The sequence below is a fragment of the Lepisma saccharinum genome, chromosome 23, assembly GCF_977018435.1.
Source record: "Lepisma saccharinum chromosome 23, izLepSacc3.1, whole genome shotgun sequence".
NCBI lineage: Eukaryota > Metazoa > Arthropoda > Insecta > Zygentoma > Lepismatidae > Lepisma > Lepisma saccharinum.
Genome location: NC_139251.1, coordinates 60,114,737 through 60,403,094, shown reverse-complemented (window position 1 = coordinate 60,403,094; position 288,358 = coordinate 60,114,737). Strand labels below are relative to the sequence as shown.

The following is a 288,358-nucleotide window of genomic DNA, read 5'->3' as shown; positions in this document are numbered from 1 at the left end:
TCATTTCTTCATACAGTTCGCTTGAAAAATACACCAATAAACACGTTTTTCTTACCCTGTAAAGTCCGCCTGTTGCTAATATCGCGATGTTTACAAGTTCGTGTGAAATCCATTGAGTGTCGGTTCTAGCATTGACGAAACAAAATGCTTCCACCTCTTCAATAACATTTTAACTCGATTGGCGGCTTTTCGCTGCGTCTGGTCACCATGGCAACCACCTCTAATAACGAGTGCAGAAGTGTTTCGCAAGAATATATATTCCTTGCTGAAAAAAGGAAATTCCCACAAAGACTGTATTATAATCTACTATTGTGGTGTGGCACGGGTAATTTCAGGCATGGTTCTGGTCATAGGCGTCGCCAGAAATGTTTGTAGGGGCTGCCAGGCCATTGAAAAACTTAATTATTAAAAATAATAATAATAATAATAATTATTATTATTACCATGGTTATATTTTTTACAATAATAAATATAAACTAATAAAGATACAATGTTATTACAAATTATTATTATTATTATTGTTACTACTGCTACTGCTTGGGAGACTTTTGAATTAATATTCAGCACAACTTTTTTCCGTTATCTTATTAGCTTTCATTCGATTAGTGTACTGAAATGCATCATAACTCTATTTCGTTATTAACCTTTACATTCCTATAGGTCTTTTCTACCGTTACGGCGGCCGGTCCTCATGCTGGCAAGGGAAGTGGGGAGCGGGGAATACGCTGCAGACCATCTACACAACAGAGGTGGCGCCGAGAGTTACGACTTAGAGTGGAGGAACTACTACGTGCACCTCGTTCTACAGGCTGCTTTTCTTCTAGAAATGGATCGGTCGCTTCCCCGCTTCCTTTGTATGAGGATCGGCCGCCGTAACAGTAGAAAAGGCTTATAGTTAAAGAAGAAGCTGTAAAAGTTATGGAGACATTTAAGTTATAAAGTTTACGTTATTTGTTCTATCACATAAAACTCTCATTTTGAAAACGGTGGACCCATTTATTCTTTGGATTGAACAACGTAACCAGTTTCCTGTATGTTACACTCAATTTTCTCCATCTTAAAGAAACTTAAACTTACATTAATGGCATCTTGCTTTTCTTGTTATCAAAATCTCCTATCTTTACCATCGTTACCAACCCACTTATTTTTGCGGAGTTGCCAACCTCGCCCAGAAAATTATCATATCTATACATGTGATAATACTAGAAATCTTCTCTGACCATACAAGCCCATGTTATACAATGAACGAATAAAAATGGGTCAAACGAACATGTACATAAATTAAACAAATAAACAATAACTATTTTGCTAAAACATAATTTGGGGTCGTTGCAACCAAGACAGGAAAAAATAGAAAGCAAGGCAACAAATATTGCCGGAACTTCAACAAAAATGCAAATGTGCCACATTTACTCCTGTCCTGTCCTGTTAGGGGACATGACTACACTTTTCATTCACTCGCAAATGAAGACTACTTTTTGATCGCTCCTCGTATATACTCTCCTCCGTCTAGACCACAATTGCAAGCAATAAATTCGTAATGTATATTAAACCTTTAGGGCTACGTGGTTTCTATAGCAGTTAAGCTACTTAGCTCGGAAGTCTCCATTTGTCCACGAGCAACGGGGCGCTGGCTACATTCAAAGAATCCACTTAACCTCGTATGGAAGGGGGGAGGAGGGGGTAAGGCTGTCCTAATTACTAGGGAAATAATCCCTAGAAGTGAGGTCTAGGGAGAAACCACTTTTGAAGAAATCAGACGTCTACCTTGATGCGCTACCCAGATTGGAAATTTTCTAAACTTTCTGAGAACATTCAAGCATCAACTTCTCCTCCATGTGGTGTACACTAGATTGCATTTTGCAGACTAAAAAGGCACTGGCGTCTGGTATGTAGTGTAGGGTGATCAACACTCCCGTATTTCCTGGGGGGAGCAGGACATTTTGGTGCCGTCGTGGGGAGACTTTTATGCTTGATCCACCAGATGAATGATTATACAGGGTGTAACGAATTAAGGGGCACCTTTCGTCGCTCACTATTGTATTGATTTGAGATAGTATTTTCTTTCCTTTTTGTCTTTCTTCACACATATGTAAAATCTAACCAACATAGCGGAAGAAGTTGTTTAGAATGACAGCAAGTCGCCTAAGTATTGAGCAGCGTGTCAAATGTGTAAGTGTATTTTCCATTCCCAATAACCTGTAGCTAAAGTTCAGCGACGAATGCTGCAGGAATGTGGACCTCTAGCACTTAAAAGTGACACTATCTCAAAAATCAACAAGTTATCTTGATGCAACCGGAAGTGTTTCTTCGGACCTTAAAAATCTGGTAAGCCACGAACAGATAGATGGAAAGCCAATTACGTCTACAAGCTTGCATTGATTTAAATAGAGCTCAAATTGATAATTATGTGGAAAACAGATACAAATAGTCATTGTGATGTCTAAGTTACTATCTTCAGAAAATAAAAAGTTGACAATATTATAAATGCCTGTATGTTTTAATTGTTAAATGTAATTGATGATCAAAAGGTGTCCGCCTAATTCGTGACCACCCTGAACATTATAGCTGTTTATCATTATATTCTTTACATATCATACAGTAAGTATACTGAAATGCATAGTTCTTCTACTATGTTAACTATTATCGCCTCGTTCAAAAACAGCTTTACATATTACGGAGAAGGAATTATAGTTATAAAATTGGTATTAAAATTTCATTTGAGAATTATGAAAACTGTGGAGCTATTTAATATTTGTATTAAATGGCAGAATATAAATAAACGGATTCCTCTATTTTTCACTCACTTGTTTCGCAATTTTCACTTTGATTATTCTGTTCGGATGCTAACTGGATTTTATTCCTATTATTGAAGCTTTGTGCTATTTTGTAACTTAAAATGAACATTGCCAGTTTCCAGGCATGTCGACCCCTCCCAACGCCCATGGCTACTAATTTAGTGTTAATCTTATTCAAATCAATGTAGAACGTCAATAACTCTATGGTGGATTAGTTTCTTCATTGAATAATCGATTCACCTATCCTGTTGCAGAATCTGTTTACAGCCGACTTACCAACTTCATAAATTGATGACAGGCATGACTGTATATTTCGTGAAGTTATGCGAGAATTTAAAACTAAATTAAAATTTCAAAGTTTATAGATGTTAATTATTATATTTGTAAGAAGTTACTAATTATTATTATCATCATTAAAGAGTTTGAAATTAATCAAAATCATATTTCGTTTTAAAAAATCTCAATCAAATTACACTTATTAACCACATGATTATTTTTCATTAAGTGTATTGTAGGAGTGAAGACATATTTCCATTTTCACTTTTTGAAAAATTATTAAAATATGTCTGAATTTTCAGTTTTGAGACCACATAGAAATAAATAATTACTCGTTGTGTGAGAGGGACGTAAAAAGACAACAAAAATAAAAATAAAATTAAAAAGAAGATATAGACAAAATACATAAAATAAACGTAAATGATAGTATTCGTACAAAATCTCTGATCTGCTGAAAGAAAATTCTTTACTTCATTTCGGAAAGATTCTATTTTACGTAAACTATATGCTGTTACGTAGGGAATTCCATATTTTTGCAGCTAAATATGAAAACGACGACTGATATGTTTCTGTGTTGCAGAGTCGAAGGTTAAATTTGAAATTGTTTCTTATATGGTGGCTGTGAACACTCATGCGAGGGATCAGCATGTCTTCCAGAATTAATAATTTAATGTACCTTATAAGGCAATATTTATCTTATTATTTATAAAAGGTATAAAAGGTAAAATATGTTCACGCCTTGAGATGCAAAGTATGCATGCATTTTGACATTTTTGAATTTTTGCTTGCAAAGTTTAATTTATTCTACCATAACGTCTCAATAGTCTAGAAATGGTTAGACGAGTGTTTGAACTCATCGCTGCTTCATATCTGAAGATAATACTTTGTTAAATCTAAAGAAGTGTTCTGAATGATTTCTTGGCTAATATGCTAATCCCATGACAGACGAGTATCAAATACTAGACAGATACTTTATAATTACTTTTCCTGCTAAGAATTAGAAGTTGACACCTCTAATTCCAAGTAGAGCTCTTCAGAGGAGTTTATTTAACAAAACCGAAAACCTTATTTTTGGAGTTACGGTCCTCTGGTTCTCATATGCCGAAGTAATGACAGGGCGGAGAGGAATTTACGAGGATCCTCTTTAATTTGCCTTGCCAGAGGCGAATGGGATCTTTCATCTTTCCCAATACGATGCAACGTTCAACGTCCCTACTAGCCGCTCGGAAGTTGAGAAACTGTACGAGGAAGCTCTTAGAAGGAATAGATTTAATCTGTGTTCTTTGACATGCAACAGGAATACTTGAATATACTCATTCCTTAGAAGTATCCCAGAGAACAAATTTCTTGGAATTCCTTTCAACGCCTTCAGAAGCTTGATAGCGTAGATAATGTAGAAATACACATAGTAAATCCAACCACTGTTGCTACACTCTAAACTCAAAGATCTGGAGATACGAATTGGCAACACTGCTCCTTTCTCAGTTGGGACCAGAGTGGATAAAAATAATTTTTGATAATTTTGTTTATTTAAATCAGAATTTTTTGTTTTAAATCAATTTTTTAACACGCTTAAAATTGATGGTATGATATTTAAGTACATATAGATATGTCTTTTCTATAGAAAGGTTCTTTCTAGTAAACTTCCTTGTAAAATATTTGAACAGTTTTATAAATCAAATAAAAAATCATATCTAAATATACATTTTTCTGTTTGTGATAATATAAGTTTTTTCTGTATATTATCATAAATCTCGAATGACATTGACAAATTCATTAACTTTTCTTCTAGTGAAAATAAAATATTCTGGATGTACTTTATAATTGTAACTTAAAATATTTCTTAAAGCCTTTGTAGCTGAACTTTGGCAATTTTCTTAATGATAGTTTTCAACATATCAGCTGCCATTTTTATTTACATTTCAACGATAATGACACTTATTTATAGTTTAACATGATTAGTATTTTGTATATTTTTCTACACAAAACGTTTACTATTCTTGCCTATAAATATTATTAAATTTTAAATCAAGAGAATTTAAGTGTGTTAGGTTTACCATCAGTACATATTTTTTGTTTCCTTCCTTTTCCTTTCTTACAGCGTAAAAAACACCATTAAATGATTGCGAGATTAGTGTACTTTCACCAAAAGTGATTCTGATATCTACAAAATCCTTATGTACACTTCTGTTCACAAAAAGTGGCACACTCGTTTGAGTTGAAGTCCAGCTTCGTGGCCGGAAGTACAGCCGAAGTAAGTGTTCGGAAAGCAGCAGTGTTGCTTACTATCAATCAATTTAACCATATGCAGGGAATTTTGTGTCTCTTAGATTCAAAGAAGAGGGCTAACGGAAATATTGCAGCGTAGAAATATTAATTAACTGGATTTTCCACGTTTACAATCAAAGTAATGTAAATGTGAAATATTCCTGAAATTTATTTGAAAAAGAAACGTGTTTTTTCTTAATATTGGTGACGAAGTAGTTATCACAGTTCGTTAGAATACGAGGACCCCGGGTTCGAATTTGTCCTGAGCATGGTTGTTCTTTTTGAGGCTATCTTCATCGTCGCGAGTAGCCGAAAAAGGATGAAAAGCAACAATAAATAACGAAAAGGAAAAACGCAATAAGAATAAGCGAAACAGAAATAGTGCTGTTGCAATACCTGAAAATGAATGCAAAAAAAAAAAAAAATTTCGGAAATAGTGTTATCCTAGTCCAGGAGAAGGCTTGAAGAATAAATAATCTTCTTTCTCATACACTTTGGCAAACAGAATCGCAAAGTTGGCACTGAATATGCGATGGGAAAAATAATAGAAATCCTAAAGGAAGAAGAGTTTATGTCACAGCCAGGGGGCACATGAGAGGAGGTACCCCCCCCCCCCACATAGTCATCCAGGCTATTAAAAATAAGTCAATGGTTGTCCTCTTGTTTAACTTTAACAGTAAATTGGATTTTTGTAAAATAAAAATTATCGGGCTTTACTTGTTTAACACGTGCACGTTGGTTTCGTAATGGAGCACAAAGATAGAATTGTGACTCTCGTAAAATTCTTACCGAATGAATGAATGTCTCCGTAAATTCCAGAATAATGACTCTTCATTTTGACATCAATAGTTTAAAATAAAAAAAATTATGTGCCGTTGGTTAATGAGATTCGTTGCCACATAGCAGAATCCGCTATATTGACGGAAACTAGAGGACGGTTATCATTTAGGGTTGCAAACACTAACCTTCCACAAAAGCAGATTTCCCAAAGTTTTCATTAATATTCATGCACAAGCTTCACTTGTATTTTGTCAACAATGTGTACAGCATATGAACCCTATCTGATGAAGCGTATTGCTTTCAAAATATTGTAATTAGCGAGAAGGACATCAAAATTTCGAGCTGGACAGGAAAAGATGCAATCTTATGGATAAATTATTTGTAAGCTGAAATACTAGGTTCGAATCCCCGTGCCTCGAAAATATTTTTTCTTACCAAATGGGTGCTACATAATGTATTTTATTCTCGTCACACCAATTGCAGCCTGAAACTTGGCTATTGTTTGTGTGCCAATAAGAAAATATGTATTGAAGCTACTACTCGTTCAAAAAGTGTCTGTTACTCGAAACTACTTGAAATGGAGATTTTTTGTTGCTGCTAAGCCTCGATATTTAAAACAAGTGCTAAAATTGAAAATTGTAGTATGATAAAACACACCGTTAATATTCTCAAGAAGAAAACCACTGAAATTATATGAGTAAGTTGGGAGGAACATCAGCAGATGTATTTTAAGATGTACCGTCATTCACGTGTCACCCTCCTCGTTTTATACATAAATAGATACGAGGGGATGCTGAAAAGTTCTTAGCCCAACGTAGAAGGAATGCACTTGGAATAATGAAACTTCATAGTTACTCAAGATACTCCCCTCGAAGTTCAATGCACTTTCTGGCCCGGTGCTCCAACCTTTGTAAACCACTGTAAAAAAATTGTGAAGTATGCTCCTCGCACCAATGCTCTGTGGCAGCAATCACCTCCTGATTTGAGCCAAAATGGAGTCCCTTCAGGTGTTTTTTTAGCTGAGGAAACAGAAAATAATCCGATGGGGCCAAATATGAGAAATAGGGTGAATGATCAAGACACTGAAAGCACATGTGTTGCAATTTCTGCTGTGTTATGCTGCTCGATGGGCTAGGGCATTGTCATCGAGAAACAGACATGGCACTTAAAAACCTGAAACAACAAGAAAGCCTGTCAATTATGCAATGCCTTTTGGTGTATGTACATACAAGGATATGTACTTTCAAGACATAATGTGACCTTCCTCTAAACAGTTTGGGAACTTGGTCGGGCTACGAAATTTTCAGCATCCCCTCGTATTTACAAGTGACCCACTCGATGAATGCTCGCACATTAAGATCACATCTGCAGATGTTCCTCACAACTTACTCATTTATTTTAAGTGGTTTTCTTCTTGAGAATATTAACGGTGTGTTTTATCATACTACAATTTTCAATTTTAGCACTTGTTTTAAATATCGAGGCTTAGCAGCAACAAAAAATCTCCATTTCAAGTAGTTTCGAGTAACAGACACTTTTTGAACGAGTAGTAGCTTCAATACATATTTTCTTATTGGCACACAAACAATAGCAAAGTTTCAGGCTGCAATTGGTGTGACGAGAATAAAATACATTATGTAGCACCCATTTGGTAAGAAAAAATATTTTCGAGGCACGGGGATTCGAACCTAGTATTTCAGCTTACAAATAATTTATCCATAAGATTGCATCTTTTCCTGTCCAGCTCGAAATTTTGATGTCCTTCTCGCTAATTACAATATTTTGAAAGCAATACGCTTCATCAGATAGGGTTCATATGCTGTACACATTGTTGACAAAATACAAGTGAAGCTTGTGCATGAATATTAATGAAAACTTTGGGAAATCTGCTTTTGTGGAAGGTTAGTGTTTGCAACCCTAAATGATAACCGTCCTCTAGTTTCCGTCAATATAGCGGATTCTGCTATGTGGCAACGAATCTCATTAACCAACGGCACATAATTTTTTTTTATATTAAACTATTGATGTCAAAATGAAGAGTCATTATTCTGGAATTTACGGAGACATTCATTCATTCGGTAAGAATTTTACGAGAGTCACAATTCTATCTTTGTGCTCCATTACGAAACCAACGTGCACGTGTCAAACAAGTAAAGCCCGATAATTTTTATTTTACAAAAATCCAATTTACTGTTAAAGTTAAACAAGAGGACAACCATTGACTTATTTTTAATAGCCTGGATGACTATGTGGGGGGGGGGGGGGTACCTCCTCTCATGTGCCCCCTGGCTGTGACATAAACTCTTCTTCCTTTAGGATTTCTATTATTTTTCCCATCGCATATTCAGTGCCAACTTTGCGATTCTGTTTGCCAAAGTGTATGAGAAAGAAGATTATTTATTCTTCAAGCCTTCTCCTGGACTAGGATAACACTATTTCCGAAATTTTTTTTTTTTTTGCATTCATTTTCAGGAATTGCAACAGCACTATTTCTGTTTCGCTTATTCTTATTGCGTTTTTCCTTTTCGTTATTTATTGTTGCTTTTCATCCTTTTTCGGCTACTCGCGACGATGAAGATAGCCTGAAAAAGAACACCCATGCTCAGGACAAATTCGAACCCGGGGTCCTCGTATTCTAACGAACTGTGATAACTACTTCGTCACCAATATTAAAAAAAACACGTTTCTTTTTCAAATATATTTCAGGAATATTTCACATTTACATTACTTTGATTGTAAACGTGGAAAATCCAGTTAATTAATATTTTCGCTGCAACATTTCCGTTAGACACAAAATTCCCTGCATATGGTTAAATTGATTGTTAGTGAGCAACACTGCTGCTCTCCGAACACCTACTTCGGCTGTACTTCCGGCCACGAAGCTGGACTTCAACTCAAACGAGTGTGCCACTTTTTGTGAACAGAGGTGTACATGATCTTATAAGTTATTTATTTGAAGCGATTTAAATCAAACCACCTTGGATGGCACCATGGAATGGCACCATTACTTTCACGGAGTAACTTTCCCAACTGATTGCCACTCTGCACCCGTTGCAGAGCCTTGGGCCGGTTCCAAGTTTACAGGCGCTACTCTCGTCCTCTGTCTCGTTACGAAAGGTTACAGCAATCTGCCTCGATTTTCGAGACAATTCATCGGTACCATACCTACACGAAACAATAGATATGGGTCCAGAACCAGGGGCGTTTCAACATAATATTTTCACCCGGGCGAGGTGTTTTTTTTGGCTCCCCCAACTCTCCACTCCCTATAAAAACCTTGACCATGTTACATATTTACAGTTTTATAAGAAAATAATAACCTTACTTTTAAATTCTTTAAGAATTACGGTTAAAGATTACGTTTATTTTAGGTATGCATTTATTTAATACCTACAGGTATTAATCTCTCGGCTCAAATTCCTACATGATATTATAATACATATATTAAGTTATGCAGCAGTAAATTCAGGAATTTTTTAATTAGAGGGACTGCAGCAATGAAGGCAAGGCTTATACCAGTAACGTCGTAATTTTCTTCGCTCCATTTTTTTTTACTTTGTTGAGTACTACTATATGCGTGTCTAACAATTGACTATAGGATTGAACTTATTGAATAACAAGAAACACTTATATTTTCGTTTTTGCCTACTATCTACTTTTTGTATATTGCCTTCATTTAGTTTATAGTTTTCTGATGTACATTCACTTTTACTAAATCGATACTTGTTTTCCAACAATTTATTTACATTCTTTCACCTTGCGCTGCCATCAATTTTTGTTTTTTGAAACTCTTCTCTTGTTGTTTTCAATGTAAAATATCTGGTTTGTATCAACTCTTTTAAAGCAAATAGCCACGCTTCTATAATCAAAATTAATAATTTAGTGCTACTCAAGGAGGACACCCCGGTTTGGCGCCCGCCCTTAAGCAGCCCCTCTTCAGAACCTTCTCCAAAAATCCAAGCAGCAAACCGCGCAGAGAAAAATCAGGATAGAACTTCATTACTCGCTCCCATTGGAGGGTGTCTAGGTGACTCCTGATAAGGGATAGATTTATGCTCCCTTGATCACCACGGCTGGGAAGAAGAGAAAAATCCTACAGGAGAATCCCATCTTTTTGTCCTTTATCTTCCTTGAAAGAAGATAGTTCCCTGGAATTGCCCAAGTTTTCTTACAATTCCATGAGATTAGAAGGAAATTGAAAAAAAAAGAGTAAATGTCATTCCCCCATTATTCCATCAATAAATACAGAAGATATATTAGACATGTGAAATTTATTTTTCACTAACTCTCTAGCCTTCTTAAATCCGAAGCAACACAGGCCTTCCATCTGTCCCTATCTAGAGCAAGATCTATATACTCTTTTCCATCCCTACCGATTTCCTTTACGTCCATCTCAACAATATCCCTCCATCTTTGTCTTGGCCTTCCCACTGATATCTTACCATCAGGTTTCCCAACAAGAATCCTGTAAACTCCTCTTTCCTCTCCCATTCGTGCCACATGACCTGCCCACCTAAGTCTTCTTAATTTAATTACTCTAATAATATCTGGACATGAATACAAATTATGTAGTTCTAAATTATGTAACTTTCTCCACTCACCTGTCTCCTCATCCCTTTTAGGTCCAAATATTTTTCTAAGGATTTTATTTTCAAACACACTCAATTTATGTTCCTCTTTCAATGTAAGGGACTACGTTTCGCATTCATATAATACTACAGGCAAACTTAATGTTTTGCATATTTTAACTTTTGGTTTCTTAGATATTATACGAGTAGATAAAAGTTTATGAATAGAAAAGTAACACGCATTGTCTGAATTTAGCCTGCTTTTTATTTCTTCTTTAATATAATTTTCATTTGTTAGTATTACTCCTAAGTATTTGAATTTGGAAACTGGTTCAAACGAGTTGTTTATCAATAATTAGATTTTGATTATTACCTAACACTAGATTTCCGCCTGTAAGCATATATTTAGTTTTCTCTTTGCTAACTTCCAAACCTATCTCTTTAGCTGCTTTGAAAAATATTTTCGCATTATTCTTAATTGTATTTCTATAATCCCCTAATAAGTCTACATCATCTGCATATGCTAACAACTGAGTCACACCATTTAATTTTAGTCCTTCGTTAATTTATTTTACCTTCCTAACAACATATTCTAAGGCAAAATTAAAGAGCAATGAAGATAAAGCATCTCCTTGTTTTAACCCATCGTGAATTGTAAATTTGTCAGACATATTAATATCCACAAGGATTTTACTTTCTGATTCACTATTGCATACTTTTATCATATTAACAAGCTTATTAGGTATTCCAAGCTCGTCTAATATATTAGATAATTTCTCTCTTTTAACCTAATCATATGCTTTTATAAAATCAATTAATAGCTGATGGACATTTTGATTATATTCACACTTTTTCTCAAGTGTCTGTCTGATATATCTTTTATTTTACCTAAAGTTTCAGATACATTACTGAATGGCCATTTTACACTGAAACAGTACCAGCAGAAGAACAATAATAATAATAACAACAAAATAGATTACAAGATGTCACAGAAAACAAATCAAAATTATACATACATTGTTAACAATTTTCTAAAATTTGTTCTGTCAAGAATATGTCCACATTTGGAGTTAGGTTATTATATGAGCGAGGAAGCCTGTAGAAAACAGACCGCTGTAGAAAGGAGAGCCTTGTGGTGGGATTGTGAAAGAGCTTTACGATGCGGGTTTGCCGTTTGGGGACCCGTAGATGAAATTTGTTGAGCAGAAATTCGGATTTAATTAATATAGAGGATCATAAATGGAAACTTTCGACGTAACATGACGATTCACGAACTTTCCCTCAGAAAGCCTGAACAAAAAACACGGGACGAGGAAACTTTCCCCACTGCAACCCCCAGACTCTCACTCATACAGCGTTCCTTATTCCATAGGCTTCCTAATCAGCTTAACATAATCTAAAACCAAATAGATATCTTAAGTTCTTTTTCGTCTTTTATTACCAACCTAAAAAACTTATAACACAATTAAGCCTTGTTTCCATGGTATGAAAAACTAAATATGCTGACCAAGGGAGAAATTATTTTATTATAAAACATAAACTAAACGTAACGTTTCAACCTTTAGCAAGATCTTCTTCAGACTCTGCACCAAGTACAAATGTAACAAGGTACAAAACAGGACGATATATATATATATATATATATATATATATATATATATATATATATATATACACACACACACAAACATTACTCCCCTCCAGGCTATTAGAAAGTTGTTCTGGAACATTTCTAGAGAAAGCCACCTGCTGAATGTTCCAGAACAACTTTCTAATAGTCTGGAGGGGAGTAATGTTTGTGTGTATATATATCGTCCTGTTTTGCATTAACAGTATATAGACTGACAATTCACAAAGAAGCAATATCAACATGTAAATATAGTACGATATCATTCTGTACTACAGTATGTAAATTACTATAGTGGTTTTCATGTTGAAATGTTATCATTAAAATACGCGATTCATACTTTATTTTATTTTAAAAAAACCTTCTCTATCAGTGGCGCAACCACAGGGGTGCAGGAGACATTGTCCCCCGACCTTTGGTGGAAATCAATTCTAGAGGGGACAAGGGGGGGTCAAACATCGAAGTAGAACAAAAAGCAAGACTATAGTAGAATCTAAGAGTAGCAGGTCAAAATGATACTCAAGATTTTCTGGCTCGTTTCGCTCGCAATATCTTATTTTCTTATAGTCTGAAGTTCAGAGCCGTACCTAGAGGGTGCAAAAGTCGGATCTGGTAGCTGCGGATCTAAATGAAAAAAAAATGTTGGAGAGGATCCCATTGCTCCCCTGTGAAATTATTTTAGCCCTACTAATTTAATATTGTTTTCAGTTTGCAAAAACGTGTCTTCAAAAATACAGTTTTTAATTACTTATTTGCTAATGTGAAATTGAACGTGTTGAAAATATATTTCAAATCGTTTGCTCCGACACTATTGCATTAGCACCGACTTGTAGCTAATAATAATAATAATAATAATAATAATAATAATAATTATTATTATTATTATGATTGGCACGTTTATCCTGGTGCTGCTCCCACCCCGACAAAAATTCGTGGTTGCGCCTCTGTTCTCTATTGTAATATGCCTCTCTTTCAGCTTTTACTGTAATAATAGGCCATTACAATCAACGATTTATTGGGGCGCCCTCTTAAGGAAAATTGCCACCGCTCGCTTGGCGGTCCCAGTCCGGCCCTGCATCCATCATGTTTATCATGTCAGCGAAATATATCGTGTTCAAAATTAATTAAAAATCATGTCGCTTCACAGCTATTTGAAACTTGGACCCTTGATTGAAAAAAAAACCTACGTAGCTTGCGTATCACTTCACTTAAATACAGTGATACAATGCTACCCCGTTCGTTATACCAGTAAAATGCTCCGCGGCAAAAAGGTTTATGATCTTCGCGAGAAAGTAATGCCAGTATTGTCAGACAGGGAAATATATGTCTCCACGATATTTATTGAGGTAATAATATACAAGCAAATCGTGTTGGCCATATACGTACCTATATCGTTACCACGTCTTGAGTGCTAGCCAAGACCGTGATTCAGGCAAGGGAACCTCCATATCGTGGAATGTTTTAATTTCTTTTGGTTCTCGTACATAGTCAGCCAGAACGATGTATATCTGATTTTCCGCATAGATCACTACAGCTCAACTTTTTAACGTTCGCAGATAAGCTTTAGTTTACTTGGCATGTTTATAAATGATTTGCCAACTTATGTTAAGTATTCAAAATGCCTTATTTACGCTGATGATGTAAAATTATATAAAGAGATTACTAGTGTAGAAGATACATTAAAACTTCAAGAAGATCTAAATGCATTATATGAGTGGAGTTGCATAAATGATCTTAGTTTTAACATAAAGAAGTGTTGCTTTATGCAGTTAACAAATAAGAGAAATACTATTCATTATACATACTCTGTAAATAGTCAATTGCTTCCTCAGGTGTACGTAGTAAAAGACCTTGGTGTTCTTATTGATTCTTCCTTGACGTTCAAACAGCATATCTCACATGCTGTTAATAACGCATACAAAATACTAGGCTTTGTTATTAGAAATACTAAGAATTTCAGAAGTATAAACTTGTATAACAACCATATACAACAGTATTGTACGAAGTAGACTGGAATATGCTTCTATTATCTGGTCACCAATCTACAAATCACATGAAAATACCGTGGAGAGAACACAGAATTTTTTTTTGAGGTATTTATATTATATAAAATATAAAAAGCCAGTACAATATAATGTGCCATATCAAAATTTGCTGCATGAATTTAATTTTAAAAGCCTTTGTAATAGGCGGAATATTCTGTATCACTTATACTTACATAAAACTGTAAACGGTATGTTAGACAATAGTTATTTCCTCAGTCAACTACAATTCAATACAAGAAAAAGTAATTTACGTGGGCGAAACTTACTGATTCCAAAAATTCCCAAAACTGAGAAATATAAAAGCAGCCCATTAAGTAGAATGTGTGATTTGTATAATACGCTTTCAATGAATAACCAGGCCTTAGATTTATCATTGGCATTCAAACTATATAAAAAAATGATTGAAACAGAATTATGACAAAATATACTGTAATCATTCCGGTATCACCATTTTCCCCATTATTTTCCATTGTATTCTACAATTATATATCTATAGGTATTTTATGTCTGTAATTATTGTACAAGTCTTTGTTCTTGTATGGTGAAAGACAAGAGAAAGCGTCAGATTGTTTAATTTAATTATTGATTATGTTATTGATTAATTGTATTATCGGTGGATGTATGTTTATATATTTGCTAATTGTATGGTTTTCTTTGTATTTTTTTCCTGCCGTCTGTAATTGGAGGTTTACCTCTGTTGAGGGCAGTAAATAAATAAATAAATAAATGTCTATCGTTCATACTTATAGGTCTTGTCCAGTCTTAAGGCGGGCGCCCCTCATGCTGGCAAGGGAAGTGGGGAAGCGACCAATCCAATGCGATAAGTAGACCTCGGATTTTAGGCTTTTTACCTATTTTTTCCTTTGCAGGTAAATAAGAAATAACAAGTTATATCAGCGTTTCATTAAAAAACGAAACAACTGGCGAAGTGTTATAGTGCCTAAAATAACCTATTTTGCTTCTTAGAACCTATTTAAGGTTTATGTGCCTAAATTAAACCTTTTTTTTAGGTTTTTATATTTTTTTTAGGTTTTACAGGATTTTTATATGAGAGGCACTCTGGTGGCGAAATAATTCAATGACTGGCGTGTTAGAAACATGTTTTCTGTCGATTTCCCTCCCTCCAAGTATATGATGTTTTATCCAAGCTTTAAACAAAACAAAAAACGTCTGACGTCACTGTTACCTGCAGACAGTGGCGGCGAAATGGACAGTTCCACCCTACTTTTTACCCCTGCACTATAGACTGTTAATGCTAAGCCTTGCCTACTAAGATAAATAAACTACCCTTGATCACCCACCCCCTCCCCATTCTCAGTTTTGGCACCCAATCGTCTCTACTGCCTGCACAGTCCCAAGCGCAAACTTCTGATCTGTGTGGCCTTGCACACTCTCGCGTCAGTTTGGTCCTTTTTGGCATTCACGCCTTGCGAAGTAATGTTTCAGCATTCAAATTAGCACTACTGACTATGTTTCTGTTGAAAGATAATTTTCAGCACATGAAATTATCCTCACAGACAAAAGTTTGAGTGTGGATAACGCAATAAGATTCATGGTGGTCACTAGAACCATGATAAAATTCAACTATAATTCCTGGTTTTCAAGGCGAACTTTCCAAAATTTCAAGGATACAAGCACATTTTTTTCTCCATTCCAACCTTACGTATTACCGACTCTCACCCTCCTTTCTACACACACAAAAATATTAATAATATAACGGGTTTGTATGATTCCAATGTACCAAAAAATTTACCTAATAAACTGATTGATTGATTGATTGATTTGCTTTATTTTACTTCGCTTTTTGTGACACCTAATCAACTTCAAGATATATTATTTTGCAATAATCTTCCGTTTGTCAGATAGACTGTTCTGTAAAAGACACTAACAAAGTAAACGGATTGAGAAAATTGTGTTTTATTCTCCATGTAGCTTTCTTTTCTCCCTAAAAAAAGCTAATCTGAGAGAAACTTGCCTCAGGGCATTTAAAAACATGTATAAATGTAATGGGATTTGGATTAATAGAAGTTGCAATTTTTCACGTGTACGAAAAGAAAATCGGAATAGGGAAAACATCAGCTTGTACCCTTTTTTCATGTTTTGCCAAAATTCATGAATTTCCAGAAACAATAATTCATGTATAATTTCCGGAGCCAATAATTCACGTGTAATTCCTTGATTCCAAGTGAGTAGCCGCCCTGATTTTGTGCAGCAAATTATTCATTTTTCATATCAACATGTAACTTTTTCTAACAGCACAAGTGCATTATTATAATAATTTTAAATAATTTTGAAAATGATATAAAAAATGAAAATTTGTTTAGAAAATTAATATTTGGTTATTATGGTTCTTGTGAAGTTTTGTTTTTAACGATTGTATCTGATCGGTATTTTTCAGGAATTTTGTACCAAATTAAGTCTTTTTGCAAGGATTTTACGAGCCTAATTTAAGGTTTTTAGAACCTATTTCAGGATTTTTAGAGCCTACTTCAGGAACCTAAAAATCCGAGGTCTAACGATAAGAAACGCAGCAGCCTGTAGAACGAGGTGCGCGCAGCTCTTCTTCTCGACGTCGTAACACTCTGTGCCACCGTTTTGCCTGGTTGGTCTGCTGCGTATTCCCCGCTCCCCACTTCGCTTGCCAGCATGAGGGCCGGTTAGTTTATTAAACTCTCCAGCCTAAATATTGCCTATTTTGTGGAAGCAGGAAAGGTTCTTAAAAGTCCTTGCCTTGACTCAACTCACCCAACAGGTCGTTAGAGTTGACGAGCTGTATCTTTGCGGGTGACCTTGGCTACTCCGCGAGAGTGTGAGAGAGATACGTTGATGTAGTTGCCACCTACTCGCCTTTTGGGTGGTCTACAGCAAGGACAGAACGCAAGGATAATGACGCGCAGCCGGTAGCTCCTCCCCCTTGCTACTGCGCAGCCAGGCTTGGGCAGGGTTCACCCGCAAAGATACAGCTCGTCAACTCTAGTTGCCGAGTATTGCCCTAGTTGATCGCTTTCTGGAGACGAGGCCTGCTCGAGAAAGGGATTTTAAAGTCGCCCACCGTAAAAGTAGACAAGATTTATAGCCAGAACGACGAATTCTAGACCACTAATCAACAAATTTTGCAAACTTTATATGAAATAATATTGTGACAATGGAAAGAACATTTTTTCAAAAACTATTTTGGTTGTAATGGAAAATGATCACAAGACTACTTTGATTTTGCAACATAGGTAATTACCATTATTTTTTGTACAATATATTTACATACTAATTATTGCGTTTCCATTTCTTTCTCGCCCTGCTAACGTATGTACGAAATACAGATCTTACAACGTCCGAATGTGACGAATCGAACTTCTTATTACATGAAATACCTCTGTTTTTGACGGGAAATATAGCACGGAAAAGTGGACGATATATATCGCCCGGAACGATATGTATCGTCGAGATGATATATATCGCCGATATCACGATACGGAAGAAATATCGTATCGTCTGTGACGATATTTTCGTGACGATATGGCACGATACCTAATTTCCGATATCGTCCATTCCTAGCCGCTGCCCGATTAAGTGAGTGTGCTTTCGCTTGTTCGCCTTCCATTCCTCTTCACAGCACCAAGGACGGTCATCCACGAACCTTAAAACTAGGGTGGGGGGCATATGGCTTATGACGATGACTGCCGCCATCTCGACACTCGCAATCTTGAATTCAACTTCAAAATTTTAAATGGGAAGGGGGTGATATGATATACCAAATCAGGCTAGTATTTCACGAGAAATGCAGTGTTGAAGGTTATTTCGACGTATCTGTAACCAGTAAAAAAATGCGAATTATTTACTGTATCCATTTCCTCGATTTCGAGGCCTTCAAATGACTCTAAGGACTCAGTAACGCATCGAGATCATACTGACGATTAGGGAGAGAGGTTCGCATGTCATTGAACATGATTTTATTCAGGTTCCCGAATGGTTGAATTTTGTGACTGGCTGTATCCAACAATTAGTGTGATGCTTCCAGTGGAAACAAAAGCATTTCGCATTGACGAGGCGAATTTTATGTTCATAAGGAAGATAATAAACATTTATCAAATCATTATCATAATATTATCATAAATCGTTTAACAAATCCAAGTAGCTCGAAGCATTTAAGGTTCCGTCGATGAAAAATGGACAAACCAATCGCCTTCCCCACACATCACCATTAACTTACCAGCACTAACCATTCGAATTTGGATCACCCTGTATATTAAAGGTTTGAACCGCTGCAGTTAAAGTAAACGGCACGAAATTATACCAGTCAAGGTCACTTGCGTTCACAGCTTACCCTTGTTTTCGCCTCATTCATTTTAGAAAAAAAATACACACACACACACACACACACACACACACACACACACATATATATATATATATATATATATATATATATATATATATAAGTACTACTGTCTAGCAAAGTTGAAATGCTTGGTTATTGACAACACTGTAGGTAGGTGGCATGACCTTGACTGGTCTAATTTCGTGCCGTTCACTATTGTTAGAACATAAGACGCGATTGATGTGGCGACTTTCATCGTTCTACGCACTGGTAAGAAGAAATCGACGGTTGGTAGATTTGTTTTGAAAACACAGCTAGCGTGTATGGTTTGCAGTAGATTATTTTCAAATATTTCTGACCTTATGTAAATATACCTATATTATGGATTTCTTAAAATGCTGCCAACAATTCAAAATTGCAAACGCATATGCTTCCGTTGAAACGAATTCAGCGTAGATGTGGTCTGGTATAGTCGACGCTCTAGCTACGTTAACGACCGGCTGGCTTTGAAGTCCACGGAGCGCGCCCAACAGCTGCAACAATCACAATCAACGCACAGTGTTGCCATACATCCAGTCTACACCACCTTGTTCCTCCGCGCAAAAGCACTTTCCCACGGTCTCCACATTGAAGTTGCAAAGTACGGCAACAGCGTAGTCATGTGACTGAGACTCCACGTGGAGTAGACGAGCAGAATGACAGCTGCGCCCATTGTCCGAAGGTTGAGTGTGATTGGACAAAAACACCTCGCCCGCTATTTATCCCCACCCACGTTCGTAGCGGCGGCTTTCTTCAGTTCTTCGACGTTAACGAAGTAAACGCGTGGACTATAGAAGGTGAGCTTTCAGTATAAATTTTGAAAGCTATGTTGATATCGATATATGAATTATCAACAAAAAAGTAGCTACCACGTAGATAGAGCAGGGTCTGGCAGTCGTTGATTAGTTGAACCTTCTCGAACAGCTTACATGATAGAATTAAGAGTAACGTAAGTAGGATTTTTAAGAAGTTAGTCAAGTACTTACTTTAGGCTATAACTAGAAGCATAGTCCTTCCTTGGTGATTAATAGATTCCATATTAATCATTATCCTTTGAAAATAAGTCTCTTTGGCATTATGTTTTAAAAACTGTATTTGTTTAAAACATGTTTTTTTGTTCTTCATTAAAACACTGTTTAAAACATGTTTAAAACAAATATTTTTTTAAGCATCCACGCTCTACCCGGGATACAAACCCACAACCTCTGACTTGGTAACATACTAATCAGCCAAGGTGGCTTGTTTTCTTTGGAGAAAGTAGGATTCAGGGTGCGTATATGGAACGAATCATTGAAAATAAAAAAAAATATATATGATTTCTTTTCTTTTTCAGGTGTTTCGTGACACATTTCGTGTTGCTGTAATGGGAACTCGTGAGGTAAGTGTGAATAGTTCATATTTATATGATTACATGCATTGCTGTTAACTAACTAACTCCCTGGCAATCGTAAACCCGAAGGATTATTGTGTCTGCTACTTACGTCTTCCATCTGCCCCTATTCCAGTTAAGATCAATCCAATATTTACCATCCTTACCAATTTCCTTCATGTCTATCGTACATTGTTCTTCAACCTTCGTTTTGGTCTTCCTACGGGTCACTTACCACTAGGTTTCCCACAGAAGCAATGCCGGATTTACGCAGGGATACCTCGGACCCAAGACTGGTGGACGGTAGAAGATCTTCACGCAAACATTAGGTTTTAGTGAACTTCGGATACAGTGAACCAATTATCTGAATCAGTAGAGGTTCGTTATAAGCGTAGTTGACTGTATATATTGCCTTTAAACACATACAAAGTCGGTGTCAGTATATCCAGGAACATTTTTCATTCAAAAACTGCTCAGAAGCTGTCTCTAAAGTATTGTTAGCTGATTATTATAGCATGTTGTATAAACCTGCCGTTCGTAGAAACGAAAAAGAGAGACAATGGATTACATGAGAAAAAGTAAACCTACGATCTGACATCACAGAAGAAACAGACACTGGATATACATTTTACAAACCTCGCTGTAAGCCTACAGGACTTGCTTCTTCACGAAAAGCACTGGGAGGATTGGATCTCCATGTTCAAAGGCAACAAGAACCTAATTTCCAATTCATGAAGCTTCTTGATGCTTCTAGACGGAGCCAATAAGATCGGAAGTTTAGACTTGTGTAAGCTCCAACTGTCGAATCGACCAAGACCAATGGATTCCGCAAATTTAGTCACCTGCGATAAAATGGGAACGCCTAGATCCTGAAATACTCGGTTTCCTGCATGGTGTCATGTGTGTTGCCTAGATCCGCGCGCGATAGCGGAGCTTGTACACTCATCTTTATGGTGTTAGATAACGCTATGCAAGGAACTAGTGTGCTGCACCGAGGCCTTTTTGCACGATCGTCTAATAGTTTGAACGGATGACGCTAGATGGCTTACGAAATGGACAGTTCCCTCGCTCGAACATTCAAACGATCAGTATACGCTCGAAACCCAGTAGTTGACGTGTAACCGTACTGTTTCTGTAGTATTGGTCCTTTCAAACATGGATCGTGAAGTGAAATATGCAGTGAAATTGAAACTAAAGTGAACATAGTCATCATCTCCATGTTAAAATGTAATTTAGTCTATCATAACAATACATAGCAATATATGAAAATGAATAAATGATTATGGGCTGAAACTAGCGGGACAGATTTTTACACATATATATGTACGTTTATTGTCCCGTTTGATATTCTATATATTCGAGCGAATTACGCTCGAGCTTGGGAGATTCGATCGAGTATTTTCGAGCAAAATTGGTCCACTGCAGTACTCTACAAGGAACAGAGTTTTGAGGATCTAGGGTCCCATTTTTTAACAGGTGAGTGTACACAGTGAGCAATTATATATTTTCATGACAAATGTTTAAAATTTTGTTGAATAACCTTTACCATGAACAAGTGTAGGGTCTTTCTGTAGGCGTAGTGGTAACGTCGTCACCTTGTAATCAATACCCGATACCCGATGAGGCACATAGTGGTTCCGATCCGACTTTAAACTGTAGGTCCAGTCCTAAGTAGCCTACCTGTGCATAAAATAAACTTAAAAACAAAATATATATAAAAAAATACAAACAACAAACAAGTGTAAAATAATCGCTCAACCGTTGTCATTGTATAAAGTTTTTTGAGTTTAGCTTTAGATTCACTTTATACACAGATAGGCTAATAGAGCCTGAACCTATAGCTTAAAGTACACTTCTCCAAATTTTATTTGACCGCCTTGAAAGATTTATAAGTCCATAAATCGTTAATTTGGCAACATAGTTATTGAGAACCAGCAGAGAGTAGCCAACTTTACTGAAGGTCCCTCTACTAGGCGACAAACACTGTGGTGAAAGAATTACATTCTTGTTTATAACACGAAGTCAGAAACTATATTCACCCAACAAAACAAAATTATTCAACTTAATTACTAAACTCCATATTCAACGTATCTGAATATATATATATATATATATATATATATATATATATATATATATATATATATATATGGCATATACTTCCATATATTTAAAAAAAATTGAAGAGCTTTGGATTTGAATCCAGACCCTATGAGAAATAGATATCTGCGACGCGAGTATTTTACCAATAGTACTATCCAACATTAGTTGTAGCAAAAGTCTTGAAACGTGTTGATGATTACGCAAGCTACCACTTTTCTATGCGACGAACACATATTCGCTGCCAATTGCGAGAATTGTTAATTTTCGCTCATTGCACAGTACTTTGCAAGGTGTTGTTATATTTTATTTGCATAAACTATTCGTAATTATGCTCATTAAAATTTCAGTAACCACCAAACGTCTCTAATCCCCTTATTTTCGTATTTTTCACATTAATACTTACGTATTTTGCATTCGTAAGGATTCTTCAAGGTGGCGTTTCGGTTTTTCGACGCAAATAATGTCAATTTTAGAAATATGGAGTATTTTTATATTGTTCGCTTTCGCTTGCGTTACATGCGATATGGCGGAGAAATCTTGACTAGCGTAGTCCTTGATCAGTGGTTATGCAGTGTTGCAACCTTCTTCATAGAAAAATACCTACTTTGGTGTTACTGATTTTGTATTTCTTTTCAGATTCGAAAAACGCACGAACCATGCACGGATAACCCCACGAACGATTGATAAATAGCCCCACGAACCATGCACGGCAAGGTTACGTTAGGTTGTGTTAGGTTAGGCAAACATAGTTAAATTTGTTTTTAAAATTAGAAAAATATTTTTTTTCGGGTTCGAAAACCCCACGAACCATGCACGGATAGCCCCACGAACCATTCATAAATAGCCCCACGAACCATGCACGGCAAGGTTAGGTTAGGTTCTGTTAGGTTAGGCAAACATAGTTAAATTTGTTTTTAAAATTAGAAAAATATTTTTTTCGGGTTCGAAAACCCCAAGAAACCATTCTTAAATAGCCCCACGAACCATTCACGGATAGCCACACGAACAATTCACGGAAAGCCCATTCACGGATAGCCCCACGAACCATTCACGGATAGCCCCACGAACCATTCACGGATAGCCCCACGAACCATTCACGGATAGTCCCACGAACCATTCACGGATAGTCCCACAAACCATTCACGGATAGCCCCACGAACCATTCATGAATAGCCCCACGAACCATGCACGGGAAGGTTAGGTTAGGTAGGGTCACGTATAGGTTACAATAGTTAAATTTGTTTTTAAAATTAGAAAAATATTTTTTCGGGTTCGAAAACCCCTCGAACCATTCATAAATAGCCCCACGAACCATTCACGGATAGTCCCACGAATCATTCATAAATAGCCGCACGAACCATTCATAAATAGCCCCACGAACCATTCACGGATAGCCCCACGAACCATTCATAAATAGCCCCACGAACTATTCACGGATTGCCCCACGAACCATTCACGGATTGCCCTAAGTAGTGTGTTTGGTACTATTATTAGCGCACACATAGCGTACAAATGAAGAGGTTATTTGATTAAACAGCCCGATTTGGCTACACTTAAAACTATGCCAAGATGCCCATATGCCCCAATTGCTCAAGTGTGATATGCTCTCAAAATCCCAAGCACCCTGAATCCTAGTGTACAAATGAAGAACCCTCAACAGACAGATTTGGCTACACTTAAAACTAAGCCAAGTACCCATATGATCTTATTGTTTACAGTGTGCTATTCTGTCAAAATCCCAAGAATCCTGAATTCTAGTGTACAAATGAAGAAGCCTCAACAGATTGATTCGGCCATGTGTGAAAAGGCTGAACCTGTGAGATTGTTGTCTGTAAGCTTGTCAAAAATATACCCCTCTTGATATTATTATAGCTACACTTAAAACTAAACCAAAAATGCTCATATCCTCATGCTTTAACAACTTACAGATCTAATTCAATACAGGATTACCTTGGACAAAGGCAGGCTGCAAAATTGAACTGTTACATGTTTTCTTTCTAATCTTTGATCAGTTTTATTGCCCGGGCAGACAGTTTCGATCGGGAAAATTGATGCATTTCTGAGTTAAGTAATTGCTTGCCCCGGGCAATAAATTATGCACGCCTGGGGGCTTTCATATGCTGGCACGCATGGGATATAATCTACACAGAAAAATAAGCTGAAAGGGGGCATTATTGATATTTCTATGTAATTCACTGGAAGAGCATAAAACTTCAATTAATATTTCTAAGTAATAGGGGGAAAATTCTTAGTAAAAGAACATTACCCCCTTGCATGACAGCATGTATGCCTGAGTCCAATTCTAAAAAGCTTTGCTCTGATAATATATACACAAGTAAGACACTGAGAATATTCATTGCACAGTTCAAAGTCCAACTTTGACTGTATTAGCTGATATCTAGCTCAGAGTTCCTGGGTCCTATACTCAGTAGAGTGTGGGCATAATCCCATAGCTTATATGCCTTGTAATCAAAGGCTCCTGGGTTTGACGCCTCCCCATGGTGAAGTGCTAGTCTTGCTGCCTTGTAATCAAGAGGCTCCGGGTCTGAAACCTGGTAAAAATGTGTAGGCCTCCCTGATGGCAAAGTGTTGGTATTATTGCCTTGTAATCAAGGGCTCCTGGGTTTAAGACCTGGTAAAATGTGTGAGATTGAAATACATGTGGCAGAATAATATCCCCACACGTGAAACTTTGAGAATATTCACTGCTAGCTGATATCCAGCTGATAGCTTCCAGGTTTGATACCTGGTAAAGTGTGTTATACAACAGCATAATAGAGCAAAATTATTTTATATTGGGGATCACCAGAGCCTAGTTACTGCTGTTGTCTGGGTATAAAAGCACCAGCTCAGCCACTAACTGCTGTTATAATTGTTTTGGCATATTTTCCATAGTTCTGTTCTTTTTTTGGACCAAGAAATTTTATATAAACAAACAATAAAAATGCCAAACTTGAAATATTGCAATCAATGCAATAAAAATATATCTAGTTCTAATTGGGCTAGGCACCGGCATAATTGTGATCCTAAGAAATGCAGAAAGGCTACAAAAATATGCCCAAGATGCCATAAAATATTAAGCAAAGCATATTACAATAGGCATAAGTGTACTTGTTATGTACAGTCATCAACATTGCCCTCACAGCCATCTACATCTGGTCTGAAAAGGAAGCATGAAACACCTGTTAATGCTAGACCGGCAAAGCAGTCACGCTATGCACCACCTGTCCATAGCAGTTTTGCTGGCCAACTTAGGGATCACTGTTTTGTATCAGAGCCAAGATGTGACATTAAGAATTTTTTGAACAGTATAAATCCTGATGTGCAGGCAATTCTAAATGCACAAAATGGCTCTTATAAGCTGTCCCTCAAATTGTTTACACAATATAAGAAATCAAATGGCAAAAAATTTACACAGCCCCACATAACAGAAACTGTAGCTGTATATTCAAATGCAAATTTAGACAAAATAATAAGCAGTTTCATAGATCAATTCAATATTAAACACTCTGAATTTGCAGCAAAAGAATCAGGATGGAGCCTATGCGGAACTTCACACAAGTTATATATTAATATTTCTGAATTCAGCCCACTACAAGGTTCTACATATCTGCCATTACCTGCCAATATTAAAAACAAAAAAGCCGTGGTTAACATAAAAAATAATGATGAGAAATGTTTTCTGTGGTGTATTTTAGCTGCTTTGTATCCAGTTTTAAGGGATCCACAAAGAATAATTTATTATAAACAATATGAACATAATTTTGATAAAGCAATGGAGGGCTTAGAATATCCAATGTCTGTTCAGAATATTGATAAATTTGAAAAAAGGCCAGGGATATCAATGGTAAACAATTATCTATTAATGTATATATTTGTTCTACTGGCCGTGGCAATTGCTTGATAGCACCTCTCAGAATCAGTACACTTGATGATGATTCTGCTGTTCCGATTGATCTGCTCTTAATTGAAGGGGATGGCACACACCATTACACTCTGATACACAGTCTTGAAGCTTTAGTCAGAAAACAACAAGGCAAATCCAATACAATATTCAAGTTGTGCAGAAGATGTTTGACTGTATTTGATGGTAGAAAAATGGTGAATGGGGTTCGGGAAGTGAATGCAGAAAGTGCTAATAACAAGTTAATTGATCATCTAAAATACTGTGGCAACCATAAACCTGTTCATATGGTGATGCCTAGTCCAAGTGAAAATGCCAAATTCAAAAAATTTGAAGCCTTGTTGGAACACCCAGCATATATAGTCTGTGATTTTGAATCAAATCTCAAACCCCTTGCATTCTGTAGCCCAGATCCTGATGAATCTTCAATTACATCATACCAGTTACATGAACCTTCTAGTTTTTATTATGTGGTTGTACAGGATGGTGTTGTTAGTGAAGAATATTTATACATGGGATCAGATGCCATCAAAGAATTTGCACCTAGAATAGAAAATGAGTGCCATAACAGAGCATCTAATATCTTATTAAAATCAAAACCTATGTTGCCTTTAACAGAGGATCAGATTGAAGATTTCAACAATGCAGAAAAATGCCCGGTATGTGATTCTGAATTTTCAGATACAAATATCAAGGTGCATCACCATTCTCATACAGATGGTAAATTCAAAATGGCCCTGTGTAATAGTTGTAATATTAAGATCCAGAGACCAAAATTTGTCCCTATATTTTGCCATGGTGCATCCAATTATGATTTCCATCATCTGATCAGGTACGAGGGGTTTGACAAGCAGAATTTAAATATTTTAGCAGAAAATAATGAGAAATATATAGCTATTAGCAAGATAATTAAAGTTAATGGTGTTCCCATTCACTTAAGATTTCTTGATTCCTACAGAATTCTGTCGCTAGCCTGGCTACACTGGCCAGTCAATTATCTGATGATCAATTCAAAATCACATGTGCTTTGTTTCCAAATCAGGACCTGAAATTAATTAGGCGGAAGGGTGTACACCCATATGATTATGTTACAGGTTTTTTTAAATTTGATGAGTGTTCTCTGCCACCACAACAAGAGTTCTACAGCAAACTCAGAGCATCTGGAATCACTGATGAAGATTATCACCATGCCCAGTTGATGTGGAACAATTTAAAATGCCAGACATTTGGTGATTATCACAAGGCATATTTAAAACTTGATGTCACTCTCTTAGCTGATATACTTCAGGCATTTAGAAAATCTTCCATGGAAAATTATAAGCTGGATCCAATGTATTTTCACAGTGCACCAGGCCTAGCATGGTCTGCAATGTTTTTAAACACTAAAATGCAATTGGATCTGATCCAGGATCAGGACATGTATCTGTTTATGGAGCAATGTATAAGAGGAGGCATGGTGCAATGTTCTCAGAGATATGCCAGAGCAAATAACAAGTATATTCTCAATTATGATCCAGCACTGCCATCAAATTATATACTGTATGTAGATGCCAACAGCCTGTATGGTTATGCTATGATGGATAAACTGCCATATGCAGGGCTTGAGTGGGTTGAAGATTTCAATATGGAAGATCTTCAGGATTTTGATGACAGTAACTATGGCCTGTTCTTAGAGGTTGATCTGACAATTCCTGATGATTTACACAAGACATTTTCCGATCTGCACCCGATTCCTGAGGTTAAGTGTTCACCTGGTTCTAAACAGAAGAAGCTCATGATGACTCTAGAGCCAAAACATGATTATGTCATATATTACAAAAACCTCCAGTTCCTAATGAATCATGGTGTTCAAGTGACCAAAGTTGGCAACGTTTTGAGGTTCAGGCACTCAAGATGGTTGAAACCATATATTGATACAAACACAGAGCTTCGAACATCTGCAATGAGCCAATTTGATAAGACTGTGTTTAAATTGATGGTAAATTCAGTGTATGGCATATTGATGTTAAATTAATTACTGACCCCAGCCTGAGCAAAAAATTGATAGCAAAGCCTAATTTCAACTACAGAAGAATTTATGATGAACATATGGCACTCTTCAACATGAAAAAAACAAAGATTAAGTTTGATAAGCCTATTTATGTAGGGGCTGTGATATTGGAATTGGCCAAATTACACATGCTGGAGCTCTATTATGATGTGCTCAAGTCTTTTTATGGCGATTGTGTAAAACTGATGTACATGGACACAGATAGCTTTATCCTTGATATTCAGACAGAAGATGTCTATCAAGATATATCACAGCCTGAATTGCTTAAATATTTTGATACCAGTGAACATACAAAGATTCAACCCCACAACAAAAAGGTGCCTGGCAAGTTAAAAGATGAGACACTTGGTGATGTTATTGTGGCATTTGCTGGGTTAAGGGCCAAGATGTACAGCTTTGAAACATGTAGTGGTGCTGTTGCCAAAAAGGCCAAGGGCATTGGCAGAGTAACTGTTGACAAAGAGCTTGAATTTAAAGATTACAAAAATTGTCTCAAATCACAGAATATATTAGAACATCAGAATGCAGAATTCAGAGTGTGGATCACTTGTTGACTACAAATGTTGTAAGAAAAGTGGCTCTGGACCCACATGATGATAAGAGATGCATTTTATCATGTGGCATACATACTTTACCATGGGGGCATTGTGATTTGAAAAGTGGCAAACAATGCCCAATTACAAAGCATGATTTGAAATAAATAAACATGCCAATGAACTTATTTGGGTTCAAAAAACAGGCTATTATGGACCTGCCAACACCAGCACCCTCTTCTGATATAATATCAAAACTAAGTGCTTTGTTAATTATTCATCTGAACAGCATACTTACAGATGTTGATGATAAAACAGGTAAAACATTGTACATATTTAACAATAATTTAAATCACTACCAGTTACCTGTAGGTGGTCAATTACAATTTATTACAACCCCCGAGGGTAATGTCAAGATTTCAATAAGGAGAAATATTTATAGAATTAAGCACTCAAACATGATTTCTGGCACAGTATATACTGTTTCTGCTGGTGACTGCTTATATATTGAGGTCCCGGGATCCTATGACAAGCTTATACCTTTCTTTATAGAATTAAGAATTAGATATTCAATAATAAATAACCACTAAAACAAAATGCCTAATGATATATTTGGCCATACAAGGCATGAAGATCACAGTGATGAGATTCTGATGCTTGATGTCAGAGTCAAAAAATTAAGAAGTGATTTACAAGCTTTACAAACCACACTCAATGCCAGTCTTCAACTAGAAATTACAAATTTACAATCACAATGCATGGACCCTCTTCTTAAAATTGACTCAGAACTCAAATTGCTGCTTCAGAAATATACTGATTTGGTCACATTGGATAATTTTCAAAGTTGAGAGGAGGCTGTAACAGCTCTTCAAGCCAAATTTAAGACCCAGGCCACCAACTCTGAGCAATTGAAACAACAATTGGAAGAGCAGATAAATAATGTCCAGACACAGCTCCAAACAATTGTCAAAAGCATAAAATCACAAGAAGATTTTGATCTAGTGATTTCCACTCTAAAGGAACAGATTCAATCACTACAGATACCTAATCTGGACCCCTTGAACAATGCCATAGCCGAGGTTAAAGAAAAAATTGAGACACTTGAAAATTTTATGAACAACTTGCCATCTTCTGATGCTTTGAGTGCAATAACTCGGAGTGTAGCAAATATTAAGCTGCAACTTGAAACATATGAAGATTTTGGAAAAATTCAAAGTACCATAACCCATCTTGAGGGTACAATAGCAGCAGTGCAAAGTGATTTGACAAATGTACAAGAATCTCTAGAATCTCACCTTCCTGGTATTGTAGACACTCTTGTCAGTGTCCAGCAACAGATCACAAAACTTGAAAACCTCAACACTGAATCTGAGCTATCTCATTTTCATCACTTGATTGATGATATCCAAACAAAACTTGAAATTTTACAACAATCAACACCCACTCAGGCAGACATAACCCTGCTTCAAGATGCTATGCGTAGTGTGGTTGATGCTTCTGAATTAAATGATGTGAAATTGGCACTTGAATCTTTGCAGAATACTGTATCAAATCTGCCTACATCACAGGAACTTAAAAATATTAAGAGAGCTGTGAATCGCATATTGAAATCAGAAGATATCAAGAATATCCAGACAGAGATCAAACAACTTACTCAGACTGTGGCCACTCTACCAACTAATCAACATATTAATGAACTGCATGCCCTGTTTGAGGATATCAGAAGACAAGTCCATGATCTTACAGCTCAAAATTCAAAATTGGCAGTTGTTGAAAATTTACAGCAAATTGTAGCTAATATCAAGCAACAGCTAGGGACCATGGAATCCAATCAAGCAAATGCTCTGTCTGTTTTTGCCACCCAGCTACAAGAAATTGTGCAACAATACAAAAAACTTGTTGTGGACATAAAGATCAAGCCAGGCCATGATGATGTTGTTAGGACTATCAATGAGCATCTTGAATCTGTAACAAGTAGATTGCTTACAGCAGAAAAAGAAATAACTGGCATAATCGAGAATCCTAAACATACAGTAATTCTTGAATTGTACAGTATCCCCAACAAAGAATATGATTCACCATTTACACCAGACGGCAAAATATATATGCTGTCCCCTGCACAATTTTATTACCAGTTTTTTGTTGGAGGCACACTTAGACCAATCAAGATCAAATATTGGCTTCAACCACAGGCACACCACTACCCTACCTTATCAATAACAAATGCTGATAACAAAGCAAAAATCACCAGTGTAGAGTTGGAGGATTTTACAGATCCCAATACATTAGAGACATCTTATGCTGAAGATGATGGCTCTCTGGAATTTAATATACAAATAGGAGACAAACTGTATTTAGAAAATCCTGTAGTATCAGCTGCTGAACACCCTATAGTTGCAATATTCTTGTTTACATACTATGTCTAGACAAATTATTGTTGATGAATTACACAGACAAGCCAGACATAATTATAAGAGACTGCCAGTAGTCACAAAAGGCATAGATGATTTATGGCAGTGTGACTTGGTTGAGATGGCAAGTGGACAGCTGAAAAACTTAGACAAGATCAACAAGGGCTACAAGTATCTACTCACTGTCATAGACACATTTTCAAAATTTGCCTGGGCTGTGCCACTCAAATCCAAGACTGGAAAATGTGTTACAGAAGTCTTCAGGACAATCATCAATCAGAGTGTAAGATCACCGCGCTATTTGCAAACAGATAATGGCAAAGAATTCTATAATTCTGTGTTCCAACAATTTATTAAAAGCCAGTCAATACAACATTACTCGAGTTACAGTGATCTCAAGGCCTCTATTGTAGAAAGATTCAACAAAACCCTAAAAAATCATATGTATAAACAATTTACACTTGAAGGTAATTATAAATGGCTCAGTATCCTACCAGAACTTATACATAAATATAACAAGTCGGTCCATTCCACAATCAACATGAAACCCTCTGAAGTAACTTCATCTGATGAGCAAAAATTGATCAGGACTGTTTATTATCCTAGATACCAGCCAACAACAAGAAAGGCCAAATACAAGGTGGGTGATCAAGTAAGAATCAGCAAATATAAGCACTTATTCAAAAGAGGCTTTACAAGAAACTGGAGCACTGAATTATTTACAGTGGTTCAAGTTAAACCTGGGACCCGATACACATATATAATAAAAGACCACCGAGGAGAAATTCTCAAAGGCAGGTTTTATGAAGAAGAACTCAGCAAAACTAAACAGCCTGACACATATCTCATAGAAAAAATCATCCGCAGAAAAGGCAAAAAGATACTGGTGAAATGGCTAGGTCTCCCAGAACACAGCTGGATCGAGGCAGACAAAGTGATACTATGAACACCTGGGATGTTATAAAGATACTGCCAGATCCTGAAGAGCAGATTAAGAGAAATGGAATGCTGCTGCCTGATAATATTAGATGTCTTATTGTTGGGCCATCGGCTTGTGGTAAAACTACACTAATGATTGATAATTTTTTATTGGCACCCAACTGGTTAGTCTGGAAAGACAGGCACTTGTATGTCTTCTCTAAGAGCTTGGAACAATTAAAATATCAGCAGCTGATGAAGCTATATAATGGACTGGATATAGCCACTTTTGAACCAGATGTTAAGCCACTCCATGAATGTCTCCATAATTATGTTGTTGTGTTTGATGATATTATACTGGATAATCAAAACAAGGTTAGAAATTTTTTTACACAGGGGCGGCACAAAAACATTGATTGCTTCTACCTGGCACAGACTTTTTCTAAAATTCCGAAGCAGCTGATCCGAGACAACAGCAATTTTATATGTGTGTTTCATCAAGATCATACCAACCTCAAACACATACATGATGAATATGTAGGTGGGGACTTGAGCTACAATGATTTTTCCAAGTTTTGCAGTAGGTGCTGGAACCAGGACAGCTATGGGTTTGTCACAATTGATATGAGAAGGAAACCTAATAGTGGCAAATACAGAAATAAAATTAACAATATTCTAGACATTGAAACATATATAAATAACCATGAAAAGGCCAATTATTGATGATTTTAAATTAAGAGATTATCTTGTAAAAATATTTAAGAGATGGAAATCAGAGAACCGAGGAATCTATGAACAACACAAGCAAACAGAACAGCCTATTATTGATGCTATTAGTGAATTAGGTAAAAATATCAAAACTGTTACAGAGCAAAATCAAAATTTGATCACAGAGCTTGTACCTGTAGCTGCTAGGAACATATTAGATTATCCAATCACCCCACTTTCTAGTATTCATACACCTAGTCCTGTTGCTCCTCGAAGAATTGAAGCTACTCAGGATCCTATTGAATTGGGTCTTCTTGCTCAAAAATATTTAAGCACACCTAAAGACAACAAAGATGAGGTCTTTGGCTTATATGCTGACACAGAGCGTGATGGTAGCATCATACATAGAATTTGCAATTTCAGAGTAACATTTATGGGAGATGATCTGATTGTATATTCAGAATCTCATCTTGGAGAAAGAGGTGGTTTTGTTAAGTATCCCGGCACACCTGGATTGTGGGAACTGATGACTAGGAAGAGACCTGGCAGCTATACAGATCAAGAATATGAGGATTACAAAGAAATATTAATAAAATCAGATGCTCTATACCAGAACAATGATCCCACACAAAAAAGAGTCAAGTCTAGCAGTGGAGCAAAATACAACAACTTAATCAAGCCCATATGGTCACAGATCAAGACAGGTAGTGGGATCAAACAATACAACACCCTGCCTAAAGAATTTGTGTGGGTTGATGATGTAAGGAAACTTGTAGATAGGTTGCTGGTGATAGCTGGGGAGGAAAATGCTGGCAACCACAATTTTTACAATGAAAAGGTTGGAATTATGGACATGATAAGCACAAAATTGTCTAATTTTATAGTGAATGACACTAAGGGGATTGGATATCTTATAAAAATTATTAATACTCTACCACCTAAATTTTGGAATATCTCTGAGGGTCCGGGGCTGGTTAATGACATCATAAACAAGCTGCCATTTGAACTATACATTCCAGGCTATCAGTATTGTGGTCCCGGTACAAAATTGGACCATAGATTAAACAGAGGGGATCCTGGTGTTAATCCCCTAGATGCTGCTTGTAGAGACCATGACATAGCATTCTGATCTTGATAGGCGACATGTTGCAGACAAGAAATTAGAAGAGGCTGCATTTGGTAGATTTGTAAGCAAAGACGCTTCTTTGAGTGAGAGAATAGCAGCATTGGGGACCACCATAGCTATGAACACCAAACAAAAACTGGGGTGGGGGTTGTGAATATATATATAATAAACCTAGGATGAAGGCCAAGGGTGTTATGTATCAGATACCTTATGCAGGTCTTAAATCTCTTAAAACTATTGATAGTCTTTTAACCAAAAAGCAGCGCAAGAAAAAAATTCTTGTCTTGCCAAGGGCCATGATATGAAATTGTTACTTAGTACCTCCAATTAAAAAAAATACAGCAATCTAGAAAAAAATTGCATACAGGTGGCTTCATATTTACTATCCCGGCCATCTTAGCAGCTTTGGGGGCTGTTGGCAGCTTGGCTGGGGGATCAGCTGCTATAGCAAAAACAGTAATAGATGCCAAGAAGAATAAGGCAGAATTAGATGAATTGAAGCGCCATAATCTGGCTATGGAAAAACAAGGCAAAGGTGTTAAGAGAGCCATAAATAAGTTTAAAAAAACAAGAGCCGCTTACAAACCAAGATATTGAAGCTTTAATCAAGCCACTGGGCATCAAAAATTTTAGAGGTGTATACATGTCTGATTCTTTACCAGAACAACCACTCAACAAAGAGTGTGGCATTGTTAATTTGGATAAGTACAAAAATCAGGGCATTCACTGGATCTGCTATCTTAAATATTTAAACAATGAGGCATTTGTGTTTGATTCATTTGGAGGTGTTCCACCTGAAAATTTAGTAAAATATCTAAAATCAACTAATCTTTATTATTCTGACTACCATGCTAAAGGTCCCGGGTTCGATCCCCGGCCGGTTCAAATCCGGGAACTTTTCTAACGGTGGAAGCGGCCCCGGCGCCCACCCAGCGTCGAATAACATGGGTACCTGGGGGAAACCCTGGGGGTAAAGGCGGTCAGGGGCGTGATGCTGATCACATCACCCCCACTCACGACCGGATCAAGAAAGTGTGGGGCGTTACCCCCACACCCCCTATACGCCTTCATGGCGTGGTGCTATGCACAGGGGAACACTTTACCTTTTTACCTTTATTACAATAATGCCCGTGTTCAAAATTTCAAAGATGTTAATTGTGGACATCTGTGTTTATCTGTTCTTAGATATCTGTCTCAAATAAATAAACCATCAATTGAAGATTTTCAAAAAGCCCTGTGGTATTTAAAACATTATGGGGGTATTCCATCTCACCAGCCAAAATTCAATATTGAAACTTAGATTACATGATGATATAGTGTATCCCAAAACAATAGCTCTCAGAGCATTTTATGGCATGTACTTGATCCCTAATATTACACACCACAACAACACAATTGCAGTTGGTAATCAAAAAATTGTCATCACTCCAGGGCAATATAATCTATCTACTCTAAATGCTCAGTTACCCAGAGGTATAGTGTTAACTCAAAATTCTGTCACTCACAGAGTAGAGATTGTATCTGCTACAGAAACAGTGGATCTGGGTACTATAGGAGAGCTGTTAGGCTTTGAGAACAACACAAAACTTGAACCAGCCATCAAACACACTGCTATTAATATACCTAAATTCTTAGCTATAGAAACTCTGAATATTCACTGTAATGTGGCCGAGGGTATGATCACCAAATCAAATGGCATAGGCACTCACAAACAAACTGGCATCATTGCAATATTCAAACCTAACTCTGAATTTATGGAGCCCATCATCTACACTCCATCACCAACATTATATTTTCCTGTGTGCCATAATAGAATAGATTACATTGAGTTGATGGTCACTAATGAAAAAGAAGAATTAGTTGATTTTGCTGGAGCCACAACAACTGCAATCATTGAAATTAATATTTAAATAAAAATACATACAAAAAAAATGGAAAATATTGAGAGTTATGAGCTACAATCATTCCCCCCAAACAGGAGAACCTTTGCAAATTTAAATCAACCCAACACAGAGATTGAAGTTGATCTTGATGTAGGAGATGGCTTTATACACCCCCACAGAGCAGATCTATGCATCAAATTTGATGTTGTAAAACTCGATGGTACAGATTATCCGGCAAATTCAAATATAAGATTGGTAGACAATTTTGTGCCACATCTGTTCTCTGAAATTCAGATCAGAAAACATGGTGTTGTTATAAACAAAGTGGATTACCCTGGTATTACATCTACAGCTTTGGCCACACTAAAATTATCCAAAACCGAGGCTTCATAGTACAAAATAGGTGGATTTGAGGCTGGTGATAAAATATTATCCAAGAGCCACACAGTATTGTTCCCCATGCGCCTGTTGCCAGGATTCTTCTCAGATTACAAAGATATAATGTGGAAGGGTGGTTTAAGAATCACATTTAGAAGAGCTGCCAATGATAATAATGCTTTGATGAGGTACAGTACATTAAATTCTACTGGGGAAGCTCTGCCTAATAGCCTACCTGATGAGGGCAAGTGCCTTATTCAGACTATGGAGCTAAGAATTCCAGTTGTTGAATATGAAGCCAGTTATGCTCTTAAATACAAAGCAGATATCCTAAAAAATCCACAGGTGCCTTTACAATTTTATACATATCAATGTGTGCAGAAGCCTGCCACTGGTACCTATTATGAATTTGATGCTACAAATTCATTCTCCAGTATACAATATGACATGCCAGATTTTGTGGTGGTACTGTTTCAGACTGGAAGAAACAATAATCAGGAAAAAAATTCAAGTAAATTTGATAACTGCAACATCAAAAACATATATCTTAAAAATGGCAGAAATGAGGTGTTTCCTAGAGAAAATTATAATTTAGACATGTCCAAGGATGATTTCCTTAAATTATATGAGGCATTTACAGCATACAAAAGGGTCACTACCGGCAATACTGACATGTATTACACACCAGATGAATTCAAAGCACAGAGACCCATGTTTGTCATCAACACCTCGAAAAGAAAACAAGTTGTGGTTAATGACAGGACAAACATTAAAATTATCTGTGAATTCCATGATACACTCCCTGATGACACTATATGTAGTGTTATTCTTATAGGTGAAAAATCATATGTTTATGATGTAAGAAATGAGAGAGTCACAGAGCAATTCTAGAAGGCTTCTGCATATTACATTGCCTTAGTACTAGATAAACAAGTTGAGCCTGGTGTCTAATTAAAATATTCGGGTTAAGCATATATTACTTTATATTATTGTGTAAGCAAAAGCTCATATGAACATCTTGGTTTAGTTTTAAGTGTAGCTATAATAATATCAAGAGGGGTATATTTTTGACAAGCTTACAGACAACAATCTCACAGGTTCAGCCTTTTCACACATGGCCGAATCAATCTGTTGAGGCTTCTTCATTTGTACACTAGAATTCAGGATTCTTGGGATTTTGACAGAATAGCACACTGTAAACAATAAGATCATATGGGTACTTGGCTTAGTTTTAAGTGTAGCCAAATCTGTCTGTTGAGAGTTCTTCATTTGTACACTAGGATTCAGGGTGCTTGGGATTTTGAGAGCATATCACACTTGAGCAATTGGGGCATATGGGCATCTTGGCATAGTTTTAAGTGTAGCCAAATCGGGCTGTTTAATCAAATAACCTCTTCATATGTACGCTATGTGTGCGCTAATAATAGTACCAAACACACTACTCCCCACGAACCATTCACCATACCCCACGAACCATGTAAATCTTTCACCACAGGGTTTGTCGCCTAGTGGAGGGGCCTACAGTAAAGTTGGCTACTCTCTGTTGGTTCTCAAGAGCTATGTAGCTAAATTAACGATTTCTGGACTTAGAAATCTTTCAGGGCTGTCAAATAACATTTGGAGAAGTGTACAATCCGAACCACTATATGCCTCCACCGTGTATTGAACCTGGAACCCTTGATTACAAGGTGACCACGTTACAATGCCATCAGGGAAGGTATTTTCTAAAGTCCTTCATGAATAACAAATGCATTAATTTAAACAGCTCTCGCAAATAAAGTTTCAGAGTGTCACGTACCCGCGTCCGGCTCCTTTGGACATCACATGTATCGTTACCTTCTTGTATCGGACTCTGTTTTGTAAGGCTAAGGTAACACCTAGTCCGTTGCCAGCGATACAGGTCGGAATCTTCCGTTCTAATCCTCGAAAGGCTTGTTTCTATTTATTGGTTAAATTTTGTTGATGTTGTCGCTGCTTTCTTGATCACAATTCTTTGATTTGATATCACCAGCTTTATGTGATACCGCAATTCCAAGACGTAGCTTTGCGTAGGATTTCTTGAAGTTTCTGTTGCCTGCGAAAAGATCAAAATGCTTGTTAGCGGTGAGAAAAGGTACCCGAGTGAAAACCACTTATAACAGACTCTGCTGCTGATTATCAGTCGAAAGGTCCTAGTTGGGTTTTGGTCAATACCAAGGATTATATATATGAGGATTTTCCAACCCCATAAGCCATGGCGAACGCGGAGATCACTTACAGGATACGGAAGTTGCTATACATTTCCGTTGGAGACGGAAGTTGCTAGCGTCATCTAACCGCTGGGACGAAAACTACAGCCCTAAACTGATGGTGCCATTAGTCCATGATCAGAGGCTAACTCATAAAACGATCGTATAAATTCAAGGGATGTACATTATAAAGTATATTTGTATTAAATTTATGTACTGTGTTACATCGTACATATTCAAGCACTTGAAACTTTTAATGAAGCTGTTGTAAAGATTTTAGAATTTCATGGAAGATTGTGACGCATTTCACTATTCTCAAATTTGGTTATTGACTAACCTATGGTAACGCATCGTGGATCAAGTTTTTGTTATAAGTACATTTCGATTTAGTGTGGCTATATTTTACTTTCTGAACCAATATTTAGGTTCATTGTGGAGAATTTTAAAGCTTCTGTGATTCCCTTATGCTCTGGAATGTTTAGGAATTCAGTGGTGATTGGTTTTGTGATTACGCCTGGTGCTGTGAAAGATGTGTTTTATGTCTTATGTCAAGCATAGTATAGAATAGGCTAGGAATTGCGTATTAGTGTTTAACGTAGATATCTCATTACAAAACTTTTACATGCGTCGTTTACCTTCTATATTGATTAAATACCATCTTCTAAGAAGTCTCAAAGCACACAGGTTGAGTTTGATCGTTCTAAGCAAAGTAGAAACTCTACATATTTTAAGTGTGTGTGTAATTTAAATTCGTGTAGAATTAAATTTATGTTTAGTTGGAAAATAAATCTTTCTTCTATCCTACAAATGAGTTTTGGCTGCATACGTGAATAGTTATTATTTTAAAGGAAAACCTAAACATATTTACAACATTTAGGAATAGTAAATGACTTTTAATTAATACCAGTAAGAATAAGACAATGTGCAAGGTCAACGTTGACCACAATCAAATAATAAAATGTATATAGTCAACGATACAAATTCTTACAGTTTAACATTATGTGGCTAATTCTTCCTCTATATTTGCATACGATGAATTTTCATTGTAACTCTACAGTACAATATTTCTTCTTTGGTAAATGTGCTGCGTTACGGGTAGTTTGTTATTTTTGTGCAAGGGGAAGATATTTCGATTCTATTATTGTTCATCTCATTGCATACCACGTGGATTGCAATCATTAAACTCCAAGGTAAATAATAGAAAAATCCTGAAATCAAATACAATAATGAACCATCAAGTAAGATTTTTAATGTAAGAATTAACATGTTTCTTGTCTTGAATTTTACGAAAACCAGAAAATGACCCAATAATATATATGTTTAGTAAATGTATAAGAGATTAGAATATTTTCTAGATATTTCCTTTGGACAATCCAAGACCAGAATCCAGAATTTAAATTATTCCTTTTTTAAAATTTATTACATTCCAATGGAACAAGTCGATTTGATCTCCAAGTATCGAGCTCAAACTTCGATATACGATCGATAGTTCCTCACTGTTCGTACGTTGTCTTCCCCCGCCAGATGGCTCTGCTTGTACTGGGTATGTATAGTCTGTGGTTTATGAGGCCTTAGATAAGTGTTCGCACAAGTCAATGGAGAATATGCTCAGTGTCCCATCCTGTAATAGATAATCCTTGTCAATACCTCGTCCCCCTTCCAGGTTTCCGAAGTGATCCTCAAACAGCTAAGTCGTCATCCAACGGATTAAAATCCTGACTTGGAGGGACTGGGAGCGGAGTACATATTTTCTATTTATATAAAATATTTATTGGTTGTGGACAAAATCCATGCACCAGTTAACAATTTATCAATTGGTATTATATACATGTATGCACATAATATTTATTCACAATTATTCCTTTCATTATAAATAGTTACCAAATTTCATTACACTTTTCCAGAATTATATTCGACTTATTTAGATATTTTGTAAGAATACTGATTATCCGGCAATTTCTATATTTTTCATAAAATCTCCCATTCTTACATAAAAATTCGACCTAGATTCCCCTTTACCAAGGAAAATTTCCTTTCATGTAACAACAGCGCCATCGCCAAGCGCGGCCACAGAACATGAAGGAACAAGCCATGTTCTGCAGCCAACGCTGTTTCCAGCGGAGGAACTGACACCGCAGGCTGCGTGTTTTTCAGTAATGATTGACTTTTCTTCTGCGCGGAGTTGCCAAGGTCACCCGAAAAGACGCTCTACGTTTTTCTCTCTCTCTCTCTCTTTCTCTCTGAGGGGAGTAGATAAGGTTCACCAGCATAGATACAGCTCGTCAACTGTTAAGCATCCATATCAATGCATGAAGAATAACTACAGTTGTTGTTACTAAACTACTAAACTACACCAAAACTAACTATAAATTCGTGTTTATTTTTGATTAAAGTAAGAGGTGAAGTGACTTAAGTTTTGTTGTAATTCCCTGGGTATTGCTTTTAATTCAATGTTCCTTTCTTGTTCTTCAAATTCTACTGCAAAACTCATTGACCACACGTGTAATTTCTGCAAACGTCTATACAAAAAAAAAGCCGGAATTAATGCATCATCCTCTACTTCTTGATGTTAGTGTGATTGCTGACGATCGTCCGAAGAGACGGAAAAAATGTCATCTGCGTATGACATTTTGGGTCACTCTGAAGCGACGTGATTTGCAGAATAATCTGTCTGGGTTTCACCCATCGTCGGCCATCAGCGAATTCATCGACAGCGAGAAAAAGCGCTCACCCGGAACATAAAGAGCTTTCACAATAGATGCCCCAATCCACCTTTCAATCACACAGAACCTTTCCATTCGGGGAAAATTGTTTCAAAAATCTGAAAACTCTGTTTCGAATGTGTGGTGAGAATTGAAGCGGGACAAAGTCGTTCACAGCTGACGCTATTTCTGAAACGATCCGTTGTGAAAGGATTATCTGATACGCTGATCGAATTGGCTTTGACCACGTGGTTTGTGAGTGGCGCTGATGTCGTTATTGGCGTATTCGTCTGCTTCCTGGAGATACAAAATATGGTAAAAGGATTCCTATTATCTGAAGTAGGAAACAGACATTACACAATTACAAGCTAAGGTTATTTCGCTATCAACTACATACACATATATACAGGGTGTTTCTATGAATGATGGAAAGACAAAAGCACCAACATGAAATAAGGAACCCCTGTCCGAGAACACGTCGTTCAGAAGTTATAAGCTCAAACAATTAGCCCAGGGGCGGTTACTGATATTGTTGCAGTGTTGCACAACGACCGGATATTTTACAACGAAATTTCATACGTTTTTTAGTATATTTTTTATTTGTTTTCTATTAAATATATTGAGTATAAGCAAACAATTTTGCCCTTCATTGCTTCATAAAGCAAATTCCATTATGATCTGTTAAAGAAAAGCAAGCAAGATGCGAAATTTCACAGTGTATGAGTAGACGCACAGGTAGGCGTTGCAAAGCCAGAGCAACGCCCTGATCTCTACAGCGAGGAGTATTGGAGCGAAGTTCAACGCTGTTCTTCCTATCCCCTGCTTCAGTCGGCTTGGTCGTTGCAATGGGTTTGCAACACACCAAGGTCAGGCGGATCGTTTCGAAATCCCCGGCGGGTGAGGGAAGAAGAGGACGAACCAGCAACAAACGCTGGAATTCAATTCTCACTGTCCTGTGTAGTGAGCAACAGTCAAAATGTCCACGTTAGGCAAATATAAATATTTTCTTTTGGGGAGAATCTTAACCCAATTTAAATTATGTGTGATACCGATACCAATGCTTGAAACGTGTAAAAATTTGTTGTTTTGTAAATTCACTTTACGCACTGAAAGACAAATCGGGACTGGACCTACAGTTTATAGTTGGATCCGAACCACTGTGCCATGTAACTCCATTTCCAACAATTAAAAACTGTTCAATATGCTAATTAATATTATTGGGTGAGTATTCCAGTCTAATTACAAGCATCGATTCATCAGAGTTTTCCGTCAAAATACGCGTATTTAACAATTGAATCAGAACATTAAAGTACTTCTTACGTAATCACAAAAAGTACAATTCTGCATAATATTGCTGCCGAATAAATGGAAACTTGAAACCTTGTATGATGGTTATTATTGTACTCCTCGAAAGTGTCACGTGCCACTCACATATAAAGTTATAAATACACATAATTGCATTATAAATATATACAAATTAAAGTTATATAAATATATTATATATTGAAAAAGGAATATACAATATATATTCGCTGCAATCACCAACATTCTGAATCACGAGCCACCACTCCATTTCCATTAGCCCCGTCTAGTTCGCAGCACCTTTTGCCTCTCTCTGCATTCACGCGTCTAGTTGGTTATACAGTGCAACATTTGCACTAGGTTCTGGAGCAGTTTAATATGTGGTGTAGGGTCACGTGATGTGTACCAGCTAATCAAATGAATGCTTAAAGCAGTAAGCAGACATTTGTTGAATCTTCTGAACTTGAGCACCGCTATCCGTCTACTTGGTTGAACGTCATTTCCTTGCATCAGCCTGACACCGGGATACACCTGCACTACACCTAGTGTCAAAGAGTGCAGCGAACTGGACGGAGCTATTGTGACGAGAATGGTATGCAACCCCACAAAAGGCTATGGGGATACATTGAGGAACTGGTAGATACGGTGTTTGTTTATGGATATAAGAGATAAGAAACACTAGTCCAGATAAGCCCCACTCAAGAATTATAAATCAATACCTGTGTTAGAAGGAAAGAGAAGATTCTATGTAATCCCTTCTTCTGGGTTGCAAAATTAGCACAGTGGCTCTTGTTCTTGTTACATGTAGGTCCAGTCCAGATTAACCCATCTGAGTATAAAATGGTACTAACAAAGCCAAATTTTAACCAAAACTTGTGATGATTATGAAACTGGAAAAAAAGAAAGATCTCGGTTTGTAGTTTTATTAACTCAATTACTGAGGCACTGGAATAACCGCGAAAGAGATAAAGCGCGAAGGAGCACAACCGCGATACTAGTGTTGCCCATGAGACGAGACTTTGGCCTGTGTCGTCTCGTGGAAATGCTGTGAAATGCTGTCTCGTCTCGAAAATATTCGTTTGTCTCAGGACACATGATCAATCTCGTCTCGTCTCGAATTTTTAAAAGCCTGTCCCGTCTCGTCCCGTGGCCAACACTACGCGATACGTTACACAAGAATAAACGCGAAAAGAACAAGAGGGAAACGGAATAAACGCAAAGGAATAAGCGCGAAAGGTTTCAACCCGAAATGCAATCAGCGCGAAAGGAAAAACAGCGAAATGGATTAAGCGCGAAACCAAAATTCAAAACCGGATTAGGTGCGAAAGGAACAACCGAGAAATGGATTAAGCGCGAAACCATAATTCAAAACCGGATTAGGTGCGAAAGGAATAACAGCGAAACGGATTAAGCGCGAAACAAAAATTAGAAACCGGATTAAGTGCGAAAGGAACAACCGCGAAAGGGATTAAGCACTAAAGGAATTAGAGCGATACGGAATAAGCGCGAACGGAATAATAGCGAAGGAATAAGAACGAAAAGATTAAGCACGAAACGGATTTAAAGCAAACGGAATAATCGCGAAGAAATAAGTGCGAAAGGAAAAACCGCGAAACGGATTAACCGCGAAAATTTGACTTTCGCTCTTAATCTCTTTTGCGGTTGTTCTGGCGACCCAAATCACCATTACTACGTCATACATGACTAGCCAAGGTTAATGTATTTATAGCAGTTGTTCAAAATTGCATCCTCCAGCATCGCAAAAGCTCTGTCGCATCCGTTCTAACATCCCTGGAGTCCTTTTGGCGGAGTTCTGAAGTTCTTCATTATTCACACGTGTCTCACACACACTACGTTTTACGTGACCCCGCAAAAAATCAAGTGGGAACAGATTAGGCGAACGTGCTGGCCTACCCTTCTCGTCGCTTTGGTTTTGGCTTAAAACTTTGAGGCGTTTCCGGACCGGGTCCCGTATCTCGTATTAGACCAGTATCCATCCACACTGCCAATCTGATTCAAGGTCACAGAAACAACCTGTACATTCTTTTTATATATATATATATAATGTTCTTCTTGTTAAGAAAATAACGTGTCAAGGAGAAGAGTTAAGAAAAATCAAGTGCGTTATGACTTTACACACACCCTGTAATACATTCTTAATAGCAAAACCGGAGCCACGATACACGTACAGGGTGTCTTATAGAAAAGGTAACTGAAGAATGTGCTTCCAGCATATATTGAGTTACCTTTTTATTGCAATGCCCTGTACAGTGGGATATATAAGTATTACCAAGAAATTTGTCCTTCACTATGTTTATTATCTTTGTTTTACTAAGTGAAAGTTTCACGAATCGATACAAAACGCCAAACCAACTAATAACTACATCTGCACCGGCATACGTAAAAAAACAAGACCTTCAAAACACTTAAGATACAAGAGAAAAAGCAATGAAAATAGTCATGGACAATTTGCCGAGCAATACTTGTGCATCCCACTGTACAACTAATCAGATAGAAAAAGCAAGTTGCTTCCTTTCCTTTAATTCACAAGAGAAAGTCCACATACATTTCAGAACGCTTTCATCATCAATTTCGCCTCCTTCCACCCCAAACAATGCACTTAGCTCGTCTTGCGAGCTCCCCCTTCCCTCTTCAAACCACTTCAAAGACGAATATTGGGTTCCCCATCTTAAGAACCCTTTCCTCTCTCAACAAACAACTTCGATTTATTTCGTCGCGAGTATCGTGAGGTTAGACTCAAATGAGAGATAATTGCGAGAGTTAAGGATTCTTGAGTGAGAAGCTCCCAGGCCGGCTTTATTGAAGGGAACATCACATCCAGGAACCAATGGGAGGCAGCCGTCGAAGATTTGTTTGCGAGGGAAACTAACGATGCCATTGTTGAGATCATTTAACAATCAAAATTGTAATTTGGATGCAGACCTCTTACATTTTGAGCATCAAGAGTCCTCCATCATTCAGGGAAACGAGGAAGTTCATCTTTAGGCCAAGACGTGCAAGAGCTTCCTTTGTAAATATAGGTAATTTGAAATTGACAAGAAGTTGGAGTTACGTTTGCAGCACCGGATCTATAATTGCAATGTACGAAGCGCAGTACTTACATTTTCGGGTGACCGAATAGAGAGAGAGAAAGAGAGAGAGAGAGAAAGAGAGAGAGAGAGAAAGACAGAGAAAAGACAGAAAAAGAGAGCGAAGAGAGAGAATTAGCAAAAGAGAGGAAAGAGAGAAAAGAGAAAGAGAGAGAGAAAGATAGAGAAAAGAGAGAGAGAAAGACAGAGAAAAGACAGAAAAAGATAGAGAAGAGAGAGAATTAGCAAAAGAGAGGAAAGAGAAAAAGAGAAAAAGAGAGAGAGAGAGAGAGAAAGACAGAGATAGAGAAAGACAGAGAAAAGACAGAAAAAGAGAGAAGAGAGAGAATTAGCAAAAGAGAGGAAAGAGAGAAAAGAGAAAGAGAGAGAGAGAGAGAGAGATAGAAAGAGAGAGAGAGAAAGACAGAGAAAAGACAGAAAAAGAGAGAGAAGAGAGAGAATTAGCAAAAGAGAGGAAAGAGAGAAAAGAGAAAGAGAGAGAGAAAGATAGAGAAAAGAGAGAGAGAGATGAGAAAGATAGGGAGAAAGTAAAAGAAAATAGAGAGAAGAGAGTGACAAAAGGGAGAGAGAGAAGAGAAATAGAAGGAGAAAGAGAGAGAAGAGAGAGACAAAAGAGGGAGAGAGAGAGAGACAAAAGAGGGAGAGAGAAAAGAGAAAGAGAGAAAAGACAGAGAAAGAGCGATATTGGACAGATCGAGAGAAAGAGCTAGAGCGAGAGAGAAAAGAGAGAGATGGAAAGAGAGATAGATAGAGAGAGAAAATACAGAGAAAAAGAGAGAGATAGCAAAAGAGAGAAAAGAGAAAGAGAGAGTGAGAGAAAGAGCTAAAAGAGAGAGAGAGAGAAATGGAGAAAAGAGAGAGACAAAAGAGGGAGGGAGATAGATATATAGAGAGAGAGAGAAAGAGAAAAGAGAGAGAGATAAAGGAGAGAGCGAAAAAGCGAGAACGAGAAAATAGAAAGAGAGAGAGAGAGAGAGAGAGAGAGAGAAAGTCTTAGTCGACGAGATGTATCTTTGAGGTCCGCGCAGAAGACAGACCATCCAGTGGCGTGCCTAAGGGTGTTGGTGGGGATCAAAATCCCTCTTTTGACTCAGTATTTCTAAAAGAATAGAACGTGAAAGGCAGGAAAAGTGAACAAAATAAGAACTAACTACTAAAAGAAGTATACATAATCCTCCCTTTCGAAAATTCTGGACACGTCACTGAGACAGAGAGAGAGAGAGAATCTTAATAGTCGACGAGTTGTATATTCGCGGTTGACCTTGGCTACTCCGCGCCGAGAGAGGGGGGGGGGGAAGAGAGAGAAGCAGAGAGAACCTAAAGGAGTTTTCAGACCGAAGTGACAAGTGGCAGGCGACAAGAGACAGGGAGATTTCACACCGAAGAGGCAAGCAACAAGAGTCTAAAACAAAAGATTAACCGCGCATTCGAAAACAACAGACCGAAACTACAGGATTGACAATATTGAGAAAACGGCCCAATCCGAGCGACTCGCAATCGACAAGCAACATGTGCAGCTTGTAGCCTCGCTTCGGTTCGAAGGGTTGCATTTATTCCTGATGGTTGGATTCCAAGCAACACGTGTCTCTTGTCGCTTCGGTCTGAACTCTTCCTTAGAGTTGATGAGCTGTATCTTTGCAGGTGACCTTAGTTACTACCCGCAGACAGATATATATATATATATATATATATATATATATATATGTACATTTCCGTAGTTGGTGGTCGACAACTCCCACAAAGTAAATGCAGCCTGTAGCTCTAGTTGAGGATTCACCCGCCAAAATACATCTCGTCAATTCTAATGTTCAATAATAGCAGGTGGAACACAATCATTTACGATTCGTTAAGCATCATATTTTCTGAAGCTCAGAGCAAGTTAAATTTTCAATTTCGGTCTTTTGATCAACAATACATTTCTTGCCACAAGAGATTAATCAAAAACCCTCAATCCCAAATTCCCTAGTTTGAATTCTTGAAGCTCTCCTGGCGGTGAATGATGACTCATCATCATCTCTAATTTTGTTCATAAAGCATCGACAATATTGAAAACAGCGTTACTCCAATTTCCTTTGGAGCGTAAATTCTTGCAGCTTCTCTAGTTAAAGCTTAATAACGAGGAGTTTAGCAATTTCTGTCTCAGATCGTTTCCACAATCTCCGCTGGGGGTGGAGAGAGGAAGGGAATTTATAAACGAAGAACTTCCTTTGGGAGCTCAAATGGTAGTTATTAATATATAGTACCTTTATCCTGGGCTTTTACTGTATTTTACGAAAGAACATTAATACGAGGGGCGGTCGTAAAGTTCGTATTATAACCGTTAGCAGAGAAACAAAGCGCAAGAATTGAATATACTGTTGCGTCTTTCACGTGTCCAGAAGTGCTAAATTTTCCCTGGCGTAGTACCGCAGGACGCCACTAGAGGGATAAATCCAACAGGGTACCATCTGTGCAGAAAGTGGAACTTTGTGTTGTGGTTCACTTCCCTAACTTAAAGGGAAATAACGCCAAGAATATTTATGCTGAGCTGATCGAGGTGTACTTGAACGTTGCAGCAAATATAAAAACGTGGTACATGGGGTTGACGCTTCAAATGTGGACAAACGAGTCCCTGAAACGAACTACGAAGTTGTGGCCGTCGCTTAGCAAGGAACCAAGAATTGTGCCGTAAATGTAGGCCATAACGTTCAAAGATCGACGTATCACTGTCGATGCCGTAGTGATGAAACCTTCTACCTCTTCTGACTTGCTACGTATCGAGAACTACGGGCCTTCCACCTTTTGCGAATAGGCACTGTCTGTGTCTAGGGAATACCTTACTTGATGAATCGTGTTAGATAAAGGTACCCTCTGTATGTGCACACATGCCATGAAGGAAAATGGGGTGGTGTGGAGGTATAGCTCCACATATTCTTGATCTCGGCCATAGTTGGGATAATGCGATCAGCATCACGGCTGACCGCATTTACACCCCAGGGTTGCCCCCAGGTATCCATTGATACAAGGCTGGTTGGCCCTCAGAGCCAGGGAATGACTGGAAAATTTCCTGGTCTAGATCACCTGGGATTCGAATGCAGGTCTTCCGCGTGGAAGCCAGATGCTTTACCAACTGAGCTACCAAGGCCCCCTAATCTCGATAAGCTTTTGCCAAATTAAAGTTCAATTAATTCTCTTCCCGTAGATTTTATTGCGTTTCTCATCTTATACAGTAGTGCACAATCGTGGTGTCACTCTGGTACTGTTCGTAAACCTGAACTTATCAATAGGGTAAAAGCTTGTGCCTAAGCAGTATCTCATGAAGAGTTAGGCTTATTCTTAAGATCAGTTAGCATGCCTAAGCCACACAAGAGTATCTGAACGGTAGTTTAGAACACGGGTGGTTATAATCAAGATTGTAAGGATGAAGTGTTGAACTAGGAAAGAGGCAGTGAGGCAACATAATGACATATATCCGGGATTAGAATCTATACCAAGAACCGCGAAATAGATTGCAGGGCAGAAATGTTCTGGTGCTGCATATGGTAACATAAATCACGATGTGGCATCGTTCACCATGCAGCGTTGCCTATTCCAAGTGTCAACTTTCCCCTCCCCTCCTAAGGGGAAGCGAACGAGCGTCAAGAATCGCTGCTTCCGTCAGACAATTTTTCAACGTCCACCATACAGCGTTGCCTAGTCCAAGCGTTAACAATCCCTACAAAGCTAGAGGCGAACAAGAATCGCTTGTTCTCGCACTTGATGTGGCTGCAGCCCGTTTACTTCGCCGCAGTTTTTGACTCTCTTTGCACTTACGTATCTATACTGCTCGCACTTACAGCTGGCGACTTGGAAATAACAAATCAGCGATCAGCTGAATTCTCTTCGACTGACATCGAGTATTTTCGAGTCACAAGCAGTGATGTGCCGTAGACTATAAGTATACGTCTACATCAGTGGCGATTTCTCTGGGTGTGTAAGTCGTGTGTCAACGGCCAAAGGAAAATGAAAGAAAGAAGAAAGTATCTGTACTTTTATAAATTACGATTTTGAGCGTTTTTCTTCAATTGTCAGTCTCGAGCGCCCGATAGTTTTCGAACGCGGCGCAGCGCGCAGTGGTTATCAGGCAGGCAGATCGGTCCCGGACTGCCAGGACGTTGGAGAGGAAATACAACGTCTTACCACTGCCAAAACATAGGATGACCGCGCATGCACACCCTGCCACCCACCACCATGGTTAGCTTCTCAAGGCGTTGTATTTGTTTCCAACGCTTTGGCTTTCATTCATCCCGCGTTCCGCGTTTATTTTTTCTCGTAATTGTTGTGTATTATTTTTTAAACGTGTGGTGTGAAGTGATGTGATTATTTTAAGATGGAGAATAGTGATGTGCAAAAGTATTTAAATAATTCATTTTCTTCGCTTTCGTATTCAGAGAAGAAACAAGTGATTGACAATGGTCGACCATGTCCGAATCTCACGATGTCAACACGTGTTAAAATAAAAAAAGTGCTGGAAAAGGTTTTGAGAGACATTTTAGAAAAGAACTATGAAATTTCAGACTAGCTTTGCGGGTGTGATGTGGTAAATAAATTTTACTGTTGGACATGTTTATTATTCTATACTAGAAAAGGTGTTGGGAATTATCAATGGTATGCGGATTTGAATCATCTCAATACTGCAGTAAGAAAACATAGCGAGTCTGAATTGCATCTTTATAGTTTCTTTAAATTTAGTAGTTCTGTTGCCACCCCTACTAGAATTGACGTTCTTTTGGATACTCAACGAAAAGCTGAAATAGAGCTACACAATGAAAAAGTATAAGAGAACAGGGAAATATTAAAGAGGTTGATTAACGCCGTCTGCTATTTAGCAAAGCAGGAACTGCATTCCGAAGCCATGAGGAAAACGCAGCATCTCTTAATAAGGGCAATTACATGGAATTCCTTATTGCAAGTGCCGAGTTTCATCCCTCATTAAAGAACATTTATTAAATTCTACAGTTTTTCGCGGTACTTCGGCAGACATTCAAAATGATTTAATAAATTCAGTTTCGGATGTTCTGAGAGATGAAATCTACAATGAAATTCAAAACACAGACTTTGTGGCTATCATGGTCAATGAAAGATCATACATTAGAAATAAATTTCAGGTGTCAACCATATTACGTTTTTTTCGGCCTCACAGAAAAAAGTCATTGAAAGATTTCTTGGATTTCATGACATGAGCGCCGATAAAACTGCAGGAGCTCTTTTTAGTCACGTGACTGAAATAGTGGATAAATATAAGTGTGGGGATAAATTAATTGCCCAGACATACGATGGGTCTTCTGTAATGAATGGGCATTTGAATGGCCTTTAAAGTAAAGTTTTGGAAAATTATCCGAAAGCTTCTTTTTACGCATTGTTATGTTCATGTCATGAACTTGGTGCTGCAACAATCGTTAGAATGTAACAAAGAGCTTAAGGTGTTCTTTTGTGGTCTTAAATCACTTAAACCTCATTCTCCAAAGAGGTTACACGAACTTTCTGCTTTCATGCCCAGAAAGCTCCCGTCATTAGCTCCTACCAGATGAAATTTTACCTATAGGCTAGTGTGGACAGTCAATGACAACAGAGAAGCACTGCTTATGTTTTTAGAACATGTTAGTGAAAGTAGAGACTTCGATCATTTGACTGCAATGACTCCAAGAGGATTTTCTAGCTTCCTGAAAGATTTCGAAAATATATTTTTAAAAAAGGCTTTATCCAACTTGCTTGCCTTTTCAGACGTATTATTCAGTATATTGCAGTCTAAAAATGTTGATATTTTGTATTGCAGTAATAAAATAACTGAATTTCAACGACAGCTGAAAAAGGAAAGTGAGAATTTCGAAACACTATGGAATTCTATAACTGGTGCAGTAGAAGAGGAAGGGGTTGTTGAAATGAAAAGGAGGCGACTGAACAACGAATCACAGAAAGACCACTGCCTGAGGCTTTACGTTGAAATCATTGATAACATCAGCAACCAGATAACAATTAGATTCGCATCATTTGAAAAATTGCAATATTTTGATTTACTAAATCCCACAAAACGGGGCTACTTGAATAAAAGAGAGAACTTTCCTCACCATCTTGTGTACATAAATTGCAGGAAATTTATGGCAGTCTGTTTAATTTTACCAAACTACAGCATGAACTTTGTTTGGTATGCTTCCACTGAAGGATCAGAGAAAACACCAATTGAGATTGTAAATTATCTACTGGACACGAATCTAGGGAGTGGGTTTACGGAAATATATAAATTAGCAGTGTTGATCGCAACAATTCCTTCCACGACGTCATCTGTCGAGAGATCGTTCTCATCACTGAAGAGGATCCACACATTCATGCCGATCTACTCAAACTCAGAACCGGATGACGAATTTACATTATCTCCATCGAGAAAGGATTACTTTCTAAGCTGCGAAAAGGGGATAAATCCCAATTTTGTGAGGCGGTGATCAGCGCATTTCTTTCTAAAGAAAGAAGACTAGAGCTGAAATTCAAGTAACTGTAATGAGCAGTTCATTTTTCACAATTTACTTTTTGGAAGGATAAATGAAGGGTAAGGGGAAAAACCGGGAATGTGCATTTTAGCGATTTTCAATGAACGGGTCATTCTTATGTCCACGATGTTCTTTGTAGGGGTGATGGGAGTTCCACCAACCCCTCTGGTTGCAAACTCTTGCTTTAAAAAATATTTGTATGGCGAAGTATTGAACATTAATTTTCTCCTTACCCTTCAAATATATTAATACTTTAAATGAAGTATTTACTTCATTTAAAATAATTTATGTATTTAATGTTTTTCTAAATATTTATAAAATTACACCAAAAAGGTTCGGAGAAAATTTGTAATATTGGTTCACAGAAATGAGAGGGGGAGGGGTTAACATTCCTTCTTTGCCAACGCCTGAAGTTCAGGGTCAGGAGACGCCACTGGTCTACATGCGTTGTATACACGTAATCTACGCGTAGATTACATTGGGTTGTAGTTTACATAGACTACGTGGACAATCTAAAGTGCATTAAAATTAATTTGCAAGGGTTTCATGAAATGAAAGTGACATTTTCAACTACAAAGGCTGTCGCAGAGAAGGTGAGACAGATTTTTCCCTGGCTTGGCAACACTGCCCATGGTTTCGGCAGTAGTTGCGTCGTGTAGGATGACTCGTTCTCTTTCCGTAGCAAGTTGTCACATGTTGCCAAACCACGTTAGTGAGCAGCTGTGTTGATTTACGTGGAACGTGTTTCGTTTACCCCTCCAGGTTCTTGTGTATAACATTGCTTTTCGCGATGAGTATTCAAAATGAACAGCGACATGCCATAAAATTTTGTTGGCGTTTAGGGAAAAGTGCTGCGCAAACATATGCAATGTTTCAACAAGCATATGCCGATCAAGACAGACTGAGTAGAGCCACAGTATTAACAAGGAGTCATTGAGACTCTGCGCCAGCACGTAGCAAAAAAGAGGCCGCATTTGAAGAACTCCTTCAGATTGCACCACGATAACGTACGACGCATACCGCGCAGGGATTTCAGGATTACGCGACAAAGAGAAAAATAGAAATTCTCCAGCATCCAGCATATATCCCGGACCTTGCACCCTGAGACTTTTGGCTATTTCCACTTTTAAAGGCCGCTTTACGTGGTCGTCATTTCGTGACGAACAAAGAAGTGATCACCGCAGCGCAAGTTTTCTTTAGTTCGCTACCTGACGACGAATTTTCAAAGACATTCACAAAGTGGCAGGAGCGTATGGACGCTTGCTTAGCTCTCAATGGTGCTTATTTTGAAAAAGATGTACGTCTACTCGATATGGCTGATTCTGAATAACAATTTTGTGGTTTGTAATTTTTTTGTTTCATTTTAAAGATTCTTGGAGGGGTCCATGTATATGCTTGTCTTTTAACTGCTACGCAGTCACGACGTTTTGACCTATTGCGCTCATTTTGGCCTCAATCGGCAGCTAATGAACCAAATTTTCACCCTAGTACATTTGCTAGCCAATGGAGGTCGCTGTTTTCCTATACAACAATTAGTCTCATCTCTGCAACAGCCTTTGTATATTGGTTCCTAACGAAATGAAAAGAACCCTATTTACAACAAAATTTCTCTTCTCTTCTATTATCAACTATGGAAGAAGATAAATAGTATGCAAAAACAACAACAGATGGCAGTCGTGAGGCAAGAGTGGTCTTTTCCCCCTAAAACACTACAATATTTCCTATATTAGGTTTCTTCCTAGGTGAGAAAGTGTTCGAATTTGAAAGAAAGAGTATGAAAAGTTCTTCACACACATCAGCAACTGATACGTAGTAAAATTTTCTTTTAATTCCACGGCGCTCTTTGCTAAGTTATAACCTTTCGCCATGGCGTTTACATAGATTACGTAATCTACGTGTATAACATAGTCTACGTGTAGACTATTGTTCTTTACGCGTAGACGCACATCACTGGTCACAAGACAACGAAAGTTTCTGGTGGGATACACTGCATGTTACCAAACGGACTGTAAAACGGGGGTAGAGGGGAGTTGATCAGCACCGTTACGGAAAATTAGTGCACAGAACATCAAAACACTGTAAAACCATCTAATAAAACCAACTGACAAAAACGGACATACGCTTGGCAACATTGTAACGGGAAGCGATGTTACCTCAACAGCTTTTACTTCGCAACTGAAACACACTGAGCCACACACTCCCGAATACAATTGGTGGATAGATCGAGCTATGTTGCAAAAAGTAGATCAACCGCCAGTTGGGCCCTCCATCAGCCGTCTACTTCGTTGATTTTTTGTCTCCACAGTCTTCACTACTTTGGGGAACGGTTCACAGTGTGGTGTATGGTCACGTGTTACGTGCTAAGCAATTGAACGGACGCTGAAAGCAGCAGGCAGGCATTTGTTGAATCTTCTGAACATGCGTACAGCGTCTATACCCTGTCCCATCTATATCTGGAGCGAGGCCGCGCATAACGGCAGAGAAGGGAAGGAAATCGATTGGGCAGAACGAAGCAGTACACGCTGCTCGAAGGCAGGTAATTGCAGTCTCTTTCCCCTCACCCCTCCTCGCAATACCGTCCCCCTCATTGGTGGAGCCATCTCGCGTCACTACTTGCGCAGATGCTCGTTTTCGTTCGGCTGCTCCAGAGGGTATAAATAGAACAAAATTTCCTTGCACGAGCCAGACAAGGGGATGCCCTTGCACTACAACTAATGTTCGATGAACCACAAGATTTCGCAACTACTCGTACAAGAGTGCAACCTTCTCCTGGGTATTACGTTACGTTAACCGCTTCACCAGGACTTGACAACGTTGCTATATTTCCTCCACTTTAATTTCAAAATGCTTGGTAATTCCTTTCTATAATCGGCAAATAACGGAAGTTTCAAAGTAGCCCATTGGCAAAGAACTCCTTCCCTTTGTTGTCGCGCAGCTAAGCGTGTGAGCAAATTATCCCGCATGGAAGGTTAATAAAGGGAAGATCAAAGGGTAGGTAACTTCTGTTTTGTCCCGGAGCGCAGGCAATCGCCGCGAACACGAGATTCACAGGATTGTTTCCCTCCCTGTCGCGTTCGGATACATTAGGACAGAGTCGGTGTCACGGTGGAACGTATCCATTTCGGTGAACGTTCCTATAGGATTAAAATAATTGATTGATTTCGTCTATTTTACTTCGATTTTCTGCCACCTTTGGCTAATCGCGAAGATAAGGATGGGTGACGATGTGATGAACGGATAACAAAGAACACCCATGCCGGGATTCGAACACAGGGCTCTTTGTGTCATAGTGCGCTGTGCTAACCACTCAGCCACAGAGGTCGGCAGCATAAATATAGAAACAATTGTGAAAATCATCTTTCACTGATGCAGAATGTCTTCATCCATGCGTATCCCCCGCCCAATGGAGCAGTTATCAACACTGTCGTCTAGTAATAAAAGGGTTCCATGTTCTATCCTCAGTATAGACATGTTGCACAATCCCATACAACAGAAATATCCAGGGATTGATTGATTTCATGTTTCAAGTCCATTTGATACACAATAAGGCTAATTGGAACTGGACCTACAGTTTAAAGTGGGATCCGAACCACTATGTGCCTCCACCAGGGTATCGAACCTGGGCCCTTGGTTGTACTGCGCCATCGGGAGGCCCGGATATCCAAGGAATATTTACAATGCTCAGAACAGATCCATGGATAGTATGGATATCCGTTTGAGGTCCCTGGGATATCCCTTTCTGTATACCCAGTTTCAGATATCTATTGGACGTCCGTTAGATCTCCCGTCCTGCATATCCAGAGGATCTCCAATGTTGGATATCCATGGGATATCCAGAGCAGTATACTCGTGGGATATAAGAACCATATGTTATTAAAAAATTTCCAACCATGTTTTGGTACACATAGAAAGGTTAATACATAGTGTCTACTCGTTCAGACAAATTTCTTAGGACTCAAACTCTGTGATGTAGTATTAAGATATATATATATATAAAACATAACCGGACGACATGGCTTGGCATATTCGTAGGTCCTTTGTATGACCCAGCGAGTCACGGAAGCGCAGAAGGCCTCTTTACTAAGAGTCTTTGTGTCTCGCCCACCACGACAATTTGCGTTGAGGAAGTTACGGTGCTTATCCGTGGTAGTAAAAGGAAAGCTCAAATTCAGTGCATACTCTGCTTACATTCTTCGGATATGTAAACGTGTATCTGTGTCTGTGTGCGTTTTTGTATGCGAGAAGGAGAGAGAAAATTGAATTCAATTTAATTTTGGTTTTAAGTTTCACTTTATGCACATACAAGCTAATCGTGCCTGACCTTTCAGTTTAAAGTGGTATCCGAATCATTATGCGCCTGTACCGGGTATCGAACTCGGGACCTCTTGATTACAAGGTGACGACATTGCCACTACGCAATGGTGCAGTGGTAGTGTCGTCGCCTTGCAATCAAGAGGTCCCGGGTTCGATATCCGGTGGAGGCTCATAGTGGTTCAGATCCCACTTTAAACCGCAGGCCCAGTCCCGATTAGCTTTAGTGTGCATCCAGTGGACTTAAAACACCAAATCAATCAATCAACCATCTGGGAGGGCCCTAAGAGAGATAGAGAGAGAGTAGCTTACATGTTTAAAGCACATATGTACACGAGAACATTGATATGTAAAATCTAGTACAGGAATGTTCTTTTCGTATCCAAATTTGTGTGGTATTACGTATCAGCATAATGTCCAGATTTGGGCTAATTCTAGCTCAGAATTTACCCTAATACCCAATCAAATAAAACATCCAGATAACATCCTGTTCGCGTGAAACAAGTGGCCTTAATTTTCGAGACACATCCAAAAGTGATTGATAGAAAGCACGAAACATGTCCAGAACAATGGGCATGATGCTGAGTGGTTATCACATCGCGCTACGAAGCCAGGAGTTCGAATCCAGACCTGCGGTATGGGTTATCGTTGTGACTGCCCCTTCATTAGTTTCACCTAAGGAGATTTCACACAAATCGCTACGTTCACACGAAAGTGGCAGAAAAAAGACTTAATTACATTTGTTATTATTAGTTTGCTTGATATCCATACTGTATTTACATGGGCAGTGGCGGCGATTAGTGGGGCGTGGGGGCTGTTGCCTCCCCCCACACTTTTTTGTCACTTTTGCCCCCACACTATGCTAAACCTTATCTACAAAGAAAAAGTAAACTGTCCTTGCCCCCCCATCAGTTTTGGAACCCAATCGCCGGCCACTGTACATGGGTATAAAATTCGAATGGCTCACGTGGCTTGGTAGCTATTACTGTGTGCAAATGGAATACTGCAGATGCAATTAACGGACCAGGCTAAATTAACGACAGAGATGGCTTTTTTCTATTGACGGGAGAGAAAGACAGATAGGGCGAAAGAGAGAGAAAGAGAGAGAGAGAGAGAGAGAGAGCGATTGTTGAATTGAGGTTGGAATTGTCAATACGTCAGCAGCTCCATCTGAATGGCGCATTCAATCACCTGATCTGTGAATCCGAATTGGTCTGCCCCGAGGACATGTTTAAGCCGGAAAAAAGAACTCGAAGCTTAGCCGAATGAGGTCTGTGTGTTAATCAATGTCAGGATCAATTTGTGACGTTCACACCCGAACCTTGTAGAAGGGCGAAGGTTAGGTCAAGCCCTTTTTGTCTAGTTCCACTATTCCTTTCTATGTACTTATTATTATCATCGTGATGATGTAAGAAGACGTACAGTCTCGCACAATAAAAATGAGCCATCTGAATTCGAAAATACTCGTTTTCTGAACTGAAGATCTTGAAAAGTTCTAATCGCCGGAGAGTTAGGCAACACTCATAACGCCATGCAGTCAGCGAAGTGGGTACTGCAGGATAAAAATGCCTCATTCCAGTTCATTGTGTGAAGAAAGGTGAAGAAGACACAATGAACTGGAATGGGGGACTGAATATAAACAAAGAATGGAAGAAGGTGTTAGAAAGAGTGGAAAGGACAAGAGAGAAAGAGGAGAGAAGAAGGAAGAGAATGAAGGAAAAAGAGCGTGAGATAAAGAGTCCAACCACATTCGCTTTCAGGTGAAAGTGCAGTTGACAAGGGAAAGCCACTTGCTAGAATGTTCCAGAACAACTTTCTAATAGTCTGAAGGGGAGTATTTTTGTATATATATATATATATATATATATATATATATATATATATATATATATATATATATATATATATATATATTGTCCTGTTTTGTACCTTGTTACATTTGTACTTGGTGCAGAATCTGAAGAAGACCTTGCTAGAAGGTTACGTTACGTTTAGTTTATGTTTTATAATAAAATAAATTTCTGTCTTGGTCAGCATATTGAGTTTTTCATATCATGGAAACAAGGCTTAATGGTGTTATAATTAGACATTTCCAATACAATTGATGAATTGACACAAAATCTTAAACGATACGTCAACAAAATATTATATTTAAATAATAATAATAATAAATTACTGACGAAAATGATATTTAATAATATGCGACGGAGAAATTTACACTTGGCAGACGTATATTCTTGTAACAAATGGCGGAAATTTCTTTAAGCAAAGTAGTTTAAAGATGTTCTTCAAGCACTAAGACATAACTGAAATATTCTTAAATATGCTAAACTGTCTTTTGAAATCAGAAATGCAAGTAGAGAGGTGGACGAGGCCCGTTAAACCACAACTCTGCCAAAATATCTAGCTACAAGGCTGCCCCTTCGACACAATCAGTTTCAATATCAACAAATCTTAAATGCCTCACATCTTGCTCCGTGGCAGTTATAGGTGCTCTATTGTTAAAATATTAAAATTGGAAGTGCAAGGTCAAGAGAAATAAGAAAATACAAGGCAAAGCATTTATTATCCTTAGGCTTAGGGCCCTCCTGTCTGTATGTTATGGCTCTGATTTGACGTATTAATTCAAATTATAACGTTTAACTAGAATTTAAAACCAGCCACTACTATTTGTTACGTTTTTCGTATCAATGCCATGGGACACAAAACACCATCAGGTGCGAGGCCCCGGGCTGTCGACCAGCCCTTGCTACGCCACTGGCAAAAAGTATTATCGCTAAAGGAAAGAGCTCAAAGCCAAATAACGAGCGCATGGAATTAGCGCGAGAAAGTAAAAATTCTGAATATTTCTTTGCCTCCTTTAATGCTTTTCATTGTTGTACCCGTGAAACAGCAGATGTTCCACACAAGGCCAAGGTTTTCATATCGATTCTTACAGGGAAGTGATGAAGCAACAGCTACAAGATTTAATCGCTCTTATATTGCAAAAACGTCACGAAAAACTCAACGAAAAGTATGGTGGATGTTCAAACATGATTTACACGAAAATTCGCCACCACCCCTTTCGTGAATGTCCTGATATTATTTGATTTTTGAAAGTAGGAAATTCCGCGCACATTTACTGACGTAACTTTTTTTCCCGCCAATCAGCGCCGGGAATGTCAAATCGCAGGTGCGGACTTAACGCCCGAAGCTTCCTATTTTGCCGAGTCAACCCCCTCTCTCTCCCCTCCAACCCCCTCCCAACTTCCTGAAAAACCGAAAACGTTCAATTCCAAGTAGCTCTGCCTTTACCCCTTTCTGCACGAACCGACAAACCGCGCGTTTAACGTCATCCCGCCAAACTTTCCTAGCGAAAAGGTGGAGAAAGAACGGAACGGAATTCGGGCTACCTCTAAAACCCGAAGAACGTGTCGCTAAGGTTTCCCCCAGCACTATTACTACGCGCGCGTGCTTCACACGGTTAAGTGGCCGAGGCGGGAAGGGACAGACGCGAAATCCGAGCAGACGGATACGAGAATTCTTCAACAGAAAGCAGTCTCGTTTTGAAAAATACAACGCTGGACACTCCTGGCTCGTCGAACGAGTTAATACAGCTTACGCAGCTATCGTGGCAGTCCAACGAGTAAGTACAACTAATATATTTACTTATTTTGTTCCCCAGAGCTTGATTTTGGTCTCTCTCCCCGTGGCACGTTTTAGCATACAAGCTGTGACAAGTATCCTGAAAAGTTATGTGGCGCGCAACGCACAGCTGTTGTACAAATTGCAGCGTTCAAGGATAATGCTCTATATTTCTTATTTTTTCGAAGAAAATATATTTTTGGCTGAAATGATTTACTTGCCATCACCGTGAGAGTTCAACATAGGTCACTAATTAATTTTTTAATCTTAATAATCTCTTGAGATTATTTTTACATGTATATTGCGTAATGTTCGACGTGAGATGGAGCTCTGTAAGTATTGGCAGCCTTCGTTAGACGTATCACCCCGACAACTGAATGGATATGCTGAAGAAACGAACGAAAAATGAGACAAATTTAAAACACCCTACGATCAAACTGTGTAAATGGGCTGCATCGACCGAATAAGTAAGAAAGATAATATCAAGCAAGAGACTCATGGTTGCTTTCCAGTATCTCCTACATAGGTTTGAACTTCATAACTTTGACCCACTTTCTCAGACTGTATCAACTTCTCGGATAGACTAATCAGGACTGGACCTACAGGTCCACCGAACCACTATGTGCCTCCACCAGTATCTAGTCCAGACCCTTTGATCACAGCGCGGCAACATTATCACTAGGCCATCGGGCAAGCCTATCACCTACTTTGCGACTTTAGTCACATGAGTTGTTTCTTTAAGTTTTGTTCTTAAGTGCACTATCATGTATGTATAGGCTAATTGGGGCTGGACCTACAGTTTAAAGTGGGATCCAAACCACCATGTATCTACATCGGGTATCGATCTCGGAACCCCCCCCCCCCGAATTCAAGGCGGCGACGTTACCACCACGCCATCGGGGAGGCCTTTTAGTAATATGAATTCCATCCATCACTAGAGTCACAATGCAGATCAAAACAATTATTTGTGCTTCTAATGTAAATTTCGTTTATTTCCCTCAACTTTTCCTTACTGAATGTTCTTTCTACATCTTCTTTACGACTTGTACGTGTACCGTGAAATCCGTATACGATTTTACCAAAACGTTTCAAATGGGACAATGCCGACCTACGTGCCTGAGTGGTTAGCACAGCGTTCTCGGTGAGTGTCCCTTCATCAATTTCATCACATCATGACTCATCCTCGTCGTCGCGATTAGGCAAAAATTGGCAGAAAAGCGACGTAAAACAACCTAATTCAATCAATCAATCTTCGCGATTAGGCAAGAGTGGAAGAAAAGCGAATAAATGTAACCAAAAAGAATCAAAGTAATTTTTACATTTAAAAAAAATAACATTTAATCGTAACGTTGACACTGAGATAAACGAAAAGAGGCAGGTTCGATTCCCGGTTGCAGAACATTCCACAATGGCCTCGATATTATTATAAACTGTAGATCTAGTTCACCTTAGTCTATTTGAGCATAAATGGTACTTATGAAATAAACATACACGCTTGAATAAGTGAGCTAGTGTAAAAACCATCAAAGTATTAGGATTTGTTTAATGTCCCTTGTCTGCCTCATGTAGATGTAGATGATCGATGAATAGATGAAAAATATAGTCATATACGTTCCAGGCCAGGATTCGAACTCGGAACCTTCGCTGGTGAAATTGACAGGTCATCGAAGAGGCTGGGTGGCAAAATTCATGGACTTATAGACGAAAGTGATAACAATTAAAAACGATGATGATAATAATAATAATGATAAAGATGTGTACATGGGACGACGTAGGACGCCCTGATTTACTCCAGAAACAGTGGCGGCGTTTATGGGGGGCGAGGGGGGGAGCAGTTGCTCTCCCCAACTTTTTGGAAACTTTTGCCCCCACACTATGGCTTCTTAATGTTCATTGTCTACCAAGAGAAAGTAAACTGTTCTTGCTCCCCCAGTTTTAGCACCCAATCTCCGCAAAGAGTAATAATATTACACAATGATGTACATAAAACATAAAAAAGCTATGAAACAGGCATTAGTTACATAGTGAATACATCCCAACGTGCAGATAAAAGAAAATGCTCACATGCTAGAAAAATTTTCAGGGTAAGGGGTGGGTTGACAATAGTTCTATCATATACATTTAATACACACACACGTTGCAACGTCCCCCGGTTGTACACCAGTCGTCAGAAAGTTAGTCCCCTACTCCTTTAGTCGGGAACATGAGAATCTTTGCAAATCATCAGGTCTTGCTGAGTAGAGAAGAAACTCAACACAGTATTCAAACTTAAACGCAGTTTTATAATCACTTATATTTCCTATCGTATGTGGACTTACAAGCAAGGTACAGATTCGCTTACGTTTCTGCCTGAAGAGGAACAGTTCTATAGCATATTAAATCACATCACAATCACTAAACACGCTTGCATATAGAATTAACGTTGGACAAGACAAACGTAAACACACGAAAGTTTCTGTACTTAATTATTATTTCCGAGTATAGCCAGAATGAAACGAAAATAATAACCAATTACCCTATTCGGACATTCCATTAACCGTTACCACCTTTCTGTTGATTTCTCACCTTCACCTGTTTTCTAACTGAGTCAGTCGTCAGGTGAAAAACATTCAGGTGGGTTCACTTCCTCTGCTGAGATGAGAAAGTGACGTCAACACGAACAGATTATGACGTATTTCTAAACATATACACAAGTTCCAACCACAACTGTATCAATCTAACTATAGTTGTCTGTGACAGCTTGCACATTATTTGAAGTAACAACAATTTTAAAATCTTAATATCTTACAAATATAAAACCTTAAACGTTCAGGTTCGTTACAATGTATATTGTAGCTAAGTTATTCTTGTCTACGTTTTGCTTTTTGTGTAACTGTAGTCATATCGTAACATACTCCATCGGTACGAGTACAATCTTGCCCGGCGCCTCCACCACGTAACGTTCTACGTAGAACTGGGGATCGGACCAATGGGGTTGTAGCTCATCCTTAAATTACAACACTTGCTGCCTGCGATGGCCATAAAAAGGCCAGAGGTGAGGCAACGAAACTAATAAGCTAGCAAATTACATGGCAGATGTTTAAGTCCCAAACCTTCCGACTGAGAAATGGCAGATTACAGGAAAATTGAAAACTTACCCCGTTCGGTACGAATAGCCTCTCCTCTAGCAGTGTTACTCCTCTCAGTGCTGACAATGAAAATACCCTCTGCTTCCCAGATTACCTGGTTTTGTTCCTGTTGCCCCGACCTTCATTCACCTTCCACCAGGTGAGCCACGGCCGCTTCCTGTGTACAAACCTCTTTCTCAACAGAATCTAGAAGCAAGTTCTGACAAGTCTGGGCAAGATTCTACTCGTACCGATGGGGTATGTTACGATATCACCTGGAAGAATGCATTACAATATTCGATTTTCGTTTTTAGGATACGTGAGGCCGCTAAACGTCGTATCAAAACTTCTCAAAAGTAATCAACTTGACTGATTTCTAGTCGAACTTTACGAGGGACGTTGTTCCTGTGTTTGATTACTAGAGACCGTATTTGAAAGGGACAAATTTCCCTCTAAAAAGAACAAAGAAAGGGAAAATTATTGGCAAAAGAAGGGAAAAAAAGGACTAACTTTCTCTTTGCACTCCACTAAAAATACTATTTTAAATGAATGCGCAATAAATACCATTCACATATAAAAAGGGATATGTTAATGTATCCCTTTTTACTCCCAATACTCATGGAGGAAAGGTAAGGTAGAAGACGCTTGTTCTTTCATTCCTCTAAGCTGCACCAAATAGACAATTTTTGAATGTTTTGTTCAGGAAAAAAAACAGCCGTACAAAATATTTGATTGATATCTTGTAAATAAAGGGACCATTGAAGATGTGTTTTTAAAGGGGAAAAGAGGAGGCAGGCTGAAAAAGTAGTCAAAAAAGGGACCACGAGGGGGGGACAAGTACCAGGATGAACGTACCAATACTGCTAATAATAATAATAATAATAATAATAATGCTATATTATTATTAGTAGTAGTAGTAGTAGTAGTATCAAAGACATTATTACCTCTCAAATTATGCAAATAAAAGGGGTAGAAGTTTGTGTTCGAACAAACGATTTGAATTATTTTTTCAACACGTTTAATTTCACATTAATAATGGAAAACAAGCACACAAACTATTTTTGAAAGACAGAAAATGCTTCAAAAATGCATTCCGAATATAACTATTTTTTAAGATTAACACGCATAACTTTCATACGCGATATAGGCCTACGTATGATTCACACATGCAACATATAGCGATGTAAAATAAAAGAAAATACATATGTAACATGTCAACACTAAATTGTATACGTATTCAAAGTCTCTTATATACGTATATACTGACTGCTTCACAATAGATGTTTTATATAATCGAATTAAATAGCGACACCCAAATTGGAAAAGCGACATTTACATCTTTTGTCATTTTTACATTTAAAAAAATAATTCAAAAATTATTATTTTCTGTCAGTCGCCGCATATTTCTACCTTGCCTCTGTAATAAAATAAGACGCTTATATTTTGAAATAAGAAAATTCAAGTATCACTCACTCACCGCAGTTTTTCGGTATTAAAATTGTAAGTTTCCTAGCAACGTCCGTTTCTATGATCAGCAAGAAAAATGGAAAACACAACAGTGTTACATCTCTAAACATTTCATTAAAACATCCATAAAAAAAAAGTAGAGTGCTCCCCTGTGCTTAGCACAACGCCATGAAGGCGTATAGGGGGTGTGGGGGTAACGCCCCACACTTTCTTGATCCGGTCGTGAGTGGGGGTGATGTGATCAGCATCACGCCCCTGACCGCCTTTACCCCCCAGGGTTTCCCCCAGGTACCCATGTTATTCGACGCTGGGTGGGCGCCGGGGCCGCTTCCATCGTTAGAAAAGTTCCTGGATTTGAACATCCATAACTATATAGAAATTTTCAGCGAAAAATGCAGGCTCGACCAGGACTCGAACCCGGGTCACTGGCATACCGTGCCATTGCTCTAACCACTGAGCTACCGAGCCGGCCTGGCCTCGCCCGAATTTTTCGCTGTCGCCAGGCCGGCTCGGTAGCTCAGTGGTTATAGCAATGGCACGGTATGCCAGTGACCCGGGTTCGAGTCCTGGTCGAGCCTGCATTTTTCGCTGAAAATGTCTACGCAGTACATCTCCTGTGTGTGCCTAATCTTGAATAGCCGTAATTATGTATGTAATATCTGGACTTAAACCGCTTATGTAGATGTTACTACTGTTCTATGCACGTTTCTTAACTTGGAGTTGAATCATCTGCGTTGTTGTTGATCTCGAGGATAAAGTATGAGGAAAAAATGTCGGATTTCTAGCATCTGGAAACGGAAGTTGTCAGTGACGTCAAACAGGGCATTTTTACCCTTAAAAAAGGGGTGAGTGAATATTTTTTATATTTTTGTTTACATTTATGTCAGTAAGTGTGTAGTGGGATTGGTACTTTATGTTTGTTTGATACCCTTATTAATTGAATTTTTTATGATTCAGTTTTCAGAATATATTTTTGCTGTACGAAACTGTAATTTATAATCATTACCTATCCTTAGCATGATACAATATTCAAAAATTAATAATAATAAGTTGCATCCCGTTTTTGTAAGATAGCCAGACTTTTAAATTTTAACGTTAGAATATTATAAATTTTACGGAAAATTTTAACAGTAGTGAATGAAGGAAGGATACAACCAGATTTTTCGTCAAGGTACACGAAACACCCATTCATTTTATCAGACGCAAATGATATCTCGTTACTAACACGATCTTTGTTATCGCTAACATAATCATTTGAACAGATGTTGAGCAACTTGTTGCTAGGTTACTGTGAAAAGTACACTGACGCAGTTAGCTTGCTCTTTGTAACGATCTTTTAACATGAAAAATAACCAGAGAAGATGTTTTCACACAACAAAGAAAGTGTTTTAAGTTTATTTTGTTCCAGACAGGCCAGTGAGTCTGGGCCTACAGTTTTAAGTGGGATCCGAATTGTTGATTTCAATACAGGCCCTACTTTGATCATTAACAGAGTATTTGCTGCACATCAAGCATGCCATGAAGGCAGTTAGAGTGTGTAGAGGTAGGGTTCCACATATTGCCAATCTAGGCCATTCTGGACAGGTCCGTGCCCAGGGGAGAGCCCACGGGGGCCATGCCTTGAATTATGAAATATTTAAATATTACCCTATAAAAAACTATGAGAATTAACATCGACGATGTAAAAAATTTGATATTGCCCTTGCATAAATTAATGTGTGCATCAACTTCATCACATCAGCACATCAAATCACCTAATGCAATGAACCTAACCTCATTTCTGTTATTTTCTTCGTTACACATATTTGGATCTATCCTCCTCCTTCTTGAAAAAATCCTGGGTTTGGGTCTTATGGCAACGTACATAAAATAAAGATAAAACACGAATGCAAGATTAATATAGGTATGAATATTACTGATAATTATTAAAAGAAAGTGAGAATTAAATATATATATATATATATATATATATATATATATATTATAGAGAGAGAGAGAGAGAGAGAGAGAGAGAGAGCTAGAGAGATAGAGAGATTTTCGGATCTGGACCCTCACTCACAAATATCCTGGGTACGAGCCTGATTCTGGAGGTGATGTAATCAGCAGCACGCTCCGTTCGCATACTTCGCAGTGTTGCCTTCAAATACCCATTGTTGAGGTGGTAAGTTTACTAAAAACTTCTTAGAGAAACAAACAGCAAAAATAAAAATATCAGAGATTTATATAAAGGTGTAAATGAGTTTAGAAAGGGGTGGCAACCTAAAGTAAACTTGATAAAAGATAAAGACGGTGATTTTCTAGCTGACCCAAGCGATATTCTAAATAGATGGAAGAACTACTTTAATGACCTTTTAAATGTCCATGTAGGAGATAAATCAGAAGTAAATGAAGTCCACACAGCAGAACCTTTAGTTCCAGAACCTAACTTGACTGAAGTTAAAGATGCTATTAAAAGGCTAAAGAATAACAAAGCACCTGGCATTGATTTAATACCAGCTGAGTTAATTAAATATGGTGGAAATTCCTAAATATGTCAAATTCATAAATTAATTTGTTTAATATGGAATAAAGAAGAAATCCCTCAACAGTGGAAAGAATCCATAATTTTTCCTGTGTTTAAAAAAGGTGATAAAATGAACTGCAATAATTACCGTGGAATTTCTCTACTCTCAACAACATACAAAATATTATCTAACATTCTTTTAACAAGACTAACCCCATATGCTAATGAAATTATAGGTGATTATCAATGTGGATTTAAACGTAACAGATCAACTACAGATCAAATTTTTCACATCAGACAGACACTTGAAAAAAAGTGGGAATATAATCAAAATGTCCATCAGCTATTCATTGATTTAAAAAAAGCATATGATTCGGTCAAAAGAGATAAATTATATAATATATTAGTAGACTTTGGAATACCTAAGAAGCTTGTTAGTATGATAAAAGTATGCACCAGTGAAACAGAAAGTAAAATTCGTGTGGGTATTAATGTGTCTGACAAATTTACAATTCATGATGGGTTAAAACAAGGAGATGCATTATCTCCATTGCTCTTTAATTTTGCCTTAGAATATGCTGCAAGAAAGGTAAAAGAAACTAACGAAGGACTAAAATTAAACGGCGTGACTCAGTTGTTAGCATATGCACATGATGTAGACTTATTAGGGGATGATATAAATACAATTAAGAATAATGCTAAAATATTTTTCAAAACTGCTAAAGAGATAGGTTTGGAAGTTAACGAAGAGAAAACTAAATATATGCTTACAGGCCGAAACCAAGTGTTAGGTAATAATCAAAATCTAATTATTGATAACAACTCGTTTGAACCAGTTTCCAAATTCAAATACTTAGGAGTAATATTAACAAATGAAAATTATATTAAAGAGGAAATAAAAAGTAGGCTTAATTCAGGAAATGCATGTTACTTCTCTCTTCATAAACTTTTGTCTTCTCGTTTAATATCTAAGAAACTAAAAGTTAAAATATACAAAACCGTAATTTTGCCTGTAGTATTATATGGATGTGAAACTTGGTCCCTTACATTGAAAGAGGAACATAAATTGAGAGTATTTGAAAATAAGATCCTTAGGAAAATCTTTGGACCTAAAAGGGATGAGGAGACAGGCGAGTGGAGAAGGTTACATAATTTAGAACTAAATAATTTGTATTCGTGTCCAGATATTATTAGAATGATTAAATCAAGAAGACTTAGGTGGGCAGGTCATGTGGCACGAATGGGAGAGGAAAGAGGAGTTTACAGGATTCTTGTTGGGAAACCCGATGGTAAGAGACCTGTAGGAAGGCCAAGACTAAGATGGAGGGACAACGTTGAGATGGACCTAAGGGAAATCGGTAGGGATGGAAAAGAGTATATAGATCTTGCTCAAGATAGGGAAACATGGAAGGCCTGTGTTGCTGCAGCCATGAACCTTCGGGTTTAAGAAGGCTAGAGAGTTAGTTAGTTAGTATGAATATTACTGATAATTATTAAAAGAAAGTGAGAATTAAATATATATATATATATATATATATATATATATATATAGAGAGAGAGAGAGAGAGAGAGAGAGAGAGAGATATTTTCGGATCTGGACCCTTACTCACAAATATCCTGGGTACGAGCCTGATTCTGGAGGTGATGTAATCAGCAGCACGCTTCGTTCGCATACTTCGCAGTGTTGCCTTCAATTTTCCATTGTTGAGGGGGTAAGTTTACTAAAAACCTCTCACTCCAGAACCACCACTCCGGGAATCGAACCCGGGTCTCCCGTGTGTAAGTCCCACACGATACCGCCGCAGTTGGGAGGGGCTTGGAAGATATTTACATTCAGTATACCATAACAAAAAATCATGGCAAAAACAGTGGACAGTTTCGCAGTATATTTATACGAATGTTGTTCAAGTTTTAACAACTAACTTTACTTCCTTGAAAGGAAACTTTTAACGCACAGGACTGATTGACCGCATCAAGTTGAGATTTGTAATTGTTCGGCCCGCGCTAATATTAACACTGCTGTTTTGCCCAGTTAGTCTTGAACCTGCTACTTTTTGTCATGGCTGGTGTGTTCAATTATACAGGGTGTTTCCGGGCTAATGATACAAACTTTCAGGGATGATGGAGAAGGGCTCATGTATCAATTTGAGATAAGGAACTCTGGTCCGGAAGCGACTTAGTCGAAAGTTATAAGCGAAAATCGGTGTATGAAGATGTCATACTTTTATTACCTGAACAAGTTTCACAAGCTGATACATTCACAACAGTTGTTCAAGTGGCGTCCCCCAGCTTCCCTGCAGGCATGACATCGTCGCACAAGGTTCTGGCGTACCCGTTGGAACAACCCCGGGGTCGTTCGAACAACGTCACAGGCAGCGAGAATTCTTGCCAGGGGATCTTCTTCAGTCTCGACAGGTGTCTTGTACACACAACTTTTCACATGACCCCACAAGAAGAAATGAAGTGGGGTCAGGTGAGGTGACCAAGCTGGCCAAGGAACAGAACCCCCTCTTGCTATCCACCTTTCACGGAACGTCTGACGCAGGTGTTCACGAACAACAGTACGTTCAAAGTGAATTGGGGTTCCGTCATGTTGGAACCACAAACGTTGACGAAGATCAAGTGGGATATGTTCCAACAACGCGGGGAGTATGTCTCGCAGAAACACAAGGTACACTGGTGCAGTTAAGCGGGGAGGAAGAAGATACGGGCCTATTAGACAATCATTGACTATGCCCGCCCACAGGTTCACTGTAAATCTGTGTTCATGGCTCGTCACAACTGCAGCGTGGGGATTTTCACTAGCCCATGACTGTTGCGAGTATTCAGTATTCCGTCTCTGGTGAAACAGGCTTCATCCAACAAAATAACTTACGCAGGAAAGTTAGGATCGACCATACAGCGTTGCAATAACCATTGCCTGAGCTCGACGCGAGGCCCGAAGTTAGCACGAGTCAAAGCATGCGCTTTCTGACGATGGTAGAGGTGTACCTGCTCTTCCCGTATTATTTTCCACACAGTACTGTGCGCGACACCCATTTCACGTGCAACTGATCGGGTGCTGATTGAAGGCTTCTCATCCACACGTGCAAGCACTGCTTCTTCCAATTCGGGAGTCCGTACGTATGGTTGTCCTCCTCGGTCCTGGTATTGTGGTTCCACATGCCTTGTTTCCTTTAACAGTTGCAACAGTCTTGGAAACATGGTGTGGGTCGGATGCCTCCTACGTGTGTACTTGGCCCGATACAACCTTTCGGCCTCCCTACTGTTTCCATTTGCTTGTCCGTACACGAAAATCATGTCTGCAAAGTCCGCTACCGTGTACTCCATTTCACTACGGCTGATCGACTGTTAAACTAACTTGTAAACAGAGACTGCAGTCGACCGACCTTCACATCGGGACTGACCATGTCTGAGACGTACACATCACGCAATCTGCAGTGCAGTAGTGGAGTTTCCTATCCCACCCCTCATGATTGTGTACGAGACAGTCTTGTGTACGAGACACCTGTAGTAGACTGAAGGGGATCTCCTGGCAAGAATTCTCGCTGCGCCTGTGACATTGTTCGAACGACCCCAGGGTTGTTTCATCGGGTACGCCAGAACTTCGTGCGACGATGTCATGCCTGCAGCAAAGCTGGGGGACGCCACCTTAAACAACTGTTGTGAATGTAGCAGCTTGTGAAACTTGTGCAGGTAATAAAAGTATTACATCTTCATACACCGATTTTCGCTTATAACTTTCGACTAAGTCGTTTCCGGACCAGAGTTGCTTATCTCAAATTGATACATCTGCCCTTCTCCATCATCCCTGAAAGTTTGTATCATCAGCCCGAAAACACCCTGTACTTGAACCTGCTAATATTCTTGAATTATGCTTCATTGATTGATTTGTTTGGTTTATTTTACTTCGCACGTCTGCCACTTTTAGCGAATCGCGAAGATGAGGATTAGTGAGGACATGATGAAATTGACGAAGGGACTCACAAGGAAAACCTGTGTCCAGGCTGAAATTCGCACCCGGGACCTAATAAGACTTGAACCTCCTAATATTGTTACTACCGGTGTGTTCAAAAAGACTTGAACCTGATAATTAGAGACCGGAGATTTTAAAGGGAAACATTTTACTCTAAAAAGGACAAATAGAGGGAAAATTATTGACAGAAAAAAGAAATGAAATAGGACTACAGTTAATTTTGCACTCCATTAAAGTGTTATTTTAAATGAAAGCACAATATATACCATTCATATATAAAAAGGGATGCATTAAATTTCATATGAAGTAAAGTAAAAATGCAAGTAATGTATTTTTTCTCTTTTTATACAGGGTGTATCAGAAGTGTAAGCGCAAACTAAAACGGTGAAAAGTAGATGATAGTAGAAGAAAGTAAACGAACCGTTTGCGAGATAATTGCGAATGTATGTTTACGATCAGTCACTGACTTATTGTTTGTACACATCGCCTGTTACGCCTTCCGTCTTGTACAGGACCAATGGTTTGTTTACAACACCCCCTTACGGCAGTATTCAGTTTTAAACAAATAAACCTTGGAGTGCGCAAGGAGACAAGCGTACTGTGTGCAAACACAATCAAATGAGGTTATGAATGCTGTATATTGTGCTTTCATTTAAAAAAAATATTTTTAGTGGAGTGCAAAAATGTACGTCATACCTTTTTCATTTTCTTTTTTTGAAGGCAAAGTACACGGAATAATTTTACCATTCGTTTCGATGAAATCTTCATTGTAACAGCTGGCCGCATTCTATAGCTTGCTGCCGCTTGTATCTGGCTTCGCCATTCGTCACTGTCACACAGTTAAGTTAAAACTATTCTAAAAACTTCACAATAACAGTCTAAATCTAAGTCTACACTATCAATCCAATAGGCGTGCCGCTTACAATACGTTTGTTGCTTTTGCGTATGATTTGTTTAGGGAAAATACAGTCCTACAAAATATTTGATATCTTGTCAATAAAGGAACCAAGGAAGATATTTTAAAAAAGGGGAAAATGTAGGTTGAAACACTAGTCAATAAAGGGACCAGTAAGGAAAATGTTTTAAAAAGGGAAGAAAGGGAATTTTTGGCTGAAAAAGTGGGAAAAAATTGAATATGGGCTGAAAAAGGGGGAAAAAAGGGAAATCAAAACCATGTAATCTTGTTGGTTGAAGAAAATTATCAACTCTGTTGTTATTTATTCCATTGTCCCTGTTAAAAAATTAAAAAAGGACTTCCCTTTAAAATCCGGACTCTAGTGATAATATTCACGTTTCTGATACCTACAATTGTACAGTTGATCCTGACAATTGTCTCCCTATTTTGCTCGAAACTGCTATATTTTCAACCGTCTCCAATATTGCTCAAATCTCCTAACATTCTCACGTCTGACATATTTACAAAAGCTTGAACTGATCCTATTTATATTGTTTCGACTTGTGTGTACAAAAACCCAGAGTCCATTCACGTAAGTTCAGCATGCCCAATAGGCGAATAGGTTTCCGTCTTAGCATAAACGCACTCTCTATCATAATTTCGAGAACAATTATATCCTCAAGTACCCTTGCAGATGGAAATATGATTCTTTCTCAAATAGACTGATATTACTTGATCTCTTACATGAGCCGCAATTCAGGAAATCCAATTGGTTGTTAAGACAATGGTCCCTGGCGCTGAAAACTGGATTTAACTCCATTAGGTTGGTTCAGCAGGAACAAAAGAAAGAGTGACAATTATGCTAGATTTTTTTAATCGCATTAACATTGCAGCCGTGTGAACAGATATAGAGGGAAATGCCCTATTTTCAGTACGTGGGCGGTTTTAAATGCAGGAATCGGCGATAAAAGATATTAGGGTAGCACTCAACAACTGAACTGCTGTGTAGGACTTTCTATAATTCAAGTGACAGCTTCAAAATAAAAGATATAATATACAGGGTGTTTCCGAGATCTTGAATCAAACTGGCAAGGTGGATGGACACTGACCCAGTACCAATAGGAGGTGAGAAACATCGGTTTTTAAACAGTTCTAAACCAAACCTATTTAATTCTGACTCTGGCAGTGGAATTGTACAACTGAAAGATGCTGCTTCTAGATTTAATGAGCACGTTACTACAGTGTGTCGTAGCATTCTACGACAAAAACGTTACAGTAGTTGTTCAAAATGGCAGCTCCCAGCGTCAACATCCCTGGAGTCGTTCTGACGATATCACTGGCAGCAAGTATTCTTGCCAGGAGGGGATTGTAACGGATGGATTTTCAACCATTCCTTACAACAAACCAAATTAATATAAAATACATTTTATCTTTCATGAAATATTTGAACTCGTGGTATTTGACTTGGTGCTAGTCTTAACAATACTGGAATTCTACTTTATTATGCGCATATTAGCGTGCAACACTCAAGCATACAGTCTCTGTCTCTTTGCGAATCAGCAGCATGGAAAGAGGATAAGTCCATTCATTGGCCAAAGGCCAAGGCTGGAATAAGGAGGAGTGGCTAACCCATAAAAGGGTGAACTATTAGTAAATAACTTAAAGGTTCTCTGAAACAAGGAAAACCGTGATCTTGTGATTTCCCAAATATGGATAATTGCTCTAGGAGTAAGTATGGGAATCTGATGATTACCCATCATGAGCAAATTGAGGAAATGGACTAATGTACAAAGAGCCACTAAGATCGGAATGAGTTTGAATGGTCACTGGTAGGGATGTGACGAAGCTGAAAATTTACCGATGCCGATGTACTCACCGATAATTTTTGGAACCGATACCGATGCCGATATTTAACCGATTTCGATACATAAGATTATTATACAGAAATGAGATGTTATTTTCTGCTATGTACATTTCTATTGCATATCATATGTATATATTCTCAAGAGATGCGAATGTACATTTGCATCTACAAAATTTTATGTGAACCTTTAAGGAGAACATGGATTCTCAAGAGATTAAACATTAGTACACAAGCAGTTCTTTGAAATGCAAAATGAATTCATGTTCTGCCAGATTAAACTTCAGAAACACGAGATTTGGAAGCACTTCAGGAAGTAACCTACTTCTTCTCTTATTGCAAATCTGTTCAGCAACACTGAACACTCAATCACTGAATACTGAACAGCAGGTATGCCCAAGTATTTTCTCAGGACTTGCTTCAGGTTTGAATATTCATTTTTGAATTTCCAATACAACAGCAGATCCTGGTTCAGCAATGTACTGTTTTATTTTCGATTTATAGTTAGGTCGATCCTCTGAATGAGTTTGCAATAATTTTATTACAAAAACTCTACAATAATGACGAATCATAACCAAATTTTCAATAAATCTTACAAAACTAGAATATAAAACTTATTAGAAGGTAAAAACTCTAGTATAATCTGTACAGGTTTAAATATCGGATTTTTGCCGATTCCGATACCGATGCCGATGTGTCAATGTCGGCCGATTTTCATACATCTGTAATCGGCTTCGGCACATCCCTAGTCACTGGTAAGCAAAGGGACAGAAAGACACTTTGCTATAACCCCCTTCGAATATGGAACAGAATCCCAGTATAGGGAAATTGCTGTTCGACGGCAGACTGTACCAGCGAATACCTCTGAGTAAGGTAAATGGACTTCACTTTCTTTTCCTTAGTCTAGATCTTGGATAGTCTCCAGCACAGATATTAGGACTTAGCTAGTTTAGGATAGGAACTTAGAAATACTCTATCTATGTAAGAACTGTGTCAATAAACTATAAGAAATATGATAGAATGTTTTATATTTTCAAGTGTTTAAGGATTTCAGCTACAGATCCCACGTAACGACCCTTATCCACCAAAGGAGCGTTACAGGATGCAAGCGGTGTCCCAAACGTCAGCCGTTACTGGCAGGCAGTGTACCCTGAATGTCAGTAATACATCTACAATCATCCTTCAGTTGTCTTATTCCACTGTCATAAGCAGTGTATGTAACTTTTTAATGACGCATTTCCCCATCGAGGTTCCTCATATGATATCTCTACTTGGATTAGTCTCCATCCACCCTGCAAGTTTGATTCAAGGTCACGGGAACACCCTGTGCATCATAGTTATATGAGTTACAAATAGTACCCACTTTTTTCTTATTTCTTTCTGTTCTATCCCTATTCTCTACGTACATGCTGTTTTCTTTAGCATCTTTCCTCTGTTTTGCTGTATCATTTTATCTATTCATATATTCCTTTCTCTACTGTTTTTCTATTTCTTTATTTTTTGTTTTCTATTCCTTTCTCTTGTTATTACACCGTTGCTTTATATACTACTTTCTTTCTTGTTCATTAAATCTGCGACGTTTTACCCTCTTTTCTACAGACCACATGGTCCGCGCCCTCCATAAATGACCTTGGACTACAAAAAAAAGTTCGGTCCGTCTGCAGTCACACCCAGCGCTTAACACGTCGCGAAAATCGGTTCCTAAAACATGATCATAACACCAAACTTAATCCTTCCAACCAACTAACATTATTTTCACAATTACAATTCTAATAATGGCCACATTGTTAGGTTAGAAGGCCAGATTCAGGCCCCTTACATACCGATTATCGCCACGTGTTAGGTGCTGGATGTGCCTAAAGACAGATCCATAAAAAGTTATGTTTTTGTCTGATATATAATATTGCTCAGTTGCATGCTTTTACCTATTACTTCCCTTTCTGACGAGTATGAAAATTCAGTTGTTTTTAACAGATTTTAATTCTTATTTATACCAGTAGAAACAATATTCTATTGGATATGATGACGTAATATTCTCAAATATAACTCCATTTTTCAATATGGCGTACATGAAACACAATGCTTTTAAAGTAACTTTAAGTTATTAATTTATCAAGTAGGTAAGATCTTTTCTAAACTATTTCTTATGTGCATTTAATTGCTTCTGTTAAAATACGTGATAGTGCTGCACTCTGTGAACGATTGTAGAATGCACAAACCTGCAGGTAACATATCGGAAACGTGAGCTTTTTAAATGGGTCAACTTGAAGCCAAAAATTTCGAAGCCGGGGGATACATACTATCATGGCGTCAAGCATACCTTGATATTTCCACTTGTAACAATTGTTTTGAAGATTTTGATTCATTGCACCGCACAAGATTGCTATTTTTAAATTTACTAAGAAGGATATAACTCTACATATTTCGCTCCACAAGTTAGTACAAATAATATATTCATAAATAAGAAAACAACAAGAAGCTGAAATGCGCATCTCCGCCATATTTCTATCCCCAGGGCTATGCGCGGCTTCAAACAAAAGCACATCGTTTCCAGTCTGCAGTTTGAGGGTTTACCTTATCGCACAACACTAGAGCAACCTTAGTTCTGACGTCAGACGAGGAATGCCTACGTTATTAGGTTTGGTTCTATTAGCATAAACATACTGAAAACTTATTATTTATGCTGAGAACTAAATCTAGCTAACCTAACAATAAAAGGACTCCCCGATGACGTCAGAACGCAATGTTGCTCTAGTGTTGTCCAAAAAGTGAGACCAGCAATTGGACGTCTCTGTAGAACAAAACATTCCTTCACACAGTTGCCAGTTCCTTGCGAAAGTCTCCCAATTTAAGCCTACAGATTTCTCCTGTGTTTCTTCCCGTGTATGACTTCGAGAGGCAACAGGTGGCCATCCCCCACCCCCTCCTTCTTCTCTCCCCACCCCCGATTTATCGATTGGCCTTGCATTATCCTTCCGAAGGCCTTGGGGATGGAGGGATAAAGAGTCAACTTGCGTCACCGAGGGAGGAGAAAGAGCTCGAAGTTACGGACCAGATACTCTCGACGTAGAGGAACATCTGGGATTTATATGTCAGAACGAAACTTTTAATTGTGAGATATTTTTAATCTCGCTTCCTTTTTCGTCGTTGGTTTCTATGTTTCTCGTGACTTGACAGTGAAAGTTTAGAGACTCACAGTTTTTTCATTTTACCGGGCAACGACTGTTTCGTGTAGGTTACTTCTCTTTGAAAAATATGCTCTTAAGGAGACTGTCATGAAGGAATATGTGCCCTGTGATTTATATTTATGTTCCCATACAGCACACATATCTAAGGGACGTTTATTGGACATCCAAAATGTCTATGTCCATGGATATTGTGAATATCCATAAAGCGTCCTGTCGATATCCCATTCTGGATATCCATAGGACGTCTATTGGATGTCCAAAACTGTAGCAACTGTGAATGTCCCATACACAGCCAGATCTTGTCCAAGACTGGATATCTCATTTCGGACATTAGTTTGATGTATTTTGGATATCAAAAACGTGTCATTTTAAGTATTATTAGCGATTCGTGTAAATGTTTTTAATTTTATGTCTTGTGTTAAACACTGTTTGAACACTGATAAAATTCCCCTCTGAATTTGCATAGCACCAAGCGGGAAAATTAGCATCAGGACAAAGATCGTACACCATTATTCACTGTCTCCTTCACTACGCATGCGCGTATCAGTAGCGCGGAGAAAGTGGCTTTGTTTGAGTGTCTTACTGATCGCTCTACGTCTCCGTGCTACTGTTCTTTTCGGATCAAGCATCGAAGAAGATCATACGGACGGAATCATATCTTCTTTGCGTGGAAACATCTGAAGTTCAACAGTGAATATTCTATAACTGTTTGGTTAGTATTAAAATAAATATTTTATATTTTCTGATATTGGTTTAATATAATGATCTACAAAATTTCACAAATCATTGACTTTTTTCTCCTTTTCCTGTGTCTGGTGCGCTATGGTGGAACCATTATACGAGGCTCATTCGTAAAGTAACCGCCGTTTGGGTATAAATAAAAAAAACAAAGGTACAGTTGTCCTCTATTTTTCAACATAGTCGCCATGTAAATTCAAGCACTTCTCATAGCGTTTCATTAACTTACCAATCCCTTCTGCATAAAACTCGGTCGGCTGGGAATTCAACCAACATGTCACACCATTTTGAAAATCCTCATCGTCAGAGAAGTGCTGTGCCCCAAGGCACTTCTTCATGTGAGTGAACAGATGAAAATCAGAAGGAACCAAGTCCGGGATGTACGGGGGATGATCAATAACGTCCCATTTTAATTGGCGCAAAAGGTCTTGTGTTCGCTGAGCAGTGTGAGGGCGAGCGTTGTCATGCGCGAACACAATCCCAGATGTCAGCAGACCGCGACGTTTCTTGTGGATGGCTCTTCTCAGTTTCTGCAAAGTGTTACACTAAACTTCAGAAGTGATTGTCGTACCACGTTCCATGAATTTTTACCCAAAGAAATCTTATCACTCCGCGTATCTCGCATTTGACGCGATTTGCGATGGCAGCACACATTTTGTGACGTTATAACCAGCACACGCGTGGCACTACGATGTTCTCACTAGCACAGCTGGAAGCTTACTGAATCACAGATTGCGTGACGTAACAACGGTTGAGGTCTGCCCACTACTACTAGCGCCACGCCACAACGGCGGTTACTTTCCGAATAACCCTCGTACTTCCACAAGACGTCCAGAAAACGTAAAGAAGACGTCCAGAAAACGTCCACAAGACTTCCATAAAACTTCCACATGACGTCCATAAAAAGTGCACACGACGTTCAGAAAACGTCCACAAGACGTCTATAAGACGTCTAGAAAACGTAAACCCGACGTTCAGAAAACATCCACATATCCAAAACACATCGACAAATGATGCATGATACATCCTTCCTGGACATCCTATGAATATCCATGGACGAGTACTGGATATTTCTGGAAATCCTATGGACGTCCAAAATTTTGACATAAATATCAATGGGACGTCTTATGGACGTCTACTGGATATTTGTGTGCTGTATGGGTTATGGGCATATCAGTGCATAGACAATTTTTGCTCGTCACACAATACGGGAATAAGTCCCTTAACTGAAACAAAATTGAGGACATGACCCTAACAAAAACTTGTTCTCTCAATATTTAAAACTGTCATTCATTCATTACTAAACAATAACTAAAATTGTACTATCTCTGAGAACTGAAATCTCCTTACCTAAGCTAAAAGCTGTGGCTGCAAAGGGGACTTGATATTTGATATTGTTTTAAGTCCACTTTATGCACAGAAAGACTGATCGGGACTGGACCAACAGTTAAAAGTGGGATCCGAACCCGCGACCCTTTGAATACAAGTCGACAACGACGCCATCTGGAAGTGTAAAGGGGACTCAGTGAAAAGGACAAACATGGATAATACCACCTCTCGTTGGATTGCAAGAAGCAGTTACCGGGTGTACTATACTCTGTCTCGGGAATGTCTGGAGCAAGCCAACGAAAACCCGTCTCTGCGCAAGTTGTGACTCGAGAAGATTTGGCCAATTAACGCGTGAGAGGGAACGGGATTGCTTGGAGGGGGGACTGATGCTACCAGCGGTTAGAAGGAGCGTGTTCTGCTTCGCTCCGCCCACTCAGTTTCTCCCATTCTCTACCGTTATGCGCGACATTGCTCCAGAGATTCCCGAGATGTTTGACTTTTAGGTACCTCGCCAGAAGGTCACCCATTAAAGCCCTTGTAACGCATCGAGTAATTCGGTCGAATGCAGTTATCGTAATCTAATCACAAATATGATACCATCTCGTTACCATCCCTATCAAACGACTAACTAACTAACTAAACTAACTCTCTAGCCTTCTTAAACCCGAAGATTCATGGCTGCAGCAACACAGGCCTTCCATCCGTCCCTATCCTGAGCAAGATCAATATACTCTTTTCCATCCCTACCAATTTCCTTTATGTCCATCTCAACGTTATCCCTTCATCTTCGTCTTCCTAGTGGTCCCTTACCATCAGGTTTCCCAACAAGAATCCTGTAAACTCCTCTTTCCTCTCGCATTCGTGCCACATGGCCTGCCCACCTAAGTCTTCTTGATTTAATTATTCTAATATGAGATCTGGACATGAATACAAATTATGTACTTCTATGTTATCAAACGACTCAGGTAAAATATATGGAAAGGGAGAGAAGCGGGAATATTTCTTGAAAGAGCAGTCGCATTAATGCCCCATCAAATATTCAAAATGGGCATTTATTTATGCAAGTTAATTCTTTCCTGTGATCATGACTTGTGCATCTTGGTGCTTTCCTTATCGAACAGCCCCGTACCTAGATATTTGGCGCTCTAAGCTGGCTGCGGTTTGTCGCTTTCGTGTCGCTCGAATTGGGCCGTTAGCCACAGGCTGAACCTCGCCCTTTAATAAAGAAAATTTGAATTTGAATTTGAATACCACGCATTGTGGCATTTCTGTCCGCTGTTCGCGCATGCGCGGTGAAGGTTTTGCTTTAGAGTGGGGGGTACGTGTCGTTTGTCGCCTACCGCTTCAGTGTGAATTTTCCGTAAGGCCTGTTAAAGGTTCAGGAATTTTAAATAATTTCAATTCCGATCCAGGAGAGAAAATCAGCAAGCGTAAATGGGTTCTGGACCGTAAAGAAAACATTTTATCTGCAAGGTATTTCATTTCGTCCCAGGAGCATTCTTTCGGGATGAATTTGTAACGACCGCCATGTTAGGCAGATTTCAGTTGTATATTGGCATTAATCTTATTCGTATACTTTCAAGTTAAGAACTTGGATTAAATTATTTATATGTTATAATATTATTCGCGTATTTTTGCAATATTTATTCAGACTTTATAGGCTAATGATTATCCCAAATAATATATGCAACGTTTTCATTGTTTTTCAAGCACAAGTTAAATACATTTCTCTTAATATCGATTTTTGTTCAACAATGTACAAGATTGAAGAAATTTGTCTTCGTTATAAACTAAATCTTTATTTAATCATTTTTATGTGCAAGGGCAAATATGATTTATTTGATAAAATCAGTTGAGTTATTTCTATATAGTTTAATATTGTAATATTATAGCAAAGTATTTCTCCCTCGTTTTCAATAAAATAACGTTTTCCTATTGGCTGTTTATGTTAGGAGTGGGGGAACCACGCTTCGTGTTCTTGGCGATGTAAAATCTTCCACGTTGGCATTTTTAATTGTTGCCAACCTGAACTATAGCTTACTATCGGTAATCAACATTGATGTGTTATATAAATTATCAGTTTTTCTTGTGTTATTTTATGTTATGAGTTTGTATTATAAGTTAGAACAATCTGTTATGCTGCGCCTCGCGCTTGAGGTAGCAGTTGAGGTCTTGCTATTAACTGTGAAGGCGGTGCGCAGACTCTCGTGTTAAATAAATTGCTTATCACTGCCTGCGACCGTGCATGACCCAATAAATTATAACTTTTAACATGTGCGAATCAGTATGTACGCGCGCGATTCGTGATTAAAGATTTTGGACATTTTAATTATAAAGTATTTGGAATTTTATTTACTGTCACGTGTCGCAATTCGGCGGTTTCCTTCCTGGAGGAAGGGTGGATCGTCTTAATCCCGATCCCTGGGTGAGAACTGGTGCTCCCAACTGACCAGCCGGAGCAAGGAGCGGTGCGTTGCCAATTCGGATCTCCATACCCTGAGTTACGAGTGGTGGCACGTTGCAAAATATGCTCTTAAATGCGGTAGAGGACTTTTTTCCGGATGAATTTGAACACGGTCCAGAAACCTTGTCTTACGGATAAATTTTAATACGGACCAGGAACGTTTTTTCCGGATGAATTTAAATACGGTCAATTTCAATACGGTCCAGGAACTTTTTGTCCGGATCAGTTTAGATATGATCCAAATTCCGTATTGAAATGAAACAATACGCAACTTAGACCGAATATAAATTGTGCAAGGAAAAAACGTTCCGCTCCTGTTGCGGAACCCAATAGAACCCATTAGAATTTATCGGTTTCTGGACCTTTAACAACCCTGCCTAAGGCAGAGAGATTTGAACCTGTAACCTCGTGATTACAGCTACAAGTAGAATCACACAATGATAAAAGCATCTTGCGTGAAACAACGCTTGAGATTAAAATTTCCTGCACAAACCATGTTTACAATCTACCGAAGGCACTGGAAAAGCGTTAATGCAATGTTGTCCTACAAACGGCGACACCGTTTTTTACCACTTACAGAAATATATGGCCCGAGGCCTCCATTTAGGCCTGAGTTCCCAAATGAAGCAATTAGAGTAAGTTAGTGGCATAATTAACTCGGAAGTAATTTTGCTCTCGATATTGGATTTCAATCTAATCGTGACGTTGCCGTCTCTAGCCCAGAATATCCCGCTCGTCTCGAATAGAATTGCAATTCAACTCGCTGCAAACATTTTTGATGTCTTGACAAGTTAGAATAAAGATTTGTACTTTCCGTAACGCAGTAATTTTATCCTAAGTCGATGATTAATTTTGAGATTTACCTCGTGTGTGACTAAGGCAGAGATAAGATTTTCTTTTGGCCTTGTTTATTCCATTGTTGTAAAACCTACGATTTAACCCTAAGGGGGGGGGTCTGTCGGACCACTGCCTTTATTTTTTCCATTTTTGAGCTATGAAAATGTGTATAAAAATTGTTTCCCTAGTGTGTTTCCAATATATCTGTATTACTTTTGTTCATAAAAGCATAAATATAATGTAAATAGGAGACACCCGCCACTTTGGATACATGTCACTCGAGACACTCATGCCAGCAGGGGTGCCCATTCCCCCCCCCCAAAGATCTATGACGCAGTCCCCCCCCAAAAAAGGTAGAACATCCCCCCTTTATCCCCAATTATTTACTAAAATTATTTTGGCCAGGCAAAATTTGCAGAACATTATATTACAGACATTAAAGCAATATATGTTACTTTAGGTATGTATTGTTTACAATATAGATATTTACATGTGTATTGCATATTACTTTCATATTGATTCAAATAACATTTTACATAAATGCTAATAACTTCTGACGTTGCAAAGTTGTTGCAAAAAACTTATTGTTCCTCATTTTTGCATCACTTTTAAAATATCGGATTCGCAGTGTTGAATAAAAGTAAGACATTAATTACTCATCAGCCATACACGAAGATAGTCTCTTTAGGCTCACTGCCATTGTTAGTGCACTGAACCTTATTCCTAACGGTTTATCTCCTCGACTAACCTTGTATTAATGCGAACAGCAAACCCCCCCCCCATCCAAACCGCTATTAAAGGCATAAAGAGGTGGTATTTCAATTCAACTCGATCGCTACGATCACCCACAGGTAAGTAGAAAAACTGTACATAATAACTATAACAAAAAATCATTAACAAGTCACACGAAACTATCCCCCTTTTTTGGCATCCAGATATATATAGAAATGGTATCTAAACTATAAAATGTTGTTCTCTCTGCCTGCGTCATAAATCTCTCCTGTGGGCACCCCTGTATGCCAGTGAGAGTGTTCAATTGGCTGGTAATTATGTCAATTTTTGTAATTATTATAATTAACTACCTGATTACCCGGCGTTGCCCGGGTATTTATGTATCCCAATCGTGTATTAGACATGAAAATAATGAATTTTAACTATAGTGTAAAATGTAAGTAATTTTAAATGTGATCGTGAATGTCACCAATTAGCTTAGCGACTCCGAAAACTATGGATTCGACACTAATCTAGGTCACTTGTGGCATTTTATTTTCCACTCCCTCTCACCTCCCATGCCGATAGGTGATGAACTCGTTGGGAGTGTCACGAAAACTATGGATTCCATTCGCAACACAGCCTGAATGTTAGACAACCCGAGAAACACTATAGTTGTGCGGATTGCATAGTGTCATGGGTGTCTGTTTGTGCGGAATTTAATATTGGTGGTCCATGTTACCCCTTCCCACCGCCACCCCTAGTTGTACGCTCACAGTATTTCGTTCCAGGTTACAAGTGATATGCGTACCAAGTTTGGTTGAAATCGCTCCAGGCTTTCGAGAGTTATTGCTGAACAAACTCACACATATACACACATATATCCATTTTATATATATATATATATATATATAAGTAATTGCACCTCTATAAACACAAACGTATTAATGAAAAATTATTATGGTTTTGTGAGTTTTAGTGAAAGGTGAAATACAATGTATGTGTGTGACACTCATGCAATAATTGGTTATTATATTTTATTAAGTATGGTCTTTTTTGTAAATTAATAACTAACTGCACATAGCTACATAATCAACAAAGGAAGCAGTCATTCAATAATAAAATTTTTCTTGAATATTAGTGATAAAAAAGTGTGGGCGTGTGCCCCCCCCCCCCCCCGCGCCCCCTCAAAGTAAGAAGAAGGTAGCAGAACCAAAGCAACGTTTCTTCCAAGTTCGAACATGCCTTGCAGCGTGCTCAGACAGGTTGATTTGTGTCAGAGCTGCAAGTAAATTCTCATTTTCGTCCGAGCGCCCTCTCGCGGCCATCAGCGAAGAGTGATTCATTAGAAGAAGGCTCCTCCATACAGAAGAGGCGGGCTTCTCAAAGGCGAAGTAAAAGCTGGATAAAGCGGGAGTTGACGTAATTAGATAAATTGTGTTTTCTACCGGCAGAGGACTCTCATAAAGGAAGTCTATTGGAGAAGCGAGCTCAGAGAGAGCGCCAATTAAAAGCTGTAAATGAACACGCGATTTATTTCCATGCAAAAATCCTCTCGAGGCGAAAGATGCAAGACTTTACAGAATCTTCTCTGCGTGTTTCGTATTTGACTGCTAAGTGCTTTTTTACACATTAGATTAATCGAACGATGAAGATGTAAGCAGTAACACTTTTTTAAAAGGCACTCAAGACGTAAATATAAATTCTGAAGAAGTCTCGAAATGGAAGTTTTCACCAAACGGAACGGTTTGCATTCGTTGTCTTTCTCCTTTACTTTACCTCTGCAAGATTAACGACTAGTGAATAACGCCCTGTATTCTAATTAATAATAATTAATATTGAAATACATTAAAACCTCGTTAATCCGGTTAATGGGGGTGTAAGTTGACCGGTTTAACGAAAGTCCGGATTAACTGCAATAAAAGAACCGTAGAAAGTGCATTAAGACTCCGTTTATAGCAACAAAACACGTTTATTATGGTGTATTTAAAGGGCATGGGCCTAAATACACTATACAGTACAGTACAAAGTCTGCGGGAAACAGAATTTCATCAGTGGTTGACTGCCTTTTCTTTGGGAAGTTCTCTTGTTGACGTCTAGCCACATTTACGTAAAACGTTGCATTCTGCTTCTTTTGTTTTGCTTTTGCCTGTCCTGATTAAGCGAAGTCCGGCTTATCGGGGTCCGGATTAACGAGGTTTTACTGTATTTACATAAACTTCAATATTGCAGGGTGTTTCACTTGCTTATAAAATCAAATATTAGTCATGATGTAATGGAATTTGCTAAGGACATACCTTGGTGTATAGGAAGAATGCAACGGTTGATTGTTGGGTCGGGGGGGGGGGGGGTTTGAGTCTATCAGTGAGTTGATATGTTGGATCTTGATATTGCAACTTTACAATTGAACTTCTAGCTGTAGTACTACCATATCATTGGTTGTCACACCCAGGGTGCGAAACTCGAAAATCCTAGTTGAAACACAACTTAAAAGAAGAGTACATCAGCCGTTCACCAAGGGTGTAAAGCCTCCCCGATGGTGCCGGGTTCGATTCGATACCCTGTGGAGGTACATAGTGGTTCAGATCCCACTTTAAACTGTAGGTGAAGTCCCAATTAATCTTACTGTGCATATAGTGGACTGAAAACACCAACTCAATCAACCAAGGGTGTAAGGAGTGGCCATTTGCGCAGTCACTCAAATATCAACCCCATTCCACGTTGTAAACGCTGAACTGCTGAACTACATTTTGCAGAATAAAGAGGCTCTGGCGATTGGATCCATGGTCAATGCTTAGGGACCCTTCTTGTGTGTGCATATGTGTTTGTGATGGTTCCTTCCTCGTGGCAGAAATGCGAAGTAAAGCTAGTCGAATCATTCATTTAATATCTCACTTTCATATTCTCAAGGTTTGATTTGTTTTGATATTTTTTCACCGTCGTTTTTCTGCAAGCTTTGGCTAATCGCGACGATGAAGATAAGTGATGATATGATGAGATTGATGAAGCTGTATTCACGGAGAATACATACACCCAAGCCGGGATTCGAACCCGGGATCCCTGTCGTCGTAATGCACGTTCTCAAGGGAAAACTAGCATACAATAAAACGGGAAGATGATGCACGATTTTCAAGTGTGTTCAGAGACACGTGTAAAGATCAGAAAACATTAAAATGATACGTAAAAGCACACTCCACTCACATGAAGTGTTTCCACGACATTTGCGTGATATGCGCGAGTCTGTCATGTTATGCCAAAGATGCCTGGAAGCATTCCAGAGCATTTTCACTCAAATCTCCGTTTATCATCGAACTTAGAAGGCAACCTGTTGCTAGGAATCCCGCAAGGGACCAGTTCTCAAGAATCTCGGCTGGTTGTTGTCTTCATGGGTAAACAGACTCGCAATCAAATTATAGGTCCTCCACCTTGTCTGAACGACATACAATAGAGACTGTCTGCGAGTAGAAACATGCGTACAGCTGTCTTTTGTGGATCTCCTGCTTCACGAACACAATGGCAGTTCCAAGATCGTAGCAGTCAGAGACCTGGCCATAGCAGAATTGGGAGTGGAAGGGTAGAAGCTCCTCCTCTTCTCGAGGAAAAATAAGGGGTAATTTCATTCCCGCCAAAAAGGAGAAGCCTGAATTTATCCCCCTCATGTTTGTCTTCGTGAAGATGTGCAATTCCATTGTGAAGCGTGTGACATTCACACACATGTATATTCAATTTTAATTATTTACTTACACCTTCAAATTTGTAACTTCATCAATGCATGTAAGTTCATTTTCCTTGATGAAAGATATTTAATTTCAGAATATTCCTTCCCCCATCTCGATTCTCAGCTTCACAAAATACATGTTTTGTAATTGTGACAGGTGTGACACTTCTGAGACATACCTTATGACCTTCCTTAGTCTTTCAGAAAACTCTGTGAAATATGTGGATTTACTGAAACAATTTCATTTTATTTTCACAAAGCAAACTTTACTCGACATTTAGATTCTTTTAATTTCTAAAAATATTACTACATACTCTTCTTGTAAACATATTTTGCTTTCGACAGGTGTGGCAAATTTTGTGACAAATCTAACACCATGTATATTATTTACTTTGTAGGATTATGGAATACTGCAAAGCTTATGAAAATTATCTTAAATAGATTCTTCCAACTAAGGTTTGTTTTAGAAATGAAGTAGAATACTTCAGAGCTTAAGATATAAAGCAATAAATGAGATAATTAGAACAAAATTAGAATGAATTTAGTTTTCTTACGGTTTAATACAATACCATAATGAAACTAAATTAAGTGGAAACACCACACATAACATCCCACTTTTACTATTCCAAATTATGCACAGTTTTCCCTTTAATTTCACACGTAATAATTGATACTTGGAATAAAAATAAAATTAACCTTCTTTGTCCACTTTCACATGGATTGGCTGAGATTAAAACTAGATTATAACAGTGTTTCCCAACCGCTAGGCCTCGGTTCGGTACCGGACCCTTAAATTAATTATATCAGGTCGCGAGAGGCTCTACTGAAATCTGTCCTTTTAGTTATAGCAGCAATTTTCATTAAGAGATATATTTTGTGGTATATTTCGGTAATCAAAATGCAACATGCCAATAGAAATTATGTTGGCTTGAGGATTTTATTAGATCCAGAGGCTGTGTGACAAATTTCACATTGTGTAAATCTTATAATCAATTCATACTTGTAAGAAAAAATAAAGAAATGTAATAGTATGCTGTATTATTCCTTAGCAACCAGTTGTTTAAAATAAATAAATGTAAATAATAAGAACGTTAATGTGTATTAGTGTAATTATTTATTGCAAATAATAAGTATACTCACTAGCGAACGGTGTTGTGATTTTGAACTGTATCCATTACTGTTATTTGTATATTTTGCTGTGAAGTGTAACAATGATTAACTGAGCATAATGTAAATTGCCAAAGCCTCTACGACAATAGCAGCTGACGACTAATTTAAATCTAACTTTAAATTAGTCAACAAGCCTGAAGTAATCAAAGTATTTCTCTTAATGAATATCCCATAACGTATTCATTAATATTACATATCAATTAATATACCAAGTTTTTGATTAATTTGCTTTAACGTCGCATTTCATCTTCTTTTGAATAATCGCAAAAATGAAGATGAAATTAGATGAAATTATAAACACAAACGCACATGGCCGGATTCAACCCCCACCTCTCCTTTCTCTCGCACACATATACACACATGGACGTGCGCGATTGGTTTTGGCATGAAAAGACCAACTGACAATCCCAGTATCAAGTCGAGAACGAGCATTCATCCAAATTTTTATACAGCGCCTGTACATTATACAACCAGCAAGGCACTTTAGTACTTTGGGTTGCATGCTCCAGGATACTGAAATTTTGACAGTCTGTATCATACTTGGATGCTATGAAAGTGGTTTGCTATATACTGTATTCCAGGAATCTGTGACCAGAGATCTAGTGACCAGAGTGAAGAAGTACACGGTACTAGAAGGCTGGTAACCTTCTTTCGTTCCCACTCAAGTGTTCATTGGTGGAGCAGTCTCGCGTCACTACAGAAACTTGTTTCGTTCGCTTCCTCCAGAGATACCCGGGGCAGGGTATAAATACTATTTTGAGGAGACCCTTACTTGATTTAATTTCATGCTTGTTCTCTCGCTTTCCTTTTTTGCCACTTTTGGCTAATCGCGAAGATGAGGATGAGTGATGATATGGTAGAGGGACATTCACAAAGAACATCCATACACCCAGACCGAGATTCAAACTCGCAAGCTCTGTCGTCTTCGGGCGCTGTGCTAACGACTCCTCCACGGAGGGAGGTGCCAGCGAGTTAATTTATGTTGCATTGCTTTCTCATTTGATAGTTAATTCACTCAGTCAGATTTTATCTTTGTAGCACTACTAGTTCGCGAGATTTTGGTACTTGATATGGGTGAACGAACAGACAAGACCGCAGATACAAGTACTTTTTTTCAGCATCTGCCGATTAAATACCTTTAAAGCCGGCGAGAGACGCGACGAATATCGATGATGAACTATTCTACAGGTTCAATGCGATTAACCAATGACGCAATTGTGGATCGTAAACAATGGTTCCTAATGAAGTCGCAATCAAGGGGGGGGGAAGAGGGGAATGTATTTCCGACAGCAAACACTCGATCGGATGCATTAAAAATGGCCAGACTAAAAGAAGCGGTACGCACAATAAATTGCACTCGTGTAAGCGCTACCTTCTACATAAGCTAAATAGAAGAAAGTTTATTTAATTACTGTTATGAATTGCGACGGGCAGTCGGTGAGACATACAATTCTAAGGAAATTGTCCACTCCTGTTTATATTCCCTTTGCTTTGATATTTTGTGTTCCTACAAGAAAGCTGGAGGAAATATCCCCCGCTTCGTCAATGCTTTTACCATATTCTTGCTTTGGCCTTCCCTCTAGTGAGAACTGCACGTGTTACTGAAGTCAATACAACCTACTCCGTTGCGGAGTGGTTTGCGGACCAGGGGGGGGGGGTGCGAAGGGGTGCTTGCGCACCCCTTAATTTTCTTCCGCACCCCTTTTTCAAACAAATTATTGTTCACGAGTACGAAATGCTCTTTAGTAAACAAATGAATTTGTTCAAAATTATTAACTTTAATAAATGGTACTTTTTTTTTGTTTAATAGCTCGACCAAATAGCTTAATTCAACCAAATTAATTATTTCTGTGTAGCAGTGTCGCTTACGTTATGACTTATGTTAACCATTGAGCGTATAATATTAAGTATTCAAGAGATGCTACTATGATTGTATTCTACAGCCATTGATATTAATCTGAAACGGAGGCCACATGTACTTATTTGTACATGTGGTCACAGCATGCAAGCAAAAATGATTCAAGTCATTTTCATAAAACATAGAACCGTACTGAAATTTTATTGCTATTTGATGTAGTGGCTAAAGCATACATGCATGTTTCATTTTTTGTTTATTTTGAACATCGCATCTCCTTAAATTTCATTCCGCATTCCCTCAGCACCCCTAGAAAGTTAAACCTGGGGCCGCCACTGGACGCCAGTATTTTAATTAGTGCCGGATCTACAAATTTTTTAACCTCCCGCAAAATTTTAGTTAAGGCCCCCTTCTACATACATGTGTGTGTATGTGCGTGTAAGTACTTACGTTTGGAAGAAAAATGTATTTTTGTTAGCGTCGCTTTTCTACCACTTTTAAATCATCGCGACGAAGGGGATGATGATAGGATAAAATTGAAAAAGGAACACTCACATAGAACACCCATAGCCAGAAGTTATTAATCGACGCTACTGCATCTTGGCAAACTTACAATGAAAAACAAATCCTTTCACCTTACAATATTTCGGTGGTCTTTTCTTCTTTGCTCTACGGTGCTGGACAAATTGATACGCTTATGGTTTTACATAAACATATTTCAGTATGCAAAGGGCATGGCAAGGGCTCCCCCTAAGGCATGCTCATCGCCGCGACCCCGCTTCGCACTGCAGGGTTTCGCGGTTCATATATCCGGCACTGGTTTTAATGTACGACGCTTTTCTGCCACTTTTGGCTAATTGTGAAGATGAGATGAGTGATGATATGATGAAATAGATGAAGCGACATTCACAAAGAACGCCCATGTCCATACCGTGACTCGAACCTGGGACCCTTGGAATCGTAGCGCCCTGTTCTGACCACTGCGCCTCGGAGATCTGCACGACGTCAAGGGTCCCGGGATCGAATCCCGACGTGGGCGTACGTATTCAATGTGAGTGTCCCTTCATTAGGGTGACCATACGTCCTGTTTTCACCAGGACAGTCCCGTTTCAGAGGCGTGTCCCGCTCGTCCCGTCTATATTATGAAAAAGTCACTATTTGTCCCGTTTTATAAACGTCTAGGAGCTATTTTGAAAACGCTAAAAAAAAATATTTTATTCCGTTATTTGTAGAGCAGTGAATAAGCATTCAGTTTCTTTACGGAGTTGCAACAAGATTTTAAAAATTTCTGTATATTGACACAAACTCAAAAGAAAAATCTGAAATGTTTGTCTGATATGAGGGGTAAGGCTCTCAAGAAGATTGGTTCTTCTCATAAATCCTTCTGGCATTACTTAACTTCAGCGTAGGGCTAACATCAAAGGTTGATGAGAAAGGACGAGAATGCTTCCACCGGGTATCGAACTCGGGACCCCATGATTGCAATGCGACGACGCTAGTCGTACCGAGATTATAACAACACTGTTCTACACACATTTTGTTTCAGAAATCAAAGTTCCCAATCTTTACTAATCTGAGGATGGTTAACACGGAAATGACATTTGAAAAGTTAGATTGGCTCTCGTTTTGGCGTAACAGAAGGGGATGGGGGTGAGGGGGCACATTCAAGCTCAACTCGAGCATGTATGGCAAAACTGCAGTATTTAAGGTGGAGGAACCATAGAGTTATGTTTTCCCCAGTTAAGAGAATTATCGTAAAGCATCACCAGCTCTAAGTTAATTTGCATAGACGCTTTCACGGCACCTCTCATCTACGTTTTCATGCTAAAATTTCAAAATTTGAATTGTATTAATTCTTCACAGATATCTCAGGTGGGGGGGGGAGAAGTGCGCCCAGCCTCTTTCTGGGGCGCTCAAGCTATGCCAACTTTGCTTATGATTAATTGTAATGTAACATGAATTATGATGCTTACTTGAAAATAAGCGCCAATGCTAACATGAATTATATCGTAACTTCAAATGAAGAGCCAATCTTAGAAAATGAAGTTCATATTCGTATTCGGGAGGTCAATTTCAGTAAGAAAGAGCTAGTTTTTATTCTATAACAAAAGAAAAGTGAAAATTTTTAGAAAAGTGTAATTAACACCTTTTGACAACACGAGATCATATTTCATTTATTGTTTTGATGTGTCCTTTATACGAACCAACTTTTAATAAATAATAATAATAATACGTTAATAATAACAATAATTGTATAATTAGGCTTAACCGACTTTTCAGAAGGAGAGTAAACTGATTTCCTTGGATGTCCCGTTTTTGGGTCAAAATATTATGGTCACCCTACCCTTCATCAACTTCACCAGGCCTCCCAGATGGCGTAGTGGTAACGTCGCCGCCTTGTAATCAAGGGGTCCAGGGTTCGATACCCGGTGGAGGCACAAGTTATTCGGATCCCACTTTAAACTGTAGGACCAGTTCCAATTAGCCTTTCTGTGTATAAAGTGGACTTAAAACAACAAATCAACCAACCAATCAATCAATCATCAACTTCACCATATCACCACTGATGATTATCTTCAAGATAAGTCAAACGTGGAAGAAAAGCGGAGTAAAACAAATCAAATCAATCAATCAATCAATCAATGGAGTCAATACGTCTGTTTGATCTGCGGGATTAACAACGATTCCTTGTTATTCTCATAAACGTTTCTATATTCATATTTTTAATGAAGACATCAAATATGCTCAGTAAATTAACTAAAATCATTTTTGCTGTTTCTTGAACGTTACGAACACTTCTGGGTTGTAACTATCAATATTATATGTTAGTACTTGGTACAGAGAAATGTATCAAATGTTTCATGAACTTTTTTCGAAAGATAAATAAATTATATTGAAATCGTAAAATAAAATTGACCATCGTGATATTCCCTAGTGTTTTTCCTTTCTTTTGAATGCACCAATGGCTGATATTCAACTCGACGTCATCGCACAGTGATTTCTGATAACGAGCAATTCACAACTATCTACGGTTTTAAAGTAGCGATCTTAGCAACGATCGCATTAGAAATCGTACTAGGGTGACATCTATCGAGAAAATTGTGATTTACATTTACATTTTTGGTACCCTTCGTTGGTATGCGTATGACCGCGACGTACCCTGGAATACATTTGTAAATTTCTTGTGTATCTGTAATTTGGAATGTATATGGCCAGATGGTGCTAGTTGTAAGTTCTGGCATTGTTCTCTGTCTGCGCAGACATGTCATTTTCATGGCAGTCCGTATTTTGTGAGCGCTGCGCTCACACGTGTACCAACCGCGTAACCATTTTTTGCAAACATATTTCATTTCTGTGCGCACTAAATTCGTGATATGTCACTGTTTTCTGTTTTGATTATTCGGTAATTATTTTATTTGACTCCATTCACTTATTTCGGTTAATACTTCTGGCTAAATGTACTTTGGAATGCATAGGCGTAGTTTTGTCCGTGCGCTTGGGGGAACTAGCTGGGGCTAACTTTATTCATGCTTTTATCCATTACAAAAATCATCACGGACATCCTGCTTGGGAGACAGATGATCCCCACACCATCTCATCCAAAGGAAATAGAATTGTTAAAAGGAATAAATACGCGATTAAAGAGATTCTTTACAATATAGAAGGTATAATTTTAATATGTGATAATATTAATGGGTAATCCTGTGTTCATGGTACTGAGCAAATTATAGAGGAGAAGGTCTAAATATGGGCGAAGGTTTAAATATGGGTTTTAGAGTTATCAGCGCTCCCCGGTGCTGCAGCCTGACAGAGGCTATTGATACTGGTTATCTGTCAAGGACAAAGGTTGCGGTGCCAATTCGCAAGAGAAAGTGGTAGTTAGTTTATGCCTTGGACGCTGTTATAGAATTGCGACCTCCGAGAACTTTTTGCAGGTATGTTTTAACTCAGCGTTTTCTGAATTCTCATCTGCTTTGTATAGGTTATATATTAGCGGTACATAAAACATAAGTGGGCTTTTATAATGCCATGATTTGTTTGTAAAATATGTACCACAGAGAGCAAAAATAAATTGAAGAAGAAAAATAGCATGATGGTCTCAATATGGGCTTTGACACGATGTCTAATGTTGAGATCACATTTTCAACAAATATTTGGATTTTTTTTCTTAATTTCGATTTTTCCCATTCCGCGTGATTTTCGAAACAACAGATTATTCATAAATATGAATTTTATAATGTTTTAGCGATAAATGAGGTTTTTTTTAAAAAAATAATTGCTTTTTGTTATATTGCCACTAGTAGCTCATATTTAGGCCACAATTTTGAAATACATCATTTTACAATTTTTTAAAAAATGGAGACCTTCTATACTTTAGCATGCTATTACATTTAAGTATATATTTCATAGATATGCATTTTAAAGGCAGGTGTTTGATATATATTTTTTCATCCGAAAATGACAACATAAAAAGGGGGGCCCATATTTAGACCCTTTCCTCCACTGGTTCAATACATTTAAAATCACTATCTACATAGGTAATGGAATTGTAAACAATTTAATTTCCTTAATTTCTATAGAACGAAACTTGGCATTTTTCTAATTTTACTACAATTGAGAACGAATTGCGACTAGAATCGGAAAGAAAATTTTAAGTGTGATATCGACACGAATGAGGAACAGCAGTTCCTAGCATGGCTTGTTGAATCCAATGATGGGCATGAGCAGATCTGGGCACAGTGTTTGATTCCCAGCATGGGCAAAATTTGGGACTTGACTTTGGGAGGGGGACAGAGTAGAAACGTTTTTCATCCTATTGCAATAGTGTCCAGGATTATTTGTTAAATAACTGTTACATTTGGGAAATCACAAATATTATTATTTATTACTTAGGTATTAGGATGTTAACAAAAGTATCCTTAATTTGTAAATTTTAACAAACCTGAAAATTTTGGGTGGGGGCAAGCGCCCCCCTTGTCGCCGACAAGTTACGCCTATGATTCCCAGGGCCAAGAAGATAATGTTTGCTGACGAGTCATTCAATAATAGCAATACTGATCAATATCTTTATGAAGATGAACTAATTTTTACTTATTTATTTCCCTCAATATATTGGTCGGGTTGGAACTACTAAGCAGAATATATACAGGGTGTTTCCGGGCTGATAATACAAACTTTCATTGATGATGGAGAAGGGCACATGTATCAATTTGAGATAAGGAACCCTGGTCCGGAAACGACTTAGTCGAAAGTTATAAGCGAAAATCGGTGGATGAAGGGAGATGTAATATTTTTTTATTACCTGCACAAGTTTCACAAGCTGCTAGGCCAGAACTTTGTGCGACGATGTCCTGCCTGCAGCGAAGCTAGGGGGCGCCACTTTGAACAACTGTTATGAATGTAGCAGCTTGCAAAACTTGTGCAGGTAATAAAAGTATTCCATCTTCATACACCGATTTACGCTTATGTGCCCTTCTCCATCATCCCTGAAAGTTTGTATCATCAGCCCGGAAACAAACACCCTGTATATCTCTTGTGAACAAGTAATATATATTATTGATTTTTTTACTAATGTTTTCCAAATTAGTAAACAACGAAAGTAAATTCTTAAAAAACATTATAATAGTTGTTTTCTTGATAATTTGTCTCTCGTAATAGGTAATCAGTAATCTTGTAATACAAGAATATAATTTTGTTATTATATAAAAAATAAGATAAATTTTAACTTATAAGTGATATATATTAGGCAATACATATTTATAAACTAGTTTTAACATGATAAATACAAAAATATATTCGAAAAATGATAAAAAAGTAAAATTCATATGTGAGCGCGACGCTCAACGTATACAAACCGCGTTACTTTGGAAAACGTATACCAATGAAGGGTTAAGAATTTACAAAAAGCCCGAACCGTTTTACTAAAAGATAAGTCCACTCCGGCGTTTTTCTATTGCGTACAAGGAGGACATGTTGGGGAAAATCGACTATGTGCCTCCACCGGGTATCGAAATCTGGACCCCATGATTGCAAGGCGACGACGCTACCACTGCGCCGTCGGGGATACCCTGTTCCACAGTTTAGGAATGGTATACTATATCCATGTAATTCCATTTTCTTTGAGGGGATAAAAATGTCCCTGTCAGGAATAAGAATAGTTTTATTTTTCCGGGATAATTTCTGGTTGGGGGATTCCATGCGCCACATTTCCACCTGGTGGCGAAATTATGAACTATGTTTCTCGTCAGCATTCGTTTCCCCATGGTCTCCATAGCTTCTATATCAAGTTTCACGGTAATCAGATGCTTATAATGGGCTCCAGAGTGCTCTGAGTAGGGCAACTTTAATTGTGACCGCCCTGTATATTTCAAAATCCTGTAATGGTAAAAATGAGAGCTTAACTCGAAAGATGGGCGATGGACACAAATGTCACGGCCTCTCCAGATACACTATTTACTTTTCGCAGCCCTTAGAGATGATCGTGCATAAAATTGAGTATTCAAAGGCGACGAATCATGCTATGCGAGCATCACTCACAAGAACTCCAGAAGATGTCTCTACTTTTGATTCTGGTTCGGAAGATGTTCGCATCTTCTTGGAATTCGATATTCAAAGCGGAATAAAAGAGGAGAGGCTGGTTGAAACGAAGAGGAGAGTTTGTCCACTTCTAATCGGATTCTGATGTTCTGAAGATGTTTTTCTTTGCTTTTCGTTTTCTCTCTCGCTGAGAAGAGTTCGAAAAAAACACACGACACTCATTTTTCCTTTGAAGACCAATTTCCAATAACAGATTTCTTATGGTTTGTACACATGTAGAATGATTCTTCAGTGGTAGCCTCAATAAAATAAAAAAGAATACATATAAATTCCTACAGCACTCTAAGAGAAAAATGCCTATAGTCAGTGTCAACGAATTAGACGTCTGCCAAGTTTTGCGCTGTTGCCGCATCGTTACCACCGCTGTGCTCACGACTCCATATGTAGATAATTTCACGGCAATGTCTCTTCTCATCCTCTAATCTCTCTCTCCATTCAGGGTTACCAGATCAAACAATAAAACACTACCAAATTGTAGGATGGAATATTTCATAAGTATATTCAATTGTCCTATTCATGAGAAATTTCGGACAGAGTTTGAGTCCAATTTTATGCACAGATAGGCTAATCGGGACTGGGCCTACAGTTTAAAGTGTAATCCGAGGAACTATGTGCATCCACTGTGTATCTAACTCGGGACCCCTTGATTACAAGGCGACGACGTTACCATGATACCACTGGGGAAGCGACGTGGACAAGTAAACTCATTAAATAACGTAATAAGAATCATATGAATGCACGAGATATTGAATATGTGTCAGGTTTTATAAATCGTATATACAAGGTTCGCCCATAAAAAAACAGAACTTTTCTTTAGGAAAGGAAACAAGTAATTGCCTTCAAATGACTTTATCACCTTCAAAATAATCACCAGAGGAGGCAATACACTTTGATCAGCGTTTGTACAGGTCTTGCAAACACCGTTGATAGTCATTGACAGTAAGTGTTCGCAAAATACGCGTAACATTTAATTTAATGTCCGCGACGTCGTCAAATCTTCGCCCTTTAATAGCCATCTTAAGCTTGTGGAAAAAGGAAAAAAATGAGCAGGCCATAAGTCCGGAGAATATGGAGGGTGATTGATCACTGTCACTGAATGCTTAGCCAGGTATTGTTCTACAGACAATGCGGTATGAGGCCGAGCATTATCGTGTAACAGAAACCATTGGCCAGAATCACAGAGGTCTTTCCTAACCCGCTTCATCCTGTTTCTGAGTCGACCAAGCACTTCCTTGTAATACCACTGATTGATTGTTTGGTTTTCAGGGACAAATGCATGGTCTATCACCTCTTACCAGTGCACGAACTTTCTCCACATTGTCGTAATTCCTTGACGTTGAAGGGCGTCCTGATCTTGGTTCATCCTCGACACTTTCACGCCACCTTTGAAACGATTGTACCAGTCATACACCTGGGTTCTTGATAATGCTGAATCACCATACACTATCCGTATCATCTGTAACGTTTTTCCAAATTTGTAACAAAACTTTTTGCTGTAACGTTGTTCCATCTTGGTACGCGTATTTTGTACGCCGCCTGCACACGACCGGCATCTGACGCACTCTTGCCCTGATACCGACTGCCTGTAACAGGTTGAAACATGCACTGACGGGAAGTTTAGATATAGCTCTTTGCAGTGTTGCCAGAATACGGTACCTTTTTTATTTGGTTTGGTTCTTTTTTTATTGACACTTCAGTTTCTTTATGTGCGAGTCTTGTATATCATATTAGTCGACTCAATGAAATGTGTCAAATAATACGTGCTTCCAAACAAAGCTCAGTATTTTTGAATTTTTAAAATATAATTAGCTCCTCATGGCGTTTATAATGTATCCTTTTTAAATGCAGGACCTGAATTTATTTATTGAATAATATATATTAAATGCAGGGTGCCGTCCAAAATGTGTACACACTAACATGAATTTGAAAATCAAGTATCCATTATATTTTTGAGCCACTGGTATTGAAAGGGTTATATGCCTTTAGATTATGTTAAATTTTAATTAACACTGACTTTATAATAATCCAAAGTGTGTATACATTTTAGTGGGATACCCTATATTGGTAATTTTCAATTTGATATTTGAGAAAACTTGTTTCAGATTTTAACAACAAATTAAGGACATACGAAAAGAACACGTTATTAATAATGTATTAGAAGTGCACATTTCTTTTTGTATTATTTTGATATTATACAGACAAGATAATATGGTTTGTAGTGTGGAAACCGTAACCATATTAAAGATTTTTGGAATTTTAATGTTTAAAATTTAGTGAAAAATAGTAACATTAAGCCCTGTATTACGTGACCAGTTGAAATTTATTGTATATTATCAAACGTATGCTGCGCCCTCTAGTAGACCATAACCACACTGCTGTTCAATTATAGAAAAATGATCTGTTAACAAAGTTCACCGCTTATGATTACATTTACCTGATATTTCGCGATCACTGCACCGGAATAATCTGCGATTGGCTCAAATTACAGAACTGTTTATATAATGACATGTAAGCGTTCGAGCGACAAATGAAACCGCATTTTGGTTTGCAAATGTGATTAGATTTCATAGCTATGCAAAGTAAAACTGGAACACATGTACACGCACGTGTGCACACGCAACAAGGAAGTTACGAACCTATAATTTTCAGGTGAACATTGCATGTAGTGAGGAGTAGTAGGGTAGCTCGGGGCTATATCGATCATTTCACATTGAACAGTACATAAAAAATTGAAAAAAACTTTTCCTCCAAAAACTGTTAATTTATTCTGAAACACCATTCTTTTGGCTACAAATGTGCACAATTTAAAATTATATGTTTATATTTCTGATAGTTGTAAAAATGGAAAAACTGAAACACTACACATTGCAAGATTTTCTTAAGCTACGGGGTAATTCTGATCATTGACGGGGCTATTCTGATCACTTGAAAAATCACATGTCTAGATACATTTTCCACAAATGAATTGTATCTTACCAAAGCCCCGTTACATATGTATTTCATGAAACCAAATGTTCCATCGTTGACCTCGTATCCACTCATCTTTAACAGCACTTTCGTTGGAGTAGTACAACTGACCGCAAAAACAGCAATGGATATTGTCTTCATAGTTACCTACATTCTTAGTTTCCTGTCTTTTTTTTTTTTTTTCATTTTCTTCCCTACAGGCGTATGCTCGTCAGATAGCATGCTCCCACTTTTCTTCTACATCGTTTTGTCTTTTCTGACTGTTTGGTGAGAGATGGGATTATTTCAGAGAATGGTGAAGTGGAAGAGGATCGTAATGATCGTAAATGCCCCAAAAGCAGATATTTCTTTCATTGGTTGGCTACATTGCGCTATACAACTTTGGCGCCACGAACGTGTATGACTAACAACTAATATACCTACCCCATTGTTACATATATATTTACCCACTTACTAATAATAATGTGGCTGGTACAGCTTACGTTCTGAAGCTTATCTGTTTAACTATGCGAAAATGCACATTCAGAGTAACCTCGTTTCCAAAACCAATTTTTTACAGGCACATTAATTTACAAACAGCAGCAATGCCGTGCGCATCTCAACCGTGTAGGTTCCCTTCTCTACTGATTCTATGCAGTTTGCCAACCCGAGCATTAATAATGCGCTAGATTCGAATATTCTTTCGTCGATCGATATAGCCCCGTGATCGATATAGCCCCGGGCTACCCTATGGATACTCGAGCTTGGACTCCCAATTAAAACTTAACTAGCAGACCTACATGAAAAAGAGTTACATCAAAAATTCAGCTTATTCAATTCTGCGTTAATCTATGGTAACCAAATTTCCTTCGTGTAGGATGCCTTAGATTTATTACCGTTGTGAGAACAAAAAAGGTGCATCTTTTCTTTAGTTTTGCAGACGATGGCTCTCTTTTAAATTCTATAAATATTAACGTGTGGTCCGATCGTGATGACATCTTAATATGGTGCAGGCATAAAGGTTTTAAAGAAAAATTTTATTTTCAAGGTTAATAAAATTGGTCAAAAGCCATCTGTTATTAATTTTATGAAACAATTTTTTTTAGTATTGGGTAGTTCTACAAATGCAATAGTAGTCTTCTTTTGAAGCTCTTTGCTATTTTCTTAAGACTCATTAATTATTATTGTCAATTTACATCACGAAAGAGATTTTATGCAGATTTTTATTCAACGCGAAAAGATGTCTGTGAAACGTGGCAACACAGCACGCACTGACTCGCAGTAACAGCCTGCAGTTTCCACGGTTCAACGGATATGGTTATGAGGTGACTAATAAGCATACCTCGGATTTTTAGGTTCCCAAAATAGGCTCGAAAAATCCTAAAATAGGTCCTAAAATCTTAAATTAGGCTAAATTAGGTTAAAAAAACTTAAAATAGTTGAAAATTCCTTTAAAATGCTGATTAGGTATAGTCACCATCAATGAAAATAGGACACCTATATCCTGAAATACGCACTATCTTGCATAACGTTGTGTGTGTTGCCTAACCCTACGGCGATGGCAGAACTTTCCATTGGAAATTTGCTATTAAAATCCACTCTTAACCGTATAGTTAGGCAACAATCTTTTTGCATGTTATCCACAGTCAAACTCCGTAATCTTGTCTGTGACAATCATCTTATATGCTAATAATAATCATTCAACAATAACATAGTCAGTGGTGCAAACTTCAATGCTGAAATGTTAGTTTGCAAGGCGTGAATGCCACAAAGCACCGAAGTGACGCGAAAGTGAGCAGGACAACACAGATCAGAAGTTTGCACTTTGGACTGTACAGGCAACAGTGGCACCAGACCTTTTGCTTTGTTTTGAGCTTTCAAAAATCACCATGGACTTGGAGGAAGGGAAATAGACTTCAAACAAGCTCGTCATTGAATTTTTTCGTGACCAAACAAAGCAAATACCTCTGTGCGACATAAAAAAAGTAAAACCTTTAAAAATATATTTAGAAAACCTGAAATACGTTCTATCAAGCAAAGTAGGTTATTTTATGCTATAAAACTTCATCAGTTGTTGCGTTCTTCAACGAAACGCGGACATAACTTATTATTTCTTATATACCTATAAAGGAAAAAATAGGTTAAAAACGTAAAATCCGACGTTAAATAATAACTACGGACGTGAACTCTTCTTTAACGGTAACACTGAAAAGTTGAAGAAAGCAAAATAAAGTGTTTGAAATGTATTCGGGTAGTTGAAGGAGACACGTCTTGGGTGTTTCGGAATCGCGAAATAACGCGAATTATGCTATTTTTCAGAATAACGTCGAATTGTACACTTTAACGCGAGACACGCCGCGAAATATGCAATACAAACTGAGGATAACTCTCCTTCTGTTCAAAAAGAATTACCTGAAGCGCTATTCTGTCATTTGTAGCGTAGTTGGTGATACTTCGATTCTAACATATCATCACGCTTCAGACATGACTGGCAGTGTTTCCCTTCCTAGAAGGGAAATTTCATAGGAAGGGGAAAATTTTCAGGGAGTAGCACCTTTTGGGCTTGAGGGAGAGGAGTGGGGGGAGTGTATGTGTGTGTACACAAAACTGTCGCAGAGGGATTTTTTTGGCATTGTTAGGGAAATGTGATGTGTATGATTGTGTTCAAAGATTTGGGTGTTATCATTCAATAAACATTTCATATTTATGGGTTCATGAGACGAAATTGTTTTGCAAATGGAAGAAATTTGGTCATTTCTCACAAAGGTAGATCTATTGGTTCCGATAAAATTCCGCCTTACATACTTAAAGGATGCGGTGAGATACTCAAATACCCCCTGCACACGCTGTTCAATCTTGTACTTTCCACCTCAACATTTCCAGATATTTGGAAATTAGCAAAAATTACCCCGATACCAAAAACAAATAAGCAAAATGATGTAGAGAATTACAGGCCGATAGCAGTCCTGGCAGCACCTGCCAAGCTCTTAGAGCAAATTCTTTACAAGCACATTTCTTTTCACATAAGATCAGTGATCTCTCCTTATCAACGTGGTTTCTTATGTAAAAAGTCTGTCTGTACCAACCTATCAGAAATAACTCATTTTATCGCAACCGCGATGGATAGCGGAGCTCAAGTAGATGTAATATATACAGATTTTTCGAAAGCGTTTGATACCGTAAACCATGGAATCTTAATAGAAAAACTAAAATCATACAATCTATCGAATCCGATGTTACAATTGTGTCAATCCTACTTAACAAACCGCAAACAGTACGTAACGTTTCAGGGAAATACTTCCGATGAATTTGAAGCTACATCCGGAGTTCCCCAAGGCTCTAACCTTAGTCCCTTATTTTTTTCTCATGTACATAAATGATCTTCACGAACATCTGAATCAATCGAGTAAACTACTTTTTGCGGACGATTTAAAAATATACAAAAGAATTTGCAGTTACAGTGACTGTACCGAGTTACAAGCGGACATAAATAGTCTTGTGGAATGGTGCGAAAGCAACAAACTAATCTTAAATAGCGAAAAATGTTTCCAAATGTCATATACTCGAAACACTACATCAATAAAATACGACTATTGCATAAATAAACAAAAATTAAAACGGGTAGAAACAATCAAAGATCTAGGAGTTCTGTTTGATTCTAAACTTACATTTCACGCGCACGTTAACTTTGTAACAAACGAGGCTTACAGACTTCTGGCATTTATAATGCGTACATGCAAAGAGTTCAAAAATGTCGGAAGCTTAATGATGCTTTATAATGCTTACGTTAGAGTGAAAATTGAATACGCAAGCATAGTGTGGCACCCTCAAACCCAGCAAGATATAAACAAAATAGAACAAATTCAAAGTAAATTCTTAAGACACTTAAAGTACAAACTAGATGGTATATACCCTCAAATGGAATCCCGTGAGAACCTTCTCAGATATTTTAACCTAACAACTCTTAACAACAGACGCATCATGCATCAGCTCATTTTCCTCCACAAAATTTTAAATAATCTCATTGAAGCTCCTTTCGCCCTGTCACAGCTCGACTTCTACGTCCCCTCAAGCAAATTACGACCAAGAAGGCAACTCTTCAGCCTCCGTCGTAATAGAACCAACGCTCTGACAATATCCCCAATTTGGAATATGTGTAAAACATGTAATGATACCATCAAAAGTGAAAGCAGTGTGGACTTATTTTGCCCGACCGCAATTTTGAAAAGGAATATACTAAAATTACATAAATTACGATAGAACCTAAGATTTATATGTTTGTTAAATGTTTTCTGTCTATATACTACATTCATCTGTGCAATATTTCAATAATGTTTTCACAAAATTATTGTATAATGAACGCCATTAATGGGTAATATACCTGTTGCGTTCAATTTCTGAAATAAATAAAATATTTTCTTTTGTAATTAAAACCAAACATTTGTCTCCATTTTCCAGAACTGAAATAACGTGAAAATCTTAAGCGTGTAAATATAACACCGATTTTCAGTTAATAACACCGAATATTACCCTAAACCGAGAAAAAGCAACACCGAATTGCAGCTTGGACTCCTAGATTTTCAAATACTTGCTTCCCTAGAAAGTGTGTTGCTAACTCTACGGATGTGGTAGAAGTTGCCATTGAACATCTGCTATTAAAATCATCTTATCGCCTTAGAGTAGGCAACACACATATCGCCTTGCAGGGAAGCGAGTATTTCAATATATACGTGTCCCATTTTTATGCTGGTGACTGTACATATATATCTTGAAATACGAAGAGGTGGATGGGTATTTTTTAGCTACCCCTCTTTCAAAGCAAGTGGTTGACGTCACGACATTAACCAACTGGCAACCGAACGACAGTTTGTTCCGCCCTCAAGCTGCTAATGTGGAACACTCAAAGGCTTTTCGGAAGTAATAGCACTATAGCAAGAACCACCACAATGTTCACACAGTTTGTAGATGGAGTGGTAGGCACCAAATTGCTTGCAGCAGCTGCTCTGTACGGAGGAAAATAATCTCCTTATCCTCGAAGGATTTCTGCATCTCATTTCCATCCATTACGATGCCGAGGGAGATGTCAGATCCCACTTAAGGGGCTCAAGCAGCGTGTTTGTGGAAGCGACGAAGGGATATTTGCAATGCAAAGAACTGAAAATTTGTTCAATTAAGAGGTTAGCCAGTTCCTCGAAAAGAAAATTCTCACAACACTTTTCTTCTTTTTTTTTATAAATTTCTAAAGGAGAGGGTGTGTTAGCTGAAACAGATGGATCTACAGAATAGAACTAATTATTCCGTTAGTCTTGCGACTGGTGAAGAATGTGGAAATCGGAGATTACCTGATTCGATATCTCGATCAGTGAAACTCTGAATTTCGGTTTTGCCAGGGAATTAATATTTGTTTGCTTGAATTTGCTGCTAAGTCAAGCTTATGCACAGAAAGGCTAATCGAGACTGGACCTACAGTTGAAAGTGCGATCCAAACCACTGTGTGCCTCCACCGGGTATCGAACCCGTGATCCATTGATTGCAAGGCGATGAAGGTACCACTACACCATTGAGGAAGCTCTACTAAATTTTTCTTCTATATTACTTTCTAACAGTCTTGCAAGTAACATTTACTTTTTTAAGTAATTCTAACTCTAGCTAGCCACTTTTGAAAGTAACTGTAACGTTATCGTCAGTTAATTTTGAAATTACTTTACGGTACTTAAATTGTTAAATCGAAAAATTGTGTAACGTGGGTCAAGAGATAAACTTGGCAACCCTGTAGGCAACCACATGTCTTCTCTGGATGCAAAGGTGAAAGGGTTTTCTTGGCATCTCCTAAGACAAGAAAACTGGGCTTCTTTAAAATCATAAATATATCAAATTCAGCGCTTTATTGAAATTCGTGAAGACTTCCGCCTTTGGGTGAATTTTTGGATTCATTTCGAACCCTGTTTTCAAGCTAGAAATAACTAACTCATTGTTTTATAAGAGATAGTTTTTAAAGCATCTGCACATATATACAGAGAGTAAAATAAAATTAATAATCATTCAAGCAAAGCTGACATCTTTTTTTCCATAGCTATCTTTATTATTCGTGGTATAATATTAACAAACGAAAACTCATTCCTTACGCTTATTCTTTTCTCTCTGTCATTTTCTTCACTTCTTCATTCCCCCCCCCCCCATCTCTCTGCGATGTTGTTGTATTTATATTTGTATTTCTTATACTGTTGTCTTTCTCTACTCGTTTCTCACTTAAATTCTCTCTCCCTCTTTCTATGTTGCTTATATCATTCTTTCTTTCTCTGAACTGTCACATGGCCTCCCCCATGGCGCAGTGGTAGCGTCGTCGCCTTGTAATCAAGGGGTCCCGGGTTCGATACCCGATGGAGGCACAAGTGGTTCGGATCCCACTTTAAACTGTAGGTCCAGTCCCGATTAGCCTTACTGTGCATAAAGTGGACTTAAAACAACAACTCAACAACTCTGAACTGTCACTCCTAATTATGACCACATAATTTTCAGCCTATATACAGGCGCTCCGCACCGCTGTAAGACTCCATGCGAACTGGTTTATTGGTCACGTAGTCACCTGTGACAGAGCGACTGACCTCTGGCGACCTAGGAATGAAACGTCATGGTATGGCGCGTATTTAGAACTAGATTTGAATCAATATTGAATTATACTTTCGGAGTTAGCGTTAGTTTTTTGGTGACTAATTTTGAATAACCCATCACATCACTTCACAATAACCTTTCAAACTTTGATCACACTCCCCTCTTTTGCGCCCAAACTAGGGAATGAATGCTCCTGTGCTCCATGGGCCAGTACGTCCCTGAACGAAGCATTTTCCGCCTTCAGAACTTGTTCTGCCAGCCACGCGTATTGGAAATGTGTAGTTGCTGATGAGATTGAGATAATTGCTTGTCCTTATTTCTTTCTTATCGCGGTAGCGTTGGCAACACTGATAACGGGCATATGTCCGTGCGATCGTAACAGATGTTTTATTCCATGGGCGTTATTTTGAAGCAGCATAAGAGCAGGGCTTTCTACCAAAAGCATGTCTGCTACTTTAAATTTTGTAAAGTTTTCAGAACTAAATTAAATTCTATAACATATTTTTTTTTTTTGCATTTATCTTAGAAAGAAAGAAATTGATACATAGTATCTTGTTACGACTCTTATTTTTATTAATTTATTTCGCTTCTACATCTCTTCAATTTTATACGCGGCCATCATGAATGATGAAATAAATGATAGACTATACACAGTGACATCTATGGAGCAGCCTAGCTATTGATTGATTGATTTGCTTAAATATACTCGAAGATGAGGATGAGTAATGATATCGATGAAATTGATGAAGAAACGCTCACAACGAACACCCATGACCATGCCGGGATTCAAACCCGAGACGTTATAGCATTATAGCGTGTTGTGCTAATCACTTTGCCAAGGAAATCTGCTCCAAGGGCATTGAGTGATCCTTGTCACCGAGAATTCCTAGTTCGAGTCCTGGCCTGGGCATTAGTGTCATCAACTTCATCTACGTATCATTCATTCTCATTGTCGCGATTAGCTGAACTCCGTGGCGGAATGGTTTGCACAGCGCGCTACGATACAGGGATCCTGGTTTCGAATCCAGGCCTGCGCATGGGTGTTCGATGTGCGAACCCCTTCATAAATGTCATCATATCATCAATCATCCCCTTGGGCCTCCCCGATGGCAGCGTCGTCGCCATGTAATCAAGGAGTCCCGGTTTCGATACCCGGTTGAGGCACATAGTGGTTCGGATCCCACTTTAAACTGTACGTCCAGTCCCGATTAGCCTTACTGTGCATAAAGTAGACTTAAAACACCAAATCAACCAATCAGTCAATTAATCACTCATCCTCATTGGCTGGATTGTCCAGTCGAAGAAAGGCGAGGCTAACTAACAAAAAAACAAAAATAAAAATAAAATTGTATCGATTGTCGCAGAAAAGAGATAAATATATATATATATATATATATATATATATATATATATATATATCCCTATAACACTGCATGATTTCTCAAGCATACAAATTTGGGACCCTTACATTTGTAGTGCACTGCACTAATCACTCCGACAGAGAGCCTGACGAAAATACATTTACAAGAACACAGTCACCCTGAATTGGTGGTAATTATAATAGTGCCGCTGTACCAACCGGCGTCCATTCACATCGCAGAACGGTTATTTTGACAAAATCCTGTTTCCTTGGTGGTTGCTTCGGGGAGGAGTGTTTCAAAAGTTTCCGTTTGTTGTGCAAAGAAGGGGGGTGGTAGGTCTAACTGGCTATTTGACAGCAAGTTTCTTCGTAGGTAAACGCGCCAACAGAGGGCCACTGCCATAAAGGCGGTGCTCGCGCCTGTTATAACGGCTGCTGGACTGTAACGTCTCAAATTTTCTCCCCCTTCCCCCCCATCCATCCATTCAACTCCCTCAAAAAGGATAAATTACCAAGGTGGATATATTCTTTAGCAACTTTCAATCATTTAAAGGCTTACTTTCTCCTAATGTTAGTATGAGAAATGTCTTTCCTTGCATCTTCTTGAGAGCGATCCGCTAACTATAGTGCCAATGTTTTTCAATTTGAGTGTGTGTGTAATTGTGCGTAACTTTAAGCGTCTTCCGTGTATTGTGTGCGATGATCCATCCTCTCCGCCCCTTTATAACGCAAGAGTAATATCGATATCTTTAAGTTTGACGCGTGCACACGAGAGCGCTCTTTCACAAATAAGACTAGTTGCCCAAGCCTGCTATAAATCAATCAAACGAGCATATGATCTGCTTTTGATGCTCCGTTTCATTAATTGACGGAAATCGAGGATCTATGTACACTCATTGACACTTATGGGTTGTAACAATCCCACTGACTTTTACGTGATCAATACAACCCAAACGTGTCCGTGACTGTAACTTTATGGCACGGTGCAATGTTCATCTACTTTGCTTATATTTAACGTTCCAGCTAGACCTTATTCCTAACTTATTTTGTTAGATCCCAACAGATCGAGCCCAATTTAAGCACTCTAATTACATAATATTGTTACAACAGACCCACTGTAATGTTTTCTTTAAGTTAGTATAAACTCATAGCGAAATATCTGCGGTGTTATTTACACCTGAAATTGTGTTGAAAGAGTTGCACGCTCTCCACACCGGAGATGTAGAAGAAATTGATGTTTTCGCTCTCTGGCAATGAAAGATTTTGTGCTTGGGACGTGTTTTGAAAACGGGATCATTAAATGTTACTGCTGATAAAATGTTGAAATCGCCTATTACACCGTTAATTATTTTGTAAAGAAAGCTCAATTCTCTTACTTGTAGTCGAAGTGCTAATTTGCTGAAGTTGTTCTCTGAAATCAGGTTTTCGTATGAATGGAATGTTGGAAATTCTCCACAGGCTTTGAATTTGAGGTATCTAAGGAACTTTGAATACGTTCAACTCCTAAATCTTTTTGAGCGGGCCCGGCACAAGCACCGGCACCAAACATTTTGGAGGTGATGTGATCAGCACCACGATCCGGCCGCCTTTATCCCAACAGGGTTTCTCCCAAGTACCCATTGATTTGAGGCTGAGCCGCTTTATTCGGGGGGACTCCACCCTGGGAATCGAACCCGGGTCTCCCGCGCGGCAGTCAGTCACCCAACCGACTAGACGTACGAGGGAATAAATAGTAAAGGACTTTTACTGACACTATTTCCGTGAAGTTGTGGCTTGATCGGATTATAAAACCTAAGTTTCAGATGGCGTCGTTAGTAACAGTTTCAAATAATCTTATTTTTTATTACTCATCGTTAGGGTTGGATGTCTAATTACATCATCTGCAAATATCACTGTCAATCCTATCCACTATGCTCATTCTGATTTGTTCTGCTCAATTGTGCATATTAATATAAAATAATAAATTTATTTCCCAATATATGAGAGATGCTTGTGCAAATTACCTAGCAATGAGCCTAATGTGGAAAACTATCGAAAGGAATCAATAATGAGAGTTACGTTCTAGAAAAAAAAATGTTAGATGTTAGAAGAAAATTCAGGTTTCAAAGGCTTAAAGTAAACTATTTACGTTGTATAATGAAAGTTTTCCGCTGACTGTCCTCTTCTTCCAATTCTAGACTCGTTCTTTACCTTGGAACTCGAGATAGCGTGGATGTGAATTCCAAGAGGCTTAAAGAATGCGACGTCAACCAATAAAAAAACGAATAGTTTCAACCAATCGCAGACGTTGCCACGGAGGAATGTGTAAACAGGAAATAGATGCCGGCACAGTCGGGGCCATTTTATAGAAATACAGCTTTGTCTTCGCAACGTCGCATTCTCTAGCGTCAGGATCTGTTACCTAGGGTTTTGTTTGCAGGGAACGCTTTGTTTCCCGGTTAACACAAAAAATGTACACATTTAAAAGATGCTTGTCTTGTTGACAATTACATTTCAGATTGGAATTTTTTTGCTTTGTTGTTCCAACCACTACAATAGGTTCTATGTAAGACAATAGTTCAATTTGTTCCTCTGAAATAGCAGGTGGTTGAAGGTTTTTATTTTCTTACCCGTGTACAAATTGACTGTTCAATTTCACACGTTATCTAATAACTCCCATGCGGTTTCTTTCTTCGAAAGTCAAACTAGAACATACAGTCACAGACAGTTCTGAATTGTAAAAATGCCATTGAATTTAAGTGGAATAGTTACAACCCAGACGTGCCCGTGTCTGTACAATAGCCTCACTTAATAATTAAGTAATTCGCAACAGAATTTTTGTCAATGAAGGTAGACCTGCTCCTTTGACAAATATGCTTTTATTGTCACCACCAAATTACACCTATGCTTACCACTCCACCACGGACACCTGCAGTGTTCGATATGTTTTTTCCAGAAATACTTTTTCAGGCAGGTTCGGTACAAATCTTACATTTATGTCAGTGGTGTAAAGATTGACCTTTTTTAAATACACCCGAATGTCAACCTTATCTCCATGTGTAGTACACCCTAGACAAAATTTGAAAGCTAACGAGGTTCTGGTAGCTGGACCTGCAGCCAGTGGATTAAATAGCACGCCCCCCCCCCGGGGGGGGCGCACGGGCTTCGGGGGCGCAGTAAGGAAGACTGAAATTTCAAAAAAGCTTTCCTTTCGGCGTTAACATATCTTTTCAACAAACATATTATATATCTATTATATTTGCCACGACTACAAATAGAAAATGTTAATAACTGGAAAAGTAGAAAGTGAATTTCCAGGTTAGAAGAAAACCTTCATTAGCTGGATAGTTCGACAACGGCGACAGGAAAGAAAATTCGCTGGCAACGAATTTAAGAATCTTAAGAATAGCGAAGAATGCAAACAAGATAAACGAAAACAGAGAAGAGGAAGGGATTATCTACAAAGTGAAGTGTAAAGAATGTCAGATTGTGTACATAGGAGAAACGAAAAAAAGGCTGAAAGACTGGTTGAAACAACATAGGGATGATGTACGACTTAAGAGAGAGAGAAATACGATATTAAACACTAGAGAGAAACAGAATATGACATAGAGTGGGATGAGGCTAAGCAGATAGGAAGGGAGAAGAGAATGCTAGTGAGAAAATGGAAGGAGGCCAAGGAAATAGAGAAAAAAGGGGAAGAAGACACAATGAATTGGAATGTGTGTATATATCGTCCTGTTTTGTACCGTGTTTCATTTGTACTTGGTACTGAGTCTGAAGAAGACGTTGCTAGAAGCTTGAAACGTTACGTTTAGTTTATGTTTTAAAATAAAATAAATTTCTGCCTTGGTGAGTATATTGAGCTTTTCATATCATGGAAACAAGGCTTAATGGTGTTATAGCTGGCAACGCTGACTTTCAACCTTGCAACGAGATTTCCAAATAATTTGACATGTAGGCTAAAAGATAAAATCCCATATTACCACTTCCTTTTCAATACCTTGATCCACTACCATTTTTCGTATCTTTGGTTCACTTCCCGTTAGTCTACTTGACGCGTTCCTCGCTATAATGTGGTTCGTAGTTCTGTCATTTTTCACAAAAATTGTGTTCCTTGCAAGATTGCCGTGCTCTGTTTCGCCGCAAATAAATGATGCGATGTTGAGTTGGCAGCATGCATGCAGGAAACCGGACTTTTTTGAACGACTGTAGCGCCAAAATGACGTACCGACGGTAAGAATGTTACTGAGACAAGTTGTCTGTTTTGATGTCCTCTGTACGTTTCTATGGTCCGTGGGCACCATTAAAATGACACCCTGTGTATATATATACAGGGTGTTTCTAAAGGTCGTTTACAACGCTTGGGAGGTGATTCCTCACACGAAAACAAGCAAAAAGTCTAAGTTCCATTTTTACGACTGAGGCTTCGTTTCCGAGATAGGAGCCTCGCAAAAGGTGACAAAGTGAACGTCACACCTGACTGGGACGAATACTATAACAGATAGAGAGGCGGTTCCAAGGGAATCATAAAGGAATCGTATGTGCTCAGTCCGGAAGTCACTATGAAAAGTTCACTGCACGCATGCGCAATGGAGTCCTCAAAGGAATTGGGGATTTCCAGCAAGAACAATACATGGAAAGGGTATGTAACGCAGCAAGAAAGACCGTGACAATGAGAAATGCGTTAAAGACAACACATCCCAACCTCAAACATCAAAACATGAGCACGGAACACAAAATCCGAAAAGTTGAGCACGGTTGCATACCCCAGTTACACGCGAGGAATGAACGAATCATGTCATGTGACATACGAGAGACACATTACTCCACCAGGAGGAGGGAAAGAAAAACACAATATCAGATGATTGCGACAACGTGTATTTTTACACGCGACAACTACGTAATATCCCCCCCCCACACACACAACAAACAACAAATGCTCGAAGGGTTGGTTCTCTCCGGCAGTCGTTCCAGTCGTGTTGCAGGTGCTGGGATATGATCAGCAGTTGTGTTCGTACGGTGATACGGCCAATTTGTGCAGTGGGCCAGTGTTAAACAAAAACAATACTTTGCAGTTCCAGCTCCCTATTACACAGATGGCTGCGTATACGACCCAGCAGCTAGCAGACATGCATCTCATGTATGGGGAGGCACGTGGTAATAGCCGTGAGGCAAGGCGTCTTATGGAGAACGCTTTCCACATAGACGTTTACCGTCTCACACCTTCTTTCAGGTAGTGGACAGTCGACTGCGTGAAACAGGGTCAGTGTTACCACCGCGGCAAGAAGTTGGAAGACCCCGAAGTGTACGCACACATCAGTTTGCATAAGATGTGTTAACAGCGGTCGCAGAACATCCTGGCACCAGTACGCGAGTGCTCGCTCGGGCACGAAACACGTCTCAGGTGAATTTGTGGCGAGTGTTGTCAGAGGAAGGAATGCACCCTTTTAAACTGCAGAAAGTACAAGAACGGTTACCTCGTGACTTTCGCCCTCGTATGGAGTTTTGCCAATGGTTGTTGCATCAGCTGGACACAAACCCTCACTTCGGGGCAAACGTATTGTGGACAGATGAAGCCATTTTCACCAGGATGGATGTCTTCAATAGTAGAAACAGTCATGTATGGGACTTTGACAACCCACATGCACTTTTTGTGGCCCATCACCAGCACAGGTTTTCAGTGAATGTGTGGTGCGGGATAGTACATGATCATTTAATTGGACCATACATTCTCCCTGTTCGCCTGAATGGTCGCACGTATCATGCATTTCTTAGTGAGGTTCTGCCTGAACTGTTGGAGACCGTACCTTTGGCAAGAAATGTGGTACCAACACGATGGTGCACCAGCTCATTTCGATTGTAATGTACGATATTTCCTGCATGACGTGTTTCGCAATACGTTCATTGGTAGGGATGAGCCTGTGCCTTGGCCACCGAGGTCGCCAGATCTCAACCCTCTCGATTTTTTCTTCTGGGGAGAAATGAAAACCCTCGTATACGACACACCTGTCACATCAGCTGAGGACCTCGTTGCTCGCATCAACGTCGCCGCCGCGACGGTAGCAGATACACCTGGCTTGTTTGCTCGTACTCGACAATCCTTGATTCGTCGCTGTCATCTCTGCGTAGAAGTAAACGGCAGACATTTTGAAAACCGTCTGTGATTATTATCCTCGGCAATCTCAGTGAGAACACTCTTGGTATTGCTCCCCACCCCCTTTGTGTGGTGAAAGTGACATCTTCAGTTGGTGTACAGTGACAGGACTGTCTGTGCGTAAGATATTGTAGCATTTGTTGTTTGTTGTGTGTGGGGGGATATTACGTAGTTGTCGCGTGTAAAAATACACGTTGTCGCAATCATCTGATATTGTGTTTTTCTTTCCCTCCTCCTGGTGGAGTAGTGTGTCTCTCGTATGCCACATGACATGATTCGTTCATTCCTCGCGTGTAACTGGGGTATGCAACCGTGCTCAACTTTTCGGATTTTGTGTTCCGTGCTCATGTTTTGATGTTTGAGGTCGGGATGTGTTGTCTTTAACGCATTTATCATTGTCACGGTCTTTCTTGCTGCGTTACATACCCTTTCCATGTATTGTTCTTGCTGGAAATCCCCAATTCCTTTGAGGACTCCATTGCGCATGCGTGCAGTGAACTTTTCATAGTGACTTCCGGACTGAGTACATACGATTCCTTTATGATTCCCTTGGAACCGCCTCTCTATCTGTTATAGTATTCGTCCCAGTCAGGTGTGACGTTCACTTTGTCACCTTTTGCGAGGCTCCTATCTCGGAAACGAAGCCTCAGTCGTAAAAATGGAACTTAGACTTTTTGCTTGTTTTCGTGTGAGGAATCACCTCCCAAGCGTTGTAAACGACCTTTAGAAACACCCTGTATATATTTGCAGATTCTGTTGTATTAACCTTTCGTACCAGTTTCTACAGGGTGGCTCAATAAGTCACTTAACACCCTCAGTACAAGGCCACTGCGGCATGGAATGTGAAAATGGAAATGACCAATCATTGCCTGGCCAAGGGGGAACCACATTGACGCCACCCACACGGTCGGCGGCCATCTTGATGTCCGCCATCTTGAATTCAACTTCAGAATTTTAAATGGGAAGGGGGTCGTGCGACATATCAAAATGGGCTAGAATTTCACGAGAAATGCAATGGTGAAGGTGTTTTCGACGTATCTTTAACAGTAAAAGGTTATGACTGAATTCTTGTACCAATTTGCTCCTTTTCGAGGTGTTAGAAAAATGCCTTAAAATTTGTTTAGCGCATCGGTAATGCATCGAGATCAAAGTGACGTCTAGGGAGAGAAGTTCGCAAGCCATTGCACACGATTTTAATCGGATACATCCATGAAGAGCTGCGCATTATAAATGGTTGTCGCGAACTATTTACAGTGTGACGCTTCCATTGAATTAAAAGTCCTTCACAGTGACAAGGCTAATGTTTAAGTTCATAAGGAAGTTCATAAACAGAATATGTGACCCTTGTCATCTGATAACTAACTTTGGACAGAAACTGCTTCATAACGTTCCCATAAGTGTTCTGGTGTTCTTCCCTATTGAAAAAACTCTGTAAAAAGTACCTTCTTCCACAAGCAAGGATGAAAAAACCTGTTTATTTAACAAATCCAAGTAGCCCTAAGCATTTAAGGTTCCGTTGATGGAAAATTGACTAACCAATCGTGTTCCACACAGCACGCCACACCATTAACTTACCAACACTAACCATTCAGCTTTGATCTGTCGAAAATGAGTTGTCAGATAAAAAGCATCGAATATTCTGTTTATCCTTCTGAACATAAACATTAGCCTTGTCACTGTGAAGGACTTTTAATTCAATGGAAGCGTCACACTGTAAATTGTTCGCGACAACCATTCATAATGCGCAGCTCTTCGTGGATGTATCCGATTAAAATCGTGTGCAATGGCTTGCGAACTTCTCTCCCTAGACGTCACTTTGATCTCGATGCATTACCGATGCGCTAAACAAATTTTAAGGCATTTTTCTAACACCTCGAAAAGGAGCAAATTGGTACAAGAATTCAGTCATAACTTTTTACTGGTTAAAGATACGTCGAAAACACCTTCACCATTGCATTTCTCGTGAAATTCTAGCCCATTTTGATATGTCGCACGACCCCCTTCCCATTTAAAATTCTGAAGTTGAATTCAAGATGGCGGACATCAAGATGGCCGCCGACCGTATGGGTGGCGTCAATGTGGTTCCCCCTTGGCCAGGCAATGATTGGTCATCTCCATTTTCACATTCCATGCCGCAGTGGCCTTGTACTGAGGGTGTTAAGTAACTTATTGAGCCACCCTGTACATTGATTCAAATTACATGTATGTATTTTCATATTTGTACATATCTAATATTAATGTAGGCTGCAGAAAAAAACTTTTTTTAACGAGTAGGGGCTCACAACTGAAAGTTGCGGGGGGCGCACAGCATGTTAGTTTCGCTACTGCCCGCAGCCTGTCTAGCAATTGTGATATTTTGTCCATATGTATTTGTAATTAATTGTCCATTCATCCATCTCATTGATACTCATCGTCGCAATCAGACAAAATAAGCCGAAAATAAAAAATCAATCACACAAGAAAAAAAACAATCTTAGGTAATCATACGAAACGTATGAATGAATTGTAATCGTGTTTATTAATTATACTTGACTCGTACAGGACACCTGTACTTCCGACTAACGAACAGAAATCTAATTTTCTCATTCCTCTGAAAAATGTTGGTTATAGACATATATTGTATGCCTCAGGCCCCGTACCAGTGATGTGCAGTAGACTATAAGTTTACTTATACATGCGTTGTCTACACGTAATCTACGCGTAGATTACATTGGGTTGTAGTTTACATAGACTACGTAGACAATCTAAATTGCATTAAAATTAATTTCCAAGGGTTTCATGAAGGGAAAGTGACATTTTCAACTATATTGGTTCCTAATGAAATGAAACGAATCCTATTTACAACAAAATTTCTCTTCTCTTCTATTATCAACTATGGAAGAAGATAAATAGTATGCAAAAAACAACAAGAGATGGCAGTCGTGAAGCAAGAGTGGTCTTTTCCCCATAAAACACTAGAATATTTCTTATATTAGGTTTCTTCCTAGGTGAGAAATTGTTCGAATTTGGGAGAAAGAGTATGAAAAATTATCCTTACACATCAATCAGCAACTGATACGCAGTATAATTTTCTTCTAATTCCACAGCGCCCTTTGCTAAGTTATCACCTTTTGTCATGTTGTTTACATAGATTACGTACTCTACGTGTATAAAATAGTCTACGTGCAGACTGTAGACTATCGTTGTTTACGCGTAGACGCACATCACTGCCCCGCACCCAACTAGAGGAGGCCTTACCTGAATGTATTTGGCTCGTTTACAGAAATCTCCTAACCTACAGACAGGCGAGTTAGATGCAAATCGGATATACGTCATTCCTCCTTCTCGGCGATGCGATGTTGCCACGTTTAAATTTAAAAAAAATGAAAAGCAGCACGCGCTTAGGCATTCTGTTCTCGCTCCAGCCGATGACAAGGGATGTGCGTTTTACTTTCAATAATGACATAAGAAAGGTGAAGGAAAGTGAGTGCACGTAAAAGCACATGCAATTTTTAGGTGTATTTTTCACAAATCCAATATGTAAAATCATCCTCATTTCATGCATTAAAATAGCTGAAGTTCAAACGTCGAAATGTTTTATTGACAATTAGAACACACATGAACAGGTATTGAAACTAGCTCAGAACCTTGCGGATAGTGTAGTGGTTAACGCTACTGGGGTTCGATTACGATTATGAATCTGTGTTTTGTTAACGTAGTGTTCTCAAATATCTGAAAGAATTTTGAACATGAAACTCCATTTCAGATGGTCTGACGGTTTCGTAACAAATAAAAGAAGAAGAGGACGACTTTTAAACGGATTTTTTGCCCTCAGAACTGTGAAGCTGCATTCGAAACAACAAAAGAAACTCTCCGTCATTGTTGTTCCTCCTAGTAGCAGACTGGGTAAAAGTATTGTTCGCCTTCGTAGCATTGTTTTTCCTCGGAGATGAAAGTTTTCCTTTGTTGACATCGAAGTCTTGTTTGATTTTAATGATGGTCGACGTAGTTATCCCCGTTGCTTTAGATGCAATTCGCTTGGCATTCCTCATTGTTTCTATGTCCCCTCTTGCTTTGTCATCTGTTTTCTTTTTGTGATTTTCTTTTTGCAGTAGTAGTTTTTCTTTATAGTTTCTTTTATGTTATTTTACTTATGTAGTGTCTTATAATCTTCATGTATAATAATGTACCTAGGTACTTTGCTACATTTTTCTTTGTCGGGTTAGGTGGTAGATCAGCATTTGCTGAACCTCGCCCAAGAATAAAGACCATTGAATTGAATTGAATTGCACGAAAATAGTCCCACACGTTTAACAAAATTCTTTGTTCGCCCGAGAACAAACGTTCGATTCTTTTATGTTGGTTCTTGTAACATTGTTGACAAATACCTGCAATTTTTCTCGCCCTGACTTGATGCTCACAGAAAATAATAAATTAATTAACGAAAATAAAAACATAACAATATAAAAATAATACCACTAGAATATAACAAGAAAGCAAGGACGTATTTAGCGGGGGGGTCCAGCACCAAGTATTAATATTGAGAAATCAAAATTTAATTGTTTAGTATATGTTACGTAATCGATGGTTATTTATTGCCGCTGTACTTATTGGAAGGCAAGGATTTTGCCTAATGCGGCTTTGTGGGACAGTTGCAAAGATTTATGCACACTGTTACTTCCTAGAGAGCTAAAGTGGAAAATCAGGAACACCTTACTCGTTTGCTTCATAGGAACAGTTTTATTGGCAATTAAAATTGGCTACTAACATAATTTGTTCCTGATAGCAATAGTAACAAACAAAAAGTTTTGGCATGATTTAAGGTTCATAGTTTAAAAGAGCAATTTGTTTGGTATTCTCCACATATGGCTTTGGAACAATCGCTGCAATACATTTTTGTCATCCTCCTTTCCATTCATGGTTATCACTAGGGCGCGGAAGTTGAGGAAAAATCCTTTTTTTTTCCAAGTGTCCGAAGACGAGGCCCAACATAATATATGTTCATTTTCTGTCATTGTAGGTCAGAAAAAGGTGGGTTTTATTTGTCCTTTTTTGCCTTTTTCTTCGTTTTTAGGCTTATTGGCCCATTTTTAGCCTTTTTTAGGTCTTAACGGCTTCTTTTTGCAACTTCACCTTCTTTCGACTACGTTTTTACTGCCCATTCTCAATTCGAATCATCATCAGTTCATCACCTCTTAAACATCCTTTCTGTAGTAAATAAATAATAATAAAATATATATATATATATTTTTGGACGACTGAAGCAGGTACGGTACAAGGTCCTTTAACCATAACTTGTCTGGAAGGTCGCGCTGTAAGTGGCAACTTTCTCTTGTTTGGAAGCTTTCAGCATGGTGTATACGACCATATACATTAAATATGTAATTAAAACAGAAGTTATTAATTAATTTGGATCACATTTATACGTTCTTTTTTCCGTTTTTAGGTCCTTTTTTGACATTTTTAGGTCTTTTTATAGGACCTTTTTTTTGGCAATTTATAGGTCTTCAACTTCCGAGGCCTAGTGATCACATGTTATTAGGAAGTTTCATAGGTGGATGCTGTGGCATGAGTTGTCTGAAGCAACAAAACCACATTTTTGACTTTTGTTTTGAAAAAAACAATGGTTTCTCCCTTGTTGAAACAAAAAATAGATATGGCAAATTTGTTACGTTGAAGCTAATGCCTCGTCATAACACTACGCAGATAAAATAATATCAAATAATTTGTCAACTGGACAGCAATTCAACCCAGGGAGTATCACTCCTTCCATAGTTCAAGGCCAATTGATGGTACTGAGGGTGCCAAGTGCATCATGTGATAAGAAAGGGTGGGTGATATCTTTTTGTATTTACGCGTCGTCAATTTGGCGAAGCCTTAGCTTTTTAGGGTTTAAGATAATATGCATAAAATGTTAATCAGCAGCTTTACTTTTCGTTAAATGTAATAGACAATTAAAAGTGATCACCGTAGAATTTTTTCCCCTGTTACCATTGGATCTAACTCCTTTCTTGTTATTCAATAAAGCAGGCCCCCGTGGCGGAGTGGTTAGCACTCATCAATTTAATCATATTATCACTCATCCCCATCTTCGCAAATTTGCCTAAAGTGGCACAAAAGCGAAGTAAAATAAAGCAAATAATTAAAAAAATTATTGTTATTCAATATATATTCAAGTCTTTATCTATTTGACATTAATTTCCTTGCCAGGGCAGTTGTGAATACATGCTGTTATATATATATATATTCTTTTACCAACCCTTTACCTATTCATGTAATAATAACAATACAACATTCATTCATTTTCATTAATATTATTTTAATTTAATTATTCTAATTATTATTATTATTGACACTTATCAGCCCCCCGAAATGTATTTCTAGATATGTGCCTGCAAGAAACTAAGAAAAGAGAACAATAACGTGATAGCAAACACAAGCCGGAAAATTTCAGAAGAGCTCTTTCACCTTAGCAACGGTGCACGTGTTGACACCTCTGCTCGAGTGGACAATAGAGAATCAGACCTGCCGCTAAGGCCGCGTCCGAATTGGAAGCAGATGTCCCCTACAACACCGTTCCATCCTGAGAATCAACCTTCCTCCGTTGTCCGAATTGGCGGCATAGGTGGAGTCGGAGAGCAGAGGTCGAAGGCGCTGCAGATGCACGCTTCAACTCGCTGTGGCCTTCGCCTGGCAGCCATATTGCAAATGTCACTTTGCAGAGGCAACGTTTACTGAATAGACGGTGTAAAATTCAGTGCTGGTTAAACATTTTATAGATAACACTTGATACGCACCTTCACGGTCTTCTGTCTAGGATAATTACTCTGTTACCCAGGATCGAACTTCTCAGATAGCTGTTAGGGTAACTATCTTAATGACACTAACCTGGTCACTGGTGTAGGATTTTAATACCTTTCCTTAGTTTTTAGGAATGAAAATGTATGGAACTTTCTTCCAACAAAAGTCGAGTTTATTAACATTAATGCACAATATACATTAATACTTAATCCTTGGCTATCCTGGATTTACGTTAACTGATGCAGATTTTTATGACAAATCCGAAACGGGTAACCCTTCCAGGCTTAGTCACGATTGCTTTTCGGTATCGCAAGCAACTCGAGCCAAAGCAGCAGGTTTGAGAAACTAACTCAAGCAAATTGCAGCCTCCCAAGAGCTGGTAATTCTCCCTACAAGATAAAATTGTGATACCGGCAATCGGGTAAGATAGCCGAAATATACAGAAAATCGGCTTCCTTTTATACTACACGGTTATTTACAAAAAAACAAGGAAACTTGGCGGATATTTACAGGTTTCTATAGATTTACATAATTGCGACATGTAAAATAGATATTTACAATATTTACATAAAATAGTTAAAATTGTAAATAACATATCTTTCTAATATATTTTTTTAAAGCCAAAACCGTTTATACAATGATTAATTTTGTTGCCTTAAAGAAATTTAAATTAGTTCTCGAACATTCTCAATCTTGTGCGAGTCATAGATAACGCATGCACAAGCAGATGTTGCACTTTCTAGTTACAAATGGTAACATGAACAAATTCGACTGGGGCGACACACACTGTATGTAGAAAAATTGTTAAATAAGAAATCACATGACATATTTCAAATATGAGTAGTAAATAGGTGGAAATCATTGAAACGTGTGGTTGGCTTCTGTCCTCTGCTTCCGTACTGTGCGTCTGCGCTGAAGAGCGCGGTGGGTCACGTTCGGGGTGACACCTGGCGGGAAAAGTGACAACCGTACTGTAAGGGGACAAGTATATTCGGACGACTTTGACGGCAGACGAAAGCAACGGGAGAGGACGGGACGGACACGGCGTAAGCAAGTGCACAGGAGGATCAACAGGGAGAAAATTGTGCACACGGGGGGCAAAAGGGAGCAGTTGCCTCTCCCAATACTCTCAGAAATTTAGTGTAGAGAAATCGTATCTCCGTTATTAAACAATATTATGCTCTCTCAAGAATTAAGTGTTTTTAAGCCGACGAAAGGTTGGGAGGAATGTACATTACTTCCTATGAAATGGAACTATCCAATTTTGTTCTCTAGCTAATTTCTTGATATAAACACTCCTGCACGCTTTATTCGGTAGTTGTGTTACCTGAAAATAAATTACCCATACATTAGAAATCAGTGGCGGCGTTTGGGTGGCAGAAGTGGGGAGAGGGGGCAAGGACAGTTAACTTTCTCTTTGTAGGACTTAGCATTAAGAGGGCGTAGTGAGGGAGTAACCGCTCCCTTAATTATGTGTAGTTCTTTGGAATCTGCTGCATGAAACCATGTTTGTACGTAAATTAGTATCTGAACCAGTGATGTGCGTCTACGCGTAAACAACAATAGTCTACATTTTACACGTAGATTACGTAATTTATGTAAACAACATGGCGAAAGGTGATAACTCAGCAAAGGGCGTCTTGAAATTAAAGTAAAATTTTACTGCGTATGAGTTGCTGATGTGTGAAGAGAACTCTTCATACTCTTTCTTCCAAATTCGAACAGTTTCTCACCTAGGAAGAAACCTAATATAGGAAATATTCTAGTGTTTTATGGGAATATGACCACTCTTGCCTCACGACTGCCATCTGTTGTTGTTTTTTGCATACTATTTATCTTCTTCTATAGTTGATAATAGAAGAGTAGAGAAATTTTGTTGTAAATAGGATTCTTTTCATTTCGTTAGGAACCAATACAGTTGAAAATGTCACTTTCATTTCATGAAACCCTTGAAAATTAATTTTAATGCACTTTAGATTGTCTACGTAGTCTATGTAAACTACAAGCCAATGTAATCTACGCGTAAATTAAGTGTAGACAACGCATGTAGACGTAAACTTATAGTCTACGGCACATCACTGATCTGAACCACAAAGAGGGGAAATAAAGGAGGGTGCAAAGAACATTGGTGCTACGGAAGTTTCAATTCTTTTAATACGGTGATTTTTGGCGGGCCAGGGCACACACTATATACGTCCCTGTTCCATATCCATCCATACCATAGGACAGTGAGATGAAATGAGGTTTTTATTTCTCGACTGTACTTTCACCAAGGCTTCCCCCTCCGCCCCATAATCAGAGCGTCTGCGCACGCCTATGGTTCTTGTCATAACTCAGGAAAGACCTCAACCGCGCCTTAATAAAGAGTATGCCTAATTGTTGTAGTGCCTTAATATACCGCCAATCATAAGCCCTTAAGCTTAATCATCTTGTCTTGTTTCAGGAGCAGAGCCCTACAGCCCTCGGCTGGTAGGATGTCCTTCGGCACGACGCTCAGCTCCAACTTCCAGGACCCTCACAGGCGGTGCAGCATGGGAAAGCTGGAGGCAGCACCGTCGCAGGAACGCGAGCCACGTGGCATAAGGTAACGTAGAAGGGGCCTAACAGCACTGACCTCGTGACATTATTTTTATTGTTCCTATTAGTCAGTAAAATGGAAATGTTTGCTTCGACGTAACACACGGCGGAAATATAGGAAAATATGACAACAAAGAGCGCCGAATGCCAAGAAATGTATCGCGCATGGGCATGGTTGTTCTTTGTGAGTATCCCTTCATCAATTTTATCACATCATCACTCCGCTTCATCTTCCAGATTAGCCAAAAGTGGCAGAAAAGGGAAGTGGACTAAACCAAATCAATGAATCAAAGCAATGTTGTGTAATTTATCCCAGTACTTTGTTTAGTTATATATTCTAGCATCTATGACAGGTATGGGCAACCCGCCGTATTTGTGTAAGAGCGCTCTCGTATGCACATATAGAGGGTGTATCATAAGTAATAGCGCAAAGTGGCACAGTTGAAAGTACACGATAATAGAAAGAAAAAACTATCAGTAAATATGGGTCCGCAATCGAGCCGTTTTCGAGATAATTGCAAATGTGTGGTTACAAGCCGGTACTGATTTCCTTGTTTGTAAACGTCGTTAATGCTAATAATGTGTGCGAATGTGTGGTTAGAAGCCGTCACTGATTGCATTTTGTAAACACAGAGTGCCTTACTCATTGCGCGTTCAGAGGCTTGCTCTTTTTATCCATCCTGACTGACTGATTTTTTGTTTTAAGTCTACTTTATGCACAGTAAGGCTAATCGGGACTGGACCTACAGTTTAAAGTGGGATCCGAACCACTATGTGCCTCCACCGGGTATCGAACCTGGGACCCCTTGATTACAAGGCGACGACGCTACCACTGCGTCATCGGGGAGGCCTTTTATCCATCCTGTTTGATTCCAACGCCACCTCTCGGAAATGTTATGTTTTGTAAACAAAGAGCAAACCTTGTAACGCACAAGGAATAAAGCACTCTGTGTTTACAAAATGCAATCAGTGACTGCTTCTAACCACACATTCGCATATATTATCATTTTACCTACTAGAATGACGTTTACAAACAAGGAATTCAGTGGCGGCTTGTAACCACACATTCGCAATTATCTCGAAAACGGCTCGTTTGCGGACCCATGTTTACTGAGACTTTTTTGCTTCTATTATCGTGTACTTTCGACTGTGTCAGTTTGCGCTATTACTTATGAGATACACCCTGTAGACTGCAGAGCGAACAGCGGTACTGTAGCGTTGTAAGAGAGGAGGAAAATAGGGACGGAGCGAGACATGAGGCTTCGTCGGTCGCGTACCTGCAATGGGAAACCTCTCTTCAACCGATTCCTGAGCAAGAGTGCAGTGAGGCTTTGCAATCATGGCACAGGGAAAAGGAGGTGCTTCGGTGAGAAGAAGGCGCCTTGCACCGCAGTATTTTTCTCTCTCAACGCAAGCGGCTCACCAATTCCTACTCTGCTGCTCGCTGGACTTCAGGTGTAGTGTGCAGGCGGGAAACTCGCACAGCACGGAGACATATTTAGCCTGCACACGCATAAGAGAAATAGTCAAGTCGGTCTGCAATGAAATAGATAATTTGTGTCTTTTGTTTATTTTCTAATTGCACTTCTATTAGTGATTTCATTTCTGACTGTACGCAACGTATGTCATGCAGGTTTTCTCATTTCAAAGCTGAGAACATTCAATAATAGTTTGTATTAACAAAAATAGAGTAATATATACGAACATGTGATCGTAAATGTGATCAGTACCTCAGTACTGATGTCATAGCAAATCAATTAATGAATAGTACGTATGGGAATCTCTATTTTCAGAAATAGTGCTATAAATTTAAAAACAGGCCTGCATTTGGCACATTCAGCTGCTAACATTCACTAAAGATAACTTCTAAAAGCTCTAAACCTGACGCTCTTAACCTACAAATTCGTTTAGTTTTATGCATATGCGGTGAGGTTAGGATGTACAGGTTCAGAGTTCTTAGTTTTAGTGAATATTGGCAGCTGGATGTGATTCGCACCAGACAGATTTTTATTTTGTGTTAAGCCCAATAGTATATTCTGGACTTTGATGGAGCATAATAATTATTATTCTTAGCAGATTATGGACTGACTGTTGATTCACTATAGGCTTCGACTTTGACTCAAAATTTTATTATCAATCATGCATCTGTACATATCCCTTTTCATATTATTATATTATTATTCCTCTTGCGCTTCTCTTATCTGCCTTTTTTTTTACATATTTTATTTTGATGAAATAGGATGCATAAACTATCCTTGTTCTGACGAAATACAGTCTATTTATGGTTTGATATATTTAGCTGGAAGTTTTGATGCCGGTGCTGCCCTCTATTTTTGTTTTTTGTAAAGCGTGGTCTACACGTAATAGACTGGGACAATTTTCGAAAATTCTGACTGTAGGAAGCATTTTTGAGGAAAAGCCGGCAAACAACATTTTCTGAATGTATTTGATGTGCTGATTACGAATATTTTGTTTGCCACTCTCGATTTTGGTGCTATATGCTTCAAATCGCTAAAAAAAAACAAAATGGCGGCCATACGAAATGAGGTCCTAATGACTTTTGAAGGAGCAGAAAGAAAATAGTGATCTCGGTGTCAAACATTATGTTTTTGGGTATGCTGAACCTAAATATTATGTTTTCTAATCTGAAATTTTAAGCTATGTGCTCCAAATCGCTAAAAAGACAAAATGGCGGCCATACGAAAAGAGTTCCTAATAACTTTTGAGGGAGCAGATAGAAAATAGTGATCTTGGTGTCAAACATTATGTTTTTGGGTACTGTGCTGAATCCAAATATTATGTTTTCTAATCTGAAATTTTAAGCTGTTTGTTCCAAATCGCAAAAAAACAAAATGGCGGCTACGTGCATCCATGCAATGTTTCGAATCCATACTTTTGAACTACGAGTAGGAATAAAACAGTGTAATAGTAGGTTTTTAATACAGAAAAAAGTATAGAACATCTCTGAAGTAAAGATGCAAAATTATATTATTATTCAAAGCATAAGACCATATTGAAATATTAACAGTACCAGTGTATGATAAATCCGCACGTTATCCTTATTCAACCTTATTTTGCCTACAAAAATAGTATAACATTTATCTAGTCACGGATATTCATGCACTCCTTAGTGCCAGTATCTGCACATTTGCAAGCTGCAGTACATGCAAGCTGGCCTTTCCTGCAGGAACATGTATCGGATATACAACCACCCAAACATCCACAGGTGACAATGTCGTAGCAGGATTGTGGAATTGGTGGCAGCGATTGAAGTTTTGGAACGAGCTGTTCATCAGCCATTTTTCATCCCAAGATAGTAGGTGGTGGTAACACAGGTTTTGGTATGACCGACTACCTCCACACCATGGCTAGATAGTGGACCCGTTGTACATGTAACCGTAGAGCATCGGTAAGGGGGGGGGGGCAGTGCTTGTGGTGTTTTTCCTTTGCTGAACAGCTTTACTCTAGCTTCATCACAGCTGCTTGCATCCGGTACACCATACAACTTGCATGAACTTCTCTGCCTTGTGTGCTGTTTCTTGTTTCAATTCGTCAACAACAAGATTTAGTAGTGTTAAATATTTTCCACACTGTCTTCTTACTGATCCCAGCAATGTAGGATACTGTGTCGCATCCTGTTATGGCGTGGAATGGGATGAGAGTTTCGAAGACAGGATCCGTAAATTAAAGCTTCTGCCTGACTTCATGTACTGGAATGTATGTTCCTGCTCGCAACCACAATTTCGTATATCTAATCTACCTATTGCACTAATACATCTGCATCACGTGCTGAGACAACAATGTTATAAGCACCAGAATTAAGACAGTGAACTATAATACGCGTGTGCGCCTCTTCGTGGTTTGCCTGCAATCCTTCAATAGACAAATCACGATTGTTTGTTCGTACGTCATCCTCCTTGTGAAATCCACCGAAAACCACAAATATTTTGTCTTCAGGAGCATTGTTGATCAAATGATTAGAGAGAAAACAGGCCAAATCTTTTTTATTCTCTGAGTTAGCAAGAAAGTCACCGAATTTGTTGGGGATTGGCTCGGATCCATTTTCTATTACTCTCGGTACTAAATGAGCATGTTTCAAGCGCCTATCCCTTGTTCCAGCCTTGATTGAAGTTGCGTTATACCGATCAAAGGTGACATCAATCCTCTTAAAGCTTCTTCCCATAGAAACAACAAGGTTAAGAAATGCATCTGCCAATTGACCAAAGTTTAAAACTCCTGCAGGCTTTCCAAGTGCAACAACTAATGCTTGACCTTCTATTATAAGGCATGACGGAGACGGAATTGATATATCAGGTGGACAAATTACATCCTTGGTCATCACATCAGCTAGAATGGGTTTGTTTCCTGTTCTCGGACTTCTGTTTGTGTTGGCAAGGGAGATTGGAATTGGCATTAGTTCATGATACAAAATGCGATTTAGATCCACATTACGACCTGCCTCATAGGCAGTTAGGAGGCGCTGGAGAATATTTCTGTCAGTTTTCAAAATGGTTTCCTTGCCACTTACTACCAATTTAACTTCATAGAGGGACTTGGTCTTTGCATTTGACTTATGTAGAGGATCACTTAACTTGACTTGTGTGTGACTTTTACCAGGGGCCATCATCCTTTCCTTCACGAAGGTGTCTAGCTTTACCTGGCCCAGTGTTTCAGCTTCGAGGAGAGTATCTTGAATATCTGAAGTAGCTAAATCCTTTGTTTGTGGCAATGTTCTGGAGGAACTGATAGGAAACAAGATGATGTCTCATAGGTGCAGGTCTTTTCAAATTTATAAGTGAATCCATGGTTCTATGTTTCTATCATTCTGAGATAAAGTAAATATATATATATATATATATATATATATATATTATAGGTTTAGTTATTTTTGTGGTTCTTTTGTTTAAAAAAGAGGAAAAAAACAACAACAATTTTCAAAACTGTCAGATTAGAAAACATAATATTCGGATACAGCATACTCAAAAACATAATGTTTGACACCAAGATCACTATTTTCTTTCTGCTCCTTCAAAAGTTATTTGGAGCTCATTTCGTATTGCCGCCATTTTGTTTTTTTTAGCGATTTGGAGCAAATAACTTCAAACTTCAGATTACAAAACATAATATTTGGATTCAGCATACCTAAAAACATAATGTTTGACACCAAGATTACTATTTTGTTTCTGTTCCTTCAAAAGTTATTTGGAGCTCATTTCGTATGGCCGCCATTTTGTTTTTTAGCGATTTGAAGCACATAACATCAAAATCGAGAGTGGCAAACAAAATATTCGGAATCAGCACATCAATTACATTCAGAAAATGTTGTTTGCCGGCTTTTCCTCAAAAATGCTTCCTACATTTTTTACAGCCACATTTCTGAGAATTTGCACCAGGCTATAATGTTCTGTCGTCAGTCGTGCATGATAAGTAGATCTCGGATTGTTAGGTTCTATGAAGTGTGCTTTAAAGTTCCTGAAATATTTATTATTATTTATTATTATTAAAGTAGGGTAACAATTAAGCTTACATTTTTTTTACATTGATTCTGAACTAAAAATCCTAAAATAGGCCCTAAAAATCTTAAATTAGGCTAAAACAAATCCTGAAGTAGGTTTAAAAAAACTTAAAATAGTTGAAAATTCCTGAAAAATCCTGATTAGATATAGTCATCGGCAAGGAAAATGGGACACCTATATCCTGAAATACGTACTATCTTGCATAACGTTATGTGTGTTGCCTAACCCTACGGCGATGGCAAAACTTACCATTGAAAATTTGGTATTAAAATCCACTTTTCGCCGAATAGTTAGGCAACAATCTTATTTTCATGTTATCCACAGTAGTCAAAGTCCGCAATTTTGTCTGTGAGTATCATATTATACCGCTGAAAATAACCTTTCAACAAAAACATAGTCAGTGGTGCAAACTTCAATGCTGAAATGTTAGTTTGCAAGGTGTGATTGCCACAGAACACCGAAGTGACGCAAAAGTGAGCAAGACCACACAGATCAGAAGTTTGTGTATTGCAAACGTATAACTAAGAGGAACAAATATATTTAATAATTGCTTACGAAATATTAACATTAAGTATCCTGCTCACGCCGCCATCTAGCGTCAAAAATCGTAAAATTCGAACAATTCTTTCTTCGAAACAAAGATCGCTTGAATTAAACCTTTGCCTACTTCTCAGACTTCTTACTTTCTCGTAAATATGCATTTAGTCCAAAATTGCTTTCCTGTTGAAAGTACACAGTTGAAATTTCATATCGATTCGGCGCTTCTAGGGACTCAGTTAATTATTATTTACAAATCCATGTTGGATGTTTCTTTCATCTTTCCTCATTCTATTTCCATCTCTCCTTTGAGACGCGTACCCTCATTTTATTAATCCATATTTAGCGGGTCTTTGTAGAGCGACTTTTCCTCCTCCAAAAGTTATTTTGGTTTCTTGTTTATTCTAGGGGTTGGGCCTAACATTAGACATTCATGCTTATAATATTTATGACTTGTAGTTTTCCTCAATTATACATTATCCAAATTAACTTCATAATCTTTACGGTTTACAGCTTTTCGCCAATTATATATTATTCTAATAAGCTTAGCTTTAGATAAACAACTTTCTTCCTTATAATCTTTACGATTTACCTTCTGTGGATTGCATATTATCCAAATTAACTTTAAATACATTTAATCTTATTGCATTTGGTCTGAGCTACGGACTTCATGCATTTTTTTGTGACAGCTGATGCGTTTATTTGTCTGTGCGTTGGCCCCTCAAGACTCATTGTTCGCCCTGAAAGGAGCGTAGAAGCATTTATTTACTGGCTGAAAGACTGAGAACTGGGCGGGACACTTGCTCGCACTTCCAGCTGGCGGCTGAGAAACAACGAATCAGCGATCAATTGAATTCTATTCAACTAACATCGGGCATTTTCGAGTCACGAGGCACCGAATGTTGCTGACGGGACGAAACAAATGAGCGTCGGATACGCAACATGTTGCCAAACGTACTGTAAAGCGCCGATACTGGATAAAAGTTGTACATTAGTACACAAAGAACGGGAAATTAGTACACAAAACACCCAAATACTGTACAACAGAGCTAATAAAAGAACTGACAAAAACAGACGTAGGCTTGGCAACGTTGTAATGGGAGACCGATGTTACCTCTACGAAGGGGGGGGGGGCTAAAAAGTTCATGAAATCGCCCAGAAGAAATAAAAATTTAAACAAATCGTTGTAGCCATTAGAAAGGGCATATATTGTAAACCTCTTATCCTGAATATGATCCTTTTGTCATTGTTATTTTGTTTGTTTCACATTCAGTAAGAAGAGATGGCAGATGACCTAAGGAAATTTGAGAAGAATGAGCTTCGCAGTGTAATCACGTTTTTCGTGTTGCAAGACAAATCCCCCATGGATATCCATAAAACTTTGCATGAGACTTTGGGGGAGCATGCCTCAGGATATACAACAGTAGCCAAATGGGTGAGGCGTTTTAAGACTGGACATGGTGAGACTGAAGATGAACCCCGCTCTGGCAGGCCTGCAAGTGCAGTGACCACGAAAAACATTGACAAAGTGCACGACATGATCATGGAGGATAGGCGCATATTTACCAAAACCATTGCTGCATATCTGGGGATATCGCGTGGGTGTCAAAATATCAGAGTATCTGGACATGCGGAAGCTCAGTGCGAAATGGGTCCCAAAATGTCTGAATGCTGACCAGAAGAGAACACGGGTGCAGATGTCACGGGAGACCGTGCGCAAGTTTCAACACCCTGATGAATTTTTGCGCTGTCTGGTGACTGAAGATGAAACATGGATTCACCATTATGACCCACAGACTAAACAGCAATCCATGGAGTGGCACCACAGTGGGTCTCCTCGACCGAAAAGGTTCCGAAGCCAAAGGTCAGCGGGGAAGGTTTTAGCATCGGTCTTTTGGGATAAGAACGGTGAGATCCTCATAAAATATCTTAAACAGGGTGAAACCATCAATGCTGCTGTTTATTCCCAATATTTGATTGAATTGAAGGCGGCTCTGAAGGAAAAACGTCGGGGCAAAGTGAGCCGTGGTGTGCAATTTCTCCAGTACAATGTGCCCTCGCACAAGGCCCATCAAACCATGCAATTGCTGGCGGATCTGGGCTTTATCTGTGTACCCCACCCACTCTATTCCCCTGATCTGGTCCCGTCCGACTATCACCTCTTTCCAAACCTCAAAAATAATCTCAAGGGCACACATTTTCAGTCCGAAGAGGTACTGGTTGAGGAGGTGGAGGGCTGGTTTGTACAGCAGGACAAAACCTTAATATTTGAAAGGGTTATAAATGTTAAAACATCGTCGTGAAACCTGTATTGACCTTCAGGGGGAATACGTTGAATAATGTATTAAAATGGTTGTTCCAGCTGTATTTCTTCAGGGTGATTTCATGAACTTTCCAGGCCCCCCTCGTACAGCTCTTACTTCCCAACCGAGATTGTTGTCACTCAGCGAGGCACATAACCCCGAAAACGATCGGTGGAGCTATGTATCGAAAGGTAAGTAAGGTGCCAGTTGGGCCCGCGATCAGTTTGAATAATTCTAGGGTGTTCGGAGAAAAGCACATTAGTTACAAACTGCGATTTTCTGTTCCCTATATCTAAGTTACTGGTGAATCAATTACGGAAAATATTATAAGCGTAATTTTACGTATATTTACGTAAATATATTTACGTATATTTTACGTATATTGGGCATGTACACAGATTCTATACATATTTTGATATTTTTACGTGGATATTTGGACACGCGTTTTTTGAGCTTAAAGCCGATAGTTCCTCGTTTTCTCTATTTACGGGTGGAAAATCTTGGAGCATATGAAGATTTTCTGCATGGTCGGATTTTTTCTCCTGAAGTTTACATAAAGTGTGACGTCAAAGTAAGAGCCTAAGAGGTATCTAAGGAAGAATCCTTTAATTGAACCGCATTAGGGAAACTAATGCCTTGTACGTGCACAGCCATCTTGAGCAACATAAAACATCCACAGAAGATGAGACGTAACGAAAGAAACACGGCAAAGTATGTGCAATTAGTAAGGGAAAACTTAACTGAAATTTGACGTTATGTGGTATATTCAACCAGGGAAATAATGATTTTTTAAAAGACACAGTTTTAGAGAGAAAGAATTTGTTTAAAGGATGTTTAAGATTTTATTTCTAGGTTGAGAGTCGTAGGGTAAAGGGACCTAATTTGGTGATAAATTTACATTTTGTTAGTTAACCGGTCTCTGAATCATAAGTGTTGGTGGATAATGGTTTTGGTATTCAGCCTTGGATATAATAACTAACTAACTAACTCTCTAGCCTTCTTAAACCCGAAGGTTCATGGCTGCAGCAACACAGGCCTTCCATCTGTTCCTATCTTGAGCAAGATCTATATACTCTTTTCCATCCCTACCGATTTCCTTTAGGTCCATCTCAACGTTGTCCCTCCATCTTCGTCTTGGCCTTCCTACAGGTATCTTACCATCAGGTTTCCCAACAAGAATCCTGTAAACTCCTCTTTCCTTTCCCATTCGCGCCACTTGGCCTGCCCACCTAAGTCTTCTTGATTTAATTATTCTAATAATATCTGGACATGAATACAAATTATGTGGTTCTCAATTATGTAACCTTCTCCACTCACCTGTCTCCTCATCTATTTTAGAACCAAATATTTTCCTAAGGATCTTATTTTCAAATACTCTCAATTTATGTTCCTCTTTCAATGTAAGGGACCAAGTTTCACACCCATATAATACTACAGTCAAAATTACTGTTTTGTATATTTTAACTTTTAGTTTCTTAGATATTAAACGATAAGACAAAAGTTTATGAAAAGAGAAGTAACATGCATTTCCTGAATTAAACCTACTTTTTATTTGCTCTATAATATAATTTTTATTTGTTAATATTACTCCTAAGTATTTGAATTTGGAAACTGGTTCAAACGAGTTGTTATCAATAATTAGATTTTGATTAATTGTTTTGAAATCTCAGATGCCAACTGTTAATAGCGAAGAAACACCTTAATAAGACATTCATTTATAGCACTGAATGCATAAACATGGTTAAATTATGTTTTATTTTGCCCTCTACGAAAGCAAAAAGGCGAGCTTAGCTTATGGGATTACCGCGTTTTCTTCCAAACTTCCCTGGAAGAACTATACGGATGTCAACTCCGCCTGGCGGATGACTTTGACGGCTGTTTCTGGTCGTTTCTGTCCCCCAATCATCTTCGGGGATGCGTGGCTCGATGGGTGTCAACAAACTCAGTTGTGAACTAAAAGCTGAAGGGGTCACATCGCTCTTCCGAAGCAACGTTGCCAAGCGTCACTTTCTGGCCAGTTGTCTATTTGCGTGTTTGTAGAGTGTTTGCCTGTAAAACTCTCTCGTGTAGGACCACGTGTGCAGTTGTACCATTAACACCTCGCGAATTGCTGGTGGTGCTAGCAATATCGTTGCCCGAGAAAATTTTCTTGCGTTTTCCAGTACGTTTGGCAACATGTGGTGGACCCAACGCTCATTTGTTCGTCCCGCGAACACCGTTCGGTACATTGTGACTCGAAAATGCCCGAGCCCAGTCGAAGAAAATTCAAGTGATCGCTGATTCGCTGTTTCCCAGCCGCCAGTTGGAGTTGCGTTCCGTTTAATCTCGAACGTGGCTTCACTTTTCGTCGCCGATCTGCGTTGCAGCGAACGTTCCAGTTATATACTGTACTGCATATACTGTAGTTCAATGGTTGGGACCCATTCAACTTCATCCGTCTATGCCATTTTAGTTAATCTGATTTGCCACGATTGGAACCCGTAACATGTTATATATATATATATATATATATATATATATATATATATATATATATATATATATATATATATATATATCTGTTTCTTGCAATTTCCACCACTTGGTGGCAACACCACAGATATCTCTCGTCAATTGCTCTAAATACAGAATGTAAATGGGATGCGATAATTCACTTGATTGGATTTTTTATTTATTTATGTTTAAAACTAAAATGCAATTTCCGTGTGGCATTTGGTTTGAGGCAATTAGTAAAAACCAGGTATAAGCTATAAGCTGTGAAGAATTTTTCGGTAACAGTAATTGTTTCACAAATGCCGTTACTATTTCCAATTCTTCTGTACTTAATTCTGCTTATCGTCTATATTTCTCTAATATGTTTGTTTCAGATGATAAACTATTACGTGCACTAAGTTGCACTATTTCCTAAATTATCATGCATAAAATTCTTTATCATTCCAGGTCTTTTGGAGACAGTGGCTTAGACTTGACCTCCGGCACAGCCAATGGGATATGCGGCAACAACACATCCACCAATGACGTCCAACAAGCAGCAGACAGGCGAGAATGGTCACTGGTTGACCTCCTGGACGACGTCACGCGAGAGGTGACCAAACCGGCAACGCTGGAGAGGGACGCTCTCCTTAAACCCACAAACCCAAACACCAACATCCAACTTCCCAGAAGACACTCTGCCCACTGCGCAGGCGTGAACGACTTCCCGAAGCCCTTACACGGTGGCACCCCATTCGTCCCCACCTTCCTCCCCTCGGTGCAGCACATCAAGAAGACACCCCCCGTGCCACCGCCACCACCAAACATCCCGCCAAGATACGGAATCGCTTCCTCCGCTGGTCCGGAGAAGCAGAGCTCGAAACCGAGTCCACCTCCCCCGCCGCTGATCGTGAAGAAGATGTCGCCGTCATTCAGGCAAGACTCCAATGTATCCAGTGACAGTTTCAGCCAAAATTCCTCGCCTAGCTATAACACAAAGACTTTGGAAGCCCCTCTTTTGCCTAGTAAAGTAAACAACAGTAACAACGCCCTTATTAAGAGTAATTCGACTCCAGCAAGCCTCCAGACTATAGTCAAATTCCAGGGATCGAATATGTCATTGCATCATAGGGTGAGTATTCTAACATTTCCAGTATATTTCAGTTTGCGTTGCTTCTTCAATTGAATTGGAATGTTTACTTAGGCTCGCTTTAGACGTAAGCATTCCCTTAGCATTTTTGCTAGCATAATGCTCCCAAAAATCTTTTAGCATTTTTATAGCAGAATACTTTACACGGAAGTATTCCTGTAACATTCCGCATTTGCGATTGCGATACGAAGCGTGCAGAAAACATTTGGCATACGAGATGAGCTAGTGTCCGGTGTTTACAATTGAAACAACTAATTTATTCTTCCATGCGTGTACTGTATACGCTATAAATTATGTATTCAAACAGTGCCATTGATTAGTATATAATACCGTTTTATAGGATACGATATGTCTCTCGTATGAATAGTTATTGGCTTTTAAAAATGTGAAGTGATACATTGTTTACATCTCACGCGGCCGCCATTACAGCTGCACTCGTGATCTAGAGGTCCCTTCTGATTGGTTACGCTACGAAAAATGATACGGACCGAGCCTATCCTTGAGAAATACCATGAAATATGCAATCGCATCTGAAATGCCATAAATTTTTTCCACGTTACACAGTAGCATTTTGGGCATGGCATAAATGTTAAGAAAAATGCTGAAGAAAATGCTTTCGTCTAAAGCGGGTCTTACTCCTAGATTTAATGCCTGCCACAACATTTTGTTTATTAGTATATTTTTACTATTCAGTTCAATGTTATTTATAAGTTGAGGTGAGATAAAACATATTTTGAATGCCGCAGGTTTTCAGTTCTCCATATTATTTCCAACAGGGATTTATTAGGTTGTACAAATTATTTCTGCGCCTTTGTTAAAGAAAGAGAAATATTCTTACATTTTAATCAATGAAGTAATCTTCATTGGAATTTGTGCACTTTTGCCATCTTTCGGGCAGCTGGTGAATCTCCTGACGATAGAACTTAACAATGATATTTTCCACCCCTTGAAGGTTTCTGAAGTGTGAATCCAGTACGTGGTGGTGGTGCAAGAACCGGAACAGGTGATATTCTGAAGAGGCCAGGTCAGGGAAATAATCCGCATGAGGCAGAACTTTCCAACCCAATCTTGCCGTGTGCGACCTGCCGTTATCATGCTGCAATATCACCTGCCTAGTCCCACTGCCGGTAAATGGTCTCTTCCTCTCAATTTATTTACTGAAACGAATCAGTTGGTGTTGATTTTTCGTTAAATACTTGCTCCAAATCGTCGCCCTTTACTCTTCTTTGCTATCCAGGACGCTGGACATCTTCCAGATTGAAATTCCTCTCTTGGAATCACCGAAACCAGTTCTTGTGGACGCTGTATGATACGGCATCTACACCAAAATCATTTTCTTCGCCTCGGTTGCATTTTTCTTTAGTTGATATGCAAAAATCATGGAGTTCCTAACGTGCTTCTTCTCGCATGACATAGTATTCACTTCTGCTTCTATGCTACGTCGTCTGCAAGTAGAGTATTGTATATTTTTAGGTTGGTATTGGAGTGGCCAAAGATAGCGGAGAAGTTCCAGTTTTAACAATCGCAACAGTAAAGTATAATAAATGAATTAATTTAAGAGCCGAGCATGTATTTGAACACCTAATACTCGTACAGTCACGGACACTGCCGGCTTGTAATGAATACATTGTCTTTCAATGGAATCGTTACAAGCTGGCACTGTCCGTGACTGTACAATCGATATATGCTGTAAATCAGATATTTAACAAGATTTCCAGAAAAATAAAAATTATGGACGGAGTATCGACTGGAAGCAGATGATAGATAGTATCTTATACTACCCTATTTAAGATTTTCCAACAGTTAGGTATGTCTCCAGCGAAGAGAGTATTGAATTACCAGCCTAGAAGTACAGGGTGTTCATAAAGTCCCTGTACGATTACAAAAAAAAAACATGCTTGAACAGTATCTTCTTCCTCAGTTGGAGGAATTCCAGCCAACCATAATTTTTCAACAAGATGGAGCACCTCCTCATTGGTCCAAGCATGTTCGAGGTCTTCTGGATAGGCATTTCCCTGGCAGTTGGATGGACCGTGATGGACCTATTCCCTGGCCACCGCGCTCTTCTGATATCACACCCTTGGATTTCTTCTTCTAGGGGTATGTCAAAGATTGTGTTTTCCGCACTCTTGTTCCAGATGTTGCTACTCTTTGAAGAAGGATAACGAAGAGTATCCTAACTGTTACTGGTGACATGCTGGGGCGTGTATCGGCAGAAGTAGATTACCGCCTTGATGTTCTGAGAGCAACTAGAGGGGCGCACATTGAGGTGTATGGCATATAAACATGGAGAGTTGTAGCTCATTTTGCAATCAACGGAATTGTGCTATTGCATGTAGTTTCCGATCTATGTTTTTTTGTAATGGTACCGGGACTATATGAACACTCTGTATATTTAACTTACCGAATTGTCAAATAGAAGAACAGTCAGATAATAATAAATGGGAAGAAGAGACTTGTATGTCAAACCCCGGTGAAATAGTGTGGATACAGAATAGGAGTGGACGATATCGGAAATGTCATATCGCGATATATCGTCAAGAAAATATGTCCAATATATCGCTGACACGATATATATCGCCAAATATCGTGACGATATATCGTCTAGTTGGTATCACGTGGACGATATTTTTTCAATATCGCGATATTTCGTATGGACGATATATTGCCCAACACTAGTAACGAATTTCCCATCACTATCACCTAAATTTATAACGAATCAAGTTGTCAAAAGGGTAGGATCAAGACTTTTGGAAGTTAAGCTCAAAAAGCGGAGTTATAAAATGGGTGCACAGACATCAAGTGGGTAAGGAGAAATTGGACATGGAGAGATCGGAGAACGGCGTCGGTTGCTATGTGGGAATATATTGTGTTTTGTTATTGTCTATGTCTTTATGCAAAATTTGTAACATGGAGTATTAAAAAATAATATTGAAGTTTCCGTTTTGCTTAAATAACGATTACTACAATGGTCAAAGCTCAACAATGGCGTTTGGTCAATAATCAGGAATAGAATCAACAACGCATCATCGAAAACAGCCTTTGTCAAGCCCACAACTGGGTATCTAGGATACCAAAAGCATTTGTATCAGAACCTGAGACTATTTCCGGGTTCCAAAAGCTTGCCGATTTTCAATGCCTTGAGCATCTTGGTTACTATTGTGGAGGCCAATCAATGTGCAGCGCAATTTTCCGCCTGCTAACTGCACCTCGAGGTTAGTAAGCAGAAGAGGAATGTGCAAAGGTGTAGAGAGGTAAAAAAAAATATTACGTGGAAAGGGGCCGCTTCTTCAGTGAACAACTTCCTATTTTTTCTGCCTTCAATACAATGTCACATTATAACACCATTAAGCCTTGTTTCCATGATATGAAAAACTAAATATGCTGACCAAGGCAGAAATTTACGTATTTCATTATAAAACTTAAACTAAACGTAACGTTTCAACCTTCTAGCAAGGTCTTCTTCAGACTCTGCACCAAATACAAATTTAACAAGGTACAAAAAGGACGATATATATACACAAATATTACTCCCCTCCAGACTATTGGAAAGTTGTTCTGGAACATTCTAGCAGGTGGCTTTTCCTTGTCAACTGTACTTTTACCTAAAAGGCTAAACATATTTTCTTCCATATAGAATGTGGTAGGACTCTTTATCTCACGCTCTTTTTGCTTCATTCTTCTTCCTTCTTCTCTCCTCTTTCTCTCTTGTCCTTTCCACTCTTTCTAACACCTTCTTCCATTCTTTGTTTAACTTCAGTCCCCCATTCCAGTTCATTGTGTCTTCTTCACCTTTCTTCTCTATTTCCTTGGCCTCTTTCCATTTTCTCACTAGTATTCTCTTCTCCCTTCCTATCTGCTTAGCCTCATCCCACTCTATGTTATGTCCTGTTTTTCTCGTGTGTTTAAATATCGCATTTCTCTCTCTCTTAAGTCTTACATCATCTCTATGTTGTTTCAACCTGTCTTTCAGCCTCTTTCTCGTTTCTCCTATGTACACACTCTGACAATCTTTACATTTCGCTTCGTAGATAATCCCTTCCTCTTCCTCTTCTCCTCTAAGCACTTTGCATATCTTTTCTGTGGTCTTCCACATACTCCTTATTCCAAACCTCCTCTCTTTTTCTTTCTCTTCCTCTTTTTCATTCTCTTCCAATTCTCCCCTGCCACTTTTCTTCCTTCTTCTGTTCATGTCCAGTCTATCCTCCTTCTCATAGCCATTCTTTTCCAGCTGTTTCCATAGGCTATTTATTTTGCCTTCTTTTTCACATTCTACAATGTCACACTACAATGCGCACGAATTAGGTGACGTGAGTTTTCCCATTGCAAGAACGTGACTTCTCGCACTACAGTCCACACGTGCATACAAGAACACTATTCGACAAAAACGGGGAATATACAAGAATGATTCAAATGCTAGCAGTTTGAACGTGTCGATTGTCATTCACAATATCCAAGAATCAACAGGTGTCCAGAACAGAATACATACTTTCAGCCGACCGCGAAGAAAATGTTTCAAGAAACGAAGTTAGGAAATTCTCTGTCTCAAAAACAGAAATTAGGTTCGAACAAACCTGGATAAGGATACCGCAATGAGGCTGTAATTTGCAATACGTCCTGGGAAGACTCGTGCTGCCATTTAGTTACTGAGTCTCATCGCCCTGCCGCAAAAAAGTGCAAGGGGAAGTTCCAATAATGTTTTAACCTGGACAGAAAAGAACGTCACAACGAGCCGTAGCTGGTGATAAATTGGAATAGCATGTGTCGCTGTAGTCGTTTCGACTAGAACACACATTTCTTGTTGAGAACGATGCATCTGTACGTATATTGATCTGTGTTCTCACATTTAGAATCTGTTGTTTTCTGTACAATTTCACATTAAAATACTTTTAAGTTGAATCCTTGATTTAAAAATTAGCATACACCTTTTAATAATGCCTTAAAATTGTAACACATTGCAAAACCGGCTGTAGCTAAACAGCCCCTCATTTTCATGCTGATTAAGTGACGGAGATTAGGAGGCGTTAGGGGCAGTTTCCCCCAACATCTTGCCCCATACTATCATCTTAATGCTAAACCTTGTCTACCAAGAGAATGTAAACTGTCCTTGTCCCCCCACCAAGGCCCAGTTTTGGCACACAATCGTCGCTACTGTAGAGATGTGTAAATAACTTTGTCAAGGAAATTTGTAAATAAATTTTTTGCATGATACCAACACATTTTGTAAGCGCTAAGATATTTCTCACTTGCCCCAAGACTGGTCATCCAGGGAAAAGATCGCGAAGCAACTCTCGCACTAACCTCGTGGTGTTCGGTGCAGGCAAGGAGGAAAACTTCGTCAGGCCGGTTCCGTAAATGTGGGATCTCTACATGACGAAAGGACATGATTATACCGGAGTACGGTTTTTAGGTCCTATCCTACTAGTTCTATTTGACGATGTTCTAAAGCAGTTATTCCCAACCGGGGATCGGCTTAGGGATGCCGCGAGATATTCTAGGGATAAACAAAATAAAACTGTTAGGAAGTAGCAAATGTAATGGAGTAGGTATTTTTTTACAATAAATTTAACGTGCTTCTGATAACATAATTCAACTTCAATTTAAGGTTAAAATGAAAAAATCAAACAAGTGTGCCCCATTTTTTTAATCTCATTCCTAAGGCTGCCGCGAACGTAAAAAGATTAGGAATCCCTGTTCTAAAGTACACTTGTAATCATCGAATCAGCTAATAAAGCTTAACAGCAAATGAGTAACATTTTTCATTCCAAGAAAATAGGTTATAATCCAACACCAATGATCACACAGTGGATTGGTCCTAACTGACAAGTATGCCTAGCTGAGAAGTACTTTTATTGGTAAATCTTTGGCCAATAAGAAGTCCCAGAAGGCAGTAAGTGAGTGTCAAGTGCATGATATGAAGGTGCACAATTAAGCATACTCTTTCTTGTTTAGTGTCGGGTAAAGTGAAGTGAAAGAATTTTGAATGGAACGCAGGCTCGTGTGTATCTTATTTTTCGCCAATCCATGAGATTGTAACTATATTATATTTATTATTTTGTTGCTTATGTTTTTAGTTTGGCCGTTAGGTAAGTTGTATTTCGTGATAGCACAGAACTGATTTTCTGCTTCTTTTTGGGGGGGGGCATCCTGTGTGTGACATAAAAATATAGTATCTTACTGCAATATATAATATAGAATTTGTGTGTACTTTTCTGCATTCTTACAAAATACTTCCAGCGCCGTCACTGTGCTAGGGGGCCGAAAAACTTTAAAATTACCATATTCATACATCAATAATATTCTTGCTTGCACGAATCGTAACAATCACTAAATGTTGTATAGCGACTACTCAGAAACACTATTGTAGACACAGACAGAAAATTTTATATACTAACAGGCCTATGATGAAACGAAGTTCGTTGGAACTCAAAGTAACCTATATGATCACTTTATTCAGGATCTGAAAGTGATCAAAAATAGATTTTCCTTTAGTGCCCTTGGATTGGCGGATACACAGTGTACGCAACTCAACCTGTCTCCGTTTGCAATTTTTAGGAAATCACATTCTCTGTATTTTCAGAAGAAATGGGTTCACAGCGGTATACCAAAGCACCTTGGGATCCTTGGCATTTCATCACTGTTGCTATCGGTTACCGAGTCTATTGTTCAAAAACATTCGAGATTTTCTTTCTAGTTGAAAACAATGTTCAGTGGTTTCTTATCAACGTTCTTAAAAGATGTGTCTAAGGCTTATGACAAGAAGACAAAAGGTCTTTTCTCTCTGCTTGATGTGTGGTTGTCTTGTTTGCCATTTGAGATATTTTCAAGGATTTTCTTTTATGTAAGAGGGCGTCTTCAGCACGTTTGCCGTAACGCACAGAAAACCGTGCCAAGATGCATAAGAAGCAATAATCATAAAACGCACATAACGATACATCAAATTATCTATCATTTTGTTTCTGATTCAAGGCCAGGCAAAATGTTCTCGGAATTGTAGTTGTTACGCCCCATGTGATTTCAATAATGCGACGTTGAAATTGTTCAATATAAAAGCAACACTAATGCCATGTCGTCACACCAATGTGAATTTTTCTTTTCGTTGACCTAGTGCAGTTTATGACTACTTTTGTTGATAGATTCCAGTGGTAACTTTTATGTCCTAATAAACAGCCATAAGGAGGTACATATTTTACCAATGACAACATTTATACAAATCTAAAACCTTTCTTTTCTGGGATCATCTTGACTATTGAAATGCTTTTATCTCAAAAGTAGGATTTAGCATATTCGTGGTTTTGGCATAAGTGTGATAATATATTATGACCTCAAATCTGTTTTGAAGCAATTTTGTTGGTTATTGACTAACCTGAAAGTTTTTCCGGTTCCTAGTAGAAATTAGGTGTTAACTAGAATGATGGTGTAACCTGATTACAAACCACAAAACCTCCCATTCCTTAGGAATTGAATAAGTGACAATGGAGAATATTATTTCCTGAAGAAAGTGAATAAAGCATACATATTGTTGTGTATGGAACAAGAACAAATGAAATTAAATCAGTATTCGGCACCTTTGGCTGGAAATCGCTTAAAGGCGGTGAGAGCCAAGAAAAGAAGAAGATGTGAGCTGATTAAAATGTATGATTTAAGTAGTGTAATTGAAGAAATGTTTTCAACTACTTTTTCCGGAATCCGTATTTTCTTTGCGAGTGTAGATTGTGTGGAACATCAGCGGAAGTTGCATTAAATGTTAACTGGCAGGCAGTGTGGATGCTTACAATATTTCATACAATGTCTTATGCTTTATCACATGTCTGAGATGACCTCCCAGTAGGCTTTAACCGTCCCGTTGTTCTCTGGAAAGAACTAATGGTAAGTTTTCTATACTGTCGAAAAAAGGGGCAATCTCAGGGGGTGCTCGTTGCTATGTGAAGTACGTATGCATTACGTCATCTGGGAGGATCGGGTTTGACGGTGCTCGTTGCTATGTGCAGTAAGTTTGGTGCGGGGTACATTTAGCTACTAACACGTCGCAAAAATCGGAACAAGCAGGTTGTTGTTTTTGTACCGTTCGATTTATTTTTATTGTATTTTTGTACTTGTAGACTGCAATCATGTCTAATTGTGCTGTAGCAAGCTATGAAAACTATAACCAGAAAACTAAAGGAAATGACATAAAATATCATAGATTTCCAGTCGATAATTGCGTAAGTAAACAATGGATTCATGCTTGTAGACGAAATGTAAAAAATGCAAGTGTGCAGTGCCAATTATTGTGAAGAAGACTATGTGCGAGATCTAAAAGCAGAATTTCTGTATTTTCCACCAAAGAACGTGCTGAAGCCAACTGCAGTGCCATCGCTAAAATTACATCCAATTACTTTAGTATCAAATAATTGAGGAAATGGTGTAGTTCTCCTAAACACTTATCTTCACAATATGCTTCGCTTGTAGGACGTGCTGATAAGGTTTGCAGATCTGTACGCTACGAAAGACACTCAATAAGGAAACGTGCCCTAAACAGGCTAAAGACTATGCTACCAAAAAAGTGAAAAATATATAGACGTTGGTATATACACAAACTGCAAGCAATGTTTCGTTGTTGGAAAACATATTCGATCTATTACAAAGGAGAAATACACATCTGCATAATGAAGCAAATAAATTAAAGATTACAAACTACTAGTGTTGCCCACGGGACGAGACGGGACAGGCTTTTAAAAATTCGAGACGAGACGAGATTGACCATGTGTCATAAGACAAACGAATATTTTCGAGACGAGACAGCATTTCCACGAGACTCCACGAGACGAGACAGGCCAAACTCTCGTCTCGTGGGCAACACTACAAACAACCTCTTTCAACCGCTTTAACCAAATAAAAAAGTTCAAAATCTAGAACGTAACCTAACCGACAGTACTACAAGAGAAGTCATCAATATTTTGAAATGTGTTCAACTAGTGCGAAGTACGTAGTGAGCCTAACTGATTTGTTAAGTACATTTTATGTAAGTCGGATTTATAATTATTAACAATTTCATTTAACACAGACCGATGTTGATTGTGATTTGTATGTTCACATTATTGTGAAAAACGTTGTCGGAAATGGGCATTTCGAAGATCGTGTACTAACTTTCACGCTATTCGAAATGAACTTCACTTAGTACATTTTCAATTCGAGTTACATAGCGTTGTATGCACGATGGTAAATATTGCATAAGTGAATATTACACCCATCATTAAAATGTTTGCAACTTTGTTCAATTTTGGTATTTCACAAATATATTGTGAATAATTTTGTACCCTTGTACTCAATATAAACCAATGGATGTTACATTATTTCTTTGTAGTACATTTCTGTCAAAAAGAGCAAGATCTAAGATTAGTGTAATGCAAGTTACTTCGTTAATGTACAAATGTGTGTCGCATATCAGCCTTGGAGTATATTTTCCGGGTATACAACTCAGACACACATGGAAATGGAAAATCTGCGGACAAAGTCCTTTAACGAATAATGATTCGTACAGGTGCACGGTCAATCATTGTGAGTTCATGTAACTTTTCTCCATTATTGTTTAATTAAACTAAGATATTTTCATCGATATTCTCAAAGCGTTTCATTTACCGTGTGATCAAAAATCTATTTCTATAGGCTTGAATTAGTAGGTTAAGACATTCAAGTTTGATGTTCCTAGTACTCATCAAGTATTTCGAGTAGGTTAACTTAGTTAAATTAGTACTTGTACACTTCGACTCATCTTCTGCACGCGTTTGTATGTAAAGTTCTTAATACAAAAAAATACTTTTTAGAACTATGACAACGATAACTTGCAGCCAAATTTGAACCAGAGAAATTAAAAATATCTAACTAACTAACTAACTCCCTAGCCTTCTTAAACCCGAAGGTTCATGGCTGCAGCAACACAGGCCTTCCATCTTTCCCTATCTTGAGCAAGTTCTATATACTCTTTTCCATCCCTACCGATTTCCCTTAGGTCCATCTCAACGTTGTCCCTCCATCTTCGTCTTGGCCTTCCTACAGGTCTCTTACCTGTTCTTACAGATTAAAAATATCTGCAAATTACAAACTGGAATTGCGTTTTCAAAGTCTGAAACTACTATCTTACACACTATTTCATCATTCTTCCTCCACATAAAACTTTTCAAAAAATTTTTGCTTGTGGAACTTTGATCCGTACGAAAATTATTGTACAGTAAATAAATACATGAAGAAGATTGGGAATTCTTTCGAATTTAGAGTAAGTATCAAATGCAGAGTAAAATTTTATCTAGATTGTATATTGCTTCTTTCATTTGATAACTTCAAAAATAAAGTTACATTATGGTGAATGGTAAAGATTGGATTTTAAGTATATCAGTATAATTTTAATACTTTCTGGTGTTATGTAAAATTTGAAATGTTCCTGGAAATGATTGCAACGTTCTGAATGAATAAGAAGGAACTATTTAGTCAGAAAACTAAATATTAGGCATTTGTACTGCGTTGTGTTAAATGTTGTAAATAGATTATACCGGACTACTATCGGATTAGAAATTACGGATATTCAAGTTTGGACTCCAATTAAAAGTTAATCAGTAGAACCACATAAAAACGAGTTACATCAAAATTCAGCTTATTCAATTCTGTGTCAATCTATAGTTACCAATTTATTTTTTTATTATGCCTTCTATTTTTATTATCGTGAGAACAAGATAGGATTATTTTTTAGTTTGGCAAACTATCGCTCTCTTTGAGATTCTATAAATAAAGAACGGGTGTTTTTTATTTATAGATTATATATTATATAATTTATTTATTTATTATCCAAACTCTAATATCCATAATTTATAATCCGATAGCGATAGTACTCCTGTGACGTTCTATGAGCCCGTAGTACCTCGGAGGCCTCTGTCGATCTCCTTGGCGTAGTGCTTAGCACATCGCGCTTCGACGCCAGGGGTCCCGGATTCGAATCCAATCGGGCAAGATATTGATTTGTCCTTAATGGGAAAATTGAGAATTTAGTAAATGTGATAGTATATGTGAAAACAAATATTGATTGATTGATTTGCTTCATTTTACTTCACTTCTTGTGCCACTTTTGGCTAATTTGCGAAGATAGGGATGAGTGATGAAATGATGAATGAACACTCACAAACATCCATGCCCAAGCCAGGATTCGAACCCAAATCTCTGGCGTTGAAGTGCGATGTGTTAACCACTACGCCAAGGAAGCCGGCTTGTGGAAACAAAGAAAGAGATCGAAAGGGGGGGGGTACCTCTTATGGGTTTTCCTTTCATATTTTAAAAAAAGACAGAAAAGCAAAAATAAACCAAATCTGTCTATCAATTCTTTCTTTGTAACTCTTTCACTATGCAATTCTTCTTTAGCATGCAACGTTTCTTATTAAAATCATAATACGATTTATGAAATGATGAATTCTGAAATTCTAATTAGAACACGGACAACCTTCTTTGTAATATATCGATCATGTTTCAGAAAAATGAATTTTTATAATACTTTTGCATGTGCAATTTTCCCCTCTTTTAAAAGTAGCATGTTTTAATTATGTTACTAATCATTAAAGGAATACCTCAATACCATCCCGAAGTATGATAATTAATATTTACCCCTCAAAGTAATGAAACACTTTCCCTCTCTGAAACTCGCATAGAAATGATAGAGGCCGTTTGCTTCTGCCCAGCCCCGAACGAACATAACCGAAGGGGCACCGAGCATAACCGATCCTCCCACATGACGTCACGCGTTCGTGCATGATCGGCAATTTTCGGATGGCGCTACCTTATAGTATATTAAGTTACCTTGGGGCAATCTAACATGATTCATTTATTGATTCATTTGTTTCTTTTTTACTTAATTTATTTGCCACTTTTGGCTAATCGCGAAGATGAGGATGAGCGATGATATGATGAAATTGATGAAGTGACATTCACAAAGCACACCCATGCCGAGGTCGGTATTTGAATCCGGGATCCCTAGCATCGTAGCAACGAAACATGCTATAGTACTTTAATGGTAGGAGGTATGGCAACGTTTAACTTATCACCTTAAAAGTAGGATCATTGCGCGCATACATATTGTTGCATCGATCCTGCCATTGTTGGAAGCATAGTCGGAAAGGTTTCCTTTGGAATATTCCGGAGTTAGATCGTCGCATTCTATCTGTTGCGAATCGCGTTACCTTGTGGCTTTATCAGAGAAGGGAACTGCAGTGAAACGTCACTCAGAGCGGGAACCGGAGAGTACGGTGGTTGAGTGATGTCAGGAATGCTTTTCTCTGCGAAAAAAAAGCAATGTGTGGTTCGGTTCAAATTGTGACGTTGCACAAGTGGCCACCCCGATGGCGTGGTAGTAATGTCGTCGCTTTGCGATCCCGGGTTCGATACCTGGTGGTTTAAGTCCACTTTGAACTGTAGGACCCCAGTCCCGATTAACGTACCTGTGCATTAACTGGACTCAAAACTTTAAACTCAAACTTTTAAACTTGTTGCAACTGCGAGCTGATATGTTAAGCTTCCCACTGCAATAGTTGGTGCTCTATCTTATCTCTAAGGATCTCCATTATTCGAGGTTTTTTTTTTCAAAACTTGCTTTTTTATTTTAGCAAACATTTGGGCCCAAGTTCCTTTTATTTTATTGCTATTTCATCATGCTGCGAATGAAATTTTTATATTGTTCGATTTCGGTTTACGTCTGTTAACACATACTGCGGAGTTTTATCGATTACTTAAGATTATGTTCAGTTTTCGTTGTTAGGTTAAGCAGGTCAGGTTTCAGAGTTTTTGAAAATAAGATCCTTAGGAAAATATTTGGGCCTAAAAGGGATGAGGAGACAGGTGAGTGGAGAAGGTTACATAATTTAGAACTACATAATTTGTATTCATGTCCAGATATTATTAGAATGATTAAATCAAGAAGACTTAGGTGCGCAGGCCATGCGGCACGAATGGGAGAGGAAAGAGGAGTTTACAGGATTCTTGTTGGGAAACCTGATGGTAAGAGACCTGTGGGAAGGCCAAGACGAAGATGGAGGGACAACGTTGAGATGGACCTAAAGGAAACCGGTAGGGAGGGAAAAGAGCATATAGATCTTGCTCAGGATAGGAACAGATGGAAGGCCTGTGTTGCTGCAGCAATGAACCTTCGGCTTTAAGAATTCTAGAGAGTTAGTTAGTAAGGTCAGGTTGGGTTCTCTTAGCATTAAAATAAAGTCTCTAAATGCATTCTACTAAGGTTCCGATTTACTTCAACACCACTTCACACTATACTACGATACTTAGAGTCGCTTCTCAACGGAGAGTGCTTTGTCCATGGGAAGCGCACATGCTTGCGTAAGGTAATTTAGATTTTTTTTTAAACATAAATATATTTTTTTTCGAATCCAAATAACGTTTATTACTTTAAGGAAAGTTCATATTTCGTACGACAATAATTTCCAAAATTCTACGACAATTAGTCTTCTGCTAGGAAATTTGATGGATTGATTTTTTTTTTTTTTACTTCGCTTTTTGTGTCACTTTCGGCTGCTTTGCGAATATGGAGATGAGTGATGATATGATGAAATTGATGAATGGGCACCCACAAACATTCATGCCCAGGCTAGGATTCGAACCCGGGACCCCTGGCGTCGTAGCGCGATGTGCTAACCACTCCGACTGGGAAATTTGGAAAAATCATAAAAAACCGGATCCGTTACCCAGATGACTTACGCCTGTTAATGAGTCATACGTTGGAAACTATTTTCCATTTCCAGCGCGACAAATACAGATATCACGGCTCCCGTGTGGCGGTAGGTGCACACTCTATCTTCCGTCAGAAGTCAATCACTTTGCTCGGTGATGCACAATGTTTGAAAAATCGTGGCAAATATCCATTTACACTCGGTTTCATGTATCTGTCGGAATAATCCATGTATAACACACAACATAGTTTATTTTAGAAGGATAAAAGTTTGGAAAGAGTGCACGTTATTCATGCGCGAATATTGTACACTTAGTTTGTTTAATCCCAAAACATAAGAAATGTTGAATTTTAAGGGCATTCCTTGTTTTTAAAGCACGAGATGTGTTGAAGTTCACGAAAAAGAGCACAATTCGCATTTTTTGCTAAATTCGTGTCATGTCACGATTTTAATGCATGAAAAATGTATTTAGAACATGTCATTGCACATACATAATCTCGTTTTGTCTGGAGGATAATTCCAGGATGTTATTTCTGGTCGTCGTATAGTGTTTTTGTTAGTGAAAAATTTAAGAAATTGTACAGCACAAAACAACACCCGATTTTCACTTTAACTTCCGGCAAAAGAAAAAAAGGTGCAACGTGTCATGGTCATTGGGACATGTAGATAGCGTACCACACATTCTCGATCGTGGTTATAGTGGAAGTGATGTAAGAAGTACTACGATGCGGCCTTTATTTCCCTCCATTTCTGCCCCGAGGTACTGAAGACGAGAGGCTTGGGTGTTTCCAAGTACAGAGACTTTAACGATAATTTTCCCGCCTGGGATCACACGCGATTGAATCGAACCCGGGTCTTCCACACGCTAGTCAGACGCCGAATCGCAAAGATCACAGCGGATCTTAACTCAGTGAAATTAACAAAAGGTCTAAAGATTGCCATAACTTACATTTGTATTTTCACGGGGCGGTTAATAATCACCCTCTCGAAAAATGTGAGACAATAAGAAACCAAAATTACAGTAACTGTAATAAGTGCTGACCCGCATATAAGTTGCTGTAAATGCTTTTCAGAAGCAGTCAGGATCGTATATTTAGGCTATCTGCGAAGCTCAAGGACTACAACAGTCGTTTAGGAAATTGTGAACAAACTTGTATATTTTAATAAGAGCTTGCAATCTCTGTGCCGGTTGTCATGGCAATGTGACTTCCCTCAAGACGCCGAAAACGACCAAAATGGGTGTGTCTAACCACTTATACAAGGTTTTTACACGGGCTAAGCCATCTCTCTTCATCCATAGCCAATGACCTCGTGCCATTGTGAGATATCCTAGATCTTGAACTAAGCGTACGACACTGGAAACATTACTTATGAAGTGAACAAACAGCGTAAAATATACCCCACCTTCAAGAAAATTCGTGGAAAATTCTGTCATTGAATATTTATGATTTTGAAAAAAATATTTATTATAAATTAAATCTTATTTTCAAACAGTGCATAAATCGCGCACAGTTGAGTAATATTTTAAAATTCGTTGAGCGATTTCATTCAATTGCACTACCAGAACAGTTCTCCCAGGTCAAAAATAAATAAACGTCGTCGCCTTGAAATCAAGGGGTCCCGAGTTCGATACCCTGTGGAAGCACATTGAGCAGTGGTTCGGATCAGGCCTTTAAACTATAGGTCCAGTCCCAATTATCCTACCTGTGCATAAATTGGACTTTATACAAAAATCCCATTTCAAATGACCTCAAAGGCAGAAATTTTACAAGAGCAAGTGTGGTCAAAATGCTCCTCAGCTTCTTTCCTGCAACGGCCGTCACCACAGACGCTGTGGAGTATCCGTAAGACCCACGATGGTAAGAAGAAAACTTGTGACAATACCCTGCTCAGACATCACGCTCCATCGTTTACCACATTAACGACCGAACACACGAAGCACTGTTGACTTCCCTCGGATACTCAGCGGCAACATTTACCGCCTTCTCTCGTTCCGTTGCTGTTAGACCTGTAGCCAGAATTTTATTACGGGTGGTGTAGGGTCATCCATAATCAGCAGCCGCCATCTAAAGGCAAAAGTGGATGGGTAGAAGACGTGTATATTACAAGTTAGTATACATGATGTTTAGAGCCGCGGTAGCTCAGTCGTTAGTCGGTCAGCTCAGCGCGTTACAACGCCAGAGATCCTGTTAACACGCTGTACCCCCTCGAGAATTATGTTGATGTTTCTTAATCGACAGAGTTCGATGTTTTACGTAATATATAATTGGTTACAACTTGCGTAAAACACAAATAACGGAGATATTTGATCCCAAAGTATGGCACGCATAGGTCAAAACCTGCCTTCTCGACGTACTTTCGCCCTTTTTATTAGTAAAACAGTTTGTATGCACACTAAAATAGCGAAAGAACACGTCGGAAATTGCTATCAGCTCTAAACCTAACACTCCTAACCTAGCAACGTATGGAATGTCGTGTTGGTGCTACAGTATGTAACATTCTTATTCGTACACACGGATTTTCAAAGAAAATTCTTTAATATCTGAAGGGAAATACACTCTTTTGAATTTGTTTCTTTACAATTCAATAACTAATATCATTATGAACATCAAATCTTACCCAAATTCTGTATAACCAATGACAATAAAAAAATAAATGAAACTGAAAGAGAAACATGCCATTTCTGTACAACTTTTCTATTCGTACACTTAATAATATTAAAGAAAAAAGTATATTCAGAGCAAATTGACTGACAGTTCTAATACTTTGATGCTTATCCTTTGGCTTTAATTACTGCTTGACACCTGTTCTTCTTAGAATGAACCAGTTTTCCACATGTTTCGTAGCTTATGTTATTCCACTCGGCTTGCACAACAGTTTTCAACTCTTGTTTGGACTTGACGCCTGCTTTATGGACTCGCCTCTTCAAAATTGCCCATAAATGCTCAATGGGATTTAAGTCTGGACTTTGAGCTGGTGTTTGTAGTAGTTTGGGCACATTCCATATTAGCCAATTTATGTTAACTCGCGCCTTATGCTTACTGCCATTGTCTTGTTGGAATCTGTAGATAGGCGGCATGTCAATTTTTTGGGCACTCTGGTTTACATTGTTCTTCAATATGTCCAAATAGACATATGCATACATGATACCATCAATAAACTGGATGGTACCAACACCTTTGGAGGACATACAGCCCCAATCATTCATGACCCACCACCGTGTTTTACTGTTGGAACTGTGTTAATGTGATCATTGTCTTTATTTGATTTTCTCCAGACCCTATTTATCCCATCCGACCCGTATATATTAATATTGGACTCGTCTGACCATATGACACTATCCCAAAATTCCTGGTCCTTGTGGATGTGCTCTCTCGCGAATGAAAGTCTATTCCTGCGATTCATCTTATTTACATACGGCCTCTTTCCTGGTATTCTGCCATGCTATCCATGCTTCCACAAGGCACGTCGGACAGTTTGATCGGACATCATCTTGCCAGCAACATTTTCTACTAACGGTCGTAACTGAGGAACACTTAGTCGCGGGTTTTCTCGCACTCTTTTTAAAATAAAGCGTTCATTACGTTTATTCAACCGTCTCTCTCTTCGTTTCCTAACAATACCTTTCTAAATTTGTTTACTATGTATTGAAGTTTGGAGTGTGATTTATTGACTGTTTGTCCAATTTTTCTTATCGAATAACCTCTAAGAGTCAAATTTATAATAACATCCTTCATATCGGAACTAAGTTCCTTCACCTTGCCTATTTCGAACACGCTGATAGATAGACGATAGGCCTACAACAATACCTACTCCAGCATTCCGCTTGACGGGGAGCGCGCCTGCATGTTCAAACTTGTTACGAAGTTGCAAACTGCACAAAATCGCCCGAATAGCGGTGGCGCTGTATGCGAGGAAGATTGAAACTCTTGCCTGTACGAATAACAATGTTGCATGAAACAGCGTGTTTTTCTCTTTTCACACAAATTATATGCTCTGTTTATACATTTTGAACATACATTCTTATTGACATTTGTTGCTGAAATCTTCACTTCATTAACATTAATTACCAGGTACATATGAAAATTATATTATATTTACTAGTAGATATGACATTTTTTTCCTCGGAAATTCTATGTTTACGAATAACAATGTTACATACTGTATATCCATTTGCGCGAAGCCTTCAGGCTGTTCTGCTTCATGATAAGATATCACGCTATGGTAACAGACGCACTTCACAACACATTTCCGCAAACTAAAAACAGTTGAAAACGTTCATAAACAACGCAATCTTCATAAACCATGCAAAATATTTCACTTTCTCGAGGGAGTACAGAGGTTCAAGGGCAATGATGTGCCGTAGACTATAAGTTTACGTCTACATGCATTTCTACACGTAATCTATGCGTAGATTACATTGGGTTGTAGTTTACATAGACTACGTAGACAATCTAAAGCGCATTAAAATTAATTTTCAATGGTTTCATGAAAGGAAAGTGACATTTTCAACTATATTGGTTCCTAACGAAATGAAAAGAATCCTATTTACAACAAAATTTATCTTCTCTTCTTTTAATTAATTATCAACTATGGAAGAAGATAAATAGTATGCAAGAAACAACAACAGATGGCAGTCGTGAGGCAAGAGTGGTCTTTTCCCCACAAAACACTAGAATATTTCCTATATTATGTTTCTTCCTAGGTGAGAAATTGTTCGAATTTGGAAGAAAGAGTATGAAAAGTTCTCCTCACACATCAGCAACTGATACGCAGTATAATTTTGTTTTACTTCTACAGCGCCCTTTGCTAAGATATCAAAAGATTTGTTGTTCTGGAAATAGTGTAATTCGAGTGCTGAAATTGTAGCGATATTTTGTAACAAAAGTATTGTTTTCTGTGATAGTCTGCAAGTTACATCAACTATTATTATTAATAATATTCATTGGCGGCGATTAGGAGGGGCGTGAGGGCAGTTGCCTCCCGACTCTTTGCCAATATTGTATATGGATAGATATACAAAATATGGAAATTACAAATGTGTGTAATTGAAATAAACAACATAAGAAGTAGTAGTAGTAGAGATAATAAAGAGAGAATATATATGGTTGGTAATACAACAAGGGTGCCTGAAGGGGGGGCAGAGGGAGCACTTGCTCCCATGAGATTTCTGGAAATAATTAATGTAATTCGAGTGGTGAAATTGTAGCGATATTTTATAACAAAAATATTGTTTTCTGTGACAGTCTGCAAGTTACAGCAACTATTATTATTAACAATGTTCATTGGCGGCGATTAGGAGGGGCGTGGGGGGCAATTGCCTACCCACTTTTTGCCACTATTGTATATAAGATTGATATACAGAATATGGAAATTACAAATGTATGTAATTTAAATAACAACATTACTACTGGTAGTAATAAAAATAATAATATAACAAAAAGCAATAATAATAGCACTACTACTACTAGCCCCGTGGGCGCCCTTGACAAATACACTGCAATTTTTTGGGGTTTCACCGGAGCTTGTATTATTATCCTAAGGGAACTAAAACTGAATTTGCGATGCCCACACACAAAACAACACTACATGTTCTTTTGTAGTTACAATGATAAAATAATGAAATTAATTATCCCCACCTTTTACCTGAGGGTTACTAGGCGTCCTTTTAGGGTTACTAGGCGTCCTTTTCTTCGGGTCCTAAAAATGGTCCGGGCAGGTTTTTTGGAAAATGTGGAAATGCTCCCTTTCTTGTGGTGTAGCCAACTGGAACGACGTTAAAGACAAACAAAAATAATCTTGTATATTTTATGTAACCTGAAGTAAAAATAAATATATATTTTAAACCACCAAACAACGTATGTTATCGAATTATACAACCACTCTCTTCTGATTTGTGAAAAAAATCACTTTCATTTCAAGAGCAAGAACTCTGTTTAGGCCATTTTTTAAATAGTTTTGAAACCCTATTTATGAATATTCGTCCTTCTTTGTAGCTAATCAGTGGTGATTTATTCATTCTAGTTTCTGGACTTTTAACCACTGTTATTTTTTAAAAGTGATTTACTTACGTTTCGGAGGCTGAATCTACCTCCGTCTTCAGGGTAGCGTGTAGTCTGTTAGGTCACATAAATGGTTGAGTAGGAGGATTATTCTTGGTGGCCTAGGCTCCACCCCATCTGTCGGTCACAAGGCCCTCTACACCAGGTGGTTATAATTAATATCACGGTGTTCAGAGTGGTACAGCACGGGCTGTAATGAGAGTAGCGCTCGCGAATTATGGAAAACAAAATAGTTACAATTCTCACCACCAGGGTACAAAATGGCGCTGTAAGCAGTCAAAACGTGGTATAGTTACAGGAAAAAGACAGGAAAGATCAAACACGTGAGAACATTGGTTCTGGCATGTTTATTAGGAACTATGGTTACAAGAACTGTTCAATATGGCCTCCCAATTCAGCAACATGCTGCATTCGTAACACGGCATGGTCGACGGTTGCTCGCAGCATGTCTGGTGAAATCTGAGAGACATGTTGTATGCTAGCCTTCAGATCAGGCAGAGACCGGACATGTCCCTGATAGACACGATGTTTTAAATATCCCACAGCCAGAAGTCACATGGATTAAGGTCGGGGGATCTGGAAGGGCATGCATCTGGAAACTGCCTAGAGATGATGCGGTCATTAGTGAAGGTTTCTCGCAGCAAATCTTTCACGTGGCGAGCGACATGTGGTGTTGCCCCATCTTGCATGAAAATGGTGGTGTGTTCACAGTTCCGTTCTTGCAAAGCTGGAATCACGTGTTGCACAAGGAGGTCCCTATAACGTGCAGATGTCACTGTACACCTAACAGGCCCTCGAGGTGTCATCTCATCAAAGATAAACGGACCAAGAATGAAGTAGCTAGTGAACCCACACCAATCAGTCACGTAAACTGAGTGAAATAGTTGTTCCTGCACAACATGTTTTAATATTCGGCGAACATTCACATCGCTAAAGGAAAAAAACCAACAAGCGTCACCAACAACAACCAGGGAGCTCACACAATGGTTAGGCAATGCCACCGACATTGTCACCAACTTTGACGTCAGAGTTACGGAAAATTCAAGTTTTGACGGCTTACAGCGCCATATTTTACCCTGGTGGCGAGAATTGTATCTTTTTTGTTTTCCATAATTCTCGAGCGCATTGCTTCATTAGCATATCTACGAAGTTTCAGACTGCTACTCTCATTACAGCCCGTGCTGCACCACTCTGAACAGTCACTTTAAGTATAACAACCTGGTACATAAAGTTGCCAAGTAGGATTATCAGTGTCCCAGCCTCCACTTCATCGGATGACCACGTCAAGGTCACGATCAAGGCTTCGTGTGGCACCGTTAGGTTTCCACCTTGATCTCCGGGGGACTGGAGCGCCCCAGATTGCATGCATTGTTTCCTCAATAAATGCACTTAATGTTGTGTGTCTTAATCTCCACATGCCCTCACCGACGTTTTTGGCTTCTCTTTGCAGATAATCCGTGACATGAGGAGGCCGTCGAACCAGTACATGACGCGGGGCCGGTGGAAGGTCAGTTTAGCTCAAATCTTCATCAACGCGGTGGCTCTCCTGGCCATTGGAGGAGGAATTGCAGCTTATTTTAGGGGTACGTATGACCAAGGGGGAACCGAAGGGGGGGGGGGGCTGATGGGGCTGCATCGCCACCAACTGCATGGGAGAAACATTGAGGGGGGAAATTTAGAAATATAAACATATTCAAAAGTAGGAAAGTTGCAAATAAATAATTTTCTGGATAAATATAGTTTGTTAATCATTCAACTAATACAGTACTGTGATTAGTACAGTACAGTACTTCTACACAGTACCCTACACATGTTGATTGATTGATTGATTTGGTTTATTTTACCTCGCTCTTCTGCCTCTTTTGGCTAATCGCGAGGATGATAATGAATGATGAAGGGACGACCATCACAAAGAACACCCATGCCCAGGACGAGATTCTAACCAGAGACCTCACCCCTGGCGTCGTTGCGCGCTGTGCTATCCACTCCGCCATTGAGATCAGCAAGGTAACTTCTACAACAGTGTAACTATTTATATATTTTCCTTAAAGTAGTCCCAGTCATTTTGTTTAGCTTGAAAAATGTAGTTGTAGTTGTTACTTTCGTAATATACAGGGTAATTCAAAATGAATGGTGCAACTTTACAGTTATTATGATTGAAAATCAGACAAGGCATCAATATAAAGAAGAACTCTGGAAGTTTACTCACATGACTCACATTATAAAGATTCAATATGGGAACCACGTATAACGTGGAAAAGGTCCAAACGACAATCAAGTACTTGCTATGCACGAGACAGCAAGTCGTTCTCAACGGTTTCGAAGGCACTAACAATTCGTGACTTTGGCAAATCTTTCGGAAGGGTGAAGCATACGCATTACTACCGGATGCATGCACCATTGTGATTGAATCAGTTCTCGATAGCTCCATCTACTGGTCACCCGGTGGAGGCACAAGTGGTTCGGATCCCACTTTAAACTGTAGGTCCAGTCCCGATTAGCCTTACTGTGCATAAAGTGGACTTAAAACAACAAATCAATCAATCAATCAACCATCTACTGGTCGTTAGCCCCTTTGCGACACTGGCGATCCTGGTGGAGCATCGGCTAAACAGAGTAAGCCCGCTAAGTTTAAAACTTCCAGAGTTTTTCTTGTCTGATTTTCTATCATAAATAGTAACGTCATAATAACTGTGTAAAGTTGCACCATTCATTTTGAATTACCCTGTATATTGTAGATTTTCTTCCTGTTAATTAGAAATTGACCTAACTGTTTCATATTTCTTTGCAGCCTATCCGTCGACTATTCGCTATATCAACAAAACGACAACAATATCTAGACTGGTACCACAAGATATGAACCCAGCACCCGGTAAGTAATTATTTTAGACATAACATATTTTTGCAAGGAATTTGAAATCTAAAAGTAAGAAAAAACATTGTGCAAAGTGTCTGAGAAGTCCCCGTACGCGTATTTCACATGTGCACATTGAAATGGAGATTGGGGGCGTGGTTTGTGTATGCATGCTTCCTATTGACTAGCAGACTGCCTCAATGATATAGGATAGGACACTGGCATTTATTTCATTGACTTGTGCGAACACTTTCTGTAAACCACAGAGTATAAGCAGAACCATCTAGTGAGAAGAATACAACGCAATCGGATAGTAATCAATACTCGAAAAGCAAATAGACTTTCTTATTGGAAATAAAAGAGACAATAATTTTTAAAATGTTGCGTTGGATGAAAATTCTTATACAATTATTTAATATTCATTTTCCGCTTTTCGTCAGATGCAAACAAAGAGCATTTTTAATTGTTACTTTAAAAACCGTGAGTTACGCCAAAACCTTAATTTCGACTATATAAGCGCGCGGCTATTTGTTTTGTAAAGAGTTGTTACAAACCAGATATTACATACTGGAAACAACAACACAAGATGAAAAGAGAGGAGTTTCAAAAAAGAAAAGTAGATGGCAGCACAAGGTGAAGAAATATAAATAAATCTCTGGAGGATAAGTATGGATTTAGTGAAAGTGAACTACAATAGAAAGATGTAGGAAAGATCAAAGCAATGTATAAAAAGTAGATAATAGATGGGAAAGGAAAATATAAGTGGTTTACATCATTCAACAAGTTCAAGCTTGTAGTCAATGGTTAAGCACGCCATAGAAGTACTCAATAAATGAAAAATAGACCAGCCAACCAGAAACTTCTCCACTACAAGCCACGCCCCCAATCTCTATTTCAATGTGCATATGTGAAATACGCTCCCCGTACCCCTACTTGCATATATCATGTTGCTACTATGTTTAAAATTGGCCGATATTTTTTCAACTATACATTATCTTTATGCTCACAGACATTTGGTAGTGAACCAACTCAACCTGTTGATGACAAGGCCTAGGGCGTTCATGACTTTAGGTATTTAATATTACAGTATTAGGTGCGTAATATTACAATATTAAAATATTACAGTACAATATCTGTCGTATCAGAGGACAGTACCAGGTGTGCCCGACATCTAGCGATGTTCTTCGAAGAATGCCCAGTTGAAATTTATCGTACAAAAACTAACGTATACAACTTGTATAACCTACCAATATTTTTTCTGTGAAATTTCAACTCTTTTGTTTCATCTGGGCATTCATTGAATAACATATCCAGGTATCAGACACATCTGGCACTGGCCCCTGACACGACCAATGTTGCCACTACACATCGTAATTTCGATTTTTTTTATGAATATGCCATAATTAAACCCATAAATCGTCTGTAATGCATAAAATGCGTAAATATTTATCCTTATTTTATCAGTTTGATAAGTGCCATACATACACATTGAAAATTTTTGCAAACAACTAAACAGCTGCTTTTATTCATGTTTGTTGTTACTTCGTACATAAACTTTTTAACAACTTAGTAACCTTTAACGCATACTGAACGTTCATGTAGGACATGAATTTCTTGTCTAATGTCTAAAAAATATCCACATGGACAAAGTTAATACCCATTGTAAGATTTATGTCTCTGTCGCTTTTTGTACAAAAGTTACGTACATTTAAATTCGCGTCGCGAATTTGGCCTTGTATGTGTCATATACAAGAACACAGGAATACTACTATGCAATAAACTTCCATGTGAAATAAAGGAGGAAAGAAATATTAAGCTATACAAAAATAAAAAAAATATATATCGCTTAGAAACATCACCATACACAGCATAGAAGAATTTTTACAGCATATCTAAAACTACCTTCTCTGTCTCACCCGTACATAATCAATTTGATACAATATATATATATATATATATATATATATATATATATATATATATATATATATACATATATATAAACATGTTGAAACTTTAATTAAGCTGATATGCATCCAACATATCTAATCTAGTGGATGTAATAAGTGTGTCCGAGAAAAAATATACCAATAAAGAATTTAAATAACTCAACAATCGTTAACGATAGAAATGTCAAATAACGTTTATTTGGAAGAGGGAAGAAAGGATTTTTTTTTTACCACCAGAAGGGAAAAAATCGTAACATAATTAAGCGCATGCGCGGCTTTGTTCGTGAGTAGTCTGTACAATGGCGCCGTTTACTGTTCGTCAGAAAGTTGAGTGCTGCTTTTGGTTTGCAGAATTGAAGTCTCCTGTAACGGTACAAAGAAGATTCCGGAAACAATATGGACAGGAAGCACCAGAACGTCATTACATTGTTAAATGGTATAAACAATTTCTGGAAACAGGGTCTTTGTTGAGGAAGAAATGTAGTGGTCGGAAGCGTGTGAGCGAGGGTAAAGTGGTTGCAGTTCAGGAAGCTTTCCAGAGAAGCCCGCGTAAATCTGTGAGACGTGCTAGTTCTGAACTTCAAATTCCACGTTCTACTGTGCATGATATCGTACATAAAAGGTTAAGGCTTAGAGCCTACAAGTTACAGCTTGTTCAGAAACTAAAGTGCAGTGATAAACCCGCTAGGTTTGATTATGCCAGTGAAGTGCTATCACGCATTGATGATGACAATGAATTCCTGACACGCGTAACATATTCAGATGAGGCTACCTTCCACATTTCCGGAAAAGTGCATAGGCATAACTGTAGAATATGGGGTGAGCAGAATACCCATGCAGTTGTTGAACATGAACGCGACAGCCCCAAGTTGAATGTGTGGTGTGGTTCGACACGAGATTCCGTAATTGGGCCCTTTTTCTTTGAGGAAGCTACAGTTACAGGTGCAAGTTACCTGCAAATGTTGCAACAGTATGCTGTACCTCGTATACCTCATGAGTACATGTTTACGCAGAATGCCCCTCCCCCACATTATGCCCGTTGTGTGACTAACTTCCTTAATAACAATTTCGCTGGTAATTGGATTGGGAGGGGTGGACCCATTAAATGGTCACCAGGCTTGACTCCTTTGGACTTTTTCCTTTGGGGTTATGTGAAGACTATGGTTTACCAAACACCTCTGCAAGACCTCAATGATCTCCGTGAAAGAATTATCGATGCATGTGGCTCCGTCACTCATCAAATGTTGAAGAACACTTGGATGGAGGTTGAGTGCCGCCTTGATGTTTGTCGCGCCACCAAAGGAGCACACATTGAAATCTACTAAGGTGAATTTTTTTTCTTGTTCTTTGGTTAAAAAAAATTCTATGCTTTTCTCTTCCAAATAAACGTTATTTGACATTTCTGTCGTTAACGATTGTTGAGTTATTTAAATTCTTTATTGGTATATTTTTTTCTCGGACACACGGTATATATTTGTAACTCAATTATGCTGATCTTCATCTTAAATATGTTATCAAGGGTATGTCATATATGTGTGTAACAATAACTGCTGTATCCCATGCATGTAATCAAACCGATGTAATAATATATACTTGTAACTTTTAAAATGCCGCATCCCATATATGTAATCAAGTGGATGTATCTGTACTGTAATCATGTAACAAATGACGTGTTCTATACTGCTGCAGATAGAAATATCAACAATGTAGTAGTCAACAGAACGAGAATAAACTACAATTACAATTATGATATATCTAGGGGTAATAGGCTATAGGCGTACGGCAACTTTTCAGGTACTCTGTAAACGTATGTGCTTTATATAGTTGAATCATTTTGTGAGGATTCGTAGCGTCCGAGAGATTAGCTTCGAAAGAGAAGGAGGGGGAGAGAGGGAGAGAGAGAGACTGAACTTATTCTCCATCCACTGTAAGTTAACATAAACAAAACCACGTGACTCTTGAGAGCAGTTCCTTAACATATGTGTTAGTTCTGGTGTTATTTTGCCCCTGAAAATATTGGTCGTCGTCAAGGTGCTTTGATTTAAATCAGGTTGATTTAAATTGGGTGTTTTTTATCCTGATTTAAATCACTTTAAAGAAATAATTTACAAAATAATGTACATAAGGAATCTGAAGATATCAGAATCACTTTCCGTGAAAGTACATTAATCGTAATCATCTAATGGTGTCTATTAAGGAAACAAAATGTATCTACTGATGGGGTGAAGCTCATACGATAGGAAATGTAACATGTAAACAAACTTAAATTTCTCTTGATTTAAAAAAAATCAATAATTCTTGTAGGCAAAAATAGCAAAAATTTTGTGTAGAATAATGTAAAAAATACTAATTATGTTAAACCGTAAATAGTGTTGTTATCATTAAGCTGCAAATAAACATGAAAGCTGATACTTTGCAAACTATGGTTAAAAAAAATCGCCAAAATTCAGCTTGTGTTTTCATTGGGTTCGTTCTTACAGCGAACAGAGAGTAATTCTTGGCCACTCATTCTGGGAGGTGCACTTGCCCCTCCCCTAAATTCATCATTAAAGCGCATATTTGGCACTGTCGAGAACCAAGTGTATGCTCAAAACATCTACATTAAGTCTAATTCAGCTCTAAATGTCTACTTTTTTCTAGGCTTCTGCTTCCCCGTCGTAGTGAGCTTCTGTCATTATCATCGTGTGCCATACAACTACACTGCCTTCCCGAGCATACCTGGTCTTTTCTCTCAGAGCGATGCGCAACACGTAAGTGACGTCACTTCTTAGTATGTAAATCCATTTGTATTTTCAGTCACTTCCTTCTACATCCCGTCCCATGAGTCCGTGGAGAAACGAAAGAGAAAGCAGTGGGCTGTGCGAAGCGTTCATTGGTCGAGACGTATCGAATCGCTATTTGCGAGGAAGACTTGTTTTCGTTCGCGTGCTCCATAGACTTTTGGAACGCAGTGTAGCTAAGTTGTTTTCGACTAAAAAAGCATGTGGTATGTCGCATGACATACGAATTAGATATGAAATCCAGTTTCTCGTAACATGCCTTGGCAATTTGGTGTTCATGCTTGACAACTATCCGTGACAAAAATATTGAGCCCTCGGTTAGCGTGCTTGTAAAACTGTACTTCGTGGGAGGAAGAAAGTCAAATATACCTCATTGGAAAGCTACAAGTGTCTACTTTTAGACAAAGGCAAGACAAAGTGATTTTAGCTCTGTTTTCTATTCAGACAAAAATGTTTGTAAATGTGTAGTTTTTTCGTGTAATTTTTACATTAGTCGAATTCAATTGTGTGTAGCTTCGTGTAAAACCGTCGTAAAAATATGTTGTTTTTTTTTTTGCGATTGAAGCTTTGTTATGTGGAAATATCTCAGCCAAATATAATGGTAGTGCAATGGTCATGAAATGCATTTTAAAATGATGGCCGTGGAATAAAAATCAAATTTCCATATCTCATTCTTTCACACGGTGCGAATTGAAAACAACAGAGCGAATTGTTTTTCTTGGCAACCGGTTCCCGCGCGATTGACATCGTTGCTAAGAACGCATGTCGAGAAAGTGAGCTTTGTTGCCAAGCGTTTCCTCTTGCCCTTTAAACTCCGCATCCAAGCAGCTTTGACACGGGAAATGAGCCGAAACAATGTGTTGCGCAAAGGAAAGCATTGTAGAGATGCCGAAAGTTTCTTTTGTCACTTCTGTGTTTACATTCCTGCCATGAATATTGCCTGAACACCCACATAGGTATAATAATTCTTACGTGCATTCTATCCAGGCAGTCCGTCTCTCACATGTTCGCGTGTTTGTTCGTACGCGCTGTATTGAGTGGTGGCGGTTCTGTGATTTTTTTTGTTGCATGATAATGGCAAGACGGTAATATCATAGTGGTGCAAAAGAAATTATAGTCAATGCGAAGAGATATTTCTACCAGGAGAAACGAATGGGCGCATCTCACGACATAAGCCAAGGTGTCAAGTGCACGGCGGAGTGTTTGGGGGTTACCTCAGCACAGTGAAAAAGGTATGTAAAGGAAAAGGGAACAACAAAAATTTTCATCGACCCAATATTTTATTGGGCGAGTTTTTGCAAGATGTGGTGAGAAGAAAGATACACGACTTGTATTTTAATTATCCAGTTCAACAGAATCCATTATGAACAGCATTTTATACTTTTACCTTTCACTCATTATATTTATTGAAAATTTATTAGTTTTTAGACTTCTGTGTCTCTAAATGAACCCACAACTCCTTGTTTATTACAACAGTTGCAGCTGTGTAAGAGACCAAAATATAAAAACAATAATTCACGTGGAATGTATAGCAACACGTTAAATGCTGAAACCACCACCGCTACTCGATACAATGCTTAAGTGAATTTTGAGAGATAAACACAATTTACATGCGATTTTGCTCGAAATATATTTTCAAATGTTAGCGTGAAAGTTTCAAATGCGCAATTTTTAAAATATAATTTTTATGCGTTGCTATCGTTAGTACGCAGCTCGCTCTGTTTCCCTTGCTTATGAAATCGCTGTACACAGCAGGTGCGTTATTATTGTATACAGAGAAGACTGGATGGATCTCTCATCCAACATCGTTGCACTCAATATATCTGTTTAAATGTGCGACATAAAATAATACTGGGAAAATTACGTTTATATAAAGCTGAGTGGAGTTGTTTTCTCTTTCTTTAAGTTCCCTTTATGCACAGGTAGGTTAATCGGGACTGGAACTACAGTTTAAAGTGGGATCCGAACCACCATGTACCTCCACCGGGTATCGAAGGAGACGACGTTCATATGAAGTTAACAGCTAGAAGAAATCCCCCCCCAAAAAAAACCCTGCAGTACAGCAGTACTCAATTTGCAATATGAGAAATATTTCATTCATTATTTTATGCTGCGACAATACTTTGAATCGGCTAGACGGGAAGCACTTGCACGATTCTCGCAACGAAGTGCAGCGAAACGGCAACGCTGTGGAAGTCGCCTGCAGCCCGCGGAGTCTGGGATTGGCCGCACCCGGCCATACGTCATGCACTCGTTTACCATATCAGGAGTCATATTCGTCAGTCAAACCGAAGAGCTCCCAAGGCGAACTATTTAAAAATTGTCGCCACCAGCGAAGAATTCCACATAAAGTTCAACCTTGCAACAGAAATTTTCCTCAACTAATAATTAGCCAATAATAAACAAAACAAATTCCTGGAAGAAATTTTTCGTAGCCTGCGTGTCTTGTTATTAAAAAAATAATAATTTGAATATATTATATTTTCAAACATGGAAAATCTCCCAAGGATCTATTGATCACTATATTGTAAAACGCTATACATAAAATGTAGACATGAGTTAATTGAACATTTATTTTCCGATTTATTTTTGTTTGCTGAGTGTCATACTGCTCGACATAATGAGTATACTGTTGAATTTGGAGTGTTGTTACCTCAGTGCTCCCTGGTGGCGTTACTGCCAACTACATACAAGTTCAATGTGATATAAAGATGGTTATTTATTTAGTATGTTCGATATTGTTTAAGCAATAAAGTATTGATATCTTTGAAACATATCTTGATTACACAGCAAACTCAACTTTATACTTTCAGCGTGTCCCAAAATGATGATCGGGGTTTCATAGTGATTTAATTCCCCTTATATGTGAGGGTGCAGGGGAATCCATGAGTATTACCGTGCGTGCAAATTGTCCATCACCATGTTCTTGCACTTTATTTGGCCCATTAAGCTAACTAACTAACTAACTAACTCTCTAGCCTTCTTAAACACGAAGGTTCATGGCTGCAGCAACACAGGCCTTCCATCTGTCCCTATCTTGAGCAAGATCTATATACTCTTTTCTATCTCTACCGATTTCCTTTAGGTCCATCTCAACGTTGTCCCTCCATCTTCGTCTTGGCCTTCCTACAGGTCTCTTACCATCAGGTTTCCCAATAAGAATCCTGTAAACTCCTCTTTCCTCTCCCATTCGTGCCACATGGCCTGCCCACCTAAGTCTTCTTGATTTAATTATTCTAATAATATCTGGACATGAATACAAATTATGTAGTTCTAAATTATGTAACCTTCTCCACTCACCTGTCTCCTCATCCCTTTTAGGTCCAAATATTTTCCTAAGGATCTTATTTTCAAATACTCTCAATTTATGTTCCTCTTTCAATGTAAGGGACCAAGTTTTACACCCATATAATACTACAGGCAAAATTACTTTTTTGGCCAAATAAGAGCTTCAAGAATTAAAAAAAACTCAAAACAAGCTTTTGACAACTTCTCCACCAGCATATATAAAAAATGCATCGCTATAAACACGTAGGATGCAAGATAAAAATGAATAATAATAGTCATGGACAATTTGCACGGCATTACTAATGGATCCCACTGTTCAAGGCCAAAGCTTATTTAGGAGTAAACAACAACTCCAAACGTTTACACAGTGTATCTTATAAATGCTCAATGTGAGCGCCTTTCGTGACACGGCACACACCCAGTGGCGGCGATTGGGTCCGAACACCGGGTAAATAAGGTGCCAAAACTGAGGGGGGGGGGTCAAAGACAGTACATTTCCCTTCGTAGATAAGATTTAGCATAGTGCGGGGGCAATAGTGGCGAAAACTGGGGGCAACTGCCCCCCTCGCCCCCCCCCCTAAGCGCCGCCAGTTCAATTCTTGCCAAACACTTTCGTTCCACACACTTGGATGTCCATAGATAGCTCTTCCCTTTGTAGACACATCCAGTTGTGTCAAACGTATTAAACCATGTATTGTAGATTCATTTTCAGTTCATGTGCCATGCTACATTGCAAATGAAAATTCCATTAAATTGCCTCAACACGTTATGTGTTTTCGCAATATATCTTGTAATAAAACTTGCTTAACAATTAATAAGAATGTAGTAACTGTTGCTAATTGTTTCCAGGAACTTGAAATGTACGACGCAGTGGTTAATGTCCGTTGCTACGAGCTGGCGCCACTGTTCCTGTGCTCCATCTTTGTACCCAAATGTGGAACGGGGGGAGAGTCTGTGCCTCCGTGCCGGACTTTGTGTCACGGTAAGTGTCTATTGCATATGAACTTTTACTATTTCTCTTTCCTTTATTATTTACGTTTTTTTGTAAATAATTAGGTAATACTATAGTATAGGGGTGACGGATTTCTTCAAATTTACAGGAGAAAGTACTTATGGAAATCATTTTCTGTAGCGTTGTGGAAGTTCGTGAATGTAGTTTTGAACCATTTTAATGCGAATACATGTTTTCTGCGAAAATCTCTGTCCGACACGCTGTTTCTGCTGCCGGAATTTGCTTTCTGCACGAGAGCACAATGTTCCGTGTGTTAGATGACGTAACCCCGTAGTCAGTGTTTCAAACTCGCCGTGTTTTCACTAGAACATGACGTGTCGAGTATTTATTTTTTTAATTATTTTTAACTATGCTTGCCTAATCTAACTTAACCTAACCTAACCTTACGGAAAATGGTTTTTGGGGCTAACGTCAATGGTTTTTGGGGCTAACGTGAGTGGTTTTTGGTGCTAACGTCAATGGTTTGTGGGGCTAACGTCAATGGTTTGTGAGGCTAACGTCAATGGTTTGTGAGGTATTAGCATAATTTGAAATCCGGGCACGAAAGTAGGTATTTTCCGGTGAACCAGGTTGCAACACTGCATAAATCGACAAAACACTCGCACAACGCGCGATGATTGATTGATTGATTGATTGATTTGGTGTTTTAAGTCCACTTTATGCACAGTAAGGCTAATCGGGGCTGGACTTACAGTTTAAAGTGGGATCCGAACCACTTGTGCCTCCACCGGGTATCGAACCCGGGACCCCTTGATTTCAAGGCGACGACGCTAGCACTGCACTGTGCCATCGGGGAGGCTCCACAACGTACGATGAACAGTACACTGTCGCCATAATGTGTGTTACAGAATCGAAATAACAAGTAACAGTAAGTACTCGTAAATGTAAAAAATAGGCATTATCATAGTTAGAAATGCATTATTTCACCTTAGGAAATGTTCCGCATTCCAGAATAGTACGTTAGCAATGTAAAAAAGTGCGAAATATATGATTTATAGGTGTCACCCCCATACTATAGTAGTACCAATCATTATATTGTTTCATGTGTATAACATATGTTGAATATCATATATTAGCGTGTAGACTTGTTTTCTCATGCAAACCAAATGTTTCATCTTGTGATAATCGACGAACTTTTGATTTTTTTATGCTTACTCTTATAAATTGTGCCTGCCCATGTGGCGAAGTGGTTAGCACATTGCACTACTCCACCTTTCTACACCCTCGATTTCAGGAACATTTCAAATATTTTCGTGAAAATATTTAGTTCCTCATAACAAAGTGTTTGCAAATAGCGCGGAAGTTAATTTTTTAGATCTACGTGCTATGAAACTTAAGTTTTTTTTTTAAAATTAAAATTCCTTGCGTAACGTGAAAAAGGTTTTTCAGAGCATCTATGATGGCGGATGATGGATTCATGTCACAGGCACAAGTCTGAAGATTTCGGATCATGGATTCATGTCACAGGCGCACGTCTGAATTTTTTCTTTTTCTTCTTATGATTGACCTGTGCAATGGGAACATTTGCGATTGCGATATGTTATTTGTGTGATATATTGGCGAATTGGACATTTCAGCCATTGGATTTCATTTATGCGACTTCAGAAATTGGAATTAATTATTTCTTTTTGGCAACTGCAGGCCGTAAATGGGAGGATTGTATTTTCTAAATGACTTGTAGGATGGGATAATTTTCGACTTCTTATTTTTATGATGGGAAGGGAGTGGAGGGTGGTATTCTGTGGAAAAGGACAACAAGGACTTTGAACGTAGGAGTTACTTCATTTTTGGACTTACAAATTTAACTTCGACCCGCAATTCAGTGCCTGGCCTTGGTAAAAAAGAGGTAAGGTACCTTCTTAGGTTTAATTTTAGCCTCCATTTTTGGTATCTTCATGTGTCAATGCGGAAAACAGTGAGAAATAGTGTTGTGGGCAGGTGACTCCGGCCAATTTCTAACATGTCTTTAAAACAGACTCTATAGATAAAGGCGGGTAGCCGGGGCGTAGCGTAGAGGAGCGGAGGCGGGGCCGCGGTAGCGGTAGGGGGCGGTAGGTCAATTACCCTAGGGGCGGAACCCGGAATCGGTGGGAAATTTGGACTCAGTAATTTCAAACGACAATATCTCAACTTCAAACCTCTGTACGTTCGTAAATACTTGTTTCCGCCCTCCAAATTTTTGTTCTTCATAATTAGTTTCACATAATCTTCATAAGAAAAAAAATCCTCCGAAATCAAGGGTGTAGAATGGGATACCGGACCCTTCTTCGCTAGAAATGCTTGAAAGTCGACAATGATTTGTTCTCTTCCCCATTGCAGAAACAATGCGTCGTTGTGGTTTCTTCCTGGAAGTATTTGGGCTCCCTCTTCTGGAAAATGTGAACTGTGACAAACTCCCGGAGTCCTCCAACCCGGAGGAGTGTGTCGGGCAGAAGGAGTTCATTGAGATGCAGCAGAAAGCTCGTGTCCCCGGTAAGTACAGATTATACATTCCCTTATTGAAAACTTTCAAATTATTTTCAAATTTGAATACAACGAGTTGTTTCCGTTTGTAGTACTGATAGCGAGATTTCCTACTAGGTCAGCAATTGAGTGGTGACTTTTTGAGGTTATGTCTTCTTTTCAGCAGATAAACTGCCACCTTACACACAGTAATACAAAATACCAAATCTACTAGCGGATGATCTATTGACAATCGTCTTTCACGACTGTTTGCTGCATGTGTGGAAATATCACGACGTGAATGTTCTGGAAACATCGGCTCACTTGAGAGAACGCTCTAGGAAAAACATCGGCTTCTTTACGAATACGTTCCGGGAACAATATCAACTCCCTAGACACAAGGTTCTACAAGCAACATCGGCTCTCTTAAGAAAACGTTCTAGGAACAACAACGACTCCCAAGAGACAACAGCAGCGGCTCCCTTCAGGAAAACGTTCCAGGATCAACATCGGCTCCCTTGAGAAAAACGTTCTAGGAACAACATCGGCTCTTTTGAGAATACGTTCTAGGAACAGCAGCCGCTTCCTTGAAAATAACTTCTATGAACAACATCAGCAGCTCCCTTGAGAATACGTTCTAGGAACAACATCAGATGCCTTGAGGCAATGTTCAAGGAACATCATCAGATTCCTGCAGACCATGTTCTAGGAACAACACCGGCTCCTTTGAGAGTATGTTCTAAGAATAACATCAGGTCCCTCTAGAAAACGTTCAAGGAACAACATCAGATTCCTAGAGACCATGTTCTAAGAACAACACCGGCTCCTTTGAGAGTATGTTCTAGGAACAACATCGGATCCATAAAGACAATGTTCTTGGAACAACATCGGTTCCTTTGAGACAATTTTCTAGGAATAAAATCAGATCCCTAGATACAATTTTCTAGCAACACATCAGATCCCTAGAGACAATGTTCTAGGAACAACATCAGATCCTCGAGAAAACGTTCTGGGAACAACCTCGGATGCCTTGAGACAATATTCTAGAAACAACATCAGATTCCTAGAGACCATATTCTAGGAAGAACACCGGCACCTTTGAGAGTATGTTCTAGGAACAACATCAGGTCCGTCGAGAAAACGTTCAAGGAATAACATCAAATTCCTAGAGACCATGTTCTAGGAACAACACCAGCTCCATTGAGAGTATGTTATAGGAATAACATCAGATCCATAAAGACAATGTTCTTGAAACAACATCGGCTTCTTTGAGACAATTTTCTAGGAAGAACATCGGCTCCTTAGAGAATTTTCTAGGAACAACATCAGATTCCTAGATACAATTTTCTAGGAGCACATCAGATCCCTAGAGACAATGTCCTAGGAATAACATCAGGTCCCTCTATAAAACGTTCAAGGAAAAATATCAGATACCTAGAGACCATGTTCTAGGAGCAACACCGGCTCCATTGAGAGTATGTTCTAGGAACAAAATCAGATCCATAAAGACAATGTTCTTGGAACAACATCGGCTCTTTTGGGACAATTTTCTAGGAACAAAATCAGATACCTAGATACAATTTTCTAGCAACACATCAGATCCCTAGAGACAATGTTCTAGGAACAACATCAGATACTCGAGAAAACGTTCTAGGAACAACTTCGGATGCCATGAGTCAATGTTCTAGAAACAACATCAGGTCCATCGAGAAAACGTTCAAGGAACAACATCAGATTCCTAGAGACCATGTTCTAGGAACAACACCAGCTCCATTGAGAGTATGTTCTAGGAAGAACATCAGATCCATAAAGACAATGTTCTTGGAAGAACATCGGCTCCTTTGAGACAATTTTCTAGGAACAACATCGGCTCCTTAGAGAATTTTCTAGGAACAACATCAGATTCCTAGATAACATTTTCTAGGAACACATAAGATCCCTAGAGACAATGTCCTAGGAACAACATGAGATCCGTCGAGAAAATGTTCTAGGAACAGCATCGGATACCTTGAGACATTGTTCTAGGAACACCATTGGCTCCCTCGAGAAAATATTCAAGGAACAACACCAGCTTCATAGAGACATTTCTCTAGAAACAACATCTAGGAGCAACATCGGCTCTCTTGAAGAAACGTTCTAGGAACAACATGGGTTCCCTTGAGACAAGTTGCCAGGCGGTCTCTGCTGCCGAGAAGAGCAACCCTAGCGTTTTCAACAGAGTGAGAGACGAACACTTACAGTCGGTTGGCAACATGAAGTGTCGCCGATTCTTGCTTGCTTGGTGCAGCGAGTTGCTCCTTGTATTCACTTCGCATCTCCATCAGAGTCTAACGAAGACGTGTTTATATCATGCGTTTTATAATTTCATAGTAAAACTTATAGACCAATTTAACGGGTACCTAATTCAAGAGTCCTGTTAGTATCTTTATTAGCAATGAGAGTCCAGGACATCAAATTGTAAAGGAAAATTCTTCCGCGGAGCCCTGGTTGCTTATCTAAAAAATGGAAAGTTTCTTCTTCTTATTTATCACCAGATTCACATATTTTTTCTCTTTCTCAAACACAGGTATCAAAGGTCTCCTTCGATTTGTCAAGGTTTTACCAAGTTTATATAATCTGGACGGATTTGTAGTAAATTGTTCCCCTTTTCGATATGTTTCTTACTCCCTTTTGGAGGAGATACACTTTACAAGTGACGTGCCTGTTGCGCCTTCCGTCCTGTACAGGACGTATGGTTTGTTTACAAATCCCCCTTTCGGAAGCGTTCAGTTTTAAACAGAGAATCCTCGGAGTGCGGAAGGAGACAACCGTACGATGTGTAAAAACAACCAAGTCAGTGGCGGGCCGTAACCATACATTCGCAATTATCTCGCAAACAGTTCGTTTGCAACACCACGTTTACTGAGACCTTTTTGCTTCTACTATCGTGTACATTTCACGGTTTCCGTTTGCGCTATCACTCCTCATAGACCCTGTATAATTAATACTCAATTATCATAATTAACACCAAGTGCTGATGACATGAAATTACCTGCATGAAATATGAATTTTTCTGCAGATATTCACTGAACGCTGCCTCCACATTCTTCTTTGTATCACATCCAAACAACTATGTCGGCCAAGTGTATACTGGAAAAGGATTTTGTGCCTCTGAAGAGTAAAAATACACGTGTCACTGTGGTATCAGTTCCAATCGCTGACAATTTTCACTCCCACATCTTTCAGATACAGTTCAAAGAATTTTAAAGCAGAACTACTTTCCTTGCAACGGCCATTTTCCAAGATGGCTGCCATTTATCAATCGGAAGATCTCGATCAAATGCTGCACCTGGAAATCCTAGAATAGCAAATGTTCTGCATCAGTTTTGTGATACTTAATCTCCGTCCGCTGCTAAGCAACGTCAGTGTAAACAATACGCTTACGTAGTCACGAAACAATTTCGAATATCTAGGCAACAGCGAAAGCGAACCACACGCGAAGATTCACAGGAATACAAGGAATTCTGGGCATAGGGCATACAATTTTTCATATTTTGAAATATCATAGCGGTTTTTCGAAAGGAAAATTCTATAAGAGCTGCCCTGGCGTCCATCAAAGTTCCAGCCAAGCCTTAATCAGTCACTGGCGGCGACCATTGTGTATTTTGACCGCCATCTTTAACAAGCTAGTGTTACAAGAATAGCAGCAACTTGTGTGCACCTATATGTGAGCAATGTTTCACATTGTCTGGTTAAAAGAGGAAGCAATCTCATGAACTGCTTCTTCGTTGTCAGGCTAAATAGCCCCGAGTGTAAGCCAGCTTTCAGACCGGAGAGTAAAGCGACACACGACACAGTGTTTAACGCGAGTTTTCAGACCGAAGCGGCACGTTTCACTGGAAACAGAACCTTCAGAAATAAGTACAACCTTTCATATCTAAGTAACATAACAAGCTGCACGTCTTGCTCGGACTGGGTTATTTGCTCAATAACGTGCATCGTGTCGCCTCGGTCTGGGTCGCGCATGCTCAGTGAACGAGGCTTGGGGTAGTGTCGCTTCGGTGTGAACGAAGTATTTTGAAGATCAAAAGGCGCGTTGACATTTATCGAGACTATTGTGTTCTTGCAATTTTGTCCCTTAGTTTCAACTTGTGGTTTCGTCCCGATGTTTTATCTTGGCAGCCTTGATAATTATGGACTGTTGAAAGTCCAATGGATCTGGTTTTGTAGTCTGTTATGATTTCTACCACAGAGGAGTGGTCTTCGACTTTCGGATAATAAACTTTTTCGAGCAGGCCTCATCTCCAGGAAAGTATCAACTCGGGGCAAGCCCCGGCACGTAGCGACCTATTGGGTGAGATGAGTCAAGGCAAATGGATAATAAACCTTTTCCTACTCTCACAAAAATTGGCAATAGTTAGGTTGGAGAGTTCAAATGAACTAACCGATCTCCAACTACGCACTGGCAATGATCAGGTTGGAAAGTTCATACGAACTTCAGTCTTCGACTTTTGTCATTCTGAGAGAAGTTATATAACGTCAAGACATCACTAGTGTTAAGAGTACACAAAGTTCATAGTGCATATTTCTTAAACAGAGCAAATAACTGGAAATATTTCTCACCAAGTTTGCAAATATTAAATATCTTGCAAAGTTGTGTTTTCTTCAGAGGTGAGTCAGAGCGGAGTCTACTGTAATGGAGCAAAGTGAACTTTTTACACTGTGCTGCCATCGTGTGACCATTTTCTAAATGACTCAAACTTCTGATATCCACAAAAATTTGATTTCCCGTGTGGATATTCTGAACCGCAAGTTAAGTATATCGTCCACTGAGACGCTAGAAACGCGGCACCCCGAACCTTCGCGTGGACACTTCCATGTGCCTTATCGAGGGCAGTCCGCCCATGTACCGTGCCGAACCACGCCGCCACGCGGAACGTTTTCCATCCTCGGCTACAGTCGGGCCGAGCATGACGCTTGCCGGAGCTAAACGAAGAGACACGGAATTACACGAGAGGGCATTTGGAGACGCGGCCAAAGGAAATTTTCGGTCCCAGAAACCTGCAGACTTCTGGCATGGAAATTCCGCTCTTCGGTTGCGCGCGTTTCCCTGTAGTGGGCGTTATACTATTTGTTTTCAATAGCAGCAGACAGCAGAAGTTATAATGCCGCGTATCCACGCGTCTCAGTTGGCGTTAGGCTTTAATCGTTCTGTTCTGGACAGAGTTTTAAATATAGCTATGGAAAATAATGAGCAATGATCAATATTGAACTTTGATGTGAAACTTCGAAAAAGCATCAACAATGAAGTAATTTGAATGCGAAAAACTGTTGAAACATCCATAACACTAAAATATAATTATCGTTTAGCACAGGAGCACAATCTGTAACAAAAAAAAAAAAACAGTCCAACAAGTACAATGGTGAGCCCATCTCCAAGGCCAATGGAGCGTCACCCAGATCATGTCATAATTAATCCCTAGGACAGCGTGACTACTATAATCCAATTACTGAAAGTATTTTTTTGAGCCTTACTGAATAGTTTACTTGATGTCCGCCACCCACCACCATTAATGTTTTCCTCTTTCTTCATATAACGGATTAACTATGGTGCACCTAGCAGCACATGTGACTTTAAATCAGCTAAAGTAAATGAATTACTAAGGAAAAATGTTCTGATTCCGTGCTCCCCCGGCCTCATCGCACGTAATGCCAGTCCCCGTGGCGGATTGCTTAGCACATAGGCGTAGTTAGGTAGGGGCTCGGGTGTGCTAAGCTCCCCTAGAACCGAACATTAGCCCCCTCCAAACGACGCATGCGACATGTGCACAAAAAAATTAGAAAATTCGTCATGAAACTTTAATATGTTACTCTTGTGACGTGTCAGTCACACTTAAGGAAAGAAGTGCAAATTAGGTTTGATACAGAATACAACGGAATGTAGGTCTAGGTGCGTTTTACAGGGAGAAGGCGGATTTCCGCACCCCTCTGTTTTGAGCCATTCCACTCTCTGGTAATGTGATCATGAATGACACATCCCAATCAGGGCTAATTTTCCCACCCATTGGGTATGAGGACTGTATTGTGTAATTAACATATCACACTAGCACCTACATTGAATTAAGGAGATATGTTTTATGATTATTTAACAGCATTATTTTACAGACTATCGATAGAACTTTGTTTTATGTATTTTTATTTTGTTCTCTGTAAAAGTTAAAGTGAATGTGCATTTTTATGGTAACCATATGACCCGGACAAGGTTTCATTCATTCATACTTTATTTGTTTTAGCTGTTATACCAGCTCTACACCAAATGTTCTAAAAATAAGTCTTGCATATAACATGATACTGTTAAGTGAAATTACAAATTTTGAATAAATACAGTTTTCTTGTCTTCATCAATATCATGCAAAATGTAAAATTGATAATAAATACAATATTGCTATATCTGGTGACTATATCCAATTAAAATTTTGAATATGTACAAATTTCATTTGTCTATATTAATATCATGGGAAAATCTAAAAATGGTAAGTACAATTGTTACATCTGGTGACGATATTAAAGAGGATAAAAAAAAGTCGGGAGAGGTATTGCTTTTTATTAGATTCTTGTATAAGATCTCCCTTTGATTGGTATAAAGTGGACATTGAAATATAACATGATTAGCATCTTCCTGGTCTAGATTGCACTTGCACATAGGTGAATTAACTAAATTAATTTTATATAAATGGTGATATAAACGTATGCGACCTGATCTCAATCTTAGTATTAAAATTAAAAACTTTCTGGGTATTTAAATGTATAAAACCATGAGTATTGTTGTTAAAATTTAGTATATTCTTGTATGAATGATCCATATATGTAAATTTTTGTTTAACCCATATCTTGTTGAATTATTTACAAGGTTTCAAATAAAATATATCAATGTTATTTCTCTTCATATTCCATTCACATTGAAGTGGATGGATACAACAAAGTCACATTCAAACAATAGCGGCGTCCAGTATTAACATAAATGGAGCTTTTCAACAATGAGTTCCTACCAGTGCGTTTTTCTGAGCATTTAAAAGAGAATCTGTCCAATTTATACACAGAAATGCTAATCGGTACTGGACCTACAGTCTTAAGAGGGATTAGCTGTCATTGAAGAGTTGAATAGAATAGCAGTTTTGGTGGGGAAAATGTACGCACGAATGTCACATGAATGTGTAGCGATCGTGAAGAAGCAATTTAAGTTAGTCGCGTAATCGCTGTATTAAATGATCGATACAGTTCATTAGTGAAATCGCTTCTTTTTTCACTTTGTGGGGCAACATTCAGAAGCTGTGCCACAAATTCGAAATTGAATTTGATATGGCCTTGAACTCATCAAAGGCGGTCAGGGGCGTGATGCTGATCACATCACCCCAATCACGACCGGATCAAGAAAGTGTGGGGCGTTACCCCCACACCCCCTATACGCCTTCATGGCGTGGTGCTATGCACAGGGGAACACTTTACCTTTTTACCTTTTTTACCTTTTTGAACTCATCAAAACGGAAATGGAAGACCCATCCAGATTTCAAGAGTTCCCTGTGTTATTATAAACCCTTCCCTGCGGCGACGTTGAAGAGAAGTGCAACAAAAAATCTATATATATAGATGCAACTGAAAATTCGTGTTATCGTAAATAATGCAAAAAATAATTATAAAAGGTCTTGCCGCAAAATGAAGCTCAGGAAAACAATCTATATATAGACTCTGCCGCAAATAAACATTCCATATTAGGTAAGGTCAAAGGCAAGTTTCCTCCTGCGTACAACACCGTGACTTGTAGGCATATTTAGTGTATGTGGCGATAGGGTCCCACACCCCCACTACATATTCTCGATCTCGGCCATATTGGAGGTGAGGTGATCAGCATCACGCTCCTCCTTTACCCTCCAGGGTTTCCACCAGATACACATTTATTTGAGGCTGGGTGAGTCCCAGATCCGCTTTATTTAGGGACTAGGCCGGTAAAATTTCGAGCTCAGATAGCCAGTAGCCTACATAGACTAATAATAGCACGAAAAATTGGTCTATGAAAATGACTTGCAACAATACAAGAACCGTTAATATTGAAATACTGTTATATATATATATATATATATATATATATATATATATATATATATATATATTCATTCATTCATTGTTTTCTGCCTAATTGGCAGGTTTTTCACTGCAATCTCCAGCTTTCCCTGTTCTCTGCCTTACGCTTCGTAATAGCATACGACCCAGTTAATTTAATATCATCCATAAGCTGATATCTCTTTCTTCCACGGACTTTTCCTCCTTCAACCATTCCCTCCAAGGCATCTCTTAGCAGGCAGTTTCTTCTTAGACAGTGTCCTAACCAGTTTCTTTTCCTCTTCTTGATGGTCTCCAGTATAGATCTTTTTTCACCAACTCTTTTCAGTACGGCTTCGTTTCTTACCTTGTCTGTCCATTTTACACGCTCCATTTTTCGCCATGTCCACATTTCAAAAGCTTCGAGTCGTTTCTCTTCATTTCTTCTCAACGTCCAGGTTTCTGCACCATATAGTGCTACACTCCACACAAAACATTTCACTAATCTCTTCCTTAGAACTATGTCCATGGGTCCACAAAAAACATTTTTTCTTCTATTTAAAGCTTCTTTTGCTATTGCGATTCTCATTTTCACTTCTTGGTTGCAGCTCATGTCACTGCTTATAGTGCATCCGAGGTACTTGAAGCTATCCACTTGCTGGATTCTTACACTGTTTGCTCTCACATTAATATTCCTTGGTTTCCGTCCTATAACCATTGCCTTTGTCTTCTTTACATTAATCTTCATTCCATACTGCTCACAGCTGCTGTTTAACTCTTCTAACATACTATTTATGGTTATTTCATCCTCAGCGAATAATGCCATGTCATCAGCAAATCTTATGCAGTTTATTCTTCTTCCTCCCAATTTGACACCTCCTGTACCCTGGAAACAAGTTTTCACTATATCTTCTAAATAGATATTAAACAAAGTAGGCGATAGGCAGCATCCTTGTCGTACTCCTCTTCCAATTTCACAGCCTTCTGTCATTTCGTCTCCTGTTCTCACTTTAACTCGTTGATTCATGTATAAGTTGCTTAGAAGTCTTCTCTCTTTCCAATCTACACCAATTTTCTTCAGAATTTATATATATATATATATAGACGTTCCGCAAAAAAGGCCCAATTTTAGATAGTCTATATATAGCTCCGCCGCAGTTTATGGGTTAACCGGAGCAACAGATTGTCGAGAGGAAAAGAAGGCAAAACTATCAAAGCCCGGAATCCGATATCTTCAAATTTACAGGAGAAAGTACTTACGGAATTGAGTTTGTGTGTAATTTCGGGAGTTCGTACAAGTGTTTTCTCGCATTTTTCAATGTATTTGACCGCTAATTCATGTATTTTTTCTATAATAATATCCGTCCGATGCACGAAAGCTATTGCTTGCATTTCCATCCATGTGCTTGAACCGGACGAGCATCTGATGACGTAATCCCCGGTAAGAGTTTCCAAACACACAGTTTTTCACTATATTGCCCAACCTAACCTAACCTTACCGTGATGGTGCGTGGGGCTATCGTTAATGATTTTTGGGGCTATGCGTGAATGGATTTTGGGGCTATACGGGAATGGTTTTCGGGGCTATGCGGGAATTTTTCTGTTAAGAAGGTTGAAACACTGCTTTGCCGTTTGAAACACAACGCTAGTCAAGATGTGCCCGCCATTTTGCGTGTTCAGGAAGCGAGGAAGGAACGAGCAATAATTACTCGATATGTCGACAATAGATACTAATTTCGTTAAAAAAAAGAGAAATCTCTTGTTAAACAATCTTTCCCAATGCAGAATAAGTAAGTACGAATGTAAATAATTACAGAATAAACGAGTTACAGAGCATTCCCGGCTTTGATAGTTTTACCGAAAAGAAAACAACAAGGAAGAAATGTTTTCTTTAGAGTAGAGCGACTGCGTACTACAGACTTCCAGATGTCTTCACCAATCACTTTGAGTGAGTTGGCGTTTTGTTTTAAGTCCACTTTTTGCACAGAAAGGTTAATCGGAACTGGACCTACAGTTTAAAGTTGGATCCGAACCACTGGTGCCTCCATCGGGCATCGAGTCCGGGGCCCCTTAATTACAAGGCGAGTACGTTACCACTGCGCCAAACGGGGAAACCCTACCAATCACTTTGAAACGTGATTTCCGGAAGACAGCTTACGTATTGCTCGTGCTGTAGAGACCACTTCGCGAAATTGAATATCGATAGTTCAACAGTTTTCATTGCAAATTGTAGTGAAATCAGAAAAATTCGAAGTTTCGTTGCAGAACAAATTAAAGAAATTTAAATTTTTACTACTTCATTACCTACAACCTTTAAATGCATTTTTTAAGCATTATAATTTGTTGATTACCATGAAGGTAGGACTACCCAATGATATTATAACATGTTAAAATTATGGTTCTTTCTTCTAAAGAAAGACTGTGTTAATTCATAAAACTGCAACCATATAGAATAGTGTATTATTCTTTTTATAAAAGAGTCACTCAATATCAAGACAATTCCAACAGGGATCGCCGTTTCCTAAGGATAATACAAGTGATGATTCTCCTCAAGGATAAAAGAATGTCTAACGTTCGGCCCTCCCCCGCCCACCCCCAAGTAGACTGGCGAAACTCCCCCTATGCCCCGACATCAATTTCATCACTGACCTTCATCGTTGCGATTAGCCAAAAGTGCAGAAAAGCGAGGCAAAATAACAAAAATTAAGTCAAATCCCCGCTAAATCTGGCAATGAATTACTAAAAATCAAGAGAACATATTCCAGGTTTCCTGTGCGATTCCTGTAACAACCTGAAGAATCTCTTACTTAAATATTTCATTCACGCATTTAGTGCCTTAAGGACAGCTCCAACGCGTTCAAGATTGTGGTCCCTTCCTCCCCCCCCCCTCCTCATCCATCCTGCACCAGTCAACGCATCCAGCCAATATTAAAGTCGATGAAAGCAGCTTCACCCCTCCGAAAGCTAGGCGCGAGAACCCAATCACGACGTCAACTAGACGCTGGGTGCTTGAAGATGATTCTCCAAGAGCCCAGATGCAGCATCCCACAGGAGCCCTTCGTCCTGCCCTTTGACAGCCCTTGGGGACGCAATTACAGGTATATTCCTCTGTCTACCCTGCTATTTGGTTCCTGATACGAGCCGCAATGAGAAACCTTGATGGGGTCCAGTTACTTCACGCCAGGCCCTGTTTCGTCGTATCACTGTGGCTACGACTTTAACAGGGTGAGTTAATATCAACAAAAAAGGCTTTGCGTGTTATCGTTTTACAATGAAATAAACCCAGAGTTGTTCACATTTTGTATAATGTCTGGTGCATATTACTTTCATTCTGCTGGAAAGTGCGATTGAGTTTATAGAGTTCTCCTTAGAGATATACAGGGTGATTGTACATTATTCAAACGCAACCGGAAGTTGACCTACAGTTTAGGACCTGCGCTGGCGCACGAGTCGTGTGCAAGTTTGAAACCGCTGGAAAGTTTGATTAAAGGACATGACATGATGAATGTTCATTGCTTATTACTACGTAAGATTAACTTCGACAAAGAGAGATGAGATAACGAAAAATGAAAAGATGGAGGAATGAAATGAGGAGGTATGAACATGTCAAATGGTAGAAAAAATATCAATTTTGTAACCTTTCAATAGCTTTGGTTTCCTCGGGGAAATAAATTTAAATATCTTGCTTCTTCGATGTTTTTTTTTTATTTTTGTTATTTGGCGTGGCTTCCGCCACTTTTGGCTTGTCGCCAACTGATGGACGAATGCTCACAAAGAACACCCTGGCCTAGGCCAGGATTCGAACCCTCTACTCTGGTAAGCGCGTTGTTCTAACCAATCCGCTACTTCCCCGATGTTTGGTTTGAGTTGGTGTTTTAAAAAGGTAAAAAGGTAAAGTGCTCCCCTGTGCATAGCACCACGCCATGAAGGCGTATAGGGGGTGTGGGGGTAACGCCCCACACTTTCTTGATCCCGGTCGTGAATGGGGGTGATGTGATCAGCATCACGCCCCTGACCGCCTTTACCCCCCAGGGTTTCCCCCAGGTACCCATGTTATTCGACGCTGGGTGGGCGCCGGGGCCGCTTCCATCGTTAGAAAAGTTCCCGGATTTGAACCGGCCGAGGATCGAACCCGGGACCTTGAGCATGGTAGTCAGACGCGTTACCGACTGAGCCACCGCGGCCACCTGAGTTGGTGTTTTAAGTCCACTTTATGCACAGTAAGGCTAATCGGGACTGGACCTACAGTTTAAAGTGGGATCCGAACCACTTGTGCCTCCACCGGGTATCGAACCCGGGACCCCTCGATTACAAGGCAATGACGCTACCACTGCGCCATGGGGGAGGCCCTGCTTCCCCGATATAATTATCACCCTATCGGGAAGAAGATAAATTAGTTCAGGTCGTACTCTCTGCTCAGTGAACTATGCCAGAACTTACTGTTATCGACGATGGAGTTATTTTAAAAGAGGAAACAGGCTGTTGGGCAGAAAATTTCGAAAATTAATGTACGATGAATGAATAATGAAATAATTTTGTATGTATAAAAAAACTGCGGGCCCACGGGTGTAAGCCGATTTCTGGGAGGGTATGGCTCACCCTAGCTCCACTTTAGTGTCGCCATTGTATGGGTCTCTTGAGTCTTAGTTTACAAACCCTGTTTTTTTGTATTCCTTATCAATTTCTGTTTCGTTCGTATCACTCATTGTCGTTATTTACAATTTACGACGTTGATATCATCTACATAGCTTTTTTAATCTTCCAACCATTTCACAACATTCCCCTTATCTTTCTACCATATTTTCAATTTTCAAGGTTGGTTTTAATGAGAAGTAATTCTGGCGCCCGAACAGGGATCTGGATCGGTACAACTTAGTACGTAAACATTGTCAACACTGTTTACAAAGCATTCAAGGCGCAGTTGTGCCTTCATATTTACAACAGGTTCCGCCTTCTCCCACGCCGTACTCACTTTGCAGGACTTAGCGCAATAATGTACTCCTGTTACCTGGGTGCACGTGACAGTTAAACATTGTTGAGATACGTTGAACAATCTGCAGTGAAGAGGGTTTCTCAGAAAGCCTAATCCTCATTTAATGAGTTGCTTACTCCTCTTGTTCTGTCTCAAGTCGAGGAGCTAGCTGCCTCAGCGTTATTAGATCATAAGTGTGTTTCTTATACGAAGCTCATTGTTGACTCTATGTTTCGCTTGTAAATGCTAATAACGATTAAGTCATAAATACTGTATAAAGGTCAAAGACGAGGCTGTTCTTTTTTAGATAGCAAGTTAGAGACGAAGTTCTCCCTATCAATTCGGACACAGAGGTAAACATTTAATACGAGGATCGTTTCAAAAAGTGATTACATGTTCATAAATGTCTTCTTATACAGGGTAATTCAAAATGAATAATGTTACACAGTTATTATGATGTTACTATTTATGATAGAAAATCAGACAAGGCATCAATATAAAGAAGAACACTCTAAGTTTTACTCGCATGACTCACATTATAAAGATCCAACATGGGAACCACACACCCCCTATACGCCTTCATGGCGTGGTGCTAAGCACAGGGGAACACTTTACCTTTTTTACATGGGAACCACGTGTAACGCGGAAAGATCCAAACGATAATCAAGTACTTGCTATGCACGAGACAGCAAGTTGTTGTCAACGGTTTCGAAGGCACTAACAATTCATAGTTGCAACTTTGGAAAATCTCTCGGAATGGTGAAACATATGTATTACTACGAATATCGAAAAGCATGCGAAAATGTCTTTGCACCATTGTGATTGAATGAGTTCTCGATAGCTCCAACACACAATACGCCTTCTACTGGTCATTATCCATTTTGCGATCCTGGCGATCCTGGTGGAGCATCGTCTAAGCAGAATAAGCCTGCTAAGTGGGAATAAAACTTCCAGTGTTATTCTTTATATTGATGCCTTGTCTGATGTTCTATCATAAACAGTAACGTCATAATAACTGTGTAATGTTGTACCATTCATTTTGAATTACCCTGTATAATTGTGGAGGACGAGGTCATTGCTATCCTTCGTAACAGTCTCCAATTCCTATGTTGCCACATTTCTCACAACTTTCTCACTCCCATCAGCGGAATCGTTTTTCCGTATATCACTGAGGAACCGCAGTATGTCATCTAAAGACTTGTAGCGACGTCCTCGTAGAGGATCTTGAAGCTTTCGAAACAAGTCATAGTCGCACGAATTCATGTCCAGACTATAGGAGGGTTGCTTTTGCATTTCCCAATCCAACTCCTCAAGCAGTTGACCCACTAAAATTGCAACATGGCACCTTGAGTTGTGGTGCAGCACAACCAGATGTCTCGCCAGAAGTGGTAGTCATTTCCAACGAATAGTTGGACGAAGGAAGGTGAATGTCTAGAAAGTTCTGTAATACTCAATGTTCACAATACTGCGTGACAAAGGAGAACGCCTTATAGTCGTAGGTACTAAGAAGAATCATCACTATAAATGTTGATGGGTGCTTCTTGGAACTTTCACGGTTATGGCGAACTGACGCGCTAGCGTCGTTAACGACCGGCTGGCTTTGGAGTCTACGGAGCGCGCCCACCAGCTGCAACAATCACATTCAACGCACAGTGTTGTCACACATCTACTCTATGCCACCTTGTGCCTCCGCGCACTAGCACCTTCCCACGGTCTCCACATTGAAGTTGCAAAGTACGACAACAGCGTATCCGCAGTCATGTGACTGAGACACCACGTAGAGTAGACGAGCAGAATGACAGCTGCGCCCATTGGCTGAAGGTTGAGTGTGATTGGACGAAAACAACTCGCCCACTGTTTAACCCACGTTCGTAGCGGCGGCTTTCTTCAGTTCTTGGACGTTAACGAAATAAACGCATGGACTATAACCACATTTGGATATTGAGGGTGTCGTGATTAATACAATTTGTTGTGTTGTGAGAATATTGCTTTAGAGCGCACCACTCAATACCGCTACATCCTGCACAGCGCTGCCGCCTCACGTCAATCTGTAGAACTATGACATGTAACCGTGTAGAGGTGGGAATAAAGCCATGATCTGATTCCATGATTAATTGTTGCTACCAGTGACAAACAATAGACATATTGTTGAGTAATCACTTCTTTTAGATGCTGCTAGTGCATAAAGGGTTTGGTAAACATTGGCTCTCACATTTTAGTCCAGCTTGTAGACGTCAATAATTAATGTTATACTGGAATTATTTGTGCAAGTATGTGTTTCCATAGAGATCAGATACTTTATGAACATTTTCTGGTACAGTTCAGGACAAACGTACAGAAACTCCGAGCTTATCATCCTCACAATCTTGACGAGTGGTGTGGCGTGGCCACTTCTTATCGCTTCGATGTTGCCGATTCTTATAAGGACACCCTCCTTGAGAGGGTGGTAGGTAGAGAATTCACTTTCGTACGTAGAGTTCAGGAGATGGCCCAAGGTGGGACGGGAGGGGCGGTTGGAACATAAAATTAGCAACGCCTTTGTCTTGGACCCGAGCTATGCTCCCCTGTCTTTCTGTTGGGAGGTATAGAGAATATATTGGTGACAGTTTCAGATATTTTCCAGGTAAAATCTTTAATGGTAACATCATCAAGCCATCTTTTCATGATAGAGAAAAAACTACATAACCTGACCAAGACAGTCTATATTTCACTAAAGTAGAATTTTTAGTTTGTTTTCAAGTCTGAGGAAGACCATGATAGAGGGTTGAAACGTTACGTTTTTAAGGGTTTTTCTTACTGAAGTATAGACTGCCTTGGTCGAAATCTTTAACTGCGTATTACCCATGCCCACCTCCGTGGAGGAGTAGTTAGCACAGCTCGCTAGGACGCCAGGAGTCCCGGGTTCGAATCCCGCCTTCAGCATGGCTGTTCTTTGCTAGTGTCCCTTCAATTTCATCATATCATCACTCATCCTCATCTACGCGATTAGCCAAAAGTGGCAGAAACTCGAATTAAAATGAACCACATCAACCAATTTGAGCATTACCGAGACTTTACAGTATTTCGAATTACCACAGTACACACAGAGGAATATGATTTGATTTGATTCTCGTAATTTAGTATCTCCTTTCTGTCACTTTTGACTAATCGCGACGATGAGAATGAGTGATGATTTGATGAAATTTATGAAGGGACACTCACAAAAAAACACCCCTGCCCAGACTGGGATTCTAACACCTTTTAAGCCATTGTGCAGTTTCTCGTTCCCTTATTTCGTTTCGCATTTATACCCTTCTTCGGTATAGTTACAAGTAATCACATATTGAATACTTCCGCGCTCAGTGGCGGCGATTAGGTGGGGACGAGGGGGCAGTTACTCCCACCTTTTGCCAATTTTGCCCCAGCACTATGCTAAACCTTGGCACTTTGTCCCCCTCCCCCCAGTTTTGGAACCCAACCGCCGCCACTGTCTGCGCTTATACCTTCGCGGTTACTAAATTCATGAATAATCCGTGTCGAAGATGTCACGTTCGCATGTAATCCATTTTGTAGCTTTTACAACCGCATTTATCAGTTTCGTAGTTACTACATTCCAGTGGCGGCGATTGGGTTCCAAAAGTAGGGGGGCAAGGACAGTTTACTTTCTCTTGGTAGATAAGGTTTAGTATAGCGCGAGAGCAAAACTGGCAAAAAGTGGGGGCCAGCTGCCCCCTGTGACCCCCTTCAATAACCGCCACTGCTATATTCGCAAATAATCCCTTTCGTATTGTTACTTTCGCATTTAATTAGTTTTATACTTATTATGTTCACGTCTAATTTCGTAGCCATTACGATGATCCGTTTCGCAGATATTCCGTTCACTCTGTATTTTGTATTTTTCTCATTTGGCGTCGCTTTCTGCCAGTTATTGCTAATCACGACTAATTAAGAGACATTCATTAATAAACAGCCATGGCAAAGCAGGATTCTAACCTTGGACCCACGATGTGACATTTATTCCGTTCACTCTGCATGCATTCGTAGTTATTTTGTTCGTGCTTAATCCTGATGTAAATGTTTCTGTTATTCCCTTTCATGCTTGTTCCAATCCACCATAAAATAGAGCCAGGGTGCGTCGAAGCGCAATCTTTGGTCGCCAGCAACCCCGTTCCCAAAAGGCAATTAACGCAGCCCTGTCGAGCGAACTCAAAGCCCGAAGCGTGCAGTCTCGGCTCATTACTAATTGATTAATCGATCAAGATACCTTGCCTTTGGGATGCTTCACAAGATGCCGAAAATAGATCCTTTACTTTCTCAAGATTCCAATATTGCGTTGCTCTGCCTAAAGCCTCATGCTCCTCTAGGTGATGATGGCATCCCAGTTGTATGTAGGTAAGCTTCCAGAATTAAAGCCACGTTATATTATGTCTGCAATACATAAGCCGTGGAAAGTACACCAATATGTGTAGGGCAGAGCTGAGCATGTTGTCTAACTGCCGTTATTTTGCATTAATTACTTGAGCGATTCTTCCCTTTCGCATTCATTTTGAACGCAGTCTTTTTATTTCGTATTCATTCGTGGCCTTACGTTTGACACTCACTTCTTTCGCAATTCTTCCATTTGGATGTGGTTTCTCTTGCGGCTCTTCAATTTCTAACAAGGGAGCTTATCTAAGTGTCCTCCTCCGATTTCCATGAAACTTGGCAGGTGTATACAGGGGCCCCAAAAAAGAAATACGTGTTTTTGAGTTTCAGCTAAAAAGAAAACGGTTTAGGGGGCAACCCCCCTCACATTTCAAAATGAGGGGAAATTGTAGTGAGGGTCTGACCCCTGTGTCCCACTCCGATTTCCATGAAGCTTGGCAGGAGTATAGAGGACCCAAAGGAAGTAGTACGTGTTTTTGTGTTTCAGCTAAAAAAACTGTTTTAGGGGGCAACTCCCCCCCTCAAATGTCAAGATGAGGGGAATTTGAAGTGGGGATCTGACCCCGAAACCACGTAAATATGGCATAGGTAGAATCAGGGGGCATACGGCCCCTCTATACACCTGCCAAATTTCATGGAAATCGGAGGGGGACACAGGGGTCAGATCCCCACTTCAATTTTTCCTAATTTTGACATTTGAAAGGGGGTTTGCCTCCTAAAACCGTTTTTTAGCCGAAACAAAAAACAAACACGTATTTCTTCCATTCGGCCCCTTTATACACCTGCCAACTTTCATGGAAATCGTAGGAGGGACGCAGGGGTCAGATCCTCACTTCAATTTGTCCTCATCCTGACATTTGAGGGGGGTTTCGCCCCCTAAAACAGTTTTTTAGCTGAAACAAAAAAACACGTATTTCTTCTTTTAGGCCCCTCTATACACCTGCCAAGTTTCATGGAAATCGGAGGGGGATACAGGGGTAAGATCCCCACTTCAACTTGTCCTCATCTTGACATTTAAAGGAGGTTTGCCCCCTAGAACAGTTTTTTAGCCGAAACAAAAAGCACGTATTTCTTCCTTTGGGCCCCTCTATACACCTGCCAAGTTTCATGAAAATCGAAGGGGGACACTTAGATAACCTCCCTTGTGAGTGTCTTTTTTCGCAGCTTTTCCAGTTCGAAGTGGTTTCTATCGCGGCTCTTCCATTTCTAAGTGTCTTTTTTCTCGGCTCTTGTGTTACCTTTAGGTCGTTCGCCGGCTTAAACTGCTTGGCTGCAAGAGGATGTGTGTATGAAGAATGGAATAAATTAACGCTCATTTCTCTTTACCAATGTATAATAGTATCGCACAAGTGAGGGGGGGGGGAGATCACGCACGAGCCAGCAAGATATCTAAACACTGACAATGATAAAACCCAAAGTGTCACCACTGTACCCGATTTCCTTGGCGGTTCCTCGGCTGGGTCACGACGTGGCGCTGTATCGGTCCATCGAAGGTGTCCTCAGTGGGTTCGCCCAAACCTTTTAAATGGACCGACTTTGCACTGTCACTCGCATCACGCTTCGCTCCCTCGATCAAGATTCCCCTTGGCTACCTCTTGTCACCCGGAAACTATTGGCGTTTCTGATTACACAGCATTTTATTTCCGGCTCCTGACACTTCCATTTCAGTGTGTCTCTTTTCGCCGCTTTTCTAGTTCGAAGTGGTTTCTTTTGCGGCTCTTTCATTTCTAAGTGTCTTTTTCGCGGTTCTTCCAGTTTCAAGTGGTTTCTATCGCGGCTCTTCCGTTTCTAAGTGTCTATTTTCTCGGCTCTTCTAATTCAAAGTGGTTTCTTTTGCGGCTCTTCCATTTCTAAGTGTCTTTTTCTCGCAGCTCTTCCATTTCGAATTGGTTTCTTTCGCGGTTCTTGCATTTCTAAGTGTCTTTTTCTCTGCTCTTCCATTTCTAAGTGTCTTTTTTCGCGGCTCTTCCAGTTTCAACTGGTTTCTTTCGCGGTTCTTTCATTTCTAAGTGTCTTTTTTCTCGGCTCTTACATTCCTAAGTGTCTTTTTTCGCGGCTCTTCTAGTTCGAAGTGTCTTTTTCGAGGCTCTTCTAGTTCGAAGTGTCTTTTTTCGCGGCTCTTCTAGTTCAAAGTGGTTTCTATCGTGGCTCTTCCATTTCTCAGTGTCTTTTTTCACGGCTCGTCCAGTTCGAAGTGGTTTGTATGGCGGCTCTTCCATTTCGAAGTAGCCGGCCCTATGGCGCTACAACGCCAGAGCTCCCGGGTTCGAATCCTGGCCTGGGCATGGATGTTTGTGAATGTCTATTCATCAATTTCATCATATCATCACTCATACCCATCTTCGCAAATTAGCCAAAAGTGGCACAAACAAGCGAAGTAAAATAAAACAAATCAAACCAAACCAAACCAAACGATTTCTAAGTGTCTTTTTTCTCTTTTCGAGTTCGAAGTGGTTTCTTTCGCGGCTCTTTCATTTCTAAGTGTCTATTTTCACCGTTTTTTCAGTTTGAAGTGGTTTCTTTTGCAACTATTCATTTTCGAAGGGGTTTTCTTTCACAGTCCTATCCTTTTGAAGTGGTATCTTTCGTGGCAATTCCATTGCGAAGTTGAGTCTCTCGCGGCTCTTTGATTTCGAAGAGATAATTAGTGTGTTAATACATCTAGGTACAATTTTTTTTTTGTAGCATCTGGAATCTCAACTGGTATACAGACTGACGCGTCACGACGTACAGATCGAGATTATTTTTGATGCACTATCGCTGTATTTGTCGCTATAACACCATTACTTTTACAGTGTAGCAACCTATTCGCTACTTGTGAAAATGGATGAGTGATTGATTGATTAATTTGGGTTCTTTTACTTCGCTTTTCTACCACTTTTGATTAATCGTGAAGATGCAGATGAGTGATGATGTGTTGAAATTGATGAAGGGACACACACAAAAACACCCAGGTTCATATCGGGATTCGAACCCGCGACGCCTGGTTATACATTAATAATTATAATAAAATAAATACAAAATTTATTTTCATATAATAACCTTATTAAATAAAAATAAATAGTATTTAAGTCCTTATCAAAATATATCGAATTGCAATTTCAAATTTGATGGTCTGTTAGACCTTTTAGTTCTATAAGTTTAGCAGTGGTTTTGTTAAACTTGTGGGATTGGCATTTTGTGGTCTATCCGTAGCGCGCTCTGCTAGCCACTCCGGATGGTGTAGTGATAACGTCATCGCCCTGTAATCAAGCAGTCGTGGGTTCGATTCCTGATGGAGGCACGCAGTTGTTCCGATCGTGCTTTAAACTGTAGGTCCAGTGTCTTGTAGCCTATTTGTGCATAAAGCAGACTTCAATTGAACACTTATTGAAGGCCGGTAAGACTATTTGAAGTTATATATCGCTGCTCCATTAACAAATATATAAATAAAGCCAAACTAGTACTAACACCAAACATGGGCTAGAGCAGAAATCAAGATTCAAGCAAGATTTGCAGACACAAGCGTTGTTGTATTTGCATTCGACTCTCGTCGCTCTCACAAGAGAAGGAATCTATTTCCAATCGTACCCAATGGGTGTTCGGTCGTTTTCATTACGTCACAGACTTCAATCAACGTCAAATGCTAATCCCCCTAGGGCTGCGTTGATTAAACGAGCTAAATAAACTCGTGTTTTCAGAGGTCAATTGAATTTCGCTGAAAAATGTAGACCGCAAACATAGCAAGTATATATCTCGGTAAAAAAAAAGTTAGTTTAAAAAAATACAATGGCGTGCATGGTGAAAATAAAATTTTGCTTTTAAGGGGTGTCGGGAGATATATTATCCGTTGATGGATTTGTATTTTTCTACACAGGAATACTATTGTACTACTACTAATTAATATTAATAACAGGAACTGGAAGAAATTAGTTTCCTTAAGTCAATTTTATGCACAGATAGATTTGATTTGATTGATTTTACTTTGCTTCTTGTGCCACTTTTGTCTAATTTGTGAAGATGGGGATGAGTGATGATATGATGAAATTGATGAATGGACTCTCACAAACATCAATGCCTAGGTCGGGATTCGAACCCGGAACCCCTGGCGCAGTAGCTCGATGTGCTAACCACTCCGCCACGGGGGCCGGCATCAGGCATTATTACCTTGTAACCAACAAGTTCCGGATTCGATTCCTGGTGTTCACTTATTTAAGAGCCTACTTAATCTAATTCAGATTAGCTAATATATGTTTACTAGACGTTATTTTATTGATTGATTGATTGATTTAGTTTATTTTACTTTGCGTTTTGTGCCTCTTGGCTAATTTGCGAAGATGGGGATGAGTGATGAAATTGATGAATGGACATTCACAAACAACCAAGCCCGAGCGGAATTCGAACCCGGGACCCTTGGAGACTTTGTTTTTTACTTTCACCACCTGGAAAAGGACTGCTCAAACATTTTTCAATCGCTGTAATGTATCGCTATTAATACTTTTTACAATACACAGTCATTCCTATTGGGAGGGGCACGTGCCCCCGAGCCCCTTCCACTAAATCCGCCAACGAACACGACCAAACAGAAGGGTGAACTCAGGACGTGAAATTTAATGTGTGTCTCTTGTAGGAAGGTTGTGCTGGATTGAGGGATGTATATTCGCTCCCGCCTCGTGAAATAAATCTTTCGTAACTAAGGTAGTCCTGCTCTCCATTTCCTAAATTTGAGTCCGACCACGTGACAAGGCGCTTTAAATCATCTTTGGAAGGCCAAGTTGCGAAAGGGGCGGAAGAAAAAAGTTAGAGGCGCTTGATGGAGTTATTCGTCAAGGCGACACCGCACCTCTGGTTGTGACGTCACAAGAAAGGCCTGGTCGGGAGCAGAAGTGAAAGAAGTTTGGAGACTGAAAACTCGAGATCAATTTTTGTAAGATCACAGACTCAGATTTGCTCTCGAATTTATTTCCCACTTCCTTGGAATCTTTTCCCATCTTTTCCATTATTCTCCTATTCTCATTCGTATTTCTTCTAGGATTCTGATAGGTCTATTCAGACTCCTCTACCTTTTGCCTTTTAGTTTCGTCGTCCTCTAAAACTCGTGACCGTTTTCTGTGACAGCACAAACTAAAGGGCGAAACACACGGCACTGGGTTTCCAGTAGGAATGCCTTAAGCCCGCATCACACGGAACTGGATTTCCAGTAGGTATGCCCTAGTTAGCGCTGGACTTGCTATCAATTTGCTAGTTTTCGCCTCACACGATACTTATCAGCGTACTTGTCGATAGACTTTTGTTCCCATACGAGGCAAGTTGTAATGGCGGCCGCGTGAGACGTAAACAATGTATCACTTCACATTTTTAAAAGCCGATAACTATTCAACCGAGAGAAATAACGTTTCGTATAAAATGTTATTAGGTACAAAACAATGTCGCTGCTTAAATACATACTTTACAACGTTTACTGTACACGTATGGAAGAATATTTTAGTTGTTTCAAATGTAAACACCGTGCACTCAGCATAGATGATGGTGTAAGTCAACGCGCCTTTCATGCTGTATACGTTATACATTGCTGGAGTAACACTCGGAAACCACAGACAAAAACTCTCCTTTGCACACTCACAGATTATCTTCACATGGCGAAACTTTGCTCTGATTGGCTGTTCCACAGACTCCAGTCGAGGAAAGCAAGTAGCAATTAGAACATGTCCTATTCCTCCAAACCAGTCAAGCAGTCAGCCAGGCGGCCATGATTGCTACCTAGAAAGTTAGTTCAGCGCCTACTAGGGCATTCCAACTAGAAATACAGTTCCGTGTGATAGGGGCTTAAGTTGGCGCTGGACTGGCTACCTGGCCAGAAATGATGTCTGCTAGACTGGTTCTGACGATCAGACAGTGTTCCAATTACAACTGCCTTTCTCTGCTACATTCAGCAGAACAGCCAATCAGAGCGAAGTTTGGTCATATGAAGATAATCTGTGAGTTTAGAAAGATAAAGTTTGTTGTCTGTGTCTTCCGAGTGGTGTTTGTTTTTGTTCGCTGCTCGATGAAAGAAAAGAACAGAGATAATATGCTGTGCATTCGAGTTTATTAATATTTAGGATTTTTTCAAAAGCGATGAGATTTGTACGCGACAAAAATGTGATAGCCGAAAATCAAAATCCTTATTATTAAGGTAAACCTGCATAATATCCGATACAGAAATGCGTAATTTTTGGTAATATGAACTATTGGTACCTTACCTTTTACCTTGTGATTTGTTTATCTCCCTTATTGTACAATTCTTTGTTGTACGGTACAAAATTAAAAACAATGAAAATTTAAGGAATCGAAAAAAGCAATCCTAATATCTGATAGGTATTTAACATTATATTTGAAATAAAATTACATCTCATGATAGAAGCAACCTATTATTTATTTTGCTGGAGGTTTACAAATGTTAAAAAACAACAAGGATCACAAAAGTATGTTTAGTACAAAACACCCTATCCGATATTAGGCCGAACGCGACCTCGTGGTAAATACTGTATAACCTTAATGTCAAACAAATACATTTACCGGAATAGGACTAGCATATCAACATGTTCTATTGTTCCATCTTTCTATGAAATATAAGTACGCTATAGTTTCTCCTTGCCTTCAATGTGAAAACCTTTGATCATGAAATGCTTCCAAAAACTCAGAAACTGAAAAGTTCTGTTTTCGTCGATCGTGCACGTGCAGTGTGCTCAACAGCGTTCCCGCTCACAATGAAGTATTGGCGGCAATCGACGAACGTAGTTCGGTGAATTGCTGCAGATGGCAGCACCCACGATCAGAGAAACAAGGGTATCCGATATTGGGCGGGTATCCGATATTATGCAGGTTTACCTTACCAGTGTATTAAATATTTGAACAAAATATATATTTTTATGAATCCTGCGAATCTCGTGTATGAATATTCATACACGGGTTAATTAAAAAGCTTATTCAGTAAGCATTGATTATCATATTTTCTTTCGAGCCATTTTCTAGTCCATACAGCAGTAATTGTCCTACAACGTTCTTCAAATCGCTCGTCCATCTTTCAGCTTATCTACTCTGCGCAATGTCTTGTGTGAACAAAAGTATACCGACAAGTACGCTAACACGTATCGTGTGAGGCAAAAACTAGCAGATTGGTCAGTACCACATAACTAGTCCAAACCAAACTGGAAAACCTTCAGGAAATCAAGCCTCGTGTGATCCAGGCTTAACATACATGTTTTGTTCTCATTTCTTTGCAAACCTAAGGGGGAGAGGGACAATTTCCCCTAGGTCTTTCTCGCTGGGGAAGCTGCCGATCACTGTTGCCAACTTTGCTCTTTTGGAGCCAGATCTGGCTCTTTTTTTTTACTCGTTTGGCTGTGAACTGTGGCACCCGCCCTCTGCCCTACTATGATGCCACCACTGGCTGCAGCCCACAAAGACCAACTTTTGCCATGAGTGTGCATTTTGCACGTGACGTGATATTGTTATATTGGCTGCGTCACCCACCCCCTCTTACCTCGCCAGCTACTTTTATATAGCGCCTTGACTGAGGTGAAGATAACAATATTGTTATCCGGGAATTCTTTATTTTCGATTTCATATGAGCATCAGTGGATTATTGAGATGGGTGATGTCGCCAAATCTAGGTGGTGAAAACTAATAATAAATTGCCATCACTTTAAAGCTAACGGTAATAGCAGCGCCCCTCCCCCCACTCATTTGACACCTAATATTACCCTAGGAGGCACTTTATGCAGCCTTCGTTAATTTAGCTCCTTAAAAGTCATCTTTAGCTCTATTAATGGTGAAATGTAGCTCTTTTATGCACATCAGGTTTGGCAGCACTGCCAGAATGGCCGTAGGAGGCAAGGAGAAATGCATTAGGCTTATGGGACCATTATTTCATTCGTTCTCTCGGGAATATCAAACATTCAATGTCGTAGAAAATACATTGACGGAAAAGGACACGTTGAACTATGTCATAGTAGAAGGAAAAGTCGAAACTCCCATTTAATTAGCCGTAATTTGAAGTTGAAGTTGATTTCACGTAAGGAATACATGAGATTCTGTAAGTACTTATTAATCATATTTTTCAAACATCGTGTCTAGCTTACTAATCAACTTGAAAAACAGTTTCCACTTGCAGCATGGAGAGAAATTCATACTCTCTTGCATACTAAACCCTTTTTAAATAGCAGTGCACAACTGGTACGTAATTGTCTCTCCCAGTTAACTGTGGAGCAGGCAAACGAAAACAAGTCTCTGAGCAAGTAGTGACGCGAGACGGCTCCACCAATGAAGACGTGAGAGGAACGGAATTGCGTGGAGTGGGGGAAAGCGACTGCCTTCCCAGCAGCGTCTACTGCTTCGCTCTGGCCAATCTATTCCCCTCGCTTCTCTGATGCTATGCACGGTTGCTCCACAGTTAGCTTGGACAGGGTATAGGTAGGTGGAATAAACTATACAATATTTTGCAATTAGCATTCATAACCGTTGTTTTAAAAGTTGTTCATACAAAATTGGTAATCGGGGGTAATTTTTCAAGTTGAGTTATCCCTGACCACTTTATTTTTTCCGAGTTATCTAATCCTTTCATTTGAAAATTTTGATTTTATCCAAATTTCTGAGGGGTTCCACATCAGCTTCTCCCCCCTGTGTACGGCAGTGTACAGGGCTAGTTTGGAACGCTATAAGTTTACAAACAAATAGTAAATCAGTGCAGGCAATGAATAGAATAAGGGTGAAAAGTGAAGTTGGCTTAGCAGTTGTCACGTGACCTGTTATTATCACAGTAAAGGTAACTCACCAATTTACCTTCCCGGAGAACAAGGAGGTGTCTCAGTGGTTAGCGCAGCGTGCTAGGACGCCAGGAATCCTAGGTTGAAATCCGGGCCTGTTCTTTGCAAGTGTCCCTTCATCAATGTCATCACGCATCCTCATCTTTGTGGTTATCCAAAAGAGACAGAAAAGCGATGTAAAGTCAACCAAATCAATGAACGTGGCGTTTCAAGCCTTCTATGATCAAAGCGTCCCGGGTTCGATACCCGGTGGAGGCACGTAGTGGTTCGTATCCCACTTTAAATTGCAGGCCCAGTTCCGATTAGCCTAACTGTGCATAAAGTGGACTTAAAACACCAAATCAACCAACCAATTTCGACACAACCAACACTCACTGTTACACTGTTGGGAAAACACCGTATTGTTCTCGAAATATTTTCCGCAATTGCGCGAACAAAATCATGGGTCTCGCTCATCGCACATAAACAGGACAGACGCCTTTTTGATCAATTGATTGAGTTTATTTATTTTTCTTCGCTTTTCTTCCACTTTTGCCTTATCGCGAAGATGATGATGAGTGATGATGAGATGAAATGGATGAAAGGACAATCACAAACACATGCGGACGGGACACAAACACACGTCCCATAGAGGATTATACTGCCCTTGGGTCCAGGCGCCAGAGCCTCGCTATCCTGCAAAATACAGCCCATGGTTTTACAACGTGGAACTATCAAAGGGTCACCCCTTACACCCCACCTTTTTGCACAAGCCCTGCCCTTCGTGTTCTGTGCTAAGAGAACTATACAAACCTATCCTAAGAACGAAGGTATTCCACAATTACATCAGAACACGAAAGGTGTCCGGTTCGAGTGCGATGAGTGAGATCCCGGAATCATACATTTTTATCAAATTATCTCAACCTTCTAATCAACAACTCATATCTCCTAGCAACCCCAAGTAATGTTCAGGTTAGTCAATAACCATTCGCATTACAAAATTGCGTGAAAACAATTTATGACATCATAATATTATAAACTAGTTAATTTATATTTAACATTTTAGAAATCGCATTATTGAATGACTTGGGGGGCGTAGCACAGTAAACAATATTTGTGCCTACAATCAATGAACACACTGTATACAGGGTGTACCAGAAGTGATAACCCAAACTGAAACGGTGAAAAGTAAAGAAGCAGCAAAAAAGTCTTAATAAGGATGAGGTCCCAAACGAACCGCTTGCGAGATAATTGCGAATGTATGTTAACGATCCGGTACTGACTTGATTGTTTGTACACATCGTGCGCTTTCACATGTCAGGTGTCATAGTCCTACTTAGTAACAAAAAACATAATTAAAAGATTCACCTCGCTAGACATTACTGTTGCTTTATTACCAAGGACTATGGTACCGTACATTTAGTTACATATTCTACAGTGTTCAGTTTTAAACAACGAAACCTCGGAGTGCGCGAGGAAGCAAGCGTACGATGTGTTCAAACAATGAAGTCAGTGTCTAATCGTAACCATACATCAAGATCTGGACTATCTCATTACGACACCTGGTTCTAGGATATGTAGGAAGAGAGAAGACTAGGTCATATATAAGTGGTTAGACACTCTCCAATTTCGCTCGTTCTCGGCGTTTGTCAACGCCAAACAGGTTGCAATCTCCTAAGTAATGAGGTTGCCAACTCCAGAATCGCGATTATCTTCCTATTGAAATGAGTAATTTTATTCATAATTTCTAATAATTTTTTCTTCTGTATTATACTCTCTAGGCGTCAGGCTTTGCAGATAGCCCTGCTAGCCTAGAATATACGCCCCTGATACATTCGCAATTATCTCACAAATGGTTCGTTTTGGACCCCATGTTCACTGAGATTTTTTTGCTTCTACTATCGTGTACATTTTACACTTTCAGTTTTCGCTATCACTTCTGGTACACCCTATACAGGGTGAGTCACCTAAAATTACCACCGGAAATATTTCGGCAACAACAATAAAGATTGAAAAACTACTTTAGAAGATACAAAGGTATGAGGGGGCTCATGAAATTAGTGGACACAATACGTTCAACTGCGTAAGGAAGTACGATTTTTAACACAAACTTACGTTTTTTTAATGGAAACCCCATTTTTATTTTTAGTGCAATTGAAAGTAGGGGAAAAATAATTAAGAATACGTCGAGTAGTTCTCAAGTAATTGTAACGTGAAGTTGACGCTTGAAACAAACATTTCAGAAGTAGGGCTGTGCGATATATCGATGTAGAGTCGATATTATTAAAATACCGAAGCGTCGATATACTAGAGATATCAACGTCGATATATCGATATTATCCACGTATCGAATATCGACATATCGAATATCGACCTATCGAGTTTAAGTCTGAACCCACTGTTGCTCGTGAATGTACAAGGAGATAACACTGAAGCCTTCGTGGAACCTTGCTCAACTTCTCAAAGGAAACCTCCTGCATTTATTCAATACATATCCTTGTTACGTTCAGTTTGCTGGAAGATATGGGTTGTTTCCCGTTGAATTTTTTTCATGGAGACATCCTGGAAGGAAAATTCCAGGAAGAAATGAAGGTCAAAGTGAAGGACTCGAAGACCAATAAGGATGGAAAGTCAACAAGCAGCCCCTTGAGATGAGTGCCCGCTGGTCATTCCGAGAAGTTGGCCAGCCTGCCCCGAGGAAAAGACAAACAAACGTCTCCTCAACATCTCTCCAGCATCCTTCATCTCGGCGGTTTTTCTCCGCCATATTTGCCCTGCTTCCTGCTTCCACCATTGTTGTTTATGTCTTCCTTTCAAACTCGAAACACATTCCTCTGGATATGTGGTTTTTACTGCCCCTGTACGACATCCAGAAAGCTTGAGGACACAAAGTCGACAATGTAGTTTGTAACTTCAGACTTTCACAATTACTTTCTGAGCTATTTCTTTCTGTTACATTCATTAGTACCGCTACATCTTGTCAGTGACTTGCTTTAATTATACTACATTTAGCATCCAAAGTTTCCGAAATAAAAACCGCTCCCAAAATATTTCGTATTGAATACACGGTCAAAATTTCCCATGCAATAACATACAATCAAAACTTTCAAGGCATTCTCCCCTATAACAGCTTTCATCCAAGACTTCCCATACCATTCGACAACTTGTACATAAAATTTTCCATAATCGTAGGGCGTCTGACTACCACACGGGAGACCCGAGTTCGATTCCCGGTGTAGGTGATCTAAGGCCGGAATTTTTTCGACCTTGGCCCAGCATAAAGCGGCTCCGGGGCTCACCCAGTCTCAAATCAATGTGTACCTGGTGACAACCCTAAGGCGTAAATGCGGCCGGAGCGTGGTGCTGATCACATAACTTCCAAAATGACTTAGATCGCGAACCCAACCCCCACATTCCCTAAATATTCTATCATGACACGGTGCACGGGTAACTTTTATAACTTATTCACTAAATTTTTCATTCCATAACTTCCATAACTTGTATCCAAACATGTTCCATATCATAACTTGCACCAGAATTTTCCCTATAAAAATTTGAACCCAAAATTTTTCGTATAATATATTGCATCAAATAGTTTCCGTAACATTCGTTGGATTCATAATTTTCCATATAATAACTCACAGCCAAAATTTTCCACTCAATAACTTGTACTCAAAATTTTCCGTATAATAATTCGCGCCAATTTTTTTTCGAATAAAGCATACCTATATAACTTCGTATAACAATTCGGGCAAAAAAACATTCCAGAAAAAAAATTGCGTGCAAAATTATCCAAAACATTTAGAATAGGCTTTATTATCGATAAGTATGTATGTATATATATATATATATATATATATATACATTCTGTGGAAGGGTCTTGCAGCGAAATATTCAAAAAGATTTTTACGTACATACCAAATTTTTCCGGGAATTTTGACACCTTATGTTTTAATATAAGAAGCTAATTTTAACGAATTTATTATTTTATGTGAGAACACTTTTTCTAAATGCTCTCTCCATTTTCTTCCAGAGTGCCCAGATGGATTTAGTTGCGACTTCAACCGCTGCATTCCAAACGACTGGAGATGCGATGGTCACCTGGACTGTGAGGACCAGTCGGATGAGTCAAATTGTCACGAGTGCCCCAAAGGTAATCGTCTATTTTTTTAAGGCCGGAATAAGGTAAATCCCAATGCACATTTCATTTCTTGATCTTTGAAAATGAAAATCATGAAACTGTTATGGTATCGCGGCCGTTACGATTTCGAAACAAAAACATTTGAAATGAAGTGTGGGTTAAGAGGTTTTGGTTTTGGGGAGAAAAAGATTGCTAATTTTGTGACGACAATAACCTCTATCGAACGTCTCAACCTTAAAAATCAGTATGAGTTAAATGGAACGCGGCGTTTCCAGATCAACAAACGGAGGCGCATCGAGTCGCTGTTAATCGCTAATGATTCCAACAAATTTACTTCCTTAATATCGTATAGGAAATCTTCAAAATGTATGTATTTGATGTATTTTGGGGAAAACGATAGTTGCCTCAGAATTTGCATGTAAATGTTTATATTTCGACGCTTTTAGAAGGAACATGAGTTCAGCCAATACCCAGCCAGTGCTGTCGCGCTGCTGCCAAACCAACTGCTAGCGGAAAGGAAACGCCGAGATTTCGCCGTGTCCAATATTCAGCTTTTTATATATAATGCATGCAATTGATATTTGAGTACAATGAAATATGCAGTATAGAATTCTACACAGGATTATATCATATCACTGCAGCATATAAGAGAAACTCGTACCTGAAAGAAGTTTGAAGGTATTTATTATAGAGGAACTGCAAGACCATCATCACTCTCGTTTCTGTTTTCTGGCATGTTTCCCAGAAAATTTGAATAGGAGTTTACCGATTTCTGTGGTAGATACGTTACCCTGTTTTATAATACGTAACACAGTATGCACACAGACACCACACGCTTTAGCCGTAAGTTCTCGACTCTGAGAAAACACTGTTTCAGCACGCACTTCTTCCGACGCCAATTCCTTGAAGCAAGAATACAGTTTAAAACTAAGATTTCTGTCTTGTGAACGTAATATTTTACCCTTGGTGCCTGTACTACTTGTAATAGGTTCCGAGAGCGAAATTATTAATTTGATTTGCTTTACTTTATTTTATTTAACTTTTCTGTCACTTTTGGCTAATTGCGAAGATGGGAATGAGTGATGATATGATGGATTTGAACCCGGGATCCCTGGCGTCGTAGCGCGATATGCTAACCACTCCACCATGGGGGCCGGCGCGAAATTATTAAGTAACACTCGCGGAACACACACTATTGCATAACTATCGACCATAAGGGCTGGACTTCACAGCGCGCTACGACGCCGTCCCGGGTTCGAATCCCGGCCTGGGCATAGGTGTTTGTAAGTGTCCCTTCATCAATTTCATCATATCATCATCCATCCTAATCTTTGCGATTAGCCAAAGGTAGCAGAAAAGCGAAGTAAAATAAACCAACATTTATTCAATCAATAAGGGACATATTGAATCACGCTCACAACTGTTCTTCGTGGCTTACGAGTACAATTATCTTACACCGCCCTTGTTACGAAAACGCTGAACTGAAAGTGACTCACACTCGCAATGTTCGTAAACGCCCACGACAATGAAGGGCCATTGTTCATATTCGGCCGAATTTGACACCCATAGTTTTACCAAGACACAACTCAGCGGGGTTAACAAGGTGGCAAATAAAAATAAACAAACGGAACACTGAAGGAAAACGAAGGGTCATTGTGTGTGTGTGTAGAGACGCGCTGTTTCCCTTGTTTCTTCGAGAAACGATATCTCCGGTTGTAGGCGACGGAAATGCATGGGACTTTGACAGTCAGGTTCATAATGTCGTATCCCATGCAATGATGAACCTTAAAGAGACGAGTTTTATAAAGAACTTCTTGCGCGCAAAAAAAGTTACAGAACACGGCGCTTAACTTGCTCGCCGCAGTTTCCTAACTGTACAACGTTACACTCCTGCTATTGGCTGGTCGCCAAGGACACGCTCTCTGTAACTCCGCCCGATATCGCTTCTAAAACCGTGCGTCGTATATATGTGTAATACACGCAACTATTGTTACTTCTTTCGTTGAATGCTATATCCTTTACATAAACAGAATTAAATAAATGCAAAAACAAACATTAAGATATATTTTTTACGGAAAATAAAGTAATAACAAAGTGTGCTCACGTACCTTTAAGCGTAACTACTGTCCTCGTCTGGAAATGACTGTACATCCTCCAAAAAATCTTCTGTTTCTCTTGATGGACCCAGTTCCATAGTATTTTCTCGTTCTGGCATTATTCCCTTTCCCCACTCTTTTCGACTTCTTCTTTGCCGGTGTAACGGGGAATTCGGACTCCGTAGAAAAGTGACTGTACAGTCAATTTTCTACGCAGTCCAAATTCCCCGTTTTCGTGACGGGGAATTTGGACTCCGTAGAAAAATGACTGTACAGTCAATTTTCTACAGAGAAAAATGACTGCCCTTTTCAGTTCCCGTCAATTAAGCAGGGGGTAAAATATCCACGTAGAAAAATGACTGCCTGTCAATTCCCACTTAAAAGAGGGGGTACAAATTCCCCGTAGAAAAGTGACTGCCCAATTAAATCCTGCTTATATTAGGTGGGGGTACAATTTCCCCGTAGAAAAGTGACTGCCCCCTTAAATCCTGCTTATATTAGGAGGGGGTATAATTTCCCCGTAGAAAAGTGACTGCCCAATTAAATCCTGCTTATATTAGGAGGGGGTACAATTTCCCCGTAGAAAAGTGACTGCCCCCTTAAATCCTGCTTATATTAAGAGGGGGTACAATTTCCCCGTAGAAAAGTGACTGCCCGTTAAAATCCTGCTTATATTAGGAGGGGGTATAATTTCCCCGTAGAAAAGTGACTGCCCTATTAAATCCTGCTAATATGAGAAGGGGGTACAATTTCCCCGTAGAAAAGTGACTGCCCCCTTATATCCAGCTTATATTAGGAGGGGGTACAAATTCCCCGTAGAAAAGTGACTGCCCCTTAAACCCTGCTTATATTAGGAGGGGGTACAATTTCCCCGTAGAAAAGTGACTGCCCCTTTAAATCCTGCTTATATTAGGAGGGGGTATAATTTCCCCGTAGAAAAGTGACTGCCCTTTTAAATCCTGCTAATATGAGAAGGGGGTACAATTTCCGAGTAGAAAAGTGACTGCCCTATTACATCCTGCTAATATGAGAAGGGGGTACAATTTCCCCGTAGAAAAGTGACTGCCCCCTTATATCCTGCTTATATTAGGAGGGGGTACAAATTCCCCGTAGAAAAGTGACTGCCCCCTTAAATCCTGCTTATATTAGGAGGGGGTATAATTTCCCCGTAGAAAAGTGACTGCCCCTTTAAATCCTGCTTATATTAGGAGGGGGTTAATTTCCCCGTAGAAAAGTGACTGCCTTATTAAATCCTGCTAATATGAGAAGGGGGTACAATTTCCCCGTAGAAAAGTGACTGCCCCCTTAAATCCTGCTTATATTAGGAGGGGGTATAATTTCCCCGTAGAAAAGTGACTGCCCCTTTAAATCCTGCTTATATTAGGAGGGGGTTAATTTCCCCGTAGAAAAGTGACTGCCTTATTAAATCCTGCTAATATGAGAAGGGGGTACAATTTCCCCGTAGAAAAGTGACTGCCCTATTAAATCCTGCTTATATTAGGAGGGGGTACAATTTCCCCGTAGAAAAGTGACTGCCCCCTTATATCCTGCTTATATTAGGAGGGGGTACAAATTCCCCGTAGAAAAGTGACTGCCCCCTTAAATCCTGCTTATATTAGAAGGGGGTATAATTTCCCCGTAGAAAAGTGACTGCCCGTTAAAATCCTGCTTATATTAGGAGGGGGTATAATTTCCCCGTAGAAAAGTGACTGCCCTATTAAATCCTGCTAATATGAGAAGGGGGTACAATTTCCCCGTAGAAAAGTGACTGCCCCCTTATATCCAGCTTATATTAGGAGGGGGTACAAATTCCCCGTAGAAAAGTGACTGCCCCCTTAAACCCTGCTTATATTAGGAGGGGGTACAATTTCCCTGTAGAAAAGTGACTGCCCCTTTAAATCCTGCTTATATTAGGAGGGGGTATAATTTCCCCGTAGAAAAGTGACTGCCCTATTAAATCCTGCTAATATGAGAAGGGGGTACAATTTCCCCGTTGAAAAGTGACTGCCCTATTAAATCCTGCTAATATGAGAAGGGGGTACAATTTCCCCGTAGAAAAGTGACTGCCCCCTTATATCCTGCTTATATTAGGAGGGGGTACAAATTCCCCGTAGAAAAGTGACTTCCCCCTTAAATCCTGCTTATATTAGGAGGGAGTATAATTTCCCCGTAGAAAAGTGACTGCCCCTTTAAATCCAGCTTATATTAGGAGGGGGTATAATTTCCCCGTAGAAAAGTGACTGCCCTATTAAATCCTGCTAATATGAGAAGGGGGTACAATTTCCCCGTAGAAAAGTGACTGCCCTATTAAATCCTGCTTATATTAGGAGGGGGTACAATTTCCCCGTAGAAAAGTGACTGCCCCCTTATATCCTGCTTATATTAGGAGGGGGTACAAATTCCCAGTAGAAAAGTGACTGCCCACTTAAATCCTGCTTATATGAGGAGGGGGTATAATTTCCCCGTAGAAAAGTGACTGCCCCTTTAAATCCTGCTTATATTAGGAGGGGGTATAATTTCCCCGTAGAAAAGTGACTGCCTTATGAAATCCAGCTAATATGAGAAGGGGGTACAATTTCCCCGTAGAAAAGTGACTGCCCTATTAAATCCTGCTAATATGAGAAGGGGGTACAATTTCCCCGTAGAAAAGTGACTGCCCCCTTATATCCTGCTTATATTTGGAGGGGGTACATATTCCCCGTAGAAAAGTGACTGCCCCCTTAAATCCTGCTTATATTAGGAGGGGGTATAATTTCACCGTAGAAAATTGACTGCCCCTTTAAATCCTGCTTATATTAGGAGGGGGTACAAATTCCCCGTAGAAAAGTGACTGCCCCCTTAAATCCTGCTTATATTAGGAGGGGGTATAATTTCCCCGTAGAAAAGTGACTGTCCCTTTAAATCCTGTTTATATTAGGAGGGGGTATAATTTCCCCGTAGAAAAGTGACTGCCTTATTAAATCCAGCTAATATGAGAAGGGGGTACAATTTCCCCGTAGAAAAGTGACTGCCCTATTAAATCCTGCTAATATGAGAAGGGGGTACAATTTCCCCGTAGAAAAGTGACTGCCCCCTTATATCCTGCTTATATTAGGAGGGGGTACATATTCCCCGTAGAAAAGTGACTGCCCCCTTAAACCCTGCTTATATTAGGAGGGGGTACAATTTCCCCGTAGAAAAGTGACTGCCCCTTTAAATCCTGCTTATATTAGGAGGGGGTATAATTTCCCCGTAGAAAAGTGACTGCCCTTTTAAATCCTGCTAATATGAGAAGGGGGTATAATTTCCCCGTAGAAAAGTGACTGCCCTATTAAATCCTGCTAATATTAGAAGGGGGTATAATTTCCCCGTAGAAAAGTGACTGCCCCCTTATATCCTGCTTATATTAGGAGGGGGTACAAATTCCCCGTAGAAAAGTGACTGCCCCCTTAAACCCTGCTTATATTAGGAGGGGGTACAATTTCCCCGTAGAAAAGTGACTGCCCCTTTAAATCCTGCTTATATTAGGAGGGGGTACAATTTCCCCGTAGAAAAGTGACTGCCCCTTTTATCTTTAATATATATGGAGGGGGTATAATTTCCCCCTAGAGAAGTTACTGTTCTAATAATTAGTTCTTACATGAGAAATTGCATACAAAATGCTACGGAGAAAAGTTGCTGCTTACTTAATTTACTTCACAAAACAGTAGGGAAATTAGATGTACTGTATTGTCGTATAAAGCCTTTATAACTCTGGTATCTGGCTCATCATTGACTTAATTATTACGTACAACTTTCTCATTTGAATGTTCATCAAAACATTTGAATGAGTCTACCATTTGAGTAGGGTGATAAAGGTGTCCTGGGTTCAATACCCGGTGGAGGCACATAGTAATTCGGATCCAACTTTAAACTGTGGGTCCATTCTTGATTAGACTTAGTGTGCATAAATTAAAATGCTGACTCAATCAATCCATCAATCAAGACATTTGAATTGCATTTTCTTGAAACATTTTGGACAACAAATTTGTACACAATGTGTGTGTGTACTGTCACAAATAAATAGGTTTCTCATCATAAAAATACTTCTTATATAATCTATGCATAACTAACAAAAAGTAAAACACTTTGTCCCTTGTGGTAATTATATTTATTTGAAAAGCACGACGAGAGCCCGTAGAAGCGATATTTTAACATGGAAATATTTTATAACTTGTAAAATATAATTGAAAGTGGTTGCTTCCACATATCCGTAGTAACTCTCGAATTTAAAAATTACATTGATGCATTTTATGATAGAACCTTTGATCAATTTTTAAAATAATCGAATACACACGTTATTCGTGTTATGAGGTTGATAAATCATAATTTTGTTACACAGAAACATATATTACATATAAACATACTTACACACACCAACATATTTATGTACACACTAATCATATTTTCATAGGAACAAATAACAAGATACATCTACACACAGACTATAGTTTTAATTGTAACATTTTGATCAGAATCAATACGATTCAGAAACACCAGGAGTACACAAGTCAAATAAAACAATTGTTTTAACTTCAAAAAAATTGAACAAAAAAATAATATACAATGCATATAGCATGAGAATTATGATTTATCACTTTTCACTAAATATGTATTTCAATAATGCTGTAGTGCATTTTAATATAATATGTGATGTATTTCAATTTATACAAAAACTTTATCAAATACAGACATTTATAATTTCGTTGTGATATTACATACTCTCTCAGCATTTTGTCGTACATTTCTTGGAACAAGCGAAGGAATATCTTAAACTAACAGCATGTCCCGTACTCTTTGTTTTATCGGGTACTTATTGGCATCCGCTATTACGTCTCCATTTTGCTTTCTCTCTGTTCTATCGTGGGCGATTCAGCTGCCTTTTCCTTGAAAGTGTGGATTTTTGTGGCAATGCTTCAGCTGGTCGGCTCAAGTTAATGGGACGTCTGCCTTAATTAATCACGTTTGACATAGATATTTACTAGCTTGAAAGAAAATATACTTTATATTTAGTTAATGTGATCAGAGGATTGTAGTAATCAATGTTTTATGCAGCATATAAACTTTCAACGGATAGTCACAAGCCACAGCGAACATAACCACAACTCTATTTCATAATTACACGTACAGAAGGATGAGTTCCACACTGAACTGCTACCTGACGGGTGCCAGAAATTTCCACTATTACTATCAAAAAGATGTGACTCGTCACTTCCTTCATTATTGTCTCCAAAATCCATGTTTTCTAACGGTGCATGTACAGCCTACGTAGCGGGAAAGTGTGGCTTATGACTATATCACTACACAGATGACCACCTGGTTGGAGAGCCAAAAACTTCAGTGATGTACATATTATACTGCCATTCGAAAAGAAAAATAACAATGTCTCGCACTTTTTGGACAGTGGGTTGCTTATTGTGCATGATGGTATGTTCAACAACAACAACATAAAAATCAAACATGTGGCTTAAGAATATCATCCACTGACTCCTTCATGTGTTAAACATGGTGAATAATATGTAATAGGTTAGTTGCAAACCACAACGAAATTATAAATGTCTGTATTTGATAAAGTTTTTACAATTTTTTTGAAGTTAAAACAATTGTTTTATTTGGCTTGTGTACTCCTGGTGTTTCTGAATCGTATTGATTCTGATCAAAATGTTACAATTAAAACTATAGTCTGTGTGTAGATGTATCTTGTTATTTGTTCATATGAAAATATGATTAGTGTGTACATAAATATGTTGGTGTGTGTAAGTATGTTTATATGTAATATATGTTTCTGTGTAACAAAATTATGATTTATCAACCTCATAACACGAATAACGTGTGTATTCGATTATTTTAAAAATTGATCAAAGGTTCTATCATAAAATGCATCAATGTAATTTTTAAATTCGAGAGTTACTACGGATATGTGGAAGCAACCACTTTCAATTATATTTTACAAGTTATAAAATATTTCCATGTTAAAATATCGCTTCTACGGGCTCTCGTCGTGCTTTTCAAATAAATATAATTACCACAAGGGACAAAGTGTTTTACTTTTTGTTAGTTATGCATAGATTATATAAGAAGTATATTTATGATGAGATACCTATTTATTTGTGAAAGTACACACACACATTGTGTACAAATTTGTTGTCCAAAATGTTTCAAGAAAATGCAATTCAAATGTCTTGATTGATGGATTGATTGAGTCAGCATTTTAATTTATGCACACTAAGTCTAATCAAGAATGGACCCACAGCTTAAAGTTGGATCCGAATTACTATGTGCCTCCACCGGGTATTGAACCCAGGACACCTTTATCACCCTACTCAAATGGTAGACTCATTCAAATGTTATAAGGGGCAGTCACTTTTCTACGGGGAAATTGTACCCCCTCCTAATATAAGCAGTATTTAAGGGGGCAGTCACTTTTCTACGGGGAATTTGTACCCCCTCCTAATGTAAGCAGGATATAAGGGGGCAGTCACTTTTCTACGGGGAAATTATACCCCCTCCTAATATAAACAGGATTTAAAGGGGCAGTCAATTTTCTACGGTGAAATTATACCCCCTCCTAATATAAGCAGGATATAAGGGGGCAGTCACTTTTCTACGGGGAAATTGTACCCCCTTCTCATATTAGCAGGATTTAATAGGGAAGTCACTTTTCTACGGGGAAATTGTACCCCCTTCTCATATTAGCTGGATTTAATAAGGCAGTCACTTTTCTACGGGGAAATTATACCCCCTCCTAATATAAGCAGGATTTAAAGGAGCAGTCACTTTTCTACGGGGAAATTATACCCCCTCCTAATATAAGCAGGATTTAAGGGGGCAGTCACTTTTCTACGGGGAATTTGTACCCCCTCCTAATGTAAGCAGGATATAAGGGGGCAGTCACTTTTCTACGGGGAAATTATACCCCCACCTAATATAAACAGGATTTAAAGGGGCAGTCAATTTTCTACGGTGAAACTATACCCCCTCCTAATATAAGCAGGATATAAGGGGGCAGTCACTTTTCTACGGGGAAATTGTACCCCCTTCTCATATTAGCAGGATTTAATAGGGCAGTCACTTTTCTACGGGGAAATTGTACCCCCTTCTCATATTAGCTGGATTTAATAAGGCAGTCACTTTTCTACGGGGAAATTATACCCCCTCCTAATATAAGCAGGATTTAAAGGAGCAGTCACTTTTCTACGGGGAAATTATACCCCCTCCTAATATAAGCAGGATTTAAGGGGGCAGTCACTTTTCTACGGGGAATTTGTACCCCCTCCTAATATAAGCAGGATATAAGGGGGAAGTCACTTTTCTACGGGGAAATTGTACCCCCTCCTAATATAAGCAGGATTTAATAGGGCAGTCACTTTTCTACGGGGAAATTGTACCCCCTTCTCATATTAGCAGGATTTAATAGGGCAGTCACTTTTCTACGGGGAAATTATACCCCCTCCTAATATAAGCAGGATTTAAAGGGGCAGTCACTTTTCTACGGGGAAATTATACCCCCTCCTAATATAAGCAGGATTTAAGGGGGCAGTCACTTTTCTACGTGGAAATTATACCCCCTTCTAATATTAGCAGGATTTAATAGGGCAGTCACTTTTCTACGGGGAAATTATACCCCCTCCTAATATAAGCAGGATTTAAAGGGACAGTCACTTTTCTACGGGGAAATTATACCCCCTCCTAATATAAGCAGGATTTAAAGGGGCAGTCACTTTTCTACGGGGAAATTGTACCCCCTCCTAATATAAGCAGGGTTTAAGGGGGCAGTCACTTTTCTACGGGGAATTTGTACCCCCTCCTAATATAAGCTGGATATAAGGGGGCAGTCACTTTTCTACGGGGAAATTGTACCCCCTTCTCATTCTAGCAGGATTTAATAGGGCAGTCACTTTTCTACGGGGAAATTATACCCCCTCCTAATATAAGCAGGATTTAAGGGGGCAGTCACTTTTCTACGGGGAATTTGTACCCCCTCCTAATATAAGCAGGATATAAGGGGGCAGTCACTTTTCTACGGGGAAATTGTACCCCCTCCTAATATAAGCAGGATTTAATGGGGCAGTCACTTTTCTACGGGGAAATTGTACCCCCTTCTCATATTACCAGGATTTAATAGGGCAGTCACTTTTCTACGGGGAAATTGTACCCCCTTCTCATATTAGCAGGATTTAATAGGGCAGTCACTTTTCTACGGGGAAATTATACCCCCTCCTAATATAAGCAGGATTTAAAGGGGCAGTCAATTTTCTACGGTGAAATTATACCCCCTCCTAATATAAGCAGGATTTAAGGGGGCAGTCACTTTTCTACGTGGAATATGTACCCCCTCCAAATATAAGCAGTATATAAGGGGGCAGTCACTTTTCTACGGGGAATTTGTACCCCCTCCTAATATAAGCAGGATTTAAAGGGGCAGTCAATTTTCTACGGGGAAATTATACCCCCTCCTAATATAAGCAGGATTTAAGGGGGCAGTCACTTTTCTACGGGGAATTTGTACCCCCTCCTAATATAAGCAGGATTTAAAGGGGCAGTCAATTTTCTACGGTGAAATTATACCCCTTCCTAATATAAGCAGGATTTAAAGGGGCAGTCAATTTTCTACGGTGAAATTATACCCCTTCCTAATATAAGCAGGATTTAAGGGGCAGTCACTTTTCTACGGGGAATATGTACCCCCTCCTAATATAAGCAGGATATAAGGGGGCAGTCACTTTTCTACGGGGAAATTGTACCCCCTCCTAATATAAGCAGGATTTAATAGGGCAGTCACTTTTCTACGGGGAAATTGTACCCCCTTCTCATATTAGCAGGATTTCATAGGGCAGTCACTTTTCTACGGTGAAATTATACCCCCTCCTAATATAAGCAGGATTTAAAGGGGCAGTCACTTTTCTACGGGGAAATTATACCCCCTCCTAATATAAGCAGGATTTAAGGGGGAAGTCACTTTTCTACGGGGAATTTGTACCCCCTCCTAATACAAGCAGGATATAAGGGGGCAGTCACTTTTCTACGGGGAAATTGTACCCCCTTCTCATATTAGCAGGATTTAATAGGGCAGTCACTTTTCTACGGGAAATTGTACCCCCTCCTAATATAAGCAGGATATAAGGGGGCAGTCACTTTTCTACGGGGAAATTGTACCCCCTCCTAATATAAGCAGGATTTAAGGGGGCAGTCACTTTTCTACGGGGAATTTGTACCCCCTCCTAATATAAGCAGGATATAAGGGGGCAGTCACTTTTCTACGGGGAAATTGTACCCCCTCCTAATATAAGCAGGATTTAATAGGGCAGTCACTTTTCTACGGGGAAATTGTACCCCCTTCTCATATTAGCAGGATTTAATAGGGCAGTCACTTTTCTACGGGGAAATTGTACCCCCTTCTCATATTAGCAGGATTTAATAGGGCAGTCACTTTTCTACGGGGAAATTATACCCCCTCCTAATATAAGCAGGATTTAAAGGGGCAGTCACTTTTCTACGGGGAAATTATACCCCCTCCTAATATAAGCAGGAATAAAGGGGGCAGTCACTTTTCTACGGGGAATTTGTACCCCCTCCTAATATAAGCAGGATATAAGGGGGCAGTCACTTTTCTACGGGGAAATTGTACCCCCTTCAAATATTAGCAGGATTTAATAGTGCAGTCACATTTCTAGGGGGAAATTATACCCCTCCTAATGTAAGCAGGATTTAAGGGGGCAGTCACTTTTCTACGGGGAAATTTTACCCCCTCCTAATATAAGCAGGATTTAAGGGGGCAGTCACTTTTCTACGGGGAATTTGTACACCCTCCTAATATAAGCAGGATATAAGGGGGCAGTCACTTTTCTACGGGGAAATTGTACCCCCTTCTAATATTAGCAGAATTTAATAGGGCAGTCACTTTTCTACGGGAAATTGTACCCCCTCCTAATATAAGCAGGATATAAGGGGGCAGTCACTTTTCTACGGGGAAATTGTACCCCCTCCTAATATAAGCAGGATTTAAGGGGGCAGTCACTTTTCTACGGGGAAATTATACCCCCTCCTAATATAAACAGGATTTAAAGGGGCAGTCAATTTTCTACGGTGAAATTATACCCCCTCCTAATATAAGCAGGATATAAGGGGGCAGTCACTTTTCTACGGGGAATATGTACCCCCTCCTAATATAAGCAGGATATAAGGGGGCAGTCACTTTTCTACGGGAAAATTGTACCCCCTTCTGATATTAGCAGGATTTAATAGGGCAGTCACTTTTCTACGGGGAAATTGTACCCCCTTCTCATATTAGCTGGATTTAATAAGGCAGTCACTTTTCTACGGGGAAATTATACCCCCTCCTAATATAAACAGGATTTAAAGGGGCAGTCACTTTTCTACGGGGAAATTATACCCCCTCCTAATATAAGCAGGATTTAAGGGGGCAGTCACTTTTCAACGGGGAATTTGTACCCCCTCCTAATATAAGCAGGATATAAGGGGGCAGTCACTTTTCTACGGGGAAATTGTACCCGCTCCTAATATAAGCAGGATTTAATAGGGCAGTCACTTTTCTACGGGGAAATTGTACCCCCTTCTCATATTAGCAGGATTTACTAAGGCAGTCACTTTTCTACGGGGAAATTATACCCCCTCCTAATATAAGCAGGATTTAAAGGGGCAGTCACTTTTCTACGGGGAAATTATACCCCCTCCTAATATAAGCAGGATTTAAGGGGGCAGTCACTTTTCTACGGGGAATTTGTACCCCCTCCTAATATAAGCAGGATATAAGGGGGCAGTCACTTTTCTACGGGGAAATTGTACCCCCTTCTCATATTAGCAGGATGTAATAGGGCAGTCACTTTTCTACGGGGAAATTGTACCCCCTCCTAATATAAGCTGGATATAAGGGGGCAGTCACTTTTCTACGGGGAAATTGTACCCCCTTCTCATATTAGCAGGATTTAATAGGGCAGTCACTTTTCTACGGGGAAATTATACCCCCTCCTAATATAAGCAGGATTTTAACGGGCAGTCACTTTTCTACGGGGAAATTGTACCCCCTCCTAATATAAGCAGGATTTAAGGGGGCAGTCACTTTTCTACGGGGAAATTGTACCCCCACCTAATATAAGCAGGATTTAATTGGGCAGTCACTTTTCTACGGGGAATTTGTACCCCCTCTTTTAAGTGGGAATTGACAGGCAGTCACTTTTCTACGGGGAAATTATACCCCCTCCTAATATAAGCAGGATTTAAAGGGGCAGTCACTTTTCTACGGGGAAATTATACCCCCTCCTAATATAAGCAGGATTTAAGGGGGCAGTCACTTTTCTACGGGGAATTTGTACCCCCTCCTAATATAAGCAGGATATAAGGGGGCAGTCACTTTTCTACGGGGAAATTGTACCCTCTCCTAATATAAGCAGGATTTAATTGGGCAGTCACTTTTCTACGGGGAAATTATACCCCCTCCTAATATAAGCAGGATTTAAGGGGGCAGTCACTTTTCTACGGGGAAATTGTACCCCCACCTAATATAAGCAGGATTTAATTGGGCAGTCACTTTTCTACGGGGAATTTGTACCCCCTCTTTTAAGTGGGAATTGACAGGCAGTCATTTTTCTACGGGGATATTTTACCCCCTGCTTAATTGACGGGAACTGAAAAGGGCAGTCATTTTTCTGTGTAGAAAATTGACTGTACAGTCATTTTTCTACGGAGTCCAAATTCCCCGTCACGAAAACGGGGAATTTGGACTGCGTAGAAAATTGACTGTACAGTCACTTTTCAACGGAGTCCGAATTCCCCGTTACACCGGTGTTCTGAGAGTATCTTCGGTTTCTTCCTTTCGTATTCTGTATATAAGACGTTCAGAACCCTCGGTAACATCAGCCGCTGTCTTAACCGCCTAGCTGATATTCATTGACTTTAAAAAGTGATTTAGCACGCGCATAACTTTTATGCGTTCTTTACCTCAAAGTTTACCAATACTGCCCCTTTTTCCAGCTTGCTTCTCTATCCATTATTAAACGAAATATGTAACTTACATGGTCAGCACTTTTCTCGTTTGGTCTGCACGTGTATCGCAACAAACCGAAAAGTTTCTTGCTAACCAACTTTTTCGTGTTACGGTCTGATGATTTATACAAAATATCCAATGTATATATATATAACTCTCCTCGTAAGCAAATTAATTCACTCAGGCGAAGAATATCATATCTACAAACATCATAGATCGTGTAGAAAAAAAACTGGCGAAGTTGTTCAAGCGGTTTCATATTTATTGCTTTTGTATTTACTAGAAAAAAATTAATCGTTTTGCAAAATTGCATAATTATGAAAAAGTCAGATCACATGAATTATGACAGGTTATATAATGCCGTCAGTAAATAGAACATAAAAAACTCTACAGGATAATGATTTCACTGTTTGAAATTTTTGACTTTTACAGTTTGTAAATTTTGTAACATCTGGCAACGCAGCGGTGGTAGAGAAGGACAGAGCTATTGGCAAAACTCATGTATTAGACAGAGAGGGAACTACTCCATTTACTTCCAGACTGACTTTTAAGGTTCAGACACTCTATATGCTTAGAAGATGGATGACCGAATCGAAGATCGAAGTGTAAAATAATACTGACTCTCTCCAGATTTCTCCTTGCTGCTCAACCTAAGTCAGGCTGACCATTCTCCTTCCAAGACTCCCAAAAGTACTCCTGACTGTCTCAATTCAATTCCAAAAGTGTCTCTCTAGCAAGCCCTCTAAACCCCTGCCAGTGGAGACTTCCATCACGCCGATTAAAGTAAGCAAATTGCTACCTGTTTACCTGTTTGCTTCTTGTTACTCCAATGTTTCAGGAAGTCTGTACACACTTGACTCTACATAATTAAAATACATCAGAGGATAAGACAGCTGGTGAAAACAAGTGAATGACCCTCGGTCAGATTGAAGCTTCTAGAGAAACTCTAATCAAATTATAAATCCATAATTCGTTACGGGACCTACAGTTTAAAGTGGGATCCGAACCACTGTGCCATGTGTCTCCACCGGGTATCAAACCCGGGCCACCTTGACTAGAAGGCGACGACGTTACCACTACGCAATCGAGAGGCTACCTACAAACATTAAAAGTATAGGCCTAGGCTTAGTGATAATATCTATATCATAGATCGTAAGCTAATACTGTTTGAGCAAATTTATTGATAACGAAAAGCAACTAAAAATATAGAAGTTGGAAGATAATCATTGGTGTCTGCGATGAAACCAGTGCCTTTCAATAGCAATCTAAAATACAATTGTAACATCACACAGAAGGTGAACGCAACTGGATTCCACCTTGGACATGTCAATGAACAGCAACAAATGCAAGAACCGATCACATTATTATAATATGTATTATTGATTTGATCTCGAATGAAAACGACTTTATTTGACCTTGAATGACCTTAGATGCCCAAGAATGACGAATGACATTGACTTGATTTAACCTTGGATGACCTTGGATGCCCAACAATGACCTTCAATGATATTGAATTGATCTTGAATGACCCTGTGACCTTGATTCAACCATAAATGACCTTGACTTCATTTGAACTTAAGCAACCTTGATTTGACCACGAATCACATTGACTTGATTTGACCGCGAATCACATTGACTTGATTTGAACTTGAATGCCCTTGACTTGACGCTGAATGACCTGGATTTGATTTTTAACACATTTTATCATTTTGTTACTCTTATTAATATTGATATAAAATTAGAGGTTAAGAAGAGAGATGCTGACCTAGTACAAGGCTGTTTATATTGTTACGAGGTCTCAAAATGGAAATTTTCACGAAATGGAACGCTTTGCTTTACGTTAGGATGAACGCCTCCACTGTCACGATTCGTGTCTGAACATGTCAACGTTCCATAGCAGAGTGATTGCCAGACTTGCATCTGCCTAAACATGGGAAACTTCTGCACATGTGCACCTGTGTTTTGACAGGTATCCTGCATGATGAATTTGATGAAGGCACACTCACGATGAACACTGGGATTCGAACCTGAGACCTTAGCGTAGCAGCACGCAGTGATAACCACTCCACCACGGAGATAGGCATCTGGATTTCATAGCAGCATTGTCATCGCAATATATTTGTAATATTTATCATATTGGACCACAACAAGAAGCAAAATTACAGAAACTGTGCATGCACAAGAATCTAATAGCGTGCATCTGACAAAGCTGGAGAAAATATTCATCTTCCACAAAGGCCCAAGGACTGCTTAACCGCAATGTTCGACTGATTGGTTGAATCTGGAAATCCAGACTTCCAAGTGAAAGTTTCCAATTTCCAGTGCATTGCTTCCAACTTCCTGGAAAATTCCAGTAACTAGACTTATTGATTTCGCAGCACCTACCAAACAGCCGCCCCTTACACTCATTAACCGCCAAACTTTACCTGCAAGAAGAACAGTATTCTACAGAACTACTCTTTTTGACACAAAAATCATGCACTTTACTCCACGAAGTTTGACTGTATGGTACATTCCAACAGAGCTTCTGCTCTGAGTGAAACGGCATCAGATCAGTGGTGTAAATAAAACCACCGCAACCCCTGCGGTGCGGGGTGGAGCTTCGGGGGCGCAGAAAGAATTATAAACTAAGAAAGACGGATAGTTCACAAACGTTTTCCTCTCAGCGTTAAAATATATTTTCAACAAAGCATATTATATTTGTATACCCCTACAACTTCAAACAGAAAATGTTAAGCAAATTTGAGTGAACTGGCACTGTTAAGCATCGAAAGTGAATGGGCTCGGAAACTGGACTTGACAAAACTAGCACAAGAATTTACTTCCACAAATACACGCAGAGGACTGGTTCTTGACATGGAACAATATCCTATGGTATTAATCCATAAGATTGTATTGCCCGACCCTGTGGCCGAGTGGTAAGAGTTCGCTGCCAGCACTGGCACGCGGTGCATCGTCTCTACGTGCGGTCCGTGTTGAGCATTACGTGCAAGCGAGTGAAAATCCGGTTAAGTCTACCTTCTGTGTTCTGAACCATGTCTGTACGGCGAGTGAATACTGTGAAATTGGTCTTCACGAATGTGCGACAAAAACCGACATCGATACAACTGCATCGGTGGATACAGCAGAATTTGTCATTAACAGAAGATCAAGTGCTTAGTATTGAAATCGATCAATATCGTAAGTGTGTGTTTATAAAGTTAATATCGCGAGTGTTAGGCGAGCAGATAATATTACGATCGGGAGGCACATTAGTTTACACTGATGACAATGGGGAGCATGAGGTAAAACTGGAATGGGCGGATCAAAATAGCGTAATTGTGAACGTACATGTAGTTCCTATGGAACTTCCAATGGACGTTCTCCAACAGACACTGACAACATATGGTGATGTGAAATATGTTGATGATGAAAAGTACACGGATGAACATATATACCCAACGCGTACCGGTACAAAGCGAATTCGCATGACGCTTAAAAAACCAATTCCATCGTACATCACTATCAAAGGTGATCGATATTGGGTAACGTACTATGGTCAAAAGATTACGTGCAGGATATGTGAATCTACAGAACATCTCTCAAATTGTTGCGATAAGCGTAGAAAACCAGGAAGAAGGACAGCCTCCACATATGCGGAAGCCACCCACCGATCACCAATCAATATTGATGCAGCGGAACAACCACTGCCATACCAGCCTACAAGTTTTCAGTTACCCAAGACAACCCTGGACATAGAAATGAAAGAATCCCCAAAGAACCCAGATGTAAAAGAACCCGAAGGTGCCGCACAGACGCCACTGGATCCTCCGACGAACAAAGTTTCATCAGAGAGAGCAGCAAAGGAAACTTCCCATTTGTTAACTACAGAAGGTCAAACGTCGTCATGGGTAGCAGAAGTTGAACGCGAGGAACTTTCGAGTAACTACCAGGTCTCGCCTGAAGCCTCGATTAGTGATAAGATGGCCCCTCCCCGCGAACAGCTGTGTATCGGAAGGTGAAATGAGCCAGGCAGGTCATGAGCTTTCCCTGCCAGACGCGACCTTGAAACTAGCAGAAGGAAACGTGAGTGGACAACATGACCAACCTAAAATTGCCCCCCCCCCTTTCCCTCGTCAAAATCGCAAGAAATGGTATCAGGAGATGACTCACAAACTGAAGAGGAATCCACAGATGATAAGCAAGTTATGGACAAAGGTCAACGAAATAGAAAAAAACGCACAAGTTCACGACTGAAAGCGGTAACAGAAGGTAAGAAAAAGAAATGTACCAGGATGTTTCTAAGCCAGCAGTCCGTCACACACAGCAGAAAGACCCAACAAAAGTGAAATGTTAAGTAGATGTGGGTTCAGATCGCCTTCCCTCCCTCCATTAGGTAGTTAGTGTAAGGAGAAATGTTTGTTTATGTTTTGAGATGAGAGTGATTTACGAGTGTAGTGCGCGACATAAATTTGTGTACTTTCCTAGTGTATACAGTGTAATGTTATATATTACATGTTAGAGAGTTACAAGATGAATATCGATATAATAACAGGTAGAAAAAATAGTGTAAATTGTGTCATGCACATGAACGATTATCATCATCCTGAAAACACTTCGGACTAATAATTACTTTAGTGTAATTGAGCACCAAAAATGCACATTTACGTGGTATTCTTATATACAGTTTTTTATAATATCTTATTGTGCATGAATTACAGCACTCGTCTTTGTACCCTTAACATCAATGGGATCCTGACGCCAGTGAAATGCAAATTGCTTGCGGACTTTGTCCGAATCCACTCGATTGACATTTTATACTTGCAGGAAGTTTGTATTGTAGATTTTAACTTCCTGTATGGGTACGAGGCTATTGTAAACTTGGGGACAAGCGGGAGAGGGACGGCAATTATAATCAAAAGTGGTATAGAAATAAAAAATGTAAAGAAATTAGTCGATGGGAGGGGAATTAGTTTTCAAAGTCAACGTTATACTTTTGTTAATATCTACGCCCCCTCTGGACAGCAAAACAGATGGAAGAGAGAACAATTTTATCAGGCTGAGATCGTATACTTACTTCCAAATAATGATTCGTGTATCATCCTAGGTGGGGATTTTAATCAAGTGCTGCGATCATGTGATTGTATAGGAAAGTTTCAAAATAGTTTAGCTTTAACGACCTTAATCAGCGATTTACAGCTGAAGGACATCTGGACTGAAAAACGAAAGGATATAGTGTTTACCTATTTCAATAACAAAGCAGGTTCTAGACTGGACAGATTCTATACACTTGGTCATACTATAAAATATGTGACGACAATAGATGCTTTGCCGGTACCTTTTTCAGATCATATAGCAATCAGAATGAGTATTAATCTACAAGAATCTAAATTAGTTTGGGGTCCGTCCTATTGGAAAATGAACTCTGCCCTACTTCAACAGCCTAATGTTAATGATATGTTTGAAGAAAAATGGAAGTATTGGTGCCGGCAACAAAAACACTATACTGATTACAATACGTGGTGGGTAAAATAAAACCTCGAATTAAATCCTATTTTCAATGGCTAGGGAAAGAGAGTGCACGTGACCGGAACTTAATGTTGAACTTCTATTACAAATGTTTACATGAGTTATGTATGCGACCTGATGTCACCGAACATTATCCACAGATACAAAAATATAAAGCACAAATCCTTACGTTGCAAAGGCATCACTTGGAGGGTATAAAGATAAGAACTACTCATGCGTCATCCTTGCAAGATGAACGAACCTCTTTATTTCACTATGTTCACACACAAAAACAAAAGCGAGCTCTTTTGATAAACAATATTGTCGATTCCGGCGGAGATACACATAGAACTCAACAAGGTATATCACAGGCGTTTTACACGTATTATAATAATTTGTATACTGGTAAAGAAGTAGATCAATTGGCTGTACAACAATTGCTCACATCGGTAAACAATTTTTTGACGGACGAAGACAGAACTTTGTTAGACAATGACGTCACTGTCGATGAGGTGTATGAAGCACTGCGTACTTGTAACGTTAAGCGCACTCCTGGCAACGATGGCATAGGCTACCAATTTTATATACGTTTTTTTGATGTTATGAAACATGAATTGGTCAAGATAATACAAGATGCATTTCGAAACGAATGCGTGCTTCAAAATGAAGGTATAATTGTACTGATTGCCAAAAAAACGCGTCCGAGTGAAGTGACTGACTTTAGGCCCATTACTTTGTTAAACTGTGATTATAAGATTATGGCCAAAGTTTTGGCTAATAGACTGAAACCTATATTATCTTCCTTACTCAGTTCACGGCAAACATGTGTCAGTAAAACTCAAAATATATTTTCTACGGTGGCGGGTATACGTGATATAATGTATTATTATGAAATGCAACAAACCGCAGCTTGTATACTATCCTTTGATTTCACAAAAGCTTTTGATCTTGTAATTCACCAATATTTGTTTGAAGTACTTCGAGCCTATCGCTTCAGTGAAGCCTTTATATCTGTTTTGCAAAGTTTCTATAGAAAGGCAACCTCCCGTCTTCTTATCAATGGATTCGTGACTCCTGCAATACACGTGACGAGATCCATTCGCCAGGGGTGCCCCTTGAGTATGCTTCTCTTCGCTTTGACCTTGGACCCGCTACTTCGATATATTCAGTGCCGAGCCCCACCCGCAGCGAGTGCTTTCCTTGAAACGCAAGTGTTTACATTCGCAGACGATTTATCAGCTTGTGTAACAACAACGACCCAGCTCCAAAATATACTGAATGCAATGTGTTTGTATTGTTCTGCCAGTGGAGCGGAAGTTAACATGACAAAATCAAAGGCTTTACCTGTTGGCAACTGGAAGCAAGACAATCCGGACATAGGGATAAAATATGTAAACGAACTCAAAATATTGGGCATTACTTTTCATACTAATGAATCCAGAATGCTGGATCTAAACTGGACGAAAATTGTAAGCGAAATCAGGTTACAGTGTTATCAAATGAGAGGAAGACAACTCAATTTAATTCAGCGTGTTTGGTTCCTACACACTTTTATTTTTAGTAAATTAAATTATGTCGCTCAAGTGTTGCCAATCACACAGCAATATCTCCGACAAATAAAGTCTGCTGTGGGATGGTTCATGTGGTACGGACATTTTTTTCGGGTACCGTTCCCGATCATGTGCCAAACACAAATGACAGGTGGTCTAGAATTATGGAATATTGAAAATAAATGTAAGTCTCTATTTTTAGCTAGAAATTATAAATTGTACTTAATTGAACGGTCGATTACATCAATGTGGTTGCGTATATTTACCGATACGTTTCCACCGCAAAATCCACCCAACTTGTCTCGACTAACAAAGAGCCCTATGTATGTACGAAATTTTGTACAAGAATGGAGTTATGTGGAGTTTCCCATGGACTTGAAGGAAAATACTCTGTCAAAATATTTGTATGAACATTTTCAACGACAACTTATTTTGCAGCAGAGTCGAATAGAGAAAAAATTTCCTAATGTTATTTGGTCAAATGTATGGCAAAATCTCCACAAGCCTTTCCTTGACACGGACATACGAAGTTTGTGGTATACCCTGGTGCATGATCTAGTTCCAACAAATGTTCGACTAAATGAAATAAAAAGACTACCAACAAATGAGTGTAGACAATGCGGAGAGGTGGATACAAATGAACATCGCCTCACTACATGTAAAGGAATTTCAGAAATTTGGGCCTTTCTCCTTATGTGCCTTGCCAAAATATGTCGTATATCGCCACAATGCTTTCAAGCAAAAATTTGTATATTACCAGACTTCAAATATTTCCCTGTGAAGAAACAAAATGCCATTGTGTGGCTAATAGCACATACAGTATATTATATATATAGCAAAAAGTTTGAACCAAATATCACCCTATATACAATGTATCTTAAAAGATCTAGATGGAAACAATCAAATAAATCAAAATGTCCGCTTGTCACAATATTTTGGTAAATATCTGGATGTAATGTAATTGTATGTATACATGTAGGAAAAAAATCCATAGATGTAAACAGAATAGTGAAATAAAACTTATAAAAAAATAAAAAAAAGTGGTTAGCACATCGTGCTGCGACGCCAAGGGTCCTGGGTTCGAATCCCGGTCGGGCTTGTTTGTTTGTGAATGTCCATTCATCCATTTCATCATTTCATCACTCATCTCCATCTTCGCAAATTAGCCAAGAGGCACAAAACGCGAAGTAAAATAAACTAAATCAATCAATCAATCATAAGATTGTATTTTATTTAAACTTTCTCTGGAAGCTTCATATTGACTAGGGCATTCATTTGTTTACATCAGTCGTCTACCCTCTGTGGTATTTCAATATTGCACAGTTAAGCGTCAAGCAAAACTTCCTGATGTGTTGAGGAAACTAGAGTTTGATCAGGAAAATAGGTGGTCAGCTGTTTGCAATAAACAGGTAGAAAACTCACGATTCGGCATGGAGGAAGAGCTTCATGGCCTGGGTTTTTAGAGGGGAGACAGGCTGGGAGAGGACGGACTGTTGATTTTGATTTGAGAGAGAGAGAGGAGATCGAGAGAGAGGACTTGAGAGGAGAGGTGAGAGTGTCGCTGGTCAACAAGCAACGAAGTCCAAAGATAATTTATTTATTTATTGAAATTTCCAGTACAGCAGAAGCCATTTTAAACCGGTAAGAAACAACAGTAAAACAGTACACTAGTGTTAAAATGAACACACGAAACAAGATAAAATAAAATAAAATAAACAAAATATAAATATAAACATAAACAAGTCGAGACAGTTCCAAGGTGAACAGATGTGTTTCACAAAAGCATTACTTATATACAATTTTTTCCATGTTGGTGATGAAAGAAGGATATGAACTGAATATATCGGTTTGGTTTGAGATGACATTGAACTGATTTGGTAGCCTATGAAATAGTGAACGTTGAATGAGTGAGATTCTTGGAGTAGCAGTGTGGAAAGTTTCCTTGCTCCGTGTTTTGTGTCTAGGCACTCTGAGGGAGAGTTCGTGGAGTGGGATGCTGCATCTTAGGTTTCCATTAATTATCTTATGTAGTAATTTCATATCTTCAACGTATCTACGAGTTTCTGGAGTATTAATATGCAGATTTATAAGCAGATATCTCTTATACAGGTGTCTCAGGGCAGGCACTCTATATCGAACGATGGAGAGGAAAAAGCTGAGAACACGCTCGATCTTGGAGGTATGAGAAGGGGCAGCCATGTTCCAGATGGGTGAACAGTATTCTAGAATGGGGGACACAAAAGTTTGGAAGTAAATGGAAAGTGCTTTCGGGTTAAGATCTCGGTGTTGTGCTTCTTTTGCTAGAGGGAGGTCGGTGAGTGTATAATTACCTTCAAGAATGTTTTGCTTCAATGAAATTGTTATGTAAGAGCATTTCGAAGGGTTTGTGGTCAGTTTTCATCGCTTACACTATTGTATTCTACAACATTTTAAATTCATCATTATCATTCTTCAGATAGACAGGTATTTATCCAACCAACATGCATGATTCAGGTTTGAAGGTTCATAAAACCGAATGAGTGACCGTTGTCTTTTCTAGTTGCTTAGAGATTCTATTTTAGATTTCCCTTTCGCAACCAAGCATTTAGACTTATCATCTTAATGACAAGTGCTCTCATCATTTATGAGGATGAATGATGAATAAGTTACATCACCCATCGATTTATTGTGGGAGTGGTAGGTTTGGATCCCATCATTCATCCTCATAAATGAGAGCGTATCAGTTATGCTCTTGCATCAGATTACAAAATAAGGAAGCTTGCAACCTCCCCCATGGATGGGCTATTCACGATGCGTAGTGGTAACGTCTTTGCCTTTTAATCAAGGAGTCCCGCGTTCGATACCCAGTGGAGGCACAGATAAGAAAATGAGCAAGCTGGTGTAAAGGGATCGAGTTCGCTTGCGAGCTCAAAGGTTCAAAATTGGTAGCCGATCTCTGTGGCGGAGAGGTTAGCACAGCGCGCTACGATGCCAGTGGTCCCAGGTTGGAATCCTGATTAAGACTTGGATATTTGTGTTTGTCCTGAACGTGAAAAATTGAGTATTGTGTAAAACGAATGTAAGAAAACGGAGGAAATGAATGAATGACAGGGGAAACAGCCGCTTAGGGATTTTCCTTTAAATAATGGCGTACTGCTTACGTGATCGCTTTGTAATCAAAGGGTCCCGGGATCGATATTCAGAACGTACTAGTTCGGATTCCACTTTTAACCGTAGATGCAGTCCAAATAAGCCTACATGTGCATAAAGTGGACTTTGCACAAAGTTCAACGCAAGGAAGCAGGGTCGAACCCAAGAGGTGAAGATAAAGGGTATCCCAATAGAAGCGACGGATTTAATATGCTTAAGAAAATACTGTATCTTTACAAAATGGCACATATTTTTACATCATTATAACGGGTAGATGTTCCGATTTAAGAATAAAAGATTTCTTTGGACTCGCGATAACACGGCCATGCACAATAACGATGTTCTCAACAGACCGGCTAGATTGAGAGCGCGGTGTTTTAATGTATGCTGTCGAACCTGTTTCCTCAAATTTCTTGATCAACTTGAGAAATTACTCTCACTAGGTGCACATTCACGTCCAAAGATTGCACAAAGCTTTCTTACAGTCTCTGCATAACAGTCGCCATTCTCGTAATGAGTTTTCACTATCAAAACTCGATGTTCCTTTGTGTTATCCTCAACTAAGCTGCAACAATCACTGATAAAGGTATTCTTAGAACATGTCACGTAAATCAAACGTGGCATCCTTAAATCGGAGCATTTACCCGTAGTAATGATGTAAAAATATTTGTCATTCTTCTTTAAAAATGTGTTCTATTCAGCATATTAAATCCGTCGCCTTTATTGGGACACCTACATGAAGTATTATTTTTATGCTTGGTAACTTTGTGGTTGAGTATATACAATGTGTGTGTGTGTGTGTGTGTGTGTGTGTGTGTGTGTGTGTCTGTCTGTGTATTCGGATATTTTACGTCGATTTCCTAGAACTTGGTTAATCGTGACGATGAGGATAAATTATGACATAGATGATAGGACAAAATAATGCATTTATGATTAATTAAGGATTCGATCCCAGGACGTCTGACTTCGAAGAGCACTGGCTACTTTCATCAGAGGGATCGACATAATTACGTAGCTATTTTATTTGTATATTTAATATTTTCAATTGGATTTTGTTGTGGTGTTCCATGCAGTGTCAATTTTCTATTATAGAACATTGCAAATTGTTTTTCATCTGTTACAGATATGATTCACTGTGGCAAGCATAAGTGTATGGAACAATCCCATGTGTGCGACGGCGTGTATGACTGTCCTTGGGGTCAAGATGAGAGAAACTGCCGTAAGTTAACATTCCTTTCCTTTCTGTCTATTATACTGTCTTTACCGGTTGATTATTATGTTCCCTATACAACAGGATTTGTAAAACATTTTTGTATTATTGTCTCACACATCAATTTCTCCCCATCCATCATGGCCACGATTCTGTAGTGAATTGAATCTCGTAAGAACTAAGAACAGCATTTTTGAATTGAGAGTGCTTTTCCGTCTAGTTCATTCTTCGAATTTCTGGCGAATTTTTGGAAATCAGAACAGAACCATTTATCCACAATGGCATCCAAAGACAACGTTGAAGAAAAATAGGCTGCATTTTGTTCTGAATTATTTTGTTATTACCACTTTATGTTCATTTATCTTTTATATAGGTATATATAAAAGTGGATGTATGTTTGTTCCGGCATAACTCTCGAACACCGGGAGCGATTTCAACCAAACTTGGTATACATATCACTTACAATATGGAAAGAAATGCTGTGGGAGTAAGACACCCCTGGCACCCCTAAAGGTGGGGGTGGGAAGGGGGTGATATGTAAAATGACTGATATTAGTGTGAAATCCATAGTTTTCGGGCTCGCTAAGATGAACAGTGACACTCCCAATGTCGTTCAATTTATTTATTCTTGCTCGTGGAGGTGAAACTAAAAATGTTATTTATAATCACGTTTTGAGTTAAATTAATATTATAGTGAATTTGTAAAAGCTTTTACTTTAGAATTTGTATGCTGTACTTATACTTTTAAATACCTGTAAATAAAAATAGTTACATTTTACACTATAGTTAGTATTCATTATTTTCATGTCTAATAGAAGATTGGGATAAATAAATACCCGGACAACGCCGGATAATCAGCTAGTTTCCTGTATATAAGAACATTACTGTAGGAAATTGGCCCTTTGAGCTTTGGCCAGCATTTGAGGGCTTTGTAAACCCTTTGCAACAGTACTGTTCAACCATAATGTTTTGACTTCGTAAGATGAGTTGTTATGGGTATGTGTGCAACTTTATTAATTTATTTTATAAATTTTGAATGTGATGGACAAATTCCTAAAATAAGCCCCAGCGTCTAGTCACCATTTTCTGCTTTGTAAACAGTCTTGATTCATAAAAAAACAAATTACAGAAATGACATACTTTTTTACTATCCATGTTGGTCAATTATATTAACCATCTACACTGGAAATCTCATCTGCAGAATGAGAAACGCTTCAAATCTTGAAATTATGTGAGATGTGGCCCCCGAGAAGTGAGAGGGTATGGCGCAGTCCTAGAGCATATATACGAGGTTTGGCTAGAAAAATGATGATGTTGCTATTGGCAAACAACGAATGCGCGAAGGTTGAGCAATGCATGATTCTATACTACCATACCCTGCCTACAGAATGACTAATTGCCCTGAGTGCAGGCCTCTGAGTTTCGCTGTGGCACTTGGACAAAGCGGAACGTGCGTCTGTGCTCCGTCGGAAAAATGCTGAGTATTAAAATGGAACAGCGTGTCAATATGAAGTTCCTTTACAAACTGGGGAAATCCGCAACAGAAGCGTACGACATGTTAAAATCTGCGTACGGGGATGAGTGTTTATCACGCACACAAGTGTTTGAGTGGTTTAAACGGTTTAAAGAAGGACAGGAAATGATCCAAGACAACCCACGTTCAGGACGACCATGCACGTCGAAAACGGAAACAAACATTCAAAAAGTGAGTGATGTGATTCGAAAAAATCGTCTATTGACCATTAGAGCAGTTGCTGAAATCACAGGAATAGACAAAGAAAGTGTTCGACAAATTTTAAGAAGACAACGACCTGATTTGTGGCAACGGAAGTCATGGATGCTGCACCAAGACAATGCTCCTGTCCATACGGCCCTGTCAGTGAAGACATTTTTGGCTAAATATGGCATCCCAGTGTTAGAACATCCGCCGTATTCGCCGGACCTTGCTCCCTGTGACTTCTCGTAGATCGAAATGTGCAATTTTTAGGACACACATTGAAAATTTATAGTGCATATTTTAAGTGCACATTTTCCTTGTTTTTAATGCATATTTGCATGCATATTTTTGGCTTTTTAGTGCATATAAAACCACCCCCTACTAATGACAACTACAGCCCTCTTATCCAATTCCGAAAAGTGGGTGGTTTCCACGATTCAACGGACATCGCTGTGTGCGGTGTTGCCACGTTTTACGTACCTCTTTGCTCCGTTGAATAAAACGGACTATAGGGGGTACTTTTCTACTTCATGTCTCTCATGAATAATAACCCAGGGAAGTTATTACGTCAGTGGCTTACAAAATATCAAGGCACAATTTTCTTCATTTGACCTATATACTGCACGTCATCTGGCGAATTTCGTTCCTCGACATTTTCTTTATTTAATTACGAGTTCCATTGGGCGATTTCTCAACTTCCGTGGTCTAAAGGAAGAGCTGCGATTGTTACGATAGGAGCCAATGAGAGAGTGAAGCCCCATAAGGGGCTTGTTGCTTTGTAACAAAGAAAGCCATACAGAAACAAAAGAAATCGCACCATTCTTGAAACTGAATGAATAAAAAGAAATTACGCTTTCAATTTATCAGGATCAGTAGGGAGGGAAATATTGTTTTATGCATGGTCGCATGCATATTCTTTCCTCAAGGAAGGGCGCATGTAAACGAGGTATAGAGTCACTCGGGGGAATATGCCCATCGGGGTTAAATGCCCACCCCCTCGTATCTCGTGCAACGTTCATGTTATGGCAACTCTGCGACTCTTGTTTGAAAGCGCCCTCCGTGATGAGACGAGGCAGCAGGTTTGGAGCTTGTGAGAAGAATCTGAAGCCATTCAGGGTGAATTTCATGAGGTAAGAAGACTTTGAGGTAATATTTTTTTGGACGTTGCTGTATTAACAGTGTGCAATAATATTCCCAAGAGAGAAAGAAACTGAATTATATTTGGTGGAAAGATCAAGAGTCAGGAAACATATCTGCAGAGTGAAACTGCCGCACGGTGCTCAGAGTTGCCAACCCAGTGATTCAATTTTCTGCTTGTAGCTGTGGGGTGATATGCCAACAGAAATTAAGTACAATATGCCCATGGGCATTATTATGTGAAGAAAGGATCATTATGTGACTGTATCCAGTGCATTCGTTGTAGTATGTGGATGCATGAAATATGTAAAATTATCGTCCATGTGTCCAAAGTGCAGTGCAATTTCTCACAAATGTACACAGTAAAAGAGGCTATGGTAAATTCAAAATAAATGTTGTTAGAAACGCTATGCCTGTCTGTACAAATGATGTTCTGTTTACGAGACAAGCGTTAATAATCTTCCAGTTAATGTTGTGTATTATTTTCCTTTAAATATGCCATGTCAAGTATTACAACAATTGTTTCTTGTATTGGGCATTTGGGTGAATTTGATTGTTGCAGCTGGTGGGCGCGCTCCGTGGACTTTAAAGCCAGCCGGTCGTTAACGTAGCTAGCGCGTCGACTATACTATTTACTTGTTAATGCTTTGGTTGTAATAAACATGAAATTGAAAAGATACATTTGCTTGTAATTTATAATTAATTTACTGAGGTCTATGGTTCTCACTACTAGGTTCGTAGTTGTGTGGTTCTAGGAAAATGGGGGCCCAGTCAAACTATCCACTGCGTGGTGCGATGTTCGCATGTAATTTGCTTCTTATATAGAGGCAAAATACTTGGGGATGTCATAAGATGACACAAGTTCTACCCAACAACCAATATCTTATGTTTCTTTACAGTGTGTTCGTTATATTTTTGACAGTCCAGTACATGCAACGTAGGTCTAGGCAAGCAATGCTGCTAATATACGTAGTTTCCAAATATGTGTAGATTTTGAAACAAATTACAATTTTGTTTTACTTTTTTACTCTTTCTTACCTGATACTAAATATTTTTGTAATGTCATTGTATTGCTCAAGGGACCAATATTGTATTACATTTCGATCAATGAAATAAGTTTTCAGTTGGGAACTGAAAACAACATGACAATTAAATATGTATGACATGTTTGGACAAATCGCAATTCCGTCACACACTATTTTGAATAAAAAAATAAATATCAGAATACTAATAAAATTTCAGTTTTCCTGTCCTAGCATGATGAGCTTCTTTTGGATTATATTTCTTGATATTAATATTTCAGACAAAAGTTCAAAATTCAAAGAAACCTTTAACACCTGCTCTAATACATGGATTATAGGTACAATAGAAGCTCGTATTTATCACTACATTAAGCTCATTTACGTTTTGCAAGCCTAGGGTTATACTACATTGGGTCAATATACAGGGTGTCCGAATTAAAACGCCCTAATATCAACTGTCTAACTCCACATATATTTGATGCATCCAAATGAATTATACATTAATTACTATACATAGTCCTAAAGTTTCTGAGTAAAATAGTAATTAGTACATTTAGTACAATTCTATATGCGCCCCACGAGTCGCACGGAGGATGTGTAGCCGATACTCGATTTCCCGCCAGGTGATCTGTAGCAAGTGTGGTGTGACTTTCCCAGCGGCTAATGTAATCTTTTCACGAAGCTGATCAATAGTGTCACTTTGGTTGAATATAGCATGTCCTTGACTCCCCCTAGAGGAAAACATCGACAGGGATAATGTCAGGCGCATGTACGAAAGTACTAAATTTCTAAACTGTACTAATTACAACTTTGTTCATAGAAACTTTAGGACTATGTAGATTTATTAATAGATAATTCACTCGGATGCATCAAATACACGTGGAGTTGCAGACAGTTGAAATTAGGGCGATTCAATTCGGAAATCCTGTATGCAGTACGACAATACTTATATTATGCAGATTCTAGAACAAAAGATTGTTCTCTTGGGCCTCCCCCATGGCGCAGTGGTAGCGTCATTGCCTTGTAATCAAGGGGTCCCGGGATCGATACCCGGTGGAGGCACAAGTGGTTCGGATCCCACTTTAAACTGTAGGTCCAGTCCCGATTAGCCTTACTGTGCATAAAGTGGACTTAAAACACCAACTCAAACCAAAAGATTGTTCTCCACGAAATAATTCCGATTCCGGTACATATGGAGTTGTCCACATCTTACTTTAGCGAGTATTGTAGAGTTGTTCTAATTTTTTTAAAAAAAGTTGTGAATCTCTATTCCGTACATTCAATGCAAGTATATAGAAATACAAAAACAAAACCTTCTCAGTACAAGAAACTTGCTTCCAGAATTATCATTTTGTGTCAAAGTTATTCCTATTAAATTGTTACAAGGTGCTGCTATAAGTGGGCCTGTGTCGCTTGTCAGTACGGTATGAACCACTGCTGTCGCATGTCGCTTCGGTTTGAAACCTCGCCAAGAGGCGTGCTTTTCACCACAACACAATACTCAGATAAAAGATCAACATGCTTGTAACAAAATGCAAGTCGTACAGATCCTTTCCGGGTACCAATCCTTTCTTCGTTCTGCTTGTATCCACAGGTTTCGTCTCTCTAAGTCCTTCGGAAACCTACGAAATGATACTTGACTCAATAAATTTGTTCCCGATCGAACTGTGCAACCATATGCTACACAGCTGACACCGTTTTTCCTTGTAAAAGAATCTCTTTGCCCTTTCATATGAACGTCCATAGCACCGTAAGCGTAACCCGATGTTCCAGTGGAAACAGATGAGTGCGCATGCTCCGCAGTAGCTCCGCCTTTAACGCCGTATATACATAAATACATAGTAAGTGTTACGTATATACAGGGTGTTCCGAAAAATGTATATACACGTTAACAGGAATATCAAAATCAAGTGTCCATTGCCTTTTGAAGCACTGGCATTGGAAGAGTTACATTCCAAGAAGAGTCCATGCTCTCAGTGCAGATGATCCAAACCGGAGAGTGCAGTTTTTGTAAGTGGTACTTTGCAAAATACGCCGAACAGGTGGATTGGACCATAAGGTTCAAAATAATACCATCTGCGTACACCAGACCTCATGGTACAGGGATGCATAAAATTTGAAGTTTATGGTACAAAACCGGCAAGAGTCGACGAATTGAAGGCAGCCATTGAACGAAATTTGTTTCCAGCAGTGCATGGACCAGAACGGTCATCAATTTGTAAACTTCCGTTAACATGAAAAATTGTTCATGTCTGTAGATTATTTTAAATTTTGAAGAAGGACTGTATCAATAGAGCTTTCAGCTTTGCATGGAGGATGTCGAAGTTTTAACTCGCGAAAATTAAATTTAATACAGTGATTACTAAAATGACGTGTTTTCATTAATACTAATACTATAACAACTTGTACATTATTAATGGTAAATTTGTTTGATTACATCTTTATTGCAATTTCCGTCATTGGTTTTAAGAGCAATCGGGTTAAGGCTAATTTGCCAAAAGCGTAACTCAGCCATAGTTATTCATTTTGAAATATAACTTATTGTTTCAGTTACAGTTTTTGCTAATTTATTACAGTTACTGTAATTGGCGCAGGAATGCAGGCCACATAGCTTTCAATATTTTTTAAAAAAATCATACCGTTGACGTGACAATAAAAAAAAGCAATACGTATTAGCAAAATAGTATTGATTCTTTTAAAGTAATTTATGGTTATTTTCATGGCAGTTTTCAACAGGGTTTTAAAACCTGTACAATTATAGAATAGATAACCTCTAAGATTAATTCCAGGCAAAGGTACACACAGAGGAGGATTATGGCTCAGGATGCGCCATCGAGATTTTTTGGGGGGGGAATTTTTTCCATTCAAATAATATAAAATTCGACATTTATATATTTTTCCAAAATATATGTAAAAGTTTTACATCTTAAATGCACCATATTTAATCCATTATATTAAGAAAAGGAAGCGTGTAAGGTTATTATCGAAAGGGGGAGGGGGGAACTATCCAACTCTTACATATTATGCCTTAATTGACACGTAGGTTCTGGGGGGATTCTGAATTAAACGTTGGGGGGGCAGTATCTAACTCTTTGTCTTAGATTATGGCGGGTATTTTAGTTAGAGGGAGATTGAGCATTAAATTAAGGGGGTATCCAATTCATGTCTGTGTATTACTATTGTCTTGGACTGTTGCGGAAATTCTGGTGTGGAGACTGAGAATTAATTTTTGGAGGAGGCAATATCCACTCTTCAATATCAACTCAACAGTAAGGATAAAATTGGCATGGAAATTTTGATGGCAGGATTTAGTATTAAATTTAAAGGGCGAGATAGGAAACTCTTCATAAAGTGTTAAATCTTAGATTGTCAAGGGATTTCTGTAGTGGAGAGAGAGTTCGAATATTAAATTTTGGAGACTGTATTTAGCGATATGGTAAATACGTTTATGACCCCGAACGTGCCGAAAGAGAAGCTGGAAAAGACTAAACATCCCTGGATCCTAAGAAAGTATTTACACCCCATTAGATTAATATTCTTGAAATGGATGTAAAAATTTTCTTGCTCGCTGCGTTGCTGTGTTGCGACAATGAGTGTTTGTCGCTTTACTGAAGTGAATGTGAAGTTTTATACTATATATTACAAGACATAAGCGATATTCTCGATATTCATAATAACATCACTTCTTAAAATATAATGCTTAGTGTTGGTATGCTGCTTAATTTAAAGCAGGTGCATTATTGGGAACAAAAATATACCGAAACCGCATTTCTAACTTCTTGTCACAAGAAAATTTTACTTTAACAAGTTAAATTTGTACTGAAGATAAAATTCACGTAAATAATTATATTTACCCCAAGAAAACTGGGGAGGAGGTGAGTTCTTTGAAATAGGACCCGTATTATATTATCGCCCTGAGCTTAAGAATTTCTAGCTAGGTTTCTGTAATGTCTCGTCATACGGCTTGAGCATGTTATTTGGTTTTGCTAAGGGTGAATTTTCTATCTTTATCTAAAGTTGTGTAACAATTTGTGTTAAATACATAATTTAATTTACAATATTTCACCAATCAAAGTGCTAGCTTTAATTTTTTTCGAAAATCAAGCAATTGAAAAATATGGACAGTTTAACATGGTATTTAATGTAAATGGACATAAATTATTACGTATTCATCCAGACCATTTTGGGCGTATTGTGATGAACTATTTTAGGGGCGGTCTTGAGTGATGGGCACCCCTGTTTAGGGAGGAGGGGCAGATGAAGTACAGTGTTCAGTAAAGCTAAGAAAAAATAATTAAATACTTCGTGGGGATTACGATATGGTTTGAGGGCGCGAATGATATAATTTGGGGGGACGCCATGACATGATTTGGGGGGGATGCGCCATTGGCCTTGGGGGGAATGGGCACCCCTGATTTCAGGATCTCGACTTGTAATCAAGGGGCCCCGGGTTCGGTACCCAGTGGAGGCACATCGTGGTTTGGATCCCACTTTAAACTGTAGGTCCAGTCCCGATCAATCAACCTAAGCTTCATCCTATCGTTTTGCGCTCTTGTTAACATTTAGCGAGCCTTTCTGCATTATTGTCAAACTTGCCGTGATGTGCAAATGAAATCTTAGCTCTAGAACCAATTGTCGTAGAGATGAAATCGATTTCGTTTGGTTTTTTTCGGAATGACAAGAGACTAGAGTTGACGATCTGTATCTTTGCGGGTGAACCCTGGCCAAGCACGGCTGCGCAGTAGCAAAGGGGAGGAGCTACCGGCTGCGCGTCATTATCCTTGCTTTCTGTCCTTGCTGTCGACCACCCAAAGGGCGAGTACGTGGCAACTACATAAACGTATCTCTCTCACACTCTGCGCGGAGTAGCCAAGGCCACCCGCCAAGATACAGCTCGTCAACTCTAGCAGAGCTGAAATTTATACATTTGTAGATCTCCATAGTAAAAGATGGAGAAGAAAAGCAGAATTGTTGACCAAAATGATAGACCAATTGTACCAAATGTGACCCCCCTGCGTTTCTGCTCTGAATGATGCTATAGTCTGGGGAAAATACATGGAACTGATCGCATGCAGTGCTTGCGCCCATGTTGATTACGGCGTCTGTTGTTCTCCAATCAGCTCGTGAGTGATTTTGGCCAATTAGAGACTTTTATTATTTCCACGTTCAATTGCTGTACTTCGGTCATTTGAGAGGTAAATGCGTCAACTCTTCTATGTACTCAATCCTAAATAAAGGAGCTATCTAGGTATGTAATTGGTAAGTAATGAATGGGAATACGTGGGAAATAATTATCATGAAAAAATAACCACCAGTGGTCCTAAAATGGGCCCCAAACGTTGTTCCTCCAGTGGGCCCCTTCTGTTGTTGGCCAACAAGCACAGAATGCGTTTTCGCTCACATTCTAATCATGGAATTCTGGTACAGGTTCCAAGGGAATACATATGATGAGAGAACACGGGAGAAACTAAGAACGTAGAATCAAGATAACAAGACCACATAGCTTCTATTCGAAATGAAACGATGTTCTTGAAGAAAACTTGGAATGTCGGTTTAACATTTCAGAGAAAGTTTTATTTTGTTCCACAGCCTTTCATGCCTCGTATTTCAGCTTATATCACTATAATTTCAGCTGTTGTTGATTTTAATACTACTAAATATAAGGGGGCACACAATAGGAACGTTTTATTCCAATGTTCCAAATTGCATCTCTTTAAAAAATAGGATTTTCACAATGAAGCCATTTTTTTCTCGCTATGGGTTAAGTATTTCAGACTTAAGTACTGCTTATTTTGGCTTCATGGTTTCCTTGATACGGGCCGAAAACAAAATGGGGGCCCACATTTGGTACAATTCTCTATTGTGGCCATCACGTTATAATAACAAGGTGTAGGAACGGCAGTGTAGCCAGCTTACAGAATTTCCGGAATTTCGCTTCTATCGTCTGTCCTACGGACGCTGGATGGACCAAATGTGTAGGGCACCACGACAAAATACAATTCTTTGGGATATGTAATTATCATTTCCAAATAAAAAAAAATTGAGAGTACGCAACAATTTCGAAAGTCGTAATTCCCTGAAAATTTTGAAAATAAGACCTTTGTCCCTGTACCTCTAATAGTAAACGTTGTTAAAGTGTTCTTTAGTTGTCATTATCACATGTAAAAGTGAAATAAATATATACGGGTGATTGGTAATATATTGCAACAAATTTGACCCTAAGCACCGGGGGTCGGAAATCAATGGGTTTCGAGTTATTGCAGTTTGTAGATTTTCGTGACATATTCCGACTTGCGACCAAAAAACTACTAATTGTGAAAGAACTACTACACCCTGGGAACTTAATCGACACGTTGCTAACAGCTGACGAATGAGTGACTACGGGGGAAAAATTCATGCCCAAAATTCCCATACCCACAAAAGAAAACAGTCATTGGAGCACACGTCATGAAGAAATTTGGAAATTATCGTTTAAATCGAAGAGGATTACTCAAAAAAATGGTAACACAGCGTAAAAATTACGGAAAAAACTTCCTCGTTTCATAAGCTCTCCGAAACGATACAAATGTTGTCAACTGGCACACGGGTTGGGGGGAAAATCTGAATAAAAAGCGGAGAAGGCGCGTTGTAGACTCCCATCATCTGACAAGAATTCTGTGAACGGACTAATCCAAATTCGACCGCGATGGTATTACGAATTTTCATAATGCGCATTTTTTGGTCATGACCCCAGAAAAGCTAAAGATAAGGCTCACCAGAGAAAATTCTCACTAAATGGGAATCATCCACAATCATGTGATCGGGCCATTCTATCTGCCACGAAACCTAAACGGCATTACCTACGAAAACTAAGGGAAGACTTGACGGCGCTGCTGGAGGATGTGCCGCTCGCCACAAAAAGGGCTATAATTTACCAACATGATGGCTGCCAACTCACTATTTCCGGGATGTGCGACAGTGGCTGGACGACAATTATCCCATACGATGGTTTGGTCGAGGCGGCCCGACCCCCTGGCCGGCGAGGAGTCCGGATTTGACGCCATGCGACTTTTACATTTGGGATCACATCAAAGAGTTAGTCTACAGTACACCAGTGGATTCCCAAGAAGAGTTGAGAGAGAGAATTGCCACAGCCACCCAATACATAAGAGACTGAGTGTCAACGCGAGTGACTGTGTCTGAAGTACGCCTCAAGCTGCGTGCTTGCATTCGTAACCGGGGAGGCAATTTCAACAGGATTTGTAGTTTTCGTAACAGTTAATTCTGACAACCTGGAATCATGAGAATGGTAAATAACATTATTATTTCACTCATTTTCGTTCCTTTATTTCTCACAACCGACAACTTCTTTTCACTTTACAAAGAGGTGTACAACGCGCCTTCTCCGCTTTTTATTCAGATTTTCCCCCCAACCCGTGTGCCAGTTGACAACATTTGTATCGTTTCGGAGAGCTTATGAAACGAGGAAGTTTTTTCCGTAATTTTTACGCTGTGTTACCATTTTTTTGAGTAATCCTCTTCGATTTAAACGATAATTTCCAAATTTCTTCATGACGTGTGCTCCAATGACTGTTTTCTTCTGTGGGTATGGGAATTTTGGGCATGATTTTTTCCCCAGTAGTCACTCATTCGTCAGCTGTTAGCAATATGTCGATTAAGTTCCCAGGGTGTAGTAGTTCTTTCACAATTAGTAGTTTCTTTGGTCGCAAGTCGGAATATGTCACGAAAATCTACAAACTGCAATAACTCGAAACCCATTGATTTCCGACCCCCCGGTGCTTAGGATCAAATTTGTTGCAAATGTGCTCTAGTATTACCCCTTTCCAGGAATAGGTCGATTTACCAATCACCCTGTATATCTGGTATACCAGAAAAAGCCGTGGTTGAGGAGTGCACCCTGTACAAATTGTATATGTATGTATGTATGTATGTATGCATATGTATATAAGATATAACTACATTCTATCTCGGGAATCTGTGGATAAAGGCCGTGCAAAACAGCAGAGATGGGAAAAAAGCGAGTGGGCAAAATAAAGCCGTGCGCGCTGATGCAAATAGTAGGTAGCTGTAGCCGCGTATTCCCCTCTCACACGCTCATTGGTCGATCCCTCTCGAGTCACTCCTTGCGCAGAGGACTTTCTTTCGTTCGCTTGCTCCATAGATTCCCGCGACAGAGTGTAGTTCCGTTCTCCACCACTAACACTAAACTATCTTTCAGTGCGCCTAAGCGACAGGATGGGGGACAAAGCCATCGGGAAAGTGGAGGTGTACCACCCCGACAAGAAATCCTGGCTTCCTGGTTGCATAACAAACTGGGACAATGGCTCCATGGCTGGCTACGTGTGTGATATGTTGGGATACATGTAAGTAATATAAAATTAAAGATTTAAAGTTTTCCATTTCTATAATCAACTTTTTATCGATTAGTGACGAGATCGATTAAAGGATTGGTACTGACATATCGATAATGATATGTAAGCTTATTGGCAAAAACTTTACTCATTCAGTAATTATATAATTAGCCTGACTTACTTTATCGTACCTTTGTTTCGTACGATATCGAGTTTTTATATGGAAACCCACAGAAAAATTTATGAGGAGGTCAAAATCAAATAGTTGGTTTTGTAGCCGAATGTAAATGTACGTGTGTTGATATTTAATAGTGGCAACACTGCCATGAAACGAAACCGGTGCTTCTCACTTATACCACATGTTAATTTTATACCTAAGCTACCTCCCAGTAAATTAACTCTTCCTTCTAACACTAGGCGCATGCGCAGTGACGCGGTGAATAGAGTATCGTTGGCGTTGGCGGTCTAAAATTGTGTAGAAGAACCTCACTGATGTGAAAGATCTGGTGATTCTCGCCGTACCTCCAGGACAGACCGTCAATGCACAGTATTACTGTTCATTTTTGTAACATAACCTTCGACCTGCACTTTCTGCCGAATCCTCCCATCATTTTGCAGCACAATGCTCGGCCGCATGTGGCGCAACCTGTGGCTGATTTGTTAGCTCGATGGGGGCTTGCAGATGCTCTACCAGCCCCTGTGACTTTCATTTGATCCCTAAGATGAAGCTCCCTAACTGTTCCAGAGATTCTTCAGGCAATAGGCCGCTTCATTCAAACCTTCAACACTGCTACAGAAATAGTACGACTTACACATCGCTGGCAATGGTTGTACACAATGCTGGTGACTACATCAAAGGGCTGTAAAAGTTTCACAGCGGTATCTCTTTTGTGTCATTTGAGAGTAAATAGTTGCCACTATTAAATTTCCAACTCACGTACATCGTCATGGTAAAATTTAAATGTTTTATTTGAAAGAGAAAGGGAGAGAGACTTTTAGAGTGAGAAAAGGAACATGTAATTGAGGAGAGAGGTAGAGTAAGAAAAGAGTGAGAGGAAAAGAACGGAAGATAAAGCGTACACAAAAGCATTTTCCTTAGCATTTTTCTTAACATTTATGCCATGATCAAAAAGCTACCGTGTAAAGTGAGAAATGTTATGGCATTTCTCCAGGATAGGCTCGGTCCGTATCATTTTTAGTAGCGTAACCAATCAGAAGCGATCTCATGGTCACGAGTGCAGTTGTAATGGCGGCCGCATGAGATGTAAGCAATTCATCACTTCACATTTTTAAAACACGATAACTATTCAACCGAGAGGAATAACGTTTCCTATTAAATGATTTTAGGTACAAAACCTGCTGCTTAAATACATGCTTTATATATTTTACTGTATACGTATGGAAGAATATTTTAGTTGCTTCAATTGTAAACAACGTGAACTCATAGATGGTGAAACTCGGCTGTATATATTATACATTGTAATCGTAAAAGCTTACCGAAATTTTACAGGAAATGCTTCCGTGTAAAGTACTATCTCCTATGAGATTTTTGGAAGCATTTACATAGCATTAATGCTAGCAAAAATGTTAATGAAAATGCTTTCGTCTAAAGCGAGGAAGGGTAGAAGCTTGACAGAAGGAAAGAACACATAGATGGAAACGAGACACAAAACTGGAGAGGAAAGGTAGTTAAAACTAATAATAATGAAGAGAAATAAGATTCTAAGAAATAAAAGGAAGGCAAAAATCTAGGAAGACAGACAAAGAGTAAGAGAGGAATAAAATACAAAAGTAATAAGTAAAGAATTTTCAATACGAATCCGTCTCTAAAAATGTTGAGAAGTGGGTAGGTGTTAATTTTTATTCACACGTTGCAATTCTTATTGTGATGTTTTTTACAGGAACGTGGAGGACAATCGGCTGATGCTGGCAGGTAGCAACACAACAATCCCTTTCCCCAACGCATCTTCAACGGTTGTTCTTGAGCTGTTTCAGAAGAGGCACAGGAGCATCGTGAAAGAACTTAGGACATGCTCCACAAAGAACTATGCGACCATTCAACTCACATGTGCAAATTTCGGTAAGAATTATCCTCTATGTTTCTGCTTTTATGCTCTATCAAGGTATCTACCAGTCAAGAATGTCAAGAAAGTCAAGAAATAGTCAAGAAATTGACAGTTTGGTCAAGGAAGTCAAGAAAACGTGAAGAAATAAAGCTAGTGGTCAAGAATTTTTGCTGTTTTTTACATTATAGTGAATTTACATTGTTACATACGAGGCGGTGCTGATAAGTTCCTGGCTTTGCTCTCTTCCTATCGTTTCACATTTGCGATTCATATCTCATTTGAAAGTGTGTAATATTAAAATGTTATGGTGCAAGAATAATATTCCTCCCGTAATAGCTTCTTTCTATTTTTCAGTTAGGCAAAACCATTTACGCAAAACCATTTACGAATGGGACAAGACTGAGGATCCACATTCCATTCCAGTCTTACACGCCGCTGAACACGTGTAACAGATTTCAATTCAGCTAGCCAAAGCACGCACTGCACTTTTCCGCTCCGGGGTCCACATCATGAATAACAAAGCAAGCAAGCGCGCTCCGATACCTAACGATTTTGCGAGTTCCCATCATGCAGCGCGCAGCGTGGCAGTTGTAGTGTTGCCATATTGACTATAAAATCTTGAAGATATTTCCTATCGAATGAGTATTTGCTTGCACATTTCTATCAATTCGTTCGAAAGTTATAGCATGGTCTTTCTGTTTACCTGAAGCCCAAACACCCTGTATAATGTTCAATTGTTCAATACTTAACTGACAGCGTAATTAATTGCAATTCAGATGTCAAATATTAAGGTGTCCGGCAGTATATATTTTGTAGAACACAATTTGTGCCCACTAGCAGATATAGTAAAGCAAGACCACTCATTCAAGTTTTCTCAATAAAAGACAATCGATTTCAGCACTTAAACCACTCTACTCCTATGCTCGTTGGGATATAGAAAGAAAATTACTAAAACTTGCTAGAAGACCCAAAACATTCCATTAAGCTGCAGTGTCATCTTCAAACTTGCAACTTCGGGCTAAAATTCATTCCACGACAGAACCACACCAAACTGTTCCTCTCTCTTTCATTTAATTAGGCAAAGTCGCTAATTGGACTAATCGGAGAACTGTGGACCACTCAGTTTCGCCTTTGAAGTTGCCGCCGGAAGAGAGCAAGGTGATATTGATGGAAGTTAATGTGTCCTCCTTTGTTCCAGCTTGTGGTAAGAGGAGGAAACCGCCTGACCTTCCCACCTCCAGGATCGTCGGGGGAGTTCCGGCCACTCCAGGAGATTGGCCGTTCCTGGTGGCCATCCTAGGAGGCCCCGAAGAAGTATTTTACTGCGCCGGCGTCTTGATCTCGGACCAGTGGATCCTCACGGCCTCCCACTGCGTAGGAAAGTAAGTATATGGGTTTTTTTGAGTCCTCTGTCATTCTACTCTGTGTATCTTGCACCAAAGGCAGTTTAGTCATAAATGATTTTTAAGTACCGGTAATCAGGGTTGTTAAAAGTTCCAGGAAACCATAAATGCTAATGGGTTCCATTGGGTTCCGTAACAGGATCGGAACTTTTTTCTCTCGCACAATTTAAATTCGGTCAAAGGTGTGTATTGTTTTATTTCAATATGGAACTTGGAGCATATTTAAACTGATCCGGAAAAAGGGTTCCTGGACCGCATTTAAATTCAGGCAGAAAAAAAGGTTCCTCGACCTAATTTAAACTCATCTGGAAAAAAGTTTCTTGGACCGAATTTAAATTCATCCGAAAAGAAGTTTCCTGGATCGTATTTAAATTGATCTGGGAAAAAGGTTCCTGGACCGAATTGAAATATTTTACAGATAAAAAGGTTCTTTACGGTCCAGAACCTATTTAAGCTTGCTGATTTTCTCTCCTGGACCGGAATTGAATTTATTTAAAATTCCTGGACCTTTAACAACCATGCCGATAATACTACAAAAGCTTCACATATTAGTCACACACTGACTTCTGCAAAAAAGAATATAGTAATAATAATCAAATAAATGGAATAACATCTGCAATCTTCTTCTTTGTAGCTAATCAGTGGTGATTTATTCATTCTAGTTTTTGGATTTTTAACCACTGTTATTTTTTAAAGATATTTACCTACGTTTCGGAGGCTGAATCTGCCTCCGTCTTCAGGGTAGCGTGTAGTCTGATAGATCACATAAATGGTTGCCTAGGAGGATTATTCTTGGTGGCCTAGGCTCCACCGCGTCTGTCGGTTACAAGGACCTCTCTATATAAAAAATTGCTAGGTAAGATTATCAGTGGCCCAGGCTCCACTTTTTCAGATGACCACGTGAAGGTCACGATCAAGGCTTCGTTAGGTTTCCACTTTGATCTGCGGGGACTGGACCGCCCCGGATTGCATGTTAATGTGGTGAATGCTGTACTTTTAGTGTGCCACGTAGAAAATGAAACTAAACGCACGGCCATGAAGTTATGCGTGTGGTAGAAATTGGCGCAGTTGCCATGTCGGAGCACAACCCCGCGTGTGTGAATGAAAGATCTCGTTGTAGAGTTGGTCTTTATAATCTATGTGACACATACAAACTGACAGTATTTGCTCGAAAGGTCAGGGATGACACGAGAGAGGTCAGTCTGATGCTCGAACTAGGCAACGCAGCCTAGTTGACGTTTCCACACAGTGCGCGGTTTGGTTTTCTTTGTGAGTCAGTAATTTATTTTATTGTACTTCGCTTTTCTGTCGCTATTGGCTAATCGCGAAGATGATAATGAATGGTGATAAGATGAGATTGATGAAGATACAATCACAACATAAAGGGACAACACAACACGATACCTACAGAGATTTCTGTTTTCAAGGTCACCGGATGTGTTAGATTTCTGCTGACTCAGTGATCCATAGTGCCGCTACTACTACTATCATCATTTATCCTAGTATTCGCGATTAGCCAAGAGTGGTAGAAAAGCTAAGCTAAATACTAACAAAAATCAAATCAAATCAGACCATTCCATTAGTTTTGCAGTGCTACAAGTGCGATTATAATGTCAAAGTGGGAGATACAAGTATTCACGAAGAAGTGAATATTGACCTTGGCTTTCCACGGAGTGGGGCGTGGGCGAAGGGTTCTGAACATCCCCGACTTACTGGAACTCGGTTCCAAGCTACCGGAAGAAATTAACCAACCCCGAAAGCAAATGAAACAGAATTCGATCAACTCTCCTGACGAGAGAAAACATCTCCAATTGCAATGCGGGCATCATTACACCATCAAAATCCAGAATAATGAGGCTCTCTCCATTGTTTGTTGCCTCTCCAAAATTGCGGAGGTTATTTCTCCAGCGCTGGAGTCAGTTGGGAAGGCATTTTCACCGGAGGTTTCCTCGTAATTCTCCCTTAATTGTGTTCGCTTGTTCTGGTGGCTTTATCCCCCCACCCCCTCCCGCCCTTCGCCATAAAACAGGTAGAATTATGCTCTGCGATGGGAAAGGCTGAAGGAGTCTGTGAAATTAGAAATTTAATTCCAGCCATTGCAATAAAGAAGTAAATTAGAAGGAGGAAACGATGTCTTTGAAATGAAAAAGTAATATTTGCAAAAGCCAACGCTGTCTCCTGCTTTAGGCCAGGAAAAATAATGCTTGTTTTAAACTCATTAAAGGGGCCGGGATGTATGTGTGTGTGTGTAAAAGATAAAACAAAATGCGTGGAGGAGTGGTTATCACATCGCGTTAGGACTTCAGGGGTCCCTGGATCGAATCAGGGTTGTTAAAGCTACGTCCAGGAATTTTAAATAAATTTAATTCCGGTCCAGGGGAGAAAATCAGGAAGCGTAAATGGGTTCTGGACCGTAAAAACCTCTCTAGCTGTAAAGTATTTCAATTCGGTCCAAAAAACCTTTTTTCCGGATGAATTTAAATATGATCCAGGAACTTTTTTCCGGAAGAATTTAAATACGGTCCAGGAACTTTTTTCCGGAAGAATTTAAATACGATCCAGGAACTTTTTTCCGGAAGAATTTAAATACGATCCAGGAACTTTTTTCCGGAAGAATTTAAATACGGTCCAGGAACTTTTTTCCGGAAGAATTTAAATACGATCCAGGAACTTTTTTCCGGAAGAATTTAAATACGATCCAGGAACTTTTTTCCGGAAGAATTTAAATACGATCCAGGAACTTTTTTCCGGAAGAATTTAAATACGATCCAGGAACTTTTTTCCGGAAGAATTTAAATACGATCCAGGAACTTTTTTCCGGAAGAATTTAAATACGGTCCAGGAACTTTTTTCCGGAAGAATTTAAATACGATCCAGGAACTTTTTTCCGGAAGAATTTAAATACGATCCAGGAACTTTTTTCCGGATGAATTTAAATATGGTCCAATAGCCCTTTTTCCGGATCAGTTTAAATAAACCCTAAAGGGTCCAAGTTCAATTGAAACAATTCGCAACTTGGACCGAATTTAAATTGTGCGTGAAAAAAGGTTCCGATCCTGTTGCAGAACCCACTAGAATCTCTGGTTCGAAACTGAATCCTCTTATCCATGGGTGTCGCCTGAAATTTTTGTAGGTGAAGTCAGGCCATTTTTTTAAACTTCAATAGTAGAAATAATAATAATAATAACTTATTATTATCATGGTTATGATTTTATTATAAAGTAATAATAACTATTGTAAACTGATAAAAACAAACCAACGTTATTTCAAATTTATTATTTTTATAATTGTATTCTTGGGGAAATTTTCCACTCGATTAACGAGATGAGTGAATATTCCGGCAAAACTAATATTTTCAATTATTCTTACATTTCATACTTTTAGTGTACTGAAATGGATGGTTAGTCAATTTTGTTATTAACTTTTACATATTTCTCTCAAGAACAACCTTTAAAAGTTTGGGGGAAAGTTTGGTCATAAAGTTGAAATGTTGTTTGATCTGTCACATAAAACTCTGAGTTCTGGAAACTTGAAAACTTTCATCTTCGGTTCAAACTTTAGAATATGACAACATAATCTGCTTCCCGTATTTTTATAACTCAATTTTTTTTCTAATGTAGTTTTTAACTATTCTGTTCGAATACTAAGAACTGAACTTTTTTTCTGTAAAAATAACAAGCATTCCGATTTTTTGTAACTTGAAATGAACGATACCAATTTACAGTACTCGTGGCTGTACAGCTCATAATACGAGGGGAGGTCACAGACTGATGTGGGATAGCTGGAAATAGTAGTGAGTAGTTACTAAAGGTGTCATTAGGTGGCAGCACAATCCAGCTTGATGATATTCAGTTAGCAGACGGTAGATAGCAGACGCACGCAAGGGCAGCTCAGTTTAAAAATGACGACTGCACTCGAGGAGTGTACGTTAGAAGAACAGCCTTCTCTATGAGTTTCTTGCGGGCAAAAGGACTTTCTGCCAGGCACGGCGGCCCACCCGATTGCCCACCCCATCAAATTCAATATTTAAGTGTTTACGAAAATATGAAGGCTTCAATAAGAAAAAATATATTCTTTTCTTTACTCCGTGCACATTCTTCTTATGAATATTGCCGATAATAGAAAGTATCACAAATTATCCAATAAGAAGTTTTGCTTATTCGCTGTTTTTGGATTTCCATGAGTTTACTGAGTAAGAAAGGGAAACTCGTTAGAAAATATGTTGATGAATAATACCTGTCAAATATATTTCTTATTTAACACCTAGAACTTGACCCAGTTAATACTTCTGTGGCAATAGCCAAAGTGCGCGATTTCCGAGATTGGGAGTATAAGATCATACAGAATGGAACAAATATCTTAAAACAGCCAAGCACGTAAATAAAAACATGTTACTTCCACATGGTATGAAAAAGAGCTTCGATCTATGAATAGGCTTTCTTATCCTAACGTTTTCGGTACTGGATGTTTTATTTCGATGGTATGATAATAATCAGAGGGTGCCAACTTCACAGAAACATTTAGTAAGGTGGAGGACAAGATTGATAACAAAAAAATTATCTATAATGTATATACTTCTTGAGGAATTTGGAGGGCAGAAAATGCCTTTCCCTCTAAAGTCTACGCCTATGATGATAATTGTAAATAAATTAAACTTTTCCCAAGAGTTTTACAGCGCTATGAACAAGTGAAGAATTGCTAGGTAGCTACCATGATCAAATTTGATGATTTATTTGTCTAAATTACTTTCCACAATATGGTATGTATAAATATTTGTTTTCCCAAGTGCTATGCATATTTCTGTTGAGCCACAGATAAGGGGGTATTGTGTGTGTGTGTGTGTGTGTGTGTGTGTGTGTGTGTATATATATATTTATACCCTTATCTGGGGTTGAACCCTGTCGAGAATTTCATTTTCTGCATTAGCCAGATGAAGATTTACTTCAGATCTCTTGAGTAAATCCTTGGCTTCTTCGATATTCATTTTGCGCAAAATTCTTTTTTAAACAATTTTAGTGATATCCTGTGTGAAAATTCTCGTTTTTATGCTGGAAACGTTCAATGCAGAATGAACAAAAATTATGTGTCCCTTGTGTGTTTTAAAACTTTCCCTAGAAGATATTAAATAAATGCTAACATTAATATGCACTTATCAATTTGTGAAATACCCGTGAGCCAAATGAAAGTATCATTCAGTAACTCTAATCCAGGAAGCAGCACTTTCCAGTTAAAAATTCAAAATATTAAAACTACATATTCAAGATCATTCATTTGAATTATGGAGGAAAAGAAAGATATCTTCACTGTTGCCTGTGTTTATATACCTTCTGTCGCCATCCTTGAATGTATAATGTACAATAAACATGTATCTCGTATCGAAAGAAGAAACAAGGTGTTTCGTCTTGTAAAGAACATTAATGATGGCAAATGAAGTAGGGCAGTTGAAACTTGTGTAAATGTCGAATTTTGGTGTAACTTGCTTTCCGAATCTAAATAGCTAAAATTACATTTGAGTTTTTTGAAATTTTGTTCTAAGTAATGGGGAATGGATCTTCAGTTTAAAATGGAATCCGAATCACTATGTGCCTCTAGCGTGTATGTTAAAAATTACATTTCAAATATTTTTGCTGCTAGGCGGCTTGCCTCCATGTAGGGCATTGTCTTGCCCCTCTCACAGGGGCGACGCTGGTTTCACAAATAGGTTGTGTCCTAATTGCGAGCAGTCCTAATTGCGAACACATAAAAGTGAGAAATAAATTAATGTCCTAATTGCGAACACATAAAACTGAAAAACCTGTTTCAGAAACTTATAGTGACGCAGAGAGACAGCTATTTGACTAACAACAATAGCCAACCTGATTGATTTATCATGGTCTTCTGCTTTGTAAATCCCTCCAAGGTCATTTCACCCTTTCAGTTTGTCGACATAATCTGGTTTTCATTCGTGTGTTAATGACTCGAAAACCCTTTGGTGCCTTAAGTGATGTGAAACTGCTTCAAGAGGAAGTAACAGACAAATAATGTAGTGGAGTTGATGGAACCGCAAAATCAACAGTGAGCTACGTAGGTAGTCCACATCCTTATATAAAGCTTAAAGTCTGAGACAGTCTGATTCTTAGGAAGGAAATGAGCCTGGAAGATGCAAAATGGAAGAAAAAAAAACAAGTGTAAGGAGATTGGTGGTATTCCAATTTTTTTAAAAACAGTGTGATATGTTTTTAAATTTGAATTTGAAATTTAGGTAAAGTTAATAATTGTATTATTAAATGACGAGGCTCTTTTTAGTAAAGAAGTATGCAGTACGTATTCCTATAAACAATAGGCCACACTTTCATCATTTCGAATTTTCTATGATCCAACAAAACACTGACCAGTCTCAAGCCTGGAACTGAGTCCCTTTAAAAAAAATCGTTAAATAGACTCGGGGAGTGTGAGTGAAAGTTGTAGGTCCCAAGGCAGCAAAATGTGTCCTTCGAGTATATTCCTGTTCAGGCAGCAAGTGTTCGCAATTAGGACTGTTCGCAATTAGGACGACACCTCACAAATATAAATGCTTCTTGTAATAACTTTCGCTGCCTTTTGCATTGGTAAAGTTTCCTCCATACGTTTCATTATTCTCTCATTAATTAAAAAGTATTTTATTTGCTCCATTCACCTAAAGTGTAAATCCCCAACCCTGAGACCTTCTGTAAACAAACCGTCTCACCGATTCGATGTATCACTGAACACGGAGACCTTCCGGCACGCATAGAACTCGCCATGTTGAAAGTGGCGCTATTTCGTGCTGTTCACATGATTATTTTTAGAAAATAACCATGTTATAAAATATAATTATGTACACAGATCTCTAAACTCATTGAAAGTTACAATGCATATTCCTACAAAATGTTCACACTTATCTTGCCTTGCCATGTCACCAAGTTATTTTACGAAATGCACTATATTTGGCGGAACAAAAATCGTTATTAGGATGCTTGTCAAAGTTTCCAACCGCAATAAATTTACGAACTTTCTTTGTCTTGTTTTGATCATCATCATCAATATATTTATTGGACTTACAGCATTGCATATGGCTGTATATGCCCATTATATATTTTATTTACATAACATACAATTTACATAAAATCTACAAACAAATTTCAAATACACTCCTATCTATATCAAACCTTAGAAATATACATTACCATGTTATATCATTTTGTCTAAAAAAAATGCAAGTAAAATATTATATTCAATTTCACATGCAAGGCCGCGGTGGCTCAGTCGGTAACGCGTCTGACTACCATGCTCAAGGTCCCGGGTTCGATCCCCGGCCGGTTCAAATCCGGGAACTTTTCTAACGGTGGAAGCGGCCCCGGCGCCTACCCAGCGTCGAATAACATGGGTACCTGGGGGAAACCCTGGGAGGTAAAGGCGGTCAGGGGCGTGATGCTGATCACATCACCCCCACTCACGACCGGATCAAGAAAGTGTGGGGCGTTACCCCCGCACCCCCTATACGCCTTCATGGCGTGGTGCTATGCACAGGGGAACATTCTACCTTTTTTTTTTTTACCTTTTACATGCAAGAAAGAAGCCAAATTTATGGCAAATGATTACTGGTGCAAAGAGTTAACCATAAAGGTGAAGCAATAAGTACAAAATAAAGAGCATTGGGTTTAAAGTGAGACGTCATTTGCGGCAGCGTATCCGATACTACAAATAGGCCGTTGTTTTACCTTACTTAATGAATCCTGTAACAACGCTGGATTTTCGTGTGGATTATTTTACTTCTATGAGTTTGCAATGCTTTCTGCATGCACGTGGTTTTGTTTACAGAAGGTCTCAGGGTTGGTGATTTGGACTTTAATGAGAGAGTAGGCTATGTTGAAAATTCCATTTTAACTTAAAGGCACGAGACAATATATCCATTGTACAAAGCAAAGTACACAGTGAGCAGTTAAAAGCATGGACAGGCAGATAGAGTGAAAGGAAGGAAGACCTAAATGATGGAGAAATAGGGAGATTAAATCAAGACTGACACTGGAAACACAGAAGAAGTGATAGAGAGGAGAAAACTCTGAGCTGCAACAGATCTTTGAGGGGTCAAGATAGGCATATAGCCAGGGAAGGGATAATGAGGCTGAAGCCCCTTCCCGCAACTTCCTACAAATATCTAATTTATATAGTGTATAGTGGTAATTAATTTTACTTCAGGATTAAACTGAAAAAAAAAAAATCATCTTCAGGGCTTCTACCCCCCCAACTTTTTCGACTTTAGATCACGGCTGCTGATAAAGGATGAGCCCCCCCGAAATAATATCCAGGCTACGAATTGAATTGGATTGATTGGTGTTTTAAGTCCACTTTATGCACAGTAAGGCTAATCGGGACTGGACCTACAGTTTAAAGTGGGATCCAAACCACTATGTGCGTCCACCGGGAATCGGACCCGGGACCCCTTATCCTGGCTACGGGCCTGGAGCAAAACTGCCAAGTGTTTTTTTCAATAGGTGACGGCCTCGAGTCCCTTCGCCACCTTTTTCTAGAGTGGAGTGGATAGGAAGAATAGAGAGTGTGTAAGAGAGAGGGGGAGGGAAGGATAAATAAGAAAATGTACACCATTAAAATGAAATGAGGAATGAAATACAAACGAAATCGGGAGAGGGGGGAAGAGAGAGAGAATGCATGTTTGTGAAGCACATATATATATTGTTCTGGAACATTCTAGCAGGTGGCTTTTCCTTGTCAACTGCCAACAACTTTCTAATAGTCTGGAGGGGAGTAATGTTTGTGTATATAAATATATCGTCCTGTTTTGTACTTGTTACATTTGTACTTGGTGCAGAGTCTTGAGAAGACCTTGCTAGAAGGTTGAAACGTTACGTTTAGTTTATGTTTTATAATAAAATTAATTTCTGCCTTGGTCAGCATATTGAGTTTTTCACATCATGGAAACAAGGCTTAATGGTGTTACAACTCTTAAGTTTAAACCCCTACAGATTTGATCAGCATGGCTATAGGAATACCTGTCTCTGTACTGCAGCTGAAGATCTGCGGTGAGTGTTTATGCTCACGACTGTACGAAGAGTCCGACTTGCGACTCGTGTCAACGCGTCTTTTCCAATCTCCTCCAGCTCTATCTTTCTCTCTCTCTCTCTCTCTCTCTCTCTCTCTCTCTCTCTCTCTCTCCAAGTTTTCTCTCTCTTGACACCTCAATCGATAGCTTAGAACTGATGTCTAACCTCCATGCTCCCAGACATTTATTCCAATCAAATTTACTCAACGAATGCACAGTCAGGCCTGTAGCCTCTTCCTGGATTTCGCCTGTTTACATGTTTATACCGCTGATGTCCAGGAAGAGCTTAAGTGCTGTCTGACACTGCATTCCTCTGATGTTTCTGAATATTTCCTGATTGGAAAGTAATGGTTGAATGACTGGGAGTTGGAGTTCGTTGTACATTATAATTAAGAGATCCTACGGATCGTTACGATATTAAACGGAAATAAATAGCAAAATATTTATCGTATATGTAACATACACAGTCACTATAATAATATACAGGGTGTTTCAGAAATACTTTTACAAACTTTGAGGGCTGGTTCCTCAAACAAAAACTAGAAAAAAAGTTCATGTAAACATATGTCCGAAAATCCTTATTTTCTCAGTTATTAATGAAACAACATAATGACACATCTGTTAGACATTCTCAGCTTATTAGCAAGTGTTGAAACTCTCAGAAACTCATTGCTTCCAAACACGCATGCACCCATCGGATCATGGACTGGCGCACCCTTTCACATACTCCCACACGGTGTCGAACGGTTTGGCAGGCTTCCATGACACGTTGATGAAGTGTCTCTGCACTAGGAATGTCAACTGCATAAAACAATTGTTTTAGGTAGCCCCACAGATAGAAATCCGAAGGATTGAGGTCGGGGGAACATGCAGGCCATGGAACTGGTGCTCCCCTACCTATCCATCTGTCATGGTAGATATCAGCCAGTACATCTCGAACAATGCGACTGATATGTGCTGGAGCTCTATCATGCATAAACCACATGCTTCTTCTTCTTCTTTGCAAGGGCAAATGGTGGATTGTACCTTGAAATGCGTTGAACGTAAACTTCTATTAATAACTGAGAAACTAAGGATTTTCGGACATATGTTTATATGAACTTTTTTCTTGTTTTGGTTTGAGGAACCAGCCCTCAAAGTTTGTAAAAGTATTTTTGAAACACCCTGTATAACAAGAGATGAATAAGGAAAATACAAGATAAAATAATTGTAGAATAATGTAAAATAATGTAGAGTAGAATGGACTTACGTTCATATAACTAGTAATTTTTAAAAATTGTTCTTAATGTTTTTATATACAAAACGCAAGATTATGACACACACGCAAGATTCCTCCACAGCTGGAACAACCGATAGAATTTCTCAAAAGCCACGTTCTTTTGTTCATATTTACTTCGTAATTACAGAGAATCAGAACTTGCATAGATCTGATAAACTCGAGGTTATGATTAGGACCCTAAACAGTGGCGGCGATTGGGTTCCGTAACTAGGGGGGCAAGGTGTCAAAACTGGGGGGGAGGACAGTTTACTTTCCCTTGCTCCATAGGTTTACCATAGTGCAGGAGCAAAGTAGCAAAAAATGGAAGGCAACTCCCCCCCCCCAAATCGCCGCCACTCACCTTAAATATTGATCAATGTGAAGCACATGATAGGATGAGTATTCTGAAACAAGGCATTAAACAACTAATATGAAGTTATATGTCATTTTGTTATTTTTGTATTGCACGATGCACGTCCTGTACGTCTCCTTGTCTACATTGCAGCCAATCGAACGTCAAAGGGTGGACAATCCAACTAGGTACAACACGGCGCCATGCTTATTCAGTGTTTGGGCAAAAGGTCAAAGTGAAGAGAGTGATTCCACATCCTTACTACAGCGTTGGAGTTACCCATGATAACGATATTGCCCTTTTTCAGGTATGTCAGTTCTTAATGTTTGATTTCTCCTTACTTTACATTACGTAAAAGTCTCTCGTTTCAGCTGTCTGTAGTTAACTGGTGCAACGTAGACATTGCTAACTAGTACAGAACACCCTCCTCAGGTTGAAGAAATGTAAATTTTTGGGGTCATTTTTTGGTCATTTTTTACCATTTTCTTTATTTTTCGGTCATTTTTTTTAAATTTTACGTCATTTTTTAAAAAAATATTTTGTCATTGCATGCTGAAACATAAGAAGTTCAACAATTTCTGTTTTGTCTGAATGTTATCTTGCGGTACTTACTCTGTGTTTAACTACCAACGCAACAAAGCCTGTCTGAAAATCGCGAAATGCAACATTGTCGAGTTTCTTATTCACAGTCCGTACAACACACCAAGGTGAAGAAGCAATTGTTAAATTTTTGTCTTGGAATATATATACTATTTTCAATAAGCAGATTGAGTTTTGTACGAATTTTTGGGTCATTTTTCAAAGATTTTAGGTCATTTTATTGGATTTTTGTTGTCATTTTAAAGGTCATTTTTCAAAGATTCTTAGGTCATCAAAATCCGGGCACACTGATCATAATTTGATTTGTGATACCATGCAGGCTTAGAAACGCTTTGTAACAAACTGGAATTTCAGCAGCTTTCCGTTCCCTCTGTTCACGTACCTTGTAGGAGTGGTTCCGGGGTTTAGTAACTTCCTCAGGTGTCCTTGGTCTTCTCCGTTTCAGTGGCAAAACTAATACTAGCGAACACAAGTATGCACTTTGTTTATTTTTTCCCCAAAGTAAATTGAAACCAATGCTAACATCACGCTCCTGTTTCATAATTGCCTTGAAACACGGCTTCGTACACTTGCAGTCTTCACCAGTCACATGACTCATAGACCTAATGCGTTTGCTGGCATATTTCATTCTGCCTTGCTTCGACAGTTTCACCACCGCAGTCACTAGGTTCACTCATTATTTCGGTTTTAAGATGATACACGTCTTTACGGAAAACTTGCTTAACCAGCAATAACTCCTTTACACTATGCAGTCTCACATGATACGACCGGCTGCATCGACAATGGACAGATAACAAACTGAAGCAGGCTAGCCACTCTTGCAAAACCTCGCACTGCATTCTTGTTTCTTTACAGTACATAAGGACTTTGCTTGTTTTTCCATTTCACGGTGGATTTTGATTCAGGGGCGATTCCTTCATGTAGGAAGTGAGGAGCTTCCTACAGTTCATTTACACTTCTTTAGAGTCTTCTACTTTTTCAGGAGATTTACGTGCGTTATAAAATTATGAGCGTAATGTGCGTTATAAAATGAGCGCAATATGCGTACATTTGACTAGGTTCGCTATCAACTGACAGCCAAAAACGACAGTCTTCCCTGCTGCTGAGGAACCTTGATCATCCACCTACAGCGGGATGGGTGAGTGGTGTTGGATGGTGTGGGAAGGGGTTGCTCGGTTAAATGGCCAGCGAGGAGGGATCTTGGGTTTCCTCATCAGTGATACCAACACTAGCATTATGGTTCTATACCTAGCATAATTTGAACTTCGCTGGCATCTAGCACCCTGTGTTTGACACACGCGTTCTTGGGAGACAGATAAATTCAATTCAAAGGAAGATACTTTGAGGAAAGAGGAAATATATTTTATATCTTATTTGTACTTCTCTAGCGGACTTGTTTCAAACAAGAGAAAGTATGCCGACTGAAGGACAAGCTTTTAAAATCACATACCGGTCTATCCTCTTGTTTTAATCTTTTCTTTATCCTCCCCGATTACGAAATCAACATTTTATTTATTTATTTATTTCCTTCAACAGAGAAATTGTCTCCTTTTACAGAAGGTAGCCAATAAAAAAACAAAAGCAAGAGAAACACATAATATAATACAGTGAGACATAACACAGGTAGAACACATACACAAATATAATGTAATATGAAATATTAAACTATACTATAAAATCATATAACACCCAATTAGCAATTTAGAAGAGCTTCACCCAAAACAATACAGAACAAGACCAAAAACCCAAAAAAAAGCGTCATTTTTATTCATATGCAGTGATATATTGCTAAGTATAACACTAAATCTTATAATTTATGTTCTAAACACTTGTCTTAATATTTTTTTGTACTCATTGATTGAGATACTAAAATCAAGATGGAAAGGGTAGAAAGTTGGAGGTCACAAAAAGAAATATACTGATCGCCGTTCACAATCGTCGAATTTTCTCCAACTTTTTCAAGCACACAATACTGAACCCATTTCATTCATACTGAACCCCCTTTTCCAACCAGACAAACAATCAGCAACACAATGGCTTACAGACTAAGGTTGTCACACAGAGTACAGTTTTACACTCAATTCTCGGAAGCATCCGAATAGTGCCGTATTCCGCAAATTACCATGTTTTCAAATTTCTATAATTTTCTTGCCGGCCGCCGTGGCGGAGTTGTTAGCACATTGCGCTACGACGCTATGGGTCCCGGGTTCGAATCCCGGCCTGTGCATTGATGTTTGTGAGTGTCCATTCATCAATTTCATCACGTCATCACTCATCTCCATCTTCGCAAATTATCCATAAGTGGCACAAAAAACAAAGTAAAATAAAGCAAATCAAAATCAAAAAATCAAATCCTATAATTTTCTTACCATTGTACAGCAATGAAAATTCGGGTATCGGGACGTCTGATAGCCTCCCGTCAATGGTCATAAAGAGTGGCGGCGATTGGGTTCCAAAACCGGGGGGACAAAGACATTATATTTCCCTTTGTAGATAAGGTTTAGCGTAGGGCGGGGGATAAGTGGGGGTAACTGCATCCACGTCCCCCGTAATCGCCCTCACTGGTCATAAATTAAAACAACCAATTGCAAACTGCAGACTTCTGGAGCTTGCCTATCTCCACAAACAACCCATTCATTCACGAAAGAGAAAAATCGAAAATCTATCACAATCTGAAAAATAGTCAATGTTATTTTCGTATGTATTTTTAGGATTGCATATAAATATTTTTCATTGGATCCCTTGGGTACAGGCTTGTAGCTAACATTCTAAATGTAATGGATAGTACAAGTGATCCGTGGCGTTTAATTGAAGGTACTTTCCAAGCCTTTCCTCGGTCTGTTTACTATAACATCCTACACCTAAAAAGAGTCACGAGTCGCCACTGCAGTTTGATTGTTTTTCCCTTGTACGCTTTTTTTCTATGCGGAATTTTAGTGGACTTTGAGTGTTTGTCCCATGTTTCGGTGTGCGGACATGTAGTACTCTGTTCCTAGAATAGGATAGCATCAACATTCACAAAAACTGGACTTTGATTGTTTTTCTCCTGTACTCTTCATGTGTACTTGTCATTGTGGCGAAAATGCAGAACAAAGGCAGCCGACTGTCGCCCATCACAGCGAAGCAATAATGCTGCTAAAGGGGGAGTGTTGTGCTCTAAAGGTTAACACGTTCGCAGGTTACTAGTTCTCAAATCAGTGGTAGTGTCAGTCGTGAATTAACTGTCGTTGCAGTTCCAGTGCCAGTGTAGATGGGTTTATTGGGAGTGAACAGTTAAAATGACACCAGATCCAATAATGAATACAATTGAAAATAATAAATTGATTATTTTATTTGAAACTAACTCATTACCCGGCATTGCCCGGGTGTTTATTTATCCCAATCTTGTATTAGACAGGCAAATAATTTACATTAACTATAGTGTAAAATGTAACTAATTTTAAATGTGATCGTGAAAGTAACCAACAGCTTAGCGACTCCGAAAACTATGGATTCGACACTAATCTAGGTAATTTTTGGAATTTTACTTTACAGCCCCTCTAACCCCCCATGCCGCATTGGGAGTGTCACGAAAACTGCGGATTTCATTCGCAACACAGCCTGAATGTTAGACAACCCGAGCAACACTATCGTTGTGCGGATTGCATAGAGTCACGGACGTCTGTTTGTGCGGAATTTAATATCGGTGGTTCTCGATTATTTTTACGTCACCCCTTCCCACCCCACCCAGGGTGCGAGCGGTGTCATACCCCAAAATATTATTACCAGATTGCAAGTGATACGTGTACCAAGATTGGTTAAAATTGCTCCAGGCGTTCGAGAGTTATGCCGGAACAAACAAATACACACACACACATACATCAGTTATATAGATCACACAAATGAGGAAATCACTATGAAGAAGTCTTCTTTGCATCGTTTTGAGTCATTGGAGGCATGTGTTAGTCCATATTTTGCAAATTTTTAGTTCCTATGTATGTGCGTATAAAGCCACTTGTTAGTGCATTTCAATAAACGTACCGGATTATCTCACATCGGAACAACGACTAGGAGGTAAATGGCGAACATACATTAGAACACAGGCAAGATACTACGTCACAAGAAATAACAGCCTATGGTACAGAAGAATGATATATTCTGGCACTAAGCAAACATAAAAGTATATAAGTTAACTTACACAGTACTTTACACAAAACTAACTATTCACGAAAGTCCGCGACACGAAAATTTCACACAACCGTCTTTCATTGACACTCCCTAGTGTTGCCAGGTCCTATTTGAAATTCATTCCTACTTTGCGTTTACAATATTACTAACACTAAGGAATATTGTAACCTATCTGGTTATAAACTTCTATTCCAAATCTTCACATTATGTTAGTTCATTCCAAATAACTAATAAAAATTATGTTTCTTGCTTCTCTTTCGTTACAGCTTGAGACTCCTGTGAAATTCCATGAAGACTTGATACCAGTATGTCTTCCCCCTCAGAATTATCACCTAAAGCCAGGAACCCTGTGCACTGTCATTGGATGGGGAAAGACCGAGGATAGTGATGGTAATCATTCTTTACATTTTGCTGGTTATAAGTAGACCTCGGATTTTAAGTTTTCAACCTAGTATTTTTTCCTTTACAGGTATGTAAGAAATGAAAAGTTATGTTAGCGTTTCGTTAAAAAACACAACAGCTGATGACGTTTTATAGTGCCTAAAAGAACCTATTTTGCTTGTTAGAACCTATTTTATGATTATGCACCTAAACCAAGCCTTTTTTTTAGGTTTTAATATATTTTTAAAGGTTTTACAGGATTTATGTCACACAGAGGCATTTATTTGCTTTCTTTGGTCACGAAAAGATTCAATGACGAACATGTTTGAAACATACTCTCTGTTGATTTCCCTTCCTCCAAGCCCATGGTGATTTTTCAAAGCTCTAAACAAAGCAAAATGCCTGGTGCCACTGTTACCTGTACAATTGAAAGTCGTCTGATCTGTGTAGTCTTGCTCAATTTCTCGTCACTTCGGTACTTTGTGGCATTCACGCCTTGCAAACAAACATTTCAGCATTTAAGTTTGCACCACTGACTATGATTTTGTTGAAAAAATATTGTTTTCGTCATTTAAGGTGATCCTAACAGACAAAATTGCGGAATTTGACTGTGGATAACATGATAAAAAGATTGTTGCCTAACTATACCGCGAAGAGTGGATTTTAATAGCAAATTTCAAAAGGTATGTTCTGCCATTGCCGTAGCGTTAGGCAACACACATAACGTTATGCAAGATGGTGCGTATTTCAGGATATAGGTGTCCCATTTTCATTGCCTGCGACCATACCAAATCAGCATTTTTCAGGAATTTTGAACTATTTAAAGTGTTTTTGAACGTACTTCAGGATTTTTCGAGCCGAACTTAAGATTTTTAGGGTTTTTAGAACCTATTTTAGAGTTTTTCAAACCTATTTTAGGATCTTTCTAGCCTATTTTAGGAACCAAAAAGCACACTTGTTAGAATCTAAAAATCCGAGGTCTAGTTTAACAGCTTTAACTATCACTTCTTTAGAATGTGAACTTTAATGGCAGATTCATACTTCTCGTGCTTCATATATACTCGTATCTCTATTTTCGTAATTTTACATTGCTCTTCTTCTTCTTTAGGCTAATCGGCATGATGAGGATGAAAGATGAAATGAAAATGAAGAAACGATAGAGTGAGATTATTTCCGTAACAGCTCTGGCCGTTCTGCGCTTGCACCTTGGGAGCGAGTCATAACTCCCGACGCCTCCAATCAAGATGTGAACCCCTGACGTCATCTCTACTCTACGCCTATAGCTAACTCTATTGCTCACGCTGTACACTGCTCGTAGACTCGCTGGTTAGACTCGCTCAGTCAGCTGGAGATGTTCCGAATGCACTCTGACTCGACACAAAAAACGAAGCGCTGAAAATAAAGTCAGAACTCGAACGCAGAGGCGACTTAAGAGCCGCGCTATCCGGGTGACTGCTAGGGGCGCCAAACCGGGGTGTTCTCCTTGAGAAGTGCTAAAGCCTTAATCTTGATTATATGCTTGGCTAGGTGTTTTAAAAAGAGTTGTTACAAACCTGATATTTCATATTAGAAAAAATAACACTAAGTGGAAAGAAGTTTCTAGAAAGAAGCATAGATGGCAGCACAAAGTAAATAAATATAAATGAATTGTTAGAAGATAAGTATTGGCTTAGTAAAAGTAAATATACAACGAAAAGATGTAAATTAGATGAAAGCAATGTATAAAAAGTAGATAGTAGGTGAGAGGGAAAAGTAAGTGTTTTTTTGTCATTCAATAAGTTCAAGCCTATACATAGTCAATTGTTAGGCACACATAAAGAAGTACTCAACAAAGTAAAAATTCAGGGAGTTCAGAAGTTCTACAAGGAAAACACATATGAATTTACTGCTGCATAATATAATACATACAACAATGCAAATCAAGTAGCAATTTAAGCTAAAACATTACTGTTATTTTGATATCATTATGTAGGTATTACATAAATGAATACCTACCAATAAACGTATGCTTTGACGGTATTACTTAAAGTATTTAAAAATAAAGCTATTATTGTTCTTACTTAGAATCATAAATATATGGCATGGTCTAGGTTTTTATTGGGAGTGGAAAGTAGGTGAACCACAGTGAGGGGTGCCAAAATTTCACATTGCCCGTGTGAAAATTGTATCTTCAGCCCCCTCTGCCCGAATCCACAATTTTCAGTAGTGAGATTGTGAATCGACCACTGGACGTACTCTGCTACTGTATGCAAAGTAAAGACTGATATGTGACTACCTTCACATGTTGAATATCTGGGTTAAACGTTACTGAGAAAAGTTGATCATTTTGACGCCCTATACACGCTGTGAAAGTGTGTCAGTTTCGTGTAGCCACATTCTATACTTATATATTATTTTACGAAATATTTAGATTTATTGCAGTTCTGTTAGTTTAGATTTCCTGAATTGAGTAAGTAACGCGATTCAATTGTTTCATTCTTACTCAGTAACCATTTCATGAACTGTTGCAAATTTCAAGTTTGTGAAGGTTTGATTCAGATCAGTAAGTGAACTTTTTGTAAACACTCATTCTCCAGTTTTCAGTATTTTGATAAAACTAAAAGAAACAACGACACAATTTTTTCTGCATCTTGAAGTTTAGAATTAACCCATTTATTTGTATTTTTTTCAATTTCTAGAGATGGACTATGAGCCAGCAGTCAATGAGGTGCAAGTCCCTGTTGTAAATCGTGACTTATGCAACACCTGGTTGACACATGTGGAACTTAATGTAACACCAGGAATGATATGTGCAGGATATCCAGAAGGAGGTCATGATGCTTGTCAGGTAAGAAAAAACTTTAATGAACCAATGGGATTGGAATTGTGGAATGCAGGTAGTGACATAATCTACAAGATCTACAAACATTACATTTGTAATTGTAGAATAATTATATGAACTACTTTATTTCATGATTCTTATAAGGTTGAAACTGGGCAACACTAAAATACACAATTGTCATTAATATTTTTGTTGATACACTAAATACAACTCAAACATCAGCAATATTAACGTGGTTGAGATTTTACTAAAGATTGTATTGTTTTTCTTACTTTCTTTTTCTGACACTTTTGGCGTGAAGCGAGCCCCGCGAAGGAATATACTGGCCGTGAACTCAAGACGCCAGTACCTCGCTAGTCTGCAAAATGCAATCCAGGCTGTACTATTTCACTAGAGAATTGAGTACTGTTCGTCAGAGAAGTCTATCATTCGTTAACGTCTTTAGTGGGAATGAATGATGACCAGGTGACGCTGATGAAGGCACAAGTAGAAATAAACGCTCATGCCTAGGCTAGGACACGAACTCAGATCCAAAGTACTCAGCTCGGTAAGCCAATAGGCTGGCATGCTCTTTTAAACAATACAACGCAACACTCTAGCAAACCGAATAAACGTTATTGAAAACCAGGCACGTTTCAGAAGGTTATTGTGTAACAATATGTAAATCACTTTATCGCACATATATTTTAGTTTATGTTGTTATTTTCTCCCCGATGGCGTAGTGGTAACGTCATCGCCTTGTAACCAACGGTTCCTGGGTTCGATACCTGGTGGAGGCACATTTTACAGTGGTTCGGATCCCACATTAAACTGTAGGTCCAGTCCTGATTACCCTATCTGTGCATAAAGTGGACTTAAAATATCAATTCAAGGTTTGTTTTCTTTATGGCTAACGCTGTATTTTGAATTCTCTGGTAAGTAAATAAATAGATAAATAAATAAATAAGTAAAATTTGTAGTGATTATTTATATTAAGTATGTCTTATAATCCACAGTGTATAAGGAAATTTAGTGTTATGCAGTTTATTTGTACCACATGCTCCAAAAACTTCACATTAATGAGCAGTTACTCAGTTTTATTATCAACACACAATATTACAATATTTCCATTTGTTTTATTCACAGCAATAGTTCATATTATGTGAGCAAGTACTCAGTTTAATTCATTCATACCACCCACATGGAGTGTACATGCTTCAAGAACTTGATACAGTTTTATTAATTTCGTACAAGGTTCTCGTTCATTTATATCAAACATATGTATATCGGAATATTTTTATATGCGTGTGGGGAAGGGGTAATCAGTAAATTATTAATACTAGACATGAACATTTATTTTATTCAGAGCCATTTTAGAGTACATGCTCCAAAAACGTGATAAATTAGCAGGTATACAGTTCTATCCATGCCACTCAAGCTTATTCATTTTACTTATACAAAATTAAATATGCATGTTTCAAAAATGAGCTAAGAGTATGTATGGATCTTATCCCACTATGTATTGCAGGGAGACTCCGGTGGCCCACTTTTGTGCAAGAACAAAACAACAGACTCCTGGTTTGTTGGTGGAATAGTCAGCTGGGGAATAAAATGCGCCCATCCAAGGTTACCAGGAGTATATACTTATGTTCCAAAATTTGTGGACTGGATCCATTTGCAAATGAACCTATATTCAGAGTGAAGAACCTGGAAGGGGATTTGGATTCTGAAGGAAAAAAAACAAGAAAGCATCACGTGACAATACTGCTAGACCAGCTACCTTACAAAGCTCATCAAAGATATGCTGGGATATCTTCGGGATATCTTTATTCCATGTATAGAATTGTACATGGTAACTTAAGATAACAGCAAAAGTAAGTAAGGAATTGCAACAACGTGTCTAATGCTGCGCACATTATATTTGTATGGAAATGAAAATTGATTAATTTTTTATTGTACACACAAGTTATAGATATCAAGCTGATAGTATATACTAAAAGTTAGCATTGTTTTTTATGTCAAATCAGCATACTAAAATTTGCAAAACTGACATTTTAACTGTGCTTGAGTTGTTGGGCAATAGTTTTTAATTGTTAATTAGTATATTTGATGTTTCACACTTGTTAATGATCTCAAAAATCAAATTGTATGCTGTGTAATCAAAAACTATTCGCTGTGGTTTATTCTTTAATCAATTGTATTTAAGTAAATAGTTCTTGAAAGTGTTTTAGAACAGTTTTAAAGACTTCTTGTAAGAGATCTGCATCCGATTACTGCGTTTTCTTGTTAAAGGATGTTTCTGAGTAGTTTTTGTCATTAAGTGACAAAAATATTAATGTTTTATACCAAGGAAATATATAGTTTTTGTTAGTGACGTATACTTGTATTTTTATTTCAAGGTTTGAAAATGTTTAAGCGTTGTCTGTGTAAATTTGTTAAGTATTTTGTACGTAAGCATAAAATTTATTAAGCAATGACGATATCTATAAATCTATTGCTTGAGTAGTTAATAATTCGTGGCTCTTAAATGACAATAGACTGAGAGATATGTGCTCACGTAGTGTAGCTGTCACAATATGTTGATGTATGTTAAAAAAAAATTGAACGACAGATTTGCAAGATAAGCAGAAAACAATATATGTAATTTTCCTTTTGATTTCTGAGCCTACGACCTAAGAGTTCCTATTCATGACAAATTCAGTGTATGGTACTGTTTTGTAATTGTATCTGTAGGATGTATTGTTTACTAGTATTTGTTTGCTTTCCAAAGAATGTTTGCTTGACGTAGAATTTAAATAGAATGTTGATATTTAATTCGATTCGATTTCAGTTATGTATTTGTGTATGTTTTTAAATGTTTTAAAATCATTATATGTATTAGGTTTCTTCAAAATATGAAAGGTATAACGCACTTATGCATTATCTCTTTAAAGTAGCTGTAAGAAAAGTTGTATGTTATTTCTACTTTATGTGGTAATTTGTCTTGTATTACCTGTATCATGCATTCTATAGTGTACAAGAAAAGTCCTGAAATTTAGACAAGGATTTGAAAGTTTCAACAAATTTAAAGGAAGTTTAAGGTATTTTAAAACTAGTTTTACAATTTGAAACACTTCATTGCAACAAGTACCTACATTACAATAAGCACAAAATCTATGTTAATCATAAATTATAAATTTGGAATGGAATATAATGTCTTAATTAAAGAAAGATGACAACAAACAAGTTGTTCGAAAACGCACAATGAAAGTACTTTTAAAGCGGTTTTTTTACAAGGTATGTGATATAAATTTTTATACATTGAATATTCTCAAAAATCTTCATTATTAATACATAAGCATGCTGGGGTATTATACAACTGGATTTGACCTAGTTAGGTGGATAACTATAATGTAGAATAAACTGTGTAGTATTGCATCAATTCATAAATACATGTAATTGTATTCTTGAATTGTAGAGGACTACAGTAACAGACAAAGAAAAAGTAAATGAATTATAATATGAATTTGAGGTATTTTAGTAAATAAATAATATTTGTATTGTGTTAAATGTATAAGAGAAAATTTGTTTATTGTATTGGGCAATCTTCCGATGTGTGGAGACATTTAAGAAACTCATCATCAAAAGCACAAATTATATTTTACATTTTGCTCGGATCAAGTTTGATAAAATATCGGTTAACACAACTGATTATAATTTACAGTACCTTTAAAATGAATCAGTAGACGAAATAGAACATTGTTGTAGAAATAAAGAATGTGAAATTAGTTATAGTTAAAATTTATCTCAAAAGCGATGTACTGTATGGAACACCATAATCATATGAAGTTAAGTCTAATAATTATACTTTGAATTTTAAAAAGCAGAGTAATATCGAAATAAGAATCTTAAATCATGTTCACGTTGGTTAAATATTTTGAAATTATGTAAAATATTGGTATTGTTAAAAATCAAGCTATCACTTTTATTCTATGGTGATAGTTAATATTCACTAATTTTAAATAAAGAGATTAAAATTTTCAACGTATTCTATATCATATAACATTCTGTGCAGAATGTTTACAAACCAAAGAGTTTATTTGAATTTAAATCAAATATTCAAATTTGTTTGCAAATACATATAATCTGCTGAGCTGTTCCAAATAATTTCATTTTAATTTATTCAAAACCTTTACCATGAAGAAAATCAAGATGGTACTATCCTTATCATATAACACAACTGTAAATTGTCTTTATAACCTAATTTCATTCAATCAATCCATGTTCTTTATCAACCCTAAATACTAAATTCTCATGCAGAATACAGTCTAGGTTTAACTTCTAATGACTGATTGAGACAAAGAATGAATTCTTGAAATTTCAAGACTTGTTTTTAAGCACATTACTGTGTGTGTGTATTTAGCATATTATTATGCTACATAAGACACAAATATGTTCCAGATATTTCCTTCAAAAATGAGAACTCCGCATAGATAACTACAAAAATAATAATTATCATAAGAAACTATTTTTAATAATACCTTTGCACACTCATCCTACATTTCTGAAAGTTTAATATGAATCTCACAAGGAAATCTAAAATGTGTACAAAGGTGACACAAACTAGTCAAAGCAAGTTGGTGAAACTAATACTTTCTAGTCACAACAATCCAAAAAACTATACATTGTAAATAACGTTTCTTGCAGAAATGCTAATTCATATAAATCACATGTTATTTTACCATGTCAAATTAATGTAGGTGTGACAGTTTTACTAGTCTACATTGTGGTCTAACAACTTGCCATATCGAATCTAGTATAAAAGCAAAACATTTAATGCATTTAATTTTTTTATTTTCTAAATTAATTGGAAGTGGAATATAAAAAACAAAGGAAAGAAATTACTTTACATAAGCATATATCATTATTTTTATGGTTACGCAAGTATTCTTCAATAGTATACTCTCTCAATTCATATGAGCATAAATTATATTACATTTTCCATTTATTTATGAAACTTTATTTATTTCAAATAATATATATTATATAAACTTATTTATTCATTTTTATAACGCTTGTATATTAGAATGTTAATAAAATAGAATAACGAAAATTTAGGCATGTATGAATTAAGTACAAATAGGAGGCAAAACACAAAATTTGTAGTATACGTACACTTATAATACAAACTCCAAGAAATGACAATAATTCCATCAAAATTGTATCAAATTTGCCATTGTTTGTAGCTTTCAATGTACACAATTTCTAAGAAAGACAATAATTTTTAATTTCTAATTTAGTGATTTTCAGATTTTCAATTTTACGAAAAATTCCCATTATACACAATTACCTGCAATTTCTACAAATCAAAAATCAAAATACTATCTTGATGAAGACAATAAGAAAGTTTTTTCACAATCATATTTGGTGAGGTACTCGTGAAATTACGAGCTTCCTGTAAGTCATATTTGGAATATAGATTTTTGTGATCTATATATTGACTACTATTCCCAGAAAGTATGCTTCCTATATGTTTGGTGTATTTATATGTGACTTGAAATATTGTAAATTATACGATACGTAGTATTAGACTTCGTAGATTATTAATATTGTATTTTTACATGAAATATTTATGTGTAACACTCTGTCAGAACTTCTCTATAACAAAAGAAATATCAATTGTTAGCAGTGTTCCGATAATGTCTACATTTGAAACTTTTGAGTCATGTTTTGCTTACAATGAAAATAAGGTGCACCAGTAAATATAATGTTAAAGATTGATATATTGAATTGTAAGTTCTTTTTTCAATTATACAATTTCCAAATTCGAAATTTTGTTGGTTTTTTCTCTGTTGATGCAGATTGTTTACAATCGTAAAACCAAATTATATTGTAATTGTAAGAATTAAAGAAACTAAATTGATACTTACAAGATGTGAGAAGGTATCTATTATTACATAATAAATTGAAAATATAGTTCTGTATATAGAATAACATTTATATACCAGACAAATTTTACTTGAATCGAACCCTATAATTTCAGTAAATTTCTACTTGTTCTAATTGTAAATTTAAAAAGTTCAAAACAGGACTTAAAGAACCTTTTCAAATGTTAGTCGAACTATGGTGCTGTAAGAAAGTTTGAAGTTACCGTATTTATGTCGGTAGATTTACTTGATCTGAATCTGTATTTTTTTATGAAAATGATATAGATTAGAAATATTATGGAAGTGTGTAGATACCAGGAATGTGTCTTTTGTCATTTGTACCACTAAACGCAATGTTATAAATGTGCTAAATTTGTATTGCATTGTATGAATATGTATAATTAAATTGTGTATATAAAATTAAGAGAAACACAATTATTTGTATGCTATACCAAACTAGCTACAGTTCAACTTGATGTTTCCATCTGTTATAGTTTTAACCAGATGCAATATTACAAAGTACATGTTACCCCTTGATATATGTACGTATATCCCATATTATATAATGTTTGATGTTTGAATGCTTATTATGCTTGTTAATATAAGAAATAAGCATTCAAAACATCAAAAAGCCTTTCTTTAAGAATAGACACAAATTCTTATCTTCCTGCCCATCATGTTGCATTAAGTATTTTGAGCGTTGGGTTCGGCTTATTTCTTGTTCAAGATTTTAACTCTTGGCATCGCACTGTTACTAAAATATACATTCAGAACTGTTACAAAGAACGGAGCTCCTTTCGGTTACCTCCTACAGCATTAAGAACCAAATTTCAATTATGACTAACGCAATTTTAAGGTGGAAGTTGCTGGGTTCTGTTTTGTACGTAAACAGATCCCGCGGCCAGTGTTGCAATCCTTACTTAATTGTTTTAAAAACTCCATAATTTTACCCCGATAGCATTCTTTGCTTATTAGCATAGTGGGACTGGAGTGGAGACGTGCAACTACACGAAACTACAAGCTTTGGGCCTCACACGTTACTATAATCTGCCTGCGCGGGCAAGTCTGATAAAAACACAAGTCAGGAAAATCAATTACAGTCTTTGGGCTTTTCGGGGCACAGCCCCGGCTGCCCCAGCATAGTTACGGCTCTGCTGTACAGTTAGGTTAAAGTTTGTTTTATGTCCACCTTATGCTAAGTTTGACACTTCCAATGTGTTTATGTTGCATTTGAAGCATAGATGCGTGCCAATTCAAGAGCCGAATGAGGATTTTCTCGATTGATTGAATAAGGTTATTTTACGTCACTTTCGCTAATCGCAACGATGAGGATGAGTGATTTAATTGATGAATGGACACACTCGCAAGGAACACCAATGCCCAGGCTGGGATTCGAACCCGGGTTACCTTGCTTCTTAAATCATGAAGCCTAGCGTTTTTCCACGATGGCTCTAAGCAGCTAAATAATTCATCTATCTTCTTGGAGTATAGAAGACGTACTTTTGGAGAGCAATGAGGACTTGTAATATTTTAATTACCCACTAAGGAAGATATTTGGAATGTGCAAATTACTCACTTAGGGGTTAAGTACAAGTTGACGGCATGGTCACCGCGTCATCAGAGCGGAGTGTGGATTTAACGTTTTTGATTAGCAGTAGCTTGAAAATCATATAGCTGCACGAATAAAACTTATAGAAGTACAAAGGCTATATTTATGTTTTGTGTACACTTACCGGCAATAAAAAATGGGACACCTATATCCTGAAATGCTCACTTCCCTGCATGGCGTTATGCGTGTTGTCTAACTCTGTGGGATGAGCAAACTTCGATAAGAAATCTTCGGTTACCGCCGAAAATTTACGCAACGCTCATAACGCCATTGAGTGAAGTGATTCATATGTCCCATTTTATTCCCAGTCACTGTAGAAGACAATTTAGCAAGGCATAAAGGAGCTCTTCCTATTCTTCATTCATCTCAGAGCTGTTGTTCATCTTGTTCCACTTAGTTCGTCAACTTACCCACCCCTTGGGGCATGTTGGCTGCTTTTGCACTGCCATGTCAATGCCATTTTAGGTATGTATCTGAATAATTTGGTCCATTTCCATGCATTATTCTCGGAGTTACAAAGCAAAATACGTATATTAACATCGTTAAAATGCCCAAGTCACTCACCTACGTGTGAAATAAATTGAATTTTGGTTTTGGTATCTTCAATTTTTTTATTTATTCATATACATTTCTCAAACATCCTAAAGTTATATAACGCTTTGAGCTTTTCAGTGTTTTAAAATGTTCTTTTAAAAGAATCAGTGTAATAATTAGCTTCCGAAGAGTCTAATGGAATCAAATGTCCGACATCATGAATGAGATCAACAATGCAATTAGGTCGCAACAGTCGTTTCGGTACTGTCTCTCCATCAGGCGGCACCATTGTAATTTCAATCCACAGGAGACCGTTTTCACCACGAACGAGAGAGCACGGGAAACCAAGCCTGTCCGCAAGTACCTTGAAGAGGATTGCCCGATGCTGGTACCCTCCTATCCTGATGAAACCAATGGGGACTAGATTGGATGAGATGTCGACTTTGATCTGGTTCAGATGGTGCTGCAGTAAGGATTCTGAGGTGCAGTCGATCCCAGGAGCTGGACCAGACATTTTGTTGTTCACAAACTTGGCGATGGACTCTGCCTGCTGTTTGACATCTGCATACTCGGCGACTATATGTTTCAGTTCTTCAACGTAGCCGATTAAGTACGTGTCACCTTGGAGTTTGCTGTAGTTGCTCAGGTCGTCCACCGGATCCGTTACCACAGGACCAATTTTAGACTTTGATTTTCCACCTTTCGCATCAAGTACTTTGGGTTTTGCTGCTGCCTGTGCTTGCTTAGCACGTAGCTCTACACTGCTGTCCTTCACTTCCTCAGGCGGTTCAAAATTAGCAACAAATATTGGGTGAAGAGGACTCACGCAGGAGCTTAGAATGTTCTCCAGCACGTGGAAGTCGTGATTTCGCTTCATAAAAGGCGCCACGTAAAATCCACTTCCGGTGATGTCGGTTGGGTCCAATCGTCCCGTAAGAGAGAACTTCACCGACGGGTTGCTGTTGAGAAGGGTATCGATGGCAGTGTTCCAAGAAGAGCACACCTTTTCCACTATCCTCTTCTGCAGCATGCTGGTGATGGCATCGTTGTTAGCAAGAGCTAACGCTATGTTCTTGTCTATCCCTGCGATTTGGATCACCATGGTAGCAGCGTGTCTCAAGGGAAGCTTGTCAGCCTTCAAGCACTTGGTGATCGTCATGGCGCCGGGGGCTTCCAGAAACAATTGACGGAAGGGTGACTCGCACAGGAACCCACATAGTGCCAGACACGACTCGGTCTTCACTTCCGAGCTTCCTGATTGAATGCTTGAAAGAAGGACTTTCACCAACGTGTGCTTTATCATCTTGTTTCGTATCTCGCTGTCCTTTGACCACACGCGCAAGCAGCTGATCAAACTGATGGTCATCTCTTCGGAGATCAAGCCGGCCAGGGTGTGCAAGATGTCGTCCAAAGCCTTCTCCTCCAGAGCGGACAGCAAAGACTGGTGGCCTGTTTTCGAGAGGACTAGCAAAGCTAAAGCAGCAGCTTGGCGAGTATCGATAACCCTGCTGCTGTCTTTGATAAGGGATATCAAATCGCTTATTGCGTTGTGCTGAAACATGTTCTCGAGCGCTGAAGAATGTTTCGACATGGCAACCAAACCTTTACATGCCAATTCGGCTAGCCGTGGACTGTCACTTTTGAGAAGGGAAATCATTTGAAGGTCAAACTTCTGAATATATAATGAGTTACGTACCACCTCCAACTGAGCGAATGTCACAATTGCTTCGATAACATTCTCCCTTAAGGCAGCATCTTGGCAGGAGTTGGCATAGCAAACCAGCTGCGCGAGTGCTCCAATGTGAAAAAGGTACTCGGCATTCTCTGCGTCTTGTAGGTAACCTTGAAGAATCCTCAACATTGGTAAGTGAGCAGCTTTCTGGACATTCTCAGGGTCCAACCACCCTAGCAACTCCTGCAGCCCTCCTATGTTCCTAAACTTCATTTGCATATCGGGATACTTTGTCAGCAAGGCAATGAGGGTCAGAACTGCCTCTTGGTTCTCAACGAAACTATTCTTCACGATAGGCATAAGGATGTCGAATCTAAAATTCCTTCCCCTGAATCCCCTTATCCCGTAGGGATCTTCGATAACATTGCATAAAGCTTGGATACTGTTTCTGATTACGTCAGGATCCGTAGCAGTTCTCAGCAAGTGCATAAAAACGCTTAAGAACCGTGTCTTGAGAATCTCATCGACACCAGCTGGGCTTGAGGTCAACCACGACAAAATCAGGGAGAAGAACTCTTGAAGAATCGCATCCTCTTCTTTCTGCAGAGTCTCTACAAAGATGTTGATTCTATCCGGTTCGTCTATCAACTCAGACCTCACTTCGGGAATCTGCACCAACTGCGCTACAAGCTTGGCCGCGAAACGCCTCACGTAGAGGTCTTCGTGGAAAATTATGGCGAGCAGCGGCTGCAGGATTTGCATCTTGTACAGAGCGTATAAGTTAGCATCATTCTTCTGGACGAACTTGTCCAACGAATGCACCGCTCTGAGAACTACCTCGTTCTCTATGCTTTGGAATGATAGAATCGCGGTTCTGGCGTCCTTGAATTCAAATCGAACGCAGTCGAAGATGTTCTTCGTTGCGACGTTTCTATCCTCCCGAACCTTGCCAACTAAATGTTTTGGTTTTTGACCCATCTTTACTCATCAAAGGAAAGTGTCTGCAATGTAAGAGTAACAACATTAATATTTAATGGAAATATTGGGAGAAGATTTTAGTGATCATCATATCAACAGTCTTTGTTATTTGTTGCTCTGCATGTCGTGTATCGTCTCGCCTAACGCAACCCAACAGAAGGTTCTTGGACACGTTGCATGCTTACAGAAAGAGTACGTGTTCACATTAATGTATAAAGTACTGTATATTCAGAAAGTAAATGTGACCAATTCTGGAACTGGGACTTTCTGGAACCTTTCTATCAGCAAGCAAATTTCAACCTCACTTCCACGTAGTACGCCCTGGATTCCATTTTGCAGACTAGCGAGGCTCTGGCGTTTGGACTCACAGCCAGTATATTCTTCTGTGGGGTTCCCTATATATTGCCCTTTCATTAATTTTATTTTATACTCATTCATCCTCAATTTCGGGATTAGCCAAAAGTAGCATAAAATCGAAGTAAAATAAACAGAATCAAACAAATCAATCAATCGTATAACACCACCTCAGCGGTGGTGGGATCGCATTCTGGGCGGCGTTAGCTCATAGCTACTCGCTTAGATTTAGCCTCAATCCTTCTCAGGAGAGGTACCTAAATAAGTTGTAATCTATACAACTCTAAATGAATGGCAACACACAAATTGGGGTTTTTGATCTTTAAGACTGAACCGGCAGGGACATAATTAGTGAAAGGAATTACCTGTCTCGTATTTGAATACGTAGTTGATCGATAATCCTCCTATGTTCACTCACACACCCAGTCTCCTCCTCCATCTCTTGAACTTTCCCCCTTATCCTCTCGTTCCGAAATCCAAACACCGACTCCCGCTTCTACTTCTCACCTCCGATCACCTTTCCTCCGTTTCTGCCCCTCCTTCCTTTGTCTCTCCTGCTTCCTTTTTACAACTCATGATACTGGAAACGTTGCTGTCGTAAGCGCATTCCTTATATGGTACACTACGCAATCAACAAACCCACCCAGATAGCACATAAGCTTGTGACGAGCTTGCGATATTCCATGCGCATACACTAGATGGAAGTGCGACTCAAATGTTAAACACACATAAGTTTTAGTAACATCGGTAAGGATAGCTTTCATTATAATTAGTGCAAAAATGTGTTTTATTATCCTTCGAAAGATGTGTGAATATTGAAGTTGCAACGAAGATCAGAAAATAAAATGTGGTGATAAATATTTTTATCCCAGACTATATAATCAGTGATCGGTTAGTTCGTATGAACTTTCCAGCCTGTTCATTACCAGTGCGTAGTTAGAGATTGTTTGATTATAATCAATTAATAATCAAATATAATAATTATTGATTAGTTCATTGAACTTTTCATCCTAACTATTGCCTATTTTGGGGGAGCACGAAAAGTTTCTATAAGTTGCAAAGAGAAACTGTGACGTTACAAACATAAGTGTTTGTTATTAATTACCCCAATTGTTTCTAGTTTTGTTATTATGAATGTAATTGTATACAATGTACATTACAGCCATGTTTATACAGATATATATATTTAGCTTAAAGATACATATTATCGCTTACTTCGAGCATTGCATTCTGTAAGCTTAAAGCTAGTTAAGAAAAGCTTGATGCAAGCATGCCTTGGCAAGCTTGCTGCAACTTCCAATTGTGTTAACTAGATTGCTTAATGCAACCTTGCATCCAGCTAATAGCTCCATGGTAAGCTTGCTTCATGCTTGCAGCAAGCTGGCTGTGCTATCTGGGCAAGTACTGAGTGTCGAGAAACCAAATGCGGGCGTTTGCGGCCAAATGTGGAACTGACGCTTAGCGATGACAAAATTGTTTGCATCATGTAACATCGATACGTCGCATGTGAGGTGTGCCACATAGTAACAAGACGGGAATTTGTTCCCACACAAGTTTAGTTCTGCGTTGCAGACACTCAAACAAGTAGTAAAACTTGTAAAAGAAAAAAAAACTAGTAAGAAACTGCACGTAGGTTTGTAAAACAGTAGTACTTGCTAATTACGATAATGTATCTACACAACTCAGGACATGTTTGATTAACTGATTGATTTTTATATTATAGGCCCATCACCACATAGGCTATTTTTGCCCGCCACGCAATACGGGGATAAGCTCCTTATCTAGAAACAAAACTGAGAATATCAGTCCCGTAGCCAGGATTTTATTTCTGGTGGCTCATCAGTTATCAGCACAGGCGTCACCAGAAATATTTGTAGAGTGGGGCAGGCCATAGATAAAACTTGATTAGTAGAATTAATAATGTTAATAATAATCACAATAATAACTGTTACAAGTTATTAATCCAATTTTATTGTTATTATTATTATTATTATATAAATGAAGAGAGTTTGCTACTCTATCCGCCGTATGAGTGAATATCCAACACAAGTATTGTCCATTATTTTTCTTACATTTTGAACAGTTAGTGTACTGAAATTCATAGTTATCGTGTTTTGTTATTAACTATTTACACATTCCGTTAAAAAAAAGTTTTAAATGCTAGGGCCAAATTTTATCAATGAATTTTATATTGTGTGAATTCTCACAAAGAAAACTATACATTATACATTTACCATTTATTATTTGCATTAAATGATGATAGGGGAGACCGGGGTAATTAGAACATGGGGTTATTGGAACATGTTAATGTAGAATAATTTAAAACGAAAAGACTGGTGTAATAACATTTCATACCTATGTACCTACACTAAACCTACATGCAGAAAATTTGTTATTGGAATAACTACACAAAAGTAAGTTTTATTTGACTTTTATTATACACCTGCAAAAAATGATGTGACGCATGTTTGGTGTTTCTCTGCTTCTGCATATACTGGATGTGAATGAAAGAACCCTTGCAAAATTTTCTTCACCCCTATAATAAAACATAAGGTCACACATCTTTTCATGTGAGTTTGGTTGTCTATGGGCAATTTGTCTGGTTTTTATAAGCAAAGTTCTTATTACCCCAAAAATTTCTGCAAAGGGGTTATTAGAACATTGCGTAATTTGCTTGATTTTGCTTGGGGTAATTAGAACAGTCATGGGGTAATAAGAACATCATCTTGAAATACCATGAAACGTAACTACTTTTGGAACAACCTGATTTTAGACTGGAACAGAACCAATCCTGGTGCTCGTTTGCCGAAGTCTGTCTTTGCTCAGTACATAGGGAGAGTGTGGTCTAGGAGTTTCAAGAAATCATACCTAGTGTCGGGATTTAAAACTACTGGTCTGTTTCCACTGGATGAATCCATGTTTCCAAGTGAAGAATTTGACCCCCCTAGCACGATTTCGTAATCAAAGTCAAGAAGACATACAACCTGGATCAACAGTTGTTGCTGATGTTCAGATGACTCAGAATTCACGAAATACAACTGCCTCCACTGACATCCCACCAGGAGCAGTTCAAGATCCAGTAAACATTCACACTGCCAGCCAACCAACCACTCCTTCCTCTTCCATTACTTCAACAGCAATGCCAACGCCTTCAGATGTTGAAAATGTTCTGAATAGAAGTACTACACCACCATCCCAGTATCTGTCTTTTGAACAATTCATCAGAGAATCTCTTAGTAAACAACACAGACCAAGCGGACAAAATCCAAGAACAATGTCTAGTGGTAATCTATCAAGAGTACACCTTTCTGATCAGTATGGCGAAATTCTAACAACTGAAGATGCTATGCAGCGACTGAAAGAAATGTCTACTAGGCCTACCAGTGCCAAAAAAAGAAATCGCCCTACTCAGAAAAAAATACCCACAGGAAAGACCAAAAAAGACAAGAAAAGAATGTCCCTTCAATCCAGCTCTACTTCTTCAGAAAGTGAAATAGACCTATCGCTCAATGATGAAAACAGCACCGACATTGAAGATGACGTGGAGCCACAGGCTGAAAGTGAACCAGGCCCAGCAGCTGAAAATCAGCCAGGTTGTTCTGGTATACCAACTGTTCCAAAACGGAACACAACACAGGAAAACAATGAGGAAAGTGGTAGGCCTAATGAGGCCGATGAAGAATCAGAGGATGGCGATGTAGGCCTATTCAAACTGGAAAAGTACTACGCTGTATATTACGAGCGAAAGTGGTATGTTGGTAGAATTATTAAAATCTCTAATGGCCAGTCTAAAGCAACAATCAAGTTTCTGGAGGAAAAAGAAACTGGCAAGTTCGATTGGCCACGAAGACCTGATGTTGAGGAAATTGATAGGAAGTTTATATTTTACGGACCTTTGGAGTTAAATGGAATCGGTCCATTTACCCTTCCATTGTATGACATCATTAAGAGCAAGTATGAAGCTTTCAAAAAAGAAATCAAACATTCAAATCAGTAGATCTACTGGTGCCAAACTGACAAATGTTAATATGGGTCAAGTGTTCTTTGGTGTAGCTTTTGTCATGTAGCCTATATTTTATGGTTTCATACATAATTGTTTTTTGAGACTGATAAGCTTAATTTCTGTATATATTAGTTTTTCACGACAGTTAAACCTGTTAGTGTAAGTTATCTTAAGTGTTTTTAGAAGTATTAGCACTACTTGTTACAAATTGGAGTAAGTTTTCCTCCAAAAAAGATGCTTTTTTGTACTTTTTCTAATTGATATACTAGATTGTACATGTAACTATTAGAAGTTTTTTTCTTTACTACATTGTAGAATGGCCTGTAACCTTTCAAATAAATCATAGAACACTGATTTTCATTCACACATGTTTGCTTCACAGCTGGGAAATTGAACTTTATGAAAAAAGACGTTAACTTGGGATTTTATTTAAACAAGCATTGATAACTCCAGAAGAAGTAGAGCTATTGTGTTCAAATTTGCAGGGTAAATGGGACATTTATATATGATGTTTGTATTACCCCAACAGCAATCTAAAGCTATTCAGTTGAAATTTTTAACTTATGTTCCATTAACCCCAAATGGGGTAATTGGAACAATTTTATGGTGTCATGACAATTTTTTTTTGGACGAGTATTTGCAATGCAGGTATGGTCATTATTTTTTTCAAAAATATACAAAAGATGTCCTTTGAAATGGTAGAAATTTTTAAAAAATCCATCAGTAACTTTCTGAGTAATTTACAGTGGAACTTCTACAGGCTGTTTCCTGTTCTAATTACCCCGGTCTCCCCTAATAATAATAAAAATATAACCCGTTCCTCTAATATACACAAACGTTTTTCGATCTAATGTTTAATACTGCTAAGGAAGTAAAATTAATTACCACTATACATTATTTAAATTCGATATTTGTAGGATTTCGGGGAAGGGCTTCATCCCCCTTAGTTCTCCCCCTGGCTACGTGCTTGGAGGATAGGGCATTAACAGAAAAATAAAATAAAAAGTTCTTATAGCTCGACCACAAGGAAAAAAACCTTCCGTCCAAAGCGTTCGCGCATCTTCCCTGCCGTTATCGGTGCTCGGGGCAGCGTTGCCAGGTCAGACTTGAAAAAATCGGGAGATTCTTCCTTGGGAAACCAGAAGATCTGCTACAAAATCCTATGATCGACCTTCTCGGGGGCGGCATAGGCGTGCGCAATGGGGGGGGGGGGCAAGAGGATGTCTGCGGATTTTTTCCAGCGAGGGGGGAAACAATGTATTTTTATGAGGTGGGTAAACGAGGCATATTACCCCGTATAATGTTGCCCTCTCAGAAAACACCACTTGAGTTTGAAATTATCACGTTCCTACATCCCTATTATAATAATGGATGTTAATTACAGTGACTGAAATCAACTCATACGTGTGAAATAATAGGTACTTTTATGTCAACATTCATTTTCCAGAAGGGGAGGGGGTGGCGACCATCCTTGCACTTCCTTCTAGACGTAAATGCCGCTATATAATTTTGTAGAAAATTAAGCATTTAAGTATAGAATAGTATATTAAGGATAGAAAATTAAGTATTTTCAAGCCGATGAAAGTTCCAAGCAACTACGGGGGAGGGGGTGCATTATTTCCTTCGTAATTGAACTATGCCGCTTCGTTCTGTAGGAATTTTCTTGTTATTAACACTCACATGCTTTATTCGTCAGTTATGCTGCCTGTATGTTGCTGCATTTAATATATAATAGACACACACACACACACACATACATATATAAAATAATTTGCCCACGCTACGAAGTCAGTATTTCTACTTAGTAAGGCAAGGACGTTTCACTGTGTTTGTGTCACTTCATTCATTTCATCAGTTTTTCATTCATCCTTGTTGTCGTACTTACCCGCCCCCCCCCCTCCGGACGCCCAGGGTAATGTAGTAATAAAATAATAATAATGTCCTAGCACATCGTTTGGCATAATTTCACAGTTCAAACAGCACTTTTCATGGCTGAGTGGAGTTCCACTCTCCCCTCCATGTTCAAGTAAGGTGACCAGGAAACTTGTTTTTGAGCAGGCCGTCGGAGGTGCCATAGCAATAGTTTATTATGGAATCCTACCGAGAAATCAATAGGTCTGGCAACACTGACGTTGGCCGCTCTGAAGGCTCCTTCCTCCTGTCTTTTTCCCCCACCCACTAGCGCGATGGGGTCTGCGCAGGTTTCTTTCCTTGTGGTTCCACTATACCTCAATTACTAAAGCAAATCCTGTCATACACTCTACTAACAACAACCCATACTATATGGTCTCCGAGGATAAAATCTCCATATGCATTCAAAGCTGAATCTCTAAACAGAACAGAGAAGGCCAAACACAGGACAATATGATCCCACAGAAGATTATCCTGACCCCTGATCTAGGCGCCAGAGCTCCGTTAGCCTGCAAGAAGCAGTTACCGGGATGTACTATCTTGAAGAGGTTGACTTTTGGTTGACTTCGCAGAAGGTCAACACACCTTACACCCCGTGGAAAGAAATGGAGCAGTACTAACGAGCTAGCTCTGTCATCTAAGGAATGAGTGTGCAATTCCCGTATAAGGCTGATTCATTTTTCTTCCTTTTTACCTCTTTGGATATAAATTAAGGTGCAGATGCTCTGGTAAAACGAATATCAAATAATATTGAAAGAGATTCAAGGTATAATCACGAACACTTCTGGATTTTAACGATTCTATTGAAGTGTCCACGACAAGAAAATAAAAACTGAATTCCTTCCTATAAAATATATTAAAGAATTTAAAAAATACACAATTACCAAAATTACATTGTTCACTCAACGGCTAGGCAATGTTCAAGAATCCCTATTAAAATACCGTGTATGAGAATGTTTATATTTTTTGTCAGTTTTGAATATTATAAGTATTGTATGAGCATGTACGAGAATTCCTTAGCAAAATTGCATTCATAGTCGGCTGAATTTTGACGAAACATATCTGGACAGGTTTTTCATTTGACCTTATAGTCAAGGGGTTCCGGGTTCGATACCTGGTTGAGGCACAATGCACAGTTATTCGGGTCCAACTATAAACCGACCGTCCTGTCCCGATTAGCTTCTCTGTGCATAAGTTCAAACAAACAAAAAATGATTCATACATGTCTGGACAAAGTGTGTTACTGCCGTCCGGTAGTTGTGGTATTAATTTCAGAACAAAACTATTAATAACCAGGGAAGTGAAGTTTTCGTTTTAAGGATAACACCGACAAGTTGAGGAAAGCAAAGTAAAGTGTTTAAAATGTATTTGGGTAAGTTAAGGAGGAGTTTTTGGTGTTTCGGAATCGCGAAATGACTCCAATTATGCAATTTTTCAGAATATCACCGAATTTTCACTTTAACGCGAAAAACGCAGCGAAATATGCACTACAAACTGGGCATAACACTTCTTCTGTTCAAAAAGAACTATGAGATTTGTCCGTTTCTAGTCTAGCTAGTGCAAGTTCGATTCAAAAGAGTTTGTCATGCTTCATGTATTGCAGTTTGGTGCAGAAATGACAGACAATGTTTTGACCTTGTCCTGAAATGGAATTCGCCACGGGGATCTTCTCGGAAGGGAAGTTTTGTAGGAACGGGAAAATTTTCAGGGAGAGAAACATCCGTTGTGTGGAGAAGGGCATAGGGGTGTGGGTGCATGTTTGTACACCAAACGATATTTTGAGGTCTGAGAGGGATTTTTTGGCATTGTTAGGGAAATTTCAGTCAGTCAGAATCACTGAAGCTGCACGATTTGTGCAGTGTCTTTCATTTCCTTTTGATTCTGTGGTGTACTTCGCAGCATCCGAAAGCCAGCAGTGAATGCATTAGTTTGGTTCTGAAAGATTTTATGCTTCAGGTAGACCTACATTATTTTCTAATCACTGAATTGCAAAATAATATGGGGAGCGAAAGTATTCCTTGATTAAGCGCAATGGAAGTGAGAGGCTGCTTCACGACCACACTATACACATAAAGGATAATCGGGATTGGACCTACAGTTTGTTGAATCCGAACCACTGTGGTGTCTCCACCGGGTATCGATTCCGAGACCGTTTGATTACAAGGCGGCGACATCACCACTATGCCGCGCCGTTGGGGGGAGGCCAAAGAACAAAATTAAAGCGACTGTAACAAACCGGCAACTTTCTGTCGTCGAAGGCTTCGAGAAGCTTAAGGAAGGAAAGAAGACAAGGAGTACATCGCACTTCTAACTGTGGAAGCCTTTGTTAAAGCAATCATTCCATTAGAGTGAATGAGAAAACTGCTCTTTCTATTTAGAAGTTTTTTCTTTTAAAGAAAGTGTGGTGAGTGAATACTGTGAACATTTACAACGCACCATGTGCGTGGAAAATCATCAATGTTATTGTAAACTGATAAGTGAATTTATGAAAACAATTCTTGAAAATTTTATTCTGTGCGAGTGAAAGATTTGAAATATGATTGTGTTCAAAGATTTGGGTGATATCCTTCAATAAATATTTCATATTTAATGACCGATGAGAAGTAGTAGTTTTCGAAATGCAATAAATTTGGTCATTTCTCACAAAGGTAAGCCTTCGATTTATTAATATTTGCCTTAATTTTCCATAACTAAAGCAATGTGAAAATCTTATGCATAGAAGAAACTGTAAAAACGAATGTAAAAATAACACATATTTTTGCTTTAAACCGCGAAAAATAACACAGAATTGTAGTAAAAACCCGAAATTTAGGGAAAAATAAAACGAAAACTTGATGTCCCTATTAATAACTCATCCTAAAACATTATAACACACTGATCTCAATTGATTGATTGAGTTGGTGTTTAAGTCCATTTTATGCAAACTAAGGCTAATCGGGACTGGGGTTACAGTTTAAAGTGGGATTCGAACCACTATGTGCCTCCACCGGCTATCGAACCCGGGACCCCTTGATTACAAGGCGACGACGCTACCACTGCGCCATCGGGGAGGCCACACTGATCTCAACACAGAGATTGTATCTCTTTATTCGCCTGATACCTAAAGTGTTCAGCAAAGCTTAAAAAGTGACTTTCAGTAATAGGATAGTAGTAAACGTGCTATTATTATTAAATACTTTGAGGATTATGACCAGTGACAGTGCCAGGGAAAAGTGACGGGGGGTGGAAGGGGGTGCGAGAATATATTCTATGTGGCAGTACATTACTTGTACACAATGTATATGCGTGTATTATAGATCTCTAGTTGAGGTATTGCAATTTGCAAACCGCATAAATGTAGGCTTACAATGACGTAGCACCTGAAAATATATTCTTTATTCATACATTGTGTTTAGTGTTTGCCCTTCTTTGTGCACAAGTGACATGGAACCAGCTAAAGTAAGTGTATTATTAACGAAATATATCCCAACGAGCCTCATCACACATATTGCATTGTGCTAGCAAGATATAAACTTTTGTTTACATATGCTTTAGGAAATTTTTGATGGTGCGATCCGCACCATTATCTCCCCCTGTGAGCACCCGTTGGTAACAGAAATCCTTTATTTCACATCTCCTCAATGAAATCAGTCTCCCCTTATTTGTTTATTTGCTTTTATCCACATAAATCCATGTAGAAAGATGACAGTGTTGTTTCATAAACAACATGAACAACAAACTTGGAAATACGTTTGGATTAAAATTTTGGACAAAGGTGATCGACGGGTAAGTTTAGGCCTTTTATATATATATATATATAATTCCCTGGATAAGTATTGACTATACTTTCCGAATTTAAATAACAAATATAGGCTATATACTAAACTACAAAATTAAACACTGCTTACCCTTAAAGGCAATCAATATAACATCATTATTAATCTAAGGTTCGCCTATAACCTGTGCAGCTATTTTATTGGTGTTGCCACAAAAGCGTCAATTTGTTTTCGATACCGTCAGTAATTTCTCTCTTGCCCAGTGCTCCAAGTGGAAATTCCTAACTGGCGGGGATACTTTGTCGAGTTTGTTGATAGTAGGAGGGTCTTATGTAAATTATCCTCCACATTCTGAATTCTAAATTAAGTACACTTTTCTGTCACTATAGTTAAATTCATCATTCTGGGGTGATGCTTTATGAAAACTTTCTTATCTGAGGGAGGGATAGCATCTCCTACGAGTTTCCCTCCAATTCGACCACTCCTCTTATCATCAGATTAATGGGGCAAGTAAAATGCTAGGGTCAAAAACTAATTTAGGGAAGACTCCACCGATCTTATTGTTTTATTTCATAGTCAAAATTGTTATTTATTTTTGAATAGAAAAATATACAAAAATAATCTTCTGGTACATGGAAACATATTTCTCACACAAAAGTCTAAGTTATTTTGAAAGTTAAATGCGCTAATCAAAACATCGGTAATATGTTGAAATCAGCCACATGCATTGGGCACATTTGAAGAGACGTGGGGCACATTTGAACAATGTCTTGTTTTTATTAATTTTAGTGAAAATGAAATGTTTACTAACACGTTATACGTTTACATGATCATAAATTTCGAAATTCTAGAATCGGAATCGAAGAATTTCAGTGCTTGAATGCGGGTTCTTCCCCTTACACCAAAGAGTTGTAGTTATTTCAAAATTACGTTGCTTATTTTCGGTGTTTTTAATAAGATATTTCTCTGGAAATACAAACTTCCAGGAACACTAACGAAGAGCACCCATGCCCACGCGGGGATTCAAACCCCTGATCCCTGGTGTTGTCGCGCGCTGTGCTAACCAATCCGCCACGGAGGTCGGCTTTTCGCAATGAGAGGTCGAGGTGAACGATAGATCACAGCTCATGAAACCATACCCGGCAATTTTGTTTCTATTCCATGCTGCGTGATATTTACAGATTAATTTAAAATCGTAATCGTATGCAAACTGATGCTCCGTTTCTTTGTGTACGTTAGAACCATCTTTATCCTGAAAAGATGTACTACTTAACGATTTATAACCATTCGAAATAGAGCGAAATGCTTCACTTAATAAGTAGTGCAGATGTGCCGATTCTGAAACCGAAAATGGGTCTCAGTCGGGCTCGCAGTGTTGCTAACTTGTAGCTTTTTACGATGTATATTTTACAGTGTAGCCAACTCATAGCCTTTTTACGATGTATGTTTAACAGTATAGCCAGCTTATTGCAGCCTTTTACGCTGTTTCGAAAATGGGGCTCGGTGAGGTCCGGCTTATCGGAGTCCGAATTAACGAGGTTTTGCTGTATTCTACTGCTAGTTAAGCAACATTTTTCTTACAGTGTCTGTGGAATAAAATGTGAAACTAAACACTGTTGATTAAACATAACTACTACCCTTTAAATACTTTCCCACATTTATAGCTATAAGTGAACAATTTTGTGCCACGGGTGGGGCAGATACTACAGACTGTCTCTTTACTTAATAAGAAATTTATTTTAATTTTTGTGAATTTTCAACGGGAATTTGTGAGTTCCGTTTTAAATCAAGTTCATGCACGGAAAGGTGAATCGGGACTGGACCTACAGTAAAAAGTGGTATCCCAACCACTATGTGCCTCCATTGGGTATCGAACGCGGGACCCTTTAATTACAAGGAGACGACGTTTGAAGGGGAAAAGTAGAACAGTTAAAGGAGAAATTAATTATTATTATTATTATTATTATTTTTGTGTCACGGATGGAAACAATACGAAACAAAAGTATCGGGTGATCCGTTTGAGATGTCAGAAAAGTAAACCGTTGTGCACAATAGCCTAATGCACGTATCTCTGAACAGTTTGTTGTAATATATGCAGAAAGGATGTAAGTTTTGAGTGAGTACAGGTTTACAGACTTCAGCCGCGTGGCCCTAGCGTTCATGGTAGATAAAGATAGTGGTCACGCCACAACAGCGCACAATGTCTCGTATGGGATGTGAAATTTTCGAGTGTTATATGCGGGGGCAAGGGGGGGCACTTGCCGCCCCCTCAAAAATTTACAAGTAAGCGATTAGTTCCTGAGGAGCAACGTAATAAAGAGCAATATTTCTCATTTCGCAAACGTCACAGCTTACACTTATTTAGCAACTAATTCTGGACGATGTTTTTATGGAATGGAAAACTTTTCGAGTCTCTTCCCCCAGGTTTTATTCTAGTCCCTCAAAGTTAGGCAGCCAAGTCTGATTCTGCCCTTCAAAGTTAGGCAAGGTTTAATTCTGCCCCATCGAAATTAGGCCCAGTATAATTCTCCCCCTCAAAGTTAGGTCCCAAGTTACGCCCATGTGCACTACAGCAACATGGCTGAAGTCTGTAAACCTCCACTCACTCGAAACTTACATCCTTTCTGCATATATTACAACCAACTTTTCCGAGATACGTACATTAACCTATTGTACACAACGGTTTACTTTTCTGACATCTCAAACGGATCACCCGGTATATGAAAAGTTGAAATAAACGAACAATATGTGACATACCTTCTAACTTAATGATGTGTGGGTTAATACTTGAATTTTTATCTAAATGACAATTTTAGGTTGTTAACTCACAACATAGAATAAAGTTAAAGTATTTCCCTAACTTTAAAAATTGAGAATAAGGACCACTTCGACATGGAATTCCCCAGAAGGTTGAAACTGGAAATCTTAGTTTCTCAGTACATACCTAGGTACGTTCAAAATAAGTGCAATAAACACTATATGGATTAATAAATTTTAGGTTTAGACGAGGCTTGTCAGGAAAGTAAAGATACAAACGAAAAATAAGATATACAAGAAATGTATTGCACGCAACTGAAGATACGCTGGATACACTGGTACATAGGCTATTTCTACACATAAGTGCCACTATTGTCCAAACATTTGTTCAAACATGGAACAAGTTTTTGTATCCAGAATTGTAAAAATCCGTCGCCTGCATCTGTCACCAAGTTGTGACTGCTTCCCTGACCTCATCGTCGTTGTCAAAGTGTTTTCCACCAAGATGAATGAAATAATGTGTACAAAAGTTGGCAACACTGACAGTAACCTTAATCCATACGACGAGGATTGGGAGCGAGTCGTCAGTGCTGCGCTGAGTCTTGTGCGAGGAACACGCGTTGGAAATAGCAGCGGCAATACCGAATCCCGCCAGGTGTGAAGTGCGCAACGTGATAAGGTTTTTGCAGGCAGGAGGAAAGCGTCCATCGGAGATCAATCGAGAAATAGTGACTGTGTACGGAAACGTAATGAATCGGCAAAATGTGGCTAAGTGTTGTCGTGCCTTCGCAGAAGGTCGGTGTGAAATTCACGATGAAGAGAGGAGAGGGAGGCCGTCCGTGATCACTGACGACATTCGCAATCGCATTGAAGCAGAGGTTCGTGCGAACAGGCGGGTGACAATTAGAGAATTGTGTGTGATGTTTCCTGACGTTTCAAGAAACACTATTCATGAATCTAAAGAAACATCTTGATGGAAAACACTTTGACAACGACAATGAGGTCAGGGAAGCAGTCACAACTTGGTTCCAGATGCAGGCGGCGGATTTTTACGATTCTGGATACAAAAACTTGTTCCACGTTTGAACAAATGTTTGGACAATGGTTTGGCACTTATGTGGAGAAATAGCCTCTGTACCAGTGTATCCAGCATAGCTTTAGTTGCGTGCAATACATTTCTTGTATATCTTACATTTCGTTTCTATCTTTACTTTCCTGACAAGCCTCGTATATAACATATTATTGAATAATGTAAAAAGAATCCATCAATTTGTTAAAGCCGCCCCTGTGGCGAAGTGGTTACACATCGCGCTACGACGCCAGGGGTCCCGGGTTCGAATCCCGGCCTAGGCGTGGATGTTTGTGAGTGTCCATTCATCAATTTCATCATATCATCACTCATCCACATCTTCGCAAATTAGCCAAACGTGGCACAAAAAGCGAAGTAAAATGAAGCAAATCAATCAATCAATCAATTTGTTAAAGTTTGTTTGTAGAAGGAAAGGTTAAAGCAAATGCCCTTGGATCATTCGTACCCGACGGGATGCCAGGTTTCTGGACTTGTGTAATGTCATTCCCCGAGAATATGTCCTGCTCGACAATTTGTATTTTTGTTCTTTAGCGTCGCGATTCTTCCACTTTTGGCTGCTCACGACGATGAGAATGAGACCTTTTCAAGAATCTCGTAAAGCTTCTACAGGGTGGCTCAAAAAGTCACTTAACACCCTCAGTACAAGGCCACTGCAGCGCGCAACATGGAAATGGTGATGATCAATCGTTATCAGGCCAAGGGGGAACCACATGGACGCCACCCGCGCGGTCGGCGGCCATCTTGAATTCAACTTCAGAATTTTAAATGGGAAGGGGGTGATATGATATATCAAAACAGGCTAGAATTTCACGAGAAATGCAATGGTGAAGGTTTTTTTCGACGTATCTTTAACCAGTAAAAATTTATGATTGAATTCTTGTACCAATTTGCTCCTTTTCGAGGTGTTAGAAAAAAAGCCTTAATGAATCAAATTTATGCAACATCATTTAAATTAATGAAAAAAAAGAACGTGTTTTTGTGTGCAATATTCTCCAAAAAGAACCTCGAGAGCTTTTACAAAATTCCCTTCTATCCCAGTTTCGCTGAATTTCGAGGTACTCCAGGAATTTGAAGTCGGTGGAAATCCTGCAAATGGATTTTCTGAAGACAGAGATAAGAAAGATCCGACTTCACCCTTGCAGTTCTGACATTATATTATTTCCATAGCGTATTTTTGCTTTAGAATCATATCCAGCACATAGGCGTTCGTAGACCCTCTGATTAGAGGGGGTGGCAAAAGCCTTGATGAGGTTTCAGTCTGGAAAGAAAAACCTCATTTTATATTTTTATCACTGTTTTAGTTTCATTGCATTGATATGTATATACATACATACATACATAACGCAACAACATAGAGACAGCGTAATGAATAAATAAATTGTCTCTGATATGTGCACCGCTCCTTTTCCTCCAGAAAATTGTGTTCATACATTTAAGACAAAACTCTTTAGCAGCAACAGTCTGAAGTACTTAGTAGTTATAACTTCTCTCTCTGGTAATTACCAAATTACAGTATAATTTACAATGCATTACAGAAAACAATAAAATTTTTAGATCCAAATTTTTGCAATCTGAAAACAATATTGATTTAATATGGCACAATAAAAATCACAGGGCGCTATGGCATTCTCTTCTACATTCTTTTTCATTTAGATCGTTCGGCGTACAGACCAACTCCCGCCATCTCCTAGCTACAGCTCTGAACTTGACAAGTGAAACGAGCAACAAAATTTGCCCCCTAGAATTGATTTCCGTCCAATATTGGGGAGGGGCAGTGACCATTGCCCCCTGTGGTTGCACAACCTTCCCCCGCAGTTGCTTTGAACTTTAATTGACTTGAAAATACTTAATCGTTTAATAAGTGCGATCCTCTCCACTAAATTTCTAGGTGAAAGTACAATAATATAGAAGGAACATGGACGTCTGAAAGGCAGGGGGAGCAAGGATGGCCACACCTCCCCCTTAGAAATTGAATGTCAACATAAGTATAATTTGATTTATATTAATGCGATAATTTCAAATTTAAGAGGGCAACACAATTATTGGGGTATTATGTCCCATGGAAAAATATCATGCTTGTTCCTCTGTGGACGTCCCCCCCCCCCTGTGTGCACGCCTATGATCCAGCAGTAAAAGTAAATGGCAGTGGCAACCAAGAAGCTATTGAATGCAGTGGCATATATACATACATACAGTGCTTCTCACGGTCGAGTCGTCTGTGGAACATCGGATAGTATACCAGGCAGCGAGTGTGTGTGTATTGACCAGAGGCATCTCCTGAATGCATGCGTCAATTGTGGGGAAAAGGACGGCTTGCTCTGCGACGATATTAATGAGCATTTCTACATTCTAATTTCTTCATATAGGAGAAGTATTTATTTTACACGAAAGCGCTCAACTAAGCTTATATTACATTTCTTGGATCTGAAGTGACGCATGGGTCAATTGTGGGAAAAGAATTATTACTTTCTTTCACTTCAGATCCAAGAAATATAATATAAACTTAGTTGAGCGCTTCAGGTATAGAAATGCTCATTAATGTCGTCGCAGAGCAAGCTGTCCTTTTTCCCATAATTGACGCATGCGCAGCATGCACTGCATGCATTCAGGAGACGCCTCTGATATTGACATTTAGACCCACAGCTGTACGCTGACCTTGGACACTGGAGGTGTCAGCGTACCAGTATCCAAATAGCTGGTGTCCAGTTTGCACGTGTTTGTGATGTGTAAAGGTGTTAACAAGAGTTTTCGATTGTTTTGCTTTAGTTTACATATTACTGGTGCTCTTCTGCAGTATAATAATGCCACGCTATCCATATAATTTGAAGCAACGAATTTTTATGTATGACTCTTACATCATTACAAATTATTGTAGGAAAGTTAGAATGCATTTTGCAGCAGAATTCTCAGATGTTCCCATTCCACACAGAGACAGTGTTCGAAAACTTGTGAAAAAATTTAGGGAAAAAGGGTGAAGAGTGAAACAGCCTGTGCTTGCTGAGGAGAAACTAGATGACGGAGCATGATTGCAATATACTCCTCAAAAATCCCTCTGGAACCTTGCACAAGAAACATACATTTTCATGACGTCTGCGTGGCGAGTTACAAGCTTTCAAACCTGAAGCCATACATTAGAAGAATTGAGAGAAAATATCAGGGGAGAAATTAAAGCAATTTTGGAAGAGGAACTGATACGCTTTAGTGAAAATTTTCTGAAAAGATGAAGTAAACGTGTGGGTGCAGGACGACAACATTTCCAACACCTCTTGTAACAAGTTATGTGCTCATTTTAATTGTAACTGTCAAAGTAATGGTACGATCTTATTTAATTACATAGCTAGCGGTTTCAGTTACATGGATGTTGTCAGCAGATGCGCTCTTACTGCCCAGCACGCTAGCCGCTGCTCTACAGACAACTCGATCGTGAAAAGCACTGTAGGACAGAAAATTTCAGTTTTCAATGGCTAGTAGCATTGAAACAAGGTCTAAAGGAGCAAAACTTAACAAGAATATTTGTTCCCCTCGATTCTAGTCGAATAACCTAAGACAAGAAAGCTATGCTTCATTGTATGCCATATTAAGACCATCCACACTTTATTACAGTTTGTCATTTCTAATTGCACTTGTAGACTTCGATGTTTCTTTCCATCTTATTCTTTGTTGTAACAATGTTAATATACGAAGACTTATACCAGAGAGATACAAGGTGTGGTTAGAAAAAAAACGGATTGATGTTGCTGTCGATAAACGGCAAGCATGTCAAGGTCAAGCAGTGCATGATTGTATAATGTGATATCCTGCCTATTGACTGTGTGATTTTCCAGGGTGTGTGGTGCTCAGTTCCGCTGTAGCTTGTAGACGAAGTGAACCGTACATCTGTGCTCCGTCGGAAAAATGTTAAGTGTGAAAGTGGAACAGCGTATCAATGTGAAGTTTCTTATGAAACTCGGAAAATCCGCCACAGAAACTTATGTTTTGTTGAAGGAAGTGTACAGAGATAAGTGTTCATCACTCACTCAAGTATTTGAGTGGTTTCAAAGGTTTAAATAGGGACGAGACGTGATCATGGACGAATCGCATCCGGGACGGCCTTGCACGTCAAAAACGGAATCAAACATTGCAAATGTCAGTGAATTGATTCAAATTGGGTACCCCAAGGTCAAACTGTCAACCAACATTATTTCATTACGGTGCTGACGACCCTTCATGAGCAAGTAAGAAGACAACGACCTGATTTGTGGAAAAGGAAGTCATGGATTATTTATCAGGACAATGCTCCTTCCCACATGGCATTGTCAGTCAATGCTTTTTTGGCCAAGTATGGGATCCCAGTGTTAGAACATCCACCCTATTTGCTGGATCTCACTCCATGTGACTTTTTTTTTATTCCCAAAGGTCAAATCAGCACTGAAAGGAACCAGATTTACGACCGTAGATTCTGTGAAAACAAAAGCGACGGAGTTCATGAACATTGTTTCAGAAAATAATTTCCAGCAATGGAAGATTCATATGGAGCGGTGTATCAATAGTGCAATGGAGTACTTTGTATGGGATAACGTTCGTATTGTACAAAATAACCAATAGGGTCTCCCTGATGGTGCAGTGGTAGCGTCATTGCCTTGTAATCAAGAGGTCCCGGGTTCGATACCCGGTGGAGGCACAAGAGGTTCGGATCCCACTTTAAGCTGTAGGTCCAGTCCCGATTAGCCTTACTGTGCATAAAGTGGACTTAAAACACCAAATCAACAACAAAATAACCAATAAAATATTTTGTAGCAACAGTCCTGTTTTTTCTAGCCACACCTCGTAAATAAAACACATGTAAGTCTTTGTATATTTATTTTATTACAATTC

The 288,358-nt window shown here is 38.8% G+C and overlaps 2 protein-coding genes and 1 non-coding gene across 3 annotated transcripts; 1 reads left to right on the top strand and 2 right to left on the bottom strand.

Annotated features, from left to right (window-relative positions):
• Positions 1-59,746: 59,746 nt before the first annotated feature.
• Positions 59,747-262,346, top strand: LOC145977782 (atrial natriuretic peptide-converting enzyme-like). Its single transcript, XM_083110058.1, has 17 exons — positions 59,747-59,880; positions 122,573-122,713; positions 134,003-134,666; positions 155,897-156,029; positions 157,238-157,318; positions 161,890-161,999; positions 166,167-166,299; positions 168,649-168,801; positions 199,022-199,141; positions 224,537-224,632; positions 236,718-236,862; positions 238,752-238,930; positions 240,115-240,298; positions 251,141-251,294; positions 256,021-256,144; positions 258,814-258,962; positions 260,464-262,346. Exons 2-17 carry the CDS (start codon positions 122,604-122,606, stop codon positions 260,635-260,637), a joined length of 2,709 nt encoding a protein of 902 aa, XP_082966184.1. The 5' UTR covers positions 59,747-59,880; positions 122,573-122,603; the 3' UTR covers positions 260,638-262,346.
• TRNAT-GGU (transfer RNA threonine (anticodon GGU)) lies at positions 64,850-64,921 on the bottom strand. Its single transcript has one exon. It is a non-coding gene; the product is annotated as a tRNA-Thr (tRNA).
• A 4,710-nt stretch (positions 262,347-267,056) lies between the features above and the next one.
• Positions 267,057-279,807, bottom strand: LOC146005274 (armadillo repeat-containing protein 3-like). The gene is made up of 2 exons (XM_083144391.1): positions 279,790-279,807; positions 267,057-269,657 (listed from the first exon to the last, which is right to left on the bottom strand). The coding sequence occupies exon 2, from the start codon at positions 269,632-269,634 to the stop codon at positions 267,127-267,129; it is 2,508 nt and encodes an 835-aa protein (XP_083000517.1). The 5' UTR covers positions 269,635-269,657; positions 279,790-279,807; the 3' UTR covers positions 267,057-267,126.
• Between the last annotated feature and the right edge of the window lie 8,551 nt (positions 279,808-288,358).

Excerpts from the sequence above, each read along its gene's own strand:
- LOC145977782 (XM_083110058.1), top strand. The coding sequence starts at position 122,604 with ATGTCCTTCGGCACGACGCTCAGCTCCAACTTCCAGGACCCTCACAGG. Across the intron at positions 157,319-161,889 it reads AGATATGAACCCAGCACCCG|GCTTCTGCTTCCCCGTCGTA; the intron begins GTAAGTAATTAT and ends ACTTTTTTCTAG. Across the intron at positions 240,299-251,140 it reads GCCTCCCACTGCGTAGGAAA|CCAATCGAACGTCAAAGGGT; the intron begins GTAAGTATATGG and ends TCTACATTGCAG.
- LOC146005274 (XM_083144391.1), bottom strand. The coding sequence starts at position 269,634 with ATGGGTCAAAAACCAAAACATTTAGTTGGCAAGGTTCGGGAGGATAGA.